Source organism: Silurus meridionalis, chromosome 5, assembly GCF_014805685.1.
Source record: "Silurus meridionalis isolate SWU-2019-XX chromosome 5, ASM1480568v1, whole genome shotgun sequence".
Taxonomy (NCBI): Eukaryota; Metazoa; Chordata; class Actinopteri; order Siluriformes; family Siluridae; genus Silurus; species Silurus meridionalis.
The window spans coordinates 12,460,816-12,749,173 of record NC_060888.1 but is presented as its reverse complement, the minus strand read 5'-3'; the positions used below and the strand labels follow the sequence as shown (position 1 = coordinate 12,749,173).

Genomic DNA, 288,358 nt, shown 5'->3' with positions numbered 1-288,358 from the left:
AAAGCAGCTTTACACAGATTATGTGGTGATAAAACATGAATATGTTCTTTATAAGTAAGTTTGTCCCTGATGAGCAAGCCAATGGCGACTGTGACAAGGAAAAACTCCCCGAGATGGCATAAGGAAGAATTCAATTCAATTAATTTTTATTTGTATAGCGCTTTTAACAATGAACATTGTCTCAAAGCAGCTTTACACAGATAATGTGGTGATTAAACGTTAATATGTTCTTTGTAAGTATGTTTGTCCCTGATGAGCAACTGTGGCAAGGAAAAACTCCCCGAGATGGCATAAGGAAGAAACCTTGAGAGGAACCAGACTCAAGAGGGAACCCATCCTCATCTGGGTTGCACCAAATGTCCATTTGAAGCAGATATACAATGTTGCGGGTTACAGTGATGACGATCAGAAGCAAACTGCACTCCCGAGTCAGTGCAGCAGACCGCTGACACCAACTACAGTCCAATCCATCCTCAAAGCACCCGTTCTACTCCGGAATTACATGGAACCACCCAAGGTGTTGATGAGATACCGTCCCAAGCTGCACAGAAGTGTGAAGATCCACAGAGGGAGAGGGGCAGGAACAGTGGTCACTGGAGCCTCAGGAGCATGTTTAACTCGACCGAGAGAGAGAGAGAGAGAGAGAGAGAGAGAGAGAAGGATATGGATTATTAAGTGTCCCTATTGGTGTATGAAAGTTAATGTCACTGTGCAGTTTGGACTCCGGCAAGACTCGCTATGGCAGCATAACTAAAAGGGAGAACCAGAAGGTAACACAGACATGAGGGATCTCTGGGATAAGAGACGACCCACCACACCACCGTCAACAAACCCGAGTGAACGTGTGAATGTGAGGGGACGACAGCATACAAATATACCAGTTCACCAAACACTCTATATCCATGCTCCCTCCAGATCTGAGCCTTTACCTAAGAAAAACCTAATGATAAAAGGCTTGACTAAATAAATAAGTTTTCAACCTCGACTTGAACACTGAGACTGTGTCCGAGTCCCGAACACTGGTTGGAAGGCTGTTCCATAACTGTGGGGCTTTATAAGAAAAAGATCTGCCCCCTGCCGTAGTCTTCATTATTTGAGGAACCAACAGATAGCCAGCACCTTTTGATCCGAGTAGGCGTGGAGGATCATACTGGTACAGAAGTTCACTCAGATACTGCGGTGCGAGACCGTTAAGTGCTTTATACGTCAGTAGTAATATTTTATAATCAATGCGAGATTTGATTGGGAGCCAGTGTAGACTGATTAAAACAGGGGTGATGTGGTCGTATTTCCTAGATCTAGTGAGGACTCTTGCTGCTGCATTCTGAACTAACTGAAGCTTATTTATGCACTTACTCGAACACCCAGACAATAAAGCGTTACAGTAGTCTAATCTAGAAGTAACAAAAGCATGAACTAGTTTTTCTGCATCCTGTAACGACATCATATTTCTAATTTTAGCAATATTTCTAAGGTGAAAGAAGGCGATCCTGGTAATATTATTCACGTGAGACTCAAAGGAAAGACTCGGGTCAATAATCACACCAAGGTCTTTGACAGCCGTACATGCTGAAACAAACACCATCTAGAGATGCTACGTAATCGGAAAGTTTACTTCTAGCTGCATGTGGTCCTAGTAAAAGTACTTCCGTCTTATCTGAGTTGAGCAGAAGAAAGTTATTAAGCATCCACTGTCTAATGTCCTTTACACACTTCTCAACATTGTTAAGCTGATCTCGCTCATCTGGCTTTGCTGAAATATACAGCTGTGTGTCATCAGCATAGCAATGGAAGCGAATCCCATGTTTATGAATGATTTCACCAAGAGGCAGCATATATAAAGAGAAAAGCAGTGGGCCTAAGACAGATCCTTGAGGAACACCAAACTTTACCTCATAGAGTGTGGAGAACTCACCATTTACATCAACAAACTGATAGCGATCAGTCAAATAAGACCTGAGCCAAGAGAGAGCTGTTCCCTTTATTCCTACAACGTTCAAGTCTAGCAAGCAGTATAGTGTGATCAATGGAGTCAAAAGCTGCACTAAGGTCGAGCAAAACAAGTAAGGAGACAAAACCCTGATCAGAGGCCAATAACAGGTCATTTACCACCTTAACTAGCGCCGTCTCTGTGCTATGATGAGGCCGAAATCCTGACTGATACATTTCAAAAATGTTATTCATAAGTAGGTGTGAGCATAACTGCTGTGCTACAACCTTTTCTAAAATTTTGTATATAAAGGGGAGATTTGATATTGGTCTGTAGTTGGACAACTGACATGGGTCAAGGTCAGGTTTCTTAATAAGGGGGTGAATAACTGCCAGTTTGAAGGATTTAGGTACATAACCAGTGCTAATGGAAGAGTTAATTATTTTTAAAACAGGTTCAATTACCTCTGGAGCTATCTGTTTAAAGAAACTTGTAGGCAAGGGATCGAGAAACCTTGAGAGTAACTAGACTCAAGAGGGAACCCATCTGGGTTGCACTGGATGTCCATTTATTGCAGATATACGATGTTGCGGGGTACAGCGATCGTGATCAGAAGCAAACCGTAGTCCTAAGTCAATGTAGCAGACTGTTGTCAACTACAGTCCAAATCCATCCTCAAAGCTCCTGTTCTTACTCCGGAATTCCATGGAACCACCCAAGGTGTTGAAGAGAAACCGTCCCCAGCCACACAGAATGGTCTCCATTCGAAGAGAACTCTATCCAAAGGCAGACCTGAACTAAGTGGGAAGATCCGTGGGGGGAAGAGGGGCAGGAACAGTGGTCAGTGGTATTGAAGCATTAAAAATTAAACATTAGTGACTTGTTTAGATATGAAGGTATTGCACAATCAAATATTACAGTATTGCACATTCAAAGTCTCTATACTGATTGTGGTTGGGAATAAATAAATACAAGGTAAAAGTGTGTGAAGTGTATAACACAGGAGTAATATTTTGATAATCGAGCAGCGATAGTAATACAGCAGATCCTCATTAATTGTTTTTTCTTGAGAATTCTCAGAAAGTCGCTGTTCTTTTTTTTTTTTTTAACCAGTGCTGTAGTGTTTGTAGTCCAGGTGAGATCAAGTGTATTCAAGAACCTAAAAATGAAGACAATCACCATTGGTGTACTGTATATTAGATCAGGAACAGTGCTATGCTTACAGAAGTCTAATTTCCTTTGTTATTGTGGTGTTCAGAGTGAGATTGTTTTCTGAACAGCACACTGACAGGTTTTTACTTCATACCTGTAGGCTGTTTCATTACCCTTTAAGATGAGACCAATCACAGTTGTGTCATCTACAATCTTGATGCTGTTGGTAGGACACAATCAAGCACGGTCCTGAGTGAAAATGGCATAGAGAATAGGACTCAACAAACATCCCTGTGGGGTGCCAGTGCTGACTGTAATCGTTGAAGAGAAGTAGTGGCCTAGTCTAACAGACTGTTGGTGATCTGTTAAAGTACTTAATCCAGTGAAACATGGGTTGGGAAAGTCCAGGATTATCACGTTTTGTGACTAATCTACTTGGAATGACAGTATTGAAGGTCTAGTGTCCGGAGCGAGCGCTGGACACTTACGATTGACTAGGAAAAGCATCCTCACATAGATCCCTGATGATCAAGGTGGCCTAGTGCAGTAAAGAGCAGTGACAATGGCATCTTCTCTAGATCTGTTTCCTCTGTTGGTGACCTGATGAGGGTCAATTATGTAATCTAAAGATATAATATGATTTGAAGTTTTTATAAGCTTCCAGTTCAGTCACCTCAGGCAAACACAGCTTACACTGCATAATAAAGCTGTTATTTCTTGCACTTGAAGTCAATATGGTCACTTACAATATGGTCACTTGCATAAGACCAGGGGTTTGTTTCATAAGAATTCAACAGCATTTCACTTTCAGCTGGGTCTGAATCACTGGTGTTCATGGCTAGGGTTTCTGGGCCCCTGGCAAATTTGAACTCTGGGCATCTTTCCCTAATTATCTGATCATTTTGCTATATGTAACAACAATCATTATCAATATGCATAATAATGATTGTTTATTCAGTGAGAGACAATTAAGAACTAAATTTGAAGAGTTTATAAGATTAACAAACATTATGCATACTGTATACAGTAAAACAATTGACAATTGTATGGATTTAAATTTTTTTTATTTTATGTTCATTACAACAGCTTTATATGTGCTTCATAATCGTAACACAAAACAAAGAACATTAATCATAAATTTTCCCTTTAAAAAAAAAAAAGTGGGTGAATATCTTGTTCTCTCCATTTGTCCAAGATTTTCTTTTCCTTCTTTGACGTCCTGATTTTTGGGTCCTCCTTTTTTGTTTTTTTTGGGTTTTTTTTTTGTGTTATTTTTACGGGAAACAAAATGTAAGTGATCCTGAAAACTTAATGTTTATTTCATAAATGTTTGGTCAATTTATTTTGGGAATTTATTTTCCTCCAGAAACTTATATATGTATGTAGACCAGGGATGAGTAGCCGTAAACTAGATATAGTTGCGCATCATTTTTGTTGTGTAAAATCTGCTGGAGCCTTCTCTTTGCTTAGGATAGGCTTGTTCTCCGTGTCGTTAGCACATTTATTTGTGTGGGTGGCGGTAGGTTTCTTTTTTGATAGTTCATGTTGCTGTCCCCTAGGGTTACTGTTAGAATGGTGACTCTACTTGTGTGTTGGTTATGTGTTTGTGTTTAAGTGTCGAATGCGTGCGCACAGGGGTGGGGGGGGATGGGGATCCCCTGGCTTCACAGGTCCTGTTTTCATTTTTTTTGAGTTGTTTTTGGATGAATGGCTGACACTAATACCGACCCACGTTCAGCTGGCAGTGGTACACCTGTCCGGTTCCTTAGCTGGAATGTTAGGGGCATGGGTAATCCTATAAAACGGTCTAGGGCAGTGATTCTTAACCTTGTTGGAGGTACTGACCCCCACCAGTTTCATATGCGCATCCACCGAACCCTTCTTAAATGGAAAAATAAAATATGATTTTTTTCAAATTCAAAACATAGGTATATATTTTACTGGTGCACAAAATGAACCGTGCATCAACATCAAAGAACAAAGTGTTCAAAGAACAAAACCATTAAAACATGATTTTCACACAAAAACACAAACATAATAATGAATATTTACTGCAAATCAGTGTGACTTCTGCTGTTGCCCCTTTCAGTGGCTTCACCTTGGCAAGTGCCACTCCATTGTCATTTTCGCAACAAAGTCTGTTCCTTTTCTTCATTTTTATGTCCAGCATCCTCGAAAAGGATTGCCCGCAAAGATATGTTGTAACAAACGGTATGAAAATCTCCAGAGCTTTCTTAGCAATAACAGGGTTCGACCTCCGCCGAACCCCTGAGACTGACTCACCGAACCCAGGTTAAGAACCACTGGTCTAGGGTTTTTACCCACCTGAAACGCTTACGCACCGACATAGTATTTTTACAGGAAACACACCTCTGAGTCAAAGATCATCATAGGCTTTACCGTCCTTGGGTGGGTCAAACTCTCCACTCCAATTTTAATTCTAAGGCACGAGGGGCCATCCTAGTAAATAGAAGCATATCATTATTAATGACTCAAATGTTACCGTTACCGATCCCATAGAGGTCAATGCAGCATTTCAGTCATATTATAAATGACTGAAATGAATTGCTCTTTATAAATCTGAATGCCTTACTGATAATAAGAGGCTGGGTGATTTCTTTTAGAGTGTCGATTTTCCTGTTATTGATATGATCTCTGTAAGGGACTTGGACTCTCCTATCACTTGAAGTCAGAGCTTCTATAAAGGCGATGCAGTCTAATAAAGCCCCAGGCCCCGATGGTTTTCCAGTTGAGTTTTTAAATTTAGCGATAAATTGGCACCGCTGCTCCTTGGTGTGTTCAATGAATCTCTGGATCAGGGCATGCTACCACCCACTTTCAATCAAGCCTCAATAGCCCTTCACTTGAAGAAGGGCAAGGATCCCAACCTGTGCGGGTCGTACAGACCGCTGTCACTGCTGAATGCCGATGTGAAAGTGCTGGCAAAAGTAATTGCATCCCGGTTAGAAAATAAACTACCACGTATCATATCTATAAAGCAGACTGGATTCATAAAAGAGCGGCATTCATTTTTTAACACGCGTACACTTTTCAATATAATTTACTCAAAGCAGTCTTCTCTGTTCCCTGAGATTGTAGTTTCATTGGATGCTGAAAAAGCATTTGATAGAGTCGAGTGGGAATACCTGTTTGCGAAGGAAATTTGGGTTTGGTGATAAATTTGTCTCCTGGATCCGCCTCCTTTATAAATCCCCACAAGCCAGTGTTCGTACAAATAATATTAGCTCTGATTATTTCAGGTTCGAGCGTGAAACCCGGCAGGGGTGCCCACTGTCACCACTGCTATTCGCCCTTGCCATTGAGCCATTATCCATTAAACTTAAATCCTAATTAGCCTTTAAAGGTATAACTCGCAAGAGGGTGGAATATAAGGTATCCTTATATGCTGATGATTTATGTGTCGGATCCTGCAGCCTCTGTTCCTATCATTTTATCTATCTTGGATGATTTTGGCTTTTTCTCAGGATACAAACTGAATTTTCATAAGAGTGAGTGTTTTCCGGTAAACAATACCGCTCTACAACTTCAGCATCTGAATCTGTCATTCAAATCCAACTGTTCAGGCTTTAAATACCTTGGTATTACGATGACCCATTCCTTACCAAAAACTTTTCATGCCAATCTTGCTCCGCTTACAGTGCCTTGCAAAGGCACTGTAAGTATTTATGTAATTACGTGACTTCTGAAGGTAATTGGTTGCACCAGATCTTATTTAGAGGCTTAATAGCAAAGGGGGTGAATACATATGCATGCACCACTTTTTTGTTATTTATTTTTAAAATTTTTAAACGTTATTTTTTTCCACTTCACCAATTTGGACTATTTTGTGTATGTCCATTACATGAAATCCAAATAAAAATCAATTTTAATTCCAAGTTGTAAGACAACAAAATAGGAAAAACGACAACGGGGGGGGTCAATACTTTAGGCACTGTATGGCAGACATGAAGTCGGATTTTCAGAGGTGGAGCAGTCTACCTGTCTTTAACGGGAAAAATCAATGCAGTTAAAATGAACATTCTGCGCAAGTTTCTTTATTTTTTTCAATCACTTCCGTTATTTGTACCCAAGTATTTTTTTTTTATTCTTTAGATAGAATCATTAATTCTTTTCTTTGGGGTGGAAAACCTCCCAGAATTCATAAGAAAGTTGGGACAGGTAGCAATAAGAGGCCAGAAAAGTTAAATGTACATATAAGGAACAGCTGGAGGACCAATTTGAAAATTGCAATTTGCAATTGGCAACATGATTGGGTATAAAAAGAGCCTCTCAGAGTGGCAGTGTCTCTCAGAAGTCAGTATGGGCAGAGGATCACAAATTCCCCCAATGCTGCGGTGAAAAATAGTGGAGCTATATCAGAAAGGAGTTTCTCAGAGAAAAATTGCAAAGAGTTTGAAGTTATCATCAGCTACAGTGCATAATATCATCCAAAGATTCAGAGAATCTGGAACAATCTCTGTGCTTAAGGGTCAAGGCCAGAAAACCATACTGGGTGCCCATGATCTTCGGACCCTTAGATGACACTGCATCACATACAGGAATGCTACTGTAACGGAAATCACAACATGGGCCAGGAATATTTCCAGAAAACATTGTTGGTGAACACAATCCCCCGTGCCATTCGCCGTTGCCGGCTAAATTCAGGCTAAAAAAAAAAGAAGCCATATTCAAACATGATCCAGAAGCGCAGGCGTTTTCTCTGGGCCAAGTCTCATTTAAATTGGATTGTGGCAAAGTGGAAAACTGCTCTGTGGTCGGACGAATCAAAAGTTATTTTTGGATAAATGGGATGCCATGTCATCTGAACTAAAAAGGACAAGGACAACCCAAGTTGTTATCAGCGCTCAGTTCAGAAGCCTGCATCTCTGATGGTGTGGGGTTGCATGAGTTTGTGTGGCATGGGCAGCTTACACATCTGGAAGGGCACTATCAATGCTGAAAGGTATATCCAAGTTCTAGAACAACATATGCCCCTATTCAGACGTCGTCTCTTTCAGGGAAGACCTTGCATTTTCCAACACCATGCCAGACCACATACTGCATTAATTACAACATCATGGCTGCGTAGAAGAAGGATCCGGGTACTGAAATGCCCAGCCTGCAGTCCAGAGTTTTCACCCATAGAAAACATTTGGTGCATCATAAAAAGGAAGATGCCACAAAGAAGTCCTAAGACAGTTGAGCAACTAGAAGCCTGCAGACTGTTATAAAAAGAAGAGGGGATGCCACACATTGGTAAGCGTGGCCTTGTCCCAACTTTTTTGAGATGTGTTGATGCCATGAAATTTAAAATCAACTTATTTTTCCCTTAAAATGATAAATTTTCTTAGTTTAAGCATTTGAAATGTCATCTATATTGTATTCTAGGGTTAGGGTTAGAAACTTCCACATCATTGCATTCTGCTTTTATTTACAATTTGTACAATGTCCCAATTTTTTTGGAATCGGGTTTGTAAATTAGCTTCTTACAGCATAATGTCTAGACTTCAAATTAAAACCAAAGCATTACTTTATTGAAAGCTACCCATACAAGATGTTTTGGCACTTTGGGAAAATTGTCAAAAAAATTTTTTTACTTTGTAATAAGATTAGGTTGTTAAGCAAGGACAGTGTACATAGGCATTTTGGGCACATGGCAGTGCCCCTGCACCCATCTCCCAGTCACACACTACAGTTTTATGTAATTCCATCACTTTCCCTGAAAATAAATGGTGAAAATAGACGCTATCCATGTTCAACCACCAATCTCGCGCCCACACAAAGCACAGAAATGTAACTTGCCACTCATTGCTAGGAGCATTCTTAATATCCTAAATGCCTTTCATTTTTGGGGTAGGTCTATATTTCATTAAAACATGTTATATATATATATATATATATATATATATATATATATATATATAAAATATATGGTCTTTTTTTTAATTATTATTATGACACATTCATAGTAGATGAATCCTAACTAACCATGTTAAAAGTAACGGAATTGTGCATGTTTAACTCAGATCAAGGTATTTTAGAACAAAGCAGGGTTTGCTAGTTCTCATTCCTTATTAAATAGTGCATTTTATAAAGTTTTTTTGTAGGAGTTAATTAATAGTTTAATTACCAAATATGTGCTAACGTAGTTTAGATGGCCATTAGTACCGTATTTTTCGGACTATAAGCCGCTACTTTTTTCCCACGTTTTGAACAACTTGGCTTAAACAACGAAGCGGCTAATTTATGGATTTTTCATGGGTTTTTCCCGGTAACACAAACTTCAAGCCAAAAAACGGAACCACATAACATTAGACCAATGAAATTTCCGAACGGAAACGAAAAAACGCACCTCACCTGTGTTCTGAGCTTGCACGGCTTCAGGAGAAAAACTTCCACCCTGTTGATTTTTAAACGCACGACGATGCCAAAAGATAAACTCCCGAGATAAATAGTTGTGAAAGGAAGAAGAAAGACCGTGAACAATGACTTTCTTTGTCGGCTACTGTTTAGATAGCGTGTTGAGTCAGGGTGAAGGGAGAGCTCACTAAAACTCCAGTTGCAAATTAAATCATATAAGCACAGACAGGTTTCCAAAACTCGTGCTTTTTTATTTTTCTTGGCAAAAGCGTTATGGGTTAGTCAAAGAAACTTAGAAATGAGCATCATAAAATAATGAACACATAATCCTTAGTCTCTCTCACACACACATGCAGTAATACCGGAGGAATGCAGTGACGTGCTATTCCCAAAATGGCGCTCTGCTCTTAAAGGAGCCACGACATATTGCACCCGTTACACCCTGTAACAGACACTCTCTTTCGGTAAAGCCTGTGTAAAGTTCATTAGTTCCAGTGTGGCTTATACACAAGGTGCGGCTTATTTATGTTAAAAATAAAAATATTTAAAAAAATTCAGTGGGTGCGCTTTATAGAAATTACGGTAATTATTGAATCCTTGTTCCTGATAAGTCACTGCTTTCAAATCACCATTAGCTCATGTTCACTATTCATTTCAATTAATAATGTTATATTTTCGTCAAGTGTTACCAATGCAAAACTTTAAAAGTAAACTATAAATGTTGTTATATAAATTTAGACATATGACTTTAATATAGTCACAATTACCCTTTTTAATTTGATTGTGATATCAATATAAATGGATTTTTAGTGTCACCTTTTTTTTCACCTTATTAGCTGACCGACTATCGCACTTTGCAATTGTTAATTAAAAACCCAGAGTCAGAAATAAAATCCACTCAGTGAGTATTTAGTATTAAAGCTCAGTACTCGGTATTAAAGCTACCAAAAATGTTTAACAATGCATTTGCTTGTAATAGAAAAAAAAAACTTAAATAAGATAAATTTATATGTAGCTAGTGATTCGGCGTATCATGGAGGTGATCAGTCTGTGGGGTTTAGTGGGCCAGTCAATCACACCAACACCATGATCATTTAACTAACTTTCGGTGCTTTTGGCAGTGTGGGCAGGTGCCAAATCCTGCTGGAAAATGAAATCAGCCTCTTTATAAAGCTAGTCAGCAAAAGGAAAGATGAAGTGCTCTATAATTTCTTGGTAAACAGGTGCAGTGACTTTTGAAAAACACAGTGGACCAGCACCAACAGATGACATTGCACCCCAAATCATCACAGACTGTAGAAACTTAAGTGGACTGTGGACTTTAAGCAACTTGGACTATGAGCTTCTCCACCCTTCCTCCAGACTGTAGGACCTTGGTTTCCAAATAAAATACAAAACTTGCTCTCATCTGAAAAGAGGACTTTGGACCACTGTCTAAGGCGCCTCTTACGTTGTCTTTGGTTCAGGAGTGGCTTACCAAAAGCAATATGACAATTGTAGCCAAATTCTTTGAAACGTCTGTGTGTGGTCCATGCATGTGCATGCACCATATTCTAATTTGTTGAGATAGTGAGTTGGTGGGTTTTTGTTAAATGTAAGCCAAAATCATCATTATTAAAATCAAAGACTTAAACTACTTTAGTCTGTGTGCAAGTTATTTAATAAACGAGTTTCACAATTTGAGTTAAATTATTAAAATAAATTAACTTTTCCACGACATTTAAATTTATTATATTATACCCTGTGGGTATAATATAATATAATATAATATAATAAAAATTATAAAATGTAAAAAATGTCTGTGAAATTAACTGTGAATTTGTGTAAAACCACAACATTGAATTTTTGTAAAGTGATAAACAATTAAACTGTGTTAAATTCACAGTAATGTTTTGTGAAGTACTCAAACAAACCAGTACATTTTACAAAAAGTATGCATTAAAATAATATATTTTGTGTAAAATGTACAGCTTTTTTCAAATTAAAAAGAAAAAATTCATTATTTCAGAAAACAGTAGAATGCAGTTAAAACTACAAAAAGACAGTGTTAAAATACTAAAATTATTACAAACCCGATTCCAAAAAAGTTGGGACACTGTACAAATTGTGAATAAAAACACAATGCAATGATGTGGAAGTTTCAAATTTCAATATTTTATTCAGAATACAAAATAGATGACATACCAAATGTTTAAACTGAGAAAATCTGTCATTTTAAGGGAAAAATAAGTTGATAAAAAATTTCATGGCATCTACACATCTCAAAAAAAGTTGGGACAAGGCCATGTTTACCACTGTGTGGCATCCCCTCTTCTTTTTTATAACAGTCTGTACATGTCTGGGGACTGAGGAGACAAGTTGCTCAAGTTTAGGAATAGGAATGTTGTCCCATTCTTGTCTAATACAGGCTTCTAGTTGCTCAACTGTCTCAGGTCTTCTTTGTCGCATCTTCCTCTTTATGATGCACCAAATGTGGTGAAAGATCTGGACTGCAGGCTGGCCATTTCAGTACCCGGATCCTTCTTCTACACAGCCATGATGTTGTAATTGATGCAGTATTTAGTCTGGCATTGTCATGTTGGAAAATGCAAGGTCTTCCCTGAAAGAGACAACGTCTGGATGGGAGCATATGTTGTTCTAGAACTTAGATATACCTTTCAGCATTGATGATGCCTTTCCAGATGTGTAAGCTGCCCATGCCACACGCACACATGCAACACCATAAGATCAGAGATGCAGTCTTCTAAACTGACTACTGATAACAACTTGGGTTGTCCTAATCCTCTTTAGTCCAGATGACATGGCATCCCAGTTTTCCAAGAAGAACTTCAAATTTTGATTCGTCTGACCACAGAACAGTTTTCCACTTTGCCATAGTTTATTTTAAATGAGCCTTGGCCCAGAGAAAATGCCTGAGCTTCTGCATCATGTTTAGATATGGCTTCTCTTTTGACCTATAGAGTTTTAGCCGGTGACGGCGAATGGCAGAGTGCATTGTATTCAACGACAATGTTTTCTGGAAGTATTCCTGAGCCCATGTTGTGATTTCCATTACAGTAGCATTCCTGTATGTGATGCAGTGGCATCTAAGAGCCGGAAGATCACGGGCATCCGGTATGGTTTTCTGGCATTGACTCTTACGCACAGAGATTGTTCCAGATTCTATGAATCTTTGGATGATATTATGCACTGTAGATGATGATAACTTCAAACTCTTTGCAATTTTTCTCTGAGAAACTCCTTTCTGATATTGCTCCACTATTTTTCACCGCAGCTTTGGGGAAATTGCTGAATTGCTGAGCCCATCTTGACTTCTGAGAGACACTGTCACTCTGAGAGACTCTTTTTATACCCAATCATTTTGTCAATTGAACTAATAAGTTGCAAATTGGTCCTCCAGCTGTTCCTTATATGTACTTTTAACTTTTCCGGCCTCTTATTGCTACCTGTCCCAACTTTTTTTGGAATGTGTAGATCACATGAAATCCAAAATGAGCCAATATTTGGCATGACATTTCAAAATGTCTCACTTTCAACATTTGATATGTTATCTATATACTATTGCGAATAAAATATATGTTTATGAGATTTGTAAATTATTGCATTCCTTTTTTTCACAATTTTTACAGTGCCCGAACTTTTTGGAATCGAGTTTGCACATTTTACAAATGCATGTAATATTTACAGATAAAACAAGTACAACAAAATTCTAATAATATAAATGTTTGTTTTTAAGTGTAAAAATTAAATATGAAGTAATGGTGTATTGCATACATTTTATATTTGTCTTCCAAATAGTTATGTCATTTGTTTCATAGCCTAGGTGTTCATCAGTCTGCCATTTTTTATATTAAATTGCAAATTAAAAAAAAAGTTTTCCATTTAGTAATATTCATAATGTCTTAAGGCAATTTTATATGTAATGATTTCTCATATAGAAATTTATATTCCCGCGTAAATTCACGTCTTGTGTAGGAATTTAAAATGATGAACTCTGCCTCATCCAATCAGCATTAGACCTGATTCCTGATTGTCGCGAAGCAGCCATCTTAAAGAAGTTAACAAGCCGTTATTGAGAGCACGCTAATCAGCCAGCACATGGAGTTCTGCACTGGTAAGAGAAAAGTGATTTTTTTTAGACCTTGAAAGACTTCACCATACAGACACCTGTTTGTGACAGAGGGCATATTTTGTCGTCATAATAAATATGTCGACTTAGATTGTGGGTTTTATATGTAACGATTAAATCGTTCCCTTTTTTTTCTTTAATGCTGTATAGTGGTGTCCCCCTAAAGAGTGTGGAAACAACTTTATTTTTTGTACGATTAAAAAATGATTACCTGTCGATTTTGCAGCAAGACACATTGAGGGGTTATGTGCTGCATTGTAGAGTTCATAGGAATGAACCCCATTGTTTTTTTAAGTGTGTTAGTGATTACTGTAAGCGGACATTTTGCACTTACGCGGCTAATTTTTATCGCCATCACAATGAGTCTGAACCCTCTGTTACTCCTAGAACCTTTGTTTCAGAATTGAAATGCACCATGTCGCTGTGTGACCGCCAGTTTTACACCATTAAAGAACTTATACACCACTTAAAAGAGCATATAGTGGAGGGGCGACCTGTGGTGTGTCCTGTAACAGGTTGTTGTTCACTGTTTAATCATCATTTACTGCTCATATGTCCAGGAAACATAGAGCATGTTTGATTGATAGCATAAGTGACATTTACAGGGAAGCTATTTTTCAGTCTTCCTCCGCCACTGCACGTGAAGATGCTTCCCAAAGCACGAATGATGCAACACCTGAAGCCAGTGAATTACCACAGAATTTCAGTGAATCATTTCTTAGGACTGTGTGTTTATTCTACCTAAAATTGCAAGGGCAGCTCCTGCTTCCAGCTTCAACAATACAGACAATTGTTGAAGAGATGCAGAATGTACACGAGTTGGGACAGGATTACACTTTAGGCAAACTACATTCACTTTTGAATGATGAAATTTGTCTAACAGATGATATTGTTAGGAAAGTCTGTAAATGTGTAAAAAATTCAGATCTGTTCTCTTTGTCATCAGGAACCACTGACAACAACATATTCAAGGGCTCAAACATTTAAGAAAATATTCCAATACATAGAGCCTAAGAAAGTGTAATTAGGCAATGATGAAAATATGACACAAAGGTTTGCATACTACATACCTGTAATACAAACTTTAAGCAATCTATTGAAATCAGAATTATGGAAGTATTTAGTGTCAGAAACATCTTGTAAAACAGACTCAGATGATTTTGGTGACATAAGTGATGGCAAAAACTTTAAGTGCAACCATTTCTTCCTTGAAAATCCAAAATGCCTTTTGAAATTGTCAATCCACTTGGTTCTGCTAAGAAAAAGCACAAAGTAGTTGCAGTGTATCTTTCAGTAGTAAATTTACCTCCGCATGTACGGTCCAATACTGATCACATGTCACTTGTCTTGTTATGTGCAGAGAAAGATCTTAAACAGTTTGGAAGTGCGAAGGTTTTCTTAGAGCTATTAGTGGATTTAAAAGATTTGGAGGAAAACTGAAAAACTGTAGGTAGTGAAACAGTCAAAGGTGCTCTATATTGTATCGCGGGTGATAATTTGGGTTCACACAGCATTGGTGGATTCACTGAAAATTTCAGTCATTCTCAATACTTTTGCCGATACTGTGAAATCACACGAAGTGAATTTCAAAGTGATGACCCAAGTGTTTGTGGTCCACAGCGCACCCCTGAAAGTTACGATTCTGCTGTTTGTGATCAACATACTAAAAACAGTCAAGGCAGCAAAGGAATAAAGGTAAACTCTGTTTTTAATACTCTGAAATCTTTTCATGTTTGCCAGCCTGGTCTCCCACCTTGTTTAGGCCATGACATTTTTGAGGGTGTCTTAGCCTATGATATTGCATTGTACTTGAAGTATTTCATTAAAAATAGGCAATGGCTTACATATTCAATTTTGAACAGACGCATCAAGCAGTTCAAATACAAAGGAACTGATGCTCTCACAAAGCCATGTGCTGTCAACTCAGAGGTGCCCAAGCTTTCTGGACAAGCTGTTCAGAATTGGAATTTCTTAAGGTTCCTGTTTTTATTGGTGACAAAGTGCAAAATCCAGATGATGATGTGTGGCAGCTAACGCTCCAGCTTGAAGATATTGTTGATTTGATTTGTGCACAAAAGATTTCATCAGCTCAGGTAGCTTATCTTGACATTCTAGTCCAAGAATACTTGGAATCAAGAAAGTCTTTATTTCCGGAGTGTCCACTAAAACCAAAACATCACTTTTTGAGGCACTACCCAGCACAAATTTTTGATTAGATTGTGGACAATGCGATTCGAAAGCAAACACAGCTACTTCAAGAGATGTGCCAGACATTTGAAAAACTTCAAAAACATCTGCCAAACATTATCTGAAAGACATCAGATGTTTCAAGCATATCTTTCAGCTGGACCAGGATGCAGTCAGCTTCTGCATGTCAAAGACGGTTGCACTTTTTACCCCAACCTTTACATTGAATCAATTAAACATGCAGTGTGAGAGTTTAGCTTTTCAGAAGGTAATACTTGTGAATCCACAGATATAATGTACAGAGGTACGTCATATAAAAAGGTTCTTTTCCTTGGTGAGTCCACTGAGTTTGGAGAACTACTTATTGTTTTAATTCAAAATGATGCAGCTGTGTATTTTGTGATGGAAATGTACAAAGCTGACTATCATTCTGAATACCACCTGTACTCTGTCACAAAACAAAGTACCAGGGTGCAATGTCTTAGCAGTAATGACTTGGTGGATTTTTATCCATTGTCATCATACATTGTTAATGGGCACCAAGTCATTCCACTAAAACACAGTGTGCTGTCGATATAAAAAATGTTTTAGGCACAGTGGTGAAAAAACAATACTAAAATGCTATATAAATATAGCGAATAAAATGTGACCATATGCATTTCGAAACATTTCTTTGAACAAATTTTAATAATCCAGTGAAACTTTTGTATAAACAAAGAGTCTGGCATCAGTTGCTGTACAAAAACACAGTCTTCACAGTACTGTAGCTTTGCAGGTGCATTTCTTCAAGCATCTTCCCGTTTTTTGCCACATTTCTTCCGTATTTAGTGTGTTTCTGTTACTTTGTGCAATTGCAGATGGACTCAATTATGTACGATCAGATCACTTTGTAGAGCATAAGATTCTGTAACTTTTTGTGCATACAAAAATCTTACTGGATTATTAATGTCAGAAGAAATGTTTGGAACTTTAAACTGATTTCCTACTGACACTACAGCAAAATATATAAATAACTGGCTTAAAAACATTTTTTGGGGTAAAAAACTAAGGTGCCTTAAACTTTTGCACTATTGCAGGCAATTAAATCCGCAAACATATTCTATTCTCAAAATTGAAGTCTCTCTTATATTCACTTCTAACTTGATTCCAGAAATGACTGACTTGGAGAGAACATTTCTATGCTCTGCCATCAATGAGGTCTTGCCTGACCTTCCAGAGGTGACTAAAGATATTTTAGAAGAGACTTTGCATTCTCTAGGCGTGGAGACTTATGAGGATTTCAGGTTTATAGAGGAAGATGATTTGCTATCAGCGTTGAGGCCAGTTCAAGCCCGAAAAGTCATTGCTGCTTGGAAACTGAGATGTAAGTCATGTTTTGCAGAACAGAATAGTACTAGTGCCCAAACTTGCTTGCCTAAAACATTTAAAAGGTAATCAATATAAAAACATTTACATTTTGTTATTGATGATTCCTTTTTGTGTGTTGTTTTGCAGGCCAGACTCTTGAAACTAGCAGCTCATCTGTTGGTTCATCATCAGGACATCCCACACCCATGCAGTCTTTTTCACCCAGTAGTTCACAATCATTCTCTTCCAGCAGCTCCCATAGCCTTGATATTGACTGGGTGGATACCTTTCTGATACAATGGGAGAAGTTCCCAGAGGAACTGATGCAGGTATTGGAGAGAGAAAAACGACCAAGTCCAAGAATGCAAAGAGAAATGGTCCGGATTGTGGTGACTGAGATGATGCGAAAAGGTTCTGCCGAAAGTAGAAGGCATTCTACTGAAGTTGCCAAAAAGATGGTGTCAAAATATCCTAAATCTCTGCAAGATGTAATAGAGGGAGATGTGGTTGGGCCAGGATACCATTCTTTAGTTAAGCAGTTGCAATATAGGATTGAAAATGTGAAGCGATCTACAACCCCTAAAATAAGAAAACGAAAGCATCGTGTTGATGAGCCTGACACAGACGAAATACCTCCAGAGCAGAGAGCAACAATCCAGGATACTTACGGGTGCATTAACTGGGATGTAAAATTCATGCCCCTTGGAGAGACCCCTGAGAGCCAGCAGGAAAAGAAAGAAAACCTGAAGATGATGTCTCAGCATCCTACTGTAAATCTACAAGAAGTCAAACATCTAATGAAATTGACTTTCTACACACAGCATAAACAAGTCAACCAGGGGCAAAATATAAAAAGCCTTTTGGAAGAGTGACCGTCTTGGTTCAATGAACTTGGCATGGCAGTTCACTTCAAGGAACTTACTGGAATTTGTCTTCAAGAAACGTTCACACGAAATCTGGATTTGAAGGGCAAACGACTCTTAAACTACTTAAATACTGTTGGTGTGAAGAAAAACAAAAAGTTCTTACAGGCAGTGACAAAGTTTGAAGTGATGAGGGGAGAGCTAATTGGTTGCTCTGAAGATGTAAAACAAATGTTGCTGCTTTTGCTGTCTTACTTTAACGAGAAAGAAGATGCAGTGTTCTGCTACGTGGAGGACACATGCCTGGCAAAGGAAGTAGAGATGAACCACGTTTATTTGACTCCCACCATTGTTGTGTGTGGTAAGTTAATATTTTTTGCCCATTTCTTTCAGTTTATCTGGTATTTCTTTTTATCTGTTATTTCTTTTTATAAGGTAATTAAAAAAAATGTTTTTCTTAGGTCAGTCCTGCTTTTCTTCGAAGAGGTTTATGTTGTGTGCGGATCGGAACATTGTACTTGAAAACATCACCTCTTTCATCACTGCCTTCTGCTTGATGTTTGGGAGCTATTATTGCTTTAATATTCATTACCCATCAGAACTGGCATCAACTCTGGAGTTTTTGCAGAAGTAGGTCTTTTTGGATAAACTTTCACTTTATTGATTTGAAACAAATCTAAGGTAGCTCCTGCAGTGGCTTGGGGGCTAGGGCCCTTGTCACTTTGACTGTTTACCAATATAAAACTTTACTATTTTTCACTAATTTCACTTTACAATACAATTTCGTTGGTAACATTAGTTAACTATGTTAGCATGAACTAACAATCAATAATACTTTTATAACATTTATAAATCTTAATATTCATTTCTAAATGTACTTATGTTTCATAATGTTGTATCTGTTAACATTAGTTAATGCACTGTGAACTAAATTGAACAATGAACAATTGCATTTCTAAGTCAATTGTAATAGAATTAATATTCATAATTTGTTTAGGTTAATGCATTAACAACTAATGTGTCATTAGTTAATGATAATTCATTAATGTAAACAAACTGAGTAGTACATTTTACATAATTTATTGACCTTTGTTAAAAGATTAATCATCAAATAAATTAAAGATTGTGAAGTTGTTTTTGATCACCTTTTTTCTGCTTTACCAAGGTGTTTTTTCTCCATTAACCCGGAGAAGGGCACCAAAGTCGAGAAGACAAACACCGCCCGTCTTCCCGTCAACCCAAGAGTTCTTACATTGATTCAGGAACTTTCAGATCATGAGTGGCGTGATGTCTGAATATGGACTAATGTCAGTCAGTTTTCTGACTTGAGACACACTCAACTTGAAGGACAGTTTCACCTTTTATGCCCAGTTATTTCAGATTAAGAGGCAAGTAAATGTTTCAAATAATATTGTTAAAGATGCATTCAGTTTGTATACAGCTGCTACAGAACATTATTGCTTTTGTGATTTTTGAGTAGCATTCCTGTATCTAAATTTTACCCACTTGTTTGCATACCCTGTTCCAGCTCCAATGAGAGAATCATTAATATGTCGCATTCTCTTGATTGTATTGTGTATAGGCATTTAAATGTTGCAATAATTCTAGTGTCAAGTGAACACTAATTTATCTTTAAAAAATATGTTTACTTTTTTCATTACATATTTTCAGAATATGAAACAATACAAGAAAGAGTGATCATTTATTTTAAATAAAGAGATTGTATGCATTAAGTATAATGTATTTTAGCAAAATGCAAGTATTTAAGTAATCGCACAAGAAAAACAGTGAATGACTGATGATCTTGAAATTATACTCTAGTCTATAGGTAAGAAACTAAGTTAGAAATCCATATAATTTCTATGTTTTAATGATAGAATGTATTTTTTTGTGTGAGTGTTTTCAATAATTTCCCATATGTTTTTCTTTAGCTCTGGCTCTCTAAATGCCTAAAGTGGTTCTCTCCTCTAAAACATTAGATACAGTAACCAAAGCTTCAACTAAAAATTGTGCTGATTACACAGCTATCTGAAATTAATGTCTTAGATGTTCCAAATGATTTGTCTTAACATCATCTAAAAAGAAAACAAAGTTAGTATCAATATTATACTCTTATCCTCAGATAAAAAATAATGTCTATTGTAGTAAAATTACTTTTATTTTGCAAATGTTGAGTTAAACTCTTTAATTTGAATGAAAGAAATTAAAAATAAAACATTAGTGGATGAGGCAGTTTTTTCTATGTAACTGTAATACTTGCATAATGAAATTACTTTTTAAACCATTATTTATAATATTTTACTCTCACATTTACATTTTCCTCTTAAATGTTGTACAAATATGGAGCTGTCAGTTAGTGCCTTGTAGTTATTATAAGAATCAGCTGAACCCTACCTATTAATTTGTATCAGCTGCAAGTGAGCAGTGCAGCTGAGATGGTGAGAAGTGCAAAGCTTTCGAGAAAAAGCTAAGATGTTTCATGCTTTAGCATGTTTGCTCTTATTTCTTGCAACAGCTGTGGACATCTCTTCACCAGGCCAATGAAGGTGGGACATTCATCAAACCAAACAGCCTGCTTATAATTGGTACACATTCTCAACCCAATGTCACTCACTGTAACAGCATATGGGTAAAAAAAAAAAGGCAGATGTAATGCCAAGAATGTACACCTCACAGTAGCAAACTGGGTGCAGACAGAGTCATCTGAATTGCAGATATGGAAAGAGAATGACAGAACCTTGCACTGTCTTTCTCTCTTTGTCTGTTTCCCTCTCTACTTTTCTTTACACGGTGTGGTAGCAAGGATGGTAATGATGTTTCCCATCAGTTTATATGCATCTCAAAATACCCTGAGGCATATGGCAGAAGAGCAGCCCACTTACAATCCCCCACCCCCACCATGACTCACAGTGCTACTTTAGCATCTATTTCCTCAGCTACTAAAAAAGTTTTGTGGAGCCAGCTTTATAGCTCTAAGACTTGATTCTTAGTATAATAACCCCTGTCTTATTTAAGTTGATAGTGCATAAGTCATGAATTGCATACATTGGGCCCATCTATTTGCTACCTAATAAGACTTTTATGAGATTAATTTATTTCCATCAGAAAGTAGGTTTATGGACAGAAATATAGATCACACCAATTCTCAGATGGATTTACTTTGAATTAACTTCAGTAACAGTTTTTTCTTCTGAAAATATCTGGTCATTCATTCTGAGACGTTGGCAAAACATGAAATGTGAATCAGTGAACAAAACAATTTGGTAATCACAGTGGAGCTGAACAAATTACTTTAAACACAAAGTAATGAAAGGTTAAATAGCTGAGAACAAGAAACCATATAAAAACGAGGACCAATGACGGAGATGGTGGATACATAACAAGAATGAAACAAACAAATATAGAGAAATGTGACAAAAACAAAAATCACAAGACTGCAAAAACATTAAAAATCATCCTACCACTTTGAGCAGGCACAGCTTAATAATACTATATATATGCAGTATGTTTTAAGTCCTTTAAAAGTTCTGGTAAAACATACAAAAAATCCATGCCTTCAAAATTTGTGAAGCTGCAACTTATTGAAAAATGGAGCTATAAATATCTTTCAAAATGGGGATTAAGCTATTGCTTCCCATCAAATACTTGCCTGTCATTTCTCCACAAACTACTGCAATATTGTTAATGCTGTAAAATTCCTTCAAGAATAACACTCCCCACAAAAAAGGAAGTATAAAATGTTCTATATACCTGATACACATACAGTATCTCCCAAAAGTAAGTACACCCCTCACATTTTAGCAACCATTTTAGTGTATCTTCTCAAGGGCAAATACTATTGAAATAAAACTTGGATAAACTTTAGAGTAGTCAGTGTAAAGCTTATATATGTATAGCAGTACAGATTTTCTATCCTCTGAAAATAACTTACAATGTTCACACTGTTTTCCCTGGCTAACCAGTGGGAAAATAATCTCCTGAATAAATGGTCCAACATAACAAATAATCCAACATAAACATCACAGCACAAACAATATAAGTGAACCACTGTAGCCTGGTGGAAAACTATATTTTCCAGGACAACAACATATCTGTCAGGAAATCTCCTGCCATGCCCCCTTCGGCGGCCATCATGCTGCTGCTATCTCGGCCACTCCCAGCATTGATCTCGAACACCTGTAACTCATCAGCCACACACCTATATAAACTCAGGTTCTAATATCTCTCGCTGTTGGTTATTATATACTATGCTTGTAAGACTCGCCCCTTCTGGGCGTACTACATATATACCTGTTGTGCGTTCATCTCGTTCACCTGCCCGGCTCGCGGTTCTATCTTCAATAAAACCCGCTTTACCTGCTACGGCTTCCGCCTCTGTTTTCTCCGCGCATGACAATATCCATCTGCTTAGCTGGAATGAGGATGTCTTTTACTGTTTCCAGAAATTTGATGAAAAGATGTAATAGTATGTAATGGCTCACCTTATGAGTTGCTCATTAGCTCCTGGTTCACAAAACACTAGATTTTATAATCTCATCTATTTAATCTATATATAAACTATTAATTATACTGTACATGCTAGACTAGTACAGCAATGTGCATACATCTCTAATTCCAGAAAACTAAAGTAATGTGTAAAATGTAAATCAAATCAGAGCAAATGTTTTTTTTCTCATACACCTATATTTTATTTTATTCACAATAAAACACAGAAAACTAATCAAATGTTTAAACTGAGGAACTGTACCTTTTTAAGAACAAAATAATAATTTGATGGCTTCAGCATGTCTCAAAATATTTGGGCCATGTTTTTCACTGAGTAGCATTGCCTCCTTTTAATAAGAGTCTGTATATCACTGGGAACTGAGGAGACCAGTTGCTGAAGTTTTGGGAGAGAAATGTTGCCCATTTGTGTCTGATACAGTATTATACAGTGGAATCCGCTTATCTCGACCTCGGTTATCTCGACAACCCTATCAAGTCGACGTTTTTGAAGTGGAACCGCCAAATTCTCGCTTTTTCTAAGCATTTTTTTATCGGTTATGTCGCCTTTTTTTATGTCGCCGAACCCTGTTATCTCAAGCACAAGGGGGGAAAATTTGCCATTTAACGTCGGTTATCTCGGTGCAGCCGCAGAAGAACTTGCGGAAGTGGCGGAAAAGTCAAGGCTTACAGCTGCTACAGGTGTTGTATTGTATACTGGTGAATCTCTGCTGTTAGTTAGTGCTAGTGTTCGTAGGGGCGCGGTGCGCTTTGGGAAGAAAAGCGCAGCCGTTGAGAGAATGCCGGTGGGAAGACACGTACCGGGATACGCATGAGCGATAACAACGACCGCCGTGAACCAACATATACCAACAATAACGGACAGTGAGGGTGTGAAAGTTTAAATAGGAGCTGGTGATGATGATAAACGAGCACCATATGTGCATGGCAGGTGGATTCCTGACAGATAAACATGTACTGTATGTATTTTTATAGCATGCCTTCATCAAACAAATCGCGGCAACAATGTTGTGTAAAAAAAACCTTCAAAAACACGTGCATGCACATTCTCATTTATTAACGCACATCATGTACATAAAGAAATTTCAAGCACGTTAATATATTGCCGCCATATTGATTTTCGTTTATCTCGATCATCGGTTACCTCGATGCTTTTTGGCGACCCCCTAGGACATCGACATAACCGGGTTCCACTGTATCTGCTCAACAGTTCCAAGGCCAGATGATTTCAAATGACAAAAGGTCTACACTGCAGGCATGCCAGTTCAGCAAACATCTTCCACTGGATGACAAATGCTTACAATTATTAAAGTAAGTATGTCATTCATGTCAGCTACTGACTAAAAAAGTTTAACAAAAGCCATTGCATTTAATTATGATATTAATATAATGTAGGGCTACACGGAAGCTCTATGTGACAACACTACAATATGTAACTGCACAGGCTGCCTTGATGTGAATTTTCCTGTACCTGTCAATGTGACCCTGATGTTTTCTTCTATTATGAAACTGGCTCTAAGTATTCCCTCTGATAGACAATGCATGTTTATTTCTTAAGAATACATGCTAAGTGCTATGCTAGGAAGCGTTCTGAAAGCCATTTAGAATATAAATGCAAAACTGTATATGAATCATTACATTTTTATGTGTAAACAATTACATTCAGTATTCAGTACTATTCAGTAGTCATTAGTGTTTTATATACTGTATCTCACAAAGGTGAGTACACCCCTCACATTTCAGCAACCCTTTTAATATATATTCATATATAATATAGATATATTTTAGAGAAGTCAATGTGCATCTTGTATAGCAGTAAAGATTTACTGTCCTCTAAAAATAACTCAGTATACAGCCATGGTTTCACGGCTAACAATTTGTGCTCAATGTATTTTCTTTTGCCTTACTGACTGGTTTCATATTGAACTCTTGCCTGTCTTCTCAACTCTGCTTTTGCTTCCTGTTTCCCTGGCCTGAATATTTAATAATGCTGCAAATGAATGCCAAAACTACTCCACCTTAGAGTTACAAGATACTTTTCCTTCCCGGAAGTCCAGCAGACCACCATCAAATTAAATGTCATGTTATACCAAGGGGAAATGTTTACAATTGGAGCAGCTAAAGGTTCACCAGGCCACTAACACCCACTTTTTACAGGCCCATAAGCCCTGCCGACCGGCAGCAGTTTAGGACAATGACGAACGGGTGTGTAATTCATATGCATACATCTCTAAATTGCTTCGAGATTTGTTTGTATACACCACATGGGGTCTGGATGTGTCCACCAATTCAGTTGCGCCAGGAGTCAGATTCAGCCGCCAATTGCAATGTAAATTTTCGCAGCCTAGCCACCCAACACTGGCTGCAACCCAGGATTCCTCACTCTACCCAGGATTCCTCACTCTACATAGGTAGAGCTACATAGATGGATGGAATAATACAGCACTCTGGGCTGTGGACCTGAACACATGGCTCAATATATCAAAACCTCTATACGTTTTGATCGTCTTCTGTGAAATCATCGACCCCATGTGAGTTTTGGTCTGCTCAACCACCCCCGCACCGAAAGAGGCCACCAGTGCACTGTAACTCATGCAACTGAGCAGAACACGGGTCTCTCCAGGGGACTGCCAGTGCCGCCATTGTCTCCAACATTGATACCACCATGGAAAAGAGGGTCAATGATGCACCAAACCTTGCTCACTGCCTTCCAAGGTATGGCCCACCAACCCATGTCTCTCTAGCTACATGGTACCAGTCCAGACCTGAAGTAGGTGGTCAGTAAGGAAAGTGCCTACACACTCCCACCTCAGTGACCTTGGGACTGCACTATTGATCTACCTTTTAACACAGCACCCACAAAAATGCTGCTTATATCTCACCCCTCCACATCTCCTGCTGAGGTGGGGTTCCTCTTTGTTGAAAAGAAGGACAGGGGACTATCCCCTTTTATTAATTATCACGGCCTGAATTTGGTCACTGTATGGAATATTTATCTACTCCTTCTAGTGCTATCCACCTTTGAACTCCACAGAGGTGCACAATGATTCTCAAAACTAGATCTTCACAGTGCCTACAATCTTATCAGGATCAAAGAAGGAGATGAGTGGTAAACCGCCTTCCACACCACTAGAGGGCACTATGAATACCAGATGATACTGTATGGCCTGATGCCAGCAGTATTTCATTCATACATGAATGAAATCTTCAGACATAATGAATGACTGTCGTTTTATATTATATATATAATATAACACACATACAGATCCCGCTCTGCTCACTCACAGTCACACACACAACAGCTCTCTGTCTCTCCCTCAGTCACTCGTGTTCGCGGGTCTTTTCCGTTAACGTTTAGGGTTTTTTCAACTATTTACTTCGGGTTGTAACGTTAATAATACGTACTTACTAACCAGTAGAGTTCTGGTAAACGTGGGTTCGTTCAGACGTGGTGCTTGCTTGGTAGAATGCGACTCGCATTGCGTCTCTGCCTTGCAGGACAGTGAGGGTCAAATCAGTGACAATGAAAACAGTGGCAGTAGCACCCACATTTCCCCCCACTGAGACCAATATTGCATCTGGTGATGGAGGTCCTCCTCCACCAAAGACCAAGAGGACTTCTGCAGTATGGGACTCTGAAAATGATCCCTCCAAAGCCATTTGCAAGCTTTGCAAGTCCAAGCTAAGCAGAGGCAGAGATGCAAAACATTACAACACAACATCTCTACATAACCATCTGCTATATGTCCATCACATGAGAAAGCCCACTGTATCAGCCACCTCCTCTCCTCATCCTTCTCGGGTCACTGGTGTTCAGCTAGATGCTGCTAAGGGCTCGCATACATCTTCCTCTTTACCAATACTCACTGCATTTGCTGCAAAGCAGCCATTCTCAGCAAACCATCCCCGGTCAAAACAAATTACAGAGGTGATTGGTGAAATGATCTGCACTGATCTTGAACCTTTCTCTGTGGTGGAGAGGAGAGGTTTTAAGCAACTTGTTGGCTTTTTAGAGCCCAAGTATAAGATCCCATCGAGGCACTATTTTAGTCGAACTGTAGTGCCTGAGCTGTATGAGGCAATGAGAGGGGAGTTGGTCCAGTCACTTAAGGCAGCTGAAGGAGGTGTCATCAACCTCACTACAGATCTCTAGACCAGCAATCAAAATGCACATGCATATCTCTGTCTTACTGGGCACTGGTGTGAACGTGTAGGGGAAGCTTCAGTACAGAGGAAAGCAGGGCTGCTAAATGTTGGTGTGCTGGACATTGAGCACACATCACACAACATTCTGTGCTGCCTTAAGGAAAAGATGAGAGAGTGGGAAGAGTCTGTTGGTCAGTCTGTCACAATACGGTTTGTTGTTTCAGATAATGCAGCCAACATGGTGAAAGCTTTGACTGAATATGGGCACATTCGTTGCATGTCCCATACGCTTCACTTGGTGGTGATGAAAGCACTGGTGAAGAACACGGTTGTGACATTCCTTCTCTCCAAAGCCAGGAGCATATCTGGCCATGTTCATCGCTCAAGCAAAGCCAGCAACAGACTACATGAGCTGCAAACACAATTGAACCTCCCCAAGCACACGCTCATAACAGATATAAAAACAAGGTGGAACTATACGTTCTACATGCTCCAGCGGCTGGTGGAGCAGCGCAGGGCTGTGCAGATTATGACACAGGAGTCTAACATGGGTAGAGCTCCAACAATCATCTATCCAAACGAGTGGGGGTTAGCATCAGACATGCTGACTGTTCTTAGTCCTTTTGAGGAGGTCACACGGGCCCTCTTAAAACACAGCGCCTACATCTCTGAGGTCATCCCCCTCCTGCATGGCCTCTGCTTCATCATCAGGTCACTGCATGTGGGAGGTCTTGCAGCTGGTGAGGAATCTCAGGATGAATCTGATCAGTTAATGGCTGGTGATGATGATCAGGATGCCACAGTGGGGCTGGGCCAAGATGTTGCAGCTGGGTCCAGGGAAAAGTTAGGCACAGCAGCAAGGAAACTGGCAGCCAGTCTGAGCAAAGAATTAGAATGGCGTTTCGAACCAATTTTTGCAAACTCCACATTTCTGCTTGCCACTCTCCTTGACCCCAGATATAAGGCCAGCTGTTTTCCAAACAATGTTGATGTGGAGGCACTAAAGAGGACATTACTCCTCAGGATGGAGCTCTGTGACCCTGTGGCTACACCTGCAAGAAACACAGAAGAGACACCTGCCACCAGCAGCACTTCAGTCTTGTCTTTCCTGCAGAAAAAGAAATCGGCTATGCCAATAAGGACACATTTACACTCAGGTGATGTGGAGGCCTACCTGACAAATGGGGACATCAGCCTTACCGATGACCCAGTGAAATATTGGTCAGGCAAGCTTCAGTGCTGGCCCAATCTTGCACACTTTGCACTGCAGCATCTCAGTTGTCCACCTACAAGTCTGAGCGTGTTTTTAGCACAGCTGGAAATGTGGTCAGCCCACAGCGTGCAAACTTAGACCCTAGCCATGTGGAACAACTGGTCTTCAATAAGTGCATATAACCATCTGAAAATGGTTATATGGTTAACAGATACAGATACAGATAATGCTGTACTCGCTCATCCCTAATATATATATATATATATATATATATATATATATATATATATATATATATATATATATATATACTCAACCTCTGACAGCATCGTGTGATCCAGTCTCACCTAAAGCTCCACAATTACAATGCTTTACAAGTATATACCAGAAATAGCTTGTGATCTTTCTTGCTCAAAGTAATACTGTCTTTTAAATATTTTTATAACAACAGTTTTAGCACAGTTCACAGAATCCTCACAGCTGGGATCAGTTCTGTGGTTTTCCCAAGTGAGTCCGACTGCAGCAACAGCCCAAAGACATGGACATCGTCCAACTAGTGGATAGAGGCTTGGTGAATCACTGGGGCCGCCCTGGTTACAGGATTCTCAAACAAAAGGTGTGAGGAGTTTCTTGGTTTTTAATAAGTTATATCGCTGTGTGTGTTGGGGACTGAGTGGTTCTAAAAGAGGCCAAATTTAGACAGCCGCCACTGCAGCTGAGGTCAAATCAATTGTGCATTGATGTAAAAAGAAAAAAAAAAACACTTAAGTCAAAACTAATGCAGGTCATGGGTAAATAGGGAACATTGAGTGATAATGGGTAACAGCAAGAGTAAAACATCAGGGGGATGATTATCTGCAAAGATATATATACCTTAATGTTCAGTTTATGTTGACTAATTTTGGGTGTCGTAGTTCTAAAGCTACTCGCCGCCTGCACACGATGGCTGTATTGCAGGCTTATCAGGCTGACCTGCTGCGGTAGTTGGACGAGGGAGCTATTACGATGTCCGAGAGCTGCGTCGTACCACAGACCTGGCTATAAAAAGACTGATAGGGCCACTAGATGGTCAATGTCGGCCCTGGTGGTCACTGAGAGGCACCTTTGGCTCACCACATATGGTGTTTCAGGGCACAGCAATCTCCGGCGAGTGTCTCACTTAGCTGCTGCCCAGGAACATAGTGAATGTGGGGGCTTGTTGCCTTACAAGAGGCCCCTAGAGTGGCTGCAGGGCAATCTAGGCACACCAGAGATCAGTCTTGAGAGACTGGTTCAATTAAGAAGCTATCTGGCAGCCTGGAAATGCCTGCCAGATGTGTCTCAATGGGTTCTGCGGACTGTAGAGAGAGGCTTTTTGATTCATGTCAGGTCTCGTCCCCCCAGATCAACTGGGTGTGTCCCATTGCCTCGAAAGGGCATCCGCTCTCCAGTATAACCGGCCCGGGATGTAAACTGCTCTTTATGAGAGGAGTTTTCCCTGGGACCACAGGAGGATCTGCCGTGCCAGCCTGTACATGGGGCAAGACCGGAGAACCCCCTGGCAGGTTGATGTAGGGGACCACCGACATGTCCGTACGGACCAACATGTGGCGACCTCCCAGGTCTTGGTGGAAGTGTTCCAGTGCCAAGAACACGGCCATCATCTCGAAGCAGTTTATGTGCCATGAAAGATGTGACTTGTCACTTGTCCCACTCATGACCACTTTCCACCCCATGGGGGATGCATCTGTTGTTAGCGTCACATGGCAACAAGGAGTTCCCAGGACAAGACAGGAAGGTAGGTTCTCTCCATATTTCCTAAATCTGCAGGAGACAATTGTGCCTGCAACACGGTCGTGTCCCACATAACGCCCAAGAAGGTGGTTCTCTGTACCGAAGAAAGCACTCACTTATTTGCGTTCAGTCTTAACCCCAATTCCTTCACGTGTTGATATATTTTAGAATGCGGATGCCCTGAAGCCATAGCAGGGCTAAAGCCACATTCATGCACCTGGTAAAGGTGCGGGGTGAGAGGGCTAGGCCAAACAGGAGGACCCAATATTGGTAAGCTTCGCCCCCGGAAGAAAACCTCAGGAACCTCTTGTGAGAAGGAAGGACGGCTATGTGGAAATAGGTGTCCCTTAGATCTATCATAACAAACCAGTCCATGGATTCGATCTGAGACACGACCTCTCTGAGAAGGAGCCTCTTGAGCAAGCGGTTCAAAGAGCATAGATGTAGGATCGGCTGCATTCCGCAATCCTTCTTTGGAACAAAGAAGTACTGGCTGTAGTAGTCTGAATCTTTGACTAAGGGAGAAACCACGATGGCAGCTTTCTTAAGGAGGGCGCATACTCCCTGTACCAGGACCAGAGGACCAGAGCCTGCTTGAGTCTCACCATGGTAGGACACAATCTGTTGAAACGGGGCGGAGGGGACCCAAACTGAATCGAGTAGCCCTCTTTAATGGTGCGCAGGACCCACCGAGATGCCTAGCTGCCAGAATATCTGTGAAGAATGTGAAGAACAGCTAGTGGATGTCTTCACTGACATCTTCAACATCTCCCTCTTTCAACTTGCCTCAAGACAACGACCATCCTCCTCATGCTGAAGAAGTCTACAGTCTCCTGTGTCAGCCCGCTTGAGCACTTCAGGCATTACCGCCTCAATCACCGAGGAAACGCCCACTCCCAACCAGCTGCACGGATATGGCGTCTAATTTTCTGGCACTTATAAGGACGCCTGAATCCTCCAGACAGTGCCAGATTGTCTTTAGGCTTGCCCTGATCACTCTCCAGCGTATTCTCTGTTTTGTTTGTTCTTTTGTTTCTGACCTGATCATTCTGTCCTCCGGTTTTCGGCTAGGCTCGGCTCGCGCTGAACGCGCTCCGGTTTCCGGCTCGGCTCTGCTCGCGCTGAATGCGCTCCGGTTTCCGACTCGGCTCTGATCTGCTCGCGCTGAACGCGCTCCGGTTTCCGGCTCGGCTCTGCTCTGCTCGCACTGGACGCGCTCCGGTTTCCGACTCGGCTCTGCTCGCGCTGAACGCGCGTTTCGGTTTCCGGCACGCGCTGAACGCGCTCCTGTTTCCGGCTTGGAATCCTCACCCTCCGCGCACATCGGCTCCCTGAATCGGCTCCCTGAATCGACTCCCTGAATCGGCTTCCCGATTCAGCTCTGCACAGCTTTTCTCCCCTGCTTCTTTTGCATCTGCCTTGGATCCTATAACCTAAACTTTCTGACATCCTGCCTCAACATCCTGCCTCATCGCACTCACACCCATTGTAATAAAGTGTTCTATGTAAGCTATATATATTTTGAATGACAATAAAAGCTTCTTGACTTAACACAAGATAAACGTGAGGGTAAGGAACAGAGTGGGCCTTATTCCACATGAGAATCTGTCTGAACATGGGATTTGGGTCCCAAATGTCCCCTTCCACTAAGTGGAAGATCATGTACAGCTGACAAGCTACATTCCTGCATTGCTACATGCTAGATGACTGTGTGCTGCTGTGCTTAATGATATGCACAAACAGGTAAAAGAGGTACTCCCAGAGTAGGTGATAGGTAGATTCTAAAGTATAACCTTTTGTGGTTCATGAAAGAAAGAAACTGAAGGACAGTAAACAGCAGTAAACATAGCAGAAATAGTAATGTGGAAACAATTCCACACAAGAAGGTTGACATACATACAGTAAATAACCAAAAAAACACACTTTTTTTGGACATCCACCCAAACATAACTGTTGTGAATTCAAACCCAACTACTTTCAGGATAAATTGAGGCTGCTCCTCAAAACTCTCTCTGTTTGAGTAGAAGGCTCTTTTAATGGCAACCGTATGGCCAACAGTCAATATCCGTATTGAGCTAAAGATGAAAACAGGAGACATCCCATGAGACAGATATTAATTACTTTGGTGGAATCCGGGTTCGATTACCGTATTTTCCGGACTATAAGCCGCTTTTTTCCCCACGCTTTAAACACCACGGCTTAAACAGTGAAGCGGCTAATATATGGATTTTTCTGGGGTTTTTCCTGGTTTCACAAGCTTCATGCCAAAAAACTGAGCCCCATAACATTAGACCAATGAAATTGCCAAACAGGTTCAGGTGAACCAATGAAACTCTTTATATTAAATCAGATGCGTTCTCACTGAATCGGGCCACAGCACATCATAAATATGGATGATGTTTCTCTGACGTTTGACCTGCCGCTCACTCGGACTGGCAACAGGAAATGCGAATCATTCGTCATGCGTCATTCAACAACCGGGCATGAAAAAATACACTTTACCTGTGTTCTGAGCTGCACGGCATTGGGAGAAAAGCTTCACCGATGGTGATTTTTAAACGCACGACGATGCCAAAAGATAAACTCCCGAGAGAAATAGTTGTGAAAGGAAGGAGGAAGACCGTAAAAAAATTACTTTCTTGGTCAGCTATTGTTTAGATACAAGCCGTTGTGGCGCGTTGAGTCAGGGTGAAGGGAGAGCTCACTAAAACTCCAGTTGCAAAATAAATCATATAAGCACAGACAGGTTTCCAAAACTCGTGCTTTTTTATTTTTTTTGGCAACACCGTTATGGGTTAGGCAACGAAACTTAGAAATGAGCATCAGAAAATAATGAGCACATAATCCTCAGTCTCTCTCACACACACACACACACACACATGCAGTAATACCGGAGGAATGCAGTGACGTTCTATGCTCTTAAAGGAGCCACGACATATTTCACCCGTTAGAAGAGAGAAATTGTTGTGAAAGGAAGGAGGAAGACAGTGAACAATGACTTTCTCGGTAGGCTACTGTTTAGATACAAGCTGTGTAACAGACACTGTCTTTCGTTAAAGCCTGTGTAAAGTTCATTAGTTTCAGTGTAGACATCTGCGGCTTATAGACAGGTGTGGCGTATTTATGTTCAAAATAAAAATCCAGGAAAATCCAGGTTTATTAAGATTTGACTGAAAGCCACACTTTGCCACACATGCCATAAAAAGTTTAAGTAAGTAGTGCTTATAAGGGGGAGTGTAGATTGGAAACAGGTGTGGCTGATTAGTAGGAGGGAGAGGCTGAGCACCAGAGGGAGTCGTGGCTGGTGGTTCTCTGACACCATGTTTGATTTCAGTTAATATTTTGGTTTGACTGTAATAATAATTTGGTAAGATTAAAAAAAAACTAAGAAAAAAAAGCCATTTAAAGATGTTTTGAATATTATCAGGTTCATAAGAAATAATTATTTACAATATTGATCCAATGTAGGTGGAATAACAGTAGGGTTCTAGGTGCAGTATATGGGGATATACAAATTAAATTTCCTGATAAACTATGCAGGGAAAAAATGTTGCTCCAATGTAGGTGGAATAACAGTAGGGTTCTAGGTGCAGTATATGGGGATATACAAATAAAATTTCCAGATAAACTAAGCAGGGAAAAAATCTTCACTGCAGTCTTGATAGGAATTTATATGAGGGCATTTGAATTGGAAACAGAATAAATGTACTAATTCAGAATTACAACCTTCCAGTATACTCTTCTATACCTGCACATTTATGGTCTCTAAAGAGACCTAATACTGAAATGTGTGCTTTGAAATGTTTGCTATTAAGCACTTAGCATGAAGAGCTAAGAAAGTTTTTTTATTAAAAAAAATGTGTGCAATATTGGCAAGCAAATGGATCTAGGCCTTCAAATTGCATACAGGCATTGGTCGGTAATCATTTGGTTGCCATACAACAAAGTTTTAGTTTATCTAAAAATTTCCGAATATCTACATATATTTTTCTTTTATTATTTAACAGTTTAATGTATTGAAATATTAAATGTTTCTGACAGCTTAATAATAAGTGAAACTTGTGTTGATAAATGTGTACCCTAAATGCATTTAAGCTCAAACTCTTCATCCATTTTCTGTGTTTGAATGTCATCAATTGCAGACAGTGGTAAAAGACACTCTATTACTACTGGTTTAATTACGTTCACTCTGCAAAACAGTCTTTGTGACCTTGTGCTAATATAAGATTTTTGTTAGATTTTTATCATGCCCAAACGAAACCTAATTCTTGGAGAGGTTTTTAATACGACCTGCGATGCCCGTAGTGCCTTTCTAAATTCAGGGAAGAATCACACAGCACACAGCAAATGTTCTTCTTTGGTTTATTGCAGGCAGCAGACACGTATACATACACATATATATATATATATATATATATATATATATATATATATATATATATATATATATACACACATATTGGAGAGAAAGCTGACCTAAAGTTGTTTTTAACCCTGCTTTGCCTTTTGGTTTTTATTATCTTTGTTCTGTGTTTTTGCCTGAATTTCTTTGCTGTATGATTGGACTAATTTGATGTGTTTTTGGACTTTTGTGGGGGTTTTGTTTCCTGTATTGTTTGATGGGATTTGCACAGTTGTTTTTGGTTTTTGTTCTTTATCTATTTACCGGGTTACTTCACAGTTGGTAATTAAAGACTCTTTTTTTCAAGCTCTCTGTTAGGGTCCTGCATTTGGGTCCCTCCAGCCTGCCCCTGACACCTAGAGTGATTGCATGGAGCTACAATCTTCAGCACTCTAGACCTTAAAAGCGGCTAATGGCAGCTTGAGATGGAAACAGTCAGTGTCCAGAATACAGCATTTGTAGTGTCAACAGGGTTAAATAAGGATCATGTCCCAGTTTTCTGAGTTCCCTTGCACACCCTCAAAGACAAGGTCCTGGACTGACCAGTGCCAGCAGGCATTTGACACACTCAAGCAAAACCTGATGCAAACACCCATACTGGTAACCCCTGATTTCACTAAACCTATTTGTGTATAGACAGATGCCACCGACATTGGTCTAGGACAGGGGTGTCCAAAGTTTTTTTGGTGAGGGCCAAATACAGAAAAATAAGCAAAGGCCCGGGCCACACACAAGAGGTGACATATTGACACATGATTACTGTGTGTATTTCTAACTCACCTATAATGTGAAGAACATTGCTCTCAGTGGGAGCAGTGATGCTGTCCTTTGGATTGAAGGATGGCTGGGATGTCAGGAGAAAGTTTGGTGGTTGAGACACGAAGGACTTCACAGAGATGGCTATCAGTCATTCTGGATCTCAGTCTGCTTTTGTTCTGATTTAACAGAGAAAATGTTTGTTCACATATGTATGTTGAGCCAACCAGGCTCATCATTCTTTTTGCGTGGCATCTTATCAGAGGAAACTTGGCATGATCCAAACTCTGATAGAAGTCAGGGAGGGAGAGAAGCTGATGTTGACTCTTCAGAGAATCATCACATTGCATTTCAATCAGTTCTAACTGCAGACTCTCCTCCACTTCTTCTGCATCCACCAGGAAGGGGGTCGAGAACAGCTTGATTTGTTTTTCAATGACAGAAAAATCTTGAAAACGCTGGTTGAATTCTGTCACGAGAGATGTAATTACAGAAGCATATTTCTCCTTTTTAGCAGAAAGGTCTGCCTTTGGAAAAGCAGACTTGATTTCAGACAGCGCAGGGAAGTGTGCAGCATTAAAGCTTCGTAGTTGTGTCTCAAACAGGCGGAGCTTTACACAGAAGGCTTTCATGTGCGCATACAGGTGTGACACCAGCTGTTCTTTGCCTTGTAGGTTCTTGTTCAGTGTATTCAGATGATGAGTGAGATCAACTAAAAATGCCAGGTCTGCCAGCCACAGAGGGTCACTCAGTTTATGAAGAGGTCGGCCCTTCTCTTTCAAAAACTTGTCGATTTCTGATCTCAGCGAATAAAACCGCTGCAGCAAAGAGCCGCGGCTGAGCCAGCGCACATCAGAGTGGTAGAGTACATCCCCGTATTCAGCATCCACGTCAGATAAGAAAGCTTGAAATTCCCTGTGGTACAGTCCTCTAGCTCGAATTATGTTGACAGTTTTTACAACAGTGTTCATCACATCGCCCAGCTGGACAGTCTTGGCACACAGTGCTTCTTGGTGGATTATACAGTGCATCCTAACAGCCTCACCTCCGCTCTCTTTTACCTTGACGCACACCATGGATGCCATTCCTTTGCGCTCACCCGTCATGGCCGGAGCTCCATCCGTTGTTACTCCACAGAGCTTGTCCCATTTAAGCCCCATCTTTTCAACTGCCTCTGACACAGCGTCAAAAATATTTGCACCTGTCGTTGTGCCTTTTAGGCTCATCATATCAAGCAGCTCCTCCGTACAGCAAAAATTATCATCGACTCCCCGCAAAAAAATTAAAAGCTGTGCGGTGTCTGTGGCGTCTGTGCTCTCATCGCATGCTATCGAGTAAAATCAAAAGCACAAGCTTTCTCTCTCAGCTGAAGTTTCAGGTTAGCTGACAAGTCCTCGATTCTCCGCACCACTGTATTTCTGGATAAGCTCACGTTGTTGAAATCCTGCACTTTTTCCGGGCACATTACTTCTGTGACTTTGATGAGGCACTGCTTTATGAAATCACCGTCTGAGAACGGTTTGCCATGCTGGGCAATAAGTTGTGCGACTTCATAGCTTGCTGCTGTGGCGTTTTCCTGTATTTTGTTAGCACGAAAAAAAAACTGTTGTTGAGCTTGCAGGCTAGCTGCCATTTGCTTGAATTTCTGTGCTCGTTCGGCACCTGTGTACGATGCGTAGCTCTGATGCTTGGTCTCATAGTGCCGACGGACATTATACTCTTTCATCACGGCAACATCTTCATTGCAAATCAAACAGACACACTTTCCGTTGATTTCTTTAAAGAAATATTCATTTTCCCACCGTGTTTGAAATCTTCTACACTCACTTGCTATCTTGCGTTTCTTCGGTGCTGCCATTTCTGGTGACTCGTGGTAAATATTTTCTTTGCTTAATTTTGTTTAATGGAGAAGCACCTTTTCACCTTTTCACCTTTTCAGTTTCAACCTAGTGTTGAAACTGAGAAGTGCAACAGAGTTGAGCTCAAGCGCCATGTGCGGGCCATATTCAATTATATTTTCAGAATTTGCTGCGGGCCAATAAAAACTGACCCGCGGGCCGTAGTTTGGACACCCCTGGTCTAGGAGCAGTGCTTACCCACAAGTCTGAAGGAGAGAAGTATGTTATTGCTTACTCAAAGGAGCAGAGAAGGTATATTCAGTTCCAGGAAAAGAATGTCTTGACATTGTATGGGCAGTAGAAATGTCTCCAGGTTACGTATGTAACCCTGGTTCCCTAAGGAAACAAGACCTCCACAATGCTTGAAGGGGGGCTCAGATGGAGCCTCCAACACAATGGCCATGTCCCACACAGGCATTTTAGGTCGCACAGGAGGCCTCAGACTCCGGGTGCCATGAAGAAAAGTGAAGGCGGACCAGTGGATGTGTAGACTTTGAGGGTGGATTGACCCAACTCTTTGGCAAACTGTTCTTATAAGAATTCCAGAACTTACCCAACCGGGCAGTTGTGCCAGCACAACCGATATCCCATTGTTCTGAGGTGTTAATGTTTAGCAATAGATTAAATAAAAAGGGACAAGCATAACCATGACTAACTATACATCATTCTAAAGGCCTAAGCCTTAAGCAGCGATTTTAAATCACTGTTTTTCAATAGAAAATTTGTGACATACATTATTATTCTAATAATGTGTCACAAGCGCTGCAAAAAAAAAAAAAACAGTTTATTAGAAAAGATAAGGCTCCACTGAACAACATGCCATAAAGCATTTTTGCTCCAACCAAACAATAGTGTAATTTAGATGGTTATTCTTTTGTTTATGAAACAGAATTTTGGTTGGTGTTTATGTGTATATGTTTTGGAATAACTTTCGCATAAAAAATTACATCCTGCTGGTAAAAAACCCAATATGGTTGGTAGAATATATTGTTACAAAACAAATTAGACCACACACTAAAAAAATTACAGTAATTGCGGTGGAATCTCAGGCTTTAGTCTACAATCCATAGGCAAGTGTCCAGGTAAAGTTTATTATGCACCACCTATCATTTTAAGCCTTTTTATTTCCAGCCAGTAGCATTATGGAAACAAAATGATTGATGAAAAATGTAGCCAATAAGTGCAGCATTCTAACGATATATCGGGGGATTTTATTCCCCACGTGGGTCTTAGTTTTACTACTCTTTACAAACTCTTACTGGTTACACGTGCACACAAACCCGGAAGTGATGCAGCTCTCAGTTCTGCACAAACAGCTATTCAGAGCTCATGCTAACTGGGCTTTGTTTACAAAAAAATAGAAAACAAAGAAAGAAATTAACCATCAAAAAAAGTTGTTTTATCGAAGATTTGTACAAAACAGCAATGTGGAAAATATTATTTGGGGTGTAGTAACAACAGAGACTTGGAGATCTGCATGTAGATGCTATTTTACATCTGTAAGTTATATCTCCCTTTACAGTTTTATACAATGTTATAAGTTTAATTGCCCGTTTGTTTTTATAAGAGAAATGCTTTAAAAAAGTGTGTGTGTGTGTGTGTGTGTGTGTGTGTGTGTGTGTGTGTGTGTGTGTGTTGTTGAGATTGGAATGGCAGGACATCAATATGAATGGCCATGACTGTAAAATAATAGCTTGCCTGGCTAGCTCGTCATCAAAATTAAGCCAAATCAATATCAATAGCCAAACATGTATAACAATAGCCTTTATTGGTCAGCCATTCATTTAAATGCAGACTGTATGAATAGAGTATGAATGGCTATGAATGCATGTCGTACCCTGTATGTATGTGCCACATTTTGATTTGATACCTGAGTTTAGCAGGTGGCTTTCAAACAGGGGGAGGGAGAAAAGGACCAGACATAGTCTCAGATAAATGTTTGTAGGAATCTCATTTGTCATGAATATCTTTATAAAATTTTAAATATAAACTCATGAGACATGTGGCTTTCAACCCAGTACTTTTCCGGATTGCTTCATGACTGATTTCATGTATTTATATATGAAATAAAAATAATGTTCAATCCAGTCAATGTGCATAATGGGACTTCATCATCTATAACATATCTTTTTAAACAATATCAACTTTGATGATTGACAGTAAAGCTTCTTTGTTTATGTAGCACATTTTTGTCAGGAACTGTTAACATTTAAAGTTAGGTAGGGCATTTCTGCTGTGAGTCCTAAAATTTGGGCTCGGTGGGGCAGGGAGGGGCGAACCAGACATAGTCTTAGATAAATGTTTGTAGAAATCTCATTTTTAATAATATCTTCATTCAATTTAAAATATAAACTAATTAGACATGTGGCTTTTAACTCATTACTTTTCTGGATTGCTCAAGGACTGATTTCATGTATTTATATAAATAAAAAGAAAATCATATATAAGAATAAATCTTTTCACAGTACTTCTTAATTTATAACTTTTGATAACTTATCTTTTCGAGCAATATCAACTTTGAATAATGGACAGTAAAGCAAAGTGTCAAAGTGTCTTCTTTTTAAAGACATTTAAATTGTGTATGTAGCCCACTTTTATCAGGAACTGTTAACATTTAAATCTGTGCCAAAGGCTAACAGGTTAACCGGACCCAGTTGGTGCTGATCGCACCGTACACTGAACAGGTGCCATCTAGCAGCATACGACCTCCTTTTGGAAGGAGTTCTGGATGTTCACTACCACCTGGGTGGGCAGACCAGAATCTCAGAACCTCCACACTCTGGGCAGGGGTGAACTATTGTGCCCCCTGCCTGAGAGAAAAGATCCCTCCTGAGAGGAATCTACCAGGGAGGGTGTTTGAGAAGGTCTACCAGGTCCACAATCCATGGTCTGCTCGGCCACTATGGGGCCACCAGGACGAGACGGATTCCGTCCCGGCGAACACTCTCCAAAACTCCCGGAAGCAGTGACTAGAGGGGCTGGAGACTGCTCGACCAGGCGGCTTGACCTCCTGAGCGCTTTTCACTGGCTAGCTCTCTCTCTCTCCGGGTGTTGACACCCTTAAGACACTGCCCACCAAGCCCTTTCATAACATGTCGGAGAGAGAGAGAGCTAGGCAGTGAAAAGCGCTCATTGAGCTTTCTGTATGGGTCAGCTTTCTGCTCAAGGCTGGCCAAACTATATTAAGTTTGGCTACGGCATTTGTCACAATCCCATATAGCTCCTCGCTCGCAGAAGATTTGAAATAAATTGAAAGATGTTTAGCAGAGATGGCAGTGGAGTTTTTATCAAGATCATTTAACGTTTTTGAAAAATAGTGAGAGAGGCCCGATTGAGATGGTTTGGACATGTGCAGAATGCTGAGGATGGAGCCACCAGGAGGGAGGAAAAGAGGAAGGTTAATGGATGTGGTAAAGGAAGAAATGCAAGTAGTTGGTTTGAAAGAGGCAGATGTAGAGGACAGAGTAGTATGGAGACCGATGATCCGCTGTGGGGACCCCTACCCAGCTAACATGTCCATGTGGGCCCCACATGGGTTTTATCCGGGTTAAATCTGGGCATCACCTGGGCATGGGGTCAGAGTGGGCACTTTGATGGGCTGAATGTGGGCCCCAGCATAGTCAGGGTTGTGGGCCCCAGTTAAGTTGCTCATTTTGTTTATTCAAAGGCCCTGTATGGGCCACATTTGGGCTGTATTTAGCTATATTTGTCAAAAGAAATCTATCATTCAATTATTCAATTGATGATAAATGAAATGTATATGTTTTTGCGTGTTTTATAAGATCAATAGATTAACAAAAAATTAATATATTAACAATAACAATATGAGCTTTAGTAAAAAATTATTATTATTTTTTTTTTAACCATTGGCTCCCATTGGCTCCTGTGTTCCCGCCTTCTCATTCTGAAGAAACGGTCGTCACTGAAGAAACAAACGTACCACTGAAGCACGATAACCTGACATCTCTGTCAGGGTAAGAAATTATGTTTTGTTTTAAATGAATAACATTTTACTGTTGCTTTTATTTAATGTATTCTTTTGAAAGATTTGGGGTAATTTGGGGAGATCAAGATGGCGGCGCGTACACATCGCGAGGCTCAGCGTCTCTCCAGATTTGCCGTACTGCATTTCATTGGCTCTGTACATGTACCCTGCACAATGACAATAAAGTTGATCTAATCTAATCTATTTAAAGTTACAGGCACGATATAACGATGGTAAGTGTCGAGTGGAACTGGTTTACCTCAAATAAACACCTATGGAAAACTGAGAATTCTTAACGTTTGGCAGATAACTAGGAAATTGTCTAATAAAATGTGGAAATAACGAATTTTCAAACCATTTTCAACCATGTTTTCTCCATATAGTGGAGCGCATAGCATGCGCATAGACACCACGAACTGAGATGTGTTTGACTTGAAGCTGTGCAGTGCAGACCGACAAATTCGAGATTCCATATTCGACAATTCCGTATTCTTCTGAATCGCTTTCATGGTATTGTTATGTCATTGAAAAACATTGTAAGTAAGTAACAAACAAATGTTACAGTGGTCAGTTCAAATTCACAGTCCAAAGTGTACCAGTACGAATTTAATAAACGATCTGTGTTGAAGGCCCCCACTAATTATTCTAAACAATAATCACAACAAAGCCTGAAATTCACCATATTAATGCATTTAACTTTTTGCATGGTATTGTGTAATTTTAAAATCATTTACTCAGATCAGTTAACAGTTTTGGCAAATGGTGGATTAGAAGGTGCTTACAACCTTGTGAATTTTAGTCTTTTTTTTTGTTTTGTTTTGTTTTTTTAGTTCTTATAGTCTTATGCTTTTGAAACTTGCATGCTTTATACATACAAATAATGGGTCGTGCCCTGGCTGATGCAGTATTATGCTCTATTTTATATACATTTTTTTTGCTTAACAGGTAGCCTGAAGCAGAACCCTTTGCTAAAAACTGTCAGTAAGGAAGAGCTGAGAGCTGGAGACAGTGCTTGGTAAATGGTTCAACAAATGCAAGAGACAGAGAAGGCAACCATGCTTTGAGAGCCCAGCGGGACCATGATTGGAGGGCAGTACAGCCGGAAGTGTAATTCATATAATCTATAGCTAGGGCTGCACAATTAATAATATTTTATCCCAATCACTGTTTTTGCCTCTGTTTAATTAAGGGAATACTCCACCCTGAAATTAAAAAATATCTTATAAATTACTTATCCTCAAGGCATCCTATGTATCTGCAGTCATAAACATTCCTTTTGTACTATGACATGTCCACAAGGTGGCACTTTCACAATTAAGTGTTAATTTATTTAGGTTATTTTTTTTTGAAAGTTTAACTTGTTTATTTTTATAATTCAACATTTTTTTATAATATGTATGTTTGATTGGTAGACTAAAGTTTTTGATTTTTAAGATTTATGTGATATTTTTTTGTTTTGGGTTATACTTGGTGGTACAGGTCACTTCCTGTTCACCGCATGCAAGAGAAAGCCACGATGAGCATTGAAAAGCTGCTATGCTTATTGTAAAGAAGATATGTTTAATTAAAATATAAGTTTGTGCAAGAAGTTACCACTCTTAGTCTACAAGCAGGCAAAGTGGTATGTAAGTTTATTTTCAGTTTTTTGTCTAAATTTAATGTTTTTCTTTGTAACTGAATGTATTTTGTATATTTATCCTTTTTATTCAGTTCTACGGTGTAAATTCTACGGTGTAAATTCTACGGTGTTGATGTCGGTGTTGCTGTCAAGCTTAATAAACATCAGTAAAAGAACCTCGGCCTTCGGATTGTGACTAAGGGCTACATAGTAGAACACTTCACTGCGTTGGTGAAGGCCAGGATCATTGCATGGTGAAGCTGTACATGGAAGTTGGCCAGCAAGGGATGTTACACATCTATTAAGGGAAGTACCAAGTTTGAAACAAACAAGATTAAGCTGCACTGATATTTCAGAGTTGGTTTTGAAAAAAAACTGGACATTTCCTTTTATCAGTAGCTTACCGAGAAAATATAAAGAATTGAGTTGATAAGCATATGTCCATTGGACATTGAGGAGACTAAGTTTGATGTTTTTTTAAGTGACTTTTAAATGTTATATTGTTTTTGCACATTACATAGTATTTTGATGTTGTTGTAATACAAACTATTGCTCATATTTCTTGTTCTATTGTTATAGTATTTTTCACTAGATCTTTCAATTATTTTACAAGAATCACATTATATAGTGCAGCACGTAGTAAATATTGCATTATATAGCACAAGGTCACAATGTCAGACACAGAAGAAAATACAGAGCTATCCTCAAAATGTAGTAATGCAAATCCTACTACTCAAGAAGATGGCAGCATAGAGCAGGTCATCACATTACAGCAAGCTCAAACAAGTCAACCACAGCCTCAGGAGGGTGCTGATGGTACAAAACCCCCAAGCATAAGAAAAGGTCAGCGTTCACGCACTCTTACAGAAAGAGGGAGAGCACTGCAGGAGGCAAGTTTAAACCAACTAAACAAAGAATTTGAACACAAGTATAAAAGATGGAAGTATCACATCAACTGTTTTAAAAGAGCCTTAAAGAACAATGATGAGGAACTGATTCTTGAAGTTGTGAGCACTATTAATAGCACACAGTCAGAGGTTGATCATCTCTATGAGAAGATAAGAAGCACCACAAGCCCTGAAACAGAAACAAGGAGGAAAAATGACACATGCCTCTCCATTACTGGCATTGCTAATACGAAAGCTCAGCGGTTTCTAAATGAAGATCCTGAAGACGTACCCTGGCCCGAGTCGGATTCAGTGTTTGAAGCCACAGTGTCCAGTATCATTTCAGCAACCTCTAGTAGGGAAAGATCTGTTTCTAAGAGTCAGGCCTCACATAATTCACTGCAGAGACAACAAGAGGCAGCAGCTGAAGTGGCAGCCACACAAGAGGTGATTAAAATTATGAAAACACAACATCAATATGAGGAAGAAATCAGAAACCTTGAGGCAGCAGACCAAAGGTTAAGCGCTGAAAGAGAAGCTCAAGAGAAGGAAACAGAAGCAGAGAATGCAAGGAAAATAGCTCAATTTATTTCAGACAGCACCGCTAGGAAAATGAAGGTTGAAGAAAAGAGGAAGGAGGTGGAATGATTGGAGGAACTAAAAAGGCACAACGCGGCACAAGCAAGGGTGCAAGTGATAAGGGAGAATCTTATTCTGCTCTGACTCTTCAACAAAGGCCACATGTTTCCAAGTGTTCCTATTTCTCTGTCTTCACCATTCATACCTACTCAAGTTACTTCTGCTGTAAATTACATGATTCAGACACCAAGACTTGCATTTCTCAAACATCTCCTGCTTCTAATAAATCTGGTACTAATCTTGTAAGAGCTCTTGCTGAAGCGATTACTTCCAATAGGATACCGATTCCAGAACCTGCAATGTTCTCAGGTAATCCTTTAAGGTTTAATGACTGGAAACTCTCTTTTCAGGCATTAATTGATCGTAAGAAATTGCCAGCCCAAGAAAAACGTTTCTTTTTACGCAAGTATGTCAGTGGTCCGGCCAAGAGTGCTTTTGAAGGGCATTTCATGGTGGGAACAGAAGCCGCTTATATTGCTGCTTGGAACACACTTGATGACCGATTCGGAAATCCATTCCTAGTTGGCAAGTCATATCGTGACAAGATACAGTCATGGCATAAGATCGCTAGCAAAGACACCAAAGATCTCCGTGAGTTTGTAGATTTCCTAAGAATTGTTGAATCAGCCATGCCTTATGTTCAAGGTTTACAAGTTCTGAATGATTGTGTCGAGAATCAAAGGATGTTAGCCAAATTACCAGAGTGGTTATGTTCTCGTTGGAACAGAGGTATTCAAGACGTATATAAAATATTTCCGGATTTCAAATACTTTGTCGAATTTCTCAAGAAAGAAGCAAGAATTGCATGCAATCCCATCACCTCACTTCAAGCAATTAAGCCAACAGAACAAGAAAGGTCTAAGCAAATCAAATAAAAAAATCTAATCAAATCAAATTTTATTTGTCACATACACATACATACAGGGTACGACATGCAGTGAAATGCTTTTTACGACGGTCCGGCATTAGGGAATAAAATGGGGTGAAAAGAAAAATAAAAAAAATATATAAGAAGGCAGATAAATAAAGTATAAAAACTATATAAAAAAAGGACATATGAGGATATAAAGATATATATATTGTAAGAATTACAGTATGCCTCAATCAAGATTCCACCCCAAGCTATATCAAATTCAGCTCATCCGCAAAAAGGCTCCAAATTGATAAAAAGTAGTTATGTAGTCTAATGAAGAATTTCATTAGAATCAATCAAAATCATAGACTTAATTTAATCATTTAATCATCACTTAATCATAGACTCAATCCCACCACCTGTCCTCTGGATCCAATTCCTTCAACTACGCTCCAGACCATCACGCAAGATCTCCTGCCCTTCATCTCCACAATCATCAATGGGTCATTAACATCTGGCTATGTACCAACTACCTTCAAGCAAGCAAGGGTCATTCCTATCTTGAAGAAACCTGCTCTGGATCCATCAGACATCAACAACTACAGACCGGTATCACTTCTCTCCTTTCTTTCTAAATCTCTGGAACGCACTGGACCTTTCAGCAGCATTTGACACAGTCAACCACAAGACACTTTTGTCAACCCTCAAGAGCCTTGGTATCTGCGGAACAGCATGGAAATGGTTTGTTTCCTACCTGGAAGGTCGCTCATACCAGGTAACATGGAGGGGATCCATATCTGCCCTGTGCAGACTCACCACTGGTGTCCCACAAGGCTCTGTACTTGGTCCCCTTCTTTTTCTTCCTCTATACCCACTTCATTGGTTAAATCATATCCTCACATGGGTTTTCTTATCACTGCTATGCAGATGACACTCAACTCATCTTTTCTTTCTCTTCATCAGATACCACAGCTTCCGCTCGGATTTCAGCATGCTTGTCAGACATATCTTTATGGATGAGTGCTCACCAACTAAAACTCAACCCCAGCAAAACAGAACTGCTGATCATCCCAGGTGATTCATCTCCAGGTCAAGATCTCCAAATAACACTTCATAACTCTCTGCTCTCCCCTTTAGCCACTGCTCGTAACCTTGGGGTAACTATGGACAATGAACTGTCTTTTTTCCCACATGTCGCTAATGTTGCTCGTTCTTGTCGATTTCTTCTCTATAACATCCGAAGGATTCAACAATTTCTGTCCATACAGGCTGCCCAGGTGCTTGTTCACTCTCTTGTCATTTCAAGACTTGACTACTGCAACTCTCTGCTGGCAGGTCTTCCCCTGAACGCTATTCGTCCACTGCAAATGATCCAAAACACAGCTGCACGACTTGTGTTCAATCAGCCCAAGTTTTCCCACACCACCCCACTGCTGCGCTCCCTTCACTGGCTTCCAGTAGCTGCACGTATCAGATTCAAAACACTGATGCTTGCCAACAAGGCCAAAAATGGACCAGCACCATCTTACCTCAGTGACCTCATCACATCTCGCACTGCACCACACTGTCTGAGATCCTCCAGCACTGCTCGACTAGTACCTCCTTTTCTCAGAATGAGAGGTAAGTACACAAGGCTCTTCTCTGTTCTGGCACCAAGGTGGTGGAATGAACTTCCCCTAGATGTCCGTACAGCAGAGTCCCTGATTATCTTCAAACGGTGACTGAAAACCTACCTCTTCCTGAAATACCTACATTAGCACTTTCCAAGTTTGTAGAATTCGAGTTATATTTATATTAAGTTTGTAATCTTGCGTACCAGTGTAGATTTATTCATTACTAGAGACTCAAAGCACTTTTGTACGTCGCTCTGGATAAGGGCATCTGCTAAATGCCACAAATGTAAATGTAAATGTAATTTAATCAGTCTGGGAGAAGCAGCAAGCCCCCAAGGACTATCTCTAACCAAAAGGTATCTGGGACCATGATTATCATTCACACAATACCCCTTCCTGACCTGCTGGGGGGCCGGCGCCAGCAAAGGTGTGAATACTGGTGATTACCACCTGCTGACCTCCGCCCCGAGAATGGTCTTTCCCAGCCTTTTGTTTCCTCACACATGTCCTATATCTAATTTACATTTAAAGGATACCTCCGGTCTATACTTCATAGGGAAGAACAATATAAAATATCTGGACAAAGTTTGCTCGGGGTTCTTTCTGACTCCGATGAACCCAAAGTGCTTCGTGTATTTTGTCACTGCTACGCTGTTATAAACTTCTTCATTACGATCTTCGTTGTCCTCATCATTTTTTCTTACTATATATATATATATATATATATATATATATATATATATATATATATATATATATATATACACAAAAAAATGCTTATGGCAGTGTGCAGTTAAACAGTAAACAGTAAACAACAGTAAACAAGTTTAGCATGGATTTTGATTGTCCATAAAGTCTCTGTGTGCGGTCTGGTGTGGTGTAAAGTGTCCATAAGTGTCCGTGTGCAGTAAGGTGTGGTGTAAAGTGTCCTTGTTCGGAATGGTGTGGTATAAAAACGAAGAATATAAAAAATATGAAATGTAAAGTGCACTGTGCTGTGCAAGTCCAGTGTCTAAAGTGTCGTAGCACAAAAAGTGAGATATGTGCAGGGAAAAAAAGGTCTGATGATGGAGAGAGTGGGCCAGTTTTTTAGATCCTGGGTGTTTCCTGGTTTAAACTCCGAATGGCCTGCGGGAAGAAGCTCCTCCTCATTCTCTCTGTGTTCGCTTTCAGGGAGCGGAAGCGTTTCCCTGAACGCAACAGAGAAAAGAGTCCATTATTGGGATGGCTGAGGTCCTTCACAATCTTCCTGGCTCTGGTCCGGCACCGCGTGCTGTAGATGTCCTTCAGGTCAGGGAGCTCGGGGTGTGGATGGTACGTTCAGCTGAACGCACCACCCTCTGGAGGGCTCGCTTGTCCTGCATGGTGCTGTTCCCGAACCAGGAAGTTATGCTACCCATCAGAACGCTCTCAATGGTGCAGGTGTAGAAAGTCTTTAGCACCTGAGAGGGTAGTTTAAAGTCCCTTAAGCATCTCAGGTGGTACAGACGCTGCCGGGCCTTCTTCACCAGGGTGTTGATGTGACAGGACCAAGACAGGTCCTGTGTGATGTGAACACCAAGGAAACTGTCCACTCTCTCCACTGGAGAGCCGTTGATGTTTAGCGGTTGGTATGACCGCTCCTGCTTCGTGCTGTAGTCCACGATCAACTTCTTAGTCTTGCTGACGTTCAGGAGAAGGTTGTTCACCTGGTACCATCTCTCCAGGTTTTTAACCTCCTGTAGGTAGGCCGTCTCGTCGTTGTTGGAGATCCGGCCCACCACAACAGTGTCTTCAGCAAACTTGATGATGGTGGTGGAGTTGGAAGTGGCCACACAGTCATACATGTACAGTGAATACAGCAGGGGGCTCAGAACACAACCCTGGGGAGCTCCAGTGCGGAGGGTGAGGGTGGATGAAGTGTGTTTTCCCGCCCGTACGGCTTGTGGTCTGTCAGTCAGGAAGTTAGAGATCCATTGACACAACAGAAGAAGATGTGCAATTGCATCCTCAGTCGAACGGTTCTGATGGTACGCAAACTGTAGTAGGTCCAGTGTGTCCGGTAGTGATGCAGTGATGAAGTCTCTGACCAGTCTCTCGAAGCACTTCATCACTACTGAGGTCAGAGCTACAGGGCGGTAGTCGTTAAGGCAGGCGGGCTGGGGTTGCTTCGGGACAGGAACAATGGTGGACTGTTTGAAACATGAGGGGACAATAGATTGTTCCAGTGAGAGGTTGAGTGGTGCCATCTGGTGAAAGAGATGTGCTTCGCTTTCTGTGGTGGGAAGATAATGATCCAGACAAACCACCTAAGCATTATCGTATGACCGCCCACCCTTTTGGAGGTGTCTGGAGTCCTAGTGCTGCCAATTTTGCCTTGCAGCGTGTGGCTGAAGACAACCGTGGAAAATTCTCTGTAGAAACAGTGAGGCGAAATTATTACGTCGACGATTGTCTCAATTCAGTAACAACAGAGGAGGTTGCTGCTCACCTATGGAGGCTTTAGATTAACCAGGTGGTTAAGCAATTCTAAGGAAGTGATAAAAGCAATACCAGCTGAGGACTGGGCAAAATCATTGCATGAGGTAAACCTTGACCAAGAGGATTTGCCATTTGAACGAACACTGGGAGTCCTTTGGGATGTGGAAAGAGATTGCTTCACATTCAACGTCAAGGCAGTGGACAAACCTGCAACAAAGAGAGGCGTATTGAGCACTACCAGTTCCATCTATGATCCTTTAGGATTTGCAAGCCCTTTTGTGCTCAAAGCAAAAGCAATCTTTCAAGAGTTGTGCCGCATGAAAGTTGGCTGGGATGAGGAGTTACCTCTAGACATGGCTGCACAGTGGTGCAGATGGTTAAACGATTTGTCTCTGTTGTCAGCACTGACAATTCCAAGATGTCTTAGACCAGCATCCACTAGTTGCTTGTTAGTTACCCAGCTCCATCACTTTTCCGATGCTTCAGAACTGGCTTACGGTGCTGTTTCATACATAAAGATTGGTGGCACTTGCAGGCTGGTAATATCAAAGGCCAGACTTGCACCAATCAAGCCAGTTAGTATACCACGACTGGAGCTACTAGCAGCGGTAGTTGCTACAGAGCTGGATCAGCATATCAAGCACCACTTGGAAATGCCATTTGAAAAGACTTTCTTTTGGAAAGACAGTACTATCGTACTTCAATACATCAACACATCAACAACAAGCATTGTCATTTCAAGACATTCATTGCCAACCGTATTGCAAAAATAGAGATCAAATGGGCTAAAGAAGTCTATGCAGCTAGTATAAAACCATACCAAGTGATTAAAAATGCAGTAGATAGACTACTGGAGTGATACTCCAGTTGGCATCGATTGAAAAGGGCTACTGCTATCCTGTTGGGTGTCAAGGCTTTGTTACGGAAGAAAGCAAATGTGCATCTTTCTGACTCCGTCACTGTTTGTGAGCTTCAACAAGCAGAGTTAGCCATTCTCAACCACATACAAACTGCATCTTTTGGATCTTTTCAAGCCAAAACCAGTTCACTTCTCAAGCTTAAACCCTATGAAGATGAAAACAACCAACTCCTTCATGTGGGAGGCAGACTAACAAATGCCCCAATTCCCTTTGAGGCTAAACATCCAGTGATCCTACCTAACAATCATCACGTCACTCAGCTGATAATCAGTCACTACCATCTTCGCTTGGGTCATGCAGGTCCGGAGCGAGTACTTGCGGAAATTCGTCAACGTTTCTGGATACTAAAGGGACATGCTGTCATTAACCGAACTCTCAAGTCATGTCTACAGTGTCGCAAGTTAAGAGCTAAGCCACAAATCCAGCAAATGGCAGACTTACCTGAATCTAGAGTGACACCAGGTGAGCCTCCATTCACTCGTGTTGGCATAGACTACTTGGGCCATTTTTGGTTAAGAAGGCACGCAGTGAGCTCAAGAGGTACGGATGTTTGTTTACTTGTCTTACTATGAGAGCCATTCACTTGGAAGTTGCGCACACTCTCGATACTGACTCCTTCATCAACGCCTTACAGCGATTTATCGCTAGAAGAGGCCCACCCATGGAAATACGCTCGGATAACGGGACTAATTTCGTTGGTGGATTACGAGAGTTGTAGAAAGCCATCAGTAAATGGAATCAACAAAAGATTTCTGATTGCCTGCTGCAGAGCAATGTAAAATGGATCTTCAATCCACCTGCCACCTACCACATGGGTGGTGTTTGGGAGCGACAAATCTGCACCGTTCGTTCCATTCTAAACACTGTCCTATCACAGCAAGCACCAGATGATGAGGGGTTGACAACACTGTTTTGCTGCGTTGAGTCTATTGTCAATAGTAGACCAATCACTAAACTGGATCTGACGATCCATCAGATCCTCTACCACTCACACCAAATCATCTGTTGCTACTCTATTTGGGTCCAATTCTACCAGATGGCACCAGGTGCAATATCTGGCAGATGTCTTCTGGTGCAGATGGCTCAAGGAGTATTTACCTGCATTGCAACCACGGGAAAAAATGGTTACAACCAAAGCAGAGTCTTCGGATAGATAGAGATAGAGATATTATGCTTATTCTGCATGAAAACACACCACGCAATCACTGGCTGCTAGGTCTGATAACTCAAGTCTATCCAGGTGCAGATGGACTTGTGCGTAATGTGGAAGTGAAAACACAGGCAGGAGTCTTGAACCGTCCTGCAGACAAAATCTGCCTCCTGGAAGCCAGTCTTCTCAGCTGAATTAGCTTAACTGAGACATTACCCTTCCTTTGTTCAAATGACCTGTTTGGGTCATTGGGGGATGGGATGTTAGGTGCTGCCCCTTTAAGGACACGGATTCTGGGAGCACATGTGTTGGCTTAAAAAAAATAAAAAAAATAAAAAATAAATAAAAAAATAAAAAGGTGGCAGATAAACAAAAAAACAAAACAAAAAAAACAGAGAGAAATGCATGTTGTTCTAATGTTAAAACCCCACTGAACCTCTGTAAAGATTCCATTTTGAAACTATCATTTAAAACTATATTCCCAGTGTGGTGAGTAATTCACGTTGTTATAAGTGAATCGATAGTTTCTGATATTTTATGTAAGCTACCTGCGATTAGCGCTGTTGTTATACACTTCTGGCTAATTGTTTGTGTAGACATTTACTGTTTTCTTTTTTATATTGCTTGTTGAAATATTCATGCAATATATGTTGCTTACAGTTGGTAAAGAAAGTTTAGTATGCGTTTGTACACAGAGACTGTTCTAGAAACATGTGATAATGCTTGATGCATATATGTAATTGTTCATGATAATTTGTGATATTAGCATTATAGGGATTATTATATCTTGATTTATAAGCATATAATTTAGTGCTTAATATCTAAAGCTGATGTTTGAATGTTTATAGAAATTTAATTGGTGATGTAAACAATACTGGATTGTAATTTGTGAATCTATTTGGTTTTACAGTTTGAACACACACACACACACACACACACACACACACACACACACACACACACACACACACACACACACATGCCCACGCCTATAAACATGAATGTGCACAAAGTACTCAACTAAAATTACTACAACAATGACAACGACCATATTTGAATATTGTGAGTTCAGCACGAGTGGAATAAAAGACAAAATCAAAATCTAAGTTAATGTTATCATTTCATGGGTAACATCAAGAGTTATATTTATATTATGTTTGTAATCTGGCGTACCAGTGTAGATTTATTCATTACTAGAGACTCAAAGCACTTTTGTACATCGCTCTGGATAAGGGTGTTTGCTAAATGCCGCAAATGTAAATGTAAACTAGATATTATGGGGTTTTAAAGGGCCTGTTTAAGATAAATGAAATGAAAGATAATTATACATGTAGATACATGTAAATATGTGCAAATCAAAGCATGGTTCCTTTGATTAAAACATGCAACAGGTAAATACATTACAAACTAAAATCACAACAATCACAATAGTTTACACTACTCTCTGAGACAAAATTCAGATATGTATATCAGGTTAATGTGCTATATTATACTTGAAGATTAAATTTTTTTTTTTTTTTAAACATAGTCAAAATGTATTGGCACTATATACAAGGTGCTATATTTAATGCCCTTTAACTCCAAGTTAAATATATGAGATGGTTAAAAAAAATGTTTAAACTAGCTCTATTTACATGAAAGTATTGTATTTATCTACATTCAGACACAAGCACCTTCAAAATAGTCCCCTGCACAGCAAAACAGCACTCTCCATATTAATGCCACTTCTGGAATGTGTCCTGTAAGTCTTCTTTTTAAAGCATGTCAATTTTCTATTTGCACTGGATCTTCATAACGTTGTTAAAGCAGCAAGCTTTGAGTTGGATCTTTGTCTTTTGGAAGAGAAGAGATCTGGCAAGTAAGGTGGGTGTGGAAGTGAGATCATTTTATTTCCGCTGAGAAACTTACATGTGAGGAGAGTTTGGTGACAGGGTGCAAATATTGTCAGAATAGCACCAGTTGTGCAGCTGCAAAGTACACAGGACGATCTTTTAGTATATTGACTTATGAAGGTTGGTTTTCCCTGTGACTGTGAATGCAGCCTTGCGTGCCATCTGTTAATGCGTAACTTTTTGATACCGCCTCGAATAGGTGCCATATTTAACTCAGTATGCAGAGATTGGCATTGACATTTTATACAGAAATGTGAAAATAGCAAAATATTTCAATTTGTGTCAAAAATATTCTTAGTGTTTGTCCGCAGAGACAAGACAAAACCAAGGAAATTTTTATCTATTTTATGACAAGACCAAGACCACTGCTTTGTAAGCCAAGACCATTCTCAAGGCAAAGACTGGTCTCAAGTACAACACTTCTAAACAAATTATTACATATGCAGCAGTGGTGGAGGAGCAACTCAAAAAACCACATAAATCAGTTTAATTACAACTTTTATTGAGCATATGATTAGACTAATGTGAATATTTATTAATTTGTACATTAAATAAATGATCACAATTTTTATACTATATATTTTTTATTTAAACCTCTGTACACTATTCATATAGGAACTGAAACTATTACTGTAAAAATGTATTTACTCATTTATTTATTTAATTGTATAGGGTAAAGTGTATAGTATAACAAGAACAATAGTGGCAATAGTTCTAAAGTAAAGTACTAAAGTTCTTTGTAGAAATAATAACCTAGATGTGTCTAAACTGTATACATTATAATAATTATGCAGTAAACATTTTTACTATAGTGCAACATAAAGGTGAACTTGACAAATTGCATGAAAATGAGCAATTTATAGAAGAATAGATGGATATATATTTATATATTGTGGTGACGGGACACTGACACGCACCTGCCACAAGAAGCAGGCTCTGAATACGACTGTAGACGAACAAACAGACTGCGCCAGTTCAGCACCAGTGTTTCTTAAAACTAAAAAGCACATGGCAGGTGGGCATGACAGCAAATTAAGAGATGGCTAGTGACTCATCAGGATCTCCTCACCATCTCTGCCCAGCATGTATAAAAGTGCACTGAGTCTCCAGCAATTATTAAATCTACACTGGTATGCTACATTACAAACTTTATATAACTATAACTCTTGAATTCTACAAAGCAAACTTGGAAAATGCTAAATTAAGTGTTTCAGGAAGAGGTAGGTCGCTTGAAGATAGATTCTCTCAGAATGAGAGATACTGAGAGAAGGTGATACAAGTCGAGCAGTGCTGGAGGATCTCAGACAGCGTGGTGCAGTGATGAGGTGTCTGAGGTAATATGGTGCTGGTTTATTTTTGGCCTTGTAGACAAGCATCAGTGTTTTGAATCTGATACGTACGTGCAGCTACTGGAAGCCAGTGAAGGGTACGCAGCAGTGGGTTGGTGTGGGAGAACTTTGGCAGATTAAACACAAGTCGGGCAGCTGCATATTGGATCATTTGCAGTGGATGAAAAGCGTTCAGAGGAAGACCTGCCAGCAGAGAGTTGCAGTAGTCCAGTCTCAAATGACAAGAGACTGAACAAGCACCTGGGCAGCCTGTGTGGACAGAAATGGTCGAATCCTTCGGATGTTGTAGAGAAAAAAATCGACAGGAACAAGCCACATTAGCGACATGTAAGAAGAAGGACAGTTTATTGTTCATAGTTACCCCAAGGTTACAAGCAGTGGCTAAAGGGTAGAGCAGAGAGTCATGAAGAGTTATTCAGAGATCTCAACCTGGAGATGAATCACCTGGGATGACCAGCAGTTCTGTTTTGTTGGGGTTGAGTTTTAGTCAGTTGGCACTCATCCATAAAGATATGTCTGTCAAGCATGCCGAGATCTGAGCGGAAGCTGTGGTATTTGAGGGAGGGAAAGAAAAGCTGAGTTGAGTGTCATCTGCATAGCAGTGGTAAGAAAATCCATGTGAGGATATGACTTCACTAATAGAGTGGTTATAGAGTGAGAAAAGTAGAGGACCAAGTACCGAGCCTTGTGGGACACCAGTGGTGAGTCTGCACTGGGCAGATTTGGATCCCCTCCATGTTACCTGGTATGAGCGAGTCAACTGCTGCTGAAAGGTCCAAGAAGATAAGTACAGATAAAACAGCCAAAAGGGCCATCTCTGTGGAATGTGCTGCTTGAAACCCAGACTGGTTTGGATTATTGAGGTTGTTCTGTGAGCGATAGACAGGCAGGTGGTTAAAACCCGTGCCTTCCAAAAATTTAGAAAGAAAGGAGAGAAGTGATACCGGTCTATAGTTGTTGATGTCTGATGGATCCAGAGCAGGTTTCTTTAAGATGGCAATGACCCTTGCTTGCTTTAAGGTATTTGGCACATAGCCAGATGTTAAGGACCCATTGATGATTGTGGAGATGAAGGGCAGGAGATCTTGTGAGATAGTCTGAAGCATAGTTGAAGGGATTGGATCCAGAGGGCAGGTGGTGGGATTGCAAGATTGGATGACTTGCGGTATCTCATCTTCTGTTAAGATTGAGAAGCTTGACAACGAAGGAGTAGCGGATGCCTGGCTGTGTTGTGTAGTCATTGTTGGGGAGGAAGTGAAGGTCTGGCAGATTTCCTTAATCTTTTCATTATAGAAGGAGGCAAAGTCATTAGCAGTCAGGGAGGATGGAGCAGGTGTGGCAGGGGGGTTGAGTACTGAAGAGATGTTGTGGAGCTTACGAGGATCTGGTGCAGAAGCCTTGAGCTTTTCCTTGTAGAAGGCAGTTTTAGCAGAAGTCACATACAAAGAAAATTTGGTAAGATGCAAGGTCTACATCGAGTTGTGATTTTTTTTCTACTGTGTTTCTGCTGATCGGAGTTCTCGTCGATTGCTGCACAAAACTTCTAACAGCCAGGGTGTGGGACAAGAAGTCTTCTTGGGTTTTGTAGTTAAGGGGCAGAGAAGGTCCAGGGTTTAGAAAAGAGATTAGAGGAAGGAGTCAGTGGCGAAGTCCATGGGTAGAGAGGAAAAGGAGTCAGGGTCAGGAAGAGATGAAAGAGTACAGGAGGTTACAGAGGAGGGAGTGAAGGTTAGGATGAATAAGAGAGACATATACATTTTCTTTTCGGTAGAATAGGAAGAGTGATTGAAAAGGAAACCTGGTGATCAGAAATTTGTAGTGGAGTGGCAGTCATGTCTGTAGCTGGGGTAGGGTGGATGAAAACCAGTGAAAACCCAGGACATTTCCTTCCTTGTGTGTTGGAGGGAAGCTGTTAAATGTCAAGGAGAAGGTATTCAGTAAAGTCAGGAGGCAAGATGACTGAAGTTTGTCAGATGGGAGGTTGAAGTCACCAAGAACTGTCAGAGGGGTGCTGTCAGAAGGGAAAGTACTGAGAAGTGTGTCCATTTCTTCTAGGAAGTCTCCAAGGGGATCAGGAGGGCGGTAGATGACAATGATGATGAGGTTGATTGGAGAGGTAACTGAAACTGCATGGAATTCAAAAGAAGACATGGTTAGATGAGACAAAGGGAGAGGTGTGAAACATCATCTCCATGACAACAATAAACCTGTACCACCACCTCTACAGGTTTCTCTTGGTGAGTGAGAGAAAGCATAGGCAGAAGACAAAGCAGCAGGTGTAGCAGTGTTCTGTGGGGATATCCAGGTCTCAGTAAGTGCCAAAACGTCAAAGATGTAGTGGGAATCCAAGGCTGTGATAAATTCAGCTTTCCTTACAGCATACTGGCAACCTACCACAACTGTTTGAGATTGAGAGGAGATGGATAGAGGAGGATACTGGCAATGTGACCTCTGTTTTGTGGATGGGAACATCTGTGTCTGTAAGAGGTGACTACAGAGATAGGTTTAAGACACATGACTGCTCTCCCAATTTGAGATCAATGTATGAATTTTAAGAACGCAAAAGAACAATATATGAGATGATAAATAAATAGTAAGCATTATTGGCCTTAGGGTTACCTACAAACGCCTTCAATATAAGTGAGTAAGGCCTGCCCACAATTCACACCTCAAGTAAAACTGAAACTATCATTGATGTTTGAGTGCATAGTGGCCACTAATTGTCGTATTGATAAATGATCTCTTTCTGCCTTTGCTCGTAGGGAGGAGACAGAAACTGATGACACAGTAGCAAAAGGTGAATGCCACTAACCCTGTGTCCGGTATGTTTCACTAGTTCACCCGAGAAGGTAACTTCAGCTGGGAACAGAAGGAGGGTCATCCTAAGTTACCTTTTTGGGTTTAAACACTGCTGCAGGCAGGTGATGCAGATTAAAGGTGAAAACCAGCAAGGCAACCAGACTCAACCGGCCTCATATTTTTTATTAGAGAGGATCTCCAATACTTTCATACCAAACGACTGGGACAGGCATGCAAACTGCTGGTCCCATGCTCTACAAAGGTTTTATATCCAAGCCACTCTTGAAAGAAGTTAAGGAGTATGCACAGGACTTGCTTGCTAAGGGCTGGATAGTAAAATCTCGTTCACCCTATGCTGCCCCAGTAGTGTGCATCCGAAAAAAGATGGCACACTACGACTATGTAAAGAACTACAGACAGCTCAACAGGAAGACCATTCCTGATCGTCATCCACTACCAAGAATCCAGGATCTCATGAACACCCTGGGTGGTTATCGCTGGTTCTCCATACTTGACCAGGGCAAGGCTTATCACCAGGGGTTTATGGCCGAAGGGTTGAGGCACTTGACAGCATTTGTGACCCCTTGGGGCCTATTTAAATGGGTAAGGGTCCCTTTTGGCTTATCAAATGATCCCGCCGCTTTTCAACGGAGTATGGAAGAAATGTTAGAGTTCATCCGTGATGAGTGCTGCCTGCCCTACTTGGATGATGTTCTCTGCTTTGCCAAATTCTTTGAAGAACATGTCGAAAAATTGCGAGTCGTGCTCAGGGTCCTCCAGCAGCATGGAGTCAAGCTGCGTCCAGCTAAATGTGAGTTGTTTAAGCAGGAGGTCTGGTACCTGGGTCGCCTTGTGTCGGCGGATGGAGTAAGAGTGGAGAAAGATCTGGATGCTGTGAGGGTACTTCGTGATAAAATACCTCAAAACGTTGGAGAAGTTCACCGCCTTGTAGGCTTTCTGAGCTATTACAAAAGTTATATTTAAGACGTTGCTAGGTAAGCTAAACCTATTTATGGGCTGCGCAAATTATACACAGCAGAAAATCAATCCAAGTTCCAAATTATTATCCTGTACACACACACACACACACACACACACACACACACACACACACACACAGACAATAAAACCTATAAAATCATATAAAACTGTAAAAGGAGATATATTGTAACTTACAGATGTAAAATAGGTTTAGATTCTCCATCTCCATGCAGATCTCCAAGTGTCTGTTGTTACTCCACCACCAAAAATATTTTCCACATCGTTGCTTTGTTTAAATCTCAGATAAATCTTAGTGTTACGGTGGCCGAGAAGTGCAAAACACATTAACAAATCCGAAAACAAATTAACAAATCTAAAAACAAATTAACAAATCCAAAAACAAATCAACAAATTCAAAAACAAAACAACAAATCCAAAAACACATTAACAAATCCGAAAACAAAATAACAATCCGAAAACAAATTAACAAATTCAAAAACAAATTAACAAATCTCGTCCAATGATCTGTAAGTTTCCATTCACAAACTACCAACCTTTTCCGGTTTGTCTGGCTTGTCTTTGTGTTTTTTGGATTTGTTATCAGCCAGGTCGATTCAGACAAACCGGAAAAGGTAGGTAGTTTGTGAACGGAAACTTACAGAACATTCTGTAAGTTTACGTTCACAAACTATACCTACCTTTTCCGGTTTGTCTGAATCGGTGCACGAAACACATTAACAAATCCAAAAAAACACAACGACACACCTGTCATTCAAAATATACAGGAAGTACAACATTTTTTTTCCCCTTTTATTTATTTATTTATTTATTTATTTATTTATTTATTTATTTATTTATTTATTTATGTTTTTATTAAGCAATTAACCATATACAAACAACATGGCAATAACATGTACAATTTACATTACAATACACAGAACAGGTGCATGAAAATACAAATATATACACATACATAAATACAATTTATAATAATAATAATAATAATAATAATAATAATACAATTTAAGTAGAAAAAGGATAAAAATAAACAGGGCTATGGTTTATTCTGTAAATCATATTTTTCTACAAAGGACAAAAGATTCATTGCATTTTTCTTGTTTACTGTTTAACTGCACACTGCCATAAGCATTTTTTGTGTATATATATATATATATATATATATATATATATATATATATATATATATATATATATATATATATATTATATCCTTATTTATCTGCCTTCTTTTTCTTGTTATTATATATTTTTTATATTTTGTTATTATATTTATTTTTTTTATTCTCCTTTTCACCCCATTTTATTCCCTCATGCCGGACCGTCGTAAAAAGCATTTCACTGCATGTCGTACCCTGTACCCAGTTTGGGTTCCTTGGTGGTCTAGTGGTTAGGATTTGGTGCGCTCACCGGCCGCGGCCTGGGTTCGATTCCCGGTCAGGGAACCGAACCCAGCCATTAGAGTTGCACAAACAGTGCCGGTCCCAAGCCCGGATAAATGGGTAGGGTTGCGTTAGGAAGGTCATCCAGCGTAAAACGTGCCAAATCGTACAATTTCTTAGATCTTTATGTCATGATATACTGCAGCATCTCCAACATCACTGCATATGAATTTCCTTCCTCAAAGTATGTTTGGATTAATTCCAGTGTCTCCTTGCTTGCCAATGTTTATTTCTCTTATTTTTTATATTTAAAGGTGCACTAATCCAAATAATATAAAAAAGTTTAAAGTAAACGGACAATTTTACACATGTACAAGAAACAAAGTTATGAGATTTCATACTTCCTGTATATTTTGAATGACAGGTGTCTCGTCCAATCATCGGTAAGTTTCCATTCGCAAACTATACCTACCTTTTCCGGTTTGTCTGACTTGTCGTTGTGTTTTTTGGATTTGTTAATGTGTTTCGTGCACCGATTCAGACAAACCGGAAAAGGTAGGTATAGTTTGTGAACGTAAACTTACAGATCATTGGACAAGACACCTGTCACTCACCTGTATATCTTGACTGACAGGTGTCTTGTCCAATGATGTGTAAGTTTCCATTTGCAAACTATAGCTACCTTTTCCGGTTTGTCTGGCTTGTCGTTGTGTTTTTTGGATTTGTTAATGTGTTTTTGAATTTGTTAATTTGTTTTCGGATTTGTTAATTTGTTTTTGAATTTGTTCATTTGTTTTCGGATTTGTTAATTTGTTTTTAAATTTGTTAATTTGTTTTCGGATTTGTTATTTTGTTTTTGGATTTGTTAGTGTTTTCTAATTTGTTAATTTGTTTTCGGATTTGTTAATGTGTTTTTGGATTTGTTGTTTTGTATTCAAATTTGTTAATTTGTTTTCGGATTTGTTGATTTGTTTTTGGATTTGTTGATTTGTTTTTGGATTTGTTCATGTGTTTTGCACTTCTCGGCCACCGTACAGTGTCCTTTTTTTTTTTTTTTTTTTTGGAAAACAAAGTCCAGTTAGCATGAGCTGAAAACAGCTGTTTGAGCAGAACTGAAAGCCATAACCACTTCCTGTTTTGTATGCACGTGTGCTGCTTCGACCAGTAAGAGTTTCAAAAGAGTAATAAAAATAAGACTCACCCAAATGGGGAATAAAATCCTCCCATATATATTTAGAATCCTGCACTAATTGGCTACATTTTCCATCAATCATTTGGTTTCCATAATACTACTGGCTGGAAATAAAAGGTTTAAATGATGGGTGGTGTATAATAGTCACCTGGACACCTGCCTATAGTGTAGACTCAAAACCAAGATTCCGCCTCTTTTACTGTATTTATTTATTTATTTATTTTTAGTGTGTGGTCTCATTTGTTTTGTAACACTATATTTTACCAGTCATATTTTTACCAGCAAGATGTCGATTTTTATGTGAAAGTTATTCTGAAACATATACACACAAACACCAGATGAAGTTCTGTGTAAAAAAAGAATAACCATCTAAATTACAACACTATTGTTTGTTTGGAGAAAAAATGCTTTATGACATTGTTCAGTGGAGCCATATCTTTCAAAATAAACTGGGATTAGCAGCAGTGGATGTGTTTGTGACTCGTTATTATAATAAATGTGTAAGTACTGCATTTATGCATGTTGTTTTTGTGTACTGCTTACACAAATTCAGCAAATAAATTTGTTATACGTTATCCATTGAAAAACAGTGATCTGAAATTGCTGCTTGAGGCTTAGCCCTTTAGAATGATGTATAGTTAGTCATGGTTACTCTTGTCCCTTTTTATTTAATCTATTGCTAAACATTAACACCTGAGAACAATAGGATATCGTCGTGCTGGCATGGCGCTGACAACTAGGAGGTTAAGGAACGACTCTACAAAAAATATAGCTGAGAGCTAGTACTCCTCTTTAGCAGAGTTGGGATCCTGAAGGATATCCTAACAGACCAAGGTAGCTATTCATATCCAAACTAATTTTCGATCTTTGCTGCATGTTGCAGGTCAAAAACCTCAGAATATCGGTGTACCACCCCATACTGATGACTTGGTAAAGTGCTTTAACCAAATGCCCTAGAGGTTGCTACGGGGGGTGACAGACACGGGAGGCAGGAATTGGGACCTCCGCTTAATGTATGTACACTTTGCTGTAAAAGAAAAACAGCCATCGTTTTACAGATTGGTGATCGAGTATGTCAGAAAGATGCAGGATGCAGATGCTGGCTTGGTGCCAGGGACTTTACACATTCCCCAAAGAGGGTCAGCCAGGAAAACTACTACCTGATATAATCGGCTATACCAAATAAATATAAAAAAAATGGATTCAACCTAAGCCGGCACTTTCGGCATTCTGTTAGTTGGCGACAAATACCACAGTCAGAATCTCCTGGGATTGCAGCACTTAAATGAAGTTTTACGGCACTGAATTCTGGTTTAGCTGCTGTTTGTGTTCTTGCTCTGCCCTTTATTGCTCTATTTTGCTGCCATTTGAAATTTGGATTCTGATTTTGGTTCTTACTACATTGCTCTGTCTGCCCGCTTTTGAAATAGGACTGTTATTTCAGACTCAGTTTTTGAACATTTTAAAGTAGTTTTTTTGCTCTGTGTTTTTTTTCCCCCAGCCTGCCTCACTTTTAAAAAACTGTTTTCACTATACCCCTGTTGTGTCCTGCATTTTGGGTCCCTTCAGTCACATTTCCCTGACAATAATTTTGCCGTGCCTCAAACTGGCAAATCATCGACACACCTGAGCTTATCGTTCTTTCAAAGCTCAGCCCCCAGCAGAGAACAGTATATTGGGGTACGTTATGCCCGTTATTGTTATTGGCTCTAGATGACATCTTAAAACAGCTATCCCATGATCCCCGCTGGGGGCATCGTCCAGCTTCATGGGCCTGCCGGGGGCATGACTCATGCTTGAAGCCCCACAGGGGAGTCACAGCCTGTGATTCCCACCAAGAGCATTGCCAAGCATTTCTGCCTGGCTGGGGACATTGCCCAGTTCTCCCAACCTGCGGAGATTACCAAACTGCCTGTCCGCCCAGCTAAGCATTTACCCCAGCGTGTCTGCTCGGCCAAATATGCCTCCTGGCCCTGCTGCGTTGCAGAGAATGTCTCACAATCTGCCTGCCATGCTGAGGACATTGATTTACTCCCTAGCCTAGCTAAGGAGCTTAGCTTCAATTGCTATGCTGATGATACATAGTTGTATATTTCAGCAAAGCCAAAAATATACAACTGCTCCTCCCACTGCTCCTTTCCGGAGTGCCGCAGGGGATGCCACTTAATTTTTGACCTTCACAGAGGGTGTTGTGCCACCTTGCTCCTGAGCTTTGCAGAGGGTGCCAGAGAGGGTGCTGCTCTATTTCAGAATACTGCAGTGAATACTCTCCATTCCTGACCTTTTGCAAAGGGCGTTGCACTGCCTCAGACCTGCACAGAGGGCATCACTCCACCCCAAACCTCTGCAGAAAGCATCGCTCTGCCTCGTCACATTGGCCAGAATTCTCGCTACACCCTTTGTCTGTCTGCCACTGGCACCCAAACTTCTTATGCCCCGGCTTAAAGATGTACATGCCTGTCCAGACAGCATTCAGCACCTCCAGCAGCCACTAGCAGTATAGAGTCTTTCTGTTCTGCCTCTACGGAGACCCACAACCTTCCAGAGGCTTATGGACATAGTCTTAAGTCCCCACCGACAGTTTGCAGATGTGTACCTCAACATGGTTATACACATAAATACCTGGACTGACCACATATACCACCTAACTTAGGTACTGCAGGAACTGAGGGGGCGAGACTGACGGCTAACCCACAGAAATGCCACCTGGGGCTGACCGAGGCACAGTGCCTGGAACACCCCAATGGACCAGGATGGCTAAAAATGGAAGAGAAAATGATCAAAGGTGTGCAGAAACAATGCTGTAGAAATTAAACTTGGATATATTTTAGAGTAGTAATGTGCAGGTCAATGTGCAGTATAGATTTACTGTTCTAAAAAACTAAATATAAAAATAAAATTTAATACATCTAATTAATGTAAAACATGTTTTTATCATACTAATTTAATTTAGTACTTGATTAAATTGCCACAAATTAAATTGATTAAATACAATTAAATAAATGAAAAAATTAAAGTTTTCATTTGTTAGACCCCATTTGGGTAATACAAATCAGAATCAGGTTTTTGGCCAAGTGTATTGGCACACACAAGAAATTTGGTTCCAGCTGCTGGAGACTCAAAATACAGACATAAATAATTAATTTAAATAATGTATATTATGTACATATTACAGATGTGTGTGTGTGTGTTTTACAGTTAATATTTAATATTTAAGGATATGTTCTTCTTATCTGTTTTACTTATTTCAGCATAATTTAACAAATTCATTCAATCTCTCTATATGAGGAATTGTCAGGATTTCTCCTTTTAAGAGAAATTCTTAAAGCAAACACTACAGAAATATTTTGGAAGATTGAATCAGTGCAGTGATACTTAAATCTTCTTATACATGCACACACGGATAGAGAAACACAAGTAGAAAGACTGAGAGAGATTAGGAGAGGAGAGATGACCAAACTGCAGAAGCTCAAGGTTTTTTGTATGAATTTGAACATTTGGTTTAAGATGTCTTAGGAGAACAAAATACAATATAAAATCACCTATTTTCTTCCTTCTGCAGAAAACAGAGGCTGAAGGCATCTGAATACTGTCAAACCTGCATCGACTCAGAGCCTTCACACACAGACAGAAACAGAACAGAAATGAATGCAACTTTGAGTTTCTATATTTAGTAATTCACATTGTGTTAAAAAGTACTGTCAGCTAAGAACAGTAATCTGAGGCGATCTTAATCAGAAACCAGAAATACTGTAAAAATGTATTTGCCCTTTCCTTCTTTTTTTTTTCTTATTGCATATTCAGATTATAAAGCAAAATTTAAAATTTAAGTAAAGATAACACGAGTAAATACAAAATGCAGTAAATAATGATGATCATTTATTGAGGTGAAAAAAAGCTGTCCAAACCAGCTTGGCCCTATGTGAAAAAGTAATTTTCCCTCTAAACTTAAAACAATTTTTGCCACCCAAATATCAACCGCATTCAATATCAACATATTTTACATCAACATTTTACATATATTTGGTACATCACTGTGGAGGAATTTTTCAATAATAAAATTGAAAACATCAGGCAAAAAATCCAGATGATTAACATAAATCCAATCTATTTTATAAATAACCCTGTGGATAGCACTATATCAGATAATCAATTACAAAGTTTTACTCATTCAAGAGAATGACAATTTCTTTTATATGATATATAAAAGAAATTAAAAGATATATATTTTATATATAATACTTGAACCTGTTCTAAAAATCATAAACTCTTTTATTAGCACTGGGTATGCACCTAAATCTTTCAAATTAGCCGTTATCAACCCTGTAATTAAAAAAAAATCCTGAATTTGACCGCTGTCATCTGTAGAACTATAGGCCAATATTAAACCTCCCCTTTATCTCAGAGATTCTAAAAAGGGTTGTAGCACCTACTTAGGAACATTATTTTCTAAATATATCAGTCACGATTTAGGCCTCATCATAGCACAGGGTTGTGTCTCCTTTTGCTGGACTTCAGTGCAGCTTTTGATACCACTGATCATAATATTCTCCTTGCTAGACTAGAGAATAAAAGGAACAGCTCTCTCCTGGCTTAGGTCTTATTTGACTATTTGCTTGGTTTGTTGATGAAAATGGTGAGTTCTTCACACTCTGTAAGGTAAAGTTTGTGAAATTATATGTATATATGGTATTAGCTTCCATTGCAATTCTGATTACACACAGTTGTATGTTTCAGCAAAACCAGATGAGAGAGATCAGCTTAATGAAGAGTGTGTATAGGACATTAGACAGTGGACGCTTGATAACTCCCTTCTGCTAAACTCACATAAGACAAAAATAGTTTTACTAGGACCACATGCAGCTAGAAGTAAACTTTTCGATTACGTAGTATCTCTGGATGGTCTTCCAGTCACAGTGTGTTGGGAAGATCTTTCTCTTACAAAGCCCCATTGTTATAAACAGCCTTTCAATTAGAGTTCAGGACTCAGACACAGTCTCAGTGTTCAAGTCAAGGTTGAAAACATATTTATTTATTCAAGCGTTTTATCAGTAGGTTTTAGCATTCTCCTTCCGATGTACCCTATGTCCCTCCTCTGCACATATCCAAACCATCTCAATCAGGCTTCTCTCACTATGTCCCAAAAACGTCCTACATGCGCTGTTCCTCTTATAAACTCGTTTCTAATCCTGTCCATCCATGTCACTCCCAATGAAAATCTCAACATCTTCAGCTCTGCTACATTCAGCTCCACCTCCTGTCTTTTACTCAGTGTCACTTTCTCTAAACCATACAACATAGCAGGTCTTACCACATTCCTATAAACTTTTACTCTTGCAGATACCCTTCGATCACAAATCACTCCTTCCACTCTTCTCCATCCACTCCACCCTGCCTACAACAGGGAGTTTTTCTTTGCCACATGCTTGTTCATTAGAGACTAACTACACTTGTAAAGAACAATCTTATTCATTCTTTATTATTACATTATCTTTGTAGAGCTGCCTTGAGACAATGTCCATTGTTCAAAGCGCTATATAAATAAAAATGTGTTATATTCAATTCAGTTCAATAGAATTTTGGCCCACTCTTCTTTGCAGAATTCTTTTAATTCTGCATAATAGAGTTTTTTTTTTTAGCATGGACCAGGTGACTCGAAAACCTTTTTTTTTGTAGCCATCTAGAGGTGGACTTGCTGGTGTATTTTGAATCATTGTCCTAATGCATAAACCAAGTATGCTTGAGCTTGAGGTTATGAACTGATGGCTGGACATTCTCCTTTAGGATTTTCTGGTGGAGTGGGGAAGTCATGGTTCCATCAATTATGGCAGGCCATCCAGGTCCATCTTTTTTTCATTTTAATTTATTTATTTTATTTGTTTTATTAACTCAAGGTATCTTTGTGTAAAATAAAAAAATAATTGATGATCTTAAAAGAAATGTAAAATTTAGGGCAAATACTTTTTCATAGCACTGTATGCTAAGTCAGGGAACCACCGGCCACGCTTTTCTCAGCACCCAGCACGCTCACAGCGCCTCACCCACTTACTAATCACCGTCACCTGTTTCCCATCATCTCTCCCCCTACTTAAGGCCCTCACTCTCATGCACTCATCGTCCATTCTACAGTGCATTCTGGAGATCATTCATGGACTACCCATTCTATGGACTTTACCCGTTTCCTAGTTCTATTACAGACTACAAGCCTTTTACGGTATGGCTACTTCCTGGCTGTTTGTATTCTGTTTAAAGACTATTAAACCTTGTTATATTTACGTCGCTTTCGCCTGACAATAACAAATAACATGGACCTTTTTCTATGTTCAACTATGCAGTTTCAAATTAAATCAAATCAAATCAAATGTTATTTGTCACATACACAGTATGCCATGCAGTGAAATGCTTTATATGACTGTCCGGCATGAGGGAATAGAATGGGGAGAAAAATAAAACAAAGAAAAAGAAGGCAGATAAATAAAGAGTATAAACTATGTAAAAAAAAAAAAAAAATATATATATATATATATATATATATATATATATATATATATATATATATATATATATACATATATATATAAGGAAAAAGTGTATATACAAGGTATGCTTATGACAGATAACAGTAATCACATAAGGTGGTTGATGTGATAGTCCTTAAAGTCTTAGTGCGAAAAAAAAAATATTTGCAGAAAAGTGTGGCGATGGAGAAAGTGGACCAGTTTTTAGATCCTGGGTGTTTCTTAAACTTCGAATGGCCTGCAGGAAGAAGCTCCTCCTCGTTCTGTCTGTGTTCGCTTTCAGGGAGCGGAAGCATTTCCCTGAATGCAACAATGAAAAGAGTCCACGGTGCCGGACCAGTCGCACTACGACTCAATGGTACACATGTACCATTGAGAGCGTTCTGATGGAACGCTTTCAATGGTACAAGTGTAAAAAGTCTTTAGCACCTAAGAGGGTAGTTTAAAGTCCCTTAAGCGTCTCAGATGGTACAGACGCTGCCAGGCTTTCTTCACCAGGGTGTTGGTGTGACAGGACCAAGACAGGTCCTGAGTGATGTGAACACCAGGGTACCGGAAACTGTCTACTCTCTCCACTGGGGTCCCGTTGATGTTTATTGGTTGGTATGACCGCTCCTCCTTCGTGCTGAAGTCCACTATCAACTTGTCAAAGTCTTGCTGACGTTTAGGAGAAGGTTGTTCTCCTGGCACCATCTCTCCTGTAGGTAGGCCGTCTCGTCGTTGTTGGAGATCAGACCCACCACAACAGTGTTGTCAACAAACCTGATGATGGTGGTGGAGTTGGAAGTGGCCACACAGTCGTATGTGTACAGTGAGCACAGCAGGGGGCCCAGAACACAACCCTGGGGAGCTCCAGTGCTGAGGGTGAGGGTGGATGAGGTGTGTTTTCCAACCCGTACGGCTTGTGGTCTGTCTGTCAGGAAGTTAGAGATCCATTGGAACAGCGGCAGGCTGAGTCCCAGGACCTCCAACTTAGAGGTGAGTCTGGAGGGAATTATTGTGTTAAATGCTGAACTGTAGTCCACAAACAGCAACTTTGTATAATTCCCTTTCCTATAGTGCAGGTGGCCTTATCCTAGTGTGGAGGAGATGAGCAATGGCTTCCTTAGTAGAACGGTTCTGGCGGTACGCGAACTGTAGAGGATCCAGTGTGTCTGGTAGTGATGCAGTGATGAAGTCTCTGACAAGTCTCTGACCAGTCTCTGAAAGCACTTCACTACTGTGGTCATGGCTACAGTGCGGTAGTTATTGAGGCAGGCGGGCTGGGGTTTCTTTGGGACAGGAGCAATGTTGGACTGTTTGAAGCATGAGGGGACAACAGACTGTTCCAGTGAGAGGTTGAACACCAGTGCTAGCTGGTCAGCGCAGGCTTTCAGAACCTGAACTTGTGATGCCATCTGGTCCTGCTGCCTTCCTGGTATTCACTCTCTTTAATGCCCTCCTCAAGAGATGGTGAACGTGTTTACCTCTCCGGCTCTCCCGGCGTTCATGCTGTTTGTGGTTAGCTGCAGCCTCAAAGTGAGCAAAAAAGATGTTTAGCTCGTCTGCAAGAGAAGTGTCCGCATTCCCCATTCTTGAAGATGGTGTTCTGTAGTCTGTGATTGTTCTTAGTCCCTGCCACAGGCTCCTAGAGCCACCATGTTGGAACTGTGACTCTAGTTTCTTTCCGTAGCGCCGTTTTGCATCCTTCACTGCTCTGCGAACACTGTAAGACACAGCATTGTACTCGTCCATGTCCCCGGTGGCGAGCCCCGTGTTGTAGGCAGCGGAGCGGGATCTCAGAGCATCGAGGTGTGATGGTGTTTTTCTGCACCGTATCATCTGCTAGTTTCCTGATGAAACCCCAACAACCGCTTCCGTAAACATGTTGACATCATCAGAGCTGCGCCTGAGTCCCAGTCTGCATCATCCAAAGCGTCCTGCAGAGCGGCCATTAATTGGTCAGTCCAGCGCGTGACCTCCCTCTGAAACAGAGCTTCCTGTTCCAGCCTTTGTTTGTAAACAGGCCTTAGGAAGATGGTGGCATGGTCAGATTTCCCGAACGGTGGACGTGATTGTGCCTTGTAGCTGTTCTTAAATGGTGTGTAACAGTGGTCCAGTGTCCTTTCGCCCCTGGTGGGGCAGGTGATTTGCTGCTGGAAGTTCGGTAGTGTGCGCTTGAGGTTGGCACTGTTAAAATCTCCCACCACAATGAGCGCAGCGTCCCGATACAGTGTTTGTTGAAGTGTTATTGTCTCATTTAAGTCCCATACTGCAGTGTCCGTGTCCGCTTGAGGTGGAATATAAACGACACTGACTATGACTGAGCTGAATTCCAGAGGGCCGTCATTTGATGGTCAGTAGCTCCAGATTTGGTGTGCAGGAGCGTGAAAGGGGAACGATTATCGCGCTGTCGCACCAGTGGTTGTTCTCCATCAGACACTCCACCTCCTCCTGACTTCCCCGACAGTGTTCTGTTCATGCGGTAAACCGAGAAAAACTCGGCTGGCTGAATGGTGTGGTCCGGTACTGCTGGGTTCAGCCATGTCTTGGTGAAGCAGAGAAGGTTGCAGTCCCGAATGTTCCTCTGGAACTTGACCCTTGCCCTGAGGTCATCGAGCTTGTTTTCCAGTGACTGGACGTTGGCTAACAGGATACTAGGTAATGGAGCGCAGTGTGCGCGTGCCCTCAGCCTGTTCCTGATGCCAGCTCGTTTCCCTCATGGATGCCGGGATGGGTCGTGTCCTTTGTTCTTCCTCAGGATCTCGCTCGGCCAGCATGGGTCCGGGTTTAAAAACGGCGAAAGGTGAGTGGATTGTGCACCAATAGATATTAGTGGCTTTGTCATATCTAATGATGTCCATCTTGTGTAGGTGGAATGGTAACTAAGTAAATAAAAATATAAAATAAACACAAAAAGATAAACATAGCCGGAGCAGTCGTGACCTCACTGGCGTCACAGGGAACCTCACTGGCGTCATCTTGCTCAGTTTCACTCATGATAGCTTCAGATTCTTGTTCATAAATGACAGTAGTGGAACCTGATGTAGCCCACCAACCTAAAGATTTTATGTGTTGTGAAATCTGAGATGCCATTTGGTACATCGTGGTAGTAAAGAGTACTTATTTAATTTAATATCCTGGTCATTGTCCAAGACCTTTGTCATGAACAAGTCTACACAAACTGCATCTCAGTGTGGTACAGCAGCTGCACAGCTTCAGACTGTAAAGCCCTTCAGAGAGTGCTGAAAACCGCCCAACAAATAATCAGTATGAACTACCCACCTTGGAGAACATTTTTTTTAAAATGCTGTTTGCAAAGGTCGAGGGGCATCATGAAAGATCCCTCTCACCCCAACCACGGACGCTATCATTGTCTCAGAGCCAGAACAAATAGACTGAAAAATAGCTTCTTCCTGTGGCTGTTTCTGCACTGAACAGCTGATATGGTGTTAACAATCACCACTGCACTCTCACTTTTCTTCTGTGTTTTGCACTATTTTGCACCACTTTAAAATCATGCATCCTTGCACCATATATATACAGTGGAACCTCGGGTTACGAACGCCCCGGCATACGTATAATTCAGGTTACGAATCGCAGTTCATAAAAATTTTTGCCCCTGGTTACGAACAATATATCGGGATACGAACGTCGCTCACCAAAAAATCGCAGGCAAGTTGGTTGTTTTTGCTCTATCCACGCAGCTCGTCACATCAGTTAGCGTCCTGTGTCCCTAGCGAGAGCATCGTGTTACTTATCTGCTTGAAGTTTTCCCGGCGGCAGCGTAACAACTCGTTAGTTGATGCTCGTGGAATGATGAGATGGACAACATTAGCCGATGCATAACCGCTTTACTTGTTTTTATGAAGATAGATTAGCAGGGTTACAGTCTTTTCAGTACAATACCCATAATGAATTTCACTCTGGACTTCAATACCAACTGATAGTAGCCTTAAAGAAACAGCTCTCATTTTCCCTCTAATGCAACAATTGTCTCAGCGTTCGTGTTAATAACACTGTCTTTAATATTCTATAATATAATATATAATAATATATAATAATATAATATATAATAATATATAATAATATAATATAATAAGATTCTCCTTCCAAACAATAACTCTCCCTCCTCCCCCTTCTACGAACGTCGTCTCCTGCAGCGAGTCTTCTCAAAGGGAAAGTACCCGGTAAAGATCTTTTCCTCTTTTGTATGTTTTTATGTGGTATAATTTTAATATAACATGTTAAAAGTAAATAATATTAGTGAATATTGGCTTTATTTTTATTTAAGTAATATTTTTGGTTGTCCAGAACGAATTACCGAAGTTTCTGTTCATTATTATGTGGAAATTTGTATCGGGATACGAACTTTTCAGGTTACGAATAAAGTACCGGAACGAATTAAATTCGTAACCCGAGGTTCCACTGTATATGTATATGTTCATAATGACATTCCTTTTGTACAGCTATATCTGTCATACCACTTCATACTGTATCATACTTATATATAAAAAAAAAAACACTATATATATATATATATATATATATATATATATACCCTTATTTAGTTATATGTACTGTATATTACTACACCTTCTGTATAACCTCATAGCCTTATTTATTACACTGCCACTTGTAAATAAGCTATCTATGCACTTCTGGTTAGATGCTAACTGCATTTCATTGGCTCTGTACATGTACCTTGCACAATGACAATAAAGTTGAATCGAATCGAATCTAATCTAATCTAATCTAATCTAATATTCTATTTGTTTTCTTTTTTTTTACCATTTTGTATAAACACTGGAGACTGTTGTATGTGATATTCCCAGAAGCAGCATTTACTTAAGTTTTGGGAGAGGAATATGTCCCATATGTGGCTAATAAAGGAGTATGCAGTTAGCATTGCAGCTTTTGAACTGAGCATTGATAAAAAGAAACATGATCCCTTTCCCTTATAGTCTGGAGGACATGGTGTCCATGATTTCCAAAAAGAAATGACCACAGAACTGTTTCCTATTTAGGCATAGTACATTTTAAATGAGCTTTTTCCTGGAGAATATAGCGGCATTTCTGGATCATGTTCACGCATTCCTTCTTCTTTGCATGCTAGAGATTTAACCTGCTTTTAGAGATGACATGACAAACTGTTCACAGACAATGATTTTTGGAGGCCATGTAGTGATTTACATTACAGAATCATGACTGTTTTAAATGCAGTGCTACGGGGGCTTAAATATCACAGGCATTCAACACTGATTTTCACTTTTGCCCATTTTGCACAGAGTTTTCTCCAGATTCTTTAATTTCTTCTGATGATATAATGTACTGTCAATTCAAAAATTATTTTACTGTTTTGGTGAATATTTTAATTTGTTTCAAATTTATGTTATCCAGAACATACATTTTAAACACAATATTTCACAAATTCATGAAGCTCTGCCCAAATTTACTTTTGAGAGTTTATTTTTACTTAAATTCAAAAGCTTTTATGCATCACCTATTGTTCGTGGGTTTTAATCAGCCCATGCTGCTGGTGCATCAGTCTTTTCAGCATGCCTCTCAACACATAGCTGAACTGACTCTCACACCATTATTATGTTCATTTCTCTTCCATTAAAATAAACAGAGACCCAATAGATTACAATAGATCCCTCGTTCAAATGTATCACTCACAATTTTAAGATTAAAACCTACTTAGTTTGCCTCTGAACAATTATGTCAGTAAGTAAGCTACTGTGTTACTATTAAAAATTCTGAACAAAAGATAAATATATATTAATTCATTTTCATTTTTATTAGTATAGCGCTTTTAAAAATAAACATTGTCTCAAAGCAGCTTTGCACAGATAATGTGCTAATTATTAATAAGATGTACTTCAACCTCCCATCCGACAAACTTCAGTCATCTTGCCTCTTGCCTTTTCTGAATACCTTCTCCTTGACATTTAACAGCTGCCCTCCAACACACAAGGGAGGAAATGTCCTGGACCTGGTTTTCACCCGCCCTACTCCAGCTACAGACATGACTGCCACTCCACTTCCAATCTCTGATCATCACCTGGTTTCCTTTTTAATCACTCTTCCTATTCAACCTAAAAATAATTTACATGTCTCTCTTATCCGTCCTAACCTTCACTCTCTCTCTCCCTCCACTGTAACTTTCTGTAGTCTTTCATCTCTTCCTGACCCTGACTTCTTTTCCTCTCTACCCTTAGACGTTGCTACAGACTCCTTCCTCTCATCCCTTTCCTCAACCATGGACCTCCTTTGGCCCTTGACTACAAGACCCAAGAAGTCTTCTTGTCCAACATTGTGGCTGTCAGAAGTTTTGCGCAGCAGTCGACGAGAGCTCAGATCTGCAGAGAGGAAGTGGAAAAAAATCACAACTTGATGTAGACCTCTCATCGTACCGTGCACTCCTGACTAAATTTTCTTTGCAGGTGACTTCTGCCAAAACTGCCTTCTACAAGGAAAAGACACTATATATATATATATATATATATATATATATATATATATATATATATATATATATATACCCTTATTCAGTTATATGTACTGAACCCAGCCATTAGGGGGGCACAAGCCAGTGCACTCTTAGTGCCGGGCACAAGCCCGGGTAAATGGGGAGGGTTGCGTTAGGAAGGGCATCCAGCGTAAAACATATGCCAAATCAAATATGCGGATCACAAATGACAATTTCATACCGGATCGGTCGAGGCCCGGGTTAACAACAACCGCCACAGGTATCGTTAGCCGACAGGGTACCGGTGGAAATTGGGCTACTGTTGGCCGAAGGAGGAGAAGGAGAGGAGGAAGACGTCTACAGAGACGGCAGGAAAAGGAGCAGTGTAGGAGAGTAGAGGTTCGGGTTGGTACATTAAATGTTGGTACTATGACGGGTAAAGGGAGAGGTAGCTGATATGATGGAGAGGAGAAAGGTAGATATGCTGTGTGTTCAGGAGACCAAGTGGAAAGGGAGTAAGGCCAGGAACATTGGAGGTGGGTTTAAACTGTTTTATCATGGTGTGGATGGGAAGAGAAATGGTGTAGGGGTGATTCTGAAGGAAGAGTACAGTAAGAGTGTAGTAGAGGTGAAGAGAGTTTCTGATAGGGTGATGATCGTGAAGGTGGAAGTTGAAGGATGATGATAAATGTCATCAGTGCCTATGCTCCACAAGTTGGCTGTGAGATGGAGGAAAAGGAAAGATTCTGGAGTGAATTAGATGAAGTGGTAGATGGTGTACCTAGGAAGGAACGATTGGTGATTGGGGCAGACTTTAATGGGCATGTAGGTGAAGGGAACAGAGGTGATGAGGAGGTGATGGGTAGGTATGGTTTTAAGGAGAGGAATGTGGAAGGGCAATTGGTGGTAGATTTTGCTAAAAGGATGGAAATGGCAGTGGTGAACACGTATTTTAAGAAGAAGGAGGATCATAGGGTGACGTATAAGAGTGGAGGAAGGTGCACACAGGTGGACTATGTGCTATGCAGGAGATGCAACCTGAAGGAGATTGGAGACTGTAAGGTGTTGGCGGGGGACAGTGTAGCTAGACAGCATCGGATGGTGGTCTGTAGGATGGTTTTGGAGGCGAAGAAGAAGAGGAGGAAAGTAAGGATTGAAAGAAGAATAAGATGGTGGAAACTGAAGGAGGAAGAGTGTAGTGTGAGGTTCAGGGACGAGGTCAGACAGGGTCTTGGTGGTGGTGAAGAGGTGCGGATGATTGGGCAACTACTGCAGGAGTGATGAGGAGGCAGCTAGAAAAGTACTTGGTGTGACATCTGGAAATAGAAAGCAAGACAAGGAGATGTGGTGGTGGAATGAGGAAGTGCAGGAGAGCATTAGGGGAAAGAGGTTGGCAAAACAGAAGTGGGATCGACAGAGTGATGAGAAAAGTAGACAGGAGTACAAGTAGATGCGGCAGCAGGTAAAAAGGGATGTGGCGAAAGCCAAGGAAAAGGCATATGAGGAGCTGTATAAGAGGTTGGACACTAAGGAAGGTGAAAAGGATTTATACCGATTGGCCAGGCAGAGGGACCGAGCTGGGAAGGATGTACTGCAAGTTAGAGCAATAAAGGCTGGAGAGGGAAATGTGTTGACTAGTGAGGAGAGTGTGTTGAGAAGGTGGAGGGAGTATTTTGAGCTGCTGATGAATGAGGAAAATCACAGAGAGAGAAGGTTGGAGGATGTGGAGTTGGTGAAGCAGGATGTAGATAGGATTAGTAAGGAGGAAGTGAGAGCAGCGATTAAGAGGATGAAGAATGGAAAGTCGGTTGGGCCAGATGACATACCGGTAGAAGCGTGGAGATGTTTAGGAGAGATGGCATTGGAGTTTTTAACCTGATTGTTTAACAGGATTCTGGAAGGGGAGAGGATGCCTGAGGAATGGAGAAGGAGTGTGCTGGTACCGATCTTTAAGCATAAGGGAGATGTGCAGACCTGCAGTAACTACAGGGGAATTAAGTTGATCAGTTACACCATGAAGTTATGGGAAAGAGTAGTGGAAGCCAGGCTGAGAGAAGAGGTGACCATCTGTGAGCAACAGTATGGTTTCATGCCGAGTAAGAGCACCACAGATGCCTTATTTTCTTTGAGGATGTTGATGGAGAAGTATAGAGAAGGACAGAAGGAATTGCATTGTGTATTTGTGGATTTAGAGAAAGCGTACGACAGAGTGCCAAGAGAGGAGTTGTGGTATTGTATGAGGAAGTCAGGTGTGTCAGAGAAGTATGTGAGGGTGGTGCAGGACATGTATGAGGACAGTGTGACGGCAGTGAAGTGTGCAGTAGGTACGACAGACTGGTTCAGGGTGAAGGTTGGACTGCATCAAGGATCGGCCCTGAGCCCTTTCCTGTTTGCAGTGGTGATGGACAGGTTGACGGACAAGGTCAGACAGGAGTCTCCCTGGACCATGATGTTTGCAGATGATATTGTGATTTGTGGTGAGAGTAGAGAGCAGGTTGAGAAGAGCCTGGAGAGGTGGAGATATGCGCTGGAGAGAAGGGGAATGAAAGTTAGTAGGAGTAAGACAGAGTACATGTGTGTGAATGAGAGGGAGGGCAGTGGGTGATGCGGTTGCAGGAGATGGGGTGGAGAAGGTGGAGGAGTTCAGGTACCTGGGGTCAACAGTGCAAAGTAATGGAGAGTGTGTTAGAGAAGTAAAGAAAAGAGTGCAGGCAGGGTGGAGTGGGTGGAGAAGAGTGACAGGAGTGATTTGTGATAGAAGGGTATCTGCAAGAATGAAAGGGAAAGTTTATAGGACTGTGGTGAGACCTGCGATGTTGTATGGATTAGAGACAGTGGCATTGAGTAAAAGACAGGAGGTGGAGCTGGAGGTAGCAGAGCTGAAGATGTTAAGGTTTTCGTTGGGAGTGACGAGGATGGACAAGATTAGAAATGAGTTTATTAGAGGGACAGCACATGTAGCATGTTTTGGTGACAAGGTGAGGGAGGCGAGATTGAGATGGTTTGGACATGTGCAGAGAAGGGACATGAATTATATTGGTAGAAGAATGCTGAAGATGGAGCCACCAGGTAGGAGGAAAAGAGGAAGGCCAAGGAGGAGGTTCATGGATGTGGTGAGGGAAGACATGCAGGTAGTTGGTGTGATAGAGGCAGATGTAGAGGACAGGGTGGTATGGAGAAGGATGATCCGCTGTGGCGACCCCTAATGGGAGCAGCCGAAAGAAGAAGAAGAAGAAGATTTAGTTATATGTACTGTATATTACTACACCTTCTGTATAACCTCATAGCCTTATTTATTACACTGCCACTTGTAAATAAGCTATCTATGCACTTCTGGTTAGATGCTAACTGCATTTCATTGGCTCTGTACATGTACCTTGCACAATGACAATAAAGTTGAATTGAATCTAATCTAATCTAATCTAATCTAATCTAATATTCTATTTGTTTTCTTTTTTTTTTACCATTTTGTATAAACACTGGAGACTGTTGTATGTGATATTCCCAGAAGCAGCATTTACTTAAGTTTTGGGAGAGGAATATGTCCCATATGTGGCTAATAAAGGAGTATGCAGTTAGCATTGCAGCTTTTGAACTGAGCATTGATAAAAAGAAACATGATCCCTTTCCCTTATAGTCTGGAGGACATGGTGTCCATGATTTCCAAAAAGAAATGACCACAGAACTGTTTCCTATTTAGGCATAGTACATTTTAAATGAGCTTTTTCCTGGAGAATATAGCGGCATTTCTGGATCATGTTCACGCATTCCTTCTTCTTTGCATGCTAGAGATTTAACCTGCTTTTAGAGATGACATGACAAACTGTTCACAGACAATGATTTTTGGAGGCCATGCAGTGAAGTTTTGCGCAGCAGTCGACGAGAGCTCAGATCTGCAGAGAGGAAGTGGAAAAAATCACAACTTAATGTAGACCTCTCATCTTACCGTGCACTCCTGACCAAATTTTCTTTGCAGGTGACTTCTGCCAAAACTGCCTTCTACAAGGAAAAGCTTGAGGCCTCTGCTCAAGATCCTCGTAAGCTTCACAACATCTTCTCCTCTCTACTCAACCCCCCTGCTGCACCTGCTCCATCCTCCCTGACTGCTAATGACTTTGCCTCCTTCTATGATGAGAAGATTAAGAAAATCTGCCAGACCTTCACTTCCTCTCCAACAATGACTAAACAACACAGCCAACAATCCCTAACAGAAGATGAGATACTGCAAGTCATCCGATCTTGCAATCCCACCACCTGTCCTCTGGATCCAATCCCTTCAACTACGCTCCAGACCATCACGCAAGATCTCCTGCCCTTCATCTCCACAATCATCAATGGGTCATTAACATCTGGCTATGTACCAACTACCTTCAAGCAAGCAAGGGTCATTCCTATCTTGAAGAAACCTGCTCTGGTTCCATCAGACATCAACAACTACAGACCGGTATCACTTCTCTCCTTTCTTTCTAAATCTCTGGAACGCACTGTTTTCAACCAACTGTCTGTCTATCTCTCACAGAACAACCTCCATGATCCGAACCAGTCTGGGTTCAAAGCGGCACATTCCACAGAGACGGCCCTTTTGGCTGTTTCTGAGAAACTGCATGCTGCTCGGTCAGCCAAGCTGTCATCTGTACTTATCTTCCTGGACCTTTCAGCAGCATTTGACACAGTCAACCACAAGACACTTTTGTCAACCCTCAAGAGCCTTGGTATCTGCGGAACAGCATGGAAATGGTTTGCTTCCTACCTGGAAGGTCGCTCATACCAGGTAACATGGAGGGGATGCACATCTGCCCCGTGCAGACTCACCACTGGTGTCCCACAAGGCTCTGTACTTGGTCCCCTCCTTTTCTCCCTCTATACCCACTCCATTGGTGAAGTCATATCCTCACATGGGTTTTCTTATCACTGCTATGCAGATGACACTCAACTCATCTTTTCTTTCCCTTCATCAGATACCACAGCTTCTGCTCGGATCTCAGCATGCTTGTCAGACATATCTTTATGGATGAGTGCTCACGAACTAAAACCCCAGCAAAACAGAACTGCTGATCATCCCAGGTGATTCATCCCCAGGTCAAGATCTCCAAATAACACTCCATGACTCTCTGCTCTCCCCTTCAGCCACTGCTTGTAACCTTGGGGTAACTATGGACAATGAACTGTCTTTTTTCCCACATGTCGCTAATGTTGCTCGTTCTTGTCGAATTTCTTCTCTATAACATCCGAAGGATTCGACAATTTCTGTCCATACAGACTGCCCAGGTGCTTGTTCAGTCTCTTGTCATTTCAAGACTTGACTACTGCAACTCTCTGCTGGCAGGTCTTCCCCTGAATGCTATTCGTCCACTGCAAATGATCCAAAACGCAGCTGCACGACTTGTGTTCAATCAGCCCAAGTTTTCCCACATCACCCCACTGCTGCGCTTCCTTCACTGGCTTCCAGTAGCTGCACGTATCAGATTTAAAACACTGATGCTTGCCTACAAGGCCAAACATGGACCAGCACCATCTTACCTCAGTGACCTCATCACATCTCGCACTGCACCACGCTGTCTGAGATCCTCCAGCACAGTTTGACTGGTACCTCCTTCTCTCAGAATGAGAGGTAAGTACACTTCAAGGCTCTTCTCTGTTCTGGCACCGAGGTGGTGGAATGAGCTTCCCCTAGATGTCCGTACAGCAGAGTCCCTAATTATCCTCAAACGATGACTGAAAACCTACCTCTTCCTGAAATACCTAAATTAGCACTTTCCAAGTTTGTAGAATTCGAGTTATATTTATATTAAGTTTGTAATCTTGCGTACCAGTGTAGATTTATTCATTACTAAAGACTCAAAGCACTTTTGTACGTCGCTCTGGATAAGGGCGTCTGCTAAATGCCACAAATGTAAATGTAAATGTACTTTATAAGTGTAAGTTTATCCCTTATGAGCAAGCCAATGGCGACTGTGGCAAGCTGAAACTCCCTGAGATGGCAAACTGTAGTCCTGAATCAATGTAGCAGACTGTTGACATTAACTACAGTCCAAATCCATCCTCAAAGCTCCCGTTGTTACTCCGGAATTTCATAAAGCCACCCAAGGCGGTGATGAGAAACCATCCACAGCTGCACAGTGGACTCCAGTCGAAGAGAACACTATCCAGAGGCAGGCCTGAACGAAGTGGGAAGATCCACAGAGGGAAGAGGGGCAGGAACAGTGGTCACTGGAACCTCAGGGCCATGTTTAACTCAACCGAGAGAGAGAGAGAGAGAGGGAGAAAGCGAGAGAGAGAGAGAGAGTGGGTGACAGGAAGAAAAGGATATGGATTATTATGTGTCCTTATTGCTGTATGAAATATCACTGTGCAGTTTGGACTCCGGCAAGATTCACTATGGCAGGATAGCTAAAAGGGAGAACCAGAACACCTACATGATGGATCTCTGGGATAAGAATTCTCAGAAAGTCTGTTTTAGTAACCTGATTAACATTAAATTAAATAGGACTGAATGCACAGCCAGCACCTCTGATCTAAAGATAGGATTGTTAAATATTAGATCTCTCACGTCAAAAGCGCTTACTATAAACGAAATTATTACCGACCAGGAGTTTAAAATAATGTGTTTGACAGAAACGTGGATTAAACCGAATGAATATATAGCATAAAATGAAACAAGTCCTCCTGGGTATAGTTACATACACCAACCCCGTCTAAATGGCAGAGGAGGTGGAGTCGCAGCTATTTATAATAATAATCTAAGTGTCACACAAAAGACTAAACACAAATTTAATACATTTGAAGTTCTTTACACCAACATAAAATATTCAGTGTCCAAAAGCAGATCCAGTCAGTCAATTCCATTCATTATTATTTATAGACCCCCAGGGCCCTACTCTGATTTTCTCATGTTGGTGACTTTAATTTTCATTTTGATAATCAGGAAGACTCCTTAAGAGCAGCAGTTGTGTCCATTCTAGATTCAGTTGGAATTAATCAGAATGTTATAGGACCCACTCATAGTGGTGGACACACACTTGTTGTTTGTTGTTAACATTTGGTTAAAAAATAAACAATTTAGTCATAATTCCACAGTTTGAAGCTATTTTAGACCATTATCTCATCTCTTTTAAAATCTGCCTGTCATTGCATTAGTACCTCACCACGTTACAGTGTTAAGCGTACATTCACGTCAGCTACAGCAGCACATTTTATCAATAATCTTCCAGAAAATACAATAATAAATAGATCTCCGTCTGACCCCGCAGAGCTTGACTGAGCCACCTAGAATCAACATTATGCACAGTGGTATAATGATCATACGCGCACCTAAAAACAGACCACTCGGAAATTAGAATGTAAATGGCGTCAAACAAAATTAACAGTATTTCAAATAGCATGGAAGTGTCAGGAATCCACCTGCCACGCCCCCTTCGGCAGCTGTCAAAGCTCCGCTCTCGCTGAAGCTCCTGGCTTCAATTGTGCACACCTGAGACTCGTTTGGCACTCATCCCCAGCTCCTATATTAACCGCTCACTTTCACACTCTCACTGTCCGTTATTGTTGGTATGTGATGGTGTTTGGTTCATGTTCATTCACGTATGTGGTGTTGTCGCTTATTCTTCTGCGTTCCTTTCCTCTCGGGCTCCGCACTCTCTCCATGGCTGCACTTTCTCTCCAAAGTGCACCCCGGATTACCCCTATCCATCCATGCATTCATCCCTGGATACTGTGGACCTCGGATATCTCATTTGGGGCTATTACTGGGTTGCTGTGTGTTTGTTTGTGTGTTTCACTACTTTCATTAAACCAAAGCGAACTGTGCTCCGGCTTCCGCCTCCATTCGTTCGCCGCATAACAGGAAGGAGAGCCTCCTAAATTATAGAAAATCTCTTAGTGCTGCTGGATTATCATATTTCTCCACCCTCATAAAAAATAACAAGCATAATCCTAGATTTTTATTCAGCACGGTAGCAAAATTAACAGGAAATAAAAGCACTGCACTAACATGCACACACAGCAAAAACGGCAGTGTACATTTTACTCAAATTGAGTCAAATTCAACACTCCAAAAATGTACATATGACTCCCTCCGTTTTGGAGTTAAAATAACACTTCTGAAAGTGTTGAATATGTACATTGCTTTGAGAGTAAATTTGTACACAGTAAGAGTTTATAAGTACACCCAACATAAGTGTATGTATATCCTTTCAGTGTTATCTTTTACCACTAGTGTTAAAATGTAAACCCTTGTAAGATTAAATACACACCACAGCACGTGTTAATAATAAATTACTAAATATTAACTATGAATGCTAATTAAGTAATACTGATGACTTATTCTGTACTAATATACACAATGATCAAACAAACATATATAGAAATGTTTTTTTTATTTCTGAAATATGAATTTTGAAAGTTGCAAATAGTTTTTTAAAGAACATGGATTATTTCAGAAATCCAAGACATTCAACACGTTGAACACATTGCAATTTTAAATTCAAAACACTTGAAAGCATAACTTATGACACAAGAATGACAACTTATACACAAATATATATATATATATATATATATATATATATATATATATATATATATATATATATATATATATATATATATATATATATATATATATGACTGGAGTATAAACTGTAATATTCCATCAATACAAAATAAATTATAAGATCATTTGTATGCATTAACATACCATCATAAGACATGTTTTTAACATGTAAAACCAGTTGTCAATTGAATTGGATTTGTAATTACATTTTACATTTATAGAAATATTTTCCAACAAATGTAAAGTGCAAGACTAAACATCTTCATGCACAAAACAATGCACTGGAACAATATACAAATGCGGTTCATCAAAACCATATGACGCTTGTAAATCAAATGGTCTGAAAAAAGGAATATCCTCTACTCTTAACAAACCAAAAACATTTTGTTCTCTAACATGGTAAACATGAAGATGCTCAACAAAACCAATAGTTTCAAAGTCCTTAGTCACCAAAATATTTTGGTCATCTATTAGAACAATATCAGTAATTTTGCTAAAAATCGGTAGGTCCTTCTCCATTTTAGTGCAAACCAGTAAATCTGTATGATATTCAGTTCCAGAATGTCTTAACCATGAAGTTACTGTGATGTCACAATCCAAATTTGGATACTTTTTAAGAAAAATGTCTCTGTATGGTACATCCTCAACCTCTAATGTTTTTAGGGGCCCATATTCAACATTTCTAAAGGGCAAACTTTCCCAATGATACGCAATTGCATACTGATGTTTTAACGCGAGAGACTTTGTGATGTTTTTGAAATTTTTTACACTGTTTTTAAAAAACTTGTGCTTAGCCTCAAATCTCATGGTCCATACATGGACTAACGGACCAATCTTGCGTATGCAACGTGGATAATGTAACATGTAATGGTGTTTAGGAATGAAATTCCTCTGTGGATATAACTCTTTAAAAAGCCTATGATGATCTACAATAAGGTGTTTTAAATAGTAGGTCATACCTTCTGTGATTACAGGAGAAAACACTATATTTATAATCTGCAATAACAAAAGTAGTAAGTGCCAGTGCTTATTTCCCTCACAAACAATGTCTCCAAATATCAAAGGAATATTTCGAATTAAACAGAATGTCTGAATGGCATTCAGTCCAATTCCATTCCCTGCCTGATCCAGGTTTAATCTAGTAGGCCGATTTTTCCTTTCCAAATATCCATAATTAAATGAATAAATTCGGTTACATATGTCTTGTCTGGATATAATTCCAGACAGATACTCAAGTAATTTCATTTCATATTGTCCAACACCCTCAAGGATGTCGCATTATATCTGGAGCGTAATTGTCACAAATATGAAAATATTTCAAGTCATTGAGCAGACATGCGTTTAACACCAAAAGACGAAGAAATGGTAGGGTCTGCTAACAAATCTGCATAGTGCTGTTCTTGTAAACCTTTGTTTCGTAATACAACATTTGTGTCATCTTCGCTGAAAACTGACTGTGATGTTTTCTTGTCTATTAGACAGAACCGACAGAAATAATGGGCACTGAAAGATTCCATAAACCCAAGAAGTGTATGCATCCCTAAATTATCCCCTGTAACCTGGGCAACTGTGCCAAACAAGGGCTCTTTGGAAAAAGGAACTTGAATTCCTGAACTTTCAAGGACTTTTAAATCTTTAACAAGAGGCTGTAAAATGGCATCAAATCCATAATTCTTAACATCTTGTGCATGAAATAATGACAGTAAATGAATATTCATTAAACTTGAATTCAGTTTTGGTGGGAAATTCCTGAGAATAAAGTAAATCGCTCCAATTTTGTGGATACCTTGCTTGGAGCCCAGATTTGCAGATTCAAATTCATCATAAAATAACTGTATTTGAAGTGCATTTTGTTGTTTACTGAAAAGTGGATGGTTTTTATAATAACTTCCGTCACAAAAATCTTTATAGACACCGTTACTCTTACTTGGATCTGACATATGTTTATATATCTCAGAATTCCTACAAATAAACTGCAAGGTATCCAACAAGGGAATGTAAATGAATTTGTCAGCTACAGGGATCTGATCATATGTCCGTGTCACCGATTCAATCTACTATCAAATCTTACCCCTAATTTGATCTCTGCAGGGTCAACTACAGCCCATTTTTCTTTGATATATTTTTTCCATTTGGTTTCTGTATTTAGCTTTGAGAATGGATTACTAAGATGATCAAAACAGTGTTCTATTTTAGATGATGTTGCAAAATCATCAGATGGAAGTTGATTCATCACCTCACTTTTGATATTTGAATGAATTTCATGTACCAGTTCTTCCAAATCCGATACTACAGATGTTACAACACTGGTTGCTACCCCACTGTTTTGCAATCTAGCAATAATGGATGCACACATTTTTTGAGTTTCAGTACCTCTCCTTTTATCATTTATGGATGATGTCTCTGGTATTTCAAGATCATTATTTAAATCTGTCATTACCTCAATCTGTTCATTATCTTCATCAGTTAGATTCTCAGTCACAATTTGGTCTAGGTAGTCATTTCCATGAACACTAAAGTGTTTTCGAAATCCAGCATAAGTCATGAAGCTATGTTTACAGTTGTTCTGTGCACATTTCAGGTTTAATTTTTTCCCTGGATAGTAAGCATGAATAAGTTTTAGGTGACAAACAAGTTTATTGATTTTAGAATGTACCAGTTTGCAAACAAAGCAGCGAAACATTTTAATCTAGCTTAAGTAATTCAAAAGTTTAGCTCGTAGGTCTTTAACCCTAGGGGTTTCATGGACTGTACCAAGATCTATCTTGTAGATAGTTGTCTGGATGAATGTATACATTGCACTTAAGCAGTGGGGGTATGACACGCTAAAGACAAAGTATGCTTTAAAAAGTACATCAAAAGCAGCAAGAGAAGACTTTGCCTGACATGGAAGAAGCTTTCCGTCCAGCACGATGTAAAAATCATGGATGATGTTCTTCGCTGAGCCAACTGCAAGGAGATGTGGTTGAAGGCCTTCAGACTTGTTAATGTGTTCAGTTAGACTACGGCAAGCCTGAAAAAAAAAATTTAAAACATATAACCCAATACATGACCCATGACAGCTCACTTATGTTTCCATGCAAACCTTGTGAAACTGCACAATGTGGTCCATTGCCTCTCTGATGCTGATCTTGGTGGATTTGTTCCTACCACCAGGTGAAGGTGGCAAAAGGTAGGCCAGGAGTAAAATAGAGGACATGTCGCTGTCCCATCCTGCAAAAAACAAACAAACAAACAAAAAACAAACATGTGAATTAACAGAAATTAGCTGATTGTGAGTAGCAGAGAAATATTAACATTATCTTTACAGAAAACCTTACCTTGCCAATCGGAACCCTCATCTTGACTGTTGCCCTGGGCATCTGAGAGCAGGTTTGTCAGATGCAAGGTCGAAGTAAGTGTTCTTGCTTCTGCAATGATCTTGGGCTTCAGACTGTCCCATTGTTCAAGAAGTCTGGAGGATGTTTCTGTTCCAAATTGGACATCAAAATCTTGAAGTATCTGCAACAAATATGAATTAACATTACTAAACAATACAGGTCCTAGACAACACAGTTTTTCACATGAGCTATATTTTCTCCCATCATTGTACTCATCATCTGTATCTTACCAATCCCTTGGTGTCAAGAAATCGTGGAAAAACTGAAAGCACTGTATTGGACTTTGCTGCATCATGAATAAGGAGCTGTCTGTGCTTGAATGTGGCTTTCATCTTCTCAAAAATCAGGTCCTTTTCTGCACAATGATTCATGAAAGATATCGCTTCTTTGCATTGATCACCCTCTAACTGCAGTTCCAAATGGTTGCAAGTTTCTCTATAAGCTGTTGGTCCTCCACTGCCCTCACTGTCTGATGTTCCACTTGACCTGGCATCCTTCTTGCTGTGGTGTCCACCATGGTGTTTGCTTTGCCGCAAAACTGTTTTGAGTCGCCAAGATATGTATCCTTGGTTGCTCTTAGGGTCATAAAAATGTTCCTTTGCATAAAAACAAAACAAAAAAAAAGCTGATGATCAAATCAAACAATTCTTAACTTGTCATTGTTCTAGGCATGGCTGAGAAAGTGAGAAGAGTTCCTTAAAGCCATAATAAATTTCATTTAAAATTTTCCTATTAGGTATTTATAACAATGAATAAGATGTTAAGTACTTACATATCCAGTTCTTGAGTATGGATCCTTCAGTGATGGGAACAGAGTTACAATTCCCAAGGCACAACGAGTTTTTGTTTCTTTAGAAGGGACACGGCTTTAAAAAGAACAATAACAATATTAAAATATGAATTTATCTACAAAGTCTGATAGTTTAAACGATGCTTACCCTTCTTTGTCAGTAATGTGCAACAACAATGTTAACCAAGTGTCGCGGGCTGAGTCTGTGAGTTTTCCATGTTCTTTATATTCATCCAAAATCGCAGGTCCTCCAGCATTTTCCACTAAAATGTTTCTAACAAACTATAATCAAAGACACTGTGTTCTGTAATGCATTCATAATATTACAAAGTCAATAACTGCTATACAATCCAACTAGTAAATTATGATTTTTACCTGTTTTGCCTCAAAAAGTCCATCAAGACGAGGTCTCTTGGAGCTTGGTCCAGCACTGTCATCAGTCTCAGACGACACTGAGAACATTTAATACATTAAATTGAAAGTATGACTCATTTTATGATCAATTTCTAAATGGTTGTCAACAAGATGTTTTAAAAATACTTAGAATGAGGAAATCTCAATGTTTGGTCATGTTTTTAATCTCCAAATCTACAGTATGTTAGGGAAAGCTCTACAGCATATAACTGTTGTAGTTCCTTCTAGTTTTTCTTTTTACTATTTTAATGTATATCCATTTCTGTACATCACAGCCACACCTACCGGAAACTTTGTCAACAACTCTCCATAGGATATCATGTGATCTCTCCTCCAGCAAGTCAGTGAATACATCTTCATCCACCTCAACACCAGTGTCATCTTGTAACATCAGATCTTTCTCACTTATTGAGAATTTCTTCTTAACTGTGGATAAAAGGAGACAGAGAGATTTATTCTAAAAACAAAACAACTGATAGCATGCTACAGTGCAATAAGCATCAATATGAGTACATTTTAATTAATTTAAATTACATACCTTGAGTCATTAAACTAGTGTAATCTGCTCCATCTACTTTTATCAGCTTTTTCTTTCCTCCGTAGATTACTGTGAACAGCATTGTTACTAGTGAAAACAAAAACACCAAACCATTAACTTAATCATAAATCGTTCAACGTTTGATACAAAAACTGCCGTTAATTCGGTATGCTTTCTTTAGGTAACGTTACACGTATCATTACAGGCCACAAAGACCATACGACTTGTAAAACGTTTAACATTTAACTTAAAACTAATGTTGGTGCGTTAGCATCTGTTCTTAACTCGCATGCGCCACTTGTTTGCGAAGCACGTGACTCGCGTCTTTTTCAAACAAAGACCGGAAACCGCTGGCTCGTTGCTACTTTAATACATTTACAAAACAACCAGTATGAGAATAAAACTGTCAAATTAAAATAGTGCATAGCGATTGATCAAACAAATAAGTTACACCGTCATTTAACCTCTAATGATCTTTCGGAAAGGTACACACTGTGTAAGATCACTAAATACTAATACTGTTACCCACAAAATGATAACATTAACTTAGATTTTGATTTTGTCTTTATTTCTCTCGTGCTGAACTCACAATGAACACATATGGTTGTTGTCGTTGTTGTAGTTTAATTTTAGTTGAGTACTTTGTGCACATTCATGTGTACAGATGGGTGTTTGTGTGTGGTCAAACTGTAAACCCAAATAGATTTACCAATTACAATCAAGTATTGTTTACATCACCTATTAAATTTCTATAAACATTCAAACATCAACTCTAGATAATAAGCATTAAATTATATGCTTATAAATCAAGATATAATAATCCCTATAATGCTAATATCACAAATTATAATCAACAATTACATATGTGCATCAAGCATTATTCACGTTTCTAAAACAGTCTCTGTGTTACAAACACATACTAAACTTTATCAACAATAAGCAACATATATTGCATGAATATTTCAATAAGCAATATAAAAGAGAAAACAACAAATGTTGAACCAGAAGTGTATAACATTAACCGTTTAGGCGCTAATCGCAAGTAGCTTGCATAACATATCAGAAACTATCAATTCACTTGAACAACATGTGAATTACTCACCACGCTGGGAATATAGTTTAAAATTATATTTTCAAAACTGGAATCTTTACAGAAGTTCAGTGAGGTTTTAACATTAGAACAACATGCATTTATCTCTGTTCTTTTTTTTTTTTTTTTTTTTATAAGCTAACGCATGTGCTCCCAGAATCCGTGTCCTTAAAGGGGCAGCACCCAACAAATACATTTACAACATATAGTTTATCAAGAAATAATGGCATTCGCGTATATTTGCTATGTAATATTTGAAGCTAATCCACGTGTTTATTCACTTAGGCTTACCTGATGCGCGTGGTGCTCAGATATAAACGAACTCCAATCCAACGAAATCCATGCAGTTTCTTTATAAAAACATGTAAAACAAACGTATTTCTTTTAATAAATATAATTACACCAAATACACCACACAATTTATTGAAAGATGATGCAAACATAGCTAACGTTACCTTTGAACTGCGTACTCATCTCCTTGTGGTCTTCCAAATGAAGAGCCGTTTAGGATTGTGGGAAATGCACCGCTTACAGAGTTAAAAGTTTAACTCTGAAAAATAACTCTTTTTATAGATGCATTTTAACCCCTAGAGAATTAAAATGTACTCCGGGTTTAACACTGGGCAACACCAAAAAATGTACACCATAAATTTAACTCCAGTAAATTTGCTGTGCACCATCAATAGGTAGTAATTAATTCATGAAACTTTTTAATTAATAAAATTGAAAACATGTGCCCAACATGTATGTGAGGGGGAAGTGCACTTCCCCTCAACATTAATGGGCTCTATTTTAATCATGAATTATAAAAAGGCATGAGGAAATGTCTCACCTACAGTTTAATCTCACTATTAAGAATTTTTTAATAGGATAATATATTAATCCAAGCATTAGAGCACACCTTTAGCATTCTCTTTTTTCATTACAAAGCTAAAATCCCATGCTAACACTGCAGTCTTCAGCCACAGGCTGAGGTAAAATGGTCTGACAGCTTACCTCAAAAGCATTTCAACCTTTTGGCTCAATACACAAAAGCAAACCAGGAACTGCTCAAGGCCAATGAAATATGTGTTTGGTCATGGTGTAATAATGTGCAAGACTTTATACAGACCTTGGTTAGCAAAACCAAGAACAATATCTTGACAAACTGTCCAGCTGAAAATATTCATCGTTGGACTCACAAAGAGTTATAGAGTTTTACATTAGAATACAAACTTTTTTGGGAAAGGTATTAAAGGAACTATTAGTTAGAACAATTTTGGTATTTTATTTTAGAGAGTGATTTTTTAGGTATGTTTTATATTTAATATAAAACAAAGTATTTTCTCTCTACATTGTGGGACACAATGTAGTGTCTTTGATATTGTTATGGTTCCTTGCAGTGAGATTTTTTGCAGTGAGATTTCCGATATTCCACCATCATCAGGGACGTGTCTAAAGGGGTGGCACCAGTCTTCCACAAAATATGCTCCCCCCTCCCCCTTTAGCAGACTGAGCAGAACAATCTAATGTCATATGCTAATCAGAGCGCTAATGTCATATGCTAATCGGCAGCGTAGCGCCACTTAAAATAGAACACACCTACTTACTGTCTGGTTCACTGCCAATTATTTCCTGTATATTTGCAATGCCATTGGATTAGAGTGCTGTCAATTCTACAGCTCAAAGAGGATAAGCACGATTCACAGGCTGCAGACCATGTCTTTGATCTTTGTAAGTATTAAATTCAAATTATAGGCCTATACATACATTATATATATATATATATATATATATATATATACACACACTTGACGTTTCCCATGGACCCCCTCTGTTTGGTTCTCGACCCCCCCATGCAACCCCATAAATTCTCCTTGGATTTTTATAATAATTATAATCGTAAAAACAACAGAGCAGGATACAATAAGAAACTTTTTCCCATTTTAATTTTTGGCATATTGAGCTATACCTTCCCAATTGTGTACATACCTGCTGACATATTAAGTGTCAAATGGTATGCAAACAACTTTTTCTTTTAAATCTTAGTTATAAGATTTAAAAGATCTTATATTTTACAGAAGATGGTCCCTGTTTTAATTAGGTTAAGTAAATGAATCGGAAGCCTAGTTTTTCATCGTAAGAAAGTGTTGGACGCTAGGTGTCGCCCTTGTGTTCTCTAAAGGCACTCGCCCTCTTTTTCCTGCGGCATATTATGTTCTTTTTCGGTCTGTATAATGAAAGCGGGGTAAAAACTGTGACGACAGTAAATAAAAAATAGTATCACAGCAACAAACGTTTCAACAATCTTTATGAAAAAAAACAAATTTTTTATTTACAAATATATTAGATCTCGCAAATATAAGCACAAATATCTAATCCACTTATAGGTAAAATAGGTTAACAGCCAAATATTCCAGCCCTTCTTTCTTCACCTTCACCTGCATGCAATCCTAAAGCTGCATACACGAAGCCTGCGTCAGAATAACAGTAGACGAATCAATATAAAGCAATAAAAACGTCTAAATAAATGAAAATCCAGATAGATAGACAGATAGACAGACAGACAATATACCTGCAAGGCAGCCCTGTGCAAAGATGCATCTGTGTTAGTGAACCACATTTTCTTTTCAAACCTTATCAATCATATTGTGACCTCAACAATAAATACCATTAAATATATTTAATTTTATAAAATTGTATAACCTATACTACTCATGTACTTAAAACAGCAACATGTGGCCAAACCTGCTGCTTGTATTTTTTCTTGGCCTTTCTTTTCTATGACGCTCGAGTAATTTTCAGAATCATAAAATGTACAAATATCAACATCAGTTCGCAATAACCATGCTTTTACATACGTCAACAATCATGTCATATTTACCAATCAAAAGAAAACTATTTAAGGCAAGGAGCTGTGATTCCTCAAACGACCATTGGTTCACATGAGGGAACTACAACGAAAACGTTAAGCTTATTACAACACTGTTTAAAAAAAAAAAGGAAAAAAAAAATGTTGTATAGAAATAATGGAGCTCTCTCTCTCTCTCTCTCTCTCTCTCTCTCTCTCTCTCTCTCTCTCTCTCTCCAGTAAGATCCACTTCGCCATCCTGGAGGATCTTGTTGGCCTGGTTTCAGTGCGATTTTTGGCCATGCCCATTCGTCATTGTAAGGTCTGATTGGCTGAGAGGCTTGCGGGTCTTGAGAGTGGTGCGCGCTGGGCTCCGTGTTCACTAGTGAACACAGATTGCGTATGGTGAGCTGCAGCTACAGCCTCGTTCGGAACTAACCAGACTCATCCACAGCCTGTATTTTTTTCTAAGTAGCTACATGGACACCATCATAGGCTAAGTCAACAGTGAATTTACTTCTATGTCGTTACTTTAAATGTGGATTGCCTACAGCGACTGGACTGAAACCTGCTAAGACGGCTCATTTTATGTATGAAGAAATTTGCGTGAATCTACCAGTCGCTTAAGGCTGAAGTACTCGGAGCTGACTCGTTTGGAAATACTGGAGTACCGTAAAATCCACTTATCACCGATTCCAGCAAGATCATCTTTACTAGCGTCACTGTTTCTGGATTCGAGCAATATATATTTACCTTATTACTCTCTATCTTGATTCTCCACGGGTTCATTGGATTTGGGCTTCGAAATACAGGCCAGTCACGGACTGAAGAGGAGAGGCATGTTTTTTTTAATTTATTTTTTCATTTTTATATAACATATTGGTTTTCCTTGCCGTAAAAGAATGCCATGAACAGAATGCAGAACAATTTAATTAACCATGTATTTTGTAGGACGTCAGGTTTTGCGTTCAGATTAAAACATTTAAAAGAATTACTGTATCATTCGAAGCATAATTTGTAGACATGTATATACATGGCGACTGTTTTTTCTCATTGTCACAAAATGGTCGTCTCACTGAATGGCTCTCTGGTACGATATTGTTTTTCATATGCGCGGATTTAGCCTTATTTGTATGACTTTTTAATACATTCTTGCTCTCGTTTACAGTATATTCGTATTTCTTGGAGTGCTCAAAATTTTCGATGACGTAAAAATTGCCATCATGAAAAGAGCGATGGAATGAATGGAAGTTGTCCTTCAGCATCAGCCATTCCGATGAAACCAGTTAGGCATTTTTAAGGCCGTGTTTCCTACATCGTTTTATTAAGCAACATAGAAACAGATATCCGCTGCGATGTCTGTTATGGTTGAATCCTTGTCGGCTTTTAATTGAGAAGAGAAAGACATCAACAGGTTTTCTTCGCTCTACAGACATGGATTTCGTACGAGTGATGCTGTGCGTCTTGGCGTGCTGGAGCACCGCCGAGGCCGTTTTCAATCTGAAATACACAGTGGAGGAGGAATTGCGCGCAGGAACGAAAATCGCTAATGTTACTGCGGACGCGAAAGTGGCTGGATTCGTGCTTGGGAATCGGCAACCTTTTTTGCGTGTAATTTCCAATTCAGAACCACGATGGGTAAATCTAAGCCCGGCAGGACTGCTCATCACTAAACAAAAAATCGATCGCGACTCTGTTTGCCGGCAGACGCCAAAGTGCATAATTTCTTTGGAGGTAATGTCCAACTCAATGGAGATATGCGTGATTAAAATCGAAATCCTGGATGTGAACGATAACGCGCCCCGATTTCCCACCAGTCATATCGACATCGAGATCTCGGAAAACGCCGCACCTGGCACGCGGTTTCCCCTAGAGGGGGCAAGCGACCCAGACTCTGGAAGCAATGGCGTTCAGACTTACACAATCACCCCCAACGATATTTTCGGACTAGAAATCAAGACCAGGGGAGATGGGTCTAAAATAGCCGAGCTCATAGTAGAAAAGACACTTGACAGGGAAACACAGTCTCATTATACGTTTGAAATAACAGCTAAGGACGGCGGAGAACCACCAAAGACTGGGAGTGTACAACTTAATGTCAAAGTAATTGATTCCAATGATAATAACCCTGTGTTTGATGAGCCTGTTTACACTGTTAATGTGATGGAGAATTCTCCTACAAATACATTAGTAATAGACTTGAATGCCACTGATCCAGATGAAGGAACAAATGGTGAGGTTGTTTACTCATTTATTAATTTTTTGTCTAATCTGACTAAACAAATGTTCAAAATTGACCCCAAAACTGGAGTTATAACTGTTAATGGTATTTTAGACCATGAAGAACTGCGTGTGCATGAAATAGATGTTCAAGCCAAAGATCTGGGTCCAAATTCAATACCAGCTCACTGCAAAGTCATTGTCAATGTAGTAGACGTCAATGACAACGCACCGGAAATTAAGCTATTGTCTGAAAACAGCGAGATGGTTGAGGTTAGTGAGAATGCACCTCTTGGATATGTTATTGCACTGGTCAGAGTTTCAGACAATGATTCAGGTGCAAACGGGAAAGTGCAGTGCAGACTGCAGGGCAACGTGCCTTTTAGACTCAATGAGTTTGAGAGCTTCTCCACTTTACTTGTGGATGGCCGACTAGACAGGGAGCAGAAAGACATATACAACCTGACTATTTTGGCTGAGGATAGTGGTTATCCCCAACTGAGAAGTTTAAAATCTTTTGCAGTGAAAGTAACAGATGAAAATGATAATCCACCTTATTTCACAAAGCCACATTACCAAGCAATGGTGTTGGAAAACAATGTCCCAGGTGCATTCCTACTTGCGGTGTCTGCTAGAGATCCTGATCTGGGAATGAATGGCACAGTGTCTTATGAAATCATCAAGTCAGAAGTTCGAGGAATGTCTGTGGAGTCATATGTTACTGTAAATTCAAATGGGGAAATCTATGGGGTCAGGGCTTTTAATCATGAAGATACACGGACATTTGAATTTAAGGTCTCTGCAAAAGATGGTGGAGATCCTTCATTAACAAGTAATGCCACTGTGCGCATTGTTGTTTTGGATGTAAATGATAACACACCTGTGATGACGACCCCACCACTTGTTAATGGTACTGCAGAGGTTTCCATTCCCAAAAATGCTGGAGTGGGTTATTTGGTAACTCAAATCAAGGCTGATGACTATGATGAAGGAGAAAATGGAAGACTGACATATTCTATTTCAGAGGGGGACATGGCATACTTTGAAATTGACCAGATTAATGGTGAAGTGAGGACCACAAAAATATTTGGAGAAAACACCAAGCCTTCTTATCAAATCACTGTTGTGGCCCATGACCATGGGCAGACATCATTATCTGCTTCTGCATACATCATTGTTTACCTCTCTCCGGATCTTAACACGCAGGAGCAGATTGGGCCAGTAAACCTGTCTCTTATCTTCATCATTGCTCTGGGTTCCATTGCTGCTATTTTGTTTGTCACAATGATCTTTGTAGCTGTGAAGTGCAAAAGGGATAACAAGGAAATTCGCACATACAATTGCAGGTATCTTAGTTACTTTTAAGTATATTCTTTGGCTTTACTAACACAGCATGATGCCTGTTATTGAGTGATTTTCATTGTAAAATATGCATGTGCGATATTTTCAAGTAGAATGTAATGCATGTTTGACCTCATGTGGTTTTGTGTGCATGTGACATAGCCCTACTGGAGTGTAGTCAAGCAGTACATATAGGGACATATAACTTTGTATAACTACTGTGTGTTTATAGTGTTTGATATATTTCTATCAGTTTTAATGTCATTTTTCAGGCTCAGGCAAATCTTTTAGAAATGTAAACATAAAAGCCTTACAAGTATTAAAAAAGTATTTACAAGTGTTAATACTTTTCCAATACTACTCCAACCTGTAAAGAATGCTTCAGCCAGTTTTCAGTCAATGAAAAGAGTGATAAGAATGATTGATTGTTACCCAGTGTTTTATATAGCCATCATTTATTAACTAGGTGCATAAAGCAATTAGAAAATCTATAAAGACAATGTGATAATACAACATATGTTAATGCATACATTCACATATGACAGTTATTCATTTGTAAAAAACATAAAAAACAAAATATTTTGCATATACTTTGTAAGCTGATTTCCCATTACCACATTACAATGCAGTATTTTCATGTACATTTATTTTGAACACAATTTTTTTTCACACAGCATCATCAATACTTCTACACTTCTACAATTTTAACATATATTTTATTTTATATATATATATATATATATATATATATATATATATATATATATATATAAAGGTGTATATATATATATAAAGGTATTCATAAATTTGTGTTCCCAACTTTATTAACAAAGACCTTTTGAATAAAATAATATTGTAGAGCAGGACAGATTTAAGGTTAGAATTGCATATATATTTTTCAAATATTTGTGACCCCAAATGCACATATATGCACTTTTGTGTTTTACATTTATTTATTTTCTCCAGAAAAAAGATAGGTTCTTTCCACTTGCTAAGTTGGTGTTAATGAAAGTGCATTTGCAGTGTTTTTTTGTGCTGTGTGAGATGTGTGGGATTGCCTTCATTTAAAATGAGAGAAATGCATAATATATTTACTTTTTATTATAAAACTATAACAAGGCAGAGGCAAAGAAATGAAATATTAGATTAAACAATTTACAATTTTCAGATATATGCTTTTAGCCTTAGACACAAATCAATGTTCAAAAATAAAGAAATAAAAATAAAGAAAAAAGCATTTTCTTTTGCGTTTTTCAGGAAACATTAAAGCTTCCACAATTTGTTTGCTTTGAATAAGAATAATGATTATATACATTACTGTAATTTTTCTTAACAAGATCCAAAAAAAAGATCCCGTGGGAAAGTAGGAAAGTCAGCTGGGAGAGATGATTTACACTGTTTATACTGTTAACGTGATGGCGAATTCTCCTATATTACATTAGTAATAGACTAAAATGCCACTGATCCAGATAAAAGAGCAAATGGTCAGGTTGTTTCCTTATTTATTAATAAAGAATTGAAATACACTTTGGGTAAAGGCCAAAGATCTGGGTCCAAATTAAATTCCAGCTCACTGCAAAGGGATTGCCAATGTAATAGGTGTCAACAACAACACACCAGAAATTAAGCTATTGTCTGAAAAGAGTGAGATGATAGAGGTCAATTAGAATGCACCTCTTCTACAAGTTAACACTGGCTGAGGGTGGAGGAAAACAACGAAAGACTGGGAGTGTCCAATTTAATGTCAAAATAATTGATTCCAAAGATGATAACGATATGCTTGATTAACCTGTTTACAGAGTTGAACACAGTATATATACACAACATAAACAAATACATTAATAATAGACTTGAATGCCACAAATCCAGATGATTAGTGCAATAGTATTTAATGAGAATAATAGTAAAGTCAGCTGGGAGAGATGCATACTATACAAGACTCAATATTGGTTCATGGCTAGTGTGAAAACAGTGCAGATAAATCATGCTCTGTTGTCAGTCATGTACTGCATTTGCAATCTAATGAATGTGGTTATCATAAATACAAGCACAGTTATGTACTAAAAGTGTTCATCTTAAAAGACACAAGTGTGAAATGAAATTTGAATACTGTTGCTTATTTTCCTGACTGTTTTTCATTATTTGTTACTTTGTGTGATGCTGGGGTTTTGCATGTTTGCATTTTGCTGCTTGTTTTTAAGTAAAACTGCAGTGCATGAAACTGCAAACAAATCACAAATGTTGGCTCCATTGGTGGCTAGAGGTCACTGTGGCTTTGCCAAATGAATATCAGTCATTGCCAAGAATAGAAGGAATAGACACCTTGAAGCATCTTTATTTAAAAAATTTTTAATTTTGCCTTCAGTGTTCAGCATAGACTATATTTTTGTTGTCTTGCAGTTTATAGTTTTGGGTGTGTCACAACAGGAGGTGTGGCATTAAAAATTAAATAGAAAAAATAGCTTTACTGCAGTTGGAATCTTGTGCCCTCAGTTTATTGTGGAATTGCATTTGCCACATAACTAATTTGTTTCGCTGATTTTCCTGGTCTTTTGCGGATAACACGATAGACCCCAAAACGTACAGTAAATTGTTTTTATGGAGTTTTATGTTGAAATAATAAAATGTATTAATAAAAATTAAATTTTTAACTATTAAATAAAGTAAAACTTTCTTTCAGCTTCTCCCTTAAGGGTCGCCACAGCGGATCATCCGCATGTTTGATTTGGCACGTTTTTACGCTGGATGCCCATTCTAACGCAACACTCCCCATTTATCCGGGCTTGGGACCAGCACTAAGAGTGGCTGGGGTTGGTTCCGTGACCGGGGATCGAACTCGGGCCGCAGCTGTGAGAGCGCCGCAAAGTAAAATGTTTAAATCCATAAAGTGCTGTATACAAAAAATGGCATTTTCGGGGTGCCGTCCGTTTATCTCAGTTTTTCATTTACTGCGGGCGGTTTGGAACGTAACCACAATAAATGTTTATTGTTAAAAACACGAATAGAAATTAATTTAATTTAATAAATGGGGGATTGCTATAGTGCTTAGCCAAAATAATTCACTGTGATGTGTTTAAATAAAATATACTCATAGCTCTTCATTGCAGTGATTCTTTTAGATATATTCATTGTAATATCTGTAAAATTATACCATTTTCTCCAGTGAGCATGAAAATATCTACAATGCCGGCATAGATTATCACTGCAAATGCGTGTTTTTTTTTTTTGTGTGTGTGTGTGTGTGTGTGCTTAATTATAAAAATAGGGCCCTGCATGAAGAAGAGCACTGCTTTATTGAGTCTGTTCAGTTTTTTTTACCTGCACAGGGTGACAGAGTACTCATATGGCAACCAGAAGAAGTCCAGCAAGAAAAAGAAATTAAGCAAGAATGATATTCGCTTAGTGCCACGTGATGTGGAGGAGACGGACAAGATGAATGTGGTGAGCTGCTCATCTCTCACATCGTCGCTGAACTACTTTGACTACCACCAGCAGACGCTGCCACTGGGCTGCAGGCGCTCGGAGAGCACCTTCCTCAACATGGAAAGCCAGAACTCAAGAAATGCCGCACCGAACCATGGTTATCACCACACCTTCCCTGGGCAAGGGCCACAACAGCCTGACCTCATCATCAACGGCATGCCACTGCCAGAGGTGAGAGCCACTCTAAATCATTTAGTCTGCATGAGATTTTAGAATGCCTTTGGTCAAAAGAGGAATAAGTTTTCTGTGTTAGTGAAACACATGTGGGCAAAGCATTTAAGGATCAGTTCCAGGGGAGTTTTTTGTTTTTATGAACTCATATAAGAAGAATATGTGGAGTGTTGTTCTTATTAGGGCTGCAACAACTATTCAATAAAATCCATAATAATCAATAATGAAATTTGTTGTCAACAAATGCCATTATCGATTAGTTGGGCTGCTCAAGTTATAGGTAAGCATGACGGCAAAATAACACGGCCGTTTGCAAAATGGCGGCGAGTACAGGTCAACCAGCCAGAAAAGTGTGCATCTAAAGTCATCCAAGGCATAGGAGCATTTTATATTTAACGCAACAAAGAACACTGTAACCTGCAAGATATGCAAAGCTGAGCTTGTGTGGCATGAAAGTACTACAGTGATGCACGAGCACATATAAAGAAAGCACATTGGTGTCATGGATGAAGGCGAAACAGCACGGTAAGCAAAAACTGTATATCCTCATCCTATGAAAATAGCATAGTTGAATTGTGTTGTTGTGTAAACTGTTTGTTTGCTAACTTCAGGACAGTCGCACTAGATCTGTTCTGTCATGACTCTTGAGCATCAAGCTGCACAATCACCTCCCTCGCAACATAGTGATGGATTAAATTAAAACGGTGCAAGCAAACACTAAATCTAAAAGCAGCAAATAAAAGCAGCAGTAAACGATTACATTTGAATTCACTTCTTTGGTTTTCAGCTAATGCTTATGCATTTATACACCATATCTCCTTTTTAAAAATCAAGCATGTTAGCTTGCTGCGTTTCTCTGTTCCATTCTCTTTGTATAGCATTTGTCTACTACAACAGTTAACTTATCTGTTTCCAAACGTGATTTACTGCTGCTTTACTATATGTTCAAATGCTTTTCAGTGTATGCATATTTAATTTATGCATATCATTTAATTATAATATAACATTTAATTAATTATATATTGTAGATGCTTATATAATCAGAACTGAACAAATTGTCTGACAAAAATTGTTAAAGCAATGTTGTATAATATTTTATATTTTTTAGTTTAAGCATGGTTGTCAACTTGTCATCTGCAATTATCATTAAAAAGAATGTTGATTTGCACAAACTACTTCACATTGCATACTCAAATGCTGGGTTTTTTTCTTTCTTTTTACAGAAGAAACAACCCAGCATGAGTGAATCTGTTCAAGAAGTAATCCCCCCATGCACTCCTTAACAAGCAGCCATTATAAGCTTTATAAAATGTCAAAAATAAAGATAGATAAACTCAGTATGTCGCTTCTGCGTTTTTTAAAGGACACTTTTATACATAATAGTTTTATATAGTTATAATAAGCAAAACATCTAATTAAAATGTTAGTTTTTTTTAACCAATTAATATAGTAATCATCCGATTAACCAGTTATCAAAATAATTATTAGTTGCAGCTCTAGCTTTTATTACTATATTTATTATTATTATTGTTTATATTTTTTGCTTGCCAGCTTCAAGGATTGGGATTTCTCTGGACAAAACTAAAAAAGTTTTTACATTTGACCTTGTGTTAAAGAACAGTTTGTGCTTGTGGGGAGTTTTGTCAAGTTTTAAGCACATTTTCTACCCTAAACTGCAACTGCCCATGAGCAAAGGCAGAGATGGCAAAAGTACACACATTCTCCTCTCAAGTAAAAGTACAGATACTAATGTTTTAAAAGACTCTGGTAAAAGTTGAAGTACTGACTAGCCCAAATCTGTGGTGCGTGATGGCCAGGAAATAACCAGGGGTAGGTTGAAAAGGCGGCACAATGACAGGAAATAGGTTGATGGGCTGAAAACGATGTAGATAAAAACTAAATTAACAAGACTGGTTTGAAAATGTAAGAAAAATGTAATAAGTGAAAGTAATAAGTTGTCCAAAAAAATAAATAGTGAAGTACTAATACTTACTACATAAGTACAGTAACAAAGTATTTGTACTTTGTTACTTCCCATCTCTGAGCAAAGGTAAAATAATAAGTTTTTGTCTGTCTTTATGTGGGAAGCAAATTAAAAGTGGTGTGCATTCCTTATTTACAATATACATCTGCAAAACATTAATATTATACATGGGAAACCTGGCAGACCTGCTCAAGGCACCCATAACATTAGACCAATGAAATTGCAGAACGGGTTCAGGTGAATCCTAAATATGGATGATCTTCCTCTGACGTTTGACCTGCCGCTCACTCAGACTGTCAACAGGAAAGGCGAATCATTCGTCATGCTGATAACAACCTGGCATGAAAAAATGCACTTCACCTGTGTTCTGAGCTGCACAGCATTGGGAGAAAAGATTCACCGATGGTGATTTTTAAACGCACGACGATGCCAAATGATAAACTCCCGAGAGAAATTGTTGTGAAAGGAAGGAGGAAGACAGTGAACAATACATTTCTTGGTAGGCTACTGTTTAGATACAAGCCGTGTAACAGATACAGTGGAACCCCGTTGTACTAGCATAATTCGTTCTTGAAAATTGCTCGTGTGTCCATTTGCTCGTATGTTCGAACTGATTTTCCCCATAGGAATGAATGTAAAAGTGATTTAATCCGTTCCGAGATCTCATCCGATCGCTTATTTCTGCACTTAAAAAGTAATTGTAGCCTATTTTTAAAAACAAATACACAGCAAATGACCGTAATATAAACATAATTTAACACTTACTCGTGATAGTGGTTGATTGCGAGTGTGAGACGCACAAAACGCTCATAACCTCCTCGGTTTCCATGTAATTCTATTTACTTTCATTTTCACAGCACCATCACTGATTTTCTTGGGAGACATTTTTCAAGATTTCTAGTGAAATAAAAATATAAAACTAAAAAAAGTTACTGTGGGAGAGCGTATGAATACGGGAATAAGGAACGCCACAACAGGTCAGATGCAAAGGCTTCACATCCACTTTTATTTGTTTTTTTTGTGTCAGTCTGCTTAGTGCCCCACGCAGCACGTCTCAGGCGCTCTCAGGCGCGCGCACGCACACGCACACACACACAGTCTCCTCCTTAAATGCACCCTCCGATCACTTGAAAAGAGAGAACAATCATTAGGTCACATTAACTTCAGGTGAGGCAATCCCCTGCCTATCTGCTCCCGGACCCGCCCTCCATTCACAAACTGCCGCTCGGCCACGTCCCCGCTGCCACAGTTAAGTTTTTGCTGCACTGAACAACGACAGCGACCGAGTGATACGTCATCAACTAAGCGACTGATGCGACCCTCCGCCGAAAACGGGGAACCGGCAGCGTGAGTTTGCTTGTGCCTTCGAAATTTGCTCGTGAAACGGTAAAATTTTGCGAGCAAGGTTGCTCGTATCTCCGTTTGCTAGGTTGCTCGTACAACGGGGTTCCACTGTACTGTCTTTCGTTAAAGCCTGTGTAAAGTTCATTAGTTTCAATGTAGACACCTGCGGCTTATAGACAGGTGCGGCGTATTTATGTTCAAAATAAAAATCTTCAATTTAGGCCTGCAGTTCTTTGGATGTTGTTGTGGGGTCTTTTGTGACCTTTTGGATGAGTTGTCACTGTGCTCTTGTGGTAATCTTCTTTTGGGAAGTTTTCCACTGTTCCATATGTTTGGAATTTTGTAAATAATAATGGCCCAAAAGTCCCAAAGCTTTAGAAATTTCTTTATAACCTTTTGATAGCTCTCAATTACTTTCTTTCTCATTTGTTTCTGAATTCCTTTGGATCTCGGGATGATGTCTAGTTTTTGAGGATCTTTTGGTCTACTTCACTTTGGCGAACAGATGTGGCAGTAATCAGGCCTGGGGGTGGCTAGAGAAATTGAATTCAGGTGTGATAAACCACAGTTTTAACAGGGGGCAAACACTTTTTCACACAGGGCAATGTAATTTTGGATTTTGATTTCCCTTAATAATAAAAACATTCCTTTAAAAACTGCATGTTGTGTTCACTTGTGTTATCTTTTACTAATATTTAAATGAATTTGATGATCTGAAACATTAAAGTGTGACAAACACATTTCCACACCACTGTATATAATATATAAATCAGCTCCCGGACCAACATTTACTGTGACGGTTTCTGGAGTTGCATGTTCAGTTTTTTTTTAAGTATATCTTGTCATAAATTTTAAATGCTGTTTACCATTTGGAATTGCTGGAACCTTGTTCATTGTTGTGTGCAGAGACATGCAATGTTTTTTCTGGTCACCAACTTGACAAGTAATTATGGAGCATTGTATATGCAAACGTGTTAGCATATTTATTTATTTTTCAACCAATAAAAGCAACTGGGAAGCAGTATTACAGTACCTCTATCTATCTTAGCTTATTGATATATTAAAAAGAAAATTAATGCTGCTGATTGTGTGAGGTGATCTCTAATTTAAGATTGTGTGGTTCTCATAATAAAAAGGAGCAAAATAAAAGTGTGTGTAATATCCAACATCTGGGTATTTTGAGATTTTCTTTTCTTGGCCACTTCATTAAAACTGCTGGTACACCTGCAGACGACAAAATGCATTGTACTTAATCTAATATTGACAAACATCCCTTGACTACAAGCCTGAATTAGTGATGTTCTCAAGACAGTTCTTGGTCCCTTTTTTTTTTTACCTGCATTTGTACCTGGGATTTTATGACAAGACCGATCAAGAACACCTCTTGGTGTGTCTAGCCAGTGCATTTTCTGATTTCAGATCTTTGAGGTTTGCATGTATTTCTTGCACCACACGCTTTAGCCAATCTGTTGTAGATTTTCTGATGTGAATCATTGTCCTGTTGCAGGACCCAGTCTGTCAGACAGCTTGTCTCACATTTGACTTATGGGATACTTTGGTATATAAGAGTTCATGGCCAACTCAATGACTGAAAGTTGCCTAAGACTTGTGGCTGTAAAACAAGCCCAGTTAATCACCTCTGCATCACCATGCTTGACAGTTGGCATGGTTTTTGTGCTGATATTCAGTATTTGATTATTGCCAAAAGCGGGGCTGTTCTGGAGCCTATTATTCATCTGTAAGTTAAAATATATTTACATTTACATATACATTTGCGGCATTTAGCAGAGGCCCTTATCCAGAGCGACATACAAAAGTGTTTTGAGTCTCTAGTAATGAATAAATCTACACTGGTATGCCAGATCACAAACTTAATATAAATATAACTCTTGAATTCTACAAACTTGGAAAGTGCTAATTTAAGTGTTTCAGGATATATCTCCCTTTACAGTTTTATACTATGTTATATGTTTTATTGACCATTTGTTTTTATAGGAGAAATGCTTGAAAAGTAAGTGTGTGTGAGAGTGTTTGTGTGTGTGTGTGTGTGTGTGTGTGTGTGTGTGTGTGTGTGTGTGTGTGTATGTATCGTTGGGATTGAAATGGCCGGACATCAATATGAATGGCCATGACTGTAAAACAATAGCTTGTCTGGCTACCTGGCATCAATATGAATGCCAAATCAATATAAATAGCCAAACGTATAACAATAGCCTTTAATAGTCAGCCATTTATTAATATGCAGACTGTATGAATAGAGTATGAATGGCCACCTGAATTTAGCAGGTGGCTCTCAAACAGGGGGAGGAAGGAAAAGATTCAGACATAGTCTCAGATAAATGTTTGTAGGAATCTCATTTGTCATGAAAATCCATTTTCAGCTTTGAGTCCCAAAAGCTGTGGCAAAGGCTAACAGGTTAAAAGGGAGATCCAAAGGACATTTTTCCAGACGTTTATTGTTTGTTCAAATGCAACTTTGCAAACCTATGCCATGCTCCCATGTTCTTTTTAGAGAAAAGAAGATTTTTCCTGGGAACCCTTCCAAACAAACTATACTTGTTTAGTCTTTTTATAATTGCACTTAACATTGGGCTTTTATAAAGGTGGTCACACTTGCTGATGATCATTTAATATGTATTAAAATTTCTTTATTAAACGTAAAATGTGGGACAATTATGGTTCATTGTTTTTAAATGTACTTTATTTAGCAGAACAATAACAATATCAAACATAGTCAATGTATTGTTGCACTGTTTGTTCATCTAACACAAAATGTTTTTGGACAGCACAGCATGTGTGGAAAAATTCTTTAGAATCCCCCAACACTACTACTACTACTTCTTTCGGCTGCTCCCATTAGGGGTCGCCACAGCGGATCATCCGTCTCCATACCACCCTGTCCTCTACATCTGCCTCTTTCACACCAACTACCCGCATGTCTTCCCTCACCACATCCATGAACATCCTCCTTGGCCTTCCTCTTTTCCTCCTACCTGGTGGCTCCATCCTCAGCATTCTTCTACCAATATGATTCACGTCCCTCCTCTGCACATGTCCAAACCATCTCAATCTCGCCTCCCTCACCTTGTCACCAAAACATCTTACATGCGCTCTAATAAACTCATATCTAATCTAGTCCATCCTCGTCACTCCCAACGAAAACTGTAACATCTTCAGCTCTGCTACCTCCAGCTCCACCTTCTGTCTTATACTCAATGCCACTGTCTCTAATCCATACAACATCGTAGGACTCACCACAGTCTTATAAACTTTCCCTTTCATTCTTGCAGATATCCTACTATCACAAATCACTCCTGTCACTCTTCTCCACCCACTCCACCCTGCCTGCACTCTTTTCTTTACTTCTCTAACACACTCTCCATTACTTTGCACTGTTGACCCCAGGTACCTGAACTCCTCCACCTTCTCCACCTCTTCTCCCTGCAACTGCACCACTCCACTGCCCTCCCTCTCATTCACACACATGTACTCTGTCTTACTCCTACTGACTTTCATTCCCCTTCTCTCCAGCGCATATCTCCACCTCTCCAGGCTCTTCTCAACCTGCTCACTACTCTCACCACAAATCACAATACCAGCCGCAAACATCATAGTCCAGGGAGACTCCTGTCTGACCTTGTCCGTCAACCTGTCCATCACCACTGCAAACAGAAAAGGGCTCAGGGCCAATCCTTGATGTAGTCCAACCCTCACCCTGAACCAGTCTGTCCTTTGTACTGCACACTTCACTGCTGTCACACTGACCTCATACATGTCCTGCACCACCCTCACATACTTCTCTGACACACCTGACTTCCTCATACAGTACCACAGCTACTCTCTCGGCACCCTGTCGTACGCTTTCTCTAAATCCACAAATACACAATGCAATTCCTTCTGTCCTTCTCTATACTTCTCCATCAACATCCTCAAACCAAATAAGGCATCTGTGGTGCTCTTACTCGGCATGAAACCATACTGTTGCTCACAGATGGTCACCTCTTCTCTCAGCCTGGCTTCCACTACTCTTTCCCATAACTTCATGATGTGACTGATCAACTTAATTCTCCCGTAGTTACTGCAGGTCTGCACATCTCCCTTATGCTTAAAGATCGGTACCAGCACACTCCTTCTCATGCCTCAGGCATCCTCCCACCTTCCAGAATCTTGTTAAACAATCTGGTTAACAAACTCCACTGCCATCTCTCCTAAACATCTCCATGCTTCTACAGGTATGTCATCTGGTCCAACCGACTTTCCACTCTTCATCCTCTTAATCGCTGCTCTCACTTCCTCCTTACTAATCCTATCTACATCCTGCTTCACCAACTCCACATCATCCAACCTTCTCTCTCTGATTTTCCTCATTCATCAGCTGCTCAAAATGCTCCCTCCACCTTCTCAACACACTCTCCTCACCAGTCAACACATTTCCCTCTCCATCCTTTATTGCTCTAACTTGCAGCACATCCTTCCCAGTTCGCTCCCTCTGCCTGGCCAATCGGTATAAATCCTTTTCTCCTTCCTTAGTGTCCAACCTCATACAGCTCCTCATATGCCTTTTCCTTGGCTTTCGCCACATCCCTCTTTACCTGCTCTCCTTGTACTCCTGCCTACTTTTCTCATCACTCTGTCTATCCCACTTCTGTTTTGCCAACCTCTTTCTCCATATGCTCTTCTGCACTTCCTCATTCCACCACCACGTCTCCTTGTCTTCCTTTCTATTTCCAGATGTCACACCAAGTACTTTTCTAGCTGCCTCCCTCATCACTCCTGCAGTAGTATTCCAATCACCCAACACCTCTTCACCACCACCGAGCCCCTGTCTGACCTCTTCCCTGAACCTCACACTACACTCTTCCTCCTTCAGTTTCCACCATCTTATTCTTCTTTCAGTCCTCACTCTCCTTCTCTTCTTCTTCGCCTCCAAAACCATCCTACAGACCACCATCTGATGCTGTCTAGCTACACTGTCCCCTGCCAACACCTTACAGTCTCCAATCTCCTTCAGGTTGCATCTCCTGCATAGAACATAGTCCACCTGTGTGCACCTTCCTCCACTCTTATACGTCACCCTATGATCCTCCTTATTCTTAAAATGTGTTCACCACTGCCATTTCCATCCTTTTAGCAAAATCTACCAGCAACTGCCCTTCCACATTCCTCTCTTTAAGGCCATACCTACCCATCACCTCCTCATCACCTCTGTTCCCTTCACCAACATGCCCATTAAAGTCTGCCCCAATCACCAATCGTTCTTTCCTAGGTACACCATCTACCACTTCATCTAATTCACTGCAGAATCTACACTCTTACTGTACTCTTCCCTCAGAATCACCCCTACACCATTTCTCTTTCCATTCACACCATGATAGATTGGCAAACTTTTACACGTTTACTTCAAACAATAGCAATATATTTGGGCAGCATTTTCTTTGTTTGCCTGATTGATATTGCAAGAGAAATGTTGCAAAATCTCAGTTGCTATTGTTTGTTCTTACTTAAAACAATAAAAATATTCTTACATTTATTTTTTTCATTGTTATTTATTGTGCTAAACATGCAGATTGTATAGGAAATTATATACCATATCTTCCGGACTTTAAGCCGCTACTTTTCCCCCACGCTTCAAACCCCGCGGCTTAAACAATGAAGCGGCTTATGGATTATTATCCTGGGTTTTTCTCGGTTTCACAAACTTCAAGCCAAAAAAAACGAGAGAGAAATTGTTGTAAAAGGAAGGAGGAAGACAGTGAACAATGACTTTCTTGGTCGGCTACTGTTTAGATACAAGCCGTTGTAACGCGTTGAGTCTGGGTCATGGGATAGCTCACTAACTCCAGTTGCCACAGAAATCATATAAGCACAGACAGGTTTCCAAAACTCATGTTTTTTTAATAATTCTTGGCAACAGCGATACGGGTTAGTCAAAGAAACTTAGAAATGAGCATCAGAAAATAATAAGGACATATTCCTTGGCCTTGCACACATGCAGTAATACCGGAAAAATGCGGCAGCAGTCTATTCCCAAAATGCCGCTCTGCTCTTAAAGGAGCGACAACATATTTCACCCGTTACCCCTTGTAACAGGCACTGTCTTTCGGTAAAGCCTGTGTAAAGTTCATTAGTTTCAGTGTAGACAGACGGCTTATAGACAGATAAATAAAATAAACAAATAAAAATCTTTGTCAAATTCATTGGGTGCGGCTTATATTTGGGTGCGCTTAATAGTCCGGAAATTAAGGTAATAGAAATAATTTTAAATAAATCATATTTAAAGAAAGGAAATAAAACACTGGTTGTTTGCACTATTTGTAAATCCCCTTTTTTTAAACGTGTAAATGTTTGCCTTGGCTTTCATAATAGAAAATGCCACCACAACTGTGAAATTAGTTTATGGTATTTTTAAATTAGAGTTCCTTCTCTGTTTATGGTGTGGCATCAAATCAGCAAGGCTGCTCACATAGCATCGAAAATACAAGAAATTGTGTCTTACATTTAAATCAGTTATATGGTTAAATCTAAAACATTGATTGTTATTATAGAATACTTACAAATGTAAAGGTAGCTTATTGTGTACATTCTTTAATAGGCAACGAATATTTTACAAAGGTGGGATTTTACATGTATTATATTTATTTAGCTTTAGGTTTTATTGATAGCTTTAGTTTGAATGTATCCAAAACGAGAATAAACATCACCGTGTGAGATAACCAGTATACAAGTACATTAAATAAATACATTTTTAAAAATTGTGCTTTTGTGTTGTATAATTTTGGTAAGTTTTATTAACATAAGTCTCATATGGGGCTAGGAGCAACTACTTATGACGTGCAAAAATATAAATAAATATATTTATATAAATATATATATATATATATATATATATATATATATATATATATATATATATATATAATGTAATTTTTTTTCTCTATCAATTAACAAAAAGGAAAGTAACATAACAAAAGAAAAATCGAAATGAAATCAATATTTGGTGTGACCACGTTTTGCCTGCAAAACAGCATGAATTCTTCTAGGTAAATTCGTTTTTTTTAACCCAGAACCTCACAATAGCTAGGTTCTTCCAAACATTTTGGGGTACTAACCACAGATCTTCTGTAGATGTAGGCCTCCTTAAATCCTTCTGTTTCTTCATGTAATCGCAGGCAGACTCGATGTTGAGATCAGAGCTTTGTGGGGGCAAGACCAACACTTCAGGACTCCTTGATCTTCTCTACACCAAATATAGTTCTTAATGACATTGACTGTATTTTTGCTTTTCTTGTCCTGTTGCAAAATAAATTCGGGGGCAATCAGACATCTTCCTGATGGTATTGCATGATTAATAAATATTAGCCTGTATTTCATTTCATTTCCATTAAGGACACCATTAACCCTCACCAAATTTCCATCTCTATTAGCAGACCTGTAACCCCAAACTTGCAAGGAACCTCCACCATGCTTCACTGTTACCTACAGACACTCATTATTGTACAGCTTTCAGCCATTCAGCAAACACCTTGCCTCCTGCTACGGCCAATATTTAACATTTTGACCCATTAGTGCAGAGCACTGCCAAACATTTTTCTGAACCACAGTTTTTATGTTTTTGCATAGTTATGCATAGTCATAGTGCATAGTTGGGTGTCAAAGCTTTGTTTCCATGTCGGAGGTATGGCTTTTTGGCCACAATTCTTTTATTAAGACCACTTTTGGTTAAACCTCTACTCACAGTATATGGATGTACAGTGCCTGGGTCCTACTGGGTTTATGCCAGTTGTTTCTTCCAGTGTTGAAGGAAAGTAAGCCTGATATGTCTTTCATTTGCTTAATTAAGATTCCTTGCAAATGGCAGTGGTCATTGTAAATTTCTTTGTGCTTTGTGTCTAAAAATGAATAACACATGAAAAGCACTTGAATTGCACATCTTGAAACACCTATCTGTTTTGAAATATTTGCCTGGGAGAGCCCTTGCTGATGCAGTATAGTTACCTTGTCTTGTTGCTGTGCTCAGTTTAAAATAAAAGTGTCAAATTTTTAAGAAAGATGTTTATTGACATTAAGCGCATTAGATTATCTAATTCAGTCTTTTGGCTACCTTTGTCAAGATTTTGATATGGATTATCAGCTCTTTTAATACTCAATGTACAGTATTGATACCTTTGGCAAGATTTGACAAAAATTCTACATAAACACTGACTGAGAACTTTTCAAACATAAACATTGATGTACATTCATGTAGTGTAATAGGGAAATTATAGATCAAAGTAATGGAAGGAATCATGTAGATACAGGCCAAGAGCTTCAGTTAAATCAACATCAGACATCAGAATTTAGAAAAAGTGCACTGTGTATAACAGATTTGGCATGGATATTGGTACAAAAAGGCTTGGGCAGAGTATTTAATAAAATGCTTAACTATTAGAAATTAACATATTTCCTACAACATAGTAGGGAAAAAAATGAATGAGCCAAGGTTCTGTGGATGGGAATGCCATGTTGTTAGGCTCAGCTAAAAAAGAATAAAAATAAATAAAAAAACTCACTTGGTCTTATTCCAGTCTTTACCTGTCCAGTTTGGGTGAGTCTGTACCCAAGATAGCCTGAGAGTTTTGTGTTCAGCTGACAGGAATGGAGCCTGTCATAGAAATGAAGAGTTTGATAAGAAAAAGGACAAGAAACAACATAGAGATACCAGTCCTAAGAATTATGGACTACACAAGAACATTGACTCTTATCTGAAGGCTGAGTGTAATTGCCTGCTCCTAATGCTTCTATTTTTATACTTACTGTCCTTTACAAGCTCTGTTACTTTTCTTGTTATTGTTTATGGCTTTTTCAAATTTTATTCAATGTATTCCTCTACCAGATTCTAGAGTTCTGCTTCATGCTAAACAGAAATCCCTTATACAACCATGACAGATGTTTTGTGTGGTTTAGGTGCTCAACATGCACTTGTATTAAGGTATATCATAGGTAAAAAATATGTTCCCTGTAAACAGTCATTTGTTTAAATATATGTTTAATATACAGGTGCATTTGGAAAGTATTCAGACACCTGTCACTTTTTTTAATTATATTTTGCAGCCTGATACTACAATTATCCAAATATTTTTTTATTATTAAATACAAATTGAAAAGATAATTCTAGAAAACCCTATAATATCACATGTAAAATATAAAAAGAGAATACAATAATTAGCAAATCTCATAAATCCATATTCTATTCAAAATTAAAATAAAAACCTTACATTTCAACAACATTTAAACATTTAAAGGAGACAATTGCTAAAGTTCTGGGAGAGGAACTATGTTGTTCCATATCTGTCTGATACAGGATTCTAGCTGCTCAACAGTTCTCTGTGTCCTTCATTTCATGATGTGGCAAATGTTTTCAAATGGAGGTCTAAACTGCGGAAAGACCAGTTCAGCACCCAGACTATCCTATTACAAAGTCCTGCTATTGTAAAAGATGCAGTGTGCAGTTAGCTTTGTTTTGCTCAAATAAGCAAGGCCTTCCCTGATGTTTTCTAGATTGAAGCATTTGTTGCTCTAAAACCTGTATACATTATTCAGCATTGAGGAAGCCTTTTCTAAATATGCAACCTGCCTATTCTACGGGCACTAATGCACTCCCATACCATCAGATATGTGGCTTTTTGAACAGAGTCTGAATATTTTTTTAAATGAAATTTGGCCCAGAAAGGATGACTGAGTTTCTGGATTATATTCATGCAATCCTTCTTCTTTAAATTTAATAGATTTAACCTGCATTTGTGAATGATATGGCACACTGTGTTTACATACAATGATTTCTTGAGTTGTTAATGAGCCCATGTAGTGATTTCCATTACAAAATGCAGTGCCACCTGAGAGCCTGAAGATCATGGGTATCCAATAATGATTTTCGCCTTTGTCCCTTATGCACAGAGATTATTTGAAGCTTTTGATGGTATAATGTTTTGTAAATTATGAGATATTCAACTGTTTTGCAATTTTATATTGAGGAACATTATTCTGAAATTGTTTCACAATTTGTATTTTACCAATTTGTGAAGCTTTGCCCATCTTTACTTCTAAGAGACTCTGCCTCTCTAAGATAAATCAATTGTTTTAATTAGTTGCAAAATATTGCTCTAACTGTTTAATTTTAAAAACACCTTTTTCCAGACTTTTGTTGCCCTGTCCAAAGTTTTTTTAGATATGTTGAAGCCATTATATTCAAAATTAAAATAGTACATTTCCTCAGTTTAGACATTTAATGTTTTCTATGTTCTATTGTAAGTAAACTATGGGTTTATGAAATTTGCAATTGGAGCAATTATAGGCTGCAACTTAGCAAGATTGGAAAAATTAAATAGGGTCCGAATACTTTCAGGATGTAATGTACACTGCTAGGCAAAATGAAATTGGGCCAAAATTGACATAAAGGGTCAATAAGTTAAGGTGCTCACTCTTACCCACTCTAACCTGTTTAGAGGAAGTGTGTTTCACTTATAACCAGTGTTGGGGGTAACGTGTAACAAGTAACGTGCGTTACGTAATAATATTACTTTTCTGGAGTAACGAGTTAGGTAGCGCGTTACTTTATTTAGCCGACAAAATTAAGTCGATTATCTTATTGTTCTCTAAGAAGTTATTAAGCATTTTAAATGTTTAAGAAATGTCTTTTGCCCTAATATAACTTATTTCTTAATGGCAATTATCTTTATTACACCTGTTACACCTGTAAGGCGTGAAAGAGATACAAATAACGCAAAAGTAATATAACGCATTACTTTCCATAAAAAGTAACTAAGTAACGTAATTTGTTACTTTTTTGGGGAGTAACTCAATATTGTAATGCATTACTTTTAAAAGTAATGTTGCCTAACACTGCTTATAACTGTAAACATGTAAAACTATTTATTTTAAGTAAAGAAAAGAAGCAAAAGAACTGACCGAATGCCAGAGAACTCTGCATGCATTCCCACTTTACTTAATAGATGCACTGAGAAAAAAGACAGAGAGAAGAAAAGATTTTGTGTGTAAGAGTGAGAGAGAGCACTTTGTTATGCAGGTTGAATGAATTCTGCTAGATGGAAATGATTTAACAATGTTGCATTTGTCTACCACTGATTATTGCCCTGCTTCAAATGGTGTTGTAACAGATACACAACATGCTATTAAATTAGAAGAGTGCTTACTAGTTAACAAAAGCTCAAATGTGCCAAAAAAAGTGCTAGAGCATGATCATGTACGGTTATTTTACATTGCAATATAGAGCTTGCCAAGTTGATGCCATCAGGGGTTGGGCTCTGTACCGATAAATATCTCTGTGACTTATTGTTTTAATGCAAACATGTTTTTAAGATAAGCTGTTAATGTGTTCTATATTAAAGACTTCCAAGAGTAATGTAGCAGTCCTATCACAGCGCAATTTTTTTTTTTTTTTTTTTATGAGTAGACATAATATAGGCCATGTTTAGGGCTGCCAATCGATTTAAATATTTTATCACAAGTTAACTAATGAGATTAATCACGATTAAAAATTTTTAGCGCTTGAAAGCCTTAATACAGTGTGTAATATATATACAGTATATATATATATATATATATATATATATATATATATATATATATATATATATATATATATATAAACACATATACAGTATATTACAAAAGTATTTCAGCCTCACATTTCTCTCAATACTATAAAAATTAAACTTCGATATGTTTTAGCAGCTTGTATTGCAGTGTACTGTAGATTTACTGTCCTCTGAAAATAACTCACCATACAGCTATTATAGTCAGAATAGCTTTTGACTTGAGCCCTGATAAGAACTGAGATGGTCCCTTTAGTCTGGAGAACGCAATGTCTATGGTTTCCAAAAATAATTTTTAATTTCAAAATTTGAATGTTTGTCTTTGCCTCAATCCATTTTAAGTGAGCTTTGGCCCAGAGAAGACAGTAGCATTTTTTTTTTTTATCATATTCACATACAGTTTCTTCTTTGCATGACATATTTCTGGAGGTGTTTCCAAGCCAATGCAGTGATTTTTATTCCAGAATCATTCCAGAATCTGTTTTTACAAGTTAAAGAATTTCACCCTTGTTTCTTGTTCACAGTGATGCTATGTACTATAGATGATGGGATAAATCTTCACACTTTTATGTTGAGGAACATTATTTTGAAATTGTTTAACAATTTTTAGGTATAGTTATTCATAGATTGGTAAACCTCGGCCATATTTACTTCTGAGGGACTTTTTTAACCAATCATGTTACTGATGTGTTGCCACTTATCCTAGTTACAGGTAGTCGTTGACTTACGAACATGATTGGGACCGACAGACCGGTCGTAACACGATTTGGTCGTAAGTAGAGTAGGCTATATGTACAGTACTGTGAAATGATGCCGGAAGCTGGTACGCACTGTTGTACGCCGCGGCTAGCGATTGTGGTCGTAAGTTGCATAGGCCGTAAGTCGACAACTACCTGTAGTTGCAAATTGTTCCTCCAGCTGTTTAATTTTTCATCTAACACTTACTTTTCCAGCCCTTTGTTGACATTTGTTTAACTTTCTTTTTTCAACCCAGTACATTTAAAATTACCTTATTTTTTCCTTAAAATTGTGAGTTTCCCCAGTTTTCTATGTTCTATTGTAAATAAAACATGGGTTTATAAGATACGCAAATAATTTCATTCTTTTTAAAATTTACATATTATCCCAAAATAATAATAATTTAAAATGAAAATCTGCTTTGTTTTCCCTCTAATCTATATTGCCTTACACCAATATACAGTGGGTACGGAAGGTATTCAGACCCCCTTAAATTTTTCACTCTTTGTTATATTGCATCCATTTGCTAAAATCATTTTTAAGTTCATTTCTTTTCCTCACTAATGTACACATAGCACCCCATATTGACAGAAAAACACAGAATTGTTGACATTTTTGCAGATTTATTGAAAAAGAAAAACTAAAATATCACATGGTCCTAAGTATTCAGACCCTTTGCTCAGTATTTAGTACAAGCACCCTTTCGATCTAATACAGCCATGAGTCTTTTTCGGAAAGATGCAACAAGTTTCTCACACCTGGATATGGGATCTTCTGCCATTCCTCCTTGCAGATTCTCTCTGGTTCTGTCAGGTTGGATGGTAAACGTTGGTGGACAGTCATTTTTAGGTCTCTCCAGAGATGCTCAATTGGGTTTAAGTCAGGCGCTCTGGCTGGGCCATTCAAGAACAGAGTTGTTGTGAAGCCACTCCTTCGTTATTTTAGCTGTGTGCTTAGGGTCATTGTCTTGTTGGAAGGTAAACCTTCGGCCCAGTCTGAGGTCCAGAGCACTCTGGAAAAGGTTTTCGTCCAGGATATCCCTGTACTTGGCCGCATTCATCTTTCCCTCGATTGCAACCAGTCGTCCTGTCCCTGCAGCTGAAAAACACCCCCACAGCATGATGCTGCCACCACTATGCTTCACTGTTGGGACTGTATTGGACAGGTGATGAGCAGTGCCTGGTTTTCTCCACACATACTGAGGCCAAAGGCCAAATTAAGGCCAAAAAGTTCTATCTTGGTCTCATCGGATTCTCATTTGCTCTGACATGCATTGTGATCTGTAATCTGTCTTATATAGACAGGTGTGTGGCTTTCCTAATCAAGTCCAATCAGTAAAATCAAACATTTCTGGACTCAAATAAAGGTGTAGAACCATCTCAAGGATGATCAGAAGAAATGGATAGCACCTGAGTTAAATATATGAGTGTCACAGCAAAGGGTCTGAATACTTAGGACCATGTCATATTTCAGTTTTTCTTTTTTAATAAATCTGCAAGAATGTCAACAATTCTGTGTTTTTCTGTTAATATGGGGTGCTATGTGTACATTAATAAGGAAAAGAAATTAACTTAAATGATTTTAGCAAATGGCTGCAATATAACAAAAAATTTAAAATTTAAGGGGTCTGAATACTTTCCGTACCCACTGTAATTTAATCTTGAAGACCTCCAGCTGTTCTACTTGGTGGATTTTTTGCACTTTTTCAAGTAGCACTTAATGTGAAAAAAGTGTGGAAGCATTCCTGAGGGAAACCAAGAATTATTCTTTAAATTATATTCTCTCACTTTATTTGTTTCTCATAGCCTTGTCATAGCCTTGTCTCACAAGCATTCAACAGTTCTTTCAGATCTCTTGCATTTTTAAATCTTTTATTTTACTTTATTTTTAATTTAATTTTTTTTTACCATATAACAGACCGGGTTCGATCCCCGTTCAGGGAACCAACCCCAGCCACTCTCAGTGCCGGTCCCAAGCCCGGATAAATTGGGGAGGGTTGCGTTAGGAAGGGCATGCAGCGTAAAAACATGTGCGAAATCAAACATGCGGAGGATCTGCTGTGGCGACCCCTAACAGGAGAAGCCGAAAGAAAGTTTTATATAAACAGAGGATGTGAGCAGAGCAGCCTTGACACCCTTGTTCAACCACTCATGGCCCATGCAACCTCTCCATTAATATAAAGTGTAAAAAAAAAAAAAACTATGTTTGCTCAAAAAGTGGTCCAACATTTAAATGGAATGGTCCAACATTTGAATGGAATAGTTTGGTTTTGATTTAACAATAATCTTTATCATGTGATATGAGTGCAGGATGCAGATTCAAATGCAGATTCAAAAACATGATTGAAAGGCAGACAGTTCCGAATAAAAATCCAAAATCATGAATGGTAAAAGGTTATGTCATCAACAAATAACACAAACAAGGCAAACCAAGAATGTAAAGATAAACAAAAACAAGATAAAAATTTGGAAATCAAGAAACATGAAAAAAAAAAAAGAACAAAAGACTGGCGGTAAACATTAAACAATACTTTGACTACAGTGACAATGGAAACAGAGGGGAAGTGAAAGGCAAATTAATAAGAAGGTACACTCAACAACTTAAATAACAGCTGTAGACTATTAGAAGAACAGGTCATGAAACATGAACAGGTCCCCCTCCTGCCCTAAACAGGTTATGGAAAGCCGATTGACTATGGAAAACTATTCAGAGGGTGAACTCAAAACAGCTGTAGACAATTTGTATGTATTTATGCATTTTTTAAAGCCTGTTTGATTGACCTTACCTGCATTCACTCAAGATAAAATACTACATTCTGTTCGATAAAGACACACAGTAAGACATTTTGGAATATTTAGGGATAAAGAAAAAGTCTTTAAATGCCCAAGGCAGGTAGACCCTTGGCAAACATGTAATAACTAGAGAGTAAAATGGTAATAAAAAAATTATTTTATTAATTCCTTAAGCTTTTTTATTATTTCAAATTATCTCTGGGTTTTTTTCTGTGGTCTCTGCTCTGTCAACATTGCAGTTTCTGCTTAATTTACATGCTTTCTTTACATAATACTTTAAAGTGTATACCAGGGGTGTCAAACTCAGGAGTAATTATTTTTGGCCCACGAGATCATATCAAGTGTGTATTAGAGCTGGCCCGCCAGTGTATAGCACATACATCGCTAATACTACAAATCCCAGAATGCTTTGTTAGTGCGCGGACGCATCAGTCGAGGCCGCTGAAAAACTCAGTGTACTCAGCACTGAATTTACCCGCCGATTTACCGACTTTGAATCCCAGAAATGCAGATTTGAACTGCTCAGTAATCCGTTTGTGGTTGACTTGGAAAGTGCATCAACCAACCTCCAAATGGAGCTGATTGAACTCCAGTGTAGAGACACGCTCGAGTCAAAGTACGACTCTGTGTGTGCTGCACAGTTTCCATGTTTCCTCCCCGACACACTGCTCCAACTCCGTGTCCAAGCTGCTTAAACGCTCTCTGTGTTCACCAGCACATATCTATGTGAGCAACTGTTCTCTTTAATTAAGATGAACAAAACACCACTGATGAACATCTTCACTCAATCCTGAGGATTTCCTCAGCTCAGAGCCTAAAACCAGACATGATGCACTTGCATCTAAGAAGAGATGCAGGAATCTGTCTTCAACCAATCAGAGTAAATCAGAGTGTAAAAACTGAGCTTGAATGAATGTTGTCTTTATGCACTTTTTCTACTCTAAGGCATGGACTGTTACTGGTTGAATGATTGCTTTTTTAATTGAAGGAAATTATTATTATTTGTGGTTGTTTTGTTGTTGCCCTGTGAAAAAAGGAATTAGAAAGTCTATAGAGAGAGAGAGAGAGAGAGAGACACATCATAAGAAACTAATACCACTGATGTGTGTTTTATTTTAAATTAAATTTCTCATGTGTTTATAATATTAAACTTTGGAGATTCAATGTCTATGCAAAACTAAACTTTGTTTCCATAAAAAAAGGTTAAACATTACAGATCTGGAGAGACAAAAAACATGCACAATTGCAGTACATTTTTCAATAAATATTGAGTTTGGCCCGTGACTTCGTCCCAGTTTTTAATTTTGGCCCACTGTGAATTTGAGTTTGACACCCCTGGTGTATACTATAGGTAAATTGTCAGATTACAGCCAGTTGGGCATTCCAGTTCTCAACATCCATTGTGGCCTCTAAATATGGTGCTCGAGCACAGATGTGGTCAATTGCACACATTAACACAAAAAGAAAAAGATTACCATTCATAAACTGTATAAAGTAACACTAAGTACTTTTTCCTTTGACTCACCAACCTTTATGTTTCATGAGTGATATTTAATTCCTGACCTGTCTTTTGCCACTGTTTTTTCACGCTATTTGCTCTTTGGATTTTGTCTGTACATTGCATGACTGTCTGGTTGCTGACTACATTTTTTGTGCTTTTGATTCGTTTATTTTGATTTTGACAGTTTTTACTGTTTTGAAGACTTAAACATTTTTTTTTACTGCACTTGCAACCACTCATGTATTTCATGGTATAAAGGAATTTGACCAAACTCACTTATTATTAGTATTAGTAGTAGTAGTATTTATTTATTATTTTTTAATAATAATACAGTCTTGAAATGAGCCAGTAAGTAAATAATCCCCATTGGCCACAGTTGGCTTAAGTGACAGAAATGGAAACTTTGTAACTAGATATTTTTGTCAAGCTATAAACTGTGAGCCTTATCTCTTAATTTGAGCAAATAAATAGAAAGAAGACAACAGATCAAATTATGTTCCTTTTAGCCATCCTAAGAGAATTCAGTCATGATGTTCGTGACCCAGATTAGTGAATGTTCATTGACCTAGATTATAAAGAATGATGTGCCATGTGGCAAGTCCATTGTGCAAATATAGTAATGAGGAAAGGAGTGTTTTGCAACTAAAATGGCCAAAGTGATGTCCAAAGTCAATTGATGTTAGGTGGTCTTCGTAGTGGTATACGTAGTTAATACACTACCATGTACCTACTGTATATAATCCTACTGTATGCACCACATAACAAATACTTCAATCTCATTGTAGTCTAATTAGCATTAATATATAAGTCCAAGTCAACAAGTCTATGGTTCTTTTAATTGCGATGATTTTGGTTCACATTTAACAAAAATCCACCAGTTCACTATCTCATAAAATTAGAATACTTCATAAGACCAATAAAAAAATGTTTTCGTGAATTGTTGGACTACTGGAAAGTATTAATTTACTGTATATGTAGTCAAGTCAAGAAGCTTTTATTGCCATTTCAACCATATATAGCTGACACATTACACAGTGAAATGAAACAACCTTCCTCCTGAACCCTGGTGCTACATACAACAACAATCACAGAAAACACAGGGCTAAGGACTAGTAAGTGTCTTTGCCACATAAAGTGCATCGTGTGCAACCTGGTGCAAACAGTGCAAAGACAACACGACAGTGCAAGACAATACAGGACAGTCCAAGACAAATACACAAAATACAAAATAGCGCCGCCAGTAAACCTGTTGTATATTGCACACTGTGGAGTGTAAGAGACATAAAGTGAACAGTAACAAAAATATAAACAAAATGTTGTGCAATAGCAATAGCAGCAATCCAGAAAAGATGTGCAAAAAAGGCATGTAAACAGTTTATGGTATTGAAGTGATTTAATGTGAGTGGTACTGAAGACATGGGTGTGCGAAGTGAGTACGAGTGTGTGTTGAGTCCAGGTTGTACAGATCAGTCACACAGCGTGTTTCTGTGTGTGTGTATGACTTCAGTTCAGTTCCGTGTTGAGAAGCCTGATGGCTTGAGGGAAGAATCTGTTACACAGTTTAAATACATATTGGGCTTTTGCCTTAATTATTGCCTCAATTCATCATGGCATGAAGGTGATCAGTTTGTGGCACTGTTGAGGTGGTATGGAATCCTTGGTTTCTTTGACAGTGGCCTTTAGCTGATCTTTATTTTTTGGTCTCTTGTTTCTCAATTTTCTCTTGAAAACACCCCAGAGATTCTCTATGGATTTCAGGTGTGGTGAGTTTGCTGGCCAGTCAAGCACACCAAAACCATGGTAATTTAACCACCTTTTGGTGCTTTTGGGAGTGTGGGCAGGTGCCAAATCCTGCCAAGAAATGAATCTTTATAAAGCTGGTAAGCAGAAGGAAGCATGAAGACCAACACCAGCAGATGACATTGCACCCCAAATCATCACAGACTGTGGAAACTTAACACTGGGCTTCAAGAAATCTGGGCTATGAGCTTCTCCACCCTTACTCCTGACTCTAGGACTTTGGATTCCAAATGAAAAACAAAACTTGCTCTCATCTGAAAAGAGGACTTTGGACCACAGGCAACAGTCCAGTTCTTCTTCTCTTTAGCTCAAGTAAGATGCCTCTGACATTGCCTGTGGTTCAGGAGTGGCTTAACCAGAGGAATACGACAACTATAGCCAAATTCCTTGACATGTCTGTGTGTGGTCCCCAGCCTCAGTCTATTCTTTCTGAGAGTCACCCAAATTCTTGAATCAATTTTGCCTCTCAAGGTTATCTCGGTTGGTTGTGCATCTTTTTCTTCCACACTTTTTCCTTCCACTCAACTGTCTGTTAACATGCTTGGATACAGCACTCTGTGAACAGCAGCTTCTTTGGCAATGAATGCTTGTGGCTTACCCTCTTTGTGAAGGGTTTCAATGATTGTCTTCTGGACAACTGTTAGATTAGCAGTCTTCCCCATGATTGTGTAGCCAAGTGAACCAAACTGAAAGAACATTTTCAAGGTAAGGAAACCTTAGCTGGTGTTTTGAGTTGTTTAGCTGATTGGCATGTCACCATATTCAAATTTTTTGAGATAGTGTATTGGTGGGTTTTTGTTAAATGTGAGCCAAAATCATCACAATTAAAGTAACCAAAGACTTATACTACTTCAGTCTGTGTGTCAAGTGTTCAGTCAGTATATACAAAATGTAAATAAAAACACATCTCATAAATTCACATTTTTTTCACAATAAAAGAAACAAAAATACATAGTGAATGTTTAAACTGATAATATATTGTCAGGGATCCACCTGCCACGCCCCCCTCAGTAGCTGTCACGCTGCCTTCGCTCTCTGCCGCCACCGGCTTTGATTCCTGACACTTGTGACTCGTTAACGATATAACTATACAAACTCACTTTCTCGAGTCACAGGCTGTCGGTACTTGAAGGTCATGCTGGTGATCTCGTGGACCCTCAACCGCTAGCATTCCCCGCTTGGTTCGTCTCCTGACTCCGTCTCCTAGAATTACTCTTTTCCTTTGGCTATTACTTTCCTTGTGGATTACTTGCAGTTCCGTGGATTACTTTCCTTCCTCGGATTATACTCTCAGTTCAGTGGATTATTTTCGGTTTGTAACTCTTCATGACTTGTGTGTGTTTGAGTTCTAAATAAAGCATGATTGAGTTACTTCCGCTTCCGCTTCTTGTTCGCCACCCTTACATGTATACAATTTTAATGAAAAAGAAAAAAAAAAAATTTATTTGATGGCAGCAACAGGTCTCAAAGAAGGGCCATGTTTACCACAATGTCCCATCTTCTGTGTGTATACGTCTGGGAACTGAGGAGACAGTTGCTGAAGTTTTGGGAGAGGAATGTTGTCCCATATATGTGTGATACAGGATTCCAACTGCTCAACTGAGTATCCTTCTAAAATGTCCTTTGTTGTATTTTTTGTTTCATGATGTGCCAAAAGTTTTCTAATGGTGAAAAGTCCAGACTGCAAGCAGGCTAGTTCAGCACCCAGACTCTTCTACCACAAAGTTATGCTATTGTTATAGATGCAGTATGCATTTAGCATTTTCTTGCTCAAATATGCAAGGCCTTCCATTAAATTGATGTAGCCTTTACAAATGTGCTAACTGCCCATTCCATAGGCACCAATGTACTCCCACACCATCAGAGGTTTTGAATAGCAAGCCAGATGGTCCCTCTCCTCTTTAGTCCAGAGAACGTTGTGTCCATGGTTTTCAAAAAGAAATTTAAATTTGTCCCAGAACAGTTTTCCACTTTGCCTCAATACATTTCAAATGAGATTTGGCCCAGAGAGGATGGTGGTGTTTCCGGTTCATGTTCAAGCATGATAGAAAATTAATTTCTGGAGGTGTAAATGAGCAAATACAGTGATTTCCTTTACTGTATAATAACTGTTTTAAATGCAGTGTCACCCTGTCCTTGTCCCTTATGCACAGTGATTTCTCTATTCTTTCAGATTTTTTATATTATCAGAATCTGAAATAGAATGTGACTTGGCAACAGGAGCTTCGAGTGCAGGAGAAAATACAGACATAATGTAACAAAAAAGTAAAACAGACAATTAAACAGAGGTGGGAAGTAACGGAGTACAAATACTTCGTTACTGTACTTAAGTAGATTTTTCTGGTATCAGTACTTTACTCCACTATTTATTTTTTAGACAATTTTTACTTTTACTCATTACATTTTTACACAAATATCTGTACATTTTACTTCTTACATTTTCAAAACCGGCTCGTTACTTTAGTTTTAATCCATTGATTTGTTTTTTCCATTGATCAAATTTTTCTTTTCACTGCACGCCGATTTCAGCCGAACAACCCATTTCCTGTTACTGCGCGTGTTTTTCAATCCGCTGGTGTATAAAGTTCTGACTCTCACTCTTTATAAAGATAAGAATCAGCAGACAGAAGGCAGTAAGAAGTTTGGGTTTAATGTGGATGAGACAGAGGGAGTCAGTGATGTAAACATGACTGAGAAACAGACACATTCCTGATCATCATCATCTTTTCTCTGCTTGTGTTCTCTGTTCTATATGTGGATGTTCAGCCTGGATACATTCATTAGGTAACAACATTTTTAATTATTTTTGTATTTATATATATACAGTGGAACCTCGGGTTACGAATGCCGGCATACGTATAATTCAGGTTACGAATCGCAGTTCATCAAAATTTTTGCCCCTGGTTACGAACAATATATCGGGATATGAACGTCGCTCACCAAAAAATCGTAGGCAAGTTGGTTGTTTTTGCTCTATCCATGCAGCTCGTCACATCAGTTAGCGTCCTGTGTCCCTAGCGAGAGCATCGTGTTACTTATCTGCTTGAAGTTTTCCCGGCAGCAGCGTAACAACTCGTTAGTTGATGCTCGTGGAATGATGAGATGGACAACATTAGCCGATGCATAACCACTTTACTTGTTTTTATGAAGATAGATTAGCAGGGTTACAGTCTTTTCCGAAGTACAATACCCATAATGAATTTCACTCTGGACTTCAATACCAACTGATAGTAGCCTTAAAGAAACAGCTCTCATTTTCCCTCTAATGCAACAATTGTCTCAGCGTTCGTGTTAATAACACTGTCTTTAATATTCTATAATATAATATATAATAATATATAAATAATATAATATAATAAGATTCTCCTTCCAAACAATAACTCTCCCTCCTCCCCCTTCTACGAACGTCGTCCCTGCAGCGAGTCTTCTCAAAGGGAAAGTACCCGGTAAAGATGTTTTCCTCTTTCGTATGTTTTTATGTGGTATAATTTTAATATAACATGTTAAAAGTAAATAATATTAGTTAATATTGGCTTTATTTTTATTTAAGTAATATTTTTGGTTATCCAGAACGAATTATTGAAGTTTCTGTTCATTACTATGGGGAAATTTGTATCGGGATACGAACTTTTCAGGTTACGAATAAAGTACCGGAACGAATTAAATTCGTAACCCGAGGTTCCACTGTATTTGGCTGTCAAAATTCAAATTATTTTAAACGGCACTAAACTGTATTAACGCGCTCAATTCAGCGCGCATTTCTGTTTTTACCATTTTTATAAAAATATAAAATAAATAAATAAATCAATATTTTTAAAAAGGCGAAATTAAAACCTCCAGCAAAACATACACTTATTCACGACGTCCCTTCTTTACTTAGATATAAAATAAATAAATAAACTCCACCGAAAAATATTTTGAATCAGTAATCTTTTGTTTTATTTCTGCGCCAAGTCTCAAACCAAACACCAAATCCGCCATGTTTTACACAATTTTTCCCTCATAATGGCGAAACGAACATAAATTACTGTCCTTATTTATCATAGAGATAAAAACAACACATCATTTAAATCTGTTTTTTTCATTAAAAGCTTCTTGACTTGACTTGAAGAGGTGCACTTTCTCCGGTATCACCTCATTAACCGTCCGTGTGGAAACATAGCAAAGGCTCTTAATGATGTCCACACGTCTCTGCACTTTTATAGCCTTTATATTTAATCACTGTACATATGCTTACATATATATCACATGCTGTAAATATGCTACATATTTATCTGCACTATTTGCACGATTGCTACTTTTTGCACTTCTGGTAGATGCCAAACTGCATTTCGTTGCTGTGTACCTGTACTATGCAATGACAAAGTTCAATCAATCAATCAATCTATTAATCTATCTACCTATCTATCTATCTAGCTAGCTAGCTAGCTAGCTAATATTAATATGATGTGAGGTCCAGTTAACAGCTAAAACAGGTAGAAGTAATAACTACTTTTTACTTAAGTACATGCCAGAGCCAAGACTTCTTTACTTTCCCTTAAGTAAAAAGGTATAATCAGTACTTTAACTTTTACCCGAGTATTTTAAAACATGAGTATCTGTACTTCTACTTAAGTAAAGGATGTGTGTACTTTTGCCACCTCTGCAATTAAATAATGCAATATATACAGAAGTACAAATATTGTATAAATGAATGTACAGATGTTATTTACAAGTGTGCATTTTACAAATTGACTATTGGATTCCATGTATAAATATGTCAGTTATGAAGGACAATGTGTAGTTATAAATATTTTAATTGTTCATGCTGAGTATAGCCTGCCAGAAAAAAAACAGTTTTTGTGCCTGGCTGTTCTGGTGGACAGTGCTCTTTAGTGCCGACCAGAAGGCAACAGTTCGAAGAGAGAGTGGGCTGGGTATGTTGTCCAAAGTGATTTTCTTAGCATTTTTCTCTACTCTGGATAAGTGAAGTTTTTGGAGATTGGGCAGTGGGGCACCAATAATCCTCTGAGCAGTCCTGACTGTCCGCTGTAGCCTCTTGATGTCTAGCTGAACCAAACCAGACAGTTATAGACATAGATGTACACAGGACAGACTCAATGATGGCAGTTATAGATATAGATGTACACAGAACAGACTCAATGATAGCAGAGTAGAACTGTTTCAGCAGCTCCTGTGGCAGGTTGGCAGAGGTCCAGTGATATCCTTCCGGTTGGCCAGGACCAGTCTTTCAAATTACTTTATCATCACAGATGTAAGAGCAACAGGTCTGTAATCATTAAGACCAGTGATTTAGGTTTTTTTTGGAGACCGGAATGATAGTGGAGCATTTGAAGCAGCAGGGGACTACACACAGCTACTTTGATCTGTTAAAGATCTGAGTGAAGATGGGGCCAGTTGGTCAGCACAGACTTTTAGGCAGGCAGGTGAAACACAGTCTGGCCCAGACTGTGTTTCACCTCCCTGCCCAAAAGTCTGTGAGAGATGGTGATAGTCTTCAGAAGACTCGTTTCACATCCTCTAACATACCTCAAACGCAGGTTAAATGGAGGAGGAGGCAGTAAGGGGGTTGCAGGGGGTGTAGGTGAATGTGTGAAGGGCAGATCAGAGGGGTTGGTGGGTGATAGACTGGACTTTTCTAACCAACATGGAACACATTCAGAATTTATGCCAGTTGTTGATTCTTCACAGACTGAGGGGGTGGTGACTTGGTGATGTTCCTCAGACCAGTCCAAACTGACACTGGGTTGTTGTCTGAAAATTGTTTTTCCAGCTTTTCAGAGTAGGTTTTTTTTTTGCCAATCTGATATCCTTTCTTAGTTTGTTCCTGGCCTGGTTATACAAGATTTTATCCCCACTTCTGTAAGCATCCTCTTTGGCATGACGAAGCTGTTTGAGTTTCCCAGTAAACCACGATTTATCATTATTCAATGATAAGAATGGGCTTAAGAGTGGGGATGCACATATCTTCACAGAAACTGATGTATAAATTTCAGTTTTCTGTGAGCTCATCCAGATTGGTGGCTGCAGCTTTAAAAACACCACAATCAGTGCAATTGAAGCAGGTTCTAAATCCTGCTCTGCTTTATTAGTCCATCTTTTAACAGTCCTTAGTACTGGTTTAGCTGATTTCAGTTTTTGCCTGTAGGTTGATATGAGATGATCTAGACAGTGATCAGAGAGCCCCAAAGCTGCTCATAAGACAGAGTGATATGCATCCTTATTGGGGTGTAACAGTAACCCAAAATATTACTGTCTCTGGTGGGACATGTAACATTCTGTCTGTATTTTGGCAGTTCATGGGAAATATTTGCTTTGTTAAAGTCTTCAAGAATGATTAAAAGAGAGTCTGGTACCTTTGCTCCTTTTCAGTTATTTGTTCAGCCAGCTGTTGCAGCGCTGCACTCACGAACGCGTCTGGAGGAACGTAGACATTCGCGAGAATGAGAGAGAAAAACTCCCACAGCGAGTGGAAAGGTTTACAGTTTATGAACAGCACCTCTAGATTAGGCCCGCATATCTTTTTCAGTGTTGTTAAATCCGAACACCAACTTTCGTTTATAGAGAAACACAATCCACCACCTCTCGTTTTCTCAGATAACTCCATGAGTTATCTGAGAGTTATTTTAAGGACTTCACGGATTCTATAGACTTTCCCGGTAATACCGTTGCTTTTCTCTGCTCTTCTCTATACAAACTCTCTAAAAAAAAGTATAGTGCTACTTCGGCTTCCGCCTGTGTTTGTTTGGCCTGACAGAGTTGCAAATCATTGCATTTTTTTCCTTTTTAATTTGGGGTTGTATTATTTTATGAAAAAAAAATTCATTTTATGAATAAAAAAGTTCAGATTTAAAGAAACTGTTAAAAAAAAAAAGTAACTGTCCTGATTTCTGTTAACTGTCAGGATATGCCCCACAAAATATACGGTGAGATGTGTTTTGTTTCTCGTTCATGCCCATGCCTGGTCTTATTGTTTGCTAATACTAAATAATATTGCCACCCATAGCCTATTTAATGTTTATTCATTTGCCCATTTAAAATTTGTATACCCTTATATTTCTTACCCAGTACTTTCATTTACTTCACTATTGTGTAGACAGATTACTTCACTGATATGGATTCAGGTAGTACGAACAAAGGTATCTTAATGCCACAGCAATTATTATCTCCAATTCTTAACTCTATGGACTATGCCTGCCTTGGGACCCAGGCATTAGGCCCATTTGGGAGGAGGTTATATCAGGTTATATCTTGCAGAGTGTGGAGTGTATATATATACGTGTGTGTGTGTGTGTGTGTGTGTGTGTGTGTGTGTGTGTGTGTGTGTGTGTGTGTGGCAAAAATTAAAAAAAAAACTTTGCATTTCATTGAATATACAATAAACCATTTCAAAAATTGATGCTGTCATGGTTAAAACATATAACATACAACAGCAAGCATGTCATAGTTCTAAGTCCTTTCATTAACGTAAAACAATGTGTTAGGGGCCATTTTACACAAACAAACACCCAGAAGACACTGGGTAAAAATAGGAAAGGGGATTATTCCCTGAGGTAGCTTGTTTATGATGTCTTGGTGCGTCTTATAACAAATGGATGGAGACAGCGTTCTGTCTGGGATTCATAGGTTCTCCCAAAAGTGCATCATTAATTGTTATTGTGCTGTATTTACAATCTGAAATGCTTAGGCAAAGGCACATTACATGTTTTATTTTTCATTATGCTATTTTTATATTAGTAAGCACTGGTTGAATTAGCTACTTTAGAATACCAGAGTAACCCTGCACACTGTTGACAGTGGTAGTCTTTTCTGTTCTAATAGCAAGACCCATTGCCTGGCATTTTATCTGGTTTCAAACTTTTACATTATTTATACACCAAACAGTGCATTGTGCAGTATGTTGGACTGTAGCCCTAAAAGTATTTAATCCAGTTAAGGTACATTTATATGCAGTATCTCACAAAAGTAAGTACACAGAATCACATTTTTATATATCTTAGTCAATGAGCAGCATGTATAGCAGTATAGATTTACTGTCTAAAAATAACTAAATATACAGCCATTATTGTCAAAATAGCTGGCAACAAAAGTGAGTACAAAAAGTGATAACAGCTGAACATCATTTACCCATGCATAGCCACATCCTATTAATTTATGTTTATGGTTTTTCTGCTTAACAGGACCATAAAAAATAAAAAATAAAAATTATTCAGTAAACATTTGTTTTACTGATGTGCCAAGTCTCAATTCAAGCACCAAAATCTACCATGATGCACACAATTTTTCTTTGATCGTACAAATTAAATCAATATATCAATAAAATTTGTAAAGGGTCTATTTTTATTTGTATACACTTATAATTACAACAAAATGCTTTGCTTTTGTTAAATAGAGAAAACAGACAGGGTATGCTCTCTGCCATCTCTCTTCACAGACAGTGAGTATTAAAAACTTGAAAAGTATTAATTTAAGGTACACACATATAGAACAGATAAAAAATTGTGATTAAGTGTTAGGCGGGAGTGAACGAGGCGGAAGCCGAGTCACAGCAAACAGAGTTTAATGAGACACACTGTCGTAGAGCGAACACACAGAGTCCAACTGAGACAATAACGGACGGGCGGGGCGCGCACATGAGAAGAAGCAGGGTTAAGTTGCGTGAGTTATCAAAAATCTAAAAAAAAAAATCTCATGACAATTATCTCATGACAATCGTGCGATTAATCGTAATTAAATATTTTAATCGATTGACAGCCCTAACACTAATATGACGTGAGGTCCAGGTACCAGCATGTCACTAAAACATGTACTTTACTTGAGTAAAAATGTACCTCAACTTTTTATTTTAAAACATGAGTATCTGTACTTCTACTTAAGTGAAGGATGTGTGTACTTTTGCCACCTCTGAACATGGCACCTACTAGTAAAGAACTCTATAAAATGGAATTTGAGAATTAGAATTGTTGCTTTCCACAAAGATGTCCTAGGCTATAAGAAGTTCGGTAACAGTGGCCATGGTCATACAAGGTTTTTCAATCAAAGAAGTTGAGTCTGCATGCTGTGCATTAGGTGCAGAAGCTGGCTTCAAAAATCAGATGAATAAGTGCTACCAGCTTTGCTTTAGATGTCGCAGAAGCGGAAGTTCTGCTTGTCAGTTCTCAGAACATGCACACGGCAACTAGTCAGTTTCCCAGAAGGAAGCCCTTTCTGAAGCTGGCTCATAAGAAAGCCAACAAACAATTTGCTGAAGACAAACTGGTAAAGAGCATGAATTACTAAAACCATTTCCTGTGCCCTGTGAGACTTAGATAAACTTGTCTAAGATGGTGTCCAGCATGTGTGGCAAAGCCATGGTGAGGAGTACCAAGAAAATTGTTTCTTGCCTACAGTCAAGCATGGTGGTGGTCGCATCATGGTCTGGCTGCATGAGTGCTGCTTGTACTGGGGAGCTGCAGTTCATTAAGTTTTCCAACTTAATTAACGACCCTAAACACACCTCCAAGATGACAACTGCCTTGCTGAGGAAGTTGAAGGTGAGGGAGTGGCCAAGTATGTCTCAAGACTTAAACCCTATTAAGCACCTGTAAGGCATTCTCAAATGGAATGTGAAGAAGCATCATGGTTCTACTTACTTTTGTGAGATACTGTAAATGAAATTATTTATTCTGAAAAAAAAAAAAAAAAAGTAAGTATCAAGGGAATCTGGAGTAACTATCCAAACAGTTGTTCTTTGTATGTTCTTAATATTTTATTTGACCTTGTTTTACGTAAAACAACAGGAGTAAGACTGCCAGAGGAGAATGCCTGAAGCTTAGATGTTAGATGGCACAAATTGCCAAGTTATAAAGAAGGTATAAACAAAACTACTGTCAAATGGCTACAGGATGCCAGCTGGAAGAAAAAAGCAAAAGCAAACTGTATTTGTTCGTTAAGGGTATTTGCATTTGTACATCCCTGGGTAAGTTGTGTAGAGAGACAAAAGCACAGAGAGAGAGAGCAAAAGAGAAAGAATCTACAGTGGAACCCGCTTATCTCGACCTCGGTTATCTCGACAACCCTATTAAGTCGACGTTTTTGAAGTGGAACCGCCAAATTCTCGATTTGTCTTAGCATTTTTTATCGGTTATGTCGATTCTTTTATGTCGCCGAACCCTGATATCTCGAGCACAAGGGGGGAAAAATTTGCCATTTAACGTCGGTTATCTCGGTGCAGCCGCAGAAAAACTCGCGGAAGTGGCGGAAAAATCAAGGCTTACAGCTGCTACAGGTGTTGTATTGTATACTGGTGAATCTCTGCTGTTAGTTAGTGCACATATGCCTTTTGTTGTTAAATGTTATGCGATGAACGGGAGGCGAAAGCCGCGCCGTGGGATGAGCAGCAAAAGCATAGAATGAACACCGGCAGGATCGGGGGGAATCCGCGGTGCGCTTTGGGAAGAAAAGAGCAGCCGTTGAGAGAGTGCCGGTGGGGGGCACGCACCGGGATACACATGAGCGATAACAACGACCGCCGTGAACCAACATATACCAACAATAACAGACAGTGAGAGTGTGGAAGTTTAAATAGGAGCTGGTGATGATGCTAAACGAGCACTATATGTGCGCGATTGAACCCGGGAGCTTCAGAGAAAGCGGCCGAGAAAGCACCTGACACGCTGAAGGGGGCCGAAGGGGGCGTGGCAGGTGGATTCCTGACAGATAAACATGTACTGTATGTATTTTTATAGCATGCCTTCATCAAACAAATCGCGGCAACGCTGTTGTGTAAAAACCTTCAAAACACGCATGCACATTCTCATTTATTAACGCACATCATGTACATAAAGAAATTTCAAGCACGTTAATATATTGCCGCCATTTTGATTTTCGTTTATCTCGATCTTCGGTTATCTCGATGCTTTTTGGCGACCCTCTAGGACATCAACATAACCGGGTTCCACTGTTATTACAACTCTTCAGTCATTGTGTTGTGGTGTCCCATGCCGGTCCAGTTAGCATGGGCAACTGCAGAAAGCTTGTTTTTATTTTAAATTGGATGTGCAAAAATGTAGTTATATATTAGAGGTCTGCTTGTAGTCATGAAGTCATCATAGTCAGTGTTGCTAAATTGCTTGATTTAATAGTCTTTGTCTGACATACAGTAAGTGTCTAAAAATACATTATGTAAATTTGATAATAAGGAAAATGTGTGCCATGCTGCTTCCATTACAATAAAACATATATTTGATTATCCAACTTTTCACAGTTCAGTGAATATGTGAATAGATTGATTTTGATTATCTGATCTCTGGTTTTCATTTAAACACATAACTTGTGAAGCATCTATAGCCATAGCCAATTGATAATGACACAAATATTACATTTTACAAATTCTTACACTGCTGCTTCAGTGTTTTTATATATTTTTGTCTGATGTTACTATGGCATACTGAAGAATAATTACAAGCATTTCACAAGTGTCAAAGGCTTTTATTGACAATTACATTAAATTTATGCAAAAAGTCAATATTTGCACCTCTGCAATTCTCTCCGACAAGCTTTCAATTAATTTCTGGGTCACATATTGACTGATAGCAGCCCATACTTGTATAATCAATACTTGGAGTTTGTCAGATTTTTTGTGGATTTTTGTTTGTCAAGTTCAAGGTTTTTGTTTGTCAATGCCACCATATGTGCAGGCATACTGTGTGTGCATAGGCTGTCAGTGCAATAGAACAGATTTTGTACGAGGTAACAGCAATTTTCTTATAATAAATAGACACGAACTAGTCACGAACTATTGATGTCACGGTATCAAGGTTCCACTATATATATATATATATATATATATATATATATATATATATATATATATATATATATAGTGAAACCTTGATACCGTGACATCAATAGTTCGTGACTTTTCATTTGGAACCAGACTAAGAGTAACTTGCAAAATCTGGCTCAAAACTTTGGAGTAACATTTGAAAAACTATTTTATGATTGTATTTATCATTTAAAGTAGTGAATAAAACATTTATGACAAGTAATTCACAATTTTTGTTGAGTTTGCAGTACATGTACAATTCCACTTGAAAAGTAACCATCATAAGGAGAGAGTCAGAACCTTGCACGAGTGTTAATGTTGCACTGTAATATATACATATATATATATATATATATATATATATATATATATATATATATATATATATATATATATAAAAGCCGGGTGAATATATCTCGAAAACATCTAAATGTGTAATGTGCAAGTATACAGTATCACAAGCACCACTTATGTAAACATTCTGAAGTTCTGAGTATAAAGGCATTTGTAAGGTGCAAGACAGATAGCAGCAGTAGTACAACAGTGTACAAAAAGACTAATGTGTGAAAGTGCAACAGTGTCACATTTAAATAATTTGTACATGTAAGTTTTAAATAGGTGTTTGTAAACATTTTTATTTGTGCAAAATTCTGCAGAGAGTATAAAGTGTCTTAGGTACAATGAGGAATTGTGGGGTGAGATATAGATTACTCAGAGTTCAGGAGTAGGTGGGAGAGGGGAAGGTAATGGAGTTCAGCATCCTGACGGCCTGCCGGATAAAGCTGTTTGAAAGTCTTGTGGAGTGAGCCTGGAGGCTCTGGTACATTTGGAAGGCAGGAAGGTGAAGTGGAGGTTTGATGGGTGTGAGCTATTAGCAGCTCTGCTAGTAAGGCGGGTATGGAAAATATGGGAAGGCAGAGAGACACCGATGATGTTGCTGGAAGCCTTCACTATGCTTACCGAGTCTCCATACCACACAGTGATGAAGCTGGTGAGGGTGCTCTCAATTGTGCCCCAGTAAAAGGAGCACATGATGGAAGGTGGGAATTGTGCTTTCCTTAGTTTGCGGAGGAAGTAAAGGCATGATTCATCTTTCTTGGCCAAAGATGTGGTGTTTGTCATCAGGCGAGGTCCTCAGAGATATGCACTCCCAGAAACTTTCTGCTCACCCTCTCGACTGCAGCACCGTTGATGGTTAGTGTGGGGTGTGGGTAGTTTGTGTCCTCTTCTGAAGTCGATGACAATTTCTTTGGTCTTCCCCACACTGAGGAAGAGATTGCTGTGGTTACACCACTGGACCAGTTGGTTCACCTCGATCCTGTAGTTGGTTTCATTGTTGTGATGTGATGATGTGGCTGGTGCTGTAACTGGGTACACAATCTTGGGTCAACACTGTGAAGAGCAGCAGGCTGAGCACGCACCCTTGTGGTGCCCCTGTGCTTAGCGTGATGTCTTAGATGTTTTCCCGCCGACTCGTACATTTTGTGGTCTCTCCGATAAGAAGTCCAGCACCCAGTTACAGAGAGGGGAGTTGAGTCCCAGGTGTCTCAGTTTGTATTTATTGGCTGCTGGGAAATGATTGTGTTGAATGCTGATCTAAAATCCAAGAACAGCATTTGCAGTCACAGTACAGCACAACAAAGCAGTCACAGAACAGTCTTTGGAGTCCAGGTGTGTAAGGGCTGGATGGAGAGCAGCTAAGATGGCATCCTTCGTGGACCTGTTAGTTCTATATCCAAAACAGCATTCTCTCACCTCTCGCTGCGCAGATCTTATAAGTTGTATGTGGTCCATTTTGTTATCCAGTGATCTTAAAATTGCTAGAATGATGGATGGTATCAGGGGTCTGTGTATTTTAGCTTAGCTTAGCTAGCTGTAAGCCTAGGCCGGATACCTCCGTGTTTGCCTCGCTTCTGTTTCCTCTTGCAGCGCTTGCCATGCCTCCTCTCTGGGTGAGGTGCAGCAGGCGAGGTCCGTGCTTTAGTTGGCCAGTGGAATATGATAAGGTGCCTTAAGTTCCTCAGATACAGATTCTCCACCACAAGTTCTCAATAGGATCAAGGTCTGGTGAGTTTCCTGGCTATAGACCCAAAATTTCCATGTTTCTTTTTTTCCCCTGAGCCACTTAGTTATCAATTTTTCTTCGTGGCAAGGTGCTCCATAATGCTAAAACTGCACTGTTCTCACCAAACTGTCCTTGGATGTTTGGGAGAAGTTGCTCTCTGAGAATGTTTTTGTAGCATTCTTTATTCATGGCTGGTGTCTTAGGCAAAATTGTGAGTGAGCCTACTCCCTTGGCTGAGAACCAACCTCACACATAAATAGTCTAAGGCTGCTTTAGTGTTGGCATGACACAGGACTGATCTTAGGGCTCATCTTTTTCCTCTGGATAAGCTTTTTCCCAGATGCTCCAATCAATCAGAAAGGGGATTCATTAGAGAAAATGCAGCAGTGGCCTCTTTGCTGCCACAACAGGCCATCCTCCAAATGTCTTTACCTCACTATGTGTGCAGATGCAATAACATCTGCCTGCTGCCATTCCTGAGCAAACGCTGCACTGGTGGTTCCCCCGATCCAGCAGCTAAATCAACTTTAGGAGACTATTCTGGTGCTTGCTGGACTTTCTTGTGTGCCCTGAAGCCTTCTTCACAGCACTTGAACCTCTCTTCTTGAAATTCTTAATGATCCGATAAATGGTTAATTTAGGTGCAATCTTACTTGCAACAATATCCTTGCCTGTGAATCCCGCGTTTCACAATTTAATGAACACATAAACAAAACTATGAAGGGACAAACAAGAGACGAGGTGCAGCAAATGGGAACAGCTATGGGATTCATGCACACATATAAACATCTGACATTGCTCCATTATTGTCACTGAGAGAAAACAAGCTGTGTCAGGGAATAATTTTGCATGGGCAAACACTGCTGACATTTAATTAACTCTCCTCATTTAACTAACTTTAAAAGTAATTTTGACTGCTTTTAACCACTAATTTTGAAAAAAAAAAAAACAGTAAACATATGATTTACATTAGAAATGGCTAAAAAGTAAATGCATAAAAGAGATTAGAAAGAAAATCTTACAACTTGCAAAGGTAACAAAATCACTTAATTTTACAGTTTATTAGACTAGCTACAACATATATGCATGTTCTAAAATCTATGCGTTTTAAAGTGCCTACATGTGTGCATGTGTTAATACATTATAAAATGTAAGCTACTAACTATTTGCATATATTTGAAAATGGCCTAGAAGAGTATGAGTTGCAGACTGTGGTAAACAAATAAAATATCTGAAAAGCTTCGCAAGTAAATTATATTCAAATCTTGTTTGTAGTAGTGGCCTGTAGTTCACTGATTTCATTCTATACAGATGTGCCAGTGATTTATTGAGAGGCAATGTGTGAAAGGTAATCTGTCTAAAAGTCTGTCTCAAATTATTAAATTGTAACTGTCCACAGTATGGAAGAATCTAGTGTTAAATAGATTTCAATTGTTAAATCATGGGCCTGGTTTGGAAAAGCTTTTTAATGCCAAATTGTCTATTAGATAATAGCCTCTACTCAGAACCCCCTTCCAAAAAAATCTGGCCACAGCTGATAAATCTTGAATACAGATTCATATGGAATCTAGACTGAATACAGACCAGAGAAAGCAGAGGAGAGCATTTGCTGAGGAGGTCAGAAAGAAAATAATAGACAAGCATGTCAATTGTAAAAGGCTACCTAGCAGATTGATGTTTCTTTGACTACTGAACAAATAATATTAAGAAATATAATGGCACTGTAGCTAACCTCTCTGGAAAGAGATAAGGAAAACCTCCAAATAGATACAAACTGAACTCCAAGGTCTAGGTACATCAGTGTCTGCACCATCAGTCACTTTTTTAACAACAATGGGAACAAACAGATGAGACAAAACTGATGCATTTTTGTTTTTTGGTGGATTATGTTTCAGGGCTACTTTGCTAAATCTGTCATAGGAATTGAATCTGTACCAGGCACAATGAAATCTCAGTTGCATTTCATGGGACCACCACCAGTATAACAACCAAAAGCATAGTACTTAAAGCACCCTAAAATTGCTAAAATGGCCATGATCCAAATCCTATTAAACAATTATAGGTCAAGTTGAACATGCTGTCTGGAGAAGACAACCTTAAAATCTGAAAAAGTAGGAGTAGTTTTCTTATTAACAGAACCTGCCTGTTGACATGTGCAGAGGTTTAATTGAGAGCTACAAAAATTGCTTATTTGCAGTGATTGCCTCTAAAAACTGTGCAACAAAATATGACGTTTTGTTATTTAAAATATTTAATTTAATCAAAAGTCAAAAGAAAAATTGTATATTTATTAAATATGCAATAAATATTGATGAATTCCAGTTACTTTGACCATTTAGCAGATTTACCAGACCAGTATCTAGAAAGAAATGGCTTCCATTTCAGGTTGACAAGTTTTAATCGGTTTTAAGTAGAGTTGTTGCTATCGATTATTTTAGTAATCTAGTATTCTACTGATTATTCCAATAATTAATCAAGTAATCGGATAAGAAGTACCTTTTCTTTATTAAAGAGCAATACTAAATATACAAGAGAAACAAGTAATTTGTTTCCTTTTAAGAAAAAGAAAAAAGAAAACATTTTATTGCTGAAATTGCATACGAGAATATATGTGAAAACTAAACCCATTTAGTGCATTTGATTGCCGTAAATACATTTCTATATACACATAAAAAATAATAATAAATGATAAAAATAAATGCACAATTTTCTTTGTTTTAGTTCAAAATGATCATAAAATTTGGAAATTTGAAAAAGTTGTCTCTTTCTTTAGCCTGAATCTTATAGAGCCGGTTTCCACAACATAAAAAAAATTCTCACAATTCTGACTGTATTTCTCATAAAAATCCTAGATTTCTGGTGCATTCACCTCTGAAGCTGTATATTAACGAAGACTCCTCTGCTTCATCTGTCTTGTGCCGTCTCCTGATTGTTAGTCAGAGTTCTCTCCAGGAATCAGAAGCTTAGTTTGATACTATGTGGTTTTATTAATTGTAGCCCATTTCATTTACAATATGTAAAGATTTCTGACAATATAGAGCGGGTGATTTTACCCTTAACCCACCCCACCACTTCTCCACCTCCCACAGCCATTTTAATTACAATTTTGCTGTTGAGTGGGGAACTTCACAATCTCATGTTCTTTGTTATATGAAGCACTTTGTGAGGTTTGTGTCATCATCTGGAACAGATATGTAATTTCATCCGGTAGTAAGAGTAAAGCTAAACCATTTCTTCACACCTTTCTCTGCTCAGCTTCCTTGTATATCCTGAAAGAAAACCTATTCTCTAATAGAAAGCAAATCATTTATTGGAAATTCTAATAATTTGTGTAGGCAACCCAATACCACTGAGGCGTATTTTCACATTACAAAATGATGAGGAAAAAACAATTAGAATGATCTTCTTTTGTTGCTATTGTGGTTGAGCGAGAAATACCAATTATAGCCAAATGAGAAGAATTGGCATTAATGTGCCAGATGTAGATTAACAAATTAAAGAGAAATACAACCACTATACTCATAACCAGCAGAAATGTTCCTTTTTTTAACTTGGAATAGGTACTACATGTCTCTAGTTTTTCCAGAAGACATTTCCTCAGTTTGTATTTTGTGCACTCTTTACTTAAAAAAAAACTCCATGAGATAATATGAGGAGGAAATCTTGAGCGGAACCAGACTCTAATGGTTCCACATCTGGGTGACGATGATTATCCATTGTTTATAGTTCCATTATTGTGGAGGTTAATAACTGGTTGTTGATTAATTACAGTTCAACTCCACACTTCACTGTTTTCAAGTTTAACCCTGCTCAACATCTTCATGGATCTTTAGACATGTGGAACCATCCTAATCTGCACATATTAAATTTAATTCTTCCATTTATTTCAGTTGATTAAAATGAAATGCACCAAACGGTACCAACTGAACCAAAACTGAAGTATGTAGCCAAATGGTGAATTTTGTGTACCGTTACACCCTTAATATACATACAGGTGCATCTCAATAAATTAGAATATCATTAGAAAGTTGATTTATAACGTATATGAAAACGTATATTGAATTTATTTGCTGAATTTGTGTGAGCAGTACACACAAACAACATGCAATTAAAAAAATGCACTACTTTCATTATTATTGTAATAACAAGTCACAAACACATCCACTGCTGCAAATCCCGGTTTATTTCTTAAAACTTCGATTGTTTATGTGTATGGAAAATGTAGCCAATGAGTGCAGGATTCTAACTATACAGTGAGGAAAATAAGTATTTGAACACCCTGCTATTTTGCAAGTTCTCCCACTTAGAAATCATGGAGGGGTCTGAAATTGTCATCGTAGGTGCATGTCCACTGTGAGAGACATAATCTAAAAAAATCACAATGTATGATTTTTTAACTATTTATTTGTATGATACAGCTGCAAATAAGTATTTGAACACCTGAGAAAGTCAATGTTAATATTTGGTACAATAGCCTTTGTTTGCAATTACAGAGGTCAAACGTTTCCTGTAGTTTTTCACCAGGTTTGCACACACTGCAGGAGGGATTTTGGCCCACTCCTCCACATAGATCTTCTCTAGATCAGTCAGGTTTCTGGCCTGTCGCTAAGAAACACAGAGTTTGAGCTCCCTCCAAAGATTCTCTATTGGGTTTAGGCCTGGAGACTGGCTAGGCCACGCCAGAACCTTGATATGCTTCTTACAGAGCCACTCCTTGGTTATCCTAGCTGTGTGCTTCGGGTCATTGTCATGTTGGAAGACCCAGCCTTGACCCATCTTCAATGCTCTAACTGAGGGAAGGAGGTTGTTCCCCAAAATCTCGCAATACATGGCCCCGGTCATCCTCTCCTTAATACAGTGCAGTCGCCCTGTCCCATGTGCAGAAAAACACCCCCAAAGCATGATGCTACCACCCCCATGCCCCATACCACCCCCATCATTCTTCTTCCTCCAAACACGTTTAGTGGAATTATGACCCAAAAGTTCTATTTTGGTCTCATCTGACCACATGACTTTCTCCCATGACTCCTCTGGATCATCCAAATGGTCATTGGCAAACTTAAGACGTGCCTGGACATGTGCTGGTTTAAGCAGGGGAACCATCCGTGCCATGCATGATTTCAAACCATGACGTCTTTGTGTATTACCAACAGTAACCTTGGAAACGGTGGTCCCAGCTCTTTTTTTAGATCATTGACCAGCTCCTCCCGTGTAGTTCTGGGCTGATTTCTCACCTTCTGTTTTTTGAGAAATGCTTAAAAAGTAAGTGTGTGTGTGTGTGTGTGTATTGTTGGGATTGGAATGGCCGGACAGCAATATGAATGGCCATGACTGTAAAGCAATTGCTTGTCTGGCTACCTGGCCATCAATATGAATGCCAAATCAAAATAAATAGCCAAACATGTATAACAATAGCCTTTAATGTCAGAAAATCTCACAGGACATGGTGCACGGCCAGATTATTTTCAGTGAACTCACGGGTGACTAGGTGAGTGGATGGGAGGACCCAAATGCAGGACGCACACGGGTATGGAGAAAACAGGCTTTAATTAAAAGGGCACAGGCAAAAGCAAAGTCCAATAAACAGTCCAGGGTCAAAATACAGGGAAACAGGGCAATGCAGGCAAAGACTAAACCAGATAAAAAAAAAAACAGTCTAAAAGGGCCAGCAAACAGAACAATGAAGACAGGGCAAAAACGCAAACCAAAAACAAGTCCAAAGTCAAATCCAGAGCAGAGCAGGACAGGGGTCAGGAACAAGATCAGACAGGGTGACAAGAATAATTCCAGGGACTATAGGAAGCTGGTGAGATAATCTGGCTCCGAGCTTAAGTCTTGGGTGTCATTAAATACCGGGAGCCGCAGGAAAAACAGCAAGATGGCCGCCGACCCGGAAGTGCGCACCACGGAACTGGAAGTGTGTGCCGTGTGACGTTATAACGTCATTTTATAAAAAATAATCTTAAACTTTAAATAACTTAAAATATTTTGCTCTCCATAAAAATATCTCCTGTGAAACACAAGACATCTCATACCTTCATCATGCAGCTCTTCAGAAACTCTCCCTTAGTAAATAACCGGCTGATGTGCCTCTGATTTCTCCTCTGCTTTCACACCAGCTTCACTTTGTGATTTTGCTCTGGTGAAAAATGTTTGTTGAAATGTCAGATTCTTCTTTAACTCTTCTACTTTCTGTATCTTCTGTATCTCCTGATGTTTTGTCTCGTAGTTCCGTCTTAGATTCAATTTCTTAATTACAGCCACATTCGCTCCACAAATAAAACGCACGTGTTTACCGGCAGTGTCAGTAAACATGTACTCAGAATCCCATCGGTTTTAAAAGGCTCTGTTTTCAGAATCACCTTTTCTCTTCACCATTGTGAGGGGCTTCACAATAACTGTACAATAGGGTTAAATACATCAACAGAAGCTCGACTTGATTGACGCTGGAATGTTCCCAGGTAGTCTAGCGTTCGGTAATGCAGCTGAAGCGCTGCATTATGGGATCTGTAGTTTTTGTTATCAGCGCTTCATATCGCTGCGACATTAATAACAATAATAATAGATCTACACTGTGTGCACAATTATTAGGCAAGTTGTATTTTTGAGGCTTAATTTTGTTATTGTACAACTACAGTGCTCTTGGTCAATCCAAAATGTTAACAAACCCTCAAACCTGAACATTTAAGTAGTGAAAGTGAAGTTTTGGCTTTCTTAAGAGAATATCTACATGTACACCATTATTAGGCAACTATTAGTGTGCAGAATTATTATGCAACTAAATGAAAAACAACGATTTTCCCATCTCACTTGTTTATTTTCACCTGTTAAAGTGAGAATAAGAAACAAACTCAAAATTTATTAAAGAACATTTTTGAAATTTCAAAAAGAAAACCTCAGTGACCAATATAGCCACCCTTCTTTTCGATAACAGTCACAAGCCTTCCATTCACAGAGTCAGTCAGTTTCTTGATCTGGCCAGAATCAACTTTTTGTGCAGCTGCAACCACAGCTTCCCAGACACTGTTCAGAGAGGTGTACTGTTTACCTTCACTGTACATTTCCTGCTTAAGAAGGGCCCAAAAGTTCTCAATAGGGCTGAAGTCATGTGAAGAAGGGGGCCATGTCATTAGTTTTTTTATCTTTAAGGCCTTTACTGGCCACGCAGTGGAGTACTTTGATGCATGTGATGGAGCGTTGTCTTGCAAAGTCTTCCTGAAAGTTGCAGACTTTTTCCTGTACCACTGCTTGAAGAAAGTGTTTTCTAAAAATTAGCAGTAGGTCTGAGAGTTGATTTTGAATCTATTTTCAATCCTAAAAGGTCCAACCAGCTCATCTTTCATAATACCTGCCCATACTAGTACCCCACCTCCACCTTGCTGGCATCGAAGTGTCAGAGTCGAAGTGGAGCTCTGTGTCCGTTACTGATCCAACCACGGGCCCATCCATCTGGTCCGTCAAGAGTCACTCTTATTTCATCAGTCCACAAAACCTTTAAAAAAATCTGTCTTCAGATATTTTTTGGCCCATTCTTGACGTTTCAACTTATGTGTCTTGTTCAGAGGCGGTCGGGTTTCAGCCTTTCTTACCTTGGCCATGTCTCTGAGAACTGAACACCTCGTACTTCTTGACACTCCAGGTAGGTTGCAGTTGTGGAATATGGCAGCACTGGAGGATAATGGGTTCCTGGTAGCTTCATGTTTGATTCTTCTCAAATCTTTGGCGGCTAGTCTTTTCTTCTCGTTCGTTTCTTGCGACCCTGTTGACTATTTGCTACAAAACTTTTGAGGGTCTGTGATCACACCCCAATATCTTAGATATTTCAAGATTGTTGCATCCCCGTGAAATAATTTTTACAATTTTTGACTTTTCAGAGTCAGTTAAATCTCTGTTTGGGCCCATTTTTCCTGAGGAGAAGAATCTGCCTAATAATTATGCACACCTTGATATAGGGTGTTGATCTCCTTAGGCCACACCCTTCATCATTACACAAATAAACATGAGATGCATTAAATCCAATAAGCATTCAAGTTTATGCAGCTTGGACTTGAAAAATTATGGATAGAATGATGATATGGTAAAAATAATCACTTGCCTAATAATTGTGCACACAGTGTATATAAAATCATCTCGTGGGCCAGATATAATTATATAATTATTATATTAAATAATTATAAGTTTGACACCCCTAATCTATGTGAAGACACTGATAATGTTAATGATTTCTCACAATAATTATCAACAATGATTTAACAAGGTAGGAAACAGCTATTGTTAGCTATTTAGCTATTGCACGCTGGTGAACCCTGTGCTAAAACATTAGGGCTTAGCTTTTTACAGTGCTTAAACGTCAAACATGAAAGAGATTCATTAAGAGTTAGTGGCACATAGGTGGTACATTCAAACACAAAATAAATACTACATACACTTTGAACACTAAGGAATGTATCACGAAGATATCGAACCACAAACGGACCCACAAACAAACCGTCTGAGTATGGTTCGTTTTTGAGATTTTTTTAGAGTGGTCTGGGATCACATAGTTTGTTCACATATACAGGATGAACCGCTCCGAGAGCGTTTAAAAAGGTTAAAAAAAACTAGGTGTGAAAACACACTAAGTATTCAGAGAATGTTTTTGTAATTTTGGCTCTGTACACGAGCAAATTTGAAATGAAGCTTTTCAAGGTGTTTCATAAAAATAGTCCATTCACTTTTGGAATGATTGTCATTTGTCACGTAGGTAATTTTTAGCTGTGAGTCCCAAAAGTGGGGGTGCATCATAACAGGTTAAGAACATTTTTTTTTTTTTTTTGCACTAAAAAGCTTTAGCAGAACCTGTGGTGCAAAGCTTTTTGAGGTCAAAAGGGGTGGTTTGATGTTCATAACAGGGCACATCACATCAAATAACATAAGTAAGCATGTCTTTTATTCCCAGGAAATATGGTATTGTCAGGCAAGCTGAAATATGATAATTCCAGCAAGCTGTAGACTTGCTATAGAGCTTTAGATTGAAAGATGCTAGTGCAGCTGACTTTAACATTAATAATTACACAGAATTATAGCATTCATCAGTTAGATCGATGTTCAGTCTATCCAGAAGCCCTGGGTTAATGGTAAAGCCTGTACCAAGCTAAAAGCATGAACTACCATGTCTGCATACCAAGGTAATCAAAAGACTAAAGGTAAAAAGCACATCTACCATCTCAAGCATGGTCAGACTTCAAACACGTGTATTCAAATGTGTACTACAAAGGAAATTGTAGCAAAGCATATTTACCACACTAGCAGATGAACTAATTTATTAAGTACTTGAGGTGAGAATACCTAGCTGTGGATCAGATCATCTTTACATTAATCATGGTTTTATCCAACACTTAATTCCTGTGAAACCATGCAGGACAATGGGACCTGTAGGCATCCATGTCCATGTCTTTAGAGCACCATCCATTCCACAGATGTCACTTTTTTTTTCCCCATAGAACTGTCAGCTATCCCTTATGCTTCAACTGGACCATCGTTACAGTTAATAAAAACCTAAAAAAAACTCCATCATTTTAATAGGCTGTATAACATATTCTAAACTATAAAAAGATAATGCATGTTTGTCATTTATCATTGTTAAATAATTTCTAGATAACACACCAAAATTTAGCTTCTGTCATTAATCTAATTTTTACTTAACTCTGTCCTTGCTTTTTATAAATTCTAAATTCTATATTTTATATATATATATATTATTAAATAAATCAAAACTAAATATGGGGAAGTAAGGCAGACAACAAAAAAACTGTGGGACAAGGGAGAGGTGTTTGTAAGTGGATGTGGGTTAAGGTTCACTTTTTTGCTGAGAATGCATGTGCCCAGAAAGTGAAAAAGAACCTGCTTTTGACAGCTAAAGTAGTTCACAAAGATTTTTGTGTAATATTGCATTATAACTGAAAGACAATTTGCAATATTTTTATTTTATTTTAATTGTTGTATTATTAAATGCACTCCTTCTCTCTACAGACAGAAAATTATTCCATTGACTCCAGCTATGTAAACAGCAGAGCACACCTCATCAAAAGGTTTGATTTTATTATTTTTCTGTTTTATAATCTATCTCATAGTAATCTGTATCATAGTAATAACTGGTAAAACTTACATAAAATCATGTAAGATTTTAAACAATATGAAGATTTATTTATTTATTTATTTATTTATTTATTCAGATTTTATTACAAATAATATATTCTACAAGCATGTATATTCTATTAGCAGCATGTATATTTTTGTATATAGTATCAACCGAGTGTCCATATATTTTAATATAGTCAGTATGGGAATGGACTGTATTAAAATGAAAGGTCAATTTATTTGTGGAGAAGAAAAGAACAATTTTTTTTTTGTGGGGGTATGGTGTTGGGTGCAGGTGCTATTAGGCTGAGAACAGCAGTGTCTGCAGTATCCTCCTCCACTTCCTTAGAGCAGTACTTAGAGCATGTGTTGTGCACAAGTGCGTTTGAGGAAATTAAGCTTGCTTACTGCAGATGTCAATTGCGATCTTTTTTATACATTCTTACATAGACACTTCTTACAAGTTCCTCGTCAACTTTTCAGATTTATTTTGTTAATTAAAGATGCTGTTGAGTTTAAATGCTGAAAATATTGTACATAAGAGTACACCTGAACACAATGTTATAGCAAATTGAAAAAAAACAAATTTTCTCACTTTCCTTTCAGTACATCAACGTTTAAGGACATGGAGGGTAACAGCCTGAAGGATAGTGGTCATGAAGAAAGTGACCAGACGGACAGTGAGCATGATGTACAGAGGGGCCACTATGCTGACACAGCTGTGAATGATGTACTCAGTATGACTGTGCATCCCAACAATTGCCAGCTATCAGATCCAGGTAATAATTATAATAAATATAAATATGAGTGAGAGAATACAGGCAAGAAAAAAATAGCACATAAGTGGTCAGGGCACAGAGGGGGTTCAATATGAACACCGTTTTACACTTTTCCATCACTGATACAATATGATGGCCTCAAAGGTACAGATTAAATCATACTGGCCTGCTTTTTGAAGTCTCATTAAAATAGAAAGAGCTTGCTCTGTACTCATTGCAGTTTCATAGTAATTTGATACATTATTAGTAGCATTATTGATTGTAAAAACTGGCTCTTTGGCCTGAATGACATGTTTTTGACTCCCATTTACATAGATATCTGGTTGACCAGCAGGTATTTGTAGGGGGCATGTTTGGTCTCAGCACTGTACTAGAGCAATTAGGAGAGGCACGTCAATGGTTAAAAGTTGGATTTAGTAACAAATTTGGTTTTTTAGCTGTTTAATTACTTGATTGCTTTGTGTTGTGATTTTAAATATGCAGTTGAATTCTGTAACAAGAATTACCAGAACGTATGCTTTTAAGGTTAAGGGATTACTTGAGATTTTGTTATAAAAATTAAAGTGGAAACTTTGTGGAAAAGGTCCTTAGACTATAAAATTAGTTTTTTGCCTAATGAAATACTTGGTTACTTAAAGAGGAATAAAGAGACAGGGTAGCTCCAAAACCAGTCAGCTACAGAAAAATTTACAAACGTATATTCTAGTAGCCAATCCGGTCATGTGTTTAGGTAGAGCTACCAAAGAGGACCAGTTAGATGTTGTTTGTGCTGGCTAATATGCCGTATTCTGCATTGTTATTAACCTTTTTTTTTTTCATATTAATATGAATTAATATTAATGTGTACTGGGCAGCCAGTCTGTATGTAAAATTGAGGGATGGTTCAGCAGAATTATTTGAATAAATTCAAGTGTGACTCCATTTCTGTGAATACAGTGAAGACGCAAGGGAATTGTCAGGCTGTTGGTTGCCATGGTTAGAGGTATTTCTCGAGTTCCTCATTCAATAATGAACTTTATAATTAATTGGCTCACCAGCTATTGGCCACATGTTTAAATTATTTCTTAATTTACTCTTATGGAGCGATTGTTTTGTTAGTGTGCCTATTGGCCTTTTTAAACTGCACACATAACTGCAGACATAAAAATATCATCACAAATGCTCACAAATGCTCAAAAAAATGTGAATTGAACATTGAAATGAATCTAATAGCATTTGTCTACAGTAAAGTGTTTACTGCTTAATAATTACTGCTTAATTATTATGTCACTCATTTTCAGTAACCAATCATAATGCTGCATGAAGTGTTCATGAGTTCACTGTGTGCTGTGTTCTACTGCATGTGTACTGCATGCAGAGCGTAATGTAGCATGACAGATTGTGTTCTTTGATAGAAGTTAAAATGAATGAAGAAACTGAGTGGAGAATATATTCAAACACCGGCAAACTCACAATCCACGCAATAATTCATTTTAAATGTGGATCATCACTAGCATGGTGGTTTGGTTTTCAAAGGTCAGATATAAGCCAAAAGATAACGATCTGCAAACTGTGCTGAAAAGCGATTGGTGGTCAAACAGCTTTTGATTGCAATCTCTTTCACCATCTTCAACTCACTTCCACTCACTCCTTCAATGAATATGAGGATTAAGAAAAGCTTTGGGAGTCAGCTGAACATAACATGCTTGCAGGAGACAGAGTAATATATAAAAAGAAAGTGAACAAATGTTGGCCAAATCATTAAGCAAGAAAGTTCTGTACAACAGAAAAAAAGCAACAGATATACAGATAAAAAGCACGATATAGCAAATGTTGTCCCTAATTTCATTGCCAGAAACATACAGTAGTAGCAGTTAACATTAATTGTATAAATCATGTTGCCAAACTCTTGTGCATGAGGTGCACAAGGTTATGTGTTTTGCTTGTTGTTTGTACTGCAACTTGAATGTTGCAGTTTTAAATAATAAATACACTCTCCTTCAATATACTGATTAAATTATTTTGTATCCTATTGTCATTTTAAAGGGGGGCTGGTACAATATAAGAAATTTAGAAACATATTTTTGGATTATGCGAAATATCATCTGATTATCATTATCAGCAAAATTGAAAATAATATTGTTAAATATATACACACACACACACACACACACACGTCATAGCTCGGAAAGGACATGGATATAGCTGCGGGTTGAAGAGGCGCTTGACAGCTATCTCTCTCCCGGGATCACCTCCTCCCTCAAGACCCCGACATTACCCATAAAACCCCTGTGTAATAAGTCGGCGCATGTTGGTAAGGCTTATGCCTTGGCAGGTCAAGCTGCTGCATCTCTGCACACGATGACAGTCCTGCAGACGTATCAGGCTGACCTGCTGCATGAGCTGAATGTGGGAGGTGAATTAGGCGGCCAGTTCACAAGCTCTGCTGGATGGCGGACCTAGCTCTCAGAGCCACTAAAGAGACCACTAGGGCCATTGGCTGGTCCATAGCCGACCTCGTTTTGACAGAGAGGCACCTCTGGCTCACTCTTTCAGAAATGTCCGACAGTTATAGGGCCATGCTACTGGACGCCTCACTCACTTCTTTATCGTCGCATGACTCACTCCTCCATCAGGTATCCTGCGTGGCGCTCTGCACCGATGCCTCGTGAAGTGAGAGATCTGAGGATTGGCATCTTCAATAAGAGAGCTACGGCAAAAAAGTCCTGCCATAGGACGTTCTGGGAATGTGAATTCAGGGCACAGCCAGCTCTAGCGAGCATCCTCCTCTGTCTCCACCCGGTCTCGTAGTGGTCCAGGAGAACTCGTCACCTTCTTCGAGGCTCCTAGAGTCACTTCAGGGCACTGCCCCGGATCCAGGCACACAGAGGTCAGTCTCAAGAGACCGATACCCCTAAGAGACTTCCTAGCAGCCTGGAAAGCTCTGCCAGACGTTTCTCACTGGGTCCTGCCCACTGTAGAGCGAGGCTATTTGATTAATTTCTAGTCTTGTCCGCATCCTCAACTACAGTGCCCTCCACAATTATTGGCACCCCTGTTTAAGATGTGGTCGTGGACTTCAAAAAATTCTCCTTTTTTTTAAAACAACATAGAACCCAAATGCAAAAAGAGAAAATCCAACCTTTATTTAAGTACATTACTTTGGTGGTAAAAAAATCACACATTTAGAAAAAAAAAAAAACTTGAAATCATGTGTGCCACAATTATTGGCACCCCTGATGTTAATACTTTGTACAACCTCCTTTTGCCAACAAGACAGCACTTAATCTCCTCCTATAACATTTCACAAGATTGGAGAACACAGAGAGAGGGATTTTTGACCATTCTTCTTTGCACAATCTTTCTAGATCATCCAGTGTCCTGGGTCCTCTCTTATGCACTCTTCTCTTTAGCTCGCCCCACAGGTTTTCGATTGGGTTGAGGTCTGGGGACTGAGATGGCCATGGGAGGACCTTGAGTTTGTGACTGCTGAACCACTTTTGTGTAGATTTTGCCACATGTTTTGGATCATTATCCTGCTGAAAGACCCAATGACGACCCATCTTCAGCTTTCTGGCAGAGGCCATCAGGTTTTTATTTAAAATATCCTGGTACTTCAAAGCGTTCATAATGCCATGCACCCTAACAAGGTTCCCAGGGCCTTTGAAGAGAAACAGGCCCACAGCATCACAGATCCTCCACCATACTTCACGGTGGGCATGAGGTGCTTTTCGGCATACTCATCTTTTGTTTTACGCCAGACCCACTTAGAGTGTTTGTTGCCAAAAAGCTCAATCTTAGTCTCATCTGACCAAAGCACACGATCCCAGTTGAAGTCCCAGTACCGCTTAGCAAACTCCAGGCGTTTACGTTTGTGAGTGTTAGTGAGAAAAGGCTTTTTCCTTGCATGCCTCCCAAACAGCTTGTTGGCATGTAGAGAGCGTCTGATGGTTGTTTTGGAGACTCTGTGACCCCAAGATGCCACTCTTTGATGCAATTCTGTGACGGTGAGCTTGGGAAATTTTTTTACTTCTCTTACCATCCTCCTCACTGTGCGTTGTGGCAAGATAAACTTGGGACCTCTTCCAGCCTTGTTTGTCACTGTTCCAGTTGTTTTAAACTTCTTAATGATTCCTCTGACTGTAGATACCGGCAAGTTAAGGCGAGTGGCTATTTTCTTGTAGCCATTGCCTGACTTATGAAGGTCGACACACATCTGCCTTACTTGAATGGTGTGTTCTCTTGTCTTTGCCATGTTGACAAATGGGTAAGAGAATTAGGCCTCTGTGTCACGTCATATTTATACCCCAGGGAAACAGGAAATCATGAATTACTAATTAAAAGTCCCTAGATACCCTGACCAACCTTAGCAACTACAGAAAAATATATATAAAAAAAAAACAATTAAATTTTTCAGAGGAATTGTTAGGGGTGCCAATAATTGTGGGACACCTGATTTCAAGTTTTTTTTTTTCTAAATGTATGATTTTTTTTTACCACCAAAGTTATGTACTTAAATGAAAGGTTGGATTTTTCTCTTTTTTTGCATTTGGGTTCTATGTTGTTTTTAAAAAAAAGGAGAATTTTTAGAAGTCCACGACCACATCTTAAACAGGGGTGCCAATAATTGTGGAGGGCACTGTATCTCGGAGTCATATGGGATTTGACTACTTTGCACATGCAGCTTTCCCCTGCCCGCATTGTGACTATCCTTACGGCAGTCAGGAAGGACAGAGATAGACAGCCTCTTATTGTCAAGAAGAAACTGCTAGGGCTCATGGCAGCTGTGCTCAGTGTTATCCCACTTGGCTTTCTGTACATGAGACCCCTTCAGTGGTGGCTTAGGACCCATGGGTTCTCACGGAAGGGCAATGCCCACCATAAGTTCAAGGTCACGCAACGATGCCTACATGCCTTAGATGTTTGAATAGATCCCGGGTTCCTGTCTCAGGGCCCCGTGCTGGGAGTTCCCGGTCATCGCATAACAGTAACGATAGATGCGTCCCTCATGGGGTGGGGAGTGGTCATGAGTGGTCGCTCCGCCCAAAGTCTATGGGAAGGGCCTCATCTACTTTGGCACATCAATTGCCTAGAGATGCCGGCCACACTCCTAGCGTTGAAGCATTTTCTCCCAGACCTTCAGAGATCACCACATGCTGATGTAGTACGGACAACACCGAGATGGTTTCTTACATCAACTATTAAGAAGGTCTGCGCTCTTGCCGCCTGTACAGGCTAGCGCTTCAGATCCTCCTGTGGGTCCAGTGGAAGCTAATCTCAGTGAGAGCAGCTTACATCCCGTAGCAGAGCAAATTTCTGGGCAGAGACCCTCTTGTGACGTGTTTTTTTTTTTGTGGCACCCAGAGGCTCCAGGTATGTCCAGTGCCTTCTTGTACCCCAGAATGGCTTACATCTACAGGGTGCCCTAGGGCATCCCACGACTTGTAAGGTTACAGGCATTTTATCCTCCTCCAGGCCTCCTTCAGGCCCCAGACCAGGAGAAATCTATGCACTGGACATCTACGTCCACAGGAGAAAATCTGATCAATTGCTCATCTGCTATGGCCCTTCAAGGAGAGGCTTGATCCTCTGGAGTACCTCTCGAAGACATTTGCAAGACATTTGCATTTGGTCCACCCTGCTGACCTTTGTCTGGTTCTATTACCTGGACCGCAGTCCCACTCCTGGTCAGTCTGGCGTGATTGGACACTCGTTCCCAAAGCATTTCGACACAGCTCAAGTTCCTGAAAGGGAACATCTCTAGGTTATGTATGTAAGCCTAGTTCTATAAGGGAATGAAATGCTGTGTTTCTAAGCCACAGTGCATCCCTGCAGTGCTTTCTTCTCGTTTACAGAAGCCGGCACCAGCTTCACTTCATGTGCGTTTTATGCTTCCTGGTCATTACGTCACCCTGCCTGTGACGGCCGGCATCCAATTTTTTAAAGATTACACACATAATTTCAGAGAGTGAACACTCAGGCGTGTTCCCAAAGTGTTTTGATGCAGCATCTTGTTCCCTCGGGGAACTAGGGTTACATACGTAACCTAGAGAAGTTCGCTCAGCACTACTGCTGCTACAGTATGTGAATATGATATATCACAACACTAAGGCATGTCCTCAGAGTCACATAGAATATAGACTAACATGGCAGACTTACAGCTGCATCTTTCTGTAGGCAGAACAGGAAAAGAAAGTCTGGAGTTCACTTAAGTAAATGTATGATTTGCTGTCTGTCTGAACCAAAGAAATAAAAGCTAACTATCTGTACTATATTGAATTGCATAGCATTTCCTACATTTCCTAAATTGTATTTCTTTGAATCACATTGTGTTGAATCAAATCGAAATCAGATTGCACCGCATTTAATAGTGGTAAATCATATTGTATCGGTAGCTGCTTTATATATCTTTATAAATATAGCTTCATGTATCTTTAATGTACTGTATCATTGGCTATGCATCAAGATAGTGTGCTACACAGGATTGTAGAAACAGGGTCTGGTGAAGAATAATCCCTAGATAAGTCATATTGGTTCATGTTTGACAGTAATTGGTGTCAGTTGATCTTGTTATTCTGAAACGTTTGGGATCTAAACATGGAACATTTGTACTCATTTTCCATTAGTCTATTCAGTAAGAGTAATGCAACAATGACTTATCATTTCAAGCTGTAAAATTAGTTGATGTTTTGTTCTTCTTCGTTCGGCTGCTCCCATTAGGGGTCGCCACAGCAGATCATCTGTCTCCATACTAACCTGTCCTCAACATCTGCCTCTTTTAACTACCTGCATGTTTTCCCCCCACCACATAAATAAACCTCCAGCTCCACCTCATGTCTTTTAGTGAACGCCACTGTCTCTAAAACCATACAACATAGCCGGTCTCACTACAGTCCTATAAACTTTCCCTTTCACTCTTGCAGATACCCTTCTATCACAAATCACTCCTGCCATTCTTTTCCACCCACTCCACCCTGCCTGCACTCTTTTCTTTACTTCTCTAACACACTCTCCATTACTTTGCACTGTAGATAGCAGGTACTTAAACTCATTCACCTTCTCCAAATCTTCCCCCTGTAACCGCACCACTCCACTTCCCTCACTCTTATTCACACACATGTACTCTGTCTTACAGCTAACAACTTTCATTCCCCTCCTCTACAGCACATACCTCCTCTTGTCAACCTTCTCCCTGCTCTCACCACAAATCACAATATCATCCGCAAACATCATAGTACATAGAGACAACTGTCTGACCTCGTCCTTCAGCCTGTTCATTACCATTGCAAACAGGAAAGGGCTCAGAGATGCAATCCCACCTCCACCCTGAACCAGTCTGTTGTTCCTACTGCACTGTTCACTGCTGTCACCTACTTCTCTGACACACCTGACTTCCTCATACAATACAAAAACTCCTCTCTTGGCACCCTGTTGTACGCTTTCTCCACAAACACACAATGCAACTCCTTCTGACCTTCTCTATACTTCTCCATCAACAACCCCAAAGTAAATACTGCATCTGTACTGCTCTTCCTCGGCATGACAGATGGTCACATCTTCTCTCAGCCTGTCCTGCACTACTCTGTCCCATAACTTCATCGTTTAATTGATAAACTTTATTCCCCTGTAGTTACTGCAGGTCTACATCTCCATTATTCTTAAAATTTGGTACAACACACTCCTGTTCCATTTCTCAGGTATCCTCTAACTTTGTTAAACAATCTTGGTAAAAACTCCACTGCTATCTCATCTAAACATCTCCATGCTTCTACCGGTATGTTGTCTGGTCCAAATGACTTTTCACTGTTCAGTCTCTTATTCGCTGCTCTTACTTCCTCCTTACTAATCTTATCATCTTCTTGTTTCACCATCTCCACATCTAACTCTCTCTCTCTCTCTCTCTCTCTCTCTCTCTCTCTCTCTCACACTCTCTCTCGCTCTCTCACTCTTGCTCATTTTCCTCATTCATCAGCTTCTCAAAATACTCCCTCCATCTTCTCAACACACTCTCCTCACTAGTCAACACACTCTGCATTCTTTATTGCTCTAACTTGTAGCACATCCTTCCCAGCTCGGTCCCACTGCCTAGCCAATCCTTTTCTCCTTCCTTAGTGTCCAACTTCTCATACAGCTCCTCATATGTTTTTCTGCTGATCTCAATTCTGTTTAGCCAATGTTATGCTTTCCTACTCTTTCCAGATGTCATGCCAAGTACCTTCTTAGCTGTCTCCCTTATCAAAAATTGCCCTAGTATAGTTTTCCTCCTTTAGTTTCCACTATCTTATTGTTTTTTTAGTCTTCACTCTTATAGTCTCCAATATCTTTCAGCTTGCATCTCCTGCATAGAATGTAGTCCATGTGTGTGCACCTTCCTCCACTCTTATACGTCACCTTATGATCCTTCTTCTTAAAATAAGTATCTACTACTGCCATTATCATCCTTTTAGCAAAATCTACCACCATCTGCCAAATTTTCATTTATAGGTACACTGTCCACTACTTCATCTAACTCACTGCAGAATCTTTTCTTCTCCTCCATCTCACAACCCACTTGTAGAGCATAAGAATTGATGACATTTATCATCACCCCTCCAACTTCCAGCTTCACATTCATCACCCTATCAGAAACTTTCTTCACCTCCATTACACTCTTACTGTACTCTTCCTTCATGATCACCCCTACAACATTTCTCTTTCCATCCATAGAACAGTTTAAATCCACCTCCAATGTTTCTAGCCTTACTCCCCTTCCATTTCGTCTCCTGAACACACAACATATCTACCTTTCTCCGCTCCATCATATCAGCTACCTTTCTCCCTTTACCAGTCATAGTTCCAACGTTTAAAGTACCCACCCTAACCTCCACTCTCCTACACTTCTCCTTTCCCTGCTGTCTCTGTAGATGTCTTCCCCCTCTCCTTCTCCTCCTTTGGCCAACAGTAGCCCAATTTCCACCGGTACCCTGTTGGCTAACAATACCTGTGGCGGTTATTGGTAACCCAGGCCTCGACCGATCCGGTATGAAATTCAGGTTTGTTATCCGCATGTTTGATTTGGCACATGTTTTACGCAGGATGCCCTTCCTAACGCAACCCTACCCATTTATTGTTGTGACTGGCACTGAGAGTGCACTGGCTTGTGCAAACATAATGCCTGGGTTTAGGTCAAGGCTCTGTACAGACCAATTTAAAAAAAAAATCATTCTTGAAACACAATGTCTGCATCAAGCATACATTGTGCATAGAATTGTAATGATTGAGCTTGACATGTAAGAGATGATAGTAGAAATGAATAGAGAGTAATCCAGTAGGGACTAAAGAGAGGAAGTGTAAGAGGGCAGGAAACGTAGCCCTTCCACTGACATTATGATTAATGCATCTAACCAGTTATATGCCAGCCACACAGGGCCATTGCTCTCATTTTAATAGTGATTTGACAGAGAATCTTGTAGTAGGCAACAACAATGGCAGATGGCCTACAGAACCCACAGAAATGTTGCTGTAGTACATTAACTTTTTCAGAGCAGCTCAGCTGTTTTCCAAAACTTCTCACAATACAAAGTAATGCACAAATCTGCATAAAATATGTAAAATTTGGCCATTCATGAGGAATCTGTTCTATACCTACACATATTTAAAAAAACCACACTAAAATGTGCTCATTAATATAGATGCCTGCCCTGATTAATATAGAGGATGAAAATGAGTTAAATATAACAGTATATACAGTATATTTCAAAATACAGAAATAAATGTCATTAATTTTATTTTGCCCTTTTATTGAGCATGAGCCTATATAATGTATGTATTTATTTCTGTATGTTGACATTCATGTATTTGTATTTATATTTAAATAATTTTATCCTTCATAGATTAAAGGACAAACATATAGTTTTCTATGTAGAATTGAAAGACAGTCATCACATTGGCAGCATTTGTTTTTATTTTTTAACCTTTTATATTTATATATATATATATATATATATATATATATATATATATATATATATATATATATAATATATAAAATTCAGTGTGCCACTATTATTAGTTTTCTGGTCTGAAATAATGCATTTTATCAGCCCCATTTGTCAGCACCCTTCATTGTATGTAATTTTGTACATTTGCAATTTCTGTTCTTAATTTTAGCCTTAGTTCTGTTTTTGACACTTATTTTGCTCCAAACTGCTCTGCATCTGTTACAGATAATTGGCATATTCAATTAAAGCCAAGTGACATTGGCACTTTATTTTACAACTTAGTGTACTCATATGTTCTGTGTGTATATTTCAATTCAAAATTATTTCAATTGTTGTCTCCTTTGCAAAATATTCTTTCCTTAAGATAAGTTGTGTATAAGCCAAAATGGTTCAAGATCTAAGAGGCATTGTGAATAATTGTGAACCAAAATTTCTCAAGATAAGAAGAGGGAGTGACACAACCATGCACAGATTTACCACAGTACAGTAAATGATCATTAATGCTACATGTCTGATTTCTCTTCATCTTATTAAGTCCAGGATTAGTATAGAATTTTAGAAAGTTAATTTCAACTAAACCTAGTACCAGAAAACCTTCAGTAAAAACAGACTACCTTCTATTGATGTATAGAGCATACATCTCCCGTGTCTTTCTCCAGGGCTTCTGTGACTGCAGAGGCTGTCTGTTTATTAGTTAAAGCCCATTTAACTCACCAAAACTTCATGTGCAAATGATCTCCTCAGCATTGTTCTCTTAGCTGATTTTATGCAAACTTAACCCTATGAAAGAAACTGGCACACTAGCATTAGAATGTATATATTTTTCCTTCTGTTGTTCCTATTTGATTTTCTGTTTACAAGCCTTTCTGTACAAATAATTGAACTCAGTTGCTTATTTGGGTAGCTATTTAAACTTGTTCCCTTTGTTTTGTGATATTATTGTAAATATGAAGGGGTGAAAACATGGCAGAAAATTTCACAGGTAACTTTGAAATTACTCTAAATTGAGATGATGAGATGTGGTTTCCTCAAGAGAATGGAAAGGACTGAGCTGACTTTCTCCATTGCTTGTTCCTCTAGCTCTGGAACGGCCAAAAACACAAACATAAATGCGATGCCCTCATACAGTCTCTTTTAATGACCCAATGGGATCCATATCAAATATTTTAAAGGGGACCTTGATTAGATTGATTTTTGTGTGACTGGTAGATTTATAAGTTGGCATTCAGTACATGCCACACAACATTTGCAATAACCACAGAGCAAGCCAGGCCATGAGTTTGTTAGGTGCTTTATTTAGTGTAGTATAAAAAGCTATATGTAATAGGAGAGCCTTGTGATTTTGACTACATTCTTGGACTAATGCTGTTATCTGTTAAAGAATATACTGCAGTGGACTACAACATCAGGTTGGGTCAGAGGGATCAGCAATTATTTATAGGATATACATCAAAATACCACAGTGGGCATTTAAAATCAAGAATATAAAAAGTGATAAATGAATACTCTCATTAAATCACGATCAACAAAACATCACAAAAGATCTCTATTAGGAACCTTAATAAAACTGTATCTTTATCTCAGCTGACACTGACATTTACAAATTACAATTGGCACCTCATAAAATTTCCTGCTATATACATTTATCAGCTCATGAACACTGACATATTTATCTTATTTTCATAAAGATGACTTCTAATGGTGTTTGAATGTTCTTGCTACTCCACTTGCATTCCACCCTTTTGCCCATTGAAACCCACAATTAATTTTACAAGACTGTCATACCAGGCTTAGCTTCAGGACTTCAGAGATCATTCAATTTCAACCCCCCCCCTTCTTTCGGCTTCTCCCATTAGGGGTCGCCACAGCGGATCATCCGCATGTTTGATTTGGCACAAGTTTTTACGCTGGATGCCCTTCCTAACGCAACCCTCCTCATTTATCCGGGCTTGGGACCGGCGCTAAGGCTTGTGCAACCCTAATGGCTGGGGTTGGTTCCCTGACCGAGGAAAGGACCCAGGCCGCAGCGGTGAGCGCACCGCATCCTAACCACTAGACCAACAGGGAAGATCATTCAATTTCAACAATTAGATTAAAATAGTGACTGCTGATTAATTCAAACAACTGGTGACTTTCTGATCTTTTTTACTTTTCTGCCACTGATAGGGGCATTTAATGTCACAGCCCAGCATGAGACTAGGATTGGTCTTATGCATCAGGGAAATCCAATGACTCTGAACTGCTGCCTTCTGCCTCACAGAGTACAAGATCCATGTTCTTCACCTTGAAATAAACAGGCATTTTTCCTGACTCCTGAAACATTGCTATGTTAGTAGCATTGCAATGTTATGCACTGTACATCTAGAGAATGTAAATGTGGCATTTAGATAGTACCTCTGAGGCAAAGCATCTCTGCTTTCTGTAATATTGAAGTGTTATGTTTAGTAATTTCATGCACAGCAACATTAAAAATACTGACAAGCTCTATTTCTTCATCATATGGTCCACAGTAGGTGTGGTTGTTGTTATTGGGCTGCACCCTAAGGTTTCATTAATAAATTAATATAGTTATAATTATATATATATATATATATATATATATATATATATATATATATATATATATATATATATATATATATAGTACAGACCAAAAGTTTGGACACACCTTCTCAATTAAAGAGTTCTCTTTATTTTCATGACTATGAAAATTGTAGAGTCACACTGAAGGCATCAAAACTATGAATTAACATGTGGAATTATATACATAACAAAAAAGTGTGAAACAACTGAAAATATGTCATATTGTAGGTTCTTCAAAGTAGCCACCTTTTGTTTAGATTACTGTTTTGCACACTCTTGGCATTCTCTTGATGCCTACTTTGAAGAACCTACAATATGACATATTTTCAGCTCACTTTGTTGTTATGTATATAATTCCACATGTGTTAATTCATAGTTTTGATGCCTTCAGTGTGACTCTACAATTTTTTATAGTCATGAAAATAAAGAAAACTCTTTGAATGAGAAGGTGTGTCTAAACTTTTGGTCTGTACTGTGTATATATATATATATATATATATATATATATATATATATATATATATATATAATAAAAATAATAATAAAAATAAATATATATATATATATATATATATATATATATATATATATATATATATATATATATATATATTTTTTTTTTTATTATATATATATATATATTATATTATATATTATATAATATAACACAGTGGGTACGGAAAGCATTCAGACCCCCTTTCACTCTGTTATATTGCAGCCATTTGCTAAAATAATTTAAGTTCATTTTTCTTCCTCATTAATGTACACATAGCACCCAATATTGATAGAAAAACACAGCATTGTTGACATTATTGCAGATTTGTTAAAAAAGAAAAACTGAAATATCACATGGTACTAAGTATTCAGACCCTTTGCTCAGTATTTAGTAGAAGCACCCTTTTGATCTAATACAGCCATGAGACTTTTTGGGAAAGATGCAACAAGCTTTTCACACCTGGATTTGGGGATCCTTCGCCATTGCTCCTTGCAGATCTTCTCCAGTTCTGTCAGGTTGGATGGTAAACGTTGGTGGACAGCCATTTTTAGGTCTCTCCAGAGATGCTCAACTGGGTTTAAGTCAGGGCTCTGGTTGGGCCATTCAAGAACAGTCACGGAGTTGTTGTGAAGCCACTCCTTGTTGGAAGGTAAACCTCCAGCCCAGTCTGATGTCAAGAGCACTCTGAAGAAAGTTTTCGTCCAGGATATCTCTGTACTTGGCCACATTCATCTTTCCCTCGATTGCAACCAGTCGTCCTTTACCTGCAGCTGAAAAAAAACCCCACAGCATGATGCTGCCACCACCATGCTTCAATGTTGGGACTGTATTGAGCAGTGTATAGCGAATGGGAGAGAAGAGGGAAAAACCAATGACAAAAAATAAAATGAGTATAAAGTTTGAATAACAGTTTGCCCGCATTCTCCACCATTATATGTAGCGAATCTGTTGGTCCGGCGAACAGACAGTATAATCTTTATTAATTTTATAAAAGAGGTATCTCCCCGGCCAAGAAAGACACAACCCCCATTTACTTTATACCGTACAATTAATAGAGCATGTAGTTCAGATTGAATGTTGCAGGAACCTTAAAATGTGAGCGCAACTCAGAGACAATCACTTGTGAAAAATTATGGTGTTTAATGAATGAGACAAACACAACATAAAACTAACTACACAAACAAACAAAAAGAATTAGGAAAAGGAGGAAGAGAAAGGAAAAGAGGAAAGGAGAGGCAAGCTTAAGCTTCAAAATTAATTACACCCTAGCTGGGAAATCGTCACAGAAATTTAAATTCACCTTAAGATTCAATAAAGGGGTTGACACTTAAATACGCATCTTAATTGGTTGGTAAAAGTCCAGATGCGACAAAGAGATCTTTGAAGAGTCAGTTAGAATGGAGTCAGATGTTCTTCCAGGTTCTCCTGAAGATAAGAGCAGTTGTTGTTCTTGAAAAGTGAAGCTTGCCGGAAGATCTTGGAGGAAGTGAGAATCGTTTCCAAGCTGTTCCAAACGTCTGACCCTCTGGGCCTTTGGGCCCCCGGGCCCTCAGGCCCTTCCCTCAAGTGAGCGAGTTGACTTGACCAGGCTGACTCGAAGATACAGCTTGCTGGAAGATCTTAAAAAGGATTTGAAATAAAAAAAAATTTAAAAAAGCACAGGACATTTGACCTCAACCATTGACTCTTCTACAGCTTACAGCCCACTTTCACTCTCACCAACGGACATCTATTCAGTGTTTAGCAGAGTGGATGCACGCAAGGCAGCTGGCCCGGATGGCATACCAGGACGTGTTCTCAGAGCATGCGCTGGACAACTGGCACAGGTTTTCACTGACATTTTCAACCTGTCATTGGCCCAAGCCACGGTTCCTGCATGCCTGAAGAATACTACCATCATACCTGTGCCTAAGCACTCAGCTGCCGAATGCCTGAATGACTTTCGCCCGGTTGCACTCACCCCTATTGCTATGAAGTGCTTTGAGAAACTTGTTCTGAATCAGCTCACTGCGGGCCTACCACCTGCACTGGACCCACACCAGAACAGGTCAACAGAGGATGCAGTTTCCACGCTCTTCATTCATCCCTTACCCACCTGGATAAAAGCAACACCTACATCAGAATGCTGTTCATTGACTTTAGCTCAGTCCTTCCCACTGTACTGATCACTAAGCTCAGTGACTTGGGTATCTGCACCTCCACTTGCAGATGGATTCTTTCTCACCAACAGACCTCAATCTGTCAGGTTGGGCAACCAGTTATCCTCAACCCTCATTCTGAACACTGGCATCCCGCACGGCTGTGTTCTGAGCCCACTACTTTTCTCCCTGTTCACCCACGGTTTTGCTCCTCTGTATAACTCCAACATCTTTATCAAGTATGCAGATGACACCACTGTGGTCAGCCAGATCGACAACAATGACGAATCGGCCTAAGGGGGAGAAGATCCGTAATCTGGCAGCATGGTGTGCCACCAACAACCTGACCCTCAACGCCACGAAGACCAAAGAGCTCATTGTAGACTTCCGGAAATCCAACAGCAGGAGACATCTACCAGTCAACATCAATGGAACTGAGGTAGAACGAATCTCCAGCTTTACGTTCCTGGGAGTTCACATCTCCTGGTTAAAAAAGCACAACAGCGCCTGTACTTCTTGAGAAGTCTCAAGAAATCTCATCTGTCCCCGGGGATTTTAACGAGTTTCTACCGCTGCATCATTGAGAGCATCCTGACCAACTCCATCACTATATGGTACGGAGGCTCTACTGTGTGTGAACGCAAAGCCCTGCAAAGGGTAGTCAAAGCTCACAACATTATCAAGGACTCTTCACATCCCAGTCATAAACTGTTTAACCTCCTTCCATCGAGAAGGAGATACAGGAACTTACGCACCAGAACCAGCAAGTTTAGGGACAACTTTTTTCCATCCACCATCACACTACTGAACTCTACACTACACAGCTAAATCACTACAAAACAAAACACTGTATATAACCTCTGACTTCATATTACATATTTTTTATTATATACAGTACATACAATTGAACAATTCTGAAATAATGTCATCTTCACTGCTCAACAGTTGAAGGAGTTTTTGTCCTGTCTACACCATGCTACCAGAACAGCTTTTCCACAAATTAACTAAGGCATTTCCAAAAAAAAAACATTATTTTGCAGAAAACACACTGATCAAAATGAGAGAACAACAATGACTGTAGCATGGAAAAAGATTACAACAAAATTTTCTGAAGGTTACAACAGTCAGCAATTAGTAGGAAGTGTACAGGCCTCTGCTCTGTATGACTTCAGCACATCTGCGGCCAGTTTGTTGCTGAACATAATGTTTCCCATCGGACCCAAATAAATTAAACTTGCTTTTATCACTGAAGTGAACTTTGGACCAGTTCTACTCTGTCCACACAACATGCTCCTCAGCAAAGCTTAGTCTAGCCTTTTGATTCTTTCTGCTAATGAGAGGTTTGGTCACTGCAGAGTGGGCTTTCAGTCCAAAAATGCTCTTGAACGTCGAGACACTGTATGACAAGACAGATCCTTACCCTGTTCAGCGCTGAACTGGTGAGCAATTCCAGCTGCAGTGTAGAAACGATTGCCCATTAAGATCCTCCGCAGTGTCACGTCCTCTCTTGTATTTGTCTTCCGACCAGCCTTCTTGGCGGACTTGAATGAGTCTGTGATGTTTCAATATTCAATATTCTTGAAATCACAGATTTGGAACGACCAACTTGTCTTGCTATGGCTGATAGAGTCATCCCTTTGGCCTTCATCTGGACAACCTGCTGCCAGAGGTTTTCAGTTACTTTAGAACGGCCCACAATCTTGCAGAGTCAGTGAAACTGGAAGTTAGGCTGCCAGTTAAATAGGGGTTGACAGATAATCAAGGAAATTAGCACCAGGTACCAGATTAACACCAATAACTGGGAGGTATCTAAAAGTGTTCTCTAATTTTGATCAGTGTGTTTTCTGGAAAATAATGTTTTTTTTGGAAATGCCTTAGTTATTTTGTGGAAAAGGTGTTCTGGTAGCATGGTATAGACAGGACAAAAACTCTCTCAACTGTTGAGCAGTGAAGATGACATTATTTCAGAATTGTTCAATTGTTTATAAATTGTTCTCTTATTTTGATCGCCAGTGTATATTTAATGTATATATATATATATATATATATATATATATATATATATATATATATATATATATATATATATATATAGAGTAGACTGTTTATCCGACTTGCTAATTTCTAAAATGCCATAATCTTGTAACGTTTCACTTCTGCACATTCCTCTTCAATGCCATAGCCCCAGAACTATTTCTGTACTTCTTAATGATGTCCACACATCTCTGCACTGTTACTGCCTTTATATTTATTAACTGTACATATGCTTACATATTTATATATATAGTAGACTGGTCATTTAGCTTGCTAATTCTTAAATGCCATAGTCTTGTAAACCTTCCACTTCTGCACATTCCTCTTCAATACCATGGCCTTAGAACCATTCTGTACCTCTAAATGATGTCCACACATCTCTGCACTGTTACTGCCTTTATATTTATTCACTGTACATATGTTTACATATTTATCACTTGCTGTAAATATGCCATATATTTATCTGCACTTTTGCACGATAGCTACATTTTGCACTTCTGGTAGATGCCAAACTGCATTTCATTGCTGTGTACCTGTACAATGTAATGACAATAAAGATCGATCGATCGATCGATCGATCGATCTATCGATCTATCTATCTATCTATCTATCTATCTATCTAGTTCCGAAGAGTCGCTGCGGGGCTGTTATAAGCGTCCAACTCTCCGGGCCCCGGACGCCCGAGCCTTTCCGGTCGAGCCGAGTGAGCCAGCTTGCTTTACTTGACTGACTTGATTAGTTGGGTTCAAGATGTTTTAAAGGTTCTGAATCCCCCCCTTCTTTGGGGGAATGGCCAATGCTATGGCCTGAAATTTTGGAGGGAGAAACTCCCTTTGTTCATGTGTTTGTGGGCATGGTTTCCAGGTTATACTTGCTTTGAAGAACTTAAAGTTGTATCCAAAGTGTATTAAGACAGTATGGTACATTTCATGGTCAAATAAAATGCACCATTGTTTGCAAAACAAGGAACAGATAATTTCCGTGATCATTTTGATATTAGACATGGAAAACAAGGACAGCATTAACACAGAGGTACATTACATACCAGTTAACATTTAAATTATGTTAATACAACATTATATTCTGGTGTATACAATGTACCCTTGTTAGGAAATAAAGAATAAAAAGAAGATAATTTTAAATCAACTTGAAATCAAAAAGAAGAGACGACATTAAAACAGAGGTATATTACTAAACCTTTTAAAGTGTTTAAAAACTATTATTGAGGTAGAGTTAAACACTTGCTTTATTTATAGGAGAAGATACAAACAAGCTGTATGTTTGTGTCATGTGAAGTGGGACATGTGTCATGTGAAGTGGGACATTCTATTTATTAGTTAATTAATAAAAGAATGTTCCCTTTGATGTGTGTGTGTCACAAACAGACGTACTGGGGCCGAGTTCAGAGAGTGAATTGTTTTATGGTTTGAGGGTCCCTGTGAATTTGACCAGAGAGGCCAGGGGGTTATCTGGCTTTCGGGGTGGTGTGTGTGTGTGTGTGTGTGTGTGTGTGTGTGTGTGTGTGTGTGTGTGTGTGTGTATAGAAGTATAGAGACTGGCTTGTGTTATCAGTTGAATGCTGCTTTGAAGCTGGAGGGGTCGGGGTTTGTCCTGCTTTGTGTCTGCTTCGTGGTGGGGGTGTGACACTGTGGAGTGCACAACCTCCAATAAAAGTGTAAGCCGTGGTGCTCACCTTTTGATTGAGATGTACATGTCAAAGTTTAAAAGGAATGCCTTTGACATGAAATCAAAATGACACGTGCCAGACGCTACAGTGCATGGTGTTCTCCACACATACCGCTTAGAATTATGGCCAAAAAGTTTTATATTGGTCTCATCAGACCAGAGAATCTCATTTCTCACCATCTTGGAGTCGTTCAGGTGTTTTTTTTTAGCAAACTCCATGCAGGCTTTCATGTGTCTTTCACTGAGGAGAGGCTTCCGTCGGGCCTCTCTGCCATTAAGCCCCGACTGGTGGAGGGCTGCAGTGATGGTTGACTTTCTACAACTTTCTCCCATCTCCCGGCTGCATCTCAGGAGCTCAGCCACAGTGATCTTTGGGTTCTTCTTTACCTCTCTCACCAAGGCTCTTCTCCTCCGATAGCTCAGTTTGGCTGGACAACCAGCTCTAGGAAGGGTTCTAGTCGTCCCAAACGTCTTCCATTTAAGGATTATGGAGGCCACTGTGCTCTTAGGAACCTTAAGTGCAGCAGAAATTTTTTTGTAACCGTGGCCAGATCTGTGCCTTGCCACAAATCTGTCTCTGAGCTGTTCAGGCACTTCCTTTGACCTCATGATTCTCATTTGCTCTGACATGCATTGTGATCTGTAAGGTCTTATATAGACAGGTGTGTGGCTTTTCTAATCAAGTCCAATCAGTATAATCAAACACAGCTGTGCTAAAATGAAGGCATAGAACAGGGGTGGCCAACCAGTCACGAGACCAGGAGCCACATTTTTTGTACTGTGTTACCGCAAAGAGCCAAATCATACACATGGGCACACATGAACATCACCCATCCCTTCCTCACACACACACACACACACACACACACACACACCTCTGTTCAGCCAGATTTATTGTAAATGTCACACACCAACATGATAATGATAGAAATTGACTCCTACAAGACCACATTGTGTGCACTGTCTCACACACACAAACTCTCAGTTCAATCAAGTCCACAAACAAAAATATAATAATTTACAATAGCGTTTTTTTTTTACTATGGATGTTGCTTAGTGGGACTTCTGGCATTCCAAGTCAAAATGCAACTGTGATTTAATAGCCATGTTAATGTCTGATATTCTGTGTTGGATGTCTGATACTATGCGTTTTAGTTTGTCGTTTTCAGAAGACAAGATTTCAACAACTTCACTGAGGAATTTTCAAACAAACTCCCCTTCATTGTATGGCTTTTTAGCCCATGCAATGTTCCAAGCCAAATGTAATTTTCCAAGCCAAAATTAAAGCAATATTTTTAAGAAAACTGTATCTGCTTTTCTGCCTGACTTTTCAAAGTGACCAACTTGTGCTTGCGAAGTTCAGTCCCTTTTGAAAATTCCTGGTCAATGTTACCACAGAGTGAGCTGAAGATTTGAAAGCTTTGAAATGTGCTAATGACGCCTGACATATAAGGCAGAATGACTTGCCATTAAGTTCAACAAAAAAATATAAACTCTCCCACTCTGTTAAAAACGTCCTGTGTTCATCTTTATATTTTTGTTTTGCTGTGCATTTTTCCCTGCCATTTTGAGAGCAAACTTGACACAAATTGGTTACTTTAAATTGAAGTAAACAATTTGCAAATCGAAGTTTGTGTTAGTGTTTTTTTTTAATGTGCGTGTTCGCTTAGCTTGAGTTCAATACGGTATTTTCGTCAAATGCGCATGTGCGTGAGATGAAAAGACCGCAAAGTTTCCCAGTAGGGGCAAGATCATTTAAGTCTTAAAAATACCGTATACTCAAGCGAGGTGAACACGCACATTAAAGAAAAAGACAAAAACAAACTTCGATTTGAACGTAAGAGCCACATGAAACCAGCCAAAGAGCCGTCGGTTGGCCACACCTGGTGTAGAACCATCTCAAGGATGATCAGAAGAAATGGATAGCACCTGAGTTAAATATATGAGTGTCACAGCAAAGGGTCTGACTACTTAGGACCATGTGATATTTCAGTTTTTCTTTTTTAATAAAGCTGCAAAAATGTCAACAATTCTTGGAATTCTGTCAATTTGGGGTGCTATGTGTACATTGATGAGGAAAAAAAAAGGACTTAAATGATTTTTGCAAATGGCTGCAATATAACAAAGAGTGAAAAATTTAAGGGGGTCTGAATGCTTTCCGTACCCACTGTGTTGGTATATATATTATATATACACACACACACACACACACTCGCAATCAGAAATATTCAACCCACTCACCTCAATAGACAATACAGTGATGATGAAAGATAAAGAAAATAAATGGAAAAAAAAAAAACCTTGTGAAATAACAAACGATATTTATTGATACATATTTGAGTTATTTTGACAACAGAAGTTGACTTAACTTTAAAGTTCAAATGAAAATTAAGTCTTGTAACACATGAGCATGTGCAGTATTATTTAACCCCCAGCTTCAGTACCTTGTGGAGTGCCCTTTAGTTTTTATAACTTCTAACAAACATTTTCGAGAAGTGCTGACACCTCTCGAATGGAATCTTTGCCCATTCTTCACGTGCAAAAGCCTCTAACTCAGTGATGTTTGACGGCTTCCGTGCTGCAACTGCCATCTTCAAATCCCACCAAAGATTTTCATTTGGATTTAAATCTGGTGACTGAGAAGACCACTCCAGGACACTCCAGCATCTTTTCCCCAACCAAGCTTTGGTTGATTTGGAGGTGTGCTTGGGATCATTGTCTTGCTGGAAGATCCAATGATCATCAAGGTTTAATTTGTCAACAGAAGGCATCACGTTCTTCTTCAAAATAACCTGGTATTTCTGGGAATCCATGATGCCAGGTACACAATCAAGATTGCCAGTTCCTGCCGCAGAAAAACAGCCCCACGTTGTTATTGACCCACCTCCGTGCTTGACCGTGGGGATGGTATTCTTATGGTCATAAGCCTGACCTTTTGCATGCCAGACATACCGCTGGTCCATATGTCCAAAAAGTTCCAGTTTGGTTTCATCAGTCCATAGAACTGTCTCCCAGATCTCTGTACTTTTATCCAAATTCCTCCTGGCATATTCTAGTCGACTCCCATGTTCCTTGAGGTCAAGAGTGAAGTGCGTCTTGGGGTCCGGCCATGAAGTCCTTGATTATTCAGTGCACGTCCTAAAGTTGCCACTGAAGCACTTGTACCAGCCTTTATCATGTCATCCTGTAGCTGTCTTGCAGTCACACCGGGGTTTTTCTTAGCTGTCCTGACTAAGTTGATAAGGGCCCTTGATGAAATTGTGAGCTTTCTTCCATGGCCAGGCAGGTTTGCAGCTGTTACATAAGTTTTAAACTTCCTTATAATGCTCCCAATGGTGTCTCTTGGAATGTTAAATCTTTTGGAAATCTTCTTATACCCAAGGCCCTTCAGATGTGATGTAATAATCTCCTCTCTCAGGAAGCTCCTTTGTCTTTCCCATGATTGCAACTCACCTTGAACACCTTCATGGTCGGGGTTTATATATGCATCACAGCTGAAGCAAATGAAAGATCGTTAAAGAGTTCCCAACGGCTTAATAATGTTTCAGTTCCACTTCAGGCCATAAAAACTGTAAGAAAGCTTTAAAAACAACAATATTATATAGGGGTTGAATGATTGTGACATGGCGATCTTAACAAAATATACTGTTAGACACAAATACTACACCATACATTTTCTGTGTTCATTTTATGTATCACTAAACTCATTAAGAAGCCATCCAAAGCAGAATCCTGCACTTTGAAAAGATTTTAATTTATAAATCCTTAAAACTCTTTAGGGGTTGAATATTTCTGATTGCGTGTGTGTGTGTGTGTGTATATGTGTGTGTATATATATATATATATATATATATATATATACACACACACACTTGCAATCAGAAATATTCACTTCAGTGATGAGCAAGTTTAAGCAAGTTTAATTAATTTGGGTCCGATGGAAAACATTATTTTCGGCGACAAACTGGAGAAAGACTGAACCCAAAGTGTGTAAAGAAGTGTGGAGGAGGAAGGAGGAGTTGGCCCTTTCATACAGCTACATGGCAGAGTGAATGCAAATGTTTATCAGAACCTTCTTCAACAACATATGGTTACTTCCATGCGTTCATCACCCAATCAGCTCGCAGTGTTCATGCAGGACAACGCTCGATGTCACAGCAAAACGGGTAAAGCAATTCCTTGAAACTGAAAACATTGAAATCATGACATGGCCTGCCCAGAGTCCTGATCTTAACCCAAAAGAGAACCTCTGGAAAATCCTTGGCAACAAAGTTATGGCAACGAAACCCACTACAGTCACCGAACTGTGGAGGAGACTGGAAGAAGAGTGGACCAAAAACACACCAGAGCAGTGTGAGAAACTAGTTCTGTCCTGTGGCCGCAGATGTGCTGAAGTCATTCAGAGCAGAGGCCTGTACACTTCCTACTAATTGCTGACTGTTGTAACCTTCAGAAAATTTAGTTGTAATCTCTCCTTGCTACAGTCATTGTTTTTCTCTAATTTTGATCAGTATGCTATTACAAATGGTGTGTGTGTGTGTGTGTGTGTGTGTGTGTGTGTGTGTGTGTGTAATATTCACCTTGCATAACAAAGAAAATGCCCCTAAATTTTGGGCCAAAAGCTGCCCTGCCCCCTAGACATTTCAAAAAGTATTTTTTATCAGTGCATATTTCACAGCTAATTTCATTCTGTTTGTTTCAGCCAATAAGTTTGCATCCTCTCATCCAGCACAGCTTCCCTCCCCCATCATTCTCAATCCTAAAAGCCCAGCTCAATACCTCTTTCTGACTGCTTTTGTTCCTTTTGTCTTCATTTGCTCAGGGGCTTAAACACAGAATGCATCATGGCCTCAGAGGTCAGGATTAACACAGAATGCATCATTTGTTACTATGTACTTAAAGAGGGTGCATCTAAATGCATTGCCTGGCTCAGCATTCCTGATATAAAGGCTGTTAGTGGCGGCCATCAGGAAATGGACTTGGGGCTTGAGTAGTGTTACATTGGTAAATTTTGTACTTCTCTTTCGCTTTTTTTTACAATAGCTTTCATGATATTAACTTGTCCCTATGCAGTATTGCTGACATCTGTCTACTAATCTCAAAGATAATATTCCTTAGCACTGTCCCTTTTTAATCTAGAATTAAGGCTTAATGATGTTTCTTCATGTAAGTGTACTAATAACATTTTTAAATAGGCATTGTATTATTTGACGTAATAGTGGATAGAAAATAAACATTAACTGACCTCAAGTTGAGTTCTAATAATCATTCTTCAAACCTGATATTGAGATTTAAGATGACATTGAGACACACAAATGAGTGCCATTATTATAGTAAATTCTCATCCGAGGGTACAATGGTATGGCAGAGATATAATGTATTCGTATAATTTTGTGAAAAGGAAAAGCAGTAATAAATCACATGGAATATTTGGGCAGATAAATGATAGCTAGATGATCTATATGTGTTAAACATTTGCTCCTGCAAAAACTACAAGATTTTACATTGTTTGTCATCAGTTTTATGAAGCATGAACAGACAAAAAAGTTGCACATAACAAGAAAAGATTTTTGAGATATACTAAACATATTGATCTCAGAATAAACTTGTAGATAATGATTTATTTTTAAATGGCATTGACACAAACCAGCAAAGTAAGGCTTCATTTATTTTAATAATAAATTCTAATCAACAGTTAATGGAAACAGCTCACATAGCTGCATCATGAGCTGAGCTTTCTTAAGATAAGATAAGATAAGATAAGATAAACCTTTATTCGTCCCACAGTGGGGAAATTTCTATGTTACAGCAGCAAGACAAAGAAATAAAAATAGATGCAAATATATATAAAAAAGAAGAATATACAAAAAAATAAGAAACAGAAATAAAAATAAATAATAATAACAATAATAATGATAATAATAACAAAGAAATAAAAATAAATGCAAATATCTAAAAATAATATACATATACTACAATACCAGTATATATACAGTACAATGTAATAATATGAATAGGAGAAAAAAACAAAAGTACGCTTTTTAAGTCGTTTTGAGGTAGTATTGCACGTAAATTGCACGTAATATTGCACATAATATTGTACCTGATTTGTTTAATAATATTTCACACAGATAAAGTTATTGCACATCTTAAAAAGTAATAGCAGTGTTGTATGTTGGTGACTGGTTTTACTGGGAGCAGCTTTGGTTGTATAGTCTAATAGCAGCAGGGAGAAAAGACCTTCTGTATCGCTCCTTCAGACACTTGGGATGTATTAGTCTGTTACTAAAAGAGCTGCTCAGCGATGTAACGGTTTCATACAGGGGTGGAGGCGTTCTCCAGCAATGATGATAGTTTTGTTACCATCCTCCTTTCTCCCACCTCCTGTACAGTGTCCAGGGGAATCCCCAGGACAGAGCTGGCCTTCCTGATCAGCTTGTCTAGTCTCTTCCTGTCTGCAGTAGATATGCTGCTGCCCCAGCAGACCACTCCATAGAATATGGCTGAGGCCACCACAGAGTCAAAAAAGGTCTTCAGTAGCTCTCCCTGTACTCCAAAAGACCTTAGTCTCCTCAGCAGAAAGAGTCTGCTCTGCCCTTTCTTGTAGATTGCCTCAGTGTTGTCTGTCCAGTCCAGTTTGTTGTTTAGGTGAACACCCAGGTATTTGTAAGAGTCCACTCTCACAATGTCCTTTCCTGAATGTTCACTGGTGATAGAATTTGTTTGTTCCACGGAAATCCACCACCAGTTCTTTCGTTTTCCCGCATTTATCTGGAGGCAGCTCCGTTGGCACCAGTCCACAAAGTTCTTTATAAGTCCTCTGTACTCTCTGTCATCATCATTCTCTGAGTCATCAGAGAACTTCTGTAAGTGACAGGTTTCTGAGCTGAACATGAAGTCTGCAGTGTAGATGGTGAAGAGAAACGGGCAAGAACCGTTCCTGCGGGGCTCCAGTATTGCAGACAATCATGTCAGACTCACAGTCACGAGTCCTCACATACTGTGGTCGGTCTGTGAGATAGTCCAGTGTCCAGGCAGACAGATGATGGTCTACTCTCATGTACACCATCTTATCCCTCAGGAGCGCAGGTTGGATGGTGTTGAAAGCACTAGAGAAGTCAAAAAACATGACTCTCACAGTGCTCCCAGCCTTTTCCAGGTGTGAAATAGCCCGATTTAGGAGGAAGATGACTGCGTCTTCCACTCCAATGCCAGGTTGGTAGGCAAACTGAAGTGGATCCATTGATGGGCTCACCAGAGGTCGGAGATGAGTGAGCACTAGCCTCTCCAATGTCTTCATCAGATGCGAGGTCAGCGCTACTGGTCGATAGTCTCCGAAGTCTTTTGGGCGCGGCGTCTTTGGTACAGGCACCACGCAGGATGTTTTCCATATTCTTTGTGTGCCTGTTTATCTTTTTGCTTAGCATTCCCCGAGGGATGCATTTGTTTCGGTCATTAGGTCATTATGCAGAAAAGTTAGATTTTGTTAATCACTGTACATGATCTACTCATGCATCCAGAGGTTTGGGACCCACATTTAAACAGTGATATTTACTGGTTTCACTCCAGGTGAGTAACAGTTATTTACATCCTTTAGACAAATAGCCTTATCCCAAGTCTTGTCAATGGACAAAAAGGTATAATTTGCTAACATCCGAATACGATAGAAATCACACAAGTGCTGTTTAAAACAGCAAATTTGTTATATTCATTTAAAGGTCAAATGTGTTTTGCAGGTTCAGGCAAATTTTATTTGTTGAGAGAGTGGTCTAAATAGCTTTTTTGGTAACAAAGGTTGCAGACCCCTGCCCTAGGCAAGTGTTTGCTCTGCCTAAAAGCGACCATTCTGAAAATGCCGTTTTGGCAGTGTTGTTTAGACTGAAAACATTTTAAATGAAAAATGTTGAATTGGATTGAAAGATATATATATTCGGCGTGAATACAGACACTGCTATATATATATATATATATATATATATATATATATATATATATATATATATATATATATATATATATATATATATTAATCATAAGACAGTTATGTGACCAACAAAGTGGATAGTATGTCACCAACATTTTAAAAATACACAAAATATACAAACCAAATTCCAAAAAATGTTGTGTTGGGTGCTGTTTAAAATGTAAATTAAAAAAAAATCTCAATGATTTGCAAATTTTATAAACCTATATTTTATACATAATATTTAAACTAAGGAAATGTAATATTTTAAGAAAGAAATAAGGTAATTTTTTAATTTGATAGCTGCAACACATCTCAAAAAAGTTGAGACAGGGCCATGTTTACTAAGGTGTAGCATACTCTATACATCTGGGAACAGTCTGTATATATCTGGGAACTGAGACAAACAGATGCTGGAGTTTTGGGAGAGGAATGTTGTCCTATCTGTGTCTGATAAAGGATTCTAGCTGCTCAAAATGATGTTTCAAATATTTTCAGTTGGTTCAAGGTCTGGACTGCAGGCAGACTATTTCAGCACTCAAAGTCTTCTACTAGAAACCCGTGGTCTTATAATAGATGCAGTATGCAATTTAGCAATGTCTTACGATGTCAATAAAATATGCAAAAAAGCATAAGCAAAAGCATATGTTGCTTAAAACCTGCATATACCTTGCAGGATTTTGAATTGAACACTGATAATAACTGGAAATTCCCCTTATTCTTTAGTGTACTGAGTGTAGGAAGTCCTGTGCGAACCGAAGTGTCAAGGTGCACAGTGTACAGTGTGTAGTACAGTGAGGAATGTCAGCACTGATGGCATGGGGGAGGAATGACCTCATCAGTCTGTCATTGAAGCAGGGCAGTGACGGCAGTCTTTTACTGAAGCTATTCCTCTGTCTGGAGATTATTCTTTTAAGTGGATACCATGGACTGTCCATGATTGACAGGAGACTGCTCAGCACCCATCTCTCTGCCACTGATGTCAGGCTGTCTAACTCTGAGCCCACAACCAAGCCCGCTTTCCTCACCAGGTGTCTCTCAAAGCACTTCATCACGATGAGTGTGAGTGCGATGGGACGATGATCATTGAGGCAGGAGACTGTAGACGTCTTTGGCACAGGAACAATGGCCGTCGTCTTGAGGTACGTAGGAACAACAGTGCTGCTCAGGGATCAGCATAGATGTGGTCTAAGTAATAATTAAGGTGGGAGTAAGCCTTCACCCGGTATGTTTGTGTAAACAACATTCAGTGTATTTTCTCCTCTGGTTGCAAATTCCACATTCTAATGAAATTTAGGGAGCACAGTCCTGAGATTTGCATAGTTGAAATCTCTGGCGACAATACACAGTCCATCAGGGTGTGTGCTTTGTAGTTTGCTAATGGTCCCGTAGGAAGCTGAGCGCTTCCTTAGCATTAGCGCTAGGTGGAATATACACTGAGCACAATAGCGGTGGTGAATTCCCGGGGTAAATAAAAAGGTCTACATATCAGAACCATAAACTCCAACAGCGGTGAGCAGTAGGTGGAAACGAGGACATTGTCCTTACACCATTCTGCATTGATGTAAACACACAGACCACTGCCACGAGCTGCATTTCTGTCGGCATGAAACGTGCATAGCCCGTCCAGCTGAATGGTGGCATCCGGAGCACAGTCGCACAGCCACGTCAGTTAACAAAAAGACGTAGCAGTGTCTGTATTCACGCCGAATAGCTTGTTGGAGTCTGATGTAGTCCAATTTTTCAGGGAGCAGACATTTGCCAGCAGGATTGATGGTAAAGCAGGCTGCCTAGGGTTAGCTTTTAGCCTAGCACTAGTCCCCTGTTTGTTTTCTGTGCTTCTGCAGTGCTTTTGATTCCCACTCTTCCGTCCGTCCACCACAGGGCATGCCTTCGAGGCACGTTGAGGTCATGTAGCTTCTGCCACAGATCATCGTTTATTGTGTTGTCGGGGTTGTTTCTGTGTTTCTGGAGTGTTTGGCGATGGTACACAAGGACAACGGTTGCTCCGATGTCCATATGTTGCGTATGGCGGGCTACAAAGTAAAAGTAGCACCATTTTGGGTCCGGAGCGGCCACTGTGAGCTACTGCCATGCCACTATCTTGGATCAAGTATGTAAAGAATACATACATTTAGAATGTATTGCTTAGACAGGCTAATTCATATAAAAATCTAGACACAATAGTTTTACTGTCCTAAAAGTCTCAGTATATTTAGTAGGCTGATCCGAAGGCAGTGCAGCAGTAATAAATCATATTTGAAGGCTGGTATGCACCCAGCAATCCTAAAAGATGTCACTTACATTAATGTGACACATTTCATATGTAATGTAATGTTTTTACATTAGTTATTCAATTCAATTCAATTCTTTTTTTTATTTGTATAGCGTTTTAACAATGAACATTGTCTCAAAGCAGCTTTACACAGATAATGTGGTGATTAAAAGTGAATGTTATTTATAAGTAAGTTTGTCCCTGATGAGCAAGCCGGTGGCGACTGTGGCAAGGAAAAACTCCCCGAGATGGCATAAGGAAGAAACCTTGAGAGGAACCAGACTCAAGAGGGAACCCATCCTCATCTGGGTTGCACCGAATGTCCATTTGTAGCAGATATACGATGTTGCTTGGTACAGTGATGATGATCAGAAGCGAAAAGTAGTCCTGAGTCAGTGTAGGAGACTGTTGACATTAACTACAGTCCAATCCATCTCCAAAACGCCCGTTCTTACTCCGGAATTTCATGGAACCACCCAAGGTGTTGATGAGAAACCGTCCCAAGCTGCACAGAGTGGCCTCCAGTTGAAGAGAACACTATCCAAAGGCAGGCCTGGACCAAGTGGGAGGATCCACAGAGGGAAGAGGGGCAGGAACAGTGGTCACTGGAGCCTCAGGAGCATGTTTAACTCGACCGAAAGAGAAAGAGAGTGAGAGAGAGAGAATAGGGTGACAGGAAGAAAAGGATATGGATTATTAAGTGTCCTTATTGTTGTATGAAAGTTAATGTCACTGTGCAGTTTGGACTCCGGCAAGACTCGCTATGGCAGCATAACTACAAGGGAGAACCAGAAGGTAACACAAACATGAGGGATCTCTGGGATAAGAGATGACCCACCACACCACCGTCAACGAACCACAGTAAACGTGTGAATGTGAGGGGATGACAGCATACAAATATCCCAGTTCACCAAACACTCTATATCCATGTTCCCTCCAGATCTGCGCCTTTACCTAAGAAAAAATCTATTGATCAAAGGCTTGACTGAATAAATATGTTTTCAACCTCGACTTGAACACTAAAACTGTGTCTGAGTCCCGAACACTGATTGGAAGGCTGTTCCATAACTGTGGGGCTCTATAAGAGAAAGATCTGCCCCTTGCTGTAGTCTTCGTTATTTGAGGAACCAACAGATAGCCTGCACCTTTTGATCTAAGTAGGCATAGAGGATCATACTGGTAAAGATGTTCACTCAGATAATGCAGTGCGAGACCGTTAAGTGCTTTATACGTCAGTAATAGTATTTTATAATCAATGCAAGATTTAATTGGGAGCCAGTGTAAACTGATTAAAACAGGAGTGATGTGGTCATATTTTCTAGATCTAGTGAGGACTCTTGCTGCTGTATTCTGAACTAACTGAAGCTTATTTATGCACTTACTCGAACACCCAGACAGTAAAGCGTTACAGTAGTCTAATCTAGAAGTAACAAAAGCATGAACTTTCTGCATCCTGTAACACAACATCATATTTCTAATTTTAGCAATATTTCTAAGGTGAAAGAAGGCGATCCTGGTAATATTATTCACGTGAGCCTCAAAGGAAAAACTAGGGTCAATAATAACACCAAGGTCTTTGACAGCCGTACACGCTGAAACAGAAACACCATCCAGAGATGCTACGTAATCGGAAAGTTTGCTTCTAGCTGTATGTGGTCCTAGTAAAAGTACTTCCGTCTTATTTGAGTTGAGCAGAAGAAAGTTATCAAGCATCCACTGTCTAATGTCCTTTACACACTTCTCAACATTGTTAAGCTGATCTCTCTCATCTGGCTTTGCTGAAATATACAACTGTGTATCATCAGCATACCAATGGAAGCGAATACCATGTTTATTTATAATTTCACCAAGAGGCAGCATATATAAAGAGAAAAGCAGTGGGCCTAAGACAGATCCTTGAGGAACACCAAACTTTACCTCAGAGAGTGTGGAGAACTCACCATTTACATCAACAAACTGATAGCGATCAGTCAAATAAGACCTGAGCCAAGAGAGAGCTGTTCCCTTTATTCCAACAACGTTCTCAAGTCTAGCAAGCAGTATAGTGTGATCGATGGTGTCAAAAGCTGCACTAAAGTCGAGCAAAACAAGTAAAGAGACAAACCCTGATCAGAGGCCAATAACAGGTCACTTATTACCTTAACTAGCACCGTCTCTGTGCTATGATGAGGACTAAATCCTGACTGATACATTTCAAAAATGTTATTCATAAGTAGATGTGAGCATAACTGCTGTGCAACAACCTTTTCTAAAATTTTGGATATAAAGGGGAGATTTGATATTGGCCTGTAGTTGGACAGCTGACATGGGTCAAGGTCAGGTTTCTTAATTAGTGGGTGGATAACTAACAGTTTGAAGGATTTAGGTACATAACCAGTGCTAGTGGAAGAGTTTATTATTTTTTAAAACAGGTTCAATTACCCCTGGAATTATCTGTTTGAGGGAACTTGTAGTTTACAGGGTTACTTGTAAAATAATTTGGACTTATATTAACTGTCTGGATTTCCTGCCTGATGTTTTCAACTTTATTATTAAAAAAGTTCATGAAATCATTACTACCTAATGATGGTGTGCATGTTAGTGCAGTGCTTTTATTTCTTGTTAATTTTGCTACTGTGCTGAATAAAAGTCTAAGATTATGCTTGTTATTGTCTATGAGGTTGGAGAAATATGCTGATCTAACAGCACTAAGAGTTTTTCTATAGTTTAGGAGGCTCTCCTTCCATCCTATTTGAAATACTGTTAATTTTGTTTGACGCCATTTATGTTCTAATTTTCGAGTGGTCTGTTTTAAGGTGCCCGTATGATCATTATACCACTGTGCTAATTTTTTCCCCCTGATCATTTTGGTCTTAAGGGGAGCTACATCATCTATAATGTAACGTAACGTTGATTCTAGGTATTCAGTGGCCCAGTCGAGCTCTGCGGGGTCAGACCGAGATCTATTTAATATCGCAATTTCTGGAGGATTATTGATAAAACGCACTGCTGTAGCTGACGTGAAAGTACGCTTAACACGGTAACATGGTGAGGTAGAAATGCAATGACTGAGGCAGATTTTAAAAGAGATGAGATAATGGTCTGAAATAGCTTCAGACCGTGGAATAATGACTAGGTTTTTTATTTTTAATCCAACAAATCAAGAGTGTGTTCACCACTATGAATGGACATTCTATGACATTCTGATTAATTCCAACTGAATCTAGAATGGACAAAACTGCAGCTCTTAAGGAGTCTTCCTGATTATCAAAATAAATATTAAAGTCACCAATAATGAATGCTTTGTCTTAAAAAGTAGCTAAATTTGTGATGAAATCTGCACATTCTATGAGAAAATCAGAGTAGGGCCCTGGGGGTCTATAAATAATAATAATTAGTGGAATTGACTGACTGGACCTGCTTTTGGACACTGAATATTTTATGTTTGTGTAAAGAACTTCAAATATTTTACATTTGTGTTTAGTCTTTTGTGTGACGCTTAGATTATTATTATAAATAGCTGAAACTCCGCCTCCTCTGCCATTTAGACGGGGTTGGTTAGTTATGATAGTGGATGGCTAGATTTGTATTTAGGAATGAGAAATACAAGGTCAAGTTGTGGGCACCTGTAAGAAAACTTATACCATACCATTTATTGCTGAATATACCTAAATGTTTTTAGACATGCCTCCACATTAAGTTTTGTAATACAAGTGACAATATGCTAACTAAGTAAATATATTTTTTGTATGCTTAAATGAGTATGGCATTGTGTATTGCAATATTAATTGTATTGGAATAGTTTGGCATAGACTATGGAAGTTTAGTAATGGTCACTTGTCAATCATAAATGTGTATCCTGTTGTTAATGAAATTAACACAAATCTTGGTATTTTTATTAATGATATTGTGTGGAACCCTGGTTGTAAGTAACAGTCATATGTATGCATGTGTACATGGGCTTATCAAAATTGGTTTCTGTTTTCTGGAAACTGTTTTCGATTCAATAAGTTTTATTTGTATAGTGCTTTTAACAATGGAGCATCTTTATACAGATAATGCAGTAATAAAGAATTAATAAGATTGTTCCTTATAATTGTAAGTTTGCCCCTAATGAACAAGCCGCTGGCAAATGTGGCAAGGAAAAGCTCAATTAAATGGCATAAGGAAGAAACCTTAAGAGAAACCAGAACTAAGAAGGAATCCATCCTCATGTGAATGTATTCACATGTGTATCCATTTATCTACAGATAAATGTTGTTAAGGTGTGCGGTGATACGTGATTAAATGCAACCTGTAGTCTTGAGATATTGTAGAAGACTGTCAACATTAAGGACAATTCAAATCCATCCTTAAACCTCCTGTTTTAATCTGTTATTTCATGGATCCCCAGGACTTTGATGCAAAACCATCCCTAGCTGCACAGAGTGGCCTCTAATCAAAGAGAACTAAAAGGGAGAGCTAGGTAACACGAGGGATCTCTGAGATAGGAGACAGTTCGCCACACCACCGTCAACAAACCTGTGTGAATGTGTAAGGTTGGGGGGACAAAAACAAACTAAACATTCTTCTTCTTCTTCTTTCGGCTGCTCCCATTAGGGGTCGCCACAGCGGATCATCTGTCTCCATACCACCCTGTCCTCTACACCAACTACCCGCATGTCTTCCCTCACCACGTCTATGAACCTCCTCCTTGGCCTTCCCCTTTTCCTCCTTCCTGGTGGCTCCATCCTCAGCATTCTCTTACCAATATAACTCATGTCCCTCCTCTGCACATGTCCAAACCATCTCAATCTCACCTCCCTCACCTTATCTCCAAAACGTCCTACATGCGCTGTCCCTCTAATAAACTCATTTCTAATCCTGTCCATCCTCGTCACTCCCAACAAAAATCTTAACAGCTTCAGCTCTGCTACCTCCGGCTCCGCCTCCTGCCTTTTACTCAATGCCACTGTCTCTAATCCATACAACATCGCAGGTCTCACCACAGTCCTATAAACGTTCCCTTTCATATTTGCAGATACCCTACTATAACAAATCACTCCTGTCACTCTTCTCCACCCACTCCACCCTGCCTGCACCCTTTTCTTCACTTCTTTAACACACTATCCATTACTTTGCACTGTTGACCCCAGGTACCTGAACTCCTCCACCTTCTCCACCTCTCCTCCCTGCAACCGCACCCTTCCACTGCCCTTCCTCTCATTTAGGCACATATACTCTTACTCCTACTGACTTTCATTCCCCTTGTCTCCAGCGCGTACCTCCACCTCTCCAGGCTCTTCTCAACCTGCTCACTACTTTCACCACAAATCACAATATCTTCCGCAAACATCATAGTCCAGGGAGACTCCTGTCTGACCTCATCCGTCAACCTGTCCATCACCACTGCAAACAGGAAAGGGCTCAGGGCTGATCCTTGATGCAATCCAACCTTTACCTTGAACCAGTCTGTCGTTCCTGCTGCACACTTCACTGCTGTCACACTTTCCTCATACATGTCCTGCACCACCCTCACATACTCCTCTGACACACCTGACTTCCTCATACAATACCACAACTCCTCTCTTGGCACCCTGTCGTACGCTTTCTCTAAATCCACAAATACACAATGCAATTCCTTCTGTCCTTTTCTATACTTCTCCATTAACATTCTCAAAGCAAATAATGCATCTGTGGTGCTCTTCCTCAGCATGAAACCATACTGCTGCTCACAGATGGTCACATCTTCTCTCAGCCTGGATTCCACTACACTTTCCCAAAACTTCATGGTGTGACTGATCAACTTAATTCCTCTGTAGTTACTGCAGGTCTGTACATCTCCCTTATGCTTAAAGATCGGTACCAGCACACTCCTTCTCCATTCCTCAGGCATCCTCTCACCTTCCAGAATCTTGTTAAACAATCTGGTTAAAAACTCCACTGCCATCTCTCCTAAACATCTCCATGCTTCTACCGGTATGTCATCTGGTCCAACCGACTTTCCACTCTTCATCCTCTTAATCACTGCTCTCACTTCCTCCTTACTTATCCTATCCACTTCCTGCTTTACTAACTCCACATCATCCAACCTTCTCTCTCTCTCATTTTCCTTGTTCATTAGCTGCTCAAAATACTCCCTCCACCTTCTCAACACACTCTCCTCACTTTTCAACACATTTCCATCTCCATCCTTTATTGCTCTAACTTGCAACACATCCTTCCCAGCTCGGTCTCTCTGCCTGGCCAATCGGTACAAATCCTTTCCTCCTTCCTTAGTGTTCAACCTCTCATACAGCTCCTCGTATGCCTTTTCGTAGGCTTTCGCCATATCCCTCTTCACCTGCTTCTGCATCTCCTTGTACTCCTGCCTACTTTTCTCATTACCCTGTCGATCCCACTTCTGTTTTGTTAACCTCTTTCTCCTTATGCTCTCCTGCACTTCCTCTTTCCACCACCACGTCTCTTTGTCCTCCTTTCTATTTCCAGATGTCACACCAAGTACTTTTCTAGCTGCCTCCCTCATCACTCCTGCAGTAGTTACCCAATCATCCAACACCTCTTCACCACCACCGAGCCTCTGTCTGACCTCTTCCCTGAATCTCACACTACAGTCTTCCTCCTTCAGTTTCCACCATCTTATTCTTCTTTCAGTCCTCATTCTCCTCCTCTTCTTCTTCACCTCCAAACTAAACATTATATATCCATAATCTCTCCGGTCTGCTCCTTTACATAAATAAACCAAGTCTTGACTAACTAAGTGTGTTCTCAGCCTAGACATAAACACTGAGACTGTGAAGTCCTAAACTCTAATTGAAAGGCTGTACCATAATTCTAGGGCTTTGTAAAAGATCTACCCCCTGTTGTAGTCTTCATTATTTGAGGTACCAACAAATAGCCTGCACCTTTTGTCTAAGTAGGTATGGGGAATCATAACGTTACAGAAGTTTGTTCAGATACTGTGGCACAAGACCTTTCAGTGTTTTATACATCAGTAATAGTATTTTGTAATCAATGTAAGATTTAATTGGGAGGCAGTGTAGACTGAACAAAACAGGGGAGATGTGGTTATATTTCCTGGTTCTGGTAAGGACTCTTGCTGCTGCATTTGAGGCAAACTGAACCGTATCCTGTAGTGACATCATGTTTCTAATGTTTAAAGTGTAAGAAGGCTATTCTGTTAATGTTATTCACAACCTCAAAAGAAAGACTAGCGTCAATAAACACACCAAGGTCTTTGTACTGCTGCATATTATTAGACAGAATAACCATGCACAGATATTCTGTAATCAAAAAGCTTACTTGTAACTACATGAGGTCCAAGTAAAAAGTCTTATCAGAATTTAGTAGTAAGTAGTTAACAAGCAACCATTGTCCAATGTTCTCTACACATTCCTCAACAATTTTAAAATGTCTCCCATTTTTCTTTGCAGAAACAAACTGTGTATGGTCATATTAACAATAGAATCTAATTCAAATAAAATGTTTAAGATTTTTCATAATATTATAGCATATAAAAAGAAAACAAGCGGTGGGACAAAGACAGATTCTTGCAGTGCACCAAACTGTAAATAAGTCAAGTCTTTTTCTATGGTGCGTTTCACAATGGACATTGTCTCAAAGCACCTTTACAGAATTTAAGAGTTAAGATGAACTATATATCCCTGATGAGCAATTCATGGTGACTGTGGCAAGGAAAAACCCCCTTAGATGTTTTGAGGAAAAAACCTTGAGAGGAACCGGAATCAAAAGTGGAACCCATTCTCATTTGGGTAATATCAAGAGTGTGTTTATAGTCTTTAAAACAATACAGAACACTGGCGAGTAAGAACTAACATGAGCACCGGAATATAAGATTCAGCTCATAAAATAGCTCAACATTTGCAATAATCATAGATCCAACACCTGCTTCTCCATGCCAGAGCCTTTGAACACTCAAAGAGGTCCAATGTCCAAACTCCACATGAGGTGTTACCAAAATGGTGCTGGTACATCTCTAGATGGATTGGGATGTTTGCGGGTCGGCATCTACTACCTTAAAGGTCCAACCAGAACCCGTGGATGACCGCTAAGGTGCGTGCGCTGCTAAAGAGACTCCAGAGACTCAGCAGGTCACGTATCATCTAAACCGTTCCATGGACGAAGCTATCCCCACAACCCTTCACCTGGCTTTCACCCACCTAGACAATAAGAACTCATATGTATAAATACTGTTCATAGACTTCAGCTCAGCATCTGATCGAGAACTGGAGCCTACTGGGTGAGGAACACCTCCCTCTATAACTGGATCCTGGACTTCCTGACTAGGAGACTTCAGTCAGTCCAGATCGGAACCAGCATTTTCAGCACCAGTGCACTGAGCACTGGGGCCCCACAAGGCTGTGTGCTCAGTCCACTGTTGTTCACTCTGCTGACTTACGAATGTGTAGCAATGCACAGCTTCAATCACATCATCAATTTCGCCGGTGACACGACCATGGTGGGTCTCATCAGCAAGAAGGATAAGTCAGCATACAGAGAGGAGGTGCACCAGTTATCTGCCTGGTATATAGCCAACAACCTGCCTCTAAACATTGACAAAACTAAACATACACACACTCAACTGTGTGGCTGAACTGTGTTACTGATCTGTACAACCCGGACTCAACACACACTCGTACTTACTTCACGCATCCATGTCTTCAGTACCACCCATATTATAATAACTCATTATTACAAACTGTTTTACATGCTGTTTGCATGCTGTTTTTGCACATCTTTTTGACTGCCGCTATTGCTGTATTGCACAAACCCTTTTGTTTACATTTTGTTCATTACAAGGAACACTCCTGTACTCAGTTCTCTTCGCACACTGCACTGTATGATATACAGTAGGTTTATTGGCGGCACTATTTTGTGTTTTGTCCTACACTGTCTTGTGTTGTCTTACTCTGTATTGTGTTGTTTTTGCACTGTTTAATTGCACACAATGCACTTTTTGTGTCGTGGGCACTTACTAGTCCTTAGTTCTGTGTTGTCTTTTATGTAGCTGTATGTTGTTAAATGTAGCACTAGGGTTCTGGAGGAACGTTGCCTCATTTCCCTGTGTACTGCGTCAGCTATATATGGTTTAAATGACAATAAAAGCTTCTTGCCTTGACCCTCACCTTGAACCAGTCTGTCATTCCTACTGCACACTTCAATGTTGTCACACTGTCCTATTACATGTCCTTCCCCACCCCCATACTTCTCTGCCACACCTGACTTCCTCATACAATATAAATCTTACATTTCATTAATGTAATTCTTACATGGGTATGAGCATTATTGCTGTGCTATAAACTTTTCTATGATCTTGGAGTTAAAGGGGAGGTTTGATAACTGCCAATTTGAACAATTACGTACATAACCAGTGTTAAGGGAAGAGTTTATTATTTTTAGAACAGATTTATTGAACGGGTTTGATTACTTCTGGAATTATCTGTTTGTAGAAACATTTATGAAAATTATCTAGAATACAAGCTGATGACTTATATGGAAATAAGTGAAATGACAGAAACATCATGTGATTCAAAGAAAAAGTGTGAGAGGGCTGTTAATGCTTTTTAGAAAGATGTATTTTACAACTGCACCAAAGAGGGACTATAAAGGACTTCTGCTCGCTTCATCCCAGCCTGCCTCTGGATGGTCTTCTCATGGAATGGAGGACACTCTGTGCAGCTGGGAATGGTTTCCCATTAACAGTCGGGGATCCATGAAATTAATCAGTAACAACAGGAGCTTTGAGGATGGATTTGGACTGTACTTAATGTGAACATTCTGCTACACTGTCTCATGACTACAGTTTGCATTTAATATTCACTGCACACCTTAACATCTTGTAGCTGTACACATTCTGTGTGACCCAGATGAGAATTAAATCCCTCTTGAGTCTGATACCTCTGAAGGTTTCTTCCTAATACCCTCTCATGGGGTTTTTTCTTGCCTCAGTGGCCACTGGCTTGATCATTAGGGACAAACTTACACTTATAAAGAACAATCTTATTAATTATTTTTCAAAGCATTATCTGTGTAAAGCTGCTTTGAAAAAATGTCCATGGTTAAAAGCGCTATACAAATAAAAATGAATTGAATTGGGGTGACAAAGATATTGTGCTTTGGCAGGAGTTCTACTGTAGCTAGTCATTTCTGCTATATGGCACTGACGTTTGGTGACAAGAACCCTTTTAACCCATGACTGGTGTGTGTTCATCAGGCTAATGTCATTCCCTTGAGCCAACCTTGGCTCAAAGCCTAAAATTCTACTGACTTGTTTTTTTCACATCTGTATTTTGCTATTAATGTGAGCAAACAGTGACTGAGCATATGTGACAGAATTTCATGTGTATCACTCTATTCTGCTACTTTACTATAAATTTTAAAATCACTATAGATTTTCCAATAAAAACCAAAGGTAAAAACTATTTGTAAGTAGTTTCTCATAAATGTTACATACAATTCTTGGATTATTAAGAATAATTTGCATGACATTTATTGAAATATTTGCAATGATTACAAACCTTTGCATTTTTTATGAAGGTGCAGAACATAACATACAAAAAAAAAAACTTTAAAACTTTACAGATTATTGAACTTTACAGATAAGATTGAGAGAAAAAGCACTTCTGTGTGCATATAGAAGTATCTTTGAAATGATGTGAGAAAAATTTTAAAGTGTTTGTTCTCCATCTTTATTAAGAGATTTCCATTTGCAATAATAATGTATACCCCAAATTCCACAAAAGTTGGAATGCTGTGTAAAATGTAAATAAATTTAGAATGTAATGATTTGCAAATCTTTTAAACACATATTTATTCACAATATAGCATAAAATTATTTTAAATGTACCATTTTAATAAAATGTGCCAGCCTGTATAGGGGTGAGATTGGAGACCCCCCTAGTGGTTGATGTTCGAGACCACCGATGTGTTGTCTGTATGGACTAGCACATGGCGATCCCTCAGGTCTGTGAGGACCGCTCCTCACCCAGTGAGGGATGCATCCATCATTAGCATTAAGTGACAACAAGGAGCAGGATGGGGCCCTGAGACAGGAACGCAGGTTCCTTACACATATCTAAGGCTCGAAGGGCTTGCCGTGAGACCTTGATAGTTCGGAGAGAGTGGCACACACCCTGTCTAAGCGGGGAGGAGAAGACCAGAATTGAATCGAGTACCCCTTCTCTACTGTGCGCAGGACCCAGCGAAACACGTCTGGCAGGCTTTCCCAAGCTGTCAGGAAGTCTCTAAAGGGAACCAGCCTCACAAGGCTGATGTAATGAGGTGTACACTGCTCTGTGTACACTGCCCTCCTAAGCTTGAGGCTCTCTGGTGGTCAGGGCCTGTGCGCCACGGCCTGCTTGCTGGAGAGGACGACCCTCAGGTCGGCCAGCTCCCTGGGCTGGGTGGCAATGCTCTGTTTTTGGGCTCCATGGTGGCCAGCCGAGCAGCCCCATGGGAGTGACGAAGAAGATACCACTGGAACGCCACCAATTGCCTTTTGGTGTCCTGGAACTTGTCAATGACCACGTCTACGGCATTGCCGAACAAGCCAGGAGGAGCTATCAGGGCTGACATGGACAGACCTATGGCCTTAGCTGTTTTTTTGGTGGCTCTAAGGGCTGGGTCGGCAGTGCGATGCAGCTCCTTAATATCGTAGAACTGAATACCTCGTCCATCTCCTGCAGCAGGTCAGCCTGGTATGCCTGCAACACACCCACAGCCTGAACTGCTGCCACGTAAGCCTTGCCCACTAAAGCCAAAGTGGCATGCAACGGTTTAGTGGCCAGTACCGTGGCCTTAAGGGACGATGCTACACCCGGGAAGAGATAGCTAGCTACCGTCTCTTCCACCCATGGCATCGCCCCCTAGCTGCACTCCTTCATCCCCACGACATTTGCAAACAGCGAGGTTTGTTTGGAGAAGAGGCAGGCCACGTATGGACTCTCCCAGGACCTGGACACCACAGTGTGCAGATCCGAGAAAAAAGGCAGGACCCGGCGTGGAGGCTGTGACACAGGGCGCAGGAAGCACTCATCCAGGTTTCATCCAGGCAAGAGCAGGGCCCGAACCGCAAGGGAGAACGATCTCCGGGAGCATAGCCATGCGGCTACAATGCGAGCATGAGCCGACTGACCATGCTCCTCTCCCAAGCAAATGACACATCGACTGTGTGTATCCTCCCGAAATGAAGCAGGGGCAAGGAGGAACACACAGACGGAAATTCTGCTTGCTTTTAACGCTCATGCTTGCACAGATTCACACAAAGCGCTTACCTGAACAAACAGAAGCTTGCATGCGCATTTTGTAGCTTCCTGGAGTTCCCGAAAGGAAACTGCATTGCAGGCAGGGCATTGTTTTTGTAATAGATATAGTATGCTGTATACATGTTGCTCTAAAACCTGCATATGAAATCAGAGATGCAGCCTTTTGAGCTGGTTGCTGAAAACAGGCCAGTTGATCACCCTCCTTTTTTAAATTCTGAATTTCGATTAGTTTTAACACAAAAAAAAAGAAACAGTGACCGTTTCTGGATCTTTTTCACATATCTCTTCTTTGTTTGATAGTATTTTAACGTGCGTTTGTGAATGACACAGTTAACTGTGTTTACAGACAGCTGATTTTTTTTCTGGTGTTTCTAAAGCCATACAGTGATTTTCATTATAGTGCCTTTTTTGCAGTGCTGCCTAAGGCACCAAAGTACATCCAAAATGTATTTTTGTGCTTGTCCCTCGAGACAGAGATTCCCAGTATCCTTTAATGATATGTACTGTCAATCTTTAATATTTTAAGTTGAGGAACATTATTCTGAAATAATTATATATACAAACCCTATTCCAAAAAAGTTGGGACACTGTACAAATTGTGAATAAAAACCGAATGCAATGATGTGGAAGTTCAATATTTCATTCAGAATACAACATAATGACATATCAAATGTTTAAACTAAGAAAATACAGTGGAACCCGGTTATGTCGATGTCCTAGGGGGTTACCAAAAAGCATTGAGATAACCGATGATCGAGATAAACGAAAATCAATATGGCGCCAATATAATAACATGCTTGAAATTTCTTTATGTACATGATGTGCGTTAATAAATGAGAATGTGCATGCACGTGTTTTTGGAGGTTTTTTTTTTACACAACAGCGTTGCCGCGATTTGTTTGATGAAGGCATGCTATAAAAATGTACATACATGTTTGTTAACTGTCAGGAATCCACCTGCCACGCCCCCTTCGGCGTGGCAGGTGCTTTCTCAGCCGCTTTCTCTGAAGCTCCCGGCTTCAATCGCGCACATATGGTGCTCGTTTAGCACTCATCACCAGCTCCTATTTAAACTTCCACACTTTCACCGTTATTTTTGGTATATGTTGGTTCACGGCGGTCGTTGTTATCGCTGATGCGTATCCCGGTACGTGCCTTCCCACCGGCACTCTCTCAACTCCTGCGCTTTTCTTCCCAAAGCGCATCGCGGATTCCCCCGATCCTGCCGTTGTTAATTCTATGCTTTTGCTGCTCATCCCACGTTTCGCGCTGCGCTCCTACCAAGCGCCGTAGATTACACGGGGGACGTGGGGGACATGTCCCCCGCACTTTTTATAAAAAGTTAATTCGTCCCCCTCACTTTTTTAATGGAAGAAAAAAACAGCCCCTGGCCGCGCCGTTCCAAGCGTCGCTTTCACCTCCCGTTCATCGCATAATATTTAACAACAAAAGTCATATGTGCACTAACTAACAGCAGAGATTCACCAGTATACAATACAACACCTGTAGCATCTGTAAGGCTTGATTTTTCCGCCACTTTCGCAAGTTCTTCTGTGGCTGCATAGTGCCGATCGACATAACTGATGTTAAATGGCAAAATTTTCCCCCCTTGTGCTCGAGATATTAGGGTTCGGCGACATAAAAAAGTCGACATAACCGATAAAAAATGCTTAGACAAAGCGAGAATTTGGCGGTTCCACTTCAAAAACGTCGACTTAATAGGGTTGTCGAGTTAACCGAGGTCGAGATAAGTGGGTTCCACTGTATATAATTTTAAGGGAAGAATTAATTTATTTTAAATTTCATGGCATCAACACATCTAAAAAAAAAAATTTTGGGACAAGGCCATGGTTACCACTGTGTGGCATCCCCTTTTCTTTTTATAACAGTCTGCAAACATCTGGGGACTGAGGAGACAAGTTGATCAAGTTTAGGAATAGGAATGTTGTCCCATTCTTGTATAATACAGGCTTCTAGTTGCTCAACTGTCTTAGGTCTTCTTTGTCGCATCTTCCTCTTTATGATGCACTAAATTTTTTCTATGGGTGAAAGATCTGGACTGCAGGCTGGCCATTTTAGTACCTGGATCCTTCTTCTACGCAGCCATGATGTTGTAATTGATGCAGGTGGTGATGGTCTGGCATTGTCATGTTGGAAAATGCAAGGTCTTCCCTGAAAGAGAGAACGTCTGGATCGGAGCATATGTTGTTCTAGAACTTGGTTGATGATGATAACATCAATCTCTGTGCAATTTTTCTTCGAGAAACTCCTTTCTGATATTGTTCCACTATTTTTATATTATATATTTTATATTTTTATACTCTTTTTATACCCAGTCATGTTGCCAATTGGTCTTCCAGCTGTTCCTTATATGTACATTTAACATTTCCGGCCTCTTATTGCTACCTGTCCCAACTTTTTTGGAATGTGTAGCTTTCATAAAATCCAAAATAAGCCAATATTTGGCATTTCAAAATGTCTCACTCTCAACATTTGATATGTTATCTATATTCTATTGTGAATAAAATATAGGTTCATGAGATTTGTAAATTATTGCATTCCTTTTTTATTCACAATTTGTAGTGTCCTAATTTTTTGGAATCAAGTTTGTAAATTATACATACATTGTTATATACAATAAATAGATATACATTAAATTGCCAAAAGTTTTGGGGACACCTGGTCATATATACGGTATGTGCTTTTTGAGCATCGCATTCCAGTTAGTCTTAATTTATAATTCCCTCCATTATTCTAGGAAAATGTTCCACTAGATTTTGGATTTTGTGTGCTTGTAGGGATTTGTGCTTATTTAGACACAAGGGTGTTAGTAAAGTCAGGTACTGATGTAGGTAAGGTGAGAAGGCCTTGGTGCAGTCAGCATTCAACTGAATCCTAAAGGTGTTCGATAGTCAAGTCAAGTCAAGTTTATTTCTATAGCGCTTTTCACAACAGACATTGTCTCAAAGCAGCTTTACAGAATTAAGGTGAATGGTGTGCATTTATCCCTGATGAGCAAGCCATAGTGACTGTGGCTAGGAAAAACTCCCTTATGAGGAAGAAACCTTGAGAGTAACCAGACTCAATAGGGGAACCCCTCCTTATTTGTGTGACATTAAGAGTGTGATCATACATCTTTAAACAATACAGAACATTGGAGAGTGAGAACTAACATGAGCACTGGAATGTAAGATTATGAGTAATGTTCTTTCTACAGTCTTTTACAGTAATTTGTGGTTATAAAACTAGGAGCTACTGAGCAACTCATAAAACAGCTCAACATTTGCGATAATCATAGATCAAACACCAGCTTCTCCATGCCAGAGCCTTTAAACACTCAAGGAGGTCCAAAGTCAAAACTCCACATGAAAGGATGTAGCGTGTTAGAAAACTGGATATATACATGGGAGCTAAACCATTTAGTGTTTTGTCAGTAAGTAGCAGTAGTTTGTAGTCGATTCTTAACTTAACAGGTAGCCAGTGTAGGGATGATAAGATTGGGATTACATGGTCATATTTTCTCGACCTTGTGAGAACTCTGGCTGCTGCATTCTGGACTAACTGTAGTTTGTTTATTAATGATGCAAGACAACCACCTAGTAATTACAATATTCAATAGTCCAGTCTGGAGGTCATGAATGCATGGACGAGCTTCTCTGCATAAGATTGTTACAACTTCTTTTAAATGTCTAGGGTTGAAGCTGTAACATTCATACTGTGATCCATTCTGTGAATGGCCAGGGAAAGGGACACGTAAACCAAGTATAATATAAAAGGATTTATTCACACAAGGAGGAACAGGAGATAATGGCAAAGTATAGCAAAGCTTATTAATTAATCCCACAGGAGAGAGAGACGGAGAGTGGCGCTAAAGAAAAGAACACAACAAAAACCAACCCAACTACCTCAATTATAAACCGCTAACCTAACACTAAACAAAATTCTTCCAGCGCCTCTACACGCCCTAGTTTACCTACTCTAAACTAACAAAAATACAGAAGTAGCGCACACTCCTAGCTAGTGTCTCTATACATAGTATCACCTACGTGTTGCAGGATGTAAGTCACGTGACATACTACCTGCCCAACACTCCTGGGGAAAACACAAGGGTTGTTAGAATATAACCACTCAAAAACAAACAAGATAACAGTCAACGAATCAACAATTGTAGTACAAACAATAAACAAGCAATGCTTCAAACACAACAACGCAAAACAAATGGTGCTCATGGTGCTCTCTCCAACGTTCCTGCAGTCCTCTTTTTAGACCCCAACAGTTGACTGGATTGGCCACAGGTGCAGTCAGGTCACACACGTTGATTATCTCCCTAGCCAATAGCAGTCCAAAGAGGGCGGAACCTTGAGAAATTGACAGGAAGGTGAACAATAGAGAGAGACAAACACCCACACACACACACGAACATCCAATGGGACGTAACAAGATATAGACAACACGTTTCTTAGCTTAGCAATATTTCTAAGGTGGAAGAAGGCTGTTTTTGTAACATGGTTGATATGATTTTTAAAAGACAAGTTGCTGTCTAAAATAACTCCCAGGTCTTTTTCTGTTAAACTAGTAGTTCCAGAACATCCTTCCAAATGCAGGTTGAAATGATGGAGCTTCTGTTTACTGGGTTTCGGGCCGATAAGCAAAATATTTGTCTTATCAGAATTTACTAATAGAAAGTTATGAGTCATCCAGTCTTTTAATTCTTTAACACACTCAGTTATTCGAACCAATTGAGCTGTATCGTCTGGTTTCGATGAGATATATATAGTTGGGTATCATCAGCATAACATTGGAAGCGAATCCCATGCCTTTTAATAATATTTTCCAAGGGAAGCATGTATATTGTAAAAAGCAGGGTTGGTTTGAGATAGGGTTGAGGTCAGAGATCTATAGGAGAAGATCTTCCACTCCAACCCTGGCAAAGCATATTTTTATTCACTTTGCTTTGTGCACAGGGGTATAGTCATGCTGGCACAGGTTTGGGTCTCCTAGTTCAAGTGAAGGGAAAATTTCATGCTACTGCATCCAGACACCCTCTACAATTTTGTGCCTTCAGCTTTGCGATAAGGGAAAGAAACACATGTGACTGGAAAAATCAGGTTTCCAAATACTTTTCTCCCTGTAGGTATCTGTCAGGGTGCGAGCGAAACAGAAGGCGGAAGCCAGAGTACAGCTCGCTTGGGTTTTAATGACAAGTGTGAGGGAGAGAGATACACACGAGCACACACACACAGACGCACACACACAGACGCGCACACGCATGGCAGTCCTACGGTTGAGAGTCCGATGTGCGCTAGCTGACCCGAGATGCGCGGGGAGGTGAAGCGCAGCCGGTACGGGATTGTGGAGTCCGGATTCAACAGATAAATAGAGTCCAACACATACAATAACGAACACTGGGTGAATGTAAGAGAGGGGTTTATGTAGGAGCAGGGTGGAGTGATGAGGAGCTTCAGGTGTGCATAGTTATGCCTGGAGCTCCAGAGAGAGGAGAGGCATGAGTGACAACGAACTCCAGGTGTGCGTGGTTATTCCTGGAGCTCCAGGGAGAGCGGAGGCATAGAGAGCCACCAAAGGGGGCATGGCAGGTGGATCCCTGACAGTATCATAGAACAAAAAAGACATCAACAAGGAAATATGGCACTGTAATCTTACAAAGAACAGAACATCCCTGATGAGAAGACAAGAAGAAGACAGAGAGGCTGTCAACAGGCCTACAGCTACATACATTTGAGAATTATCTCCTATATTCCTTTCAAATACAAATTGAATTTTTCACCAGCATGTTTCACAGAGCACGACATGTAGTAAAATGCTTTTTACGACTGTCCAAGATGTAAATAGAAATAACATGTAATTAAGTATAATATTTTTTAATTATACTTTTTTTTACATTCTATGATTTATATATATATATATATATATATATATATATATACACTATATTGCCAAAAGTATTGGGTCACCTGGCCTTTCCTGCTATATGTGGGGTTTTTTTCAAAACTGTTACCACAAAGCTGGAGGCACTCAATTGTATAGGACGTCTTTAGATGCGCTATAATAAAGTTTTGCATTCACTTAAACATTTACACCCAAACCTGTTCCAGCATGGTCATTGCTAAAGTGTCCATGTGCTGATTTTAACTGTGTACAAATGTTTTGTGCAAAGGAGGTTAAAGTAAGTCCAGTGGAGAAAGTTCAGGTATAACATATTTTCCTGGTTTAAACTCTGAATGGCCTAGAGGGGGGGAGCTCCTCCTCATTCTTTCTGTGTTTGCCTTCAAGGATCGGAAGCGCTTCCTTTAATGCAACAGAGAAAATAGTCCATTGTTGATATGGCTGAGGCCTTTCACTCTCTTCCTGGACCTGGTCTGGCATGGCTTGCTCTAGATATCCTGCAAGTCAGAAAACTTGGTGCAGATGGTATGCTCAGTTGACTGCACCAATCTATGTAGGGCCTGCCTGTCCTGCATGGTGCTGTTCCTGAACCAGAAAGTGATCCTACCCATTAGGACGCTCTCAGTGGTGTAGGTATAGAAAGTCCTTAGAAAATCCACCATTTTGCCATTATGGATGTGGACATTTTTACTCCAAAATTTTATTTAATAATGCATGTTTATTTAAATAAATATACATCACATGCACAAAAAAAACAAATGGTGGTAACAACAAATACTCGCTCTGGAAATGATCAAGAATTAAAGAAACAGGTCAAGTTACTTGTTTATATTGGTCAAACCGGTATGTCTAACAAGGCAAAAGTGGCAACATATGACTAAAGTGTATGATGGAGATTTGGGTTTAATTCAGAATATCACATCAAATGTATTAAAACATTTTACATGCTGGTCCATTTTCATAGGTTAAAGGTAATTGGACAATTCACTGATAAGTCAAGGTGGGGTTACTTTCCTTTATTTTATTTGATGACAAATTCCAAATCCAACAGAGTTGTTGAACTCTTTTTATGCAGCTTTGTATGCAGATTGAGGTCATGTTTGCTACGATAAATAAGAAGAATGAAAATGTAATGATCAACAAAGAAGTACAAGAGCTTTGTGTTTAATTTAACACAAAAACTTCTATTTCTCATTTATTCAGATCCCTCAGAAGGCTTCCACTGCCAGGATGAGTGTCGGATCCTAGGTCACTCAGACCGTTGTTGGATGCCACGTATGCCAGTGCCAGAGCATGTTAAGTCACCCGAGCATAATCGTGATGTCATTGCCTTGTCTATTGAGGCTACAGGCATGGATATGCCACATTATGAGGACTGCGGAACCACCAAAAGGACTTTTGCCACCTTTGGCAAGGATGGACCAGAAGAGGAGCCAAAAGACAAAAGGACAAATGAGATGACCACAAGCATCTGCAACGTTAAAGCTAATAGTGGCATCCGTGAGGCTGGAAATGGGCGTGAGGCCATCAGCCCCATCACATCACCGGCACATCACAAGAGCCCACAATCTAAGACACCCACTGGCTACAATACATTAAAATGCTGTGATGTTGAGCGCATTGTAAACCATAGTCTGCTGCGCCAACCAGAGGGCAAAGACAGTGAGCCGGCCATGCGTGAGATCAACCCACTGCTGCAGGATGGACGGGAGAAAGAATCCCCAAGTAGCAAGCGCCTGAAGGACATTGTGCTTTAACTAGCATATAGACACTCACACCAAGACTGCAAGTGCTGTTGATATGTGAATGTGTGCTTATATCAAAAGTAGGGGGCACACAGTTTTGTTTCACGAGAGAGTTTGTTTATATTAGGCACAGAGAAAGAGTGTGCTGGACAGAAAAAATGTGGCTGCCAGGCTATGACAAAGGTCATGGCTGAATTGTAACAGAACTCTGTCTTTTTTTTTTGTTGTTTAAATTTTTTTCTGTTTCTTTTTGGCAAACAGTGGACAAGCGGGTCAGTGTTAGCAATGTGCATGCTAATTCCTTCCCCCTTTTATCTCGTTTAATCTTTCTTTTAATCCTAAAGAAAAATATTTTTTGGTGGACTAGGGCTACCATCTGAGCACACTCATTGCCTTTTAGACTCATAAACTGCTTTTGGATGATTGCCTTTTTTCAGTGCGCAGCTTGCCTCAGCTGCCAAATGGTCTCACTGCACCCAGAGAGAATAATCCATTGTTCTGGGGGGAGTTTTCCCATGTTCTGTACTGCCCAGCCCAGCTCTCACAACATTGGTTGTACAAGAGGGTGTGAGAAAGCTCTGCAGATCTCATTCAATTTCCTGATTACTTTCATCATCAGCTCTTTAAGTTTCCTCGAAACATTGTTAATATAAAAAGTGATATGTGCTTATTACCACGAATTACGTTCAATCTCACAAGCCTCTGAAGTTGGTAAAAACATGCTCCATGAGGAAAAAAGACACATTGCCTCTGAAATCTTCTGTGCACATTCTTGACTGTAGCCAATGGAGCAGTGTGTTCTAGTCTTGTTTTATTCCCTTGTTTTTTATTTGTTGTTATTGTTGTTGTTGTTGTTGTTGTTGTTGTTTTTTTAAAAAATTTTTATCTAGGATAGAAGGGGTCATCATTCATGTCTTGCTATGTGAAACTCTGTATAGGGTTTACTATGATAATTTTTAATAACCTGTTGTTTAGTGACAATCCCTTTAATGTTTTGTTGCAAGAGTAAAAAAAATAAATAAATAAAAAAATAAATAACCACTGGTGTTCATCTAAAGCTACAGTAGCATTTGTTTCACAAAAATGGAAGAAATGTGCAAATATATTTTATAAGTAATTACAAATATATAATTATAATATTTAACGCTGTTGTTCTTTTCTCAGCAAGATACACTTAATTAACAGGCTTTTTTAAATAATGACTTTGCTTTTAACTGATCTTAGATTTCTGTTTAATGTGTTAACCCCCGGTAACTGTTTAATTCAGTCCTGTTGTTAAAAAAAAAATTAAATAAAAATTAAAAAAAAGGGTTTTTATCAGTCAGTTATTGTGCCATTCAGTTTCTGTGGGGGGGAAATGCAGGTAGAAGTTAAAAAAAATAAAAAATAAATAAAAATAAAGCTATGTTAGCACCAACAGTAGTGTATAAGTACAGTGAGCTTAGAGGGATATAGGAAAATAAATGTTAAAAAGGCCACAGGTTAATGTCACAGGTTAACAGATTATAGTTTATGGTTAAAATGTAACAATAAACAATAATCTGTTGATTCACAACAAGGGTAACATTTCACATTTGTGAAGTACTTCTTTGTTGCACTTGATATATTTCATTGGTAAAGCTTCATGTAGCTTCCTGCAGCTACATGCGTCTGACTAGATTTAAAATGTTTTGATTTATAACTAGCACAGTAATGTCAGTATGTATGTTGTTGACAGGACCATGTAGATTAGATGGAAATGGAATGTGGAATGGAAGGTCAAAGTTAAAACATTTTAAACTGACTACATGAAAATGGATACAAATGGTTAAAATGCAAATTAAATAGATCCTGTACCTGAATGTTTTGCTGGTCTCGCCAACAGTGTCTGGCAACATAAAAACTGACTTATCACTGAATGTACACTGCAAATTATTATTAAACTATTAAATGTTGTCCATATTGTCTCTGTCTCCATTTTTTAATGAAATTGTCTCCTCATTGTGTTCTTTTTGATCTCATTTCATTTCCCCTTAATGGCTAATAATGCTAATAATTCAATCTGCTTTGACTGGAAAATGAGTGAATGTGCATTTCTGAAAAGTAATAAGCATGATCTGAACTCTTTGTAGTTACACTATCCTTTCTTAAGTGGTCTGTTGTCTTGCCAAAAATAAAAGTCAAATACATAAATGCTATAATCTAATCTGAATAAGTATTTAAAGCATTATTGCAAATTATCTGACAGTTTTAATTAAATGTTGCTGTTCTGGATCTCTATGCCAAGATTAAGACTTAGGCAAGCAATAACTTTCTTTATGTTTATATGCTTTTTGGAGATTATTTAATTATGTCACACACAAAAAAATGTGCAAACTAGTCCTCTATAAATTAAGGATATTACACAAATTCAATTGAATTAAATTCATTTTTATTTGTATAGCGCTTTTAGCGCTTGGTGTAGGGGTGATCCTGAAGGAAGAGTATAGTAAGAGTGTAGTGGAGGTTTAGAGAGTTTCTGATAGGGTGATGAACGTGATGCTGGAAGTTGAAGGGTTGATGATAAATGTCATCAGTGCTTATGCTCCACAAGTCAGCTGTGGGATGGCGGAGAAGGAACAATTCTGGAGTGAATTAGATGAAGTGGTAGATGGTGTACCTAGGAATGAACGATTGGTGATTGGTGCAGACTTTAATGGGCATTTAGTTGAAGGGAACAGAGGTGATGAGGAGGTTATGGGTAGGTATGGCTTTAAGGAGAGGAATGTGGAAGGGCGGATGGTGGTAGATTTTGCTAAAAGGATGGAAATGGCAGTGGTGAACAGTTATTTTAAGAAGAAGGAGGAGCATAGAGTGACGTATAAGAGTGGAGGTGGTATAAGACTGGGATGAACTGGGATATTTGTATGCTGTCGTCCCCTCACTTTCACACATTCACTCAGGTTTGTTGACGGTGGTGTGGTGGGTCGTCTCTTATCCCAGAGATCCCTCATGTCTGTGTTACCTTCTGGTTCTCCCTTTTAGCTTTGCTGCCATAGCGAGTCTTGACGGAGTCCAAACTGCACAGTGACATTAACTTTCATACAACAATAAAGACACAGAATAATCCATATCCTTCTCTTCCTGTCACCCCTCTTCTCTCTCTCTCTCTCTCTCCGTCGAGTTAAACATGCTCCTGAGGTTCCTGCCCCTCCCCACTTTATGGATCTTCCCACTTCGTCCAGGCCTGCCTCTGGATAGTGTTCTTTTCGTTTGGAGACCACCCTGTGCAGCTTGGGACGGTTTCTCATCAACGCCTTGGGTGGTTCCATGAAATTCTTGAGTAAGAACGGGCGATTTGAGGATGGATTGGACTTTAGCTAATGTCAACAGTCTGCTACATTGACTCAGGACTTCTTTTCGCTTCTGATCATCTTTACTGTACCTCGCAACATCGTATATCTGCTATAAATGGACATTCGGTGCAACCCAGATGAGGATGGGTTCACTCTTGAGTCTGGTTCCTCTCAAGGTTTCTTCCTTATGCCATCTCGAGGAGTTTTTCCTTGCCACAGTCGCCACTGGCTTGCTCATCAGGGACAAACTTACTTATAAAGAACATACTCACTTCTAATCACCACATTTTCTGTGTAAAGCTGCTTTGAGACAATGCTCATTATTAAAAGCGCTATATAAATAATAAGGCATATGAGGAGCTGTATAAGAAGTTGGACACTAAGGAAGGAGAAAACGATTCATACCGATTGGCCAGGCAGAGTGACGGAGCTGGGAAGGATACTACAAGTTAGAGCAATAAAGAATGGAGATGGAAATGTGTTGACTAGTGAGGAGAGTGTGTTGAGAAGATGGAGGGAGTATTTTAAGCAGCTGATGAACGAGGAAAATTAGAGAAGCAGAAAGTGGATATGATTAGTAAGGAGGAAGTGAGAGCAGCTATTAAGAAGCATGGATATGTTTAGGAGAGATGGCGGTGGAGTTTTTAACTAGATTGTTTAACAAGATTCTGGAAGATGAGAGGATGCCTGAGGAATGGAGAAGGAGTGTGCTGGTACTGGTTTTTGAGAATAAGGGAGATGTGCAGACCTGCAGTAACTTCAGGGGAATTAAGTTGAACAGTCACACCATGAAGTTATGGGAAAGAGTAGTGGAAGCTAGGCTGAGAGAAGAGGTGACCATCTGTGAGCAACAGTATGGTTTCATGCCGAGGAAGAGCACCACAGACGCCTTTTTTGCTTTGAGAATGTTGATGGAGAAGTACAGAGAAGGTCAGAAGGAGTTGCATTGTGTGTTTGTGGATTTAGAGAAAGCTTATGACAGGGTGCTAAGAGAGGAATTGTGGTATTGTATGAGGAAGTCAGGTGTGTCAGAGAAGTAGGTGAGGGTGGTGCAGGACATGTAAGATGACAGTGTGACAGCAGTTAAGTGTGCAGTAGGAACAAAAGACTGGTTCAAGGGGGAGGTCGGACTGCATCAAGGATCGGCTCTGAGCCCTTTCCTGTTTGCAGTGGTGATGGACAGGTTAAAGGACGAGGTCAGACAGGAGTCTCTGTGGACTTTGATGTTTGCGGATGATATTGTGATTTGTGGGGAGAGCAGGGAGCAGGTTGAGAAGAGCCTTGAATGGTGGAGGTATGTGCTGGAGAGAAGGGGAATGAAAGTCAGTAGGAGTAAGACAGAGTACATGTGTGTGAATGAGAGAGAGGGCAGTGGAATGGTGCGGTTGCAGGGAGAAAAGATGGCGAAGGTGGAGGAGTTCAGGGCCCTGGGGTCAACAGTGCAGATTAATAGAGTAAAGAGTGCAGGCAGGGTGGAGTGGGTGGAAAAGAGTGGCAGGAGTGATTTGTGATAGAAGGGTATCTGCAAGAGTGAAAGGGAAAGTTTATAGGACTGTGGTAAGACCTGCAATGTTGTATTTAGAGACAGTGGCATTGAGTAAAAAACAGGAGGTAGAGCTGGAGGTAGCTGAATTGAAGATGTTAAGGTTTTCGTTGGGAGTGACGAGGATGGACAAGATTAGAAATTAGTTTATTAGAGGGACAGCGCATGTTGGACGTTTTAGAGACACGGTGAGGGAGGTGGGATTGAGATGGTTAGGACATGTGCAGAGGAGGGAGATGGGGTATATCGGTAGGAGAATGCTGAGGATGGAGCCACCAGAAAGAAGGAAAAGAGGAAGGCCAAGGAGAAGGTTCATGGATGTGGTAAAGGAAGACATGCAGGTAGTTATCGTGACAGAGGCAGATGTAGAGGACAGGGGGTTGTGGAGACAGATGATCCGCTGTGGAGACCCCTAATGGGAGAAGCCGAAAGAAGAAGAAGAAGATCCGCCACACCTTAAAGGCCGGTCCATGAAAATATTGTCTGACATTAAACTGGTCTGTGGCACAAAAAAGGTTGAGGACCGCAGTCATAAGGCATGCAAAAGTAATTTCTTGTTCATTGGGGATCCAGGGCATGAAGCAAAAGCTCATACACTGCTGTCAAATTTATCAATGTTTGATTAATATAATTTATGCACTAAAGTGGCATTATAAATGTATGAACTGAGTATAAGACTCCTCCACATTCTCCACCTCTTCTTCCTGCAACCACACCACTCCACTGCCCTCCCTCTCGCTTACACACATGTACTGTCTTACTCCCACTGATAAATATTCAGTAGCGAATATATATATATATATATATATATATATATATATATATATATATATATATATATATATTTTTTTTTTTTTTATATATATATATATAATTTATTGTTACCTTCAGCAATAGAGATTTATTCTAAGTTTATAAAAAGAAAGTTATGCTATTCTACATTTATTCATAATTTCATGTGTTGAAATTTCAATGGCTTGAATATTAAACCCTTCTCATCTCATGTCTACCTTGGAATTTTACACTGAGGAGTAAAGCTAAAATGTCAGGAAGATAATGGCAAAAAAACACCTTTAGGCATGGCCATTATCATCCCTGCAGGAGAATAATCAGCTTGAACTAAATCCAGTGCTGTGGAGTTCCATATTCACTCATACAAATAGCCTGCACACATGGGGTGTGTGGAGTCCTGAAGTGCACAGCAGGTCAGTAGCAGACAGGCTCTCTACTGGAAGGTCAAACCTTTTTTTAAAGTGCTGGGACACTGGGAGACTACCAGAAACCAGCAATCTTAATAGGATGAGGTAATACCGTATTTTCTTAAAAATGCTTGCATTGCCCCTGGATAATAGAGCAACACTTAACTTATTCGGTTGGAAATAGCCTTTCTCATTGTGGATATCTAATTTGACTTACAGTGAGAAAAATAAGTATTTGAATACCCTGCTATTTTGCAAGTTCTCCCACTTAGAAATCATGGAGGGGTCTGAAATTGTCATCGTAGGTGCATGTCCACTGTGAGAGACATAATCTAAAAAAAAAAAAATCCAGAAATCACAATATATGATTTAAACTATTTATTTGTATGATACAGCTGCAAATAAGTATTTGAACACCTGAGAAAGTCAATGTTAATATTTGGTACAGTAGCCTTTGTTTGCAATTACAGAGTTCAAACGTTTCCTGTAGTTTTTCACCAGGTTTGCACACACTGCAGGAGGGATTTTGGCCCACCTCCACACAGATCTTCTCTAGATCAGTCAGGTTTCTGGCCTGTCGCTGAGAAACACGGAGTTTGAGCTCCTCCAAAGATTCTCTATTGGGTTTAGGTCTGAGACTGGCTAGGCCACGCCAGAACCTTGATATGCTTCTTACAGAGCCACCCTTGGTTATCCTGGCTGTGTGCTTCGGTCATTGTCATGTTGGAAGACCCAGCCTCGACCCATCTTCAATGCTCTAACTGAGGGAAGGAGGTTGTTCCTCAAAATCTCGCAATACATGGCCCCGGTCATCCTCTCCTTAATACAGTGCAGTCGCCTGTCCCATGTGCAGAAAAACACCCCAAAGATGATGCTACCACCCCATGCTTCACAGTAGGGATGGTGTTCTTGGATGGTACTCATCATTCTTCTTCCTCCAAACACGTTTAGTGGAATTATGACCCAAAAGTTCTATTTTGGTCTCATCTGACCACATGACTTTCTCCCATGACTTCTCTGGATCATCCAAATGGTCATTGGCAAACTTAAGACGTGCCTGGACATGTGCTGGTTTAAGCAGGCGAACCTTCCGTGCCATGCATGATTTCAAACCATGACGTCTTAGTGTATTACCAACAGTAACCTTGGAAACGGTGGTCCCAGCTCTTTTCAGGTCATTGACCAGCTCAACCCGTGTAGTTCTGGGCTGATTTCTCACCTTCCTTAGGATCATTGAGACCCCACGAGGTGAGATCTTGCATGGAGCCCCAGTCTGAGGGAGACTGACAGTCATGTTTAACTTCTTCCATTTTCTAATGATTGCTCCAACAGTGGACCTTTTTTCACCAAGCTGCTTGGCAATTTCCCCGTGGCCCTTTCCAGCCTTGTGGAGGTTTACAATTTCGTCTCTAGTGTCTTTGGACAGCTCTTTGGTCTTGGCCATGTTAGTAGTTGGATTCTTAAAGATTGTATTGGGTGGACAGGTGTCTTTTTGCAGCTAACGACCTCAAACAGGTGCATCTAATTTAAGATAATAAATGTAGTGGAGGTGGACATTTTAAAGGCAGACTAACAGGTCTTTGAGGGTCAGAATTCTAGCTGATAGACAGGTGTTCAAATACTTATTTGCAGCTGTATCATACAAATAAATAGTTTAAAAATCATATTATGATTTCTTGATTTTATTTTTTAGATTATGTCTCTCACAGTGGACATGCATCTACCATGACAATTTCAGAACCCTCGATGATTTCTAAATGGGAGAACTTGCAAAATAGCAGGGTGTTCAAATAATTATTTTCCTCACTGTATAATTGAATACCATTTTTGTGAATATTTACTGAATAATTTAATTGTACATTAATACTGTAAATCATCCAAACTATAAACAATTCATATGTGAAAACCCATTACATAATCCAGAATGTGTTTTATATTTCTAAATCTTTAATGCTAACGTTATAATTCAGCAGTAAACTTCCGGGGTTAACACTGGCGCTGTTAGCTGCCGCTGCTTCTGGAAGAGATATGTTTCAAATTTTATGTTGTTTCTGCACCTGGGTAGTAGTCTAATTACTCTACACTGAAGCCTGACCTGTCTACTTGACCAGGGTTGCTGTTGGCCTGTGTACTTTATGCTCGTGGCTACAGACGGCTAGTCATAACTACATATCTGGCAACTATTTGCGGATTCTTCGCGTCTGTCGCAGATGTTTGGTGGCGGCTCGAGTCCATTGCTACAAATATAGAGAATATTCATCAATCTCTGCTGGTCTCAGACCCTGCTAAAGCCTCCTTTTCTTTCACTATTATCACACTCACTTAATTCTACTCTTTCTACCTTTAAATTTCCTACAGCAGGTGAGATTGCTTCAGTCATTTGGAAATCTAAATCAACTACCTGTCAGTTAGACCCCTTTTCAACTCATATAGTCTAAGTTTGTCTGTCAGATCTTTTGCCTCTTATCACTGAGATCATCCATTCTTCTCTCACCTCTGGCATTGTTCCCAACTGCTTTAGCTCCCATACTAAAGAAGCCAGGTGCTGATACAAATAACTTTGATAAATTACATCCAATTTCCAATCTGCCATTTTTATCAAAAATGTAAAAAGGGTAGTTTTGTGCTCAGGTGCACAACCACCTAGCAGTTAAGTTTCCACTTTCACGATAGTACTGAGCCTGCCCTTGTCAAAATCTCTAATGATCTCCTGGTAGCGGCTGACTCAGGACTTCTCTCTATTTAAATTCTTCTCGACTTAACCTCAGCATTTGACACTCCCATGATATTTTATTAGATAGACTTGAGACTGCACTCAATTTGTTCAGCTAGGACAGTTCAAATCCAAATCTTCAACCATCACTGCAGTTGTCCTGCAGAGTTCAGTTCTGTGCCCCTTACTATTTATTGCCACTTGGATGTATCTTTCGGAAACATGGTATCCAATATAATTGTTATGCTGATGACACCCAGCTCTATCTGTCTTCTAAAACCTACCTCTGACCTTCTTCCATCTTCTCTTTCTAACTGTTTGGCTAAAAAAAAAAAGCTTGGTTCTCAAATAATCTTCCTTACTTAACAGAAGTAAGACTGAAATACTCTTCGTAAGCACAAAAAAATAATGTGTTTTGACAGTTCCACTATTGCTCCTTTGACACAGGTTAAGAGATTGAGATTTATCATTGACCAGACCAGCAGCGGTCCGTGGGTCAATTGGTACCGGGCCGCACAGAAAGAATACATACATTATTTCCATTTTATTTATTATCTGATTCTGAATGATGTTTTATTTTGGAAAATTACCGGATTCTCTCCGCCACATCTGTCTATGACTCACTCTTGATGCATGTCAAAATGCTTGCCTCAGTCACGTCTTACCTACATCCGCTTCCTTCTTAAAAGGTGCTGCTCAGGCCGCTTACACATAATACATTACCGCTAAATTGAAACCCCCAAGCTAGCTAAATGAATAAAAAAACAACACAGTGGATTCACGATTATTGTTATATTTAGAAAATATCAGTTTTTTGCCAGTCACATCATTTTAATTTGTTGTATTTATACACACACACACACACACACACACACACACACACACGGCCAAAAAAGGTTGGGGACCACTGCGCTATAGCACATATTAACAAGATCACATCCGTCCACATGACTAACTATCACATCCGTCATATAAATCGCCTCCTCCTGGCCCTCTCAATGAGGAGCACTGCTATTATGGTTCATGCTCATCACCTCATGCATGAACTATTGCAATGCTTTTTTTTTTCTTCCCCATAAAGTTTTACACAAGTTAGAGTTAATCAGTTGCAAGAATACTCACTAGAACTTCAATGGACCGCATATCTCCTGTTTTTCAACAGCTGCACTGGCTTCCTGTTAAAGAGCGCATTGAATACAAAATCCTGCTATTCGTTTATAAGGCTGTAGCATCTGGGCAGGGGTCATTTATGTTCTGTCGTTTGATAGGTACAACATAAACCTTTTATAAATGGACCACGTGACAGCCGGCCATGACTTCTTAGAATAACTTTTATTCCTCTTTTCAACAGTACCGTAACACACCCAATATAAGTTCCTAAGCATACTGTATGTCTCATAACATTACCGTAAGTAACAAAATACTACAATTTAGACTTCATGTCCCAGGCATTCCTTTTAACCCTTGACATTTGAATTTCAATCAAAGGATGAGCACCACAGCTTACACTTTTATTGGGGGTTTTCACAGTTTCATACACAATGTCAGACACATAGTGTCAAAGATACAAACAGGATAAACCCTGACCTCTCCAGCTGACTCCCAATGGCGAGGCCCATGTCAGAACTCTAGAACCCATTTCTGAGCAGACACATCACGGGTGGATTATTTGTTTCAGTTAATTCCCAATGTAGCACTCTTAACTTAATAAAATTAAATGAAATAGACCTCAAAAGCCAATAAAAAATCTTCAGTCTTGGATGAGAAAGAATAAAAACCTTTTTATTCCAGACACGTTCTAATGAGCCCATAGAAGGTGGTCACTTTATCACATCAAAAATGATCAAGCGCACACACACTTTGCACACACTCATTCTTATACCTGACACCTACATTCTTTACATGACATCTTTTACTTTTTTTCTGTTTTCTTCACCCTAGCAAAGTCTCCTTCCTGTGATTCCATATTTGGGTTTTTCTGTTCCCACCATTACCCATATTTTCTCTATGTCACTTAAGAAAAGAATGTGTATACAACCTTCACCCCCTCTGGTACAGCCAGGCACCGCTTCCTCCTGCTCTCAGGTTTTTATGTGTGGACAACCATTTTGCGGCCTACTTTATCTTCCCTACATCTACTCGGTGTAAGTGTTCTGCTTTTATCATGCTATTTGCTATCCCATTTTTATTAAATCAAACTATATTATTTTACTTAAATTGTCTATTTGTATATGTTTAACTACATTATTCTACATGGTTATGTTAGTGTCTAGGTCATACTTCATTTATATTATCTGAACTGACTATTGCATAGTGTGTTAAGCTTCACAACTATAGCATTTGTAAGCTTGTTATTTTTGTTGTTACATGCACTAATTAATTGTATGTTTTTAGTCATTGTGTTCTCTGTTTGTTTCTTTTATTCAGCTCTAACTCACAGACATCCTGGGACATCTCTTAGGAGCATTCTTCACTGACAGCATGTTCAATCTCAACTCCTCTCTGCCCAATAAACATGCTTAAGTCTTCCTTGTATGTTGTTCTTTCTTGTCTCGCCAACACACTCATAACACCAATCAGACCCTACTCTACTCTATTTATTAATATCTGATCGTTATTATGTTAATTATACTTGTAGTACATAGACTACATGGGTTTGATTAAAACACATAGACTAAATAGGTTTAATCAAGCTGCTTCTATTGTATCTAATAGGTTCTATACTAATTATTAGGTCAGTTTGTTGGATGGAGATTAGTTGGATTAAAACACACTCTAAATAAGGTTAATTCGAATATTTTCTCGACATCACTCCCCCATCTGAGACTAATTAGTCTCACACTCTGCCTACTTCCGTGTTAACCCATTAAAAAACATACATGTCACAAAAACAGCCAACGAAAACTAAAATCAGTGAAATCGACTAAAATCTTTGAAAAAGCAAAAAACAAACATTGACCGAAATCGACATCACTCCCCCGTCATGACAGCATCGAATAAGCCTAATCACAACATGATGAACCAAGAGTCAACGAAAAACCCTGACACAGCCAATTTTCAGGGAAAATTCCCACCTTGCCCGCCTTTGGCACGACAGTGGTTTCACCACCAAGGTCATCCTCAGTCGTGATTGTACAGGTAGCTAAAACATAACACACAAGAAAACAAAACCGAACGAAAAATCACGCAGTCCAGTGCAAAGTGGTGGAACTATGGAAACGGAGACATGCATTTGATCCAGTGCGGCAGGGGAGAGAACATAGCCACAGAAGGCGATGGTGCAGAACGTTACAAAGGTGACGAAGTCCGTGAACAGGTAACCGTGAGCGAGTGACATCGCAAGCACTGCTCGGACCTCTGAACGCGTCAAAGTCGAAGCTATACCCCTCAGCACATGCATCGATGTATGCACGCATGCCTTGATGCAAACACACACCTTGCAGGAGCCACCTGTGTTCACCAGCGGCCATGTTCCTGTACACAACATGAAATACTCACAACAACAACATGATTAATACGATATAATCATAAACGAAACATATCAAGGATTTTGTGTTTTCGATCAAATGAGGGATGGAGAGTAGAAAAATCAGTAGTCATGTCATTACTTCAAAAATTTGTAACCAAGCACAAGTATATACAATCAAAAGGACACGTTCGATAAAAACCTTTTTATTTATTCATCCTTTTTTTTTTTTATTGACTAGGGCCAAAAAGACCCTTCAACCACATCCACGCAGATAATGGCTGCAGAGCCGTTTTCTGTGGAAGACTCCTGTCCTGTAACTTAATACACTGGGAGCTGTACGTATTGTCCAAACAATGAGTGCACAGTCTTGCTAATGAGATTGCATTTTCATCAACGCTAGCGGAAGAGCCTGTACCAATTCAAATCTGTACTTGCACAAATTTTCACTATTTTCTCCTTCAACACCCCATTGGCTCTCTCAACCATTCCCTGTGATTGGGGATGATAAACACAACCCATTCTTTGCTTGATACACAGAGCTTCTGATATTGACTTAATCACGTTATTCAGAAAATGCGGTCCATTGTCAGAACTCACCTTATCAGGTATTCAAAACCTTGGAAATACTTCTCTGACCAAAAACCTAGCTACAGTCTTTGCATCATTCTTAGCTGTAGCTATTGCTTCCACCCATCTGCTAAAACGATCTATCACCACCAAATGTATCTCAATTCAATTCAATTCAATTCATTTTTATTTGTATAGCGCTTTTAACAATGAACATTGTCTCAAAGCAGCTTTACACAGATAATGTGGTGATTAAACGTAAATATGTTCTTTGTAAGTATGTTTGTCCCTGATGAGCAACTGTGGCAAGGAAAAACTCCCCGGGATGGCATAAGGAAGAAACCTTGAGAGGAACCAGACTCAAGAGTGAACCCATCCTCATCTGGGTTGCACAAAATGTCCATTTGAAGAAGATATACAATGTTGCGGGTTACAGTGATGACGATCAGAAGCAAACTGCACTCCCGAGTCAGTGCAGCAGACCGCCGACACCAACTACAGTCCAATCCATCCTCAAAGCACCCGTTCTACTCCGGAATTACATGGAACCACCCAAGGTGTTGATGAGATACTGTCCCAAGCTGCACAGAAGTGTGAAGATCCACGGAGGGGAGAGGGGCAGGAACAGTGGTCACAGGAACCTCAGGAGCATGTTTAACTCGACCGAGAGAGAGAGAGAGAGAGAGAGGGTGACGGGAAGAGAAGGATATGGATTATTAAGTGTCCCTATTGGTGTATGAAAGTTAATGTCACTGTGCAGTTTGGACTCCGGCAAGACTCGCTATGGCAGCATAATTAAAAGGGAGAACCAGAAGGTAACACAGACATGAGGGATCTCTGGGATAAGAGACGACCCACCACACCACCGTCAACAAACCCGAGTGAACGTGTGAATGTGAGGGGACGACAGCATACAAATATACCAGTTCACCAAAAACTCTATATCCATGCTCCCACCAGATCTGAGCCTTTACCTAAGAAAAACCTAATGATAAAAGGCTTGACTAAATAAATAAGTTTTCAACCTCGACTTGAACACTGAGACTGTGTCCGAGTCCCGAACACTGATTGGAAGGCTGTTCCATAACTGTGGGGCTTTATAAGAGAAAGATCTGCCCCCTGCTGTAGTCTTCATTATTTGAGGAACCAACAGATAGCCAGCACCTTTTGATCTAAGTAGGCGTGGAGGATCATACTGGTACAGAAGTTCACTCAGATACTGCGGTGCGAGACCGTTAAGTGCTTTATACGTCAGTAGTAATATTTTATAATCAATGCGAGATTTGATTGGGAGCCAGTGTAGACTGATTAAAACAGGGGTGATGTGGTCGTATTTCCTAGATCTAGTGAGGACTCTTGCTGCTGCATTCTGAACTAACTGAAGCTTATTTATGCACTTACTCGAACACCCAGACAGTAAAGCGTTACAGTAGTCTAATCTAGAAGTAACAAAAGCATGAACTAGTTTTTCTGCATCCTGTAACGACATCATATTTCTAATTTTAGCAATATTTCTAAGGTGAAAGAAGGCGATCCTGGTAATATTATTCACGTGAGACTCAAAGGAAAGACTCGGGTTAATAATCACACCAAGGTCTTTGACAGCCGTACATGCTGAAACAGAAACACCATCTAGAAATGCTACGTAATCGGAAAGTTTACTTCTAGCTGCATGTGGTCCTAGTAAAAGTACTTCCGTCTTATCTGAGTTGAGCAGAAGAAAGTTATTAAGCATCCACTGTCTAATGTCCTTTACACACTTCTCAACATTGTTAATCTGATCTCGCTCATCTGGCTTTGCTGAAATATACAGCTGTGTGTCAATAGCATAGCAATGGAAGCGAATCCCATGTTTATGAATGATTTCACCAAGAGGCAGCATATATAAAGAGAAAAGCAGTGGGCCTAGACAGATCCTTGCGGAACACCAAACTTTACCTCATAGAGTGTGGAGAACTCACCATTTACATCAACAAACTGATAGCGATCAGTCAAATAAGACCTTAGCCAAGAGAGAGCTGTCTGACATGGGTCAAGGTCAGGTTTCTTAATAAGGGGGTGGATAACTGCCAGTTTGAAGGATTTAGGTACATAACCAGTGCTAATGGAAGAGTTAATTATTTTTAAAACAGGTTCAATTACCTCTGGAGCTATCTGTTTAAAGAAACTTGTAGGCAAGGGATCGAGAATGCAGGTTGATGATTTTGATGAGATTAATGAAATTAAGTCATTCTCATGAATAGGAGTGAAGCTTTGTAGTTGATTGTCTGCTATAATTACACTGGTGTCTACAGGGTTACTTGTAAAATAATTTGGATTTATATTAACCGTCTGGATTTCTTGCCTAATGTTTTCAATTTTATTATTAAAAAGTTCATGAAATCGTTACTGGTGTGCATGTTAGTGCAGTGCTTTTATTTCCTGTTAATTTTGCTACCGTGCTGAATAAAAATCTAGGATTATGCTTGTTATTTTCTATCTCTTTCCTACCTTTCTGTCTGCCATATCCACAAAATCCATCATCAAATGTTTAAATGGTCCCCTTGGTTCAGGTAGGTGACTGATCGGTGCTGTAAAATGTTTTCTGACATTACGTGCTGCACATAGCTCACAGGACCTCAGGAATTTGTCCGCCATACTGGCCAGGTATGGCGACCACCAATTCCTTCAGATTGTGTCCATGATCTTCTACGATTACAGTGATCTACCCTATGTGCTTCATTAATGAGCATTGACAAAAGAGCTATAGGTGCCACCCATACCCCATCTATGCTTCTCCATAACCCTGTGTTGGGATCTTGTACTGCACCTTGTTTCTTCCACATCTCCTTCTCCTCCCCACTTGCTATACATCCTGGTATTCCCCAAGATATTACTCCATCACCTGTGCCCATTCTTCCTTCTGCTCCATTACTTTTTTTTACATTCACCCTGCATCATTACTTTTACACAGTCTCCATCTGCTGCTGCATTACATCTACTGACCATCTCACCATCAGTCTTGTGGGCTTTGAATTTCACAATGGCTATTGCTTTTGGAAGCATCATTGCTTTGAGCAAATCTGAAATTGCAGGACCATGCACAATGGATGATCCATCAGCTCTCTGGAAACCCCTCTGTTCCCAGATAGGTCCAAATGTGTGACACACCCCATATTCATAAGCTGAATCTGTGTAGACGGTACATGTTCTCCCTGCCCCTAACCTACATGCTGCTGTTAGGGCTTTTATTTCTGCTAATTGGGCAGAACAAGGCTGTGGCACACTTACGATAGATAGTACTTTAAATAAATCTTCTTCCTCATTGTACACGACCACTGCATATCCTGCTTTGTTACCATCATTCGTGCGGTAGCATGAACCATCCACGAATAAGACATGCTGGGCATTTTGCAGTGGTTGATTATCTAGGTCATCCCTAGCTTTTAGAAATTTCTCTGCTACTGTAATGCACTCATAGGGCGTTCCGTCATCTGGTAGTACTACTCAGTCAGCTGGGTTGACTGTGAGACATCTCTCAATTGTTAGTTCTGGTGCAGACAGAATTACATCATTAACCTGTCCTACGAGCATTTGTTATCACAAACTTTTGACTTGTCAGTAAGGCATGTAGCGCATGAGAAGTGTACAGGGTCACTGCATGAGCCATTGTGATTGTCGATGCCTTTTAATAAGCAAATGCTGCAGCGGCCAAACCTCTGGAACATGGTGGCATGCCCTTTTCCACATTATCAAGAGCTGTACTGTAGTACGCAATTGGCTTCTTTCCCATACTTTGTTGCTGTTGTGCTAGTATGGCTGATGCAAAACCTCGCCTTTCCTATACATATAGATGAAATGTTTTTGTATAGTCAAGACAGGCTAAAGCTGGGGCGGATTTTAAATCGCTTTTTACTGCTCAAAGGCTTTTTTACCTTCCTCTGTCCAGACCAGATGAGCGCTTGATTTTGTCTGGTCTGCTGCCTTCATCACGTTTTTAAGAAGTTGTGTTTTCAACGCAAAATCACAAATCCACGGTCTGCCAAAACCTCCTAAACCCAGGAATGACAACATCTGTTGCACGGTTTGAGGTTGTGGTGTTTTCTGAATTGCCTCTACATGTGAGGGTGAGATTTTTCGTGTAGTGCCTTCGAGCACTCTACTTAAATATTCTACCTTTCGTTGGCAGAATTGCAATTTGTCCCTACTGACCTTGTGTCCATTGTGGGCTAGGGTTTCTAGGACTTTTAGCGAATCCTGCTGTTCTTTAGTTTGACTACAAATTAGCAGTTCATCCACATATTGGAGTAAACTGCTCTGAATGTCTAGTTCTGCCAGATCTCGTGCTAACACTTGGTTAAAAATTGAAGGGCTTTCACAATACCCTTGTGGCGGCCGTGTGTAGGCGTATTGCTTACCCCCGTAGGTGAATGCAAACAAAAACAGAGACTCAGGATGCAGCTGTACACTAAAAAATGCTGAACATAAATCAATCACAGTGTACCATTTAGTCCCTTCAGAGATGTTAGTTAAAAAAGTGTGTGGATCAGGCACTACAGGATTTTCTGTTACCACAACATGGTTTACTGGCCTTAAATCATGGACCAATCTCCATTTGTCTGAGTTAGGTTTTCTGACCGGAAAAATGGGTGTGTTGCAAGGGCTTTTGGTTGTGATTAACGCTCCTGCCTCAACTAGTCCCTCCATGGTTGGTCTTATCCCCTCTATAGCTTGTTGTGACAATGGGTATTGTTTCTGATAGGGTAATTGCACATTGGGTTTTAGTTGAATTTGCGCCAATCCTGAAGACTTTACTAACCCTACATCTGTCTGATGTTTAGTCCATAGTTGTTCTGGAACCTGCTTCAGTACCTGTAGTTCATGTTCAGTTTGTTCTGAATCTTCTGCCCTTTGGGGCCACTGTCCTACCTGTTCTATTTGCATTTTTATCTGCAACTGCCTGTTAATCAACACAGTGTGAGCTATCATACAATCTTCAGCTTCTTCTTCTTCTTTCGGCTGCTCCCATTAGGGGTCGCCACAGCGGATCATCCGTCTCCATACCACCCTATCCTCTACATCTGCCTCTTTCACACCAACTACCTGCATGTCTTCCCTCACCACATCCATAAACCTCCTCCTTGGCCTTCCTCTTTTCCTACTTCCTGGTGGCTCCATCCTCAGCATTCTTCTAACAATATAACTCATGTCCCTCCTCTGCACATGTCCAAACCATCTCAATCTCGCCTCCCTCACCTTGTCTCCAAAACATCCTACATGGGCTGTCCCTCTAATAAACTAATTTCTAATCTTGTCCATCCTCCTCACTCCCAACGAAAACCTTGACATCTTCAGTTCTGCTACCTCCAGCTCCTGTCTTTTACTCAATGCCACTGTCTCTAATCCATACATCATCGCAGGTCTCACCACAGTCCTATAAACTTTCCCTTTCATTCTTGCAGATACCCTACTATAACAAATCACTCCTGTCATTCTTCTCCACCCACTCCACCCTGCCTGCACTCTTTTCTTTACTTCTCTAACACACTCTCCATTACTTTGCACTGTTGACCCCAGGTACCTAAACTCCTCGACCTTCTCCACCTTTTCACCCTGTAACCGCACCACTCCACTGCCCTCTCTCACATTTACGCACATGTACTCTGTCTTACTTCTACTGACTTTCATTCCCCTTCTCTGTGGAACCTGCCACCCTCATCACTTCTGCAGTAGTTACACAATCATCCAAGACCTCTTCACCACCACCACCAAGCCCCTGTCTGACCTCTTCCCTGAACCTCACAATACACTCTTCCTCCTTCACTTTCCACCATCTTATTCTTCTTTCAGTCCTCACTCTCCTCCTCTTCTTCTTCGCCTCCAGAACCATCCTACAGACCACCATCTGATGCTGTCTGGCTACACTGTCCCCTGCCAACACCTTACAGTCTCCAATCTCTTTCAGATTGCATCTCCTGCATAAAACATAGTCCACCTGTGTGCACCTTCCTCCACTCTTATCGGTCACCTTATGATCATCCTTCTTCTTAAAATACGTATTCACCAATGCCATTTCCATCCTTTTAGCAAAATCTACCACCATCTGCCCTTCTACATTCCTCTCCTTAAAACCATACCTACCCATCACCTCCTCATCACCTCTGTTCCCTTCACCTACATGCCCATTAAAGTCTGCCCCAATTACCAATCGTTCTTTCCTAGGTACACCATCTACCACTTCATCTAATTCACTCCAGAATCTTTTCTTCTCCTCCATCTCACAGCTTCAACATCATCATCCCTTCAACTTCCAGCTTCACGTTCATCACCCTATCAGAAACTTTCTTCACTTCCACTACACTCTTACTGTACTCTTCCTTCAAAATCACCCCTACACCATTTCTCTTTCCATCCACACCATGATAGGACAGTTTAAACCCACCTCCAATGTTCCTGGCCTTACTCCCTTTCCACTTGGTCTTCTGAACACACAACATGTCTACCTCTATCCTCTCCATCATATCAGCTATCTCTCTCCCTTTACCAGTCATAGTACCAACATTTAAAGTACCAAACCGAACCTCCACTCTCCTACACTTCTCCTTTTCCTGCTGTCTCTGTAGATGTCTTCCTCCTCTCCTTCTCCTCCTTTGGCCAACAGTAGCCCAATTTCCACCAGTAGCTAACGATACCTGTGGCGGTCGTTGTTAACCCAGGCCTCAACCGATCCGGTATGAAATTCTTATTTGTGATCCGCCTATTCAATTTGGCACATGTTTTACGCTGGATGCCCTTCCTAACGCAACCCTCCCCATTTATCCGGGCTTGGGACCGGCACTAAGAGTGCACTGGCTTGTGCCTCCCACAATTTTCAGCTGTTAACTTTATTTTGAGATATTTCCTATCTGGTGACACATTAATATTTTCTTTCACGGGCATCCACTTGGTTACTTGACTTGCTTCCCTGACCATTGGCCCTAGGTATTTTGATTAAAAATTTTACCCGGTCATTACAGACATGTGGAACAGAATTCTTGACTAAATACCACTGAGTGATTTGGTTTGGCAGCTGTACTGTTGCTGCTATCCCTTGGGGACCAATGATAACATTTTCTGCTTTGATACTGTACTGGTTTCCTTCTACATGTTCTCCCCACAAAGTCTCATATTCTTCATCTTGTCTCCCTTCATCATACTTTATGGTGCAATGCCATGGTTTTCTGGTTTCCATACAATCAGGACGCATGTTTGTGAACCATGTTTTCTAGTGGTCATTCAACTTATGGATTTCTGAAGATGTCTCCTTAAGTTCCAGCCAGTAGACTTTATCCAGTGTTTGTTGTTCTGTTTTTCTGTCTTCCACCATCACATATTGTTGAGCTAGACACTCAGGAAGTTCGACCCACACTCCTGTAGGTCCACAGTAGATTTTTGCTCCTAGCTTGCATAATACATCTCTACCTAATAGATTTGCTGGAGTATCAGGAGAGTACAATAGCGGCGCTTGTATAGTGATTCCTTCTACTGTTATTTCTTGTGGCTCTGTAAATTGCAAGGTTTGAGTTTTACCTGAGAAGCCTACTCTCTTTACTGCCTTGCATGAGAGGGGGAGCTTAGAGCCTTCTTTTCCAATACTTGTGAATGTTGCTCCTGAGTCAATCAAAAACGATGCTTGAAGCTGGTTACCCACATCCACTATTATGGTTGGTTCTTGTGCAGGATACAGTGAGGTGGGGGACTGTACCAGCTCCCCCTCTGGATTCTCTGGGCATCTTAACATGTTCCTAAGGTTCACTTGAGTTTGGTCTTGCCGATTTTGTCTCATCCACGGTCCTGCCCAGTTTCCGGGATTTTGCCAGACTTTATTTTGTTGGGGGTTGCTTTGCTGTTGTCTTTCTGGATATGTGCAGTCCCTCATCATGTGATTGGGATCTTGGCACTTCTAGCATCTTCCTCCTCTTGGTGGTTGATAATTTCTTGGTCTTAGTTGAAACATTCCTCCTCTGCCTCGTCCTCTTCCTTGTCCCCACCCTTTGTATTGTGGAGGATACTGCTGATTTATCGGATAGGCCATCTGCTGAGGCATTGGTGCTGTAAATGTCACAGGTGCCTGTGGTTGGATTGCCATCATTGGTTGTGCCACAGACATTAGTTCTTGATTTCCTTGATCTTGTGCAGTTTGAAAAACTGGGACCTGCTGTACAGTGGTTGGTGCCACCATGACTGCTGCTTGTTTAGCTGAATTTTTCTCCTCTTTTTGTTTTTCTCGATTTTCTTGTTTGATGTGTGTTAGTTCTCCAAGCTGTGCTTTGTGAAGCAATATCACTAACTCATCTGATGCCTTTTTGGTTGCTCTCTCCTTTTTCTTATATAATTCCACAAAGTGTATAACATTTGCCTCGAAAGTTACCCAGGGCATCAAGTTGCTCTTGCACTTCACTTGGGAGTGCCTTTTTCAACATCATCTTAAACAATGTGATGCTAGCAGTCGTCTCATCCCATGCTGATCCCATCTCTTCTCCAGGCTTTCTGTAACTTTAGGATGAATTGAGCTATTCCCTCGTTTTCGGCCATTTTTAGCTTTTCCACCTTGCTTGCATCTGCTTGAGTTGGGTATGCTGATTAAAGAGCATTCCATATTACATTTCTTCTCAATCCAAATGACCAGAGATCATACCAGATTTTTTCCTATATGGCCTAGTTGTGCTTCTTCCATCATTTCTATCATTTTAGCTTTTTCCAAGGACTGTGTCAAGATTGCCTTGATGTCTCCCATGGCCAGCATCGTTTGCTCTTCTAAGCGTGTTATCCTTTTTCGTGCTCCTTTACAAACGCTAGGCAGTCTGTTTATCAGTCCTGTAAGATCCATGAATGACCATGGTGTTTATATTCTGCTTATGTTTCTGCTCCTTTCATTACCACTGGCATTTGCAAAATGGATTTTGCTCCTAGCTTGCATAATACATCTCTACCTAATAGATTTGCTGGAGTATCAGGAGAGTACAATAGCGGCGCTTGTATAGTGATTCCTTCTAGTTCTTGATTTCCTTGATCTTGTGCAGTTTGAAAAACTGGGACCTGCTGTACAGTGGTTGGTGCCACCATGACTGCTGCTTGTTTAGCTGAATTTTTCTCCTCTTTTTGTTTTTCTCGATTTTCTTGTTTGATGTGTGTTAGTTCTCCAAGCTGTGCTTTGTGAAGCAATATCACTAACTCATCTGATGCCTTTTTGGTTGCTCTCTCCTTTTTCTTATATAATTCCACAAAGTGTATAACATTTGCCTCGAAAGTTACCCAGGGCATCAAGTTGCTCTTGCACTTCACTTGGGAGTGCCTTTTTCAACATCATCTTAAACAATGTGATGCTAGCAGTCGTCTCATCCCATGCTGATCCCATCTCTTCTCTCCAGGCTTTCTGTAACTTTAGGATGAATTGAGCTATTCCCTCGTTTTCGGCCATTTTTAGCTTTTCCACCTTGCTTGCATCTGCTTGAGTTGGGTATGCTGATTAAAGAGCATTCCATATTACATTTCTTCTCAATCCAAATGACCAGAGATCATACCAGATTTTTTCCTATATGGCCTAGTTGTGCTTCTTCCATCATTTCTATCATTTTAGCTTTTTCCAAGGACTGTGTCAAGATTGCCTTGATGTCTCCCATGGCCAGCATCGTTTGCTCTTCTAAGCGTGTTATCCTTTTTCGTGCTCCTTTACAAACGCTAGGCAGTCTGTTTATCAGTCCTGTAAGATCCATGAATGACCATGGTGTTTATATTCTGCTTATGTTTCTGCTCCTTTCATTACCACTGGCATTTGCAAAATGGATTTTGCTCTAGCTTGCATAATACATCTCTACCTAATAGATTTGCTGGAGTATCAGGAGAGTACAATAGCGGCGCTTGTATAGTGATTCCTTCTAGTTCTTGATTTCCTTGATCTTGTGCAGTTTGAAAAACTGGGACCTGCTGTACAGTGGTTGGTGCCACCATGACTGCTGCTTGTTTAGCTGAATTTTTCTCCTCTTTTTGTTTTTCTCGATTTTCTTGTTTGATGTGTGTTAGTTCTCCAAGCTGTGCTTTGTGAAGCAATATCACTAACTCATCTGATGCCTTTTTGGTTGCTCTCTCCTTTTTCTTATATAATTCCACAAAGTGTATAACATTTGCCTCGAAAGTTACCCAGGGCATCAAGTTGCTCTTGCACTTCACTTGGGAGTGCCTTTTTCAACATCATCTTAAACAATGTGATGCTAGCAGTCGTCTCATCCCATGCTGATCCCATCTCTTCTCTCCTGGCTTTCTGTAACTTTAGGATGAATTGAGCTATTCCCTCGTTTTCGGCCATTTTTAGCTTTTCCACCTTGCTTGCATCTGCTTGAGTTGGGTATGCTGATTAAAGAGCATTCCATATTACATTTCTTCTCAATCCAAATGACCAGAGATCATACCAGATTTTTTCCTATATGGCCTAGTTGTGCTTCTTCCATCATTTCTATCATTTTAGCTTTTTCCAAGGACTGTGTCAAGATTGCCTTGATGTCTCCCATGGCCAGCATCGTTTGCTCTTCTAAGCGTGTTATCCTTTTTCGTGCTCCTTTACAAACGCTAGGCAGTCTGTTTATCAGTCCTGTAAGATCCATGAATGAGCATGGTGTTTATATTCTGCTTATGTTTCTGCTCCTTTCATTACCACTGGCATTTGCAAAATGGATTTGATGCCTGTTTCTTGTTACCTCTTCCTCTACTTCTTCTTCTTCTTCCTCTTGATCTTTTCTTTCTGTTTGTGACCTTGTCACCATGCGTTCTCCTGGGATGTCCTTCATTGCCTCTTCTGTTATTTTCCGTTTTTTCTTTTTACCATCTCTTACGCTGGTTCTTGGCTGTCCCATTAGCAATTGGATTTCCAGGTTGTCGAGATGTCTTCTTCTGGGTTCATGACAACAAACTCTTCTCCATCTCTGATCTCTTCTCCCAAATTTGAACCATCCTTACTTTCACTTTTGTTTCTGATGTCTAAGAGAGATGTTGCTCTGCTTAGTCTTTTTTGTTTTTTTGGGGTACCTTACATGCCTTTGTGGTTGCTTTTTCAGGCGATGGTTTTGATTCTGGTCATGTTCTGGTGGTTCTTGTGTTTGTCGCTCCTTTTCCCATTCTCCTGCTGGGATGTCTCTGTTTGCACTCTGTTTGTTTGTCTTGTTCTTTCCTTTTTTCTCATGTTGTCTGAGGCTGGGAGTTCCAGCTTTCCTTTAATCTGTCCTCCTGTTATGTCTAGTTGTATGTCATGATATTTTTTTCCTTCCTTTATTACTGGGTAGATGCCAACTACCTCAGGTTTCTTCATTTCAGAATATGGCGGTGTCTTTTCTGTTCCTCAAACTCCTCAAACGATGGGGCTAAAGCCTTTTCTGACCCTTTTTCTTCTTCATCTTCTTTTCCTTTCTCCTCTGTCTTCCTATGCGATCTCAGCCTCTTTCCCTCATGTTCAAACCATATTGACCATATATGTATAATATCTAGTTTCTTTTTTGTCTTTTCTCTCTACTCTTTCTTCATTTCTCCCCAACATGGATCTCATTATATCACACATTTTTCTTTATTAAATGTTCCTTCTTTTGGCCATTGCAACTCTCCTGTTGTCCGGTCTTTCCACTTTTTCATGTACTTTCTGATCTGATTTTTTCCACTCCTTTGTGTTTTAGAATTATCACGTGTACCACAGGTGTGATTGTGGATTTTTCTGCACTCATGATGCACCCTTGTCTGCTCGCTTCTCTACGGTGCCCTGAATATCTATTTTCGTCTGACCACTTCAGGTGGGCGTTTATTCGTCTCACTGTTACACAAGGTCGTGTTGGATTCTTTTGACTCTGTTCCCCTAATGAGTTAATTTTATGGATTAAAATTGTGGTTGCTACACCTCTTTCCCACGACAGCTCTCTATGCCACTACAACCGTTGCTGTCAGTCCTGAGCAATAATTTGACTATTCAGGTACTTCTGCGTTTAATTGTACCTCTGCTTCTTTGTCTTCAGTATTTATCTCTGTTATAAAATCAAACAAGTGTATTACAGCTTTATTAGGTTTAGGGGCTTTCACTAGGGTGTGCAATATTGGGCTTAGCAGTCGATGTTTCCAGATGCTTTTTATTTTCTCATACCAGTCTTCTTCTGGAAATACTTGCTGTAACACACCAATGCCATGGAAATATGTAAACACCCACAATTTATCTTTTATTTATTTCTCTGTTTGCCCCCTTTCTATACCGTTTCGATCTTTATATGTTCTCTCATCCCAAAAATGTGTTCTAATTATTTTCGTTTCCACCTCTATGTCTACCATACACTATTTGTTCTGCAGCTACTACCACTACTCAATCGCGCTGTGTGTGTGAGTGAGCGGGTGACGTCACTGTATGTGTGTGTGTGTGTGTGTGTGTGTGTGTGTGTGTGTGTGTGTGTGTGTCGTATGCTCCTTGCGCCCCCTTATGCACTCCGTGTGTATATGCGCGTGCCCGCGCCCCCTCCTTTTGCGCTCCGTGTGTTCGTGTCCGTGTGCGCTCGGCTCTCCTGCTGTGTGTGTGTGTATCCTAGTGTGTATCCTAGTGTATCCTCCTAGTGTGTGTGTATACCATTTTTGCTTGTGCAGATTGGGAAGACGAAGAGATTAGTAAATCAATAATACAGATATGCCAATAATACAAGTATAATCACAATCTCTTCGTCTTCCCAATCTGCACAAGCAAAAAACAAACAACAACAAAAGCACAGACATAGATATAACTTGACAGAAAATGCATCAGCGCAAGCAAACAACAAAAGTACAAACATACATATCAATAATACAGTGCTACTTATCAATAATACAGATATGCCAATAATACAAGTATAATCACAGTCTCTTCATCTTCCCAATCTGCACAATCAAATAACAAACAACAACAAAAGCACAAACATACAAATAACTTGACAGAAAAAGCATCAGTGCAAGCAAACAACAAAAGCACAAATGCTTCACAGAAAAAGCATCAGCACAAGCACACAACAGGCAACAACAAAAACACAAACATACATATAACCTCACAGAAAAAGCTTCAGCACACAGTCACAATCTCCCTTTCAACCTCACAAACAATTTAACAACAAAACACTTACACAACTGCAGTGAACAATTATCTCTTTACCGTACATGTACACATGGCCATCACTTCATTTCAATATCCTCGGTCACACCCCGTACTCTTTATGGTGACTCTCCGAGCCTTACACATATACTAACAACTCACAACCTTTCAATGTACCCTTCCCACTCCAGGTCACGAATCTGGATCCCCCAGTAAAGACTTATGGTATCTTCACACTTTTAGACCATATGAGAAGTATAACCTTCCCACACCGGGACTCGAAACCGGATCCCCTCAGGTTTTGGTCTGCCTAGTCTGCCACCTATTTAGACCACATGGGAAGTCTATCAGGACTAAGGTACAAATAATCAGTCATAGTTCTACTTGTGTCCCACGATGCTTCTCTATACGCAGTGACACTCCAACACACAACTTTTATTCACATTTGCTTGTTCTCATCCAACACAATTTATTTATTTATATTTTCCACCCAATAGTTCTTCACCCGAGGTCAGCAGCCTATTCCCTCCCCGGGGCCGACCCTCCCCTGGGCATACAGTTACTAATCACAGACTTTGAGTATAACAGGTGTCTGCTTAACTTTTTCTATGAATTTTGTTGCCAGTGTCTGCTGCCTACAGGATGCTCGGTCCCCTGTTCAGGTTTTCAGTCTTCGTGGTTGGCATTAAAATATGTCGGAACTCAGAACCCGTCTCTGAGCAGACACATCATGGGTGGATTCTTTGTTTCAGTTAATTCCCAATGTAGCACTCTTAACTTAATAAAATAAAATGAAATAGACCTCAAAAGACAATGAAAAATCTTCAGTCTTGGATGAGAAAGAGCAAAAACTTCTTTATTCCAGACACGTTCTGATGAGCCCATAGAAGGTGGTCACTTCATCACATTAAAAATTATCAAGCACACACACACTTTGCACACACTCAATCTTATACCTGACACCTACATTCTTTACATGACACCTTTTACTTTTTTTCTATTTTCTTCACCCTAGCAAAGTCCCCTTCCTGTGATTCCATATTTGGGTTTTCCTGTTCCCCCATTACCCTTATTTACAGCCTTTTCTCTATGTCACTTAAGAAAAGAATGTGTATACAACCTTCACCCCCTCTGGTACAGCCAGGCACCGCTTCCTCCTGCTCTCAGGTTTTTATGTGTGGACAACCATTTTGCGGCCTACTTTATCTTCCCTACATCTACTCGGTGTAAGTGTTCTGCTTTTATCATGCTATTTGCTATCCCATTTTTATTAAATCAAACTATATTATTTTACTTAAATTGTCTATTTGTATATGTTTAACTACATTATTCTACATGGTTATGTTAGTGTCTAGGTCATACTTCATTTATATTATCTGAACTGACTATTGCATAGTGTGTTAAGCTTTACAACTATAGCATTTGTAAGCTTGTTACTTTTGTTGTTAAATGCACATATTAATTGTATGTTTTTAGTCATTGTGATCTCTGTTTGTTTCTTTTATTCAGCTCCAACTCACAGACGTCCTGGGACATCTCTCAGGAGCATTCTTCACTGACAGCATCGTCAAGCTCAACTCTTCTCTGCCCAATAAACATGCTTAAGTCTGCCTTGTATGTTGTTCTTTCTTGTCTCTCAAACATTAGTTGGATTAAAACACACTCTAGATAAGGTTAATTTCAATATTTTTCTCGACATCACCCACAAAGTCCGAGAGCGGATGATAAGGAGGATAACCAATATCCGGGGTGCGCCTGAGGAGAGGCGTGGTCCACACGAGGCAAACAGAGTAAAAGTTCTCAAAGCACAATGTGCAATAACGGCATGTGTCGGCATGGCTCTGTGTGGTGCGGACAGCCAGTTGTAGCGACACCATTCGGTCTGGTCCTGCTGGCAGTAGGTTCGGAGGTAACGTCCTAGTTCCTGGATCTTTTGTTCAGTCTGGCCATTAGATTACTGGTGGTTGACTGATACCCCGAGCAGCCGGAAGAACGCTCGCCAGACGTGGGATGTGAACTGGGGCCTGCGGTTGAATAAGATCTCCTCAGAAAGACAGAAGTTCCTGTACACATGGGCTTCTGTGGTCTCCAGGGCCAAATCCAGCCCCTTCAGCGGGATGAAATGGCAGGCCTTGGAGAACCGGTCAACCGCCACCAGAAAGCATGTGTGACCCTCCAATCGAGGCAGGTCAGTCACAAAGTGTATCCCGAGGTGCGACGAGGGAAAATGTGGTATATGCAGAGGTACAAGATTGCCTACAGGAAGGTGTCATGGTACCTTAGCCATTGCGCAGGCGGCGCACTCCCGCACATACTTCTCCACGTCCTGGTTCATCCCGGGCCACCAGTAACGTGCTCATGCCAGTCTTAGAGTCTGTTTCTTTCTGGGATGTCCTGACCCCGGCACTTTGTGGATGCTCTTGAGCAGAGTCTGCCTACAAGTGGTGGGAACATAGGTCAGACCCTCCTGTCCCCCAGGTGGGGCAGATTCGCGAAGTGTGGCCTGACGAATCTCCTCCTGGAGGTCCCAGACGATAGGGCTAAGAATGAGTTGGGGTAGCAGGATTGGTTCAGGTTCGACCAGTTCCTCTGGGCCGTGCATCCGCCTTCCCATTCTTTGACCCTGGTTCGGTAAGTAAGGATATACTGAAAGCGGGTGAAAAACAGGGCCCACCTGGCATGTCTAGGGTTCAGCCTTTTGGCCTCTCTAAGGTACTGCAAGTTCTTATGGTCGGCGAAGACCGTGAAGGGGTGAGCAGTGCCCTCCAACCAGTGCCTCCATTCCTCCAAGGCCAGTTTGATGGCCAGTAACTCTTGGTTCCCGATGGCGTAATTCAGCTGGGGACAGCTTCCTTGAAAAATAGGCACACGGATGAAGCCAGGGTGGTGTGCCAGATTCCTGGGACAAGGTAGCCCCTACCCCAGTAGAGGATGCGTCCACTTCTACCACGAAAGGGCATCGAGGTTCAGGAAGAAGTGGTGCAACACAAAACCTCCTACGAAGCTTTACGTTCAAGTGCGGACAGGGGATAAACCCGACCCTTAGGTAGCTCAGCTTCCGGTACCAGCTCGATCGCCCAGTCACATGGCTAATAAAGAGGGAGACGTGTGGCAGCCTGTGCGTTGAATATTCCACAGGGACCTGAGGGACCACTCGACCTGAGTGGGGTCGGGCGCTTCCTCCACACGTGTAGCTGCTACTGTGGCCGTGTTGAATCGGCGTGTGGGGAAATTAGTGCAGCACCGTTTCTTACATTGTGGGCTCCACTCCAGAATGTCGCACGGGTCCCAGGAGCATCAAGGTGCGTGTTTCGTGAGCCAGGGCCTCCCCAAGATGACGTCTACCGTAGTGTCCTCCAAGACCATGAACCTTTTTTCCGTCCTTGTATAGTTTGGATTGCTAATTTATGGTAACCTTTCTCCCAGAGAAGCTGGAGCCTGTGGAGGCAGCCCTGGGAGATGAAGTCGCCCGCTGAGCCGGAATTAACTAGGGCAGACACAGTAAGAGAAAGAGTGGGTGTAGAAAGCATTACGGCCACCTTAGATAGCGATGAGATATCGGTAGGAATAGCGATGAGACATCGGTAGAAAACTCCACTGTACTCACCGCTGGTCGGGGAGGCCGAGTCGGGCATTCGGAGATGCGACGGTCTGGTCACTATAGGCAGGTCCCCGCTGTTCTACAGCGGTTCCTCTCCCGCCTAAAGAGCCTATGTGACCCCAACTGCATTGGTTCCGGCTCGGGAGCCGGTGGTGGTGTAAAGGTGGAGGTGTTTTTCACCTCAGAAGGATGACAGGCGGCGAGACGTTGTGAGATCCCAATGGATCGCTGGATCAGTGGCTCTAAACCCAAAGTGTCATCTTGGATAGCCATCGCATATCTGACTTCTGGGTTTAATCCCAGGCGATAGACACTCAAGAGTGCAACCTCATTCCAGCCACTAGTGGCCGCTAAGGTGCGGAAAACGGAGGCTGTAATTTGCAATGCTGTCGGATCCTTGGCATAAGCTGAGCAGCTGATCCGGCGTTGAGAGCACTTCGGTGGCAATGCTGAAAACGATTCGTGAATTGCGTGTACGAGTTAATCGATGGACTCGCTGCACTCCAGAGAGGTTGCGCCTCTATGTTTAGTCTCACCTGGAGCAGGAAGCCATGACACTTGGCTGCGTCAACCGAAAACTAAGCCGGAAGGGCCATCTGGCTTCCTGGAGGGAGGGTTTGCTGCTGTGCTAGCGGCGGCTAGAGCGAAGAGAGTTTGGAGAGCGGCGGTAAACTCATGGCGTGCCTGCCTGCGGATTCATTGGAGGTATTGCAAATGTTCTTTCTTTCCTTGGTGGTAGTTTGAAGGGCCGTTATTCTGTCAATTAGTATGTCGGAGAGGCGCTCCATACGGGCGGGGCGCCGAGACCAGGCGAAGCAGGTATGTTAATGTACCTCTGTTTTAATGCTGTCTTTTATTTTAAGGCTTGATGTCAAAGTTGATATAAAATTATCTTCTCTTTATTTTCCTATCAAGGGTGCATTTTATATACCAGAATATAACATTGTATTAACATAAGGTATACCTTAAATACTGGTCCCGGTATATTAATGTACCTCTGTTTTAATGCTGTCTTTTCTTTTCATGTTTAATATCAAAATAATCCCAAAATATATTTCCCAAACAAGGGTGTACTTTATCTGATCATGAAATGTACCATACTGTCTTAACCTCTTAGGCTTTCTTGTTGTGTGAGCACAACAAATAGCACAGTGTTCTCATGTGTTACTGTTTAGCAATAGATTAAATAAAAAGGGAGAAGAGTAACCATGACTAACTATCCCATGACTAAGTCTCAATCAGCGATTTCAGATCACTGTTTTTCAAAGAAAAACATATAACGAATGTATTTACTAAATTTGTGTAAGCAGTACACAACAACAACATGCATAAAAAAAAACACACTACTTAAATTATTATTGTAATAACGAGTCACAAACACATTCACTGCTGCTAATCCCGGTTTATTAGGAAAGATAAGGGTCCAGTAAACAACATGCTGTAAAGCATTTCTGCACAAACCAAACAATATTGTTGTAATTTAGATGTTTATTCCTTTGTTTATGTCACAGAACTTTGGCTGGTGTTTGTGTTTATATATTTCCGAATAACTTTTACATAAAAAAACGACAACTTGGTGGTAAAAACCAAATATGGCTGGTAGAATATAATGTTCCAAAATGGTTGAGACCACAAAAAAAAAAACTAACTGGACTTTGTTTAAAAAAAAAACCTAAGAAAACAAGGAAAAAATGGACAATCAAAAAAGTTGTAAGTATCAACAGAGAAATGGAAATCTACATCTGTAAGTTACAATATATCTCCCTTCATAGTTTTATACGATTTTATTATTTATTTTGTATGATTTATTGTGTAACGCGGTCCTACTAGTGTGTAGCACTCTTCTAACCAACTCTAGGTCACTGCATAAAACACTTGTGGAACCACGCCAACCACTGGGGATTCTTGTGGACCAGAATCAGAAGATAAGGAGCAAAAGTAAGCAATAAGTATAATAGTGTAATCTAGTAATAGTCTCTAATCAATTAATCACAGAGAATAAAGTAGAATAAAGAACATAGTCATTCAATAGGGCAAAGACTGTAGTATATTGTTTTGATTGATTATTTTTACTCCTCAAAACTCTTTTAAGTGTGTAATGAAATAACTGTGGATTGAATAATAAAACTCAAAATAACAAAAGGGTATAAAAATTCAAAAACCCAAATCAAGGTTCAGATTCAGAATAAAAATAAACAAAACAGTAAAATAATAATACATTTCACACACTGAATTTCAAAATTAGTGTTTCAGTTTTTGCGTTCAACTTAGTCTTAATGTCCAGTTGAGTTTAAGTTCGATGTCTCAATTTCAAGTTTAAAGATGTAAAGCAATGTTCATCAAAAAGTGAAAGGAAAAATTAAATCCAGGAGAGAGAAAAAAAAAACAAATGTTTGATCCACTGAAGGTCCAGGTAGAAAAAAACTTGAGAAAAATCAAAAATCAAAGCAAAAATAGTTTGATCCTACCAGTTCGGCAGACTTCACGCTCTTTTCTCTGTTTCCAGGTACGAAATGATGGAATGGCTCACCCGTCCCGACCAGAATACGAATATTCAGCAAGGACAGGATTCAGGAACAATTCTCACAAAGAAAAAAAAAAAAGAAAAGAAGAAAAAAAACAGCCTTGTAACAACAAAGCCAAATTGAAACATTAATGTCATTGTCCAAATAAATCATTTAAATTTAAATCAAACTCTCTGTCTCAATCATTTACACATACATGAGAACATACATGCTAATTCACCATGTGCTTAGTCCAACACTAAGGCCTATGCACAGTGTGAGCAAGCTAGCACCGCATGGTGCATATCTCACGTTAAGAAATTATCTCTGTCTAACACCTTAAAACACCTTAAAACAAAGTGTCTTCTTTCCAAAAATATTTAAATTGTGTATGTAGCACATTTTTATCAGGAACAGTTAACATAGCGAACCAGACATAGTCTCAGAAAAATGTTTGTAGGAATCTAATTTTTTATGATATCTTCACTCAATTTAAAAAATGAACTCAGAAGACATGTGGCTTTAACCCTGTTGCGCGGCGGATATGGAGGCGGAAGCCGGAATAGAAGCACACTTCTTTATTTAAACAGAGGCAGAGCCAACAAAAAATACCCGTGATAATCCGGCAAAAGGCAGTCCAGTAATAATATCCACGGTGCGTAATGGAGGAAGCACGGTGCGGAGGCAGCGATGGAGAAGCGTTGGTAGTCCGAGGTGCGCTGGGGAGGGTAAACGCAGCCGTGGAGAGAGCGAGGAGTCCGGGAGGAGAAGGTATGTAGCGGGAGAAACATACACACTAATGCAAACCACCATGAACCTACAATAACAGACAGGGAGTGTGGGTGAATGTGTGGTTTTTTTATAGGAGCTGGGGAGAAGTGAGTGAAACAAGTCACAGGTGTTCCCCATGAAGCCCGATCGCGAGAGGCTCCGTGCGGGCGGGGCACGCACGGAAGAAGGAGCAAAGTGCTTTGGGGAAACCCGAAGTTTGACAGCCGCCGAAGGAGGCGTGGCAGGGGAATTCCCCCCCCCCCAAAGAAGCGGCACCTGACGCCCCAAACCCCCAGCACACCCGGTGGGCCAGGGCACTCGGAGGAGGGCCTCACCAATCTCCCAGGGTCGAAGGGGACCCAGCTGGAACCGTCACGGAGCCAGGAACAGCCAGGAAGGGCCTGAGGCGAAGAGACCACCCCTGCAGGGTCCCGAAACGGAGCACAGCCCAACTTGGAGACCAGGAGCGAGGCGAAGTCCCCGGCACGGGGACCTGGAGTGGGAGGAGCTCCAGAGCGAGACGTCGCCGTGGGAGGAGCTCTGTGATGTGACTTTGTCGTCCGAGTGCTTGTGGGGCAAGCCATCACCTTTTGGGAGACTGTGGGGCAAGCCGTCGCCTTCCCTTTCGCAGTCTCGGAGGTGAGTTGAGTGCTCTGGGATCCCATTAGGTTAAGAGGTGCTATCGGGGATGTGCTGGAGCAGAACCGGGCTCTCCTTGGGATGCTGGAGCGGAACCGAGCTCTCCTTGGGACGCTGGAGCGGAACCGAGCTCGCCTGGAGACGCTGGAGCGGAACCGAGCTCGCCTGGAGACCCTGGAGCGGAACCGAGCTCGCCTGGAGACCCTGGAGCGGAGGGGAGCTCGCCTGGAGACCCTGGAGCGGAGGGGAGCTCTCCTGGAGGTCCTGGAGCGGAGAGGAGCTCGCCTGGAGGTCCTGGGATGAAGCCAAGCTTTTTTCAGGACTCTGGAGCGAAGCGGAGCTCTCGGGGACTCTCTGGTAGACTGATTAAAGTTTTCATTTACTTTTGCCGGCTTTTATTATTTGTTTTGTGGCCATTTTTGAATAAGTGAATGTTACTGATATTTTTCATTTAAAACTGAACTTGATTTTGAAGGTTATTTACACTATATTTTATTTGACATCCAATTTTAGTAAACTGTTATTGTTGTTTAAATTGTGTTGTGTTGTGTCTATATTTACGATATAGAATTGTATTTCATTTTCTTGGCGGTTGGTTAATACATTTATTTATAAATAGAACCCATACTCAAAGTAAAGACATTGATTAGGTTTAATATTTTCAGTTTTTTATTTAAAAGAACTTGGGTTAGCCACCCCATTATAGCCAGTAACGCTAGGGGTGCTACACAACCATAGACCACCCGGACTTTCTACCTCTCTTGTTTCTTGTGCTTCCATGCTTCTGGCTACGATTCTAAGGAAGCACTCAGTTAAGTTTACCATTTGCTCCAGTCACCTCTCTCATGTGTGTATGTTGAGACAATAAAAGACATTCTGCTTTACTCCCAGTTTCTGATGCCTGGTCTATCCGTGACACATGGGTTTGGCAACTATGGGATCTAGAGTTTTTAGCTACGCTGCCCTGTACCAGTGGAACCTACTTTCTCTTGATATCCGCAACAGCAACTTGTTCTCTTTTTTCAAATCTTGTTTAAAAATACATCTTTTCACTACTCGATTCAGTTTGGGTTCTCTCCTCTCCGCTTCGATGGAGTGTGTCCCACTCTGGTGGGACCCAAGAAGGCTCTGTCTGGTCCTGGAAGAAGAATTACTCACTTTCTTAAGGAAGGAGGCCATTGAGGTGGTCCCTCCTTTAGTCGGAGAGTCCGGGTTCTACAGCAGGAACTTTGGTTCCAAAAAAGAATGGGGAGTTGCATCTGATTCTAGATCTGTGCTCGTTGAACCGTTTGCTATTGAGGCTCAGGTTTAAGATGCTTACCTTCAAGAAGGTCATGTCTCAGATCAGCTCCGATGACTTGTTTGTCACGATAAATGGCACATACTTCCACATAACCAACCTTCCAGCTCACAAGAGGTTTCTGAGGTTTGCTTTCGAGGGGGGAGCTTACCAATATCGGGTCCTCCCGTTCAGCCCTGCGCTCTGAACTTGCACCTTCACGAAGTGCAAGAATGCATATTTGACCCTGCTGAGACTCCAGGGCATCCGCACTGAACTATATCGATGACTGGTTATATTAGCTCGATCAGAGCTTCTGGCAGTCCGACATTGAGATGTTGTTTTCACCTGAATGACGGAGCTGGGGTTAAGATTAAACAACAAGAAGAGTGTGCTTTCTCCAGTGGACCCCTGCACATTAGACTCCTCCAGTAGTGGTGCCTTCCCCAATATCACGCTGCTCCGAGGAGTTCTGGAAGAAGTTCACCCGGATGAAGTCCATCTCTTCCTGGTGACCCCTCAGTGGCTGGGCCAGACCATGGTTCGCAGCCCTCGTCAAGGAACCTTCTTGGGAAATTTTGCCCAGGAGGCACCTTGGTTCACCCCAGCCCAGTCTTATGGAGGCTGTGGCAGTTTTCAGCAGCTGGTCTCTCTACTAAGGTAGTGGACACCATCCTCCAATCCAGAGCTCCCTCTACAAGGGGGTTGTATGTCGCTAAATGGCACCTGTTCTCTGCGTGGTGGGATCATCACCAATTGGATCCAGTTAACTGCCTGGTTGGTTCAGTGCTGGAGTTCCTGCAGGAACAGTTTGCCTCAAGGTTGTCTCCATCGGCCCTAAAAGGTTTTGTCTATGCTACACTATGTGACACATTTCCTGCCTGCCACTCAGAGGCTAAGGCCCGGGATGCGACCCCGAGTGCCTGTGTGGGACTTGGCCATCGTGCTTGAGGCTCTGTCAAAAACCCCCTTTGAGCCATTGGCCGAGCTGGCCCTTAGGCTTCTTTCTACTGTTGTTTTCTGGAAAGAGCCTTGTGCTCCTTTTGGTTGCTGTAAGGTGCTCTATAAATAAAATTTGATTAGATTTGATTTCTGGTTGTGACATTACGTCTTTCTATTGGCCGGATTCAGAGCGTGGACAACATGGAAGCGTTCCCAAAGCGTTGCAATTCACCATCTGGTTCCCTCAGGGAACTAGGATTACATATGTAGCCTAGTGAGGTTCTCAGTCACTAGTGATAATTTTAATTGTGAGAAGTATACATGAGGTTAGCTCTCTGATGGAGAAGAGCCTAACATTAGAGGAGCCACATCCAGGATATAAAGAGGGTTAGTGAGTAGGTGAGCAGGGCAAGGAAAAGTCTGGATGTCTTAGGTTAAGTTAGCAATCCCGTTTGCAGCAGAGCGATTCGGCAGCATACACTAAAAAGCATTACTGTGACACTTTACTGTCTGGGTGGTCTAGTAAGTGCATAAATAAGCTTTAGTTAGATCAGAATGAAATAGTAATAGATATCACAAGATCTAGAATTTATATATTATATATACCACTCCCTGTAGACCACTCTCTACAGCTGGAAAAGGTTCCACATCAACAGCCTAAAGATCCATGAAGTCACTGAGCAAATCAAGAACTGGGAATGGATTTGGACTGTAATTAATGTATTCAGTACCAAAGGTTGCATGAAAAGTTTTGGTTGCATGAACAGCACACCTCAGCAATGATGGAACTGCAATTAATGGACATTCAGTGGCACCCAGATAAGGATGTTTCCCTTTTCCCTGGTTCCTCTCGAGGTTTCTTTTTATGACAATGAGTTTTTCCTTGTCCCAATCGCCACCGGCTGGCTCATTAGGGATAAACTAAACTTATTTTAAACAAATTGCTCTTACATCACATAGAGGTGTGTTTGGTGTCACTGTACTGTTGAAAAACATTTGGTCCAATGCTTATAAGGGCAAACCAGATGGGATGTCATGTCATTGTAAAATTATGTGGTAGACAATTTGGATATGTATGCTTTTAATCACCAGTAAAGCACCCCCAGACTATTCAGCAAGTCTCTTCTTCTCCTTGTTCTTTGGAAGTAATGGTTCATTTGCCGCAATTCAACCATTAAGTTCTGACTGTACATACATACTTTTAATTGAGTAAAATAATTTTCAGTTATGGCATATGGCCAAAGTGCTAGGTTAGTGCAGATAATAAAATGATAATGCCACATTGATAGGAATATAAGTACACCTGCTCGTTTAAACAATCAGACAATCCGTCAATCATCTGGCATCAGGGTAATGCATAAATTCATGCAGATACTTAACTGTTATAATGAATAATTAATTCATGGCCACATCAAGATAATTAATGGTCACATAAAATAAGTATAGGTCCTAGATTAAGGATGGTGGAAAAAACATTAAGTGAGTTGCAGTTCTGTGGACAAAATATATATTGCTAAAATAATTTATAGAACACTGTGAAAACACATAAGATCTCAAAGGGAATAAAAATCATGCTGGATACCTATACTGATTTAGACTGGGTAATGTGTTTGGAACAAAAGAATTCCACATCATTTGGTGGAGATGAAAAGTATTAACCTACATTGGGCTGAATTCAGACACCCCGGAAATCAAAGAAAAAAAAATTATGCAACAGGCTAGTTGATTGTGCAAAAATTTCATTGCAGCAACTCAAAATGGTACTCAGTAGTTTGTATGGCCCCGACATGCTTGTCAGCATATCTGACAAAATCGGGGCATGCTCTTAATGAGACAAGAGATGGTATCATAGTGTATCTTCTCCTATTTCTTGATTAGGGCATCAATAAGCTCATGGACAGTCCAAAGTCCAACCTTGTGGTTGGTTGGCTCTGGTGGACCAAACAATGTTCCAGATGTGTTTGGATTTAGGCCTGCTAAAGGATGTCAGGCCATAGGCCACCCTTATGAAGTCTGTTTCTGATCGTTTGGTTAAAAAAATTCACACTAGTGGCCTTTTGTAGGGGTCTGGCAGAGCTTGTCCTGTTCCTCCTTGCACAAAGGAGCAGATACCAGTCCTGATGATGGGTTAGAGACCATGCCCAGCTCTCCTAGAGTAACCATCTGTCTCCTTTAAAATCCCCCATGCTCTTGAGGCTGTCCTAGATGACTCATGAAAAATAAGGAGGGAAAAAATGTCCTCCACCTGTAAACCAATTATTGTTTTTTGGGGTATCTCACTGTTGCCCCTCTAATGCACCTGTTGTTCATTTAATTAAGACCAAAGCAGCTCAAAATGATTAACAACCTCATTTGCTACTTAATTGACCAGATCAATATCACAAACATTTAATTGACTTGATTTAATTGATTTAATTGACTTGATACACTTTTTGATCAGAGGATCAAAAAGTGTTCTTTTCATTTAAAAAAAAAAGTTTTTATAGAATATAAATTGAAAGTTTATCTATTTTAGAAATTCAATACAAAAAGTAAAACTAGTATATTATATAGATTTATCACAGACTGATTTTTTTTTATGTTTATTTCTTTTTATTTTGATGATTGGTCCCTATCTACGTCGTAAGTTTCGGGTCTACCTGTACAGTGCCCTGCACAATTATTGGCACCTCTGGTTAAGATGTGCTCTTAAGCATCTAAAAAATGTTTTTTTATTGCATAAGCACAATCTCACATTGAAAATGGAAAAAAAAAATTCTAACCTTTAACTGAAGTGAAATAAAAAAAAAAATGCTTCAGAACGCATCATAGAGTAGTCATTCTTCTCGACTTATGACCTGATGGACTTACAACCTTTTTTTCTGTCCCTATCTACGTTGTGTTTTTGGGGTCTACCTGTAGTATGTATATACTAGATGCTATGCTGTTAGGTTTTTAAAAAAATTTGTTTTTTTATTGCAGAAGCATAATCTCACATTTTAAAAAAAAATTAACCTTTAACTTAAGTGAAATAAAAAAATATAATTTTTTTTTTTTTTTTAAGTCACCTGTTCCACAATTATTGGCACCCTCAAGAATTCTTATAAAATAAATGTAATTAAAGCATTTTTTTTAATTTTTACTGTAGTCTTTTAAGTTGATCAGAGTATCTAGAAACGATTTAATATAACTAATGTGGGCTAGGGATTTTTAGTATACCACCAGGACCACATTTAACGGGTTTAACTTTTTATAAGTTTATTCAATGTCTGTTTTTCCACTGTATGTGCACAGATTTGTATTTGTTCTAAATAAAAAAAAAAAAAAAACACAAGGATCAAAAACAAAAAATGAAAACACAAAAATATCACTCACAGTGTAATGATTTTGAGAAAACACTACACATTTAAATCTCGTAGTTCACGGTGGGGAATTTATACAATAACTTGTGAACTTAATTTGTCAGTACACAAACTACCACCCAATTTGCACCAAAAAATAAAAAATAAAACAAAATATAAAGATTACTGGGGCAGAAAAATGCACATATACTTCAGAACAATAACCCTTAATACCCAAAATACGGCAGTGGGAATACTCTACAAAAAAATAGACAAAACAACATGAGTATAAAATATTACCCACTAACTGCAACTAAAAAGTAAGAAAAGTATATCACTTACAGGATGATGAGCTTCCAGACAACCATCCACACTCACTTCACAAAAGTTGCAATTCCCATCATTATGTTGTACACTGTGCAAACAGTTACATACATTTCAAATCACATGAACTAATTAACAAGATTTAGTGCATATTTTGGATAACATCCTAAATTAGTGGCCTACACCGCATGGTGTGACTTAAGATGGAAATAAACATTGCACAAAATGAAATGAAACAACTATTTTAAATGAAACTATAAAATGCACATCTCCCTTTAGTATTTTAAAGAATGTTGTCAAGAAACATTACATTTACCTTAGGATTGCATTTTAAACATTGCAACTTTCCCGAGAGTGCATCTCTCTCGCTCTGCTTGCTGAGCACGTGTCAAAAACGTTTATTTACAAGAGCGCATGTGCACTTCATCTGCACCACACAGACATACACACACCCGAATACTGCCCCTATCGCCAGCTTTAGGAATTACAGGTGTATACATGCAAAACAACTTAAATGCCATTTTCCACCCGGTTACATCCTCCCCTGCAATTAAGTCAGCGTCCGCGATGACTCACTCACCCACAAGTTTAAGGCCTTCTCAAACAGAGCAGTGCCAATACTGGCCAGCACCTGAGACATCATCTCCGTACTTACACTTACCGCACGGCAAGCAGATCTTGGTGTATGAAAAGGATTTGTGTGAACACCAGCAGTTGCTCGCTTACTTCTACGCACAGCAGGAACTGGTACCTCTCTCTTTGCTGCGTCACACATTTCCCCGACATCTAACTTCTGAGACGGTGCATGCCCATCTGTGGCCTCTGGAGTCAGGACTACAATATCAGGTTCTACAGAGTCTCTCCCAGCTTCTATGGAGATTTGAATCTGGCCACCTTCAGAGCTGACACTTTCAGACTCCGAAAAAACTAGTGCCTCTGAGTCCATTATATTGTCTGTGCCCAATCTCACACAGGGCTGCACAACCTCCTCTACAACCACAAAACCTGGTTTAGAAGCTTCATTATGATCCACGCGGCCTGGCTGCGTACCCGTCTGCGCACCAGGCTCAAGCCTTTTACCCCTAGGCCTAGGAGTAGGCACAGCACCTGGACGCAACTCCGACTGGTGGACCCTTTTGGCTGGCCCTCCCTCCAGTGGCTCAACAGTGTAAGTTGTGCCCACTATTTCCACTACTTGGTACACGATCGGGCTCCAGGCATCTTGAATTTTGTTCCTGCCTGGAGGCCGTTGACGCAGATACACCAACTCACCCACACTGACCTGGGGACAAAACATCTTTTCATTCAGACGAGTCACTCTTTCCCGAGCTTTCTCCTCTGAATACTCCCTAGCCTTCTCATGGGCAAATCTCAGTCTCTCTTGATGAACAGACAACCAGTCTTGCTTTCCCTCCATGACCTCCTCACTAACCAACAATGCATCAATTTGCAGATATGGCTGTACCCCGAAAAGTAAGTAGTAAGGGGAGAACCCTGTAGTTGAGTGCGGAGTAATGTTATACACATGGACTAACTCCGGCAAGTACTCCGGCCAACGGCGTTTCTTCTCGGACGGCAACGTACGTAATAGATTATGAAGTGTGCGGTTGTACCGTTCACATTGAGCATTTCCTTATGGCCGATACGGGGTCGTATGAGTCTTCTTCACCCCATAAAGCCTGCACAGCTCTGCGATTACCTCACTCTCAAATGTTCTACCCTGATCGGAGTGCAACCTCTCAGGAACACCGTACTTCATGAACCACTCTCGTAGCAAGATTTTTGCTGTGGTATCTGCCTTTTGGTCTTTTGTAGGAAATGCTTGTGTGAACTTTGTAAAAACATCGGTAACAACCAAAACATTTTCATGCCCATCCGAAGCTGGCTCTAGAAGCGTAAAGTCTACTGCGATCACTTCCAATTGTCTGGAAGCCAGAAATGCTCTCATTGGGGCACAGACTTTGGGCTGAGGCATCTTGGTCAGAATACAACGCTGGCACTTCTTTATCCATTCCTCCACATCCTCATGCATACCAGACCAAAAACACCTCTGTTTCAACAACCCCAGTGTCCGTTCAATGCCCTGGTGCCCCAAATCATCATGCACACTCTGCAACACTCGTTCCTTCAAACAACTTGACAACAACATTTGCCAACAGCCTTTTTCATTTGGGTTGTCTACAACTCGATATAACAACCCATTCCTCTCTCTTATAAGGCTCCACTGCTTCAGGAGACACTTCACTGGCCTGGATAAAGACTTTCTTTCCAGGTGAACTGGCCTCTTTTCTTTGTCCCAAAACTCTCTGAAACCCTGTATAACCGGGTCATTCTTTTGAAACTCAGCTAGCTGCTCTTTAGTGTAACCAGGAAGAGTATGAGTGTTCCCTTGGAGGCTGGTGACAGCCTCTTCACCGGCCTCTAATGCACGGATCTGCCTTAACCTGCCGCACTCTAGCCCTTTCAAAGCGAGCTCGGTGTCCAAAGCTGTCCCTCGACTAATTACACTACAGATTGCTACACACTGATCCCAGTCAGCATCAGGATCAGGGCCAGGCTCCCCCCTGCAAACTCCTGCCTGGAAAGAGCATCAGCTGCAGCATTATTCTTTCCTGGCCTGTACTTCACCTCAAAGTTAAACACAGAGAGCTGTGCCACCCATCTCTGCTCAATCGCTCCTAACTTAGCAGTCTGCAAGTGACATAACGGATTATTGTCCGTTATCACCTCGAACCACGACCCAAGTAGGTAGCCACAAAACTTTTCGACCACAGCCCACTTAAGGGCCAGTAGCTCGAGCTTCATGCTGCTGTAATTGCGATCGTTCCGCTCAGCATTGCGTAACCTCCTGCTCGCATATGCAATGACTCTCTTCTTGTCACCTTGCTTCTGATAAAGGATGGCTCCTTTATCAGAGGCGCCATTCTGACTAGCATCGGTTTTAAGAATGAAAGGACATGTGAAGTCTGCAAAACCAAGCACAGGTGCTGTTGTCAGTTTCGTCTTCAAATTATTAAATGCCTGCTCACACTCATTAGACCACAGAGTACTAAAGTAGCGACTGCCCTTTGCATACCTGCCCTCACGCAAGCAAGCATTTACCAAGTCATGTAAAGGTCCAGCTATTCTCAAGAAGCCTTCAATAAACTTTCGATAATAGCTGCAAAACCCGAGAAATGATCTTAGCTCTTTTACAGTTTCTGGGGTCTTCCAGTTACTGACTGCAGCAACCTTGTCTGGGTCAGGAGAAATCCCCTGCGCTGACACCTGGTGACCAAGGAAACGTACAGAGTCTTGGAGGAAACGGCACTTTGTCAACTTGACCTTTAAACCGGTTTCCACCAACCGCTTCAGTACCACCTCTAATCTCTCCAGGTGTTCCTCAAATGTCTGTGAAAACAGCAAGATGTCATCTAAGTACACGATCAACACCTGAAAAATTTGATCGCTCATAACTGCCTGCATAAGCCGTTGAAAGGTTGAAGGCCCATTGCAGACTCCAAACGGCATCCTCCGGTATTCAAATAAACCAAAGGGCGTGGTAAATGCCGTCTTAGCCCTATCTCTGTCACTCACAGCAATCTGATGTTACCCTGACGCCAAGTCCACAATTGAGAAAAACTGAGCTCCCCTGAGGGCATCGAAGCTCTCGTCAATTCTGGGTAATGGAAATGCGTCACGCCTTGTCTTGGCGTTGAGCTTCCGGTAATCTACACATAACCTTAGCGAACCATCAGTTTTGCACACCAGCACCACAGGAGCTATTCACAGGTAAAACAGTTCACACGTTGAGTCACACACACGCCCCCGAACAGTGGCATAAAACAATGCCAGAGAATTTACCTTCTGATCCGAAGAAGATTGCGATTCCTACGAGGAGCGTTTGCATTCTGAAGAGCGAGGACTTTCCAGCAAGTTGCTACGATGAGTAAGTTATTTAGTCTTACATTCTGATCATATAAAACTCATATTGTTTGTAGACATCTCTGCCTAGCTTTCGTCAGCATTGCCTTTTAATGTTACAACAGATATCCGCCAATATCTGTTCATTTGTAACATTAACTGTTTGTAATTGTATGCCCTAAATATTGTTGACGTTATATAAAGTTATATTTTAGCCTCAGTTCAGTTTTGGTTAGTGCCACTTATCATCCTGAAAGGCTGTTATGTAGTGTTAGCTAGCAGAGATGTTCCGGAATGCTGAGGTGTAAATGCTATATGTACAATGCATGATAACAAATATATATTGTTCAAGTGTATTCATCAAAAATACTGAAAAATATATTGTTTGGTTATTTTTAGGAGTGTGGCTGCATCACCCCTGCCTTCACTGGAAACTCACACCAGGCCACGCAGGTGTCGCTCCATTTTGAGTTCAACCCAGAATCATCCTGAGTAAGTACATATTTTATATTTTCCTAAATTATATTTAGTTTGAATCATTATTGCATTGTATGACATATGCAAACAATTTTATCAATGACAATATTATTTGCTCAGCTGTAAATGGTGATGGTGTAAATGTCTGAGATGCATTATGGTCTATGGCCCATCAACAAACATTTATCTGTCCTATTGCCCATCAACAAATAGGCCTATAGGCTGTACAATGCATGCTAACAAATATATTTTGTTCAAGTGTATTCATCATCCTAAAATATATTGTTTGGTTATTTTTAGGAGTGTGGCTGCATCACCCCTGCCTTCACTGGAAACTCGCACCAGGCCACGCAGGCGTTGCTACATTTTGAGTTTGACCGAGAATCATCCTGAGTAAGTACATATTTTGTATTTTCTTAAATTATATTTAGTTTGAATCATTATTGCATTGTATGACCTATGCAAACAACTTTACCAATGACACAATTAGTGATGTTCGTGTGTGTGTTTCATAAACAGATGTGATCAAGCACCTGCTCCAAAAAGGGCAAAGGCAGCACACACAGTCCACCATGTCATGGAAGGATCAAACAGATAACGACACAGTTCCACAGACTCTGCGATTCCTGCCCGCACGTGAACCTGGACCTCAACTGAGGTCTTCTGACTCTCATTCTCCATTTAGTCTATTTATAATGTTTTTCCCGGACAGTGTTGTGTCAACTTTGTGCCACAACACAAATGTTCAAGCTGCCAAGTCAATAGCCAAGGAACGCAAATACAAATGGAGCGATGTAACCGTGAGTGAGATGTATCACTACATTGGGCTCTTATTTTACATGGCAATGGTAAAGTTGCCCTCCATCATAGACTACTGGTGACAGAGCAGAATTTTCACAGTTCCTTTTCCAGCAACAATTATGTCAAGGGACAGATACAGGAACATTTCGTGGAATGTACATATGAGTCACCCAGATGCAGACAAAGAAAACGACAGAAAGAGGGGCACATCTGAACATGACCATCTGTTCAGAGTGAAACCGCTTATGGACACAATCCGTAAGACATGCAAAGCAATTTATCATCCTAGAAGACATTTAGCCGTGGATGAGAGGATGGTAGCATGCAAAGCTAACACTTGGAGGACACAGTACATGAAGGCCAAGCCAACTAAGTGGGTGTTCAAGTTGTTTGTTCTTGCCGATTCCTCAAATGGATACACTATTATTATATAATGCATAGTATTGTAGCCCTACAGGCTAGGATTTGCAGAACCCTACTGTAATGTATTGTGTTTTTGTTGCACTCTTTATTTTTTATACATACTGTACTGTATTGTTTTATTGTTACACAATTCCCCTTTTAATGCTGTCCTTGCTAATGTGTATTTTTAATAAACACAAAGGTAACACATTCCTTGTTGTAGTACTGTACTTCTCACTGTGATCCTGGCTCAGTGATCCACAGCTCATTATGTAATCGACAGCTCATTATGCGACCCATTGTCTACGAAGCTGTCAGTCACAGGATGTCGCATATGGCCTTTCAAAGTAGAAAGTGTTTTTTAAATTTTAAATCAAAGTATTGTTTAAGGTGAATGAGCAGGCAGGATGATTTTCACATGATTAAAAATAAAAAACCTACATTAGAAGCTCTGTTCTCAAAAAGTCTTGGGGAAACATGTTTACTATAGGTTTTGTGGCCTTATTTCAGTGAGTTTTTTTTTTTGCTTTTTCAAAAACCACGCATAAACCTTATTTTGTCAAAAATACAAACAAACACACATAAGTTGTTTACATATTACTGTAGCCCAGTTTGTGCTGAATACAGTGTAATAAGCCTTTTGTCAATAATATATTTTAAAAGCAACTAAAAAGAACCAAATGTAAGAGCACATCAAAATCTCTCAAGTGGTCAAAAACACCCTCAGACTCCAGAGGGTTAACTCTGGACTTGCACAGCACAGTGCACTTTATACCACACCATACTTCAGATGGTCTCTTTAAGGACAATCAAATCAACCACCTTAAATTTTTACTAATATAAATGTTTACTGTCATAAGCATCCTGTATATACACTTTTTTCTCATATATATCTTCATATATTTTATATAGTTTATACCCTTTTTTTATCTGCCTTCTTTTTTTCTTGGTTTATTTTTTTTCCTCTCCATTCCATTCCCTCATGCCAGACCATCGTATAAAGCATTTCACTGCATGTCGTACTCTGTATGTATGTGTATGTGATAAATAAAATTTGATTTGATTTGATTCTGATATTTCTCTCTTCCCATCCCCCCATAGAGAGAGAAAGAAAGAAAGAAAGAAAGAAAGAAAGAAAGAAAGAAAGAAAGAAAGAAAGAAAGAAATAGAGGTGTAAGATATCCTTGATCACTAGTCCTAGATCAGGTTGACCCAGAACACTCAGTTCTTGTCTATATCCTCTCTTTATACACTTACACTGTGAGAAAAGCCAAACTGTTGCCTTTTGGTATGGCTAATCCATGTTTTGTTGCTTCTGCTAAACGAATAACATGACCAGATGTGAAGTTATTATCGTTAACAGTTTTTATGTTCTCACAGTATGGTAATATGTATCTTGTTGCCATTAGTAGTTATAATAATTCTGCTGTATGCTTCTAGAATAACCTTTTTGTATGTTTCTGTTGACCATACCCTGGACTATCCTTTTTTGTGGCATGTGTTACTTTACTCGTACACACACAGTGGTTCCTGTATTTCTGTTTTAGGCTTATCTTTTGCAGGCTCAACATAACCTTGTGGAGTCGTCTCTCCTAACTTTCTCTTCTGTTAACACACACACACACACACACACACACACACACACACACACCTGGCAGCCCACCCCTTTTCTCTCCATCTCTTTGGAAGTATATCTATATGTGTGAGACAATAAACTTTGGAACTTCTCTCTGAAAGCTGACTCGTGTGTTTCATTGAGACTTCCCCGTATACGTAGGAGAGCAGAGATCGAGACGGAAATGCTGAATTAAGGGGTATCCTGTCCAGGGGACAGAAGGCAATCCTGCCCAAGCGGCAGAGGATAAAACATTCCTTACAAGATGGGAGGGGGGGTCCCCTCTCTTTCTTTCCTTCTTTCTTTCTTTCTTTCTTTCTTTCTTTCTTTTCTTTCTTTCTTTCTTTCTTTCTTTCTCTCTCTCTCTCTCTCTCTGCTGAGTTAAACATGCTCCTGAGTGACCAGTGTTCTTGTCCTTCTCCTCTCCTGTCCTCTCCTCTCCTCTGCCCACTTTGTCCCCATGCCTTGCCTATGGATGGGGTTTTCTTCAGTTGAAGGCCAATCTGTGCAGCTGGGGAAGTTTTTACATCAATGGCCTGGGGATCCATGAATTTACAGAGCAACAAAGGAGTTTTGAGGATGGATTTGGACTGTACTTAATGTCAACAGTGCTACAATGGCTCAGGACTACAGGATTGCATTTGATTGCATTTGATAACCTATCGCTGCACACCTCAACAACAATGAACTGTAATAAATGGACATTTGGTGCTACCCAGATGAGGATGGGTTCCCTCTTGAGTCTGGTTCCTTTTAAGGTTCTTCCTTATGGCATTTCAGGGAGTTTTTCCTTGCCACATTCGCCTTGCCACTCGATACAGCCCTACAACAGGCAACTCATACAATTTCGATTTTCCTAGCTATGGGTAGAAGGGCAGACTTCACAACACCAATCAGGTGGACAACATACAGTGAGGAAAATAAGTATTTGAACACCCTGCTATTTTGCAATTCTCCCACTTAAAAATCATGGAGGGGTCTGAAATTGTCATCGTAGGTGCATGTCCACTGTGAGAGACATAATCTAAAAAAAAAAAAAACCCAGAAATCACAATATATGATTTTTAAATTCAAGTCAAGTCAAGATGGTTCGAGGCTGGGTCTTCCAACATGACAATGACCCGAAGCACACAGCCAGGATAACCAAGGAGTGGCTCTGTAAGAAGCATATCAAGGTTCTGGCGTGGCCTAGCCAGTCTCCAGACCTAAACCCAATAGAGAATCTTTGGAGGGAGCTCAAACTCCGTATTTCTCAGCAACAGGCCAGAAACCTGACTGATCTAGAGAAGATCTGTGTGGAGGAGTGGGCCAAAATCCCTCCTGCAGTGTGTGCAAACCTGGTCAAAAACTACAGGAAACATTTGACCTCTGTAATTGCAAACAAAGGCTACTGTACCAAATATTAACATTGACTTTCTCAGGTGTTCAAATACTTATTTGCAGCTGTATCATACAAATAAATAGTAAAAAAAAATCATACATTGTGATTTCTGGATTTTTTTTTTTTTAGATTATGTCTCTCACAGTGGACATGCACCTACGATGACAATTTCAGTCTAGTTTGGGCTGGATTAAAGCAGTTCAGACAAATTGGGGCGCATGCTTGAAATATGCAGTGTGACCGTGGCAACTGTGTATCTCACAACATAGATTTTTAGGAGTTGGACCCTAACTACCTGCCATTTTCTAGCACATACTATTGCAGTCTGTACATTTTAACCATTGTAAGAACAATTTTGCCCCTTCTGGATTAATTCTTCTATCTGATCTGCATTACTTTTTATGCCTCATGTTGTGTTCTTGAATTTTTCCCTTTGATTCTTTCTAAGTCTTCTCTATTTATGTCTTGTTCAGTGACATTCACGGATCCTGTTTCAAACTCTTCTGACATTCTATTTAATGTTTTAGTAATAATGTTTTTAACATTAAACATTATATGCTTTTTTTATCCCTTCAACCTTACTGTCTCCTTTCTTGTTAAGCTTATTTTTATGATTATTGACAATATTACTGATGCTTTTAAGGTTACTAATATGGTGATTGAGGTGGCTTCTGATTATTTTTCAGTCTGCCTGTCTTCTGACACCCTTTTTTTTATATCTAATACCCTGCTGTTCCTATTTTCCCTTGATTGGATTTCTAGCTCTGTTCCTATTAGCTTCTCTACTACTTGAATCTTCCTGTTCAGCAGTTTCTACTACACGATTTATGCTATCCATCCTGCTAGCTCTCTTCTGACTCTTCGGGGTCTGGTTTGCCTGCCTTGCACATAGAAGCAGTGCTACTTCATGCCTCATTTCATTCAGAACTATTTCGTTATAATTCTGGTCTCCACTGTACTTCTTAGAATAGTTTGAGGGACCTAGACCTCCTCTGATGATGTACCAGATTGGTCATTCGACGAATCATGCAGTCACAGGGGACTGTCCTGCTGGTGATCTAGGCTGTTCCTCTGGTAATTGCTCTGTGGGTGGTTCTTCTGCTGATGGTTTCTCACCTGAGTCTGTGCCAGCATGAGCATCTGATGTTGGGACTTAAGGTTGTTCTAGCAGTGGTTTTAAGTTCACCCACATGCCCCACAATTGGGTTTCATGCTTGTGTGCAGTGGGTGAAGTGATACCTTATACTTTTACTGCTGTAGATGTGGTCAGTATTACCTTAAGCGCCCCTGTCCTTCTTATATCGTTCCACTTCCTGTTGAATGCTTTGAATGCTCACCCAATTTAATTTGGTCTCTGCGCAGATTTTAGCCAAGCTTGCACCCTATTGGTGTTGTGAAGTTCTTTCTGGTGTTTTTAGGAGTACATGTTTTTATGAGTATATATGCAACAGGACAGTGTGCTAGTGTGTGTTCAATTATTTAGCCTAAAAATGGTGCCCACCATGCCCTTCTAATTCTTTTTTTGCACATCCCAACCAATCAAGGACCACACCTGATGGTCATTGAAAATAAAAATCATTAGATTTAAACAGGGCCCTTACTGGAAAATATTGGGCACTTCTAGTCTAAACCATGCACAGTCCTAATCAAAGTGGTTAACAATGACGGAGCTACAAAATATCAAGGCTTTACCATTGTCCGGTTCTATTTATATATACAATTTATATACAGTGGTACCTTGAGGTACAAGTTTAATTTGTTCCGTGGTCGAGCTGGGAACCGCAATTTGCTCACACATCAAATGTACAGTGGTACTACTTTATATATTGTAACTAGTCATACACTTTCTCTAAATCCACAAACACACAATGCAACTACTTCTGACCTTCTCTATACTTATCCATCAACATTCTCAAAGCAAATAATGCACCTTTGTTGCTCTTTGCCAGCATAAAACCATCCTGTTGCTCACAGATGGTTACCTCTTCTCTCAGCCTGGCTTCCACTACTCTTTCCCATAGCTTCATAGTGTGACTTATCAACTTAATTCCCCTGTAGTTACTGCAGGTCTGCACATCTCTCTTGTTCTTAAAGATCGGTACCTTTACCTGCTGCCACATCTCCTTGAACTCCTGCCTACTTTTCTCATCGCTCTTTCCCAATTCTGTTTTGCCAACCTCTTTCTTCTTATGCTCTCCTCGCTTCTTTCTATTTCCAGATGTCACACAAAGTACCTTATTAGCTGTCTCCCTTATCAGTTCTACAGTAGTTGCTCAATCATCCAGCACCTCTTCACCACCACCGAGCCCCTGTATAACCTCTTCCCTGCATCTCACACTACAGTCTTCCTCTTTGAGTTTCCACCATCTTTTCTTTTTTTACTCTTCACTCCCCCCCTCTTCTTCTTCACCTCCAAAAACATCCTACAGAGCACCACCCGATGCTGTCTAGCTACACTGTCCCCTGCCAACAACACCTTACAGTCTCCAATCTCCTTCAGGTTGCATCTCCTACATAGAACATAGTCCACCTGTGTGCACCTTCCTCCACTCTTATACGTCACCCTATGATCTTCGTTCTTCTTAAATGACTGAGGCAGATTTTAACACCTTACAGTCTCCAATCTCCTTCAGGTTGCATCTCCTACATAGAACATAGTCCACCTGTGTGCACCTTCCTCCACTCTTATACGTCACCCTATGATCCTCGTTCTTCTTAAAATAAGTGTTCACCACTGTTATTTCCATCCTTTAAGCAAAATCAAACACCATCTGCCCTTCCACATTCCTCTCCTTAAAGACATACCTACCCGTACCTCCTCATCCCCTCTGTTGCCTTCACCTACATGCCCATTGAAATATGCCCTTTCGTTCCTAGGTACACCTTCTCCCACTTCATCTAACTCACTCCAGAATTTTTCCTTCTCCTCCATCTCACAACCCACTTGTGGAGCATAAGCACTGATGACATTTATGCTGCCATAGCGAGTCTTGCCGGAGTCCAAACTGCACAGTGACATTAACTTTCGTACACCAATAGTTACACTTAATAATCCATATCCTTCTCTTCCCGTCACTCTCTCTCTCTCTCTCTCTCTCTCTCTCTCTCTCTCTTCGGTCGAGTTAAACATGCTCCTGAGGCTCCAGTGACCACTGTTCCTGCCCCTCTCCCCTCCTTGGATCTTCACACTTCTGTGCAGCTCGGGACGGTCTCTTAATTCCGGAGTAGAACGGGTGCTTTGAGGACGGATTGGACTGTAGTTGGTGTCGGCGGTCTGCTGCACTGACTCGGGAGTGCAGTTTGCTTCTGATCATCATCACTGTACCCCACAACATTGTATATCTGCTTCAAATGGACATTTGGTGCAACCCAGATGAGGATGGGTTCCCTCTTGAGTCTGGTTCCTCTCAAGGTTTCTTCCTTATGCCATCTCGGGGAGTTTTTCCTTGCCACAGTTGCTCATCAGGGACAAACATACTTACAAAGAACATATTTATGTTTAATCACCACATTATCTGTGTAAAGCTGCTTTGAGACAATGTTCATTGTTAAAAGCACTATACAAATAAAAATGAATTGAATTGAATTGAATTGAATTGAATTGAATTTATCATCACCCCTTCAACTTCTAGCTTCATGTTCATCACCCTATCAGAAACTCGCTTCACCTCCACTACACTCTTACTGTACTCTTCCTTCATAATTACCCCTACACCATTTTTCTTTCAATCCACACTATGAAAGAACAGTTTAAACCCACCTCCAATGCTCCTGGCCTTACTCCATTTTCACTTGGTCGCCTGAACACACAACATGTCTACCTTTCTCCTCTCCATTATATCAGCTAACTATCTCCTGTTACCAGTCATAGTACCAACATTTAAAGTACCAACCCTAACCTCCACTCTCCTACACTTTTTCCTGCCATCTCTGTAGACGTCTTCCTCCTCTCCTTCTCCTCCTTCGGCCAACAGTAGCCCAATTTTTACCAGTACTCTGTTGGCTAACAATACCTATGGCGGTTGTTGGTAACCCGGGCCTCGACCGATCCGGTATGAATTTCTCTTTCGTGATCCGCATATTTGATTTGGCACGTTTTACACTGGATTTACACCTTCCTAACGCAACCCTCCCCATTTATCCTGATTTGGGACAGGCACTAAGAGTGCACTGGCTTGTGCAACCCTAATGGCTGGGTTATTTAGTGTCCAAATATTAATATATTAAAATATTTAGTGTCCAAAAGTTGGTCTAGTCAGTCAATTACATTCATTATTATTTATAGACCCCCAGGCTCTGATTTTCTTTTTGATTTTCCTCCTGATTTTTCAATATTCATTTTGATAATCAGGAAGACGCACCAGTTGTGTCCATTCTAGATTCAGTTGGAATTAATCAAAATGTTATAGGACTCACTCATAGTGGTGGACACACTCTTGATTTGTTATTAATATTTGGATAAAAAAATTTTTAGTCCTAATTCCACAGTCTGAAGCTATTTCAGACCAGTACCTCATCTCTTTTAAAATCTGCCTCAGTCATTGCATTAGTACCTCACCATGTTAACATGTTAAGCGTACATTCATGTCAGAGATTTATCAGTAATCTTCCAGAAATTACGATATTAATTAGATCTCCATCTGACCCTGCAGAGCTCGACTGGGCCACTGAATACCTACAATCAACGTTCCGTTACACTCTAGATGATATAGCTCCCCTTAAGACCAAATTGATCAGGGAGAAAAAATAATCACTCAGAAATTAGAACGTAAATTGAAAGTATTACAAATAGCATGGAAGGAGAGCCTCCTAAATTATAGAAAATCTCTTAGTGCTGCTAGATCATCATATTTCTCCACCCTCATAAAAAAAATAACAAGCATATTCCCAGATTTTTATTTAGCACCGTAGCAAAATAAACAGGAAAAAAAGCACTGCACTAACACGCACACCATCAATAGGTAGTAATGATTTCATGAACTTTTTAATAATAAAGTTGAAAACATCAGACAAGAAATCCAGACAATTAATATAAACCCAAACTATTTTACAAATAACCCTGTAGACAGCAGTGTAATTATAACAGACAATCAATTACAAAGATTTACTCCTATTCAAGAGAATGATTTAATTTAATTAATTTCCTCATCAAAATCATCAACCTGCATTCTCAATCCCTTGCCTACAAGTTTCTTCATACAGATAATTCCAGAGGTAATTGAACCTGTTTTAAAATTGATAAACTCTTCCATTAGCACTGGTTATGTACCTAAATCCTTCGAACTAGCAGTCGTCAACCCCCTAAATAGGAAACCTGACCTTGACCCATGTCAACTGTCCAACTACAGGCCAAAATCAAACCTCCCCTTTATATCCAAAATTTTAGAAAAGGTTGTAGCGCAGCAGTTATGCTCAGATCTACTAAGGAATAAAATTTTTGAAATGTATCAGTCAGGATTTCGGCCTCATCATAGCACAGAGACGGCGCTAGTTAAGGTGGTAAATTACCTGTTATTGGCCTCTTGTCTCTTTACTTGTTTTGCTCAAACTTAGTGCAGCTTTTGACACCAAAGATAATACTGTACTGTTTGCTAGACTTGAGAATGTTGTTGGAATAAAGGGAACAGCTCTCTACTGGCTTAGGTCTTATTTGACTGATCGCTATCAGTTTGTTGATGTAAATGTTGAGTTCTCCACACACGCAACTAGTACTGGGACTCGCTGTTTCCGGTGACGTAGCTTCCTGTGTTTGACTTGTTTGCCACGAGTTCCGTGTTTGTATTTCTCTCTTCGTTTTCAAACAAACTTTACTATTTACTTATCCTTTTTTTCCTCTTTTAATAATCCTAAATTGTTTTTGTCTTCCTGACTTGTGCCTGTAATTAGTTAACTCGACTTTCACTAGTGTTAACTATATTCATTGCCTCTTACTCTATCATATCTCTGTATCTTAGCTCTGTTCGTGAATATAAGCACTATGCCGGCTGTGTGTCTGCCTTTGAGCACAGGTGAGGACTCATTCGAGTTGCAAACAGTGGAGTTGGAGATGAAGGCTTTGGAGAAACAGATTTGCGAGCTGCATGCAAAGCATGCCCAGCTGTGAGAGCGAAAAGCGGCGCTGGAAACATCCTGGGCAGACGCGCACTCGTCCCAGGTAAATTCCTGGGTTGAATGTAACGCTCCCAGCTCCACAACTCCTTGTGTTTCTCTGCCCAGGCCCAGCACATCTACAATGTGGCCTGCCCAGGTATCGCTCACTCCAGCAGCGGTGCACCACGGACCCTGGATGCTGCAGCAACGGAAGCCGCAAGCCAAGCCCCGGTCAAGGACGTCTCCCCCGCCACCACCACCGGCCTTAGAGATCTCGGCCGAGAATTGCTTCGCCCCTCTCCACGAGACGGAACACGATAACGTGATTCTTGGAGATTCCATCGTCCGGCATGTCCGCGCTACCAGAGCCAAAGGTAAGGTGCACACTCGCTGTTTTCCTGGTGCTCGTGTTCTCGATGTCGCTGCGCAGGTACCAGCAATCCTGAACGAGAACTTCGGAGCGGTTGTTCTCCATGCTGGAACGAACGACACCAGGCTGAGGCAAACGGAGATCTTAAAGAGGGATTTCAGGATCCTGGTGGAGACAGTACGCAGCACATCGCCCACAACGAGGATCATAGTGTCAGGACCTCTTCCCACTTACCAGCGAGGGGCTGAGAAGTTTAGTAGACTTTTAGCTCTAAATGAATGGTTACAGTCATGGTGTCGAGAACATAAACTTCTCTTTATTAATAACTGGAACTGTTTCTGGGAGCGTCCTAGGTTCTTCCGCCCTGATGGCCTGCACCCCAGCAGAGTTGGAGCAGCAGTGCTATCAGATAACATCTCTAGGATACTTCACACCATCTGACTGGTAAGACATCAGGAAATCTTCAACTATGAGAACACGCATACAACAGACCAAATAGTTACAAGTTCACACACAGCCCAGTTTATAGAAACCGTATCTATTCCTCGTAGAGTAAAACCAAGAATTAAATACACAAGATCCAGAAATAATCTTATTGCAGTTAAAACTGAAAAATGCCAGATAAGCAAACACAACAAAGTTCTAAGTTTGGTCTTTTATACATTAGATCACTTGCACCCAAAGCACTGATTGTAAATGAGATAATCACAGATAATAATCGTGATGCACTCTGTCTCACTGAGTGCTGGATTAAACCAGATGATTATATGGGTCTAAACGAGTCTACACCGTCAGGATATGTTTATAAGAATGAGCCTCGTCAGACTGCTTGTGGGGGGGCGGAATGTAGCAACCATTTATAGTGCCTCTCTTAATGTTAGTCAGAGATTAGGATTCAGCTTTAAATCATTTGAAGTGCTCGTTCTTAAAATTGTACTTTCAGACATACATAGAAAACTCGCTCTGGTCAACCCCAGGGCCCTACGCTGATTTTTTTCAAGAGTTCGCTTGTTTTCTTTCAGACCTCTTGATCAATTTTGATAAAGTGCTGCTTGTAGGAGATTTTAATATTCATGTAGATGATGCAAACGATGCCCTAGGATTATCATTTGTCGACTTATTAAACTCTTTTGGGGTTAAACAAAACGTCACCAGACCAACTCACCGTTTTAACCACACATTAGACTTAATAATGTCCCACGGAGCAGACGTCACTGATATAGATACCATTATCCATTATCTCATACTGTACACACTACCGGTAGAGCAGATTAGCCGTGTTTCACCACATTATCGACTTGGTAGGACTATTGTGCCAACCACTGAGGACAGATTCATAAATAACCTGCCTGATTTATCTCAATTTCTCACTAAACGCAATACCTGCTAATAATCTTGATGAAATGGCTAACAACATAGACCTTATCCTCACTAGCACATTAGACACTGTTGCCCCCATCCGGTTAAAAAAGGTTAGAGAACAAGCACCTGCACCTTGGTATAATAGTCATAAGCATGCCCTCAAGAGAACAGCCCGTAATCTGGAGAGAAAATGGAGGAAAACTAAATTGGAGGTATTTAGAATTGCATATAAAGACAGTATGCTCAGCTACAGACAGGCGCTAAAAGCTACTAGAGCTGAACACCTGAGCAAACATAGAAAACAACATAAACAATCCCAGGTTCCTTTTCAGTACAGTTCTAAATTAACTACAAATCAGGTATCTGAAAAATGTGTTCCATAAAAGTTTAGTAGTGAGGACCTTATGAATTTCTTCACTGTAAACATAGATAACATTAAAAAAACAATTGTGGCGGTCCAACCTCTGACAGCATCTCCTGAGACAGTGTTACCTTCAACTCCACAACTCACTGTTTTACATGTATAGGACAGGAAGAGCTGTATAATGTTATTACCAAAGCTAAATCAACAACATGTCAGTTAGATCCCATTCCAACTAATTTATTAAAGGAAGTGTTATATACAGCTGGTGAGCCTCTTCTCAATATTATTAACTCCTCACTATCATTAGATCACGTCCCTAATTCCCTCAAGTTAGCAGTTATTAAGCCCCTCATTAAAAAACCTAATCTGAATCCAAACACGCTATCGAATTACAGACCCATTTCAAATCTCCCATTTATGTCTAAGATTTTAGAAAAGATTGTCGCTGCCCAGTTATGTTTTCACTTGCAAGAAAACAATATCTTTGAAGAGTTTCAGTCAGGTTTTAGGCCCCATCATAGCACAGAAACTGCTTTAGTTAAAATCACTAATGACCTGTTTTTAGCTTCAGACCAAGGCTACATCTCTCTGTTGGTTTTACTAGATCTTAGTGCTGCATTCGACACTATAGACCATAATCCCCTCCTAGATCGCTTACAGAATTACATTGGCATTCAGGGACTGGCATTAAGCTGGTTTAAATCCTACCTGTCCGATCGTTACCATTTCGTAGACTTAAATGGAGAGCTATCCAGGCTAATGCTAGTAAATTATGGCATGCCACAATCATTCAGTTTTAGGACCCCTGCTTCCCTTAGGAAATATTATTAGAAGACATGGAATTAGCTTCCATTATTATGCTGATGATACCCAGCTATATATCTCATCAAAACCAGGCGATACAGCTCAATTAGCTCGCATAACTGAGTGCGTTTAAGAAATAAGAGATCGGATGACCCATAACTTTCTACTTTATCTGATGTAGAGAAGCTCGTCCATGCGTTCATGACCTCCAGAACTGGAAAGTAATCCAGTGGTGCACGGTGGGAGCGCGGTCCACTAGTCCAGAACTGGATGAGAAGCAATCTGTGTAATATCCAAAGGAGCATGTAGGAGACGCGCCCCACTGACCACAAGCATGGGAGAATCGTGCCATGTACAGCCAAACCATTGATGAGTGCTAGACAAGAGTCAGGTGTGTGATTAGTAAGCCGGCGAGCAGCTCCATGCGGGCGGGGCACGCACGGGAGAAGAATCAGGGAGCTCCCTGACAGTAAGTGTTAAATTATGTTTACATTACGGTAATTTGCGGTGTATTTGTTTGTTAAAATAGGCTACAATTACTTTTTAAGTGCAGAAATAAGCAATCGAATGAGATCTCGGAACAGATTAAATCACTTTTACATTCATTCTTATGGGGAAAATCAGTTCGAACGTACGAGCAAATGGACCTACGAGCAATTTTCAAGAACGAATTATGCTCGTACAGCAGGGTTCCACTGTATTAGGTGGATGTCCTGCATCATTAATAAACAAGCTTCAGTTAGTTCAGAATGCGGCAGCAAGAGTTCTTACAAGGTCAAGAAAATATGATCATATAACCCCAATCTTATCGTCCCTACATTGGCTATCTGTTAAGTTTCGAATAGACTACAAACTACTACTTCTTACTTATAAAGCACTAAATGGTTTGGCTCCCATGTATCTCTCCCTGGGATCTCAAAACTCTGGGCTTCTAGCAGTTCCTAGAATAGCAAAGTCCACTAAAGGCAGTAGATCATTCTCACATTTAGCTCCTAAACTCTGGAATAGTCTTCTTGACAGTGTTCGGGGCTCAGACACACTCTCCCAGTTTAAGTGCAGATTAAAAATATATTTTTTAGCAAAGCCTACACATAACACGTCTCACATCATAACCTTGTGCTCCAGAACATAAGATCATATGCACATTATCAACTGCTTCTCTTTCACTCCCCATCCCGAGGCATCCTGAGGTTTGGCCAGCTCCAGTCATGTCCCACCTCATGAAGATTATGGACCTTTGAAGAAGTAGATGCCGAACTTGCAAACATCCCGAACCATCTAGAGACCTACCAGTGCCAATTGGATCCCACTACATGTGTGTAGTTTTGACATTGGACCTCCTGGAGTGTTGAAAGGCTCTGGCATAAAGAAGCTGATGCTGGATCTGTGATAATCACAAATGTTGAGCTCAGTAGCTCCTAGTTTTATAGCCATAAAGACTGGAGAAAGAACATTACTTATAATCTTATACTCCAGTACTCATGTTAGTTCTCACTCTCCAGTGTTCTGTATTGTTGAAAGATTTATGATCAAACTGTTGATTTCACCCAAATGAGGATGGGTTCTCATTTTGAGTCTGGTTCCTCTCAAGGTTTTTTCCTCATTACATCTAAGGGAGTTTTTCCTTGCCACAGTCTTGCTCATCAGCACACCATTCACCTTTTCTGTTGATTTCTGTAAAGCTGCTTTGAGACAATGTCTGTTGTGAAAAGCATTATAGAAATAAACTTGACTTGACTTGACTTGACTTGACTCTCTAAAGTAAAGTTTGGTGTTCCGCAAGGATCTGTCTTATGCCCACTGCTTTTTTCTTTATATATGCTGCCTCTGGGTAAAATTATACATACACATGGTATTCGCGTCCATTGCTATTCTGATGATACACAGCTGTTTATTTCAGCAATGCCAGAAGAGAGAGATCAGCTTAACAATGTTGAGGAGTGTGTAAAGGACATTAGACAGTGGATGCTTGATATCTTTCTTCTGCTCAAATCAGATAAGAATAAGGCTTTTACTAGGACCACATGCAGCTAGAAGTAAACTTTCCAATTACGTAGCATCTCTGGGTGGTGTTTCTATCTCAGTTTGTACAGCAGTCAAAAACCTTGATTGTGTGAAACTGTTATTATAAACCCTAGTCTTTTCTTTGAGGCTCACGTGAATAATATTACCAGGATCGTCTTCTTTCACGTTAGAAAGGATGCAGAAAATCTAGTTCATGCTTTTGTTACATCTCGATTAGACTACTGTAATGCTTTACTGTCTGGGTGTTCAAGTAAGTGCATAAATAAGCTTCAATTAGTCTCTCTCTATGAGTTAAACATGCTCCTGTGGTTCCACGGTTCCTGCCTCTCTTCCCTCCGCGGATCTTCCCACTAAGTCCAGGCCTGCCTCTGGATTGTGTACTCTTCAATTGGAGGCCACTCTATGCAGCTGGGGATGGTTTCTCATCAACGCCTTGGGTGGTTCCATGAAATTCAGTAAGAACTGGAGCTTTGAGGATGGATTTGGACTGTAGTTAATGTCAACAGTCTGCTACACTGATTTAGGATTACAGTTTGCTTCTGATCACTATTACTGTACCCCGCAACATCGTATATCTGTAATAAATGGACATTCGGTGCAACCCAGATAAGGATGAGTTCCCTCTTGAGTCTGGTTCCTCTCAAGGTTTTTTCCGTATGTCATCTCGGGGAGTTTTTCCTTGCTACAGTCGCCAACGGCTTGCTCATCAGGGACAAACTTACACTTATAAAGAACATATAAATTTTTTATCACCACATTATCTGTTCAAAGCCCCTTATGGGGTTGATATGGGACCACAGTGGGTGAGAATTGGGTCCCATTTATTAATTTCATGATTGATTTCTGTGGGTGAACTTAACGTTTACTTAATCTTACTATGGAAAATCCACTGTAAAACCATTTCAAACTTCAGTTACAATGTAAAACTGTGCATGCTAAAAAAACATGTATCAATATAATTAAGACATATCCTAGAATCTGATCAGTGAATTGTTCCCACCTCTGCCTCGCACAGTAATAACTTATGCTGGGGGAACAGTCATGGAATCCAAAACTTATGAATGTAACAATTAAAATATTAACCTTGCGTCTGAACTTGACTCTTAAACGAATATTTGGCCATTGCCAAAAGCCAGTGATTGAACAATGATTTTGATCAGGTGAAAGATGTAAGTCACACCTAGGATCACGGTGGCCCAGAAAGTTCAACGCACTGCAACTGAAGAAAACATGCAAATAGAAAAAACACCAGTAAATTAAGAAAACATCTTCATCAGTTAAACACGTGCTGCAAATCCCCACAACACAACTAAATACAGAAACGTCCTGCTAATCCTCACAACACAACCAATTAATTTGCTCTGCAAATAGCACAGACCACAAAATAAATGTTTCATGGGGACCCCAACAAGTGACAACCCCGGGACTGCTTGTTCAGTGTCTATTGATCAGTGATGTTGGTTGTTGATCTGAAAGGTGAGTTTTTTGTTTATTTTAACATCCTGATCATGATTCCTTGGCTTTGCCAGTTAACATAATAAAGTTTTACAGTTAATTGTGTATTTCATCAGATTATTTAGGATAATAATATCCAAAAGGCCAAGGAATCATAAATAAGCAATGATAAAATAAACAAACAACTCACCTTTCAGGTCATCGACACACATCAACACAACTGACAAATAGACATTGAACAATAAGCAGTCCCAGACGGGTTTGTCACTTGTTGTGGTCCCCTTTAAACATTAATTTTGTGATTTGTGCTATTTGGTTGTGTTGTGAGGATTTGCAGCATGTTTCTGTACTTGGTTGCATTGTGAGGGTTTACAGCACGTGTTGTCAAACAGATAACATTGTATTTTTTTAATTTGCTGGTGTTTTTTTCTATTTGCATGTGTTTTCTTAAGTTGCAGCACGTTGAGCTCTCTCAGCCACCGTACAGGATGCCTTGAGGATAAGTAATTTATAAGATATTTTTCATCTCAGGGTGGCGTATTGCCTTAATTAAACAGAGGCAAAAACAGTGATTGTGATAAAATATTATTAATTGTGCAGCCCTAGCTATAGGTTGTATGACTTACACTTCCAGCTGTACTGCACTCCAATCATGGTCCCGCTGGGCTCTCAAAGCACGGTTGCCTTCTCTGTCTCTTGCATTTGTGAACCATTTACCAAGCGCAGTCTCCAGCTCTTTCTTACTGACAGTTTTCAGCAAACGATTCTGCTTCAGGCTACCTGTAAAGCAAAAAAAATTATATAAAGTAGAGCATGCTACTGTATCAACCAGGGCACAATCCATTATTTGTATACATGCAAGTTACATGAGCATAAGACTATCAGTCAAAAAAAAAAAAAAAAAAAGACAAAAAATCACAATCATAAGCACCTTCTAATCCACCATTTGCCCAAACTGTTAACTGATCTGAGTAAATGATGTTAAAATTACACAATACCATGCAAAAAGTTAAATGCATCAATATGGTGAATTTCAGGCTTTGTTGTGATTAATGTTTATAATAATTAGTGGGGTCTTGAACATAGATCGATTATTAAATTCGTACTGGTTCACTTTGGACCGTGAATTTGAACTGACCACTCTTTGTCACATTAGTTTAAGTTTCTAATAACGATGCTTTGTCTTTAAAAAGCCTTGGTGGAGCTAACACAGCAAGTGTTCCACTTGACTGCACAAACAGAAGCGTGCTTGAGAGAAAAATACAGTGACTGACTTTATGAACGGCACAAAATGACATTCATTATCTTTAACGTAATCATAACGTATCATATTTTTTAGTAATGTATCGAAATGATAGAAATATGAACCTTTTTTTTTATCACCTCTACCTATTTCACCTAAATCACATTAATAAGTATTGTCACAATCTCCTCACAGAGCTTTTCTCTGTGTATTGTATGTACACATGTTATAAAGGTAGTGAAAGAGAAAGAGTTACCCCACAGTGCTTTTACTGTTTCACCCTCCTGTTATCACGAGGACACTTTATGGAGAAAACACGGGTGAAAATGGTTTGAGAAGTCGTTATTTCCACATTTTAGTAGACAATGTCCTAGTTATCTGCTAATCGTTAAGAATGTTCAGTTCTCCACAGGTGTTTATCTCCGAGGTAAACCTGTTCACTCTCCACACTTACCTTCTTTATATCGTGCCTGTTACTTTAATTACCACAAACCTTTCAGAAGTATACATTAAATGAAAGCAAACAGTAAAATGTGATTAATTTAAAACAAAAGATAATTTCTTACAATGACAGAGATGTCAGGTTATTCAGGTCAGGTCAGGTGAATAGTGTAGTGAGTGAAGACCGTTTCTTCAGAATCAGAAGGCGGGAACACAGGAGCCAATGAGAGAGACTGTGAGCTGCACAACCGATGTATTAATTTTTATTTTTATTTTTTTTTTAACTAAAGGTCATACTATGTATTGTTAATATATAAAATTTTTGTTTCGATCATATAAAACACGCAAAACACATATCAGTTGAATTTATCATCATAATATAGCTAAATATAGCCCAAATGTGGCCCATACAGGGCCCTCGAATAAACAAAATGGGCAGCCTAACTGGGGCCCACAACCCTGACTAAACTGAAGCCCACATTCAGCCCATCAAAATGCCCACTCTGACCCCATGCCCACGTGATGCCCATATAACCCAGATAAAACCCATGTGGGGCCCACATGGACATGTTGGCTGGGATTTGTTTCACTACATTGTCAAGAGATGTGCTAAAATATGAAACAGGCTGTTTACCAGGGCCTTGTTGCTGATTTATGAAGACGTTAGCAAATCCCGATTTTTTTTTATACAATTGGCATAGAAATGAAATGTTTTATTGTTTTCAGGTCCAGCCAAAGCTGGCACAAATCACCTTTCAGCCTCTTGAATGCAACACATCTGGGGTCTAGAGCTGTGCTCTCTCTCCCCTCTGATCCACTGCCACTGTCTAATATAGCCAACTGTTCCCAAGAAAGAAAACATTTGTTTTACCATCTGAGGTTTAGGAGCAGTTCGCACAGCTTGTACATGAACAAGAGCTGGAAATATATTTGTCCCATGCAGCACTCTGCCCAAGTACTCTCCTTCTTTACAGAACTGCAATTTTTCTCTGCTAACTTTTTGCCCGTTTTCTGCAAACAATGTAAGAACTTGCAATAAATGCCCTCTACATTTCTCCTTAGTTGGGCTGCAAATTAAAAAATCATCAACAAACTGGATAAATTTACCTGCAATGTTTACCGAGGTTAAATCTTCTGCTAACACTTGGTTACCCCTTTGGGAGCCGGCATTATTGTATTTATTGTATTTCTGCCCTTTGTAAGTAAAAGCAAATAGATGTCTTGGATCAAGGTGTAAAGGTATGCTAAAGAAGGTTGAGCATAAATATATCATAGTGTACCATTTTGTATCCTCTGGGATATTTAACATGTGAGTGTATGGTCTGGCATTGTTGAAATTTCTGTCTGTACTATGTTGTTTACTGCACGTAAGTCATGTACAAGCTTTCACTTTTCTGAGTTATAATATAGTGAAATATTCCTATATATATAATATATAGAATTTAGTGGGCATGGGCTGTTAGTTTGAATCAAGATTACAGCTTTTAGAAGTCCATAATTCTTCTCAAACCTGTTGTCAAGGGGTATTTTCTTTGATAAAGCAACCTAACATTACGTCTAACTTGTATCTTCATTTGTCCTGCTGATTTAACTAACCGTATCTTCTTTTTCTTTCGGCTTCTCCCATTAGGGGTCGCCACAGCAAATCATCCGTCTCCATACCACCCTGTCCTCTACATCTGCCTCTTTCACACCAACTACCCGAATGTCTTCCCACACCACAAAACTTCCTCCTTGGCCTTCCTCTTTTCCTTCTTCCTGGTGGCTCCATCCTCAGCATTCTCCTACCGATATACCTTATCTCCTTCCGAAAACCTTAACATCTTCAATTCTGCTACCTTCAGCTCCACCTCCTGTTTTTTACTCAATGCCACTGTCACTCCTGCCACTCTTTTCCACCCACTCCACCCTGCCTGCACTCTTTACTCTATTACTCTGCACTGTTCCCCCAGGTGTGTGACCCCAGGTACCTGAACTCCTCCACCTTCGCCACCTCTTCTCCCTGCAACCACACCACTCCACTGCCCTCCCTCTCATTCATACACATGTACTCTGTCTTACTCCTACTGACTTTCATTCCCCTTCTCTCCAGGATCTTCTCCACCTGCTCACTACTCTCCCCACAAATCACAATATCATCCGCAAACTTCATAGACCAGGGAGACTCCTGTCTGACCTCGTCCGTCAACCTGTCCATCACCACTGCAAACAGGAAAGGGCTCAGGGCCAATCCTTGATGCAGTCCGACCTTCACCTTGAACCAGTCTGTCGTTCCTACTGCACACTTCACTGCTGTCACACTGTCCTCATACATGTCCTGCACCACCCTCACATACTTCTCTGACACACCTGACTTCCTCATACAATACCACAAATCCTCTCTTGGCACCCTGTTGTACGCTTTCTCTAAATCCACAAATACACAATGCAATTCCTTCTGACCTTCTCTATACTTCTCCATCAACATTCTCAAAGCAAATAATGCATCTGTGGTGCTCTTCCTCGGCATGAAACCATACTGTTGCTCACAGATGGTCACCTCTTCTCTCAGCCTGGCTGGCTTCCACTACTCTTTCCCATAACTTCATGGTGTGACTGATCAACTTAATTCCCCTGTAGTTACTGCAGGTTACCAGCACACTCCTTCTCTATTCCTCAGGCATCCTCTCACCTTCCAGAATCTTGTTAAACAATCTGGTTAAAAACTCCACTGTCATCTCTCCTAAACATCTCCACGTTTCTACCGGTATGTCATCTGGTCCAACCGACTTTCCACTCTTCATCCTCTTAAATGCTGCTCCTTATTAATCCTATCCACTTCCTGCATCACCAACTTCACATCATCTAACCTTCTCTCTCTCTGATTTTCCTTATTCATCAGCTGCTCAAAATACTATCTCCACCTTCTCAACACACTCTCCTCACTAGTCAACACATTTCCATCTCCATCCTTTATTGCTCTAACTTGCAACACATCCTTCCCAGCTCGGTCCCTCTGCCTGGCCAATCAGTACAAATGCTGTTCTCCTTCCTTAGTGTTCAACCTTTCATACAGCTCCTCATATGCCTTTTCCTTTGGCTTTTGCCACATCTCTTTTTACCTGCTGCCGCATCTCCTTGTACTCCTGCCTACTTTTCTCATCCCCCTGTCACCACCACGTCTCTTTGTTTCCCTTTCTATTTCCAGATGTTACACCAAATACTTTTCTAGCTGCCTCCCTCATCACTCCTGCAGCAGTTTCCCAATCATCCAGCACCTCTTCACCACCACCGAGCCCCTGTCTGACTTCTTCCTTGAACCTCACACTACACTCTTCCTCCTTCAGTTTCCACCATCTTATTCTTCTTTTAGTCCTTACTCTCCTCCTCTTCTTTTTCGCCTCCAAAACCATCCTACAGACCACCATCCGGTGCTGTCTAGCTACACTGTCCCCTGCCAACAACTTACAGTCTTCAATCTCCTTCAGGTTGCATCTCCTACATAGAACATAATCCACCTGTGTGCACCTTCCTCCACTCTTATAGTTCACCTTATGATCCTCCTTCTTCTTAAAATAAGTATTGACTACTGCCATTTCCATCCTTTTAGCAAAATCTACCACCATCTGCCCTTCCACATTCCTCTCCTGTAGGCCATACCTACCCATAACCTCCTCATCACCACTGTTCTCTTCACCTACATGTCCATTAAAGCCTGCCCCAATCACCAATCATCCATTTCTAGGTACACTACTATATCTACCACTTCATCTAATTCACTCCAGAATCTTTATTTGATCCCCTGCTGACTTTGTAGAAGAATGTAAAAAATCCAGAAAAAAATATTTTATATAAAATCATTTTTATTTGATTGAGTTGAAAAGGTATTTGATTCCGTACCAACCAGCAAGAATCCTGACCACCACACACCCAAATTAGTACTGTAATTTTAAGAAAGAACACCTAATATCAAATCTAAATATCAACAACACTTAGAGTGTCTTTTATACAAAAATGTGTATAAAAGACACCCATCACAGAATCAATCTCTTCCATTCAAAATTCTCCACAAGGCCAAAGAGCTGTCAAAGGAATCAGGGACAAGACTGTAGACCTGCACAAGGCTTGAATGGGCTACAAGACCAATAGCAGGAAGCTTGGTCAAAAAGACACCACTGTTGGTGCTATACTTCAAGAAATACTTGCTCTGCAGCTCCATGCAAAATCTCATCTCATGGGGTAAGGAAGATTCTGAGAAAGGTTAGGGATCAGCACAGAATTACACTGGAGGAGCTTGTTAATGATCTCAAGGACGCTGGGACCACAGTCACCAAGAAAAACATTTGTAACATAACGAGGTTTCTCTGCTCAAGAATGCACATGAACAGGCTCATCTGAAGTTCCTAATATCACCACTGTTGAAATCACTTCAAATTGTTTCTACTTCATCAGTACATTACACAGTTGTCTATAGTCCTCGTTTTCACTATTTTGGTCATAGTACAGTGTTAAGGGACTCCTTGCTTCTGTGCAATCTGGTCGCATGGCTTGGATCCACATTTCCCATTTCAGGAAAGTGTGCTACAATTTAGATAAATCTTGGTTAGTGTAATCCAAAAAGAATACTATGTAATGTTTTGTTTGCTTGTGTAAGAATGGTCCAATCTCTCCATGAGGTCAGACCGAGAGAACTGCCATACAACTCCATGAGGCCAGATCCCAAAAACTGCAATGCAGCAAAATAATAAACTTTCTGGTCTGAGAAGAGGATCTTTTTAATATGAGGAGAGAAAGGCATTTGTTCAGCTGCCCTTTTACCCATCCTTGAGCCCCCCTTTCCTCCTGGGATATGGCCAGTTCATGGAAAGATGACTTAGAAGTTCGCAGAATTCAAGCTACTACACTTGCACACTGTAGTTATAATTTAGGAATGTATGAGTTTTAACTTTACATGTTTGGTATCGTTTTAAAGGTTTCAGTGTGATTGGAAATATGATATCAGTTCCATATCAGTAGAACAGACCAAAAATTAAGGTCTCAGGTTTGGGGAAAATTCTGTCCTACTAATGTAAGGGTTGTCCCAGAGTAGATTTTTATCAGGTGTTGGTTTTTATCCTAGATGATATTTGGTTTTTAGGTCACCTCTTTCCCAACAAAGTGTTTGCAAAGCTTTTATTACTTTTAATTAACGACTGTTTATGGTGGTTTAAGGAAATTTGGCAAACACTCAGGAAAGCATTCTGTAGTCAAAACTTCCCACACAGTCCCTGTGTCTCTATTGCCAGGTACAGTAACTCTTTAACAATTATTTTGTAAACTGCAATGCTAAACTATTTGGTGTTATGCTGATCATGTTGTGTACATCTGAAACCTTCTGATTTTGGCTGTTCTCTTTATATAAGATGGTCATCATTACGTATGATAAAGCCACTCTTATATCTATTCGTGTACAATCCACTCACCTTTTGCCATTTTTTTTTTAAACCCGGACCCATGCTGGCCGAGCGAGATAATAAGGAAGAACAAAGGACACGGCCCGTACCGACGTCCATGAGCCGGCGTCCACGAGCCGGCGTCAGGAACAAGATGAGGGCACGCGCACACTGCGCTCCCTTAACTAGTATCCTGCTAGCCAATGTCCAGTCATTGAAAACAAGCTTGACAACCTCAGGGCAAGGGTTCCGCAGGATGCTTTAGATGACGCAGACTGGGACATGTTCAGGCGCAGCTCTGATGACGTCAACATGTTTACGGAAGCAGTTATGGGATTCATCGGAAAACTAGCAGATAAAACACTGCAGAAAACCACAATTAGAACGTTTCCCAACCAGAAGCCGTGGGTGGATAAAACCATCCGCGATGCTCTGAGATCCTGCTCCGTTGCCTACAACATGGGGCTTACCACCAGGGACAAGAACGAGTACAAGGCTGTGTCTCACAGTGTGTGCAGAGCGGTAAAGTAAGCAAAGCAGCGCTACGAGAGGAAACTAGAGTCACAGTTCCAACATGGTGGCTCTAGGAGCCTGTGGCAGGGATTAAGAAACATCCCAGACTATAGAACACCATCTTCTAGAATGGGGAATTCTCTGGCAGATGAGCTAAAAATCTTTTTCGCTTGCTTCGAGGCTTCAGCTAACCACACTAGTAGCCCAAACAGCATGCATGCTGAGAGAGCCAGAAAGGTAAACACGTTCACCATCTCGGAGCATAACATGAGTAGGGCATTCAAGAGAGTGAATACCAGGAAGGCAGCAGGACCAGATTGCATCACAGGTCAGGTTCTGAAAGCCTGCGCTGACCAACTAGCTAACTTCACTGAGATATTCAACCTCTCACTGGAACAGTCTGTTGTCCCCTCATGCTTCAAACAGTCCCCCATTGTTCCTGTCCCTAAGAAACCCCAGCCCTCCTGCATCAACGACTACCTTCCTGTAGCCCTGACCTCAATAGTGATTAAGTGCTTTGTAAGACTGGTCAGAGACTTCATCACTACATCATTACCAGACACACTGGACCCACTACAGTACCGCCAGAACTGCTCTACTGAGGATGCCATTGCTCATCTTCTCCACACTACGATGAGCCACCTGGACTGCAGAAAAAGGAATTATGCAAAAATGCTGTTTGTGGACCACAGTTCAGTGTTCAACACCAAAATTCCCTTCAAGCTCACCTCTAAGTTGAAGGTCCTTGGACTCAGCCTTATGGGTGGGCAAACACACCTCATCCACCCTCACCCTCAGCACAGGAGCTTCCCATTGTTGTGTTTTGAGCCCCCATTTGTATTCACTGTACACGTATGACTGTGTGGCCATTTCCAACTTTTTCACCATCATCAAGTTTGCTGATGACACTTGCGGTGGGCCTGATCTCCAACAACGACGAGACGGCCTACCTATAGGAGACTAAAAACCTGGAGAGATGGTGCCAGGAGAACAATCTCCTGAACATCAGCAAGACTAAGGAGTTGATAGTGGACTTCAGCACGAAGAAGGATCGGTCATACCAACTGCTAAACATCAATGAGACCCCAGTGGAGAGAGTGGACAGTTTCTGGTACCTAGGTGTTCACATCACACAGGACCTGTCTTGGTCCTGTCACATCAACACCCTGGTGAAGAAGGCCCGGCAGCGTCTGTACCATCTGAGATGCTTAAGGGACTTTAGGTGCTAAAGATTTTTTACACCTGCACCATTGAAAGCATCCTGACGGGTAGCATCACTTCCTGGTTTGGGAATAGCACCATGCAGGACAGGCGAGCCCCTTCAGAGGGTGGTGCAGTCAGCTGAACGTACCATCCACACTGAGCCAACTACAGGACATCTACATCATGCAGTGCAGGACCAGGGCCAGGAAGATTGTGAAGGACCTCAGCCATCATAACAATGGACTATTCTCTTTGTTGCGTTCAGGGAAGCACTTCCGTTCCTTGTAAGCAAACACAGAGAGAATGAGGAGTAGCTTCTTCCTGCAGGCATTCTGAGTTTAAACCAGGAAACACCCAGGATCTAGTACTTGACCTCTCTCTCTCCACCTTCTCCAACTCTCCATCTTTTTTCTGCACAACTTTTTTTTTCACTATGACACTTTAACTCTGGACTTGCACAGCACAGTGCCACTTTATACCACACCATACTGCACATAGACACTTTAAGGACAATCACTAAATCACTCATTTTTACTGTCAATACCTACCATATGCATCTATGTATACAGCAGTGGCGGCTACTGGTCTGTCAGAGAGGGGAAGCTCATTTTCGGCCTACATCATAAAATTGTCTATTTATTTAAAAGTAAATTCTGCCCTACGTTCCTTTTCAAGAAAATGGTCTGTGACCCTGTCGTACCAACTAGGAGTCTTTTCAAGTGACTTGACCAGTGTCCTCTCAATGGCCAGCTTAAACGGCCTTGGCCCATTGTGTTTCGGGTGTAGGACTTGAGTCGCTTTAAACAGGAGAAGCTCCTTTCTACACCTGCAGAATAACGTTATATGAATGAATGAATCAATGAAGGAATGAATGAATGAATGAACGATCTAAAAAAAAAATATTAAACTCTGTAAAACTGAAACAAGGAATGTGGTGTATAATTGTGTGAAATGTATGATGAAAATCAAGCAATTTCGCCAAGCAAATATCAAAGAAATAGGTTGCAGCAGTTTTTATTTCGACTGAACTTGAGAAATCCGCGATGGGACTGAGCGCGAATAGCTTCAGTGATTCCTTATAGTACAGAATCGCTGTCAGTCAAAAGGAGATGCAGTCTTCGACAGACCCTCCAATCATCACGCAGAAGCTCGGAGTCCGGGCCAGCCACTCCCCATTCACCCCAGAGACGCTGAGCGTCCGTGGGCGGGACATAATCGCAGCGTTTATCCAATGACCGTCTAGTTTCGAAGCGCTGAAAAAAACCGTTCAAAGCAGCCCCATTGAAGTCAATGGACGCTGGGCTTCAATAGGGAAATGCACTGTGACGCTGCGGGAATGTATGAGAAGGAAATTGAGTCAGCCGACCTGCTATATGTAGCTGATTCTGAACGAACTCGTCTTTGAGATGAACGTTTTCTAACGCATTTTTGGTCAATAAAATGTTAATACAATAGTACATATTTGACCATTAATTTTGTGACATTATAAGGGAAGCCGAGCTTCCCTTGCAGTCTTAAAGAAATCGCCTCTGGTATACAGTAAAACCCAGTTGTATGAGCATAATTCGTTCTTAAAAATTGCTCGTAGTTCCATTTGCTCATATGTATGAACTAATTTTCCCCATAAGAATGAATGTAAAAGCGATTTAATCCGTTCTAAAACCTCATTCGTTTGCTTATTTCTGCACTTAAAAAGTATTTTTAGCCTATTTTAACAAACAAATACACCGCAAATTACCGTAATGTAAACATAATTTAACATTTACCCATGTGATAGTGGTTGATTGCGAGTGTGAGACGCGCACCATGCTCGTAACCTTCTTGATTTCCATGGTAATTCTATTTACTTTCATTTTCCCAGCACCATCACTGATTTTCTTAGGAGACATTTTTAAAGATTTCTAGTGAAATAAAAATATAAAGTTAAAAAAAGTTATGTTTTTGCTGCACTGAACAACGAGAGTGACCGAGTGATACATCATCAACTAAACGACTGATGCTGCCCTCGGCCGAAAACGGGGAACCGGCATCATGGGTTTGCTCGTGCCTTCGAAATTTGCTCGTGAAATAGGGTAAAATTTTGCAAGCAAGGTCGCTCATATCTCTGTTTGCTTGTACTATTAGTTGCTTGTACAACAGGGTTTTACTGTATACATATATTTTAAATAGTTTATATTTTTTATTATCCATCCTTACTTCCTTTTTTTGGTTTTATTTTTATCCTTAATTCCATTACATTAAATGCTTGAATGCCGGACAGACGTAAAAAACATTTCACTGCATATCATACTCTGTATGTGTATGTGACAAATAAAATTTTATTTGATTTAATTTAAACCAGTAATATGAGCAAGCCAAAACAAAAGCAAAAAATAAATGGTCACAATACAAAAACAACAACAAAAAAAAAAACATTAAAATATTACACAATGCAAAAGTGCAAAAAAAAATTGTCATGCAGAAACAAAGGAACAAAAGCTGGTTATAAACGACATGAAACAAACCAAATTAAATAAATTTAAATAGTATGTTTAGTTTTTTTTTTCTTTTTTTAGATGTTTTGATGTATTTGATTGATCATAAATACCATTTAATAATAACACTAAGCACTTGTAAGTGATAACAGCAGGCAACTATGCATAACTGACACTGTGTTCGGGGCTCAGACACACTCTCCCAGTTTAAGTGTAGATTAAAACATATCTTTTTAGCAAAGCCTACACATAACATACGTCTCACATCATAACCTTGTGCTCCAGAACATCTGATCACATGCACATTATCAACTTGTGCTGTTAATATCATGAACAGCAGCTACGCTAATTCCTCTCCACTGCTTCTCTTTCTCTCCCCATCCCGAGACACCCTGAGGTTTGGCCAGCTCCAGTCACCTCCCACCTCGTGATGATTACGGACCTTTGAAGAAGTAGATGCCGAACTCACAAACATCCCGAACCATCTAGAGACGTACCAGTGCCATTTGGATCCCGCTACATGTGTGGAGTTTTGACATTGGACCTCCTGGAGTGTTTAAAGGCTCTGGCATGGAGAAGCTGATGCTGGATCTGTGGTGATCACAAATGCTGAGCTCATAAAACTCGGAGCTACTAACCATATAGACTGTATAAGACTGCAGAAAGAACATCACTTATAATCTTATACTCCAGTAATCATGTTGATTCTCACTGTCCTGTGTTCTTAATTGTTGAAAGATTTATGATCAAACTCTTGATGTCACCCAGATGAGGATGGGTTCCCTTTTTGAGTCTGGTTCCTCTCAAGGTTTCTTCCTCATAACATCTAAGGGAGTTTTTCCTTGCCACAGTCGCCACGGCTTGCTCATTAGGGACAAATTCACACCATTCACCATCACTGTTGATTTGTGTAAAGCTGCTTTGAGACAATGTCTGTTGTGAAAAGCGCTATACAAATAAACTTGACTTGACTTGACTTGACTGTTACCTATCAATTTCCGTCTCATTTCCAGACTGGATCGAAGATTAATTTCCAGGGAAGTTAAAGACCTTAAGTCTTCAACTGGAAAACATTGTGGACTTAAATGGTTAGCCTCTGTACTCTAAAAAACATTGTTTGCTTTGAGACCTTGCACCATCCTTATAAATGTTTCTCTGCTGCTCTAGAAGAATTTCTTGTTTGGTTAAAAATGCCATGGAGAATTGCTGAAACCAACACAGGATATAAGGTTTACTACACCACCATGCTATGGAATGAGCCTTAAGCCAAAAGACAATGTATGATAGAAAACTAAAAGAAATCTTACATCCTATAAATGGGTCACGGCTTGAGAGGCTTTTTCTCTGGAGTCTCTGTGTTTCTTGATGCCATGGTGACTGTGCCCCCTGTCAGGGAGACTGTAAAATTGTGTCCTGTTGCCATGCAAGATCACTGTGATTTTCTGTGATTTCTTGTGGCATTTTGGCAGAACTTACTGCTTGACTTGACTGCTGGGAAATCTGGTGAGGTGGCAGAGTTGGTTCAAGCGAGGTGATTTCTTGGCAAAATGACTCAACAGTTTTTGATATGAGTCAGAGGCAGGACTTCTCCAAAAAGGATGGTCTTTAGGTTTCCATGATCTGTGTCTCACCTGGGGACTTTTTGGTGCCATACAGTTGATTGTTTTTGAGTTTGTCCTAAAAGATGTGGTTGTAGCTCATTAGAAGCTGAACATTTAAAAGGCTTAGAGCAAATTATGGTTTTAGAGGTGTGGTAACCTCATCAGTTTAATACTTATCCAGTAGGTGTTTATTTCATATAAAGAGAAGGCAGGAAATGTAATGATTGCTAATTTTGATAAAGCAAGGATGGCATGTTCATGTGAAGATAATATTTCATTTTTTCAAAGAAGTGTGCAGTTGGTAGGGTGGAAATACAGTATAGAGGCTTCCAGTTGGGCTGTTGGAAGGCATGTTCTCAAATTGTTTCTTTGAGTTGCCAGGAAGCAGAGGTGGGAAGTAACGAATTACAATACTTCGTTACTGTATTTAAGTAGCTTTTTCTGGTATCAGTACTTTACTCCACTATTTACTCCACTTAGACTCCTTGACTCCACTTAGACCCAGTTAACTGCCCGATTGGTTAAGTTCTGGAGTTTTTACAGGAACAGTTTGCCACAGGGTTAACCCCTTCAACCCTGAAAGTTTACGTGTCCGCTATTGGGGCATATTTCACCCCAGTCGCTGGGTGGGCACCCTCTGGTGACACGTTTCCTCTGCAGCGCCCGGAGGCTGAGGCCCGGGACGCGACCCAGAGTGCCTGTCTGGGACTTGGCAGTTGTGTAACATCTTGCCAGAAGAATGGAAGGAATTATAAGAGCAAATTGGGGCTAAATGTGGAATGCAATGCAAAAATTACATACCATACTTATGACCAGGTGACCCAATACTTTTAGAAATATAGTGTAATATATATATATATATATATATATTTTTTTATGTCATCTTAGTGTTTTCTCTGCTTGTATTTTGTATAGTGGTTGTTCAGCCTGGATACATTCAGTTTTTTTATTAATACATTGATATAATGTCTGGACCAGTTACCAGAGTGACACTAAAACAGGTAGTAGTACTTTTTAATTTAAGTACATTTAGAGCCCAAACTTCTTTACTTTACTCTTGAGTAAAAAAGTGTAGTCAGTGTAATCTGTGTAATCTGTGTAATCTGTACTTCTACTTAAGTAAATGTATACACTTCTGCCACCTCTGTGAGGAAGTAGAGTGGTGTGAAAAAGTGTTTGCCCCATTTCTGATTTCTTTTTTTTTTTTTGCATGTTTGTCACACTTCAATGTTTCAGATGATCAAACTAATTTAAACATTAGTAAAGATAACAAGTGGACATAACATGTAGTTTTTAAATAAAGGTTTTTATTATTGAGGGAAAACAAATTCCAAAACTACATGGCCCTGTTTGAAAAAGTTCAAAAGTTTATGTTTCCCATTACATCTGGCATAAAAGTAAAATTGCATTTCAGACCAACAGTAAAACATGATGGTGGTAGTGTGATGGTCTGGGGTTTTTTGCTTCTTCAGGACCTGGAAAACTTGCTCTGATGAATGAAACCATGAATTCTGCTGTTTACTAAAAAATCCTGAAGGAGAATGTCCGGCCATCTGTTCATGACCTCAAGCTGAAGCGAACTTCAAGTTCTGCAGCAGGACAATGATCCAAAACACAACAGAAAGTCCACCTCTGAATGGCTGAAGAAAAAGAAAATTAAGACTTTGGAGTGGCCTAGTCAAAGTCCTGAACTAAATCCTACTGGGATGCTGTGGCATGGCTTTAAAAAGGTGGTTCATGCTCGAAAACCCTCCAATGTGTCTAAATTACAACAATTCTGCATAGATGAGTGGACCTAAATTCCTCCACAGCACTGTAACAGACTCATTGCAAGTTATTGCAAATGCTTGATTGCAGTTGTTGCTGCTTAGGGTGGCCCAGCCAGGTATTAGTATTAGGGGGCAAACACTTTTTCCACACAGGGCCATGTAGTTTTGGGTTTTGTTTTCCCTCAATAATAAAAACCTCCATTTAAAAACAATATGTTGTGTGGGAAGTAAATATTCTCAGCTTGCACAAATCATCTTTAGATGGAGAATCAGATAATAACCCTGGGTTCTATCTTTGTGCCGAGAACAGAAATATGAAGCTATGGTATGCACACATTCACCAAGGTTAGATGGTCCATGGCTTATGGTTCATAACCAGTGGCGGCTACTGGTCTGTCAGAGAGGGGAAGCTCATTTTCGGCCAACATCATAAAATTGTCTATTTATTTAAAAGTAAATTCTGCCCTACGTTCCTTTTCAAGAAAATGGTCTGTGACCCTGTCGTACCAACTAGGAGTCTTTTCAAGTGACTTGACCAGTGTCCTCTCAATGGCCAGCTTAAACGGCCTTGGCCCATTGTGTTTCGGGTGTAGGACTTGAGTCGCTTTAAACAGGAGAAGCTCCTTTCTACACCTGCAGAATAACGTTATATGAATGAATGAATGAATGAAGGAATGAATGAATGAATGAACGATCTAAAAAAAAAATATTAAACTCTGTAAAACTGAAACAAGGAATGTGGTGTATAATTGTGTGAAATGTATGATGAAAATCAAGCAATTTCGCCAAGCAAATATCAAAGAAATAGGTTGCAGCAGTTTTTATTTCGACTGAACTTGAGAAATCCGCGATGGGACTGAGCGCGAATAGCTTCAGTGATTCCTTATAGTACAGAATCGCTGTCAGTCAAAAGGAGATGCAGTCTTTCGACAGACCCTCCAATCATCACGCAGAAGCTCGGAGTCCGGGCCAGCCACTCCCCATTCACCCCAGAGACGCTGAGCGTCCGTGGGCGGGACATAATCGCAGCGTTTATCCAATGACCGTCTAGTTTCGAAGCGCTGAAAAAACCGTTCAAAGCAGCCCCATTGAAGTCAATGGACGCTGGGCTTCAATAGGGAAATGCACTGTGACGCTGCGGGAATGTATGAGAAGGAAATTGAGTCAGCCGACCTGCTATATGTAGCTGATTCTGAACGAACTCGTCTTTGAGATGAACGTTTTCTAACGCATTTTTAGTCAATAAAATGTTAATACAATAGTACATATTTGACCATTAATTTTGTGACATTATAAGGGAAGCCGAGCTTCCCTTGCAGTCTTAAAGAAATCGCCTCTGTTCATAACCTATTTATTTCTGTAAAGCTGTTTGGGACATTGTCCATTGTTAAAAGTGCTATACAAAAAAAACAATTAATTGAATGGTAGCTTCAGATTCCTTGACTGACATGACTGGAACCTGATGGGACCTTCTGCTGTTGCAGATCTCCCACCTTCAAAGTGGATGTATTCTAAATTCTAAAATTCTTTTCTGCCCACCATTGTTGTAAGAAGTGCTTATTCATGTTATTATAGATTTCTTGTCAGAAAGGACAACCATCTGATCATTCTCATCATGCACACATCATGTTTTCTATTTGTTTATTGCAACATTGTGTGAACTCTTGAGACTGTTATGAGTGAAAATCTCAGGAGATCAGCAATTTGTGAACATTAGTTTAAACCTTAACTGCATGATTTTTTTGCATCGTGCTGCCGCCACATAATTCATTAAATAAATGCATACAAGTGTACAAGTGTTCCTATTATTGTGATCAGTGAGGATATGCACAAACCTTTCTGGGTGAGCAGAACAAAACAAAAAATATATATTTTTTGTTGTAGTAAAACCTCAGTTAATTAGGCTATTAATTTAGTTAATATTGCCACTGCTGGATTTCCCACTGCACTTGTACCTTCCTCCCTCACGTCCCCTAATAAGTGTCAGTTAATGGCATGCACAATCAGGACAACCTTTGCTCAAACTGCGTGCGCACACATACACACACACACACACACACTTTTAATATTAGCGTTAATGAAGCATGACAGTGAAATGTTCATAAAATAGTGATTAGGGAAGTGGCCATGACAGACATGAATTTCATCCGACAAACATATAAGAAACAGGTAGATGATAGAAACAAGAACAAGATATGGACAAAGTGTTTGACAGTAGTGCTAAAAAGGTTTTCAAAATTGTTGTTACTAAGTAATGTTTGTTTTAAATATCATGACTTATCTACACCCCTGTCCTGTCATTAATTGTTTTCCCTCATGTTTCCTTATTGCCTTTACCTGTAGTGAGTTTGCCCTTGATGTATTTATTTCCCATGTTTTCATAGCATTTTTGTAATGTTGTTTTTTGCACCTGTACTTACCAAGCAGTTTTGTTCATTGTGTATCCTGTTTATTAGTTTTTCATGTTTATACAATGTCTTTTCCATGTTGTTTGCTGATCAACTGACTTCTGCCGAACTCACTTTTATAAATCTGAATCACATTTTTGTATTTGCCTTCTATCTTAATAAATAAATTTTAATGCAACTGCACCAAAGACAGAAAGACATAACCAGTCGTCCACATAATCTATACTATTGTTAGTATTAAGATGGGCCTCACACTAGTGCGTAAGGTATACGGAATGTCTTGTTACCATGTTACCTCTCAGATTACCATGTATTATTAACCAATCAGAAAAAAAAAATCCATACATATATATATATATATATATATATATATATATACATTCAAAAAGTTAATTACTAAATTACTTTGTTGATTACTTACACCAAAAAGTAATGCGTTACTGTTAAAAGTAACTTTTTTATTTACTTTTTAAAGAACTTTCTTTAATGTTCCCATTAATGCCCTTTTATGCGTCTATACAAACACAAAACTGACTTAAACACAAAGTAATTTTTAAACAATATTTTATTTAAGTCAGACCAGCACAAACTGAATATATCACAAGGATTTCTGGAATAAATAACAAAACAAGCTGAATAATATATTCAGAATCAAAAACTAAAGTGGCTTCTGCTAGTGTCTTGAGCTCTTAAAAATGTTCTTTTTATAGCTTAAGTATGAAAACTATCAACAATGTAGAACAGAACATTGGGTTATCTTCTAGCTTCATCGAGGCATGTAGTTTCTGAAGAAGCTTCGGCAGATTGGAGTTGCTGTTTATCACAGTAACTCAACCTTCGAACCAGAAAGACACAGCTTACATTTGACTAAAAAGTTTTTGTCTTTATACTCAACTAAAGTGAAATAATGAGCATATTTCCACTTTGAGAAACTCGCCATTACTGCCGCACAGACCTGAATAAACAGAGACACGCCCCAGTGCGTCTTCCTTGTGTTTACAGTGGTTCATCCACCAATCCTACAATGCGTCGCTGCTGTAAACAGGTTAGACCAGACCTGGGCAAACTAGACCAGACCTGGGCAAACTACGGCATCCACCAATCCTACAATGCGTCACTGCTGTAAACAGGTTAGACCAGACCTGGGCAAACTAGACCAGACCTGGGCAAACTACGGCATCCACCAATCCTACAATGCGTCACTGATGTAAACAGGTTAGACCAGACCTGGGCAAACTAGACCAGACCTGGGCAAACTACGGCATCCACCAATCCTACAATGCGTCGCTGCTGTAAGCAGGTTAGACCAGACCTGGGCAAACTACACATCCGGCCCTTTGTACGACCCTGTCCGGCCTGCGTGAGGCCAATCATAAATTACAGGGAAGCACCGAAAATTCGGCCAACATTTTCGGCCGAAATACCTAAATCACCGAAACAACACGGCAGAAACACAATTGTAATGACGCAATAAAAAAGCGCAGCCAGCACACGGTTATCTGGATAAGAGCCAACATGTCTGTGGTGTGGACTTATTTCAATATCTCAGATTTTTTGAAAAGTTTTGAAAATTTTCCAGTGATGGTGCCAAGGCAAAAGGCAGGAAAGTTTTCCAGTGATGGTGCCAAGGCAAAAGGCATAACACAAAAAATTATGGAATTCATTGCCTTAGATCAGTGGTCGCCAGTGGATCGACAGGTTGATCTTTGAAACATTCCCCGTGGATCCCGAAAATAATAATTATTATAATATAATATTATTTATTACACGGCTCTTCTTAATGCTGTAGAACGTTCCATTCACTTGAATGGGCTTCCAAACGTTTGGCGGTCAATTATTTTCGTATAACAGACCTTTGCTAATAATAATTGACCGCTGTCTGTCTGTCAATACTATGAATGGTAACAAATAAATAACAATAATTTATAATAATAAATAAAAAACTTTTGTAATTGATTTATTTTTTGAATTGCAATGCTTTGATTTTAGTGAGGTTAGTACACACTCATAGCCATAAATGACATATATAATATATATAAAATAATTGACATAATCTTTTCTAAATATATATATATTTATTACACTTTATTGTTTCAGATCATCAAACTAATTTAAATATTTGTACAATATAACACAAGGGAACACAACATGTAGTTTTTAAATGAAGGTTTTTATTAGTGAGTGAAAAAGAGTTTTTCCCCTAAACCTAATAACTGGTTGGGCCACCCTCAGCAGCAACAACTGCAATCAAGCGTTTGCGATAACTTGCAATGAGTCTGTTACAGCACTGTGGAGGAGATTTTGTCCACTCATCTATGCAGAATTGTTGTAATTCAGCCACATTAGAGGGTTTTCGAGCATTCTGGATTTCTTTGGATCTTGTCATGATGTCTAGCTTTTGAGGATCTTTTGGTCTACTTCACTTTGTCAGGCAGGTCCTATTTAAGAAATGTCTCGATTGCGAACAGGTGTGGCAGTAATCAGGCCTGGGTGTGCCTAGAGAAATTGAACACAGGTGTGATAAACCACAGTTTTAACAGGGGGCAAACACTTTTTCACACAGGACCATGTAGATTAAAATTTAGAATTTAAAAACTGCATCTTGTGTTTCACATGTGTTATCTTTACTAATATTTAAATAAGTTTAATGATCTGAAAAAAGTGTGACAAACATGCAGAAAAATAAGAAATCAGGAAAACTCTTTCACACCACTATATCTCAGTGGTGGGCCATGCATTTGGAACCTGGGCCTTCAGTGGAGACTTACCAGACTTAATCCACATCTTAATACCACCATTATCATGTCACAATTATAGAAACCATCAATTCTATACAAAAACGTAATATAACAACGCGTGGCATTACAGAGAGGGAGAGGCATTTCACATATGGAGGGTGAATACCATTTTACTAAAGCAAGCTCCAAACCTCTACACTACAACTGCAACTGTGCCACCTACATCATAAAAATGTAAATAACATATAATCTACTCACCATAGTTACATACTCATAATTTTCCTCGCTCCTCAGAGGCTGTAAACTTTTCTTGAAAATGTATTTTTAAGTCTTTCCAAGACCAAATCAATTTCTCTTCCTCCATAGGCATAAAAAAAGTATACCGCAGATGTATTAATGTGTGCAGTGCGCTATAGACATGTTTTGCCAGTCAAACGTGGCTGTAACAGTTTCTCTCTGACCAACCAGTCAATCTGTGTGATTCTTCCCTGATCATAAAAGACAACACAGGTATTGCAGATCGCATCGAAAACCTCTCCTAAACTTAAACTCCTAAAGTATTGTTTTTTTTTTGTTCAGGCATGATAAAAATCCAAAAACTATTTCAGTTCAGTTCCTGAGAATATCCAAGTCTAAAAACATAAATTTTTGTTAAAGCTTGACAGATGTTTTTTTTCTCTTCTTCACACTTTGTTACAAATTTATTGCCTCTCATTGCTTCTCTCTTCCCTTGTTTTCTATTTTCGTAGTCTCTTGAATTTGCAGGGGAAAGGGGACAAGATGTTTTTGCTGATAATGTTTAAATCTGTGCAAGGTCTGGCATTACAACGCAACGCCTTATTAATGATTTAATGTGAAAGGTTTAAGAATAATACAATGCAGTCAAATGTGGCTTTTGTGTGTGTGTGTGTGTGTGTGTGTGTGTGTGTGTGTGTGTGTGTGTGTGTGTGTGAGAAAGCTTGCAAAAAAATGTGTCCCCCTAAAGTCAATGCTTTTATACTAGTAGGTTACTGATGTTTATATTTGTGTCACATTCTGTAAAGAGGTCTTCAGCTAAGGGCAAGAAAAGAAAGTTCGCAGAAGCTTTTAAGCACTTCTGAGTAAAACAATCTCCCAAAAGACTTTCAGAGGATGCTTTTTTTAAACTAGAATTTAACTCCAGAGTACTTACACAATTATAACCCTTTCCTCATTCTTGCCCCTTTTTGCTCAAAAATTTGGGTTAATCCCATAAAGAAATATATGGCCATATATGAACACACACATATATGTGTGTGTGTACAAAAATTAGGAAAACGTTTTTTTAAACTTACTATCTAATGTTTCTATACATATTTCTATATACTTTAATATATTGTTTATAACACCATGATACAAATCCATCATTATATATAAGATACTTGATTAAGAGTTTTGGAATTAGTTACTATGTGAAACTAGTTAATGTAGAATCTGCTCATAGGACTATTCAACATTGATACACTACTAGAGAGTAATTTGAGAACTCAGTCTTGTGCTTAATCTTCATATCTGCTATTGAAGGTAGATCTGCTAAATACATAAATGTAAATGCAGGGGAATTGTATTATTATATTCTAGTATTAAATACATACATAAATAACTTAAAAAGAAGTGTTAATATTTATGTTAATTTTGTTACAAAGTGAACAAGTGTAAACGAGAGTAACGAGTGCAGTGCGGGACAAGATTTGATGATGAATGCAGATGCGGGCGGTAAAATACTCGTGTGTGTGCAGGTTGCGAGAGAATAAAATCATTCGCAGGACTCCCGCAAAATGGACTTAAAAAATTTAATTACTAAAAACCAATAAACTTATGTATCTACTGCACAAAAGCAAAAATGGCAACTTCAGAAACGGAAGGTCGGAACAAAAATGTAATTTTGCGGGCAAAATAGCATATTTTTGCAGAAGTGGATGGGAGCGGCGCACAACCTTGTGGGAGCGGGACAGAAAAATCCATCACTATGCAGGTCTCTACAATGAAATGCTCTGCTATTTTTTTTAAGTACCTAATCTTTGTGTTTTCTTAGGCAACAGCCAAAAAGTAGAAAAAAACAATGATTATTCATAAAGAGATACACACACATGGACAAACACAAGCATAGTCACAAATTATACCATAAAGTTCCTTTCCATTTTCATGCGCACATGCACGCACGCACGCACACACAAATCACAAACTCTATAGTATTTAGAACTGTTCAACAAGACAAAGAAATGTCCATAGAGGATTCATCAATGTTTAGTGGAGACCTTTGTGCTCTCATAAAGTTAACAACAATCTCTTTATTGTTGTTAACTTCAGAGATGAGTTGTTGGCTCTACACCAAGCTGTTAGTTGTTGCACCATATCTGTTTATGCTGACTCGTCTTGTTGATGAGATTCACCACGTTTGTATTATGTACCCTTTTTTTCGGCACAGGAATGATGGTCATTGTCTTGAGGCACTTAGGAACATTGGCGCTGCGAAGGGACATGTTGAAAATGTCAGTAAAGACATCCGCTATCTGTTCTGTACATTCCCTCAGCACTCTGCCAGGTATGTAGTCTGGTCCAGCAGAGGTGGCTCCTGCTGGCCAGGTTTTCACCTGTTTTAGAACTGGTTTAGAGCATTTGATGAGTGGTCTGGATGCTGGAATTAGCATAATCGAGATGTGGTCTGAGTAGCCGAGGTGGGGGCAGGGCTCCATACAGTACGTGCCTGGGATGTAGGTAATTAAGCAGAAAAATTTTGTAGTTCTTCAATAACTAATTTCTATTAGTTAGTAAAAACATCCAGGTTATGAACAGTATCTCACAAAAGTGAGTACACCCCTCATATTTCAGCAACCATTTTAGTATATCTTCTCAAGGTACAATACTATAGAAATGAAAATATTTTAGAACAGCTTGTATAGCAGTAGACATTTACTGTCCTCTACTCAACATACAGCTCAACATACAGCAATTATTGTCAAAATAGCTGGCAACAAAAGTGAGTACACACTAAGTGAACATGTCAAAACTGTGTCCAAAGTGTCAATATTTTGTGTGAGCACCACTGTTATCTAGCACTACCTTAATCCATGCAATTCACCAGCCATCATGGTGGTGTGTTTGGCCGGAGTCATTATTATGTAGGAAAACTGCTGTTCGACCAAGATTCTAAAGGGAGGGCATCATGTCCTGCTTCAGAATGTCAGAGTACATGTTGAAAACCATGTTTCCCTCAATGAACTGAAACTCCCCAGTACCAGCAGCACTCATGCAGCCCCAGAGCATTATGGAACCACCATCATGCTTGACTGTAGGCAAGACACAATTTTCTTGGTACTCCTCACCAGGGTGTCACCACACATGCTGGACATCATCTGAGCCTTTGTCTCATCAGACCACAGAAAATGGTTCCAGTAATTCATGCTCTTAAACAGGTTGTCTTTCTTTTTTGTGAGCCAGCTTCAGCTCCAGGTTTCCTTCTGGGCCATGCAAACCAACTTGGTGCAGTGTGCGGCATATGGTCTGAGCACTGACAAGTGGACCTTCTGCTTTTAGAACCTCTATAGCATGCTGGAAGTGTCCGTTTTTTTAAAGCCAGCTTTTGCACCTGACACACAGCACGAGGACTCAACTGCTTTCGACATTTCACATTTGTTGGCAGCTATTTAAAAAATAATGGCTTTGTTGTTATTTTCAGACGACAGTAAATCTATACTTCTATACAAGTTGCACATTGACAATTCTGAATATATAACTTTTGTAAGATAATATATGTAAACCTGGTTCCTCGCATAGAGACCGTGATGCTGCATCAGCAGCTGATGCTATGGAGAACACCTTGGGTGTGACACGTGTTTGAAGCACAAGTACACCTAATTTATTGACCGATGATAAACATGTGGCTTGTACGTGCTATGTCACCAGCACATATAAGGCCATCTTCGCATGCTGGCAATGTTATGTTGCATCTCTTTCCCTACTCAGGAAATATTGCCAGTGAAATATTAGTGCCAATCCAAAGCCCAAATAAATTGGGAGGGTTGCGTTAGGAAGGGCATCCAGCGTAAAACATGCCAAATCAAATATGCGGATCACAAACTTAAATTTTATACAGGATTGGTCGAGGCCCCCACAGCTATTGTAAGCCTGTATTGGTATTGGACTACTAGTATTGGTATTGGGCTAATGTTTGTCAAAGGAGGAGAAGAAGAGGGAGAAGACATCTATAAAGACAGCAGAGACAGTAGAAGTGTAGGAGAGTGGAGGTCAGGATGGGCACCTTAAATGTTTGTACTATGACTGGTAAAAGAAAAGTTAGTGGATATGATGGAGTCGAGAAAGGTAAACATGTGTATTCAGGAGACCAAGTGGAAAAAGAGTTAGGACAGGAACATTGGAGGTGGGTTTAAACTGTTCTATCTTTCGGGTGAAATGAGGATGGAAAGAGAAATGGTATATGGGTAATTCTGAAGGAAGAGTACAGTAAGAGTGTAGTGGAGGTGAAGAGAGTTTCTGGTAGGGTGATAAACATGAAGCTGGAAATTGAAGGGGTGATGATAAATGTCATTAGTGCCTTTGCTCCGCAAGTGGGTTGTGAGATGGAGGAGAAAAACAAATTCTGGAGTGGGTTAGATGAAGTGGTAGAGAGTGTACCTAGGAATGAAAGATTGGTGATTGGAGCAGACATTAATGGCCATGTTGATAAAGTGAAGAGAGGTGTTAAGGAGGTGATGGGTAGGTATGGCCTTAAGGAGAAGAAATGTGGAAGGGCAGATGGTGGTAGATTTTGCTAACAGGATGGAAATGGCGGTGGTGAATAAAACGTTTAAGAATATGGAGAAGCATAGGGTGACGTATAAGAGTGAACGAAGATGCACAAAGGTGGACTACATTTTATGACGGAGATGCAACATGAAAGAGATTTGAGGCAGGAACCTTAAGGATGAATACTGTAGTGTCAGATTCCGGGAAGATTTGGTGGTAGAAGGAGTACCAGGAGATGTGGAAACAGGTAAAGAGGGATTTGGCAAAAGCAAAGGAAAAGGCATATGAGGATCTGTATGAGAAGTTTAACACTAAGGAAGAAGAAAATAATCTGTACCAAATGGCTAGGACCAAGCTGGGAAGGATGTGCTACAATTAAGGGAATTAAAACTTGCAGATGGAAATGTGTTGACTAGTGAGGAGAGTGTACTGAGAATGTGGAGGGAGTATTTTAGGCAGATAATGGATGAAGAAAATGAGAGAGAGAGAGAGAGAGAGAGAGAGAGAGAGAGAGAGAGTCAGGATGATTTGAAGTGAAGCAGGAAGTGCATTGGATTAGTAGGAGGAAGTGAGAGCAGCTATAAGGAATAAAGAGTGGAAAGTCGGTTGGACCAGATAATATAGCAGCAGAAGCATGGAGGTGTTCAGGAGAGATGGCAGTGTGGTTTTTAACTAAATTGTTAAACACAATTTTGGAAGCTGAGAGGATGGCTGAGAAATTAAGATGTGTGCTGGTACCAATTTCAAGAATAATGGAAATGATCAGACTTGCAGTAACTACAGAAGAATTAAGTTATAGGTATAAAGGGAATAAAGATCAGCCACATCATGAAGTTATAGGAAAGAGTAGTGAAAGCCAGGCTGAGAGAAAAGGTGACCATCTGTGAGCAACAGTATAGTTTCATGCCGAGGAAGAGCCCTACTAAAGCAATAAAGAAGTAAAGAGAAGGTCAGAAGGAGTTGTGGTATTGTATGAGGAAGTCAGGTGACAGAGTTGAAGATTTCCGCCTAACTATTCTCACCTTCGGCCTCCCGACTGTTTTCCATACTCTCCCCTTGGCATAAGGGAGCGCCACCGGGAGCATCGTTAGCCCGCTCAGGTTCTTGATCCTCTTGAACTTCCATCTCGACCAGCCTCTCATCAGGATTCCACCCCCAGACAAACCGAGAGGCTCAACCAGGATTTGGAAACTGGTCTCCTGGTCAGATAAACTAATATGGATTGAGTATGACACCATTTTCCACTGCTGCCACAGGGCTTTTCAGGTGGTCCACGGTTACCTGCCACCAACTTTCTCCAACCAGGAACCCCGGTCTGCCGTTTCCTCTGTCTGACGCTTCCGATGGCATAAAAAAAGGTGAGAAAATTTGCACATAAGAAAGATCAATTTTCCTTTCTTGACATTTTAAACTTTTTCAAAAAGTGGTAAATTAAAGGATTTGAAAACAATGTAGACTATGAATGCCTTCCGAACAAGTTTCCTAGTTCTTTAACAAAAAATTAAATAATTCTAAAATATAAATTATAATTCTAAAAAAGTAAACAACAATTATTTGGCACTGATTTGCCATTTTAACAACTCAGTAATAGTCAATCATGAAAAATTATACTGAAAAATGGCACAATTATATGTTACTGCATTAAACAATTTTCATGGATTTTATTTTAGGTTTGAGAGACTTGTGTCTAAGTGACAAAAAAAACATTTGAATGAAATTAAAAGGTGTTCTTCAGTACTAAAGGATACTCTAAATCCAGAGCATAAATGAGCCCAAAAAGCAGGCACATAGCTTGGGGAGGATTTTCCAGGTGATCCAGTACAACTGTACCTTCCAAAATGATTGCAGTGGATGTGGCATCAAGATGTAGTTAGTGGGGTATGGTTTCAGAGTCTTGAGGGATCACAGGCAATATGCCAATTGAAATGCTTGACACCTCTTCTTTGTCATAAGAGTCCTAAAATGTGATTCACAATTTTCCTGTATTTTTTTTTTGCTCCTGTGTGATCTTACAGATCGCAAGATTCAAGAACAGTATGCATTACATTAAATAGCCAGAATATCACAGAGAAAACTACTTACAAAACATGTCTTGTCAAAATCTATGGGGTCTAAACTAAAGAGTAGTGAAAGGCAATGGAAAATGTCTGTTCGTCTCCAAATGATGTTCGATTTCTGTGAAATCGAACATCATTTGGTTACAACATCAAAAGGTTACATTTAATAGCACTTAAAGCACAAACACAACACAGAATGATTACAACAAATGCAACAGTAGTTTTACTGGAGGAAAAAGGACAGCCACAACAGGTTGGTTCACAGGCGTCACCGCCATTCTTTATTCAATATTTTATCTATGTCACACTGGTGTCTGGTCGCTCAGTGCTCACGCAGCACTACTGGCACACACACACACACACACACACGCCTCCGCTCCTCCGGCTTTTATGCGCCTTCTGATCACTGAAACGAGAGCACAGACATCAGGTTTTATTAGTTGCAGGTGAGGCAAATCCCCGCTTACCTGCGTCCTGCCCCGCCCCCCATTCACAAACCGACGCTCGGCCACGCCCCCGCTGCCACACACTCCCACCGCCCGACTCAGGCTGGGGAGCCGTCCGGCCCACCACCGTCTCCCCCCCCCGTCGCGAGAGGAAGTCGGCCACAACCATCTGCGCCCCCGGTCTGTGGACCACCTCGAACTTAAATGGCTAAAGTGCCAGATACCACCGAGTGATCCGCGCATTGGTATCCTTCATGCGAAGGAGCCACTGGAGCGGGGCGTGGTCCGAACAGAGGGTGAAGGCCCGTCCCAGCAGATAGTAACGGAGGGTGAGGACCGCCCTTTTGATGGCCAGGCACTCCCTCTCGATAGTGCTGTACCGTCTTTCCCGTACCGACAGCTTACGGCTTATGAACAGCACCGGCCGTTCCTCCCCCTCCACCATCTGGGACAACACAGCCCCCAGCCCTCCGTCCGACGCGTCAGTCTGCAAAACAAAGGGGAGAGAGAAATCAGGTGCATGCAAAAGTGGACCACCACAGAGCACGGCTTTAACACGCTAAAAGCCTTTTGGCACGGCTCCGACCTCTGGACCGGATCTGGAGCTCCCTTTTTAGTGAGATCGGTCAGCGAGCTGGTGATATCCGAAAACATAGGGATGAACCTCCTGAAATAGTTCGCCAGCCCCAGGAACCGTCTTACCTCTTTTTTGGTCTTAGGCCGTCTTGTCAATCTGGGGATGCACCTGCCCATGACCCAAGTGAAAACCCAGATACCGTACCTCCACCCGCCCAATTGCGCACTTCTTCGGGTTCGCCGTGAGCCCTGCCCGTCTCAAGGTCCGCAGGACCGCCCTGAGATGTTGCAGATGCCGCTGCCAGTCATTGCTATAAATGACAATGTCACCTAGATACGCAGCAGCGTAACCGTTGTGCGGACGGAGAATCCGGTCCATCAGACGTTGAAACGTCGCCGGGGCTCCGAACAAACCGAACGGAAGTGTGACAAACTGGTGTAAACCGAACGGAGTGGAGAAAGCCATTTTTTCCCGGGATATTGGCGTCAAGGGGATCTGCCAATATACCTTGGTTAAATCCAGTGTCGAATAAAAGCGAGACGCACCTAACTGATCAAGCAGCTCGTCGATGCGAGGCATTGGATACGCGTCGAATTTAGACGCCGCGTTGACCTTACGATAGTACACACAGGTTGCTGTAATTCTGCAACCTGTGCTCTCTGCGACGACGAGAGGTCCGCCTCGTTCCACGGTTTCAGGAGATTGGGTCCATACCGATTCTCTCGAACGGGACCTCGATCGCAAGGTCGCAAAGGCGCTTTAGGGACGGCCGGCGGGTTTACCAGCTGGCATTCCCGGCATTCCCGGCATCGACGCACATCAGCGTGAATGCCTGTCCAGTAAAACCGCTCCGTTAGACGACCTAGTGTTTTCACGCAGCCCATGTGGTCTGCCATCGGATTGTGGTGAGCCGCATGAAACAGAAGCTCCCTGCGGCTCTTTGGGACCAGCAACTGGGTCGATACTTCACCGGTTCGCGCGTCCTGCGTCACTCGGTACAGCTTATCGCGAACGATGGCGAAGTAGGGATACGAAAGTGCGCTATCAGGCTGGATACGCTGACCATCGATTGCTCTCACCTGGTTGAAGGCGTGTCGGAGCGTTTCATCCCACGACTGCTCGAGGGGGAAATCCCCGGGGGAAATCTCCCGCAGGGCAGAATCCGTCGGGGGCGGGACGGGCGTTTCTGACTCCGACTCCCCAGCCAACACAGCGCGCGTCTCGCTCGGCTTTCCCGAAGCGCATGTCTCATCCGCGCACACTTCCCGAAGTAAGCGCGAAAACGCGGACCAGTTCGTGCCCAAGATCAGCGGATGGGGGAGGCGGGGACTAACCGCCCCCTCCACTCTATGGTTTTCTCCCCCGAAGCGAACCGAAATGACCACCACTGGATATTTGTGAACATCCCCGTGCACACACCTCACCTTCACCCGACGTGCCACGTCCAATACCTCGCACCGCACCAGGCTTTGGTGGATAGCGGTCCGGAAGTCCCGCCTGTCGCCGCGTACGCCGCTAGGTGGTCCTCTGCCAGCTGCACCGCCTTCTCCACGGTTTCCGGGCGCTGGCACTGAACCCACTCCGCCGTCTGCGGCGGAAGACGCGCGACAAACTGCTCCAAGACCACGCGATCCATGACCTCGTCCGCGCGCCGTTCCTCGTCCAGCAGCCACCTCCGGCACGCGTCCCGAAGCTGGTGAGTGAACGCGAACGGCCGGCCGACCTCGCGTAGCGTCAACGCGTGGAACCGCTGTTGGTGTTGCTCCGGCGTCCGGCCCATTTGCTGGAGGATGGCTCGCTTCAGAACACCGTACTCCATCATACGGTCTGCCGGTAGCTGCTGGGCCGCGAGCTGGGCTTCTCTGGAAAGCAGCGGCAGCAGACGGAGAGCTCTCTCCATTCCGGTTCACTCTCCGGCGGCCGCCACTCGCTCGAAAAGTTCCAGGAAGGCCTCAACGTCATCCTGCGCGCCCATCTTGGTTAGCGGTATGCATGGTGGAGGACGGGAGGGGAGGCTGGCCGGGGCCTCTCTTGCCCCCAGAGCCTCACGGAACGCCACCCGGTCCTCCGCCTGGGCTCGGACCACCGCTTCAAACCGTTGCTCCTGCTCCGCACGCACCTGGAGGAGCGCCTGATGCTGGGTCTGCTGGAGCTCCGCAATCACCTTCACTAGGTCCGCCAACGGTGACGGTTCCATATCCGCCCAACCTGTGTTCCTTTTCCCGGGTTTCGCCACCACTGTGGGAGAGCAAATGGGAGGAAGGAAAAAGGACAGCCACAACAGGTCAGTTCACAGGCGTCACTGCCATTCTTTATTCAATATTTTATCTATGTCACACTGGTGTCTGGTCGCTCAGTGCTCACGCGGCACTACTGGCACACACACACACGCCTCCGCTCCCTTGGCTTTTATGCGCCCCCTGATCACTGAAACGAGAGCACAGACATCAGGTTTTATTAGTTGCAGGTGAGGCAAATCCCTGCTTACCTGCGTCCTGCCCCGCCCCCCATTCACAAACCGACGCTCGGCCACGCCCCCGCTGCCACAATGTACAAATATGAATTTAACATTAATTTAAAAAGTGGTACATTTTTTTTTTGCTTTTTAATTTGCATTGAAAAGGATTGTAATAAAATAATAGATGACCTTATACAAGCAGACAAGCATATATTATTACCCAGCTCTCTGTGAAGAGCGCCGGCCATATTTCCACTGTATTCTTTACAGCAGGCTCCATCTCTATCTGTTTCTTTCTATGTAAAGCAAAAAGAGTTCATGTTCTAGGCTATCAAGGCAGCATTATTATTTTATGCCTTCCACTATCTCTTTCCTTTATTACTCCATGCTAGTTACATCTTCACCATGATGGAAATAATTTTTTTTAAACCTCTTGTGTCATTTGATGTTTCTTTGAGGCTGTTGTCCTCTTCTTTTTCCACTATTTATAAATACCTCCAAACATCTAGATCGGCGCAGATTGGAGCAGTAATTACCTATTTTTCACCTAAAACTATCATACCACACATTTCAACACTTAGAGGAGCCAGGCTAGGTAACATCCTCAAAATTGTCCTTATCCGGGTAAGCTTTGTAACTGCATTTATTCTATTGTTCAAAAGTTTTTCAAGAATCTCATGCTTAAGGAAGCATAATTTTTCTGATTTCATTTCAGCAATCACTCTGAGTATTGCCTTGTCTCCATATCTGGTCTCTCTACAGAGGATAAAAATTGTATTATGTACCAAGTACAAATTAATTAAAAAAAATTCTTATTTACTCTCCTTCAAAACACCTTATTTGAAAAGAATTAATAAATAATTTCATGTGACTTGTGCCCAATTTAAGTGTTTAAAACATATGTATGGGTTTGTTGATATATAAATGTCAGTATAACCTATTAATTGTATATAAATCTTGATATTAATATAGTGTGTATGGGAGTAGCCCTAATAGTAAGACTAAGTACAATTACTGAACTCTACTGAAGTGCAGAATCGATTAACTCCTTTTAATGTGGACATTTTAAGTGTATTTTATTCAGCAAACAATATAATGATGAAGTGTAACATAGGTCCTGCCTCTAAGTGTATAGGCTGGCACAGGAAGTACATCAATTCAGATCTGATGGTTTGGTAATTAGCAGTGATGAAATATTACTGCACAGTTCAAAATAACGTAGGTGCTCAATGTATAAGCATGTCAGATTTTTACACAGAAACATAACTTCGCTATTAATGACAAGAATATTGAAAATCTGTCTGAAATCAGGTAGGCCTGAACAAGTACCAACAGATAGAACCATATATGGATAATACTTGATTCCATCATTGCTCAAATATTATGCAGAGTGGACAGTGTTATAAACTGCATACCTTTCTCTCAAGAATTCCTGAATATTTGCAGGGAATGTTGAAATCAAAGTACCCATCACCTTCTCTTTCTGGATAGATGGTTTGAAAACGGAAGGCTAGTTAACATAGGCATCAAAGACTGATGGCTTACTAACAGCCAAGTGAACTTAAATGCGACTACCATTTCTAAAATATCTTTCAAAAGCAAAAAAAAAATTTCAAGTTTGATCATTTTCAGGGATATTAAAGCCAATCATGAGGGTCAGAAGTTTAATTAGTGCCAAGTTTTCATGGGCATTACCACCAATACCAGTACTTCGAGAGGCAAATGTAGCTGGGATGATCGAAGACATATCAACTTTATCTGAGAATTTGTAAGGAAATTGCCAGATAGCTTGATTAATGGATTCAAGAGAGATTCATTTCCTCAAGATCAAATCATTAATGCACAAGGACATTTCAAAGAGGACAACACCTTCCATAAGGTCATGCATTATTACGTGTGCTTTAGCTCTATCTTGAATCTATTCTCTTCTGGTAAGGTAGGATTCTAACTTTGTATATCCATTTAACTCGGTTGATTCTAGAGTGTTGGTCTCTGCTTATTAGTTTGGTCAGGTGATTAATCAAGGGTAGTTTCAGTCTCACTTGAGGTGTGAATTGTGGGCAGGGCTTTCTCACTTATATTGAAGGTGTAACTTACTTACTGAGACCTGGATATCCCCACAGAACACTGCTACACCAGCTGCTCTGTCTTCTGCCTATGCTTTCTCTCACTCACCAAGAGAAACTGGTAGAGGTGGTTGTACAGGTCTACTTTTATCACGGAGATGGTGTTTCACACCTCTCCCTTTGTCTCATTTAACCATGTCTTCTTTTGAATTTCATGCAGTTTCAGTTACCTCTCCAATTAACCCTTTCATCATTGTCATCTACCGCCCTCCTGGTCCCCTTGGAGACTTCCTAGAAGAGATGGGCATGCTCCTCAGTACTTTCCCCTCTGACAGCACCCCTCTGACAGTTCTTGGTGACTTCAACCTCCCATCTGACAAACTTCAGTCATCTTGCCTCTTGCCTTTTCTAAATACCTTCTCCTTGACATTTAACAGCTGCCCTCCAACACACAAGCGAGGAAATGTCCTGGACCTTGTTTTCACCCGCCCTACTCCAGCTACAGACATGACTGCCACTCCACTTCCAATCTCTGGTCATCACCTGGTTTACTTTTTAATCACTCTTCCTACTCAACCTAAAAATAATTTACATGTCTCTCTTATCCGTCCTAACCTTCACTCTATCTCTCCCTCTTCTGTAGCTTCCTGTACTCTTTCATCTCTTCCTGACACTGACTCCTTTTCCTCTGTACCCTTAGACGTTGCTACGGACTCCTTCCTCTCACCTCTTTCCTCAACCATGGACCTCCTTTGCCTCTTGACTACAAGACCCAAGAAGACTTCTTGTCCCACACCGTGGCTGTCAGAAGTTTTGCGCAGCAATCGACGAGAATTTAGATCTGCAGAGAGGAAGTGGAAAAAAATCACAACTTGATTTAGACCTCTCATCTTACCGTGCACTCCTGACCAAATTTTCTTTGGAGGTGACTTCTGCCAAAACTGCCTTCTACAAGGAAAACCTTGAGGCCTCTGCACAAGATCCACGTAAGCTTCACAACATCTTCTCTTCTCTACTCAACCCCCCTGCTGCACCTGCTCAATCCTCCCTGACTGCTAATGACTTTGCCTCCTTCTATGATAAGAAGATTAAGAAAATCTGCCAGACCTTCACTTCCTCTCCAACAATGACTACACAACACAGCCAACAATCCACTACATCTCTGTCAAGCTTTTCAACCTTAACAGAAGATGAGATACTGCAAGTCATCAGATCTTGCAATCCCACCACCTGTCCTCTGGATCCAATCCCTTCAACTACGCTTCAGACCATCACGCAAGATCTCCTGCCCTTCATCTCCACAATCATCAATGGGTCATTAACATCTGGCTATGTACCAACTATCTTCAAGCAAGCAAGGGTCATTCCCATCTTGAAGAAACCTGCTCTGGATCCATCAGACATCAACAACTACAGACCGGTATCACTTCTCTCCTTTCTTTCTAAATCTCTGGAACGCACTGTTTTTAACCAACTGTCTGTCTATCTCTCACAGAACAACCTCCATGATCCGAACCAGTCTGGGTTCAAAGCGGCACATTTCACAGAGACGGCCCTTTTGGCTGTTTCTGAGAAACTGCATGCTGCTCGGTCAGCCAAGCTGTCATCTGTTCTTATCTTCCTGGACCTTTCAGCAGCATTTGACACAGTCAACCACAAGACACTTTTGTCAACCCTCAAGAGCCTTGGTATCTGCGGAACAGCATAGGAATGGTTTGCTTCTTACCTGGAAGGTCGCTTATACCAGGTAACATGGAGGGGATCCACTTCTGCCCCGTGCAGACTCACCACTGGTGTCCCACAAGGCTCTGTACTTGGTCCCCTCGTTTTCTCCCTCTATACCCACTCCATTGGTGAAGTCATATCCTCACATTTCTTATCACTGCTATGCAGATGACACTCAACTCATCTTTTCTTTCCCTCCATCAGATACCACAGCTTCTGCTCGGATCTCAGCATGCTTGTCAGACATATCTTCATGGATGAGTGCTCACCAACTAAAACTCAACCCCAGCAAAACAGAACTGCTGGTCATCCCAGGTGATTCATCTCCAGGTCAAGATCTCCAAATAACACTTCAAGACTCTCTGCTCTCCCCTTCAGCCACTGCTCGTAACCTTGGGGTAACTATGTGC

The 288,358-nt window shown here is 40.1% G+C and overlaps 4 protein-coding genes and 1 long non-coding RNA gene across 8 annotated transcripts in view; 2 read left to right on the top strand and 3 right to left on the bottom strand.

Annotated features, from left to right (window-relative positions):
• The first annotated feature begins 13,312 nt into the window (after positions 1-13,312).
• Positions 13,313-19,900, top strand: LOC124386304. Of its 2 annotated transcripts, XR_006925897.1 has the most exons (6): positions 13,313-13,556; positions 15,192-15,266; positions 16,909-17,121; positions 17,253-18,329; positions 18,430-18,598; positions 19,134-19,900. XR_006925897.1 is itself a non-coding variant. In XM_046850054.1 (4 exons), the coding sequence occupies exons 3-4, from the start codon at positions 16,911-16,913 to the stop codon at positions 17,975-17,977; spliced, it is 936 nt and encodes a 311-aa protein (XP_046706010.1). In that variant the 5' UTR covers positions 13,313-13,556; positions 15,192-15,266; positions 16,909-16,910; the 3' UTR covers positions 17,978-18,354. The 2 variants fall into 2 exon arrangements, 1 of the variants encoding a protein (XP_046706010.1); XM_046850054.1 differs by lacking the exons at positions 18,430-18,598; positions 19,134-19,900 and having other exon boundaries at positions 17,253-18,354.
• A 9,850-nt stretch (positions 19,901-29,750) lies between these two features.
• LOC124386183 (general transcription factor II-I repeat domain-containing protein 2-like) lies at positions 29,751-36,638 on the bottom strand. The gene is given in 3 exon segments (XM_046849855.1): positions 29,751-30,224; positions 34,989-36,103; positions 36,106-36,638. Coding segments are annotated over 3 exon segments (2,103 nt in total). The 5' UTR covers positions 36,620-36,638.
• Positions 36,639-83,967: 47,329 nt separating this feature from the next.
• Positions 83,968-89,342, bottom strand: LOC124386181. Its single transcript, XM_046849851.1, has 11 exons — positions 88,585-89,342; positions 88,421-88,479; positions 87,040-87,126; positions 86,787-86,927; positions 86,463-86,539; positions 86,236-86,369; positions 86,070-86,163; positions 85,528-85,893; positions 85,238-85,418; positions 85,003-85,130; positions 83,968-84,930 (listed from the first exon to the last, which is right to left on the bottom strand). Exons 3-11 carry the CDS (start codon positions 87,119-87,121, stop codon positions 84,607-84,609), a joined length of 1,527 nt encoding a protein of 508 aa, XP_046705807.1. The 5' UTR covers positions 87,122-87,126; positions 88,421-88,479; positions 88,585-89,342; the 3' UTR covers positions 83,968-84,606.
• Positions 89,343-92,131: 2,789 nt separating this feature from the next.
• Positions 92,132-248,275, top strand: pcdh19 (protocadherin 19). 3 transcript variants are annotated; one of them, XM_046849298.1, is made up of 5 exons: positions 92,132-94,525; positions 97,829-98,174; positions 143,807-143,865; positions 144,521-144,693; positions 247,801-248,275. In XM_046849298.1, exons 1-5 carry the CDS (start codon positions 92,394-92,396, stop codon positions 247,941-247,943), a joined length of 2,853 nt encoding a protein of 950 aa, XP_046705254.1. In that variant the 5' UTR covers positions 92,132-92,393; the 3' UTR covers positions 247,944-248,275. The 3 variants fall into 3 exon arrangements, with proteins under 3 accessions (XP_046705254.1, XP_046705253.1, XP_046705252.1); XM_046849297.1 differs by lacking the exon at positions 247,801-248,275 and adding an exon at positions 193,180-195,660 and having other exon boundaries at positions 97,847-98,174; XM_046849296.1 differs by lacking the exon at positions 247,801-248,275 and adding an exon at positions 193,180-195,660.
• A 35,709-nt stretch (positions 248,276-283,984) lies between these two features.
• Positions 283,985-288,358, bottom strand: part of LOC124386546 — a 7,033-nt gene continuing 2,659 nt past the window's right edge. Inside the window, exon 2 of the long non-coding RNA XR_006925945.1 lies at positions 283,985-284,126. This is a non-coding gene — a long non-coding RNA (uncharacterized LOC124386546). The remainder of the gene's footprint in view (positions 284,127-288,358) is intronic.

Coding starts and splice junctions, on each gene's coding strand:
- LOC124386304 (XM_046850054.1), top strand. CDS start 16,911: ATGACTGACTTGGAGAGAACATTTCTATGCTCTGCCATCAATGAGGTC. Junction 17,122..17,252: donor TGCTGCTTGGAAACTGAGAT/GTAAGTCATGTT, acceptor GTTGTTTTGCAG/GCCAGACTCTTGAAACTAGC.
- LOC124386181 (XM_046849851.1), bottom strand. CDS start 87,121: ATGCTGTTCACAGTAATCTACGGAGGAAAGAAAAAGCTGATAAAAGTA. Junction 85,894..86,069: donor CATACTCAAGAACTGGATAT/GTAAGTACTTAA, acceptor TTTTATGCAAAG/GAACATTTTTATGACCCTAA. Junction 85,419..85,527: donor TTCTTGACACCAAGGGATTG/GTAAGATACAGA, acceptor TATTTGTTGCAG/ATACTTCAAGATTTTGATGT.
- pcdh19 (XM_046849296.1), top strand. CDS start 92,394: ATGGATTTCGTACGAGTGATGCTGTGCGTCTTGGCGTGCTGGAGCACC. Junction 94,526..97,828: donor ATTCGCACATACAATTGCAG/GTATCTTAGTTA, acceptor GAGTCTGTTCAG/TTTTTTTTACCTGCACAGGG. Junction 144,694..193,179: donor TTGCCAGCTATCAGATCCAG/GTAATAATTATA, acceptor TCATTTATTCAG/ATCCCTCAGAAGGCTTCCAC.